Consider the following 243,793-nt stretch of genomic DNA (forward strand, 5'->3'; position numbering starts at 1 on the left):
TCAGTATGTCCCGACACCACTTCAGACTCCGGTCCTAGAGCTGGCTTGCGTTCCAGTGTGGCTATATTTGCTGCTAGGGGAAGACACAGACTGTCATATGTACTTAATCTGCATTCTAACAGAGTCCAGCTTTATTCCACCTATACTGAATAGCTGTTTTAAGGATACATCTCATCCATACACCCGTTGTCCACTGAGGGTTGCCAGCGAATAAGGACTGACGATATGCCCAGTTAATCTCATCCTTGTGAGTGTATCTTAACCCTTCCCTTTACTTGTTTTAATTAAATTGATACACATAGATGGCAGAGCCTTCTGTTTGTTTATTATTATCCTATTCTGACTAAAGCCTTTTAACCAGTCTAGGCCTAGCATTGTCACCTTCTGGACATGTAGGCAATACAGACCATTTTTTTCTCCCCTTCTTTCTTTGGTTACTAAACCCTCGTCATCCTTTTGCCTGCTGGGAACTCAGGGTGGTATTGCTACTGTTTATGCTGATCTGGGCTACTACATTAGTTATCTACATGTAGGACAGGCAGGGTGACACTCTCTCCATTCTCCCCTCCACCTTGAACACCAATCAAGGGTCACACGAGAGGCCGACCCCGGAGTGGGTTCTTCCTGACTACACTAGGCACCTAGTACAGGGTCTCTCTCTGTCTACTTCACAAACATAAGCTACTGTTGCTTTAGTGCAATTTTCACCAATGTCCCGGGACAAGGCTGAGGTTGCTGTCAGGGAATACTTGAATTTTAGGCGAGCCTCTACTTTCAGAGAATAACTTACACCATGTACACTTGCACAACTGTTCTCCAGTTAACTCTCAGTTCCCCATGTAAATGTACATCTTCCCACTGTAGCTTGCCATTAGGTGGGCCGTGCCAAGCACTGATCACAGCCACCCATGCAGCGTTTTCCTCTACCAGTCCCATTAGTAGTATGAAATCCTGCTGTGCACATAGCACAGGCTCCAATGTGCCCTTGACTTTAACTCTTGAACTTCCGTACCTCTGTACAAATTGGAGACCTCTGCAGTGCAGTTCTGTTTCAATGTGGCATTGGGAGTGCTGACAACATCTCCCTTGCAGCTAGAGGCAATTCCACCTATAACATGTGCACTCTTTGGACAGGCTACATGCTGGCTTTACCTTTGTTGTTGTGACAACCACATGTATAACTTGCATTAAGGTGACTCTTTAGCATCTTAACTCTTCATACCCCATGTGCTAATGACCCAAGCTGTAGACTAAGTGTAGAATTGTGCAGGTTACTTGCATTACACCACTTCAGACCAAAGTTTCAAAACCTTTACTTAAGTTAAAGTGCAACATTAGAAAAGAGTCCAAGCAAACAAGACAGTAAAGCAGAACTTCAATAAAACAGTCAATACTCCTATGTCCCTAGCCCTACTCCTAACCAGGCTATGTGCTGTCCCGGCATACCTGCAGAGGTGAGTCCATGTAGTTACAGCATCTAACAGAGGCATGTTCCAGTATTCTTTTAACGGCTTTATGACTTGAAGGCTTGCTGTGTCACTCTTACTCCTTCCCCAGGTGTAGTCTTTTTCGGGGTTTCAGGGAGACAGTTGAGACCTAGGATATGGACCACACTAGGCAATATGCAACCCCAGCGCCAGACCTATGACCACAGACAGACCTCTCGACCCGCCCCGCTGTCCCATTGTATATGCACAGGTGCAGTGCGTCAGACCAAACGCTCCCTCCAAAATCAAAGAACTGTGAGCAACATTAACTCCTATTCTCTTGTCCAGGACAGCCTCCAACTAACTAGCTGCAACCTGCCTACATACATACTGTATATTGTGTGTTTCACTGTTTCTGTCATGACTATTGCTTACCCTGGTAATTGACTTTGATTGCATTTGTCTGACAACCACTTTCTCAACTAATAATTAATAAATTCACTTCTTCTATGCCTCTTGTGCCCCATTTTGTGTGTGTTTAAACTCCTATTCAGAGAATAAAAAAGGAAACAAAACCTGGTGTGTCAGTAGGGTAGTGGCCTGTGGAGTGGGTGGCAAGGAACAAAAAACGCATCTTTACTGATGACTCCTTCAAAGGTAGCACTACACACCTCAATCCACATTAATACAAAAAATCTGCAGCCGTGCTGAAAACTCAATAATCCTTCCTGTGTTCTAGCGTTTTTCTGTAATTCCTCATTGAAACTATAGTATTGCCTTTGCCGTTGTCTTCACAGCTCCTTGAGCAGTTGTCCTTTTCAGCCCTTCCCTAGTTGTGCCCTGGAACTAAATGATGCAAAGGTACACCCTTTTCTGAAATGTACAAACCAAAAGGTACATTCTTGACGCTGTGACGACAAAACATGTCAATTATCTTCTTCTTATTGACTTAATTTAGCTCAATGCAGTCACTGTCACACTGAAACAATGTGAACAGAGAACAGTGGAAGACGCTAAACAAGTGAGTACTATATTATATTAGTAGATGAAAACATAAGCAATAGGAAAAAAGTAAGCAGCCTGTGAAGTCCAAACTATCTGTAACTATCTGTCATCATACTCCTTTTTCATTGGCTATCTTATTTCTTTATGCATGTACAGAATATTAATCTACTTAATGGAGGGGAACTTAATTAATATTGACTGTCGCCATGTAGACTCAATGTAAATGTAGAAGGTTTTGCCTGCAAAGGACATTCTGTAGCCAACTGTAGATAAATGTAGTTGCTGATGTAATGTAGTTAAAGAAAATGTAAATCCAATGCTTCATATCCCTGATTTGTGCCTGCTGTTCCATGTACTTGTTTAAAAAAGTATCCTGTTCTCTTTGTGTTGCTTCCTTTTGTGATATCCCTGGTGTTTCTGCCAGTCTCTCTGCTGTCCTATTAAAAACTAACCACACTAGGCGAGAGAGCACAGCATGGTCAGTTATCTTGATGTGCTGAGAACTCAGCCTGCTCTCTTCCAATGATAAGACGTGCCCTGACACACCCATCCCCTGCACAGCCATTCACTGGGAAAACCAGCGGGCTCCTTCACCAGGCAAATGTTTTGACTTTAATTTCTATTTTAAATGGAATGTTTGATTTTAAAAGGTGAGGGTTTACATATACTTTAATTGTCAATTATCACTTATATCAATTATTGGGTGGCACAGTGGCTTAGTGGTTAGCACTTCCACCTGGCAGTACTAGAGTTGTTGGTTCAAGAAAATTTATCATTTTAAGAAAAAATAAGGTAATTTTTTTTTTACATGTCTTAAAAAAGTTGGGACAGGGCAGCAAAAAGCTGGCAAAGTACGCGGTACTAACAAGAAAGAACATTTTGCAGCTAATAGGTTAATTGGCTACAGGTCAGTAACATGATTGGGTATAAAAAGAGCATCTTAGAGAGTCAGAGTGTCTCCCAAGTAAAGATGGGCAGAGGTTCACCAATCTGTGAAAAGTTGTGTCTACAAATTGTCAAACAATTTCAGAATAGCATCATTACGATATACTAGAATTGTTTTTCTGTGTTTCAGCAATCCTAAGAGTAATGACTGTACTATCATCAATTTTGTACATTATTATATGCCTCCCTTTATGGCAAACATCCAGTAGTTTATCGGAAGAAGATTTTGAAGACAATTTAACTCCATCTGTAAGTTAACAAATCCATTAAAGTATTGTATGCTAGCAGACCTAACTCTTCATCCAAGAATGACGTTTATAGGAGGTGCTGGACAAAGATCCAGGAAGGTGGATGAAAATTGATGACTGAACCTAGGCAGCTCTATTACAAAGTAGGTTTCACCTAAATAAAGGGAAAGGGCCTCCACTAGGAGATCCAAATGAGATAAACAAAAAGAATGCTGATCGATCACCATACACATTTTATTGATGTTGCAAATCAAACCACTAGAAAAAAAGTATCAAACAGGTTTTAAGAGTCAAAGCATCCCCCCTTCATCAGGGCTTTAAAATGCCTGTAATTTGGTACACATCCACTGAAATGCATTGGCAATTTCTTTCTTGTCATATGAATTGTAAGAAAAATAAGTAATTTCAAGTTGCCTAAGAATCTTTGACCAGAGAACAGGAACTCTGACTATATTGCTGCATGGGTGTTACAGTCAGAGACATTTAAGAGGTCATGAACACGTAGGGGACTGAGCATCACAGAATTGATTAAAAAAGTAACTCCTTCAAGTACAATTGCACCTTCACTTAAAACGTGTACGTGTTCCTGTCACCTGCAACAGATTGTGAATATGATGGGTTTCCTTTACTGAAGATAAACCATCTTTTTAGTAGCACAGCATAGCCCTGTGTTTGATTCCATTCGTGCATAAGCTGTTCCCAGCCACAACCAGAAGGCAGTGAGCTGAGGACCTCTCCCAGGAGTAGAGTTTACACAGTATGGCGGGATATAATCCGTGTCAAAAGGCAGCAGCTCAATACTGTTGGAAAGAGGACTTCTTTTTAGGAAAGCTAAAGTACAGTATAACTAAAGGCAAAACTCTTTTTTTAGTTTTGGCTAGAGTAGAGTAGGATTAGAACACCTGTTTTTATTGCTGTTTGTGCCCCCCATTAGGGAAATTTACCCTCTCTGTTTGTCCCGTTTACCATTATCATTGAAAGTAAAAGAAACCCCATATGTTGGACCGCCCCAGCAAAGTAATAGAGGGGGAAATCTTTTAATGGGGGCATCAGTTCTGGTGACCTGGGGGTCCCCAAGGAATTCCCTTTTGTTTTTTCAGAGGTGGTTGGGACAAATTCAAATGTATAACTGTGCCCTTATTTATAGCCCAAACCCATTTCCATCTGGGATGTGTGACGCGAACGGCAGGAGGCTGCAAGATTTAGTTGGGAGGGATATGGGAGTAAGTTTCATTATTAGGCTATGGACTACCTCAAGCAATTTTTTTGTGAATCTACATTCCAATGAGCAGCAGTGTTGTCAGCCTGTCATCTGCACTCCTTTAGTTGGCTGTTGGTGTTGGCTGATGACCTATAGTGGTAAACCAGAGAGTCAAAGCACAAATGTTCAACCAGAAGGGGTCACTACTCACTGTTGCTGATAACCACTATGAGGAGTGAAGTATGTTATCCCAAAAAACAGCGCTGAGAGAGTATGGGAACACAAAGTTCACCTCCCAGTGAGGTATACCTTTATTGGTGCAGAATAAGCCATAAGGGGGGTGACAATAAATTGTAGCCACCAGGATAGTGCAGTGGACCATCTGGTCCTCACTAAACCCAAGCAGGGAAAGAAGCTCAGTTGCGGTATGAGACTGAGCCAGCCAGGGATCGCGGCGCTCCTGATGTGACGTCACCGTGACCTAGGTGAGGGCGGAATCTGGATCCTGGCCTGATGACCTATAGTGAGTTTTTGAACTGTCACCTATAGATAATATGGGGTACTTAAGTTTGTCACCATTTCACAGGCACACACAAATTTAAGGTTTGACATGTTGGTTAACTATTTACTCGGTGCAACCTCGTCTTTTATATTTTACCAAAAGTTGGGTACTTAATTGCGTTTGTTTTCCCAAACATTCACTTTAATGTGTTTTTTACTGAAAGTTTGCATTTCCTAGACCTTTGCAGTAATATCATGTGGCATACAAAATTGAAACTACCACTATTTTAATCTCTAGAGTGTCTGCTTTCAGAAAATATATACTGTTTTGGGGTTTTCTAATCTTCAGGCCTAAAATGATTTTTTAAACCTGTGTGCAAAAATACGCAAAACAGCTCTGGCAGCAAAAGGGTTAAACCTGACTAGGTTTTAGTAAAAACTGAATTCTAATACTTCCCCAGTCTGTCCAAAAATAAATAAAATAGGGAGAGGACTTGAATCTGATGGTAGATGTCATCCTGTAGGAGCAATAAAGCTTTTTCAGGTTGATGCTAGGAAACAAGGACACAGCAGTGTGCATCTGTTTTGTGTTACTAATCAGTTTTGGGAAGTGGTCGAGTTTTCCTTGACCTGAGTACCCGCAAAAAGAATCAGTAGGCACTACTAATGCCACTTTGGAACAAATTTCACTTTTGCTCCAGTAGTTTGATGTTGTTTGGCCACAATCATTAATGTTCAACAATCCCTGTAGATCAGGTTTGGTTTTGGTCACTATTGTTCTTCAATGAATGAAGTCTTGCTTTGTGTATGCAATAATAACCACAGAGACTCTTTCTCTTAAAACCTCAAATAATTTCCCTTTATGGTTAAAGTTGCTCCAGCTACCCAGGAACCAATAGTTAGTGCTTGTGAATTCTGACAAGTCTCTCATTTTACTCCTCATTCGTACTAACCATTGCTAAACACAATATTGTGTAATACACTGGCATACAATCTAGTGAGCATAAAAAAGAAACGATAAACAAAACATATTGCAACAGCTTACCTACACAAATAATATAAAGCTCTAGTCAGTGTGACCAGATTCATGTGACTTAATACATTTTACATTCATTGGCTCTTAGACCCCTAAATATTTTTTCTTCTATTAAAGCTGAGCTCTACCCTAAAAGGGAAAGTTCCGCTTTAGGGCCTCATCCCTCACTCCCCGTTAAGGATTGGCACCTTTGGGTAGCGGGGGGGGGGGGGGAGAAAGTGGGTTCCCGAGACTGGAGCTCCGTTTTAATGTTAAAATACTTATGAGCAAAAAACTTACAATTATCAAATGTTGTTTCAGGTTTCTCAGTTGGATAACCATGTTTACTTACACCGGGAGGTACGTTCAGGTAAAGAAATTAATTGGTCTTTTTATGTGGGTCATTTCTGTCTATATTGGACTTAGGTTAGACACTCACCTACAATCATATCTGTGATGAACAGAGGTCTCACAGGACACACCATGTCAGTGAAAGCTCACAGATTAGAGGACCAGGAATACACAAGGATTTCTTTCTGATTAGCTGATCTGCCTTGACTTGTGATTATCCCTCCAGTACCTTCCATTTATCATGAAGATGAAAGTTTCCCCCCTGCAGATAAAAAACTGCAGGTTAATAGGCTGAATAATGGCGTGGTAGTCTATAATGTCCTCATGTAGTAGACCAGTGTCTGAACTGGAAATTATTTTAATGTCAGTAGTATTTGGTATCATTGTTAGTGATTTCATCACCCTAGAGCAGTACTTGGATATAACCAAAGTGAGTGGATTAGGGCTCTAAATAAGTAATGGACCAGCACATATAGGATGTTGGCCAACACTTTGAGAATTAATTCTTAATTTGGAGGTATCTAAGTAGTTCTTTATGAGGAGAACTGTGATTTTCTCAGAAATATTGGAATGGTCTTATACTTAAGGTGAATTGGAAATTGAATAATCATGTGATCTTGTAAAGGGATCAATGAATGAAAGGGATAGGAAAGTCTTCTGCAGAAGTGAAGGAGGGATTATATAAAAAAAGGTATGTAGAAGTCAATGAAATGAGTGAGAGGAGTCGACAAAAGCATTTGATAGAGTCCCATAATTTTTAGGTGTGTGAAATGATTGGTCCTTTTAACTGAGATCTATCCCTGCGCAGAAGCCAGAGTAAACTGTCAATTCCTATGGGCTTGATATCAGGGGCAAATAAACACACCCACAGGGGAATGACATGTATTTTTAGATAGTTAGTGAGTTCACTGATTTGTGCTACCAAGGAATACTGGAGAGACGGGGAACCACCAACCCGCCACTCAACCTAAGGATTTTTGATAGTTCCAAATCAAACATCCAATCTGGTTTTGTAGAAGTCAGAGAATGTAGCATGTGTCACTAATAGGAAGTACACTAAAGAGAGAATATATTTCCTTTAGGTCATAAAGAGCTATTAAAGAGTTTGTCAGGTATGCACCCAAATAGGAAGAATTAAGATCAGCCCATTTGAACTCAAAATCATGTTTAGGTAAGAGGTAGTATTTAAGGTGGGACAGAAAGGTTTATTCCTTTAGACTTGGCATTGTTTAGAGACAGACCAGAAGATCTAAGAGATAAGCAAGATAGGTGGAAGGATTTGTGACAAACAGTAGAGCATCACTTGCAAATAAGCATATTTTGTGTGCTGTTCCAGCCCATTTCAAATCAGTAATCTTTTGATTGTCTCCTATCATTTGGGCTAAGGCCTCTGTGGCACCTTGTGTTGTATCATCTCATTATGTCAAAGGAAATGAATTTAAAACCTAAAAGTATCACACAAAAACTTTCAGGGAGGTGATCCAGTTGAGAACATATGGACCATAACACTACCATCCTAGGGCACAAAATGAATAGGGTCATGAGATAGAATGGAAGGCTTTGTAACTATCCAAGGAAAGCAACATGGCAGGTATATTTCTATGTTTAGCCAAATTTGTCAGTAGAGTAACTCTGTGAATGTTGTAGCCTGATGCTATGGAATAAAAAAACAATTTTGGTAGTTTTTCCAGTAAGCTTCCAATCGACAAATTAAGGGGTAGTGTACATGTTGGGCTTCTGTATTACACAAATACTGTATATGCCATTTCTTGCAAAAAATGTTACCCTTTGTCTAATGTAATTAAAGGCATTTAACAGAAAGAGTCCAAATATCATATATTTTTCCTGGTCCTGTTTTTTTGTTTGGCTTAAACTACTTAACAGACATTTATATTTGAAAAGCAGTAACTGGTTATTCAGAGATTTCTTTGTGTGAATTGGAGAAGGTGAGGAAGTCTAAGTTAGTGAATAGCTGATCCACTTGTGAGACAGAAAATTGTTTAGTTCTAGCAATAAAACCTAGATAGATGATGCTTGAAGATATTGAGGGTGTTTATGGAATTGCTAGTGTAGATATCTTTACCCATTTTAAGCCTGACAGGTTTGTAAAAGGGGTCAATATTTTTAGGTCTAGTTGCAAGAAATTTGTTACCTTTAAGGTAATATCTATGGACCATTCTTCTAAGTTGTTGTTCCACCTGCTCTTGTTAGTAATAGGTTAAACATTTTGCCTTGTTAGAAGAGGTTGGATACATTTTAAAGGAATTAGCACAAGTCTGAAATTCTTGTTCGAGTTTATCCAAATGTGACTGCCTTTCCTTTTTAAGAGGAAAGGCTATTTGGATAAGAATAAGGGCTCTTTCGCACTGGCGTTCTGTATGTCCATTTTTCATCTGTCCGTTTACGGATGAAAAAAGGACACAAAACGGATGTAAACCAATGTAAACGGATGAAAAACGGTTGTAAACGGATGATAAAAGGATGAAAAAACGAATGAAAAAACAGATGTAAACTCATCCGTGTTGACTGAACTGAAGAAATAAAATGGAACGCCCACGTGAAAGAACCCCAACTCTACTGTCTGTTTTGTGGGCCTCCCAAAGACTGAAAGAAGACAAGTCAGAACCACGATTTTCAGTTACATATAGTTACATACATAGTTAGTCTGGCTGAAAAAAGACAAAAGTCCATCCAGTTCAACCATAGAAAAAAAAAAGTTAGAATCCTATACCCACAGTTGATCCAGAGGAAGGAAAAAAAAAAACAGTTATTCAGTATAGTCTTGTAAGGATTGTTGTATATTGAAACAAGTTGTGGCATTTGTCAATAATGAGTTGTTCAGGGTCCAGTAAATTTCCTAGTGCTTAGTAGTCAGGGAAGAGATAGAGATAAAGACCAGAGCATGATCAGACTGGGTAAATGAAAGTATATGAAAGCTAACAAATAAAGGCAGGAAGGAGGTCTTAAGTAAGATATGTTAGATTCTCAAAAATAAATCATTGGGGTGTAAGGAATAAGTATGATCAGTTTTATTAGAATTAACCTTCCTCAAGCAGTTCATCAAAGAGTATTGGGAAAGTAAGTTGCGGAAAGATCTAGATGCTTGAGAAGGGGTCAGAGAGTCTTTTGATTTATCAATGTGTGGGTAAGGGGTTAAGTTAGACTCCCCCAAATTATAGCAATACCTTTAAGATGTTTAACAATAGTTAATAATAGTGCAAAACAGAATTTGAGCAGAGATAGGGTCATTATGGGAAACAATAGCGACCTCTGTTCAGTAAGAAGCAAATAGTGCCCAGTAGGATCTTTCACTTTCCTGTGGCAAAAAACTGAAGTGACTCTAAAGCAGGGGTAGGCAACCTTTGAGAGGCGGAGATCTACCTTAACAACATGAAAGAGATCAAAGATCACCAGGGTTCAGCACCATTTAAAAAAAATAATTAACTAGCAAGGCTTAACTAAATAGCAAGGAAAATGTAGAAACATATAAAAAGCAAATGCACTGTAAAATTACAAATTTAGCCTACATTGGACAGTGTCAGTCAATAGGGTAGTGGACAGTGTCAGCAGGGCAATGGACGGTGTCAGTAGGGCAGAGGTTGGTGTCAGCAGTTTTTATTTTTACATTTTTATTTTTTAATATTTTTCACAATTTTTTTAGAAGCCCTGTTGAAAGGGGAGCACTTGGGGGAAGGACCAGGCAGCAGAAAAAAGGAGAAACAAGAATGAGAGGGGCAGCGAGGGAGGTGTTTACTAGAACCAATCCCCTGGATTTTCCTCCTGCAGCAGCTGTACGCTGGGGGGAGGGCGAGGAGGAGATGCTAGCTTTCAGCCCCTCCAGGAGGACAATAAAGGGAATCATCGGAAGGCAGGTATTTTAAAAATCTGAACTCCCAGCAAGTGACTGGGAATTGGGATTTTTCTGCCCTCCAGCTACCCTGGTGTCCTAAGCCACTTGCTGGGAATTCAGATTTTTAAAATACCTGTCCATGGGAGGGAAGGGGGGGAGGACACTGATGGTGGGGGGCTAGAGGCCACTTCTATGGTGGAAAGGAGGGCAGAGGACATTGGTGGGGGGCAGAGATCACTGTTATGGGGGGAAAGGGGGGCAGAGGACACTACTGTGGGGGGGTGATATGAAGGGCGGTAGATAACACTGCTATGGGGGTGGCCCTGCCCACAGCAGTGTCCCCTGCACATCACCTCCCTTCCAGTAGTGTCCTCTGCCCTTCCTTTCCCCCAAAGCAGTGACCTCTGGGCCCCCCAGCAATGCCTTCTGCCCCTCTTTCCCCCAGCCTCCCCTGTGGCTGCTAACATGCTCAGTGCACAGCAGCAGAGAGCAGAAGACAGAAGGGCTCAAGATGGAGAGCGGGAGGAGGAGCTGGCTAAGCGATGACCGCAGTCGACAGGTAGACCACAATCAACAGCTTGCCAAACCCCACTCTAAAGGCATAATTAAAAAAAAACAAAAACAAATCTATGCTTCCCTGCTGTGTGTAGTGGTTTTGCACCGAGCAGCCTGGATCCTCCTCTTCTATGGCCCCCTGCCAGCTCTCCTCCTGTCAGGTGCTCCCACAGCAAGCAGCTTGCTACGGGTGCACGTGCTGCTCCATGTGCCCATTCACACACAGAGCTGTGGCTTGGCCCCACCCTCTCTCTCTTCTCATTGGCTCACTAGCTGTGATTGACAGCAGGGAGAGCCAATGAGATGAGTGAGTACCTGGGTAACCAAGAATCCAGTGCACATCGCTGGATCGAGAGGGGGCTTAGGTGAGTATTAGGGGGGCTGGGGGAGATACTGTACACAGAAGGTTTTTTACCTACATGCATAGAATGCATGAAGGTAAAAACCTTCAGCGCTTACAACCACTTTAACTCACCTACTAAAGCCCACTAAGGTAATCCTACATTTATGATGGCCATTCGCTATATGGATGTTGGGCTGAAGTGAACCAAAATATTTAAGGATGATTTAAAAAAGTGGGTCTCTTGGAGGCACAGTATATCAGCATGTATCAACCTAGAATATCTGAATGCTTGAGTTGTTATTTTTTTTGGTGCATTGAGGCCTTGTATATTTAAAGATACCAATCTAAGAACTATACCTTATAAAAATGTGTAAGCTGCTGACGGTTATAATGGAAGATATGTGGAAAGGTAGCCTCTTAGGCTTGTGTTCCCTTGCTGTGGCCAGAGAGGAAGACAGAAACTTACAAAAGGGAATGAGAGAAGGTGTAGGAAAAGAAAACTGTAGAAACAAAAAACGATCAGCAGGAAGTGTGGCAAAAAGGACAAAATAACATCCCATTAGGATAGTAGAGGGGCTGCAGTGACTTGCTTGCCCAAGCAACCAGGAATAGAATGTATAAAGGGAGTCTATCCATACTAGACCATAGTGTCAGTAAATAAAGAACAGTTAGATTTGGGTGACAGGATGTATAGGCATCTATAGATAGTCTTGTTGTATATACTGTAGAAAGTGAAGGTGTTTAGGTACAAATGGGAAAACCTTTCCCATTGTACCTTTTACAATGGGAAAGGTTTTCAGTGATCAGGGTTCAGCTAGGCAAGGGAGGCTTTTTGGCAAAATGGGGTTAACTATAAAAGTCATTGATTTGAAGCTTTACCCAACAAGGTTTATACTATCATAGAAGAACAAAATTAGTAAACAAGATCTCATAAAAAACACTGAATACATTGCCACACAGGCACATCAAACAGCTTTTGGGCAATCAGAAAGCAGGTAAAATAACTAATTCAGTTAGGCAGAACTCCCCCCTCACTGATGGCAGGGGCAAGGATGGGAAATGTCAAAACTGATGTGTGTTCAGGGTGAGATCAGGAAACAGAATATAGTGCTCTAATTATGTTTATCTAAATTCATGCCCTTAAGAAATAGCAGGACTTCCACTAATAAATACATATCAAGGTAAGAAGTAGATTAATAAACAACCAAAAGAGTCAAAATAGTACAGCATCTTAAAGCAGAACTTCACCCACAAGGGGCATTTCCACTTGTCTGCCTCCTTTCCCCCTCCTCTTTAACATTTGACACCTAATTTTTTTAGTGGGTAGCGGATACCTGGGTTTTGACAGGTAAGATGTCACCTGGGTCATATAAAGTGTAAGCAGAAATATGTCTCCATATATCGCATAGTGCAGTACACTACAGTATGAACATTGGAGACATACACTATGGCAAAGAAGAAAGGGGAAGCCTTTGTAAATTGCAGACAATGAAAAGAAGATCGCCAACCTTCTAGAGCAGGGACATCATAGACTGTATTTCTTAATGGGTACCAGTGAGTTATCAAGTTTAAAAAAAACAACCAATGTTTATATAGATAGGAAATCATGTGGAATTTTAAAAAAAACAATGGGTGTCGGAGGCTGACAATAGGTTTTAAACACAATATTAAACCATATATGGGGCATAACATGAGTAATTAATTGGAAAAAAATGACGTAATGTCAAAGTGTAAAAGAACGATAAACCTACCCGAACCAGAATGTTTCATTGAGAATGTGGAGTGGAAAAGCAATTGATGAGCATTGGCTCTCTACTTGACTTGGATGACGGGACTCTCACAGGGGCAGGAGAATTGTCATGAGAAGGCTGGGAGAAAAGTAGGTCTAAGGTCTTCCTAATCATGTAATTCACATAGATTACTTACCATCAGTACAAATCTGATTTGCCTGATGAGTGAAGTAGTTCTACCAATTGAACGTTAGCTCTATTAAAAAGCCAGGTGCTTGTTTTGCTATCTGTTTCAAAAAGTTTTGGCTTTAAATACAATTTATTTAAATTAATTTTATAAAAGTTACATTTAAAAAAAGTTTGTGAAGTTTGAAACAAAAAATTATTGAAACCTGCATACCTATTCAATGATAGTTGCCCTTTAGGCACCAGATACTATTTATGTTATTATGTTATCTTTGCAGCTAGTGATGACCTATCTTACTATGAAAGCAACATTGAGATAAGTTTCTCTGATCCTAGTCTGGAAGCAGAAATCAGACGTTCTTTGGAGAATCTAAATATATATACCCCACTCCCAGCTACAATTACAGTAATACATGAAGACCTTGCTCCAGGTAAGTATACTGCCATACTATCAATTGTCATTTGGCCACATGAGGAAGAAACCATTAATTTCTTTGTGTCAACTTTTTTTTTTTAAAGCTGAACTCCCAGGTATGATCTTGTTATATTCCAGGAATGATTTTCAGCTTCCATAGCAGTCCCTTAGGTATGAGAAGTGCATACTAGCATTGGTCCAAACTGGATCAATTTAAGTATGCAGTTAAGATCATACCTGGCGTTCAGCTTTAAATTATTGTTTATGTTGTTGTTTTTGTTAAATCCTGACTGCTCCCCATATCCCAATTGGCTTTTATGTTTCCTGAACTTTAAAGAGCTTTCCTACTCAATCAAATCAAAGTGCTCTTATTGGCCACTGAAGTGACCTCCTTGGTCAGGACAATGGAAGATGGCAAGGTTTAGCTACAGTCAGGGAAAGTCAGGAACCAGTAACAAACTGAAACTAAATCAGGGGGTACAGGGAAGGACTTTTTGGGCTAAGGACCTGTTTGGACTTATATCGACAGGTTAATACAGTATGCTCTCAGATGCATGATGCTTAGGCTTGAGATAAGTGTATTTCAACTGTAGCTGACTTCCCTCTAAGCTGCATCTACCTGCTCCAAGCTGCATTTGCATGTTTATTAACTTCTATAGGAAGAGAAGCAGGTCTGACTTGAATAAAAACCCAAACACACAAGCGCTAATAAAGGTAATAGTGGTGACTGATCTTAGAAACGACCTTTGTCCGTTGGCCTTGTAAAACATGGGTTTGTACTTTAAAATGTCAACTCTCAACCTAATTTTTTTTTTCTTACAAAGGTCCCTGTAACACAAGTAAAAAGCAGCCCAGGCTACAAAGCTTATTTGTTTAGTCTGAAGATGTTCATCTTCTTTACAACAAGATGAGTAACATTGAGGACATACTGTGAGTACAAGGCATCTTGGGCCCACCTCCTGAGGGGATGTCACCACATTGTCCATTCACAGTGTACTACTGCAGGAAGTGGCACTCTTTACAACAGTGAGGACTGCTCAGCCCTCAGAAGATGTGAAGGGGAACAGACCCTGTGGTGTCACCAGGGCCTATGCTTCCACTAGACAAACTAGGCAGCCACCTAGGGTGCACTGCCACCTAGGGAAACCACAGGCTGGCACCCCCTCTTTGTGGGACTCCTCCACATAATGAATGATCCTACAGCAGAGGCGAGGGAGAAAGGACAGAGGTAGATGCTGGGTGTCTGGGGCCAGTGTAGCAGCTGAGCTACCGCTCCTTTCAGTGTTCCTCTCAGACTCAGTCTCTTGCTGCATGCTGGCTGACAGCTGCTGATCACTGTGACATTCCAGCCTTTCTCTTCCAATTCATCAGCAAAGGTGGAGCTACACCTGCAGAGAAAGGTACTGTCTAACTTGGATATCTTGTGTGTGTGTGTGACCCAGCCAGCCATCCATCACACATGCAATGAATCAGTGAGTGATGACATCATCACAATCCCAAAGCCTGCTCTTCTAGTGTCTGCTGAGCCTGCTGATCTGTGTCAATGTTGGTGGTGGTGTGTTGTGTCAGATTTGTCACTATGTGGGATGGGACAGTTCAACTGCCTGCTATCACAGCATTTTATCTCCCTCCACTGCCTGGGAAGTGTGGATCCATTCTTCTCCACTCACTGTAATTGTCACCCTGCCACTGCCAGCCACAGATACAGTCCGTCCGTGACACTGATTTTGTCTTAAAGATTGAAGATATTTATCAGTTTTATGTTTTGTGGACTTAATATTTTCTACTGTTATTAAAAATACATTTTTCTTTTAATTTTTGTTTTTGGGGGGGAGGGATGGGCACAAGTAGCTGGTCTTGCCTAGGGCGCAAAATAGTCTAGCACTGGCCCTGGGTGTTACATAACCCACTTGAAGACATCTGGAAATGGAAAGTATTAAAAAGGAAATCAAACAGGGACCACAAAGGGGAGTGGGGTCTTTTGTGGGAAAGGGGGAGCAAGGAGTCTGGTGTTGAGCCCTATGATCTTGCTTTCTTTAGAATTTAGGCAAATGGCAACATCCTTCCTACACCCCTATCACAAAGACCATACTGTGCACAAAATGATCATTTAAACCCTTTAAACTCACAGCTGATTCTTAATCACTGCTTTTCTTTTAAACTAACATTTGAATATAGCAAACAGAATAATCTGAAGATTAGACGGAGGTTTGAGCAATATGACACTTGTGGCAGGTAAATAGCACATCAGACCTAAAAAAAGATACAAGATAAGAAGACAGAGGGATTTGGTTCTAGCAGAGGGAAAATCCCCAAATAGGGGATATTTGGGAGCTATGTTTTGATTATAGTAGAAGAGAATTGCGTAGGTTATTGCAAAAGCAGGCAGAATTATAGGCCCAATGCAGAACATAGGGTGGATGACCAAATGGCAGGTAGGTGAAATAAAATTCCATGATCCAAAAAATAAAAAATATTAAATGAGATGTATACTAGATATTACAATATCTTGCTGTCACTTTTTCCATTTTTAGTATGTCAACTAACTGAATCACAAGCAAACTGTTCCTGTTATAAGGATTACGACTGTCTAGGAACCCTTGGACAATGTACAGATACAGGCTGCAAATGTATCACCAACCTTCCACTGCAAAAATACTGCAATGGTAAGTTAACCCCTTCCCAGATTCACCTACATTTGGTTGCTGTGTCTTCTTGTCTATTTACTCTTCTGAGGCTAGTTAGCCACAGTCATACAAGAGATGATGGCCACCTTATCTAGGTGAATAAAAATACATTTCAATGGTTTTGGGTTAACTATATTATAGTTACTATTTTTAAAAGTGTATTCCTTGTAGATTGCTGTTTTGTATGTGTTTTTTATTATATATTCTATAATTGATTTGAAAATAAGCATTTAATACTTGACAAAATATGCAAAGAATTATGGGTTAGCCAAGTACTGCTTGCTTTGAAGTTCTCTTTGTCTAATTTAAACAACAAATGAGCTACCAGCAGGCTCCAGGCTATTTTTTTAACAGTCCCTCTGAATACGTGAAAAAAATTGGAATTCAATGTCCTCAGTGTTCTAGGTTTAATGACTCCCAAGCATCATTCAACCCAGAAGGCTGGGGCATTTTGGACCTTTTGAACCTGCCCTCTGAGGGCGCATCACCAAGGTGCCCTACCTTCACATACAGTGTTGCAAACTGTGACTGTTTCCATTAAAGCTCTCAAGTGGAAGAAGACCCTGCATGCCAACAAAAATGGACCAGTTTTTTTTTTTAGAAAAAAATAAGCAATAAATACATAAAAACTAAACACTGATTTTTTATTTTAAATGTATTTTTTAAATTGAGTTTTTCTGTCCTGACCAAAATAATAAAAAAATTGAATTTACACAAAACTACTGTATATATATATATATATATATATATATATATTGTATGTATATATACACAAAGTATATATATATATAGAGAGAGAGCATTAATATGCTCTTTTAATCTGTATCCAATCAGGCTGACCTTGCTCTAAAAAGTTGCAGATGGATTAAAAGGGGATGGTACACTCGAATTGCTATGGCCAGCTGTGTATGGTCAGCTTGACATGCCTCAGCAAACTCAATCCTCTCCCCAGCAGATCCTCCCATGCTGCCTCCTGCTACCAACCAAGCTGGAACAAATTACCAGGATATAGTTAGCCCTCCTAGATCCAACCTCCTTGTCAACTGTAAATAATAATAATAATAATTTTCAGCCACCTCTATGACTAACGTAGGACACACTGCAGCTGTTAATATTTCAGTCTAATTTTCTACATAGTTTTTTTGACTTCAAAGGTAAGTAATATGCCTCTTGCTGTAATCCGCCCATCAGAAAAATGATGTGTGACCGCATGCTCAAGAAGCTAAGTAATGATTATTGATGCACGTGATGTGAAAAGCCCCAGGGTATTTTTACCCAATTCACAACAATAAATAAATAAATGAAAGTACATTGCCCAATTGTAATTCTACAACTTTGGGATAATGTCTACATGCAAAAGGGAAATTCTGGTATCATAAAAAATGTAGAATACTCCCAACAAAAAGGTATCCCTTCATTCTAAAACTGGAATTTTAGGCAAAACTACATCTCCTTCAGGGAGATTCCTGCACTTCCTGTTATGTCCACCAGTAGGACTTCCATAAGCTGAACTTCATTTTTTTCTTCTATAGCCGAGATCTGTGTTTTTGAATGCTTTTGAGTTTATAAAAATGGCGCCATTGACATTCAGGCAAACCGAAAGTGATGACAGGTCGCTTCCGGGTTACCATAGCAGAGAGCTGATCAAAGCCGATCCCGGCTTTGTTCGGCCAGCCGGAAGAGGCAAAAGCTGGTTGCTCAGGTCTCCAAGTGGGATGGGAGAGCCCGAGCAATCAGCGAAAGGCAACAGGAGGTGGGAAATGTCCCCTCCTGCTGTTGTAATAGCAATCGAGCGGCTAGTTAGCCACTCCGAACTCTATTACAAGAGAAACCAGCCACCGGCTCTAAAAAATGGTACCAGGGTACAACCACTTGATGACTTGTGACGTACCAGGTACATGACTGGTCGACAAGTGGTTTTAATTGCATTCATCATATGTTCCTTTGGAGAACCCACTGGGAGCCAGGGACTTAGAAATTTGACACATAATCCAGTCCTTCCCTGCTTTATTAAAAAAACTAAAAACATTTCACATTTAAGATATTTTTTAAATATTTTTAATATGGACACATGCGCTGAGATAAATATTATGTATTTATTTATATGACGGAGTTTTGCACTACTACTTTTGCATTACTGTGCAAACATGCCAATTAGCAACCCATTGGAATTGAAAGAGTTGGCTGTATATTTTAAAGGCTCAGTTCAACCAAAAATAATGCTCAATTATAGATGGACTTTGGGGGGGAGGGGAGTCAATTGCATGTTTCTGCCAAAATTCGTTTTCTGTAACATGATATAAATTCAATAGATCAGGGATCAGCATGACCAAAATTGGGAGTTTTGTACTGGGCAGGAATCAGAATATTTTTCCAAGATGTGCTATTTTGATGAAATGCATTGAAGCCAATGGTGAAGGTTAAATTATGATTGTTCTTGCTGCCCAGTGTATGCATATAAATGTCCTGGGCAGAAAGTGGTTATACCTAGAGGATTCCCACAGCTGGTACCATTTTATTTAAGGCAGCAATTAACTTTCCAGTAAAAATTATCCAAGAGGCCTTACAGACCCCCTCCCGTGACAGCCTTTCTTGGGCTCTCCAGGAGCTCAGCCCCACTGAAAGCAGACAGGCTGGCTACCTACAAAGGAGAAGGAGGAATATCCATTTGTGATGAATGAAGCCAAAAGTGATGAGGATTTTGTCCCTTCCATCTTCAACGCTGTCATTCCCTGCATGTTACAGCCAGGAAATAATCTAATAAAACTTGATCTATTTTTGAACAGATGCTTTGAAAGGCAGAGGAGACATCAGGGGTCTAATAGTCCCCTTATTTCCCAATAAAGAGTACCTGTCACTGTCCAAAGCTATCACAATGGGTTCACCTATTGTGATAGAAATAAAATTAAATTTAAAAAAATTAAAAAGTGTAAAAAAATTTAATTAATGAATAATTAAAAAAATAAAATAAAGTAAAAAAATATATATATAAACACGTAGGTCTGGTACACATATGTAAAAGGTGGTTGCACTACACCTGAGGTATTGCAGCAAAAGTTAGAGTGAGAGCTATAATTCTAGTGCCATAGCTCATGTTTAACTCAACCAATCTGTAAAGGCTTGTAAAGTTTCTCCTATGAACAATTTTAGGTACTGTACCTTGACACCATTTCACAGGTGTGAAATCTTGATATGTTTGATATCTATTTACTCGACACAACATCATCTTTTATATTTTACCAAAAAAGTAGGCATTATATTCTGGTTTTGTGCGCTAAAATTAATCTCAGTGTATTTTTTCCTGAAAATTTGCATTTGATAAATGGCTGAGCAAATGTCATATTGACCCACTGCAACAGCCACTATTTTATTCTCCAGGGCCTCTGCTTTCAGAAAATATATCATATTTGCAAGTTCTAAGTAATTTTCTAGCAAACAAAAATTGTGATTTTAAATGTATGGGAAAAATATCAAAACTGCCTTGGTAGGCAAGAGGTTAAAGGGGCCGTCAAATTCTGAGTGCACATTTTATCCTTTTAGGATAAAGAGCTTGTTTAGCCTGTATTTTTGGGCTAAAAATGGAGGTGAGCGCATAATTGAGCTTCATATATACCGCAATCATCTATATCTTGGAGTGAATTCACCTATTTGAACCCATCTCTCAGAAAAGGAGGATTTTACTTTATTGGACACATAATAATGTTATTACACTAATATTTCTCTATATCCTAAAGGGATAATTTAAGTAATTTTGTGTACTGTTTGGATTATATATGGTAAGGACTTACACTATTTTTATAGTTTATTTACATCAATATAGGAGCGCAGCACAGTTATTTGTTTTTACTGAGGCTACAGAAACTTCTTTGTACTATCCTGGACCTGTTCTTGGACAGGTAAAGTGTTACTGAACCCAGGACCCTGCATTCACTATATCTGGTTTCCCACAGTAGGAATCATTTTAGTACATATAAACTGCTAAATAAAATAAAATCTAATTCTTGTTCTCATTCAGTCTTGTGACTTCTATCATTGTCCAGCTGAGCACTGGTTAATCTTGTAGGAGGAGTGTTCATTCTGCTCTGACTATCCTATGAGGTTGCATGACCCCTAACCCTCTGTCCAGACAGTGCTGATTGGCCCTGTACTGATTACATACACCCGCCCAAAGAAAAAAACGTTCTAGCCATTCACAGTAAACTGGACATGTGCAGAGTGACTCCTAGAACTCTGTACTATCAGCAGATGGATTGGGGACAGTAAAAGGAGGGAAGGATAAGAGAAGACAGGATCAAACAGTCTTTTTACACAATGCAGAAGATTAACCCCTTAGGTACAACAGTGAGTATAACAAGCATTCTTTACTGCATATACAGACTAATTTTACTGTTTAGTAACACTTTAGGGTTTAGTAACACTTTAATGGCTTCTCATTATCTGGAAGCAGGATGTTCGATACTGAGGAACAGAGAAACACTAGTTCTATCCCTAACCTTAGCCTTTTATTTTTTATGTTTTGCTTGAGAATTTTCTTCATTAATCACATTTTTGTTTTTTGGGTTTTTTTTGTTTGTTTTACACACAGCACAGGCAAGGATGACATTTTCTCCAAGCACCCTTTTCCAGGGAGACATGGTAACAATTGATTGTCTGTTTAATGAACTCGGCGACATTTCCTGGTTTTACAACTATGAAAATATTTCAGACGTTCAAAAATATAACACCTCTTCCAAATGGCAAGGCACAATGATGCTATATACACTGACAATAAATAATTTAACTGACTCTGATCAAGGTAAGTGAACCATTAAATCAAACCTGGTTCAGAGACGTTTCTTCATTGTAATTACATGTATGATAAGCAATGTGTGAGTTTAAAGCCTTAACTCCAGTCTTACCTTCAGTCTTGCACAGTTGTACAGCTTGCTCTCTTGCTTACTCTGCATTTCACTGCACACTGTGAGCTTTTCATGTTATAATGGACAAAATAACAGGTTCGCATTATAGATGATGTACTTACTTTCCCCGCTCTCTTACATTGTTCTGTTCCACTCCCTAAACATCCTGAAATCCAACTATAAACGTTCACATTCTAAGACCTCATGCGCACAGGATGTTTTTCCAACTTTCCTAGAATCATCTCCTCCTGGTAGAAGCATTTTGACAGAAAAAACACTAGATATTTAGGCACATTAAGAACTGTTAATTCATTTCATTGGTCAGAATAATAATTTATTCTAGCCATTGAAATGAATTACTGCTCAAGTGCAAAACGTGCCTAACATTAATGTGCATTTATACATGATTACACTCGTTTAGACGCGTTTACAGCATTTTTTTGGAGCCATAGATGACATATGGGCATGTTAGCCCACATTGGCGCTGCTTCCCATCCACCATCTATAGACAATGGGTGGACGGGAAGCAGTTAAAATGCTAACATGCAGATGCCCTTAGGAGAAGCTGAAAAACATCCAGTGTTCATGAAGCCTACAGCCTGCAGAAGACTCAGTAAGCGCCTTCCCACCCTTATGTGACATCACTCAGGCCTGTGATTGTCCATTAAAACACCCAGTACTGCCTAGAGATTTGGATGTGATAAGGTGTCAGGTATTACCCCTAGTTGTTAAATTACCAAATTTGCTTGGAGTTTAGGTATAGTGGATCAAGAAGAAGGTCCAGCCTGCCGATGTTGCCTTCTGGAAAGCAAACCTAACATGTAGTATTGGAAGACGCAGCTGTATTATAAAGCAGGGTGCTGAACCTGTGGACCTTGACCTCAAATCAGGGAAGCACACTTCTATTATATTCTTCAGGTTTGGTGCGCTTTCTGAAAGTCTATGGCAAAACACAGCTAACCTGCAGGAAAGTCACAAGTGCACTGCGTTGCACCTGCATTGCGTATTGTGTGAAAGCAGCTTTATAGGGGGCTGAGGCCAGTAAGGGCTCATTTACATTTGCAGTTTATGGGGTTCTAAAACCCCATAATTGAGACGTGTCTTTACCACATTCCCCCAACCACTGGTGCAGTGTCAGAGATCGCAATGGTGACCCCGTCTCATGTTCCAGGGGGCCCTGTGCAGCCTCCCTGTCACACTTTGTTTTACATTTGGACAGGAAGGGTGGCGGGGGCGGTATATACAGGAACCAATCCTCTCCATTTTCCTCCTGAAACTGCTGAAAGCCAGCTTCTCCTCCTCTCCCTCCCACCGGCATTCAGTGGCTACAGGAGGAAAATGTTCATTATGCTATTCAAAATAAAAAAATTCTAAATTCAGAACCATTTAATTCAATTGTGGCCCACAACTGTTTACCAAATCACTTAAGTGGCCCTCGCTCTTTACAAGGTTGAACACCCCTGTTTTAAAGAGACCATTTTGCCAAACTGAAACTCCCAGTAAATGGTCTCCTTGTAAAAAAAATTAATTGCTTATCTCACCTGCCACCTGTGTCCTGTAGCAATGTGGATTTCAGAAGGAGGAACCAATGAGCATAGCACGGGACCATGAGATGGACACTCCCAGGAGTGTCAGCATTTGAAGAAACTTCAGCTGGCAAATTTCTGTCATTGTCAGTGATGTGGACAGCAGGAAAGGTTAAAACTGACTCTCTGTCTGTACTGCCCTGTATTTGGTATTCACATGGTAGTTCATTAATACCCTGTGTCATTCTTTAAATAAAGAATTAAAAAAAAGTTAAACTGACTCTCTTCTTCACAGAGAAACCTTTTATTGGGAATTTCACCTTTTCAACAGGGTCACTTTAAAGCAGAACTTCACCTGCAAGGGGAAATTCCGCTTTTCCGCTTCCTTTCCCCTCCTCTCCCACTTTTGGACACATTTTTGTTTTGGGGGGGGATTTGGTACATAGTTTTGATAGGTGCCCATGTCCACTTTGCCTAGGCAATCTGAGCAGAAGTTCAGACCTCCTCTTTTTGCCCACAACCTTCTGGGACACATCACAAGTCCCAGGGGGCAGCAAGACCATTCACATAGAGCAGAGCGGCTTGCACATGTGCAGTAGGAAGCCAGCTTGCCAAAGTAAATACAGTGTATCAGCTCTGGGGGAACTAAAGACTGGCAAAGAAATGGCCCCTGTGAGGACGGTGCTGGATCTCTGGACATGTAAGGCAGGCCATAGACTGTGCAAATTTCTTTCTTCCAACCACAGTGTTGAGAGGGGAATCCCTCCTGCCAAGCCCTTGTGTTCTCCTGGCAGGGGGATGGGGGAGCCGTCCCCGCCAGAAGAAAATGGTGATTATTGCTAGCAGCTATAGCAGCCGCTAGCGATAAACACATGTAAAATCGAGCAGGCTGGTTCTTCCCAAGTTGATCGATCGGTCAATTTGGGTACATTCAGCCTGCCCATACATGATGGTTCGAATCTCGACCAGCTCCTGCTAAACCAGATGAGATTCAAACCATCTTTGGCCGGCTTGTAGCTGCTAACTTTAATTTTATTTGTGGGTGGACCAAAGATCCTCTTTAAGCTATCTGCCTCCCTACATGCAGAAAGAATGTAAGCACTGGATAAAGGCTTGGATAGAGTGAATAAAATCTGCATCATGTACAATTCATTAACAAGAACATTTACAGTTGCAAGAAAAAGTATGTGAACCCCTTGGGATTACGTGGAGTTTTGCATGAATTGGGCATAAAATGTGCTCTGAACGTCATCTAAGTCACAACAATAGAAGAACACAGTCTGCTGAACTTAATACTACACAAACATTAGATGTTGCCATGGTTTAATTGCACATAACATGTAAACATTCACAGTGCAGGGAGGAAAAAGTATGTGAGGCCCTAGCTTAATGACTTCTCCCAGAGCTAATTGGAGCCAGGAGTGAGCCAACCTTGACTCCAATCAGTGTGATGATATTGGATGTGTTGCTGACAGCTGTCCTGCCCTTAAAAAACACACACCTGTTTTGGGTTTACTGGTTTCAAGAAGCACTGTCTGATGTGAACCATGCCTCGCAGAAAAGAGCTCTCAGAAGACCTACGATCGAGAATTGTTGACTTGCATGAAGCTGGAAAGGGTTACAAAAGTATCTCCAAAAGCCTTGATGTTCATGTGTCCATGGTAAGACAGACTGTCTACAAATGGAGAAAGTTTAGCACTGTTGCTACTCTCCCTAGGCGTGGTCATCCTGTAAAAATGACTGCAAGAGCACAGCGCAGAATGCTGCATGAGGTAAAGAAGAATCCCAGAGTGTCAGCTAAAGACCTACAGAAATCTCTGGCACATGCTAACATTTTTATTGACACATCTACAATAAGGAAAACATTAAACAAGAATGGAGTATATGGGAGGACGCCACGGAGGAAGCCATTGCTGTCCAAAGAGAATATCGCAGCACGTTTGAAGTTTGCAAAAGAGCACCTGGATGTTCCACAGCACTACTGGAAAAATATACTGTGGACAGATGAAACCAAGATTGAGTTGTTTGGGAAGAACACACAACACTATGTGTGGAGAAAAAAAGGCACAGCACACCAACATCAAAACCTCATCCCCACTGTAAAACATGGCGGAGGGAGCATCATGGTTTGGGGCTGCTTTGCTGCCTCGGGGCCTGGACGGATTGTTATCATTGATGGGAAAATGAATTCCAGAGTTTATCAAGACATTTTGCAGGAAAACGTACGACCATCTGTCCGCCAACTGAAGCTCCGCAGAGGATGGGTGATGCAACAGGACAATGACCCAAAGCATACAAGTAATTCAACAAAACAATGGCTGCAACAGCACAGAATACGCCTTCTGGAGTGGCCCAGTCAGAGTCCTGACCTCAACCCAATTGAAATGCTGTGGCATGACCTTAAGAGAGCGATTCACACCAGACATCCCAAGAATATTGCTACACTGAAACAGTTTTGTGAAGTGAGTGGTCCAAAATTACTCCAGATCGTTGTGCAGGTCTGATCTGCAACTACAGGAAATGTTTGGTTGAGGTTATTGCTGCCAAAGGAGGGTCAACCAGTTATTAAGTCCAAAGGTTCACATACGTTTTCCTCCCTGCGCTGTGATTGTTTACATGTTATGTGCAATTAAACCATGGCAACATCTAATGTTTGTGTAGTATTATGTTCAGCAGACTGTGTTCTTCTATTGTTGTGACTTAGATGACGTTCAGAGCACATTTTATGCCCAATTCATGCAAAACTCCACGTAATCCCAAGGGGATCACATACTTTTTCTTGCAGCTGTATTTAACCAGAAAGATTACATAGAATGTACATTTCCTTTAGTACTATTGATTGGGCAATCCCAAACCATGGGGCACTGATCTGGAATTCTCCTTCCTTGCCCATGATACACCTTAACCTCTGGGCACATTCTTTTTTTTTTATAGGGAATTACACCTGCTCTCTGAACAGTAATGGAACACTGAAAGCTAACAGCACAATCCTTGATAATATTAATACACTACAGATCAGTTCATCAGATGATGTGGACTCGTTCAATGATGGTGCTACATTTAATCTTACGTGCTGTAGTCCTGATATTGGGGAATTTAATGTAACATGGACTATAAGTGGACCGGCAGGTGAGCTCCTTACTTTGTTTTTATTTCAATGGGTCGGTAAAAACGCAGATGAATACCAGGCAGACTTAAAAAGACCACTTGAGGCATTACAGTGCAATAATGGTCTATGCACATGGGCATATGAGGCCGTATAATGTAAATTGCGAGTATATTTCCACACTTGGAATACACAGCTGCAACATACAGACCACCAGAGCAATGAATTGCTGTATGCAGCAGTACACAGGTTTAGGCCACTAATACAGACATAAATGCGGGACTACAGAATACCTCTCCCTCTCCCCTTCCCCATAACACATGAAAAGGTGTTCTTTAGTCCACAAATAGGAACTAATAACAATGTAGCCGAGTGCGGCACAGTTCCCGAAGAAGTATTTTACTGTACTATTGATGAGGTCAGCTCCTTCTCTCTCCTGAGAAGACTCCGCCAGAGGCCATCCAATAGGAAGTGTCCTTGTATCAAACAGGCAGTGAAGCTGGCACCGAAAAAAGGACCTCAAGTAAAAAGTTAAAAGAAAAGAGAAAACATGGGACTGCGGAGTATGGGGGTTACAGTATAACTAAAGACAAAACTTTTTTTTTTTACTTTTGGATAGAGTGAAGGGGGTTTAGATCCCCTCTCAGGTTTTTATTGGTGTATGTGTCCTCATTAGGGAGATTCACCCCATTTCTGCTGTTTACCATTATCATTGAAAGTGAAAGGAAAATAAAATAAAAAATGTTGTGTTGTCTGCAAAACAGTGTTAGAGGAGAAATCTTTTGGCAGTCGGCATTCAAATAAAAGCAATCCTAGAATCTGATTAGCCACTGGATCACTTTTACAAGCAGCAGGAAGGGACATCCTAACACCCCCCCCCCCCCCCACTGCTTTCTCTGGCTTTCCCGTTCCTTCGGGGACTCTGAGAATGCAGGCTGGCTAACCATATTGCATACCATCCTCTTTTATATTTTAGCAAACAAGTGGGAAATATATTGTGCTTGTGTGTAATAAAATTCAAAAAAGTATTTGTTTTATTTTAATTTGCATTGGAAAAATCGCTGTGCAAATACTAAGTGACATAAAAAAATTGGAACATCCACCATTTTATTCTCTAGGGCCTCCGCTTGTATATTTTCTTTTTCAAAACCCTGTGACAAAAAAATATATCTGCAAAATACTCATCATGCTTCTTTTCAAATTCCTTGGGGTGTCTACTTTTCAAAAAGGCGTAATTTGGGAGTTTTTTGTACTATCCTGGTATTTCAGGGCATCCGACACTGTGATAGGTAGTGAGGAAGTGACATGAAGAAATATGCCCTTTGAAAGCCTGAAGATGGTCATGGAATTTTGGGGTCCTGTATGTGGCTAGGCTGCCAAAAAGTCTCTCACCTGCAATATCCCTATATATATATATATATATATATATATATATATATATACATACATATATATATATATATATATATATATATATATATATATATATACAGTATATTATAAGTTTAAGAATAAATAGAAGAATGTGTTTCGGGGTGTTATTCCACATATATCCATGGCATGTGTGAGCAATATATCATTTAAGTGACAACTTTGTGTAAAAAAAAAAATGTTTTGTCATATTCCAAAAATTTTTGGCAAAAAAATAAAATCTTCTATGGCCTCAACATGCCTCTCAGCAAATTCCTTGGGGTGTCTACTTTCTAAAAAGGGGTCCTGTGTGTGTGTATGTGGGAGGGGTGTTGTACTGCCCTGGCATTTTAGCAGCTCAAGAAATGTGTTAGGCAGTCAGAAAGTAAAAGCTGAGTAAATTCCAATATACAGTACACATCATAGTTTGTAGATGCTATAACTTTCACATAAGCCAATTAACCCCTTTAAATCTAAGGGTGAAACAAATCTTAAAGACAAAGTAAAATTTTGCGACTTTGACATGTGTTAATAAAACATATAATCAAAACTACTTTGTACATCCAGGTGAATTTTACCTTGTATTTTTCAGGACAAATTAGGCTTTCATTTGGTGGTCAATGGTAATGGATATCTCCTGATTTTTTTTTTATTATCAAAGAAAAACTGGTCCAAAATAGTAAACAAAAAATAATTTTTTAGCTGTGTCTGTGCTGTTTCTTGTTACTACCATAACCTACCACTAAAAAAACAACACAAAGTAAATTCTCCAAAAGTATTGGGACACCTGCCTTTAAACGTATATGAACTTTAATGGCATCCCAGTCTTAGTCCGTAGGGTTCAATATTGAGTTGGCCCACCTTTTAATAAGTTTAGGCTTAAAGATGAGTTAAAACTCCCACAACTTAATATATTTCTGAAGGCAAACATCCTAGTGGTAGTTAGTGGTAGATCCAATTTTTTATGTCAAACAATACTAGCACAACGAGAAATGCAAAATTTCAGTAAAAAATACACTAAAGTTAATTTTAGAGCAGACAAATGCAATATATTACTCAATTCATTTTTGGTAAAATATAAAAAATGAGGTTCTGTTGAGTAAATAGATAAGGCTTAAAATTGCATGCACCTGTGCAATGGCAATAAACTTCAGTACCCTATATTTTCCATTGGTGACACTTTAAACGCCCCTACAGGTCATTAGTTCATAGATAACAATGAATAATGGGAGGGATCAAAACTTTTTTGGGGGGTTCAAATGCTTGAGTGTAAGTTTAAATTTTTAACCTTTTTTTTAAAAAAAAAAAATGTTTTTCACTAAACTTTATTTTTTATCACATAGGGGACAAAAAGTCTAAAAGACCCACAGTGCCTTTTTTAACTCTATTTTTCTCTTATATTGGCTTTTTAAATAACAAGTGCAGTAATATAGAGGTTGGATATGAACTTTAGTGCAGCATAACGCTTTTGGTAGCAAAATAGTATATTTTGTATAGGGATGACTGAGGCTGCACCAGGGACAAAAGAGGGACAGTCCCTCAAAATGACAGTTGGGAGCTATGACTTTGCTATACCAAATTTTTTCTGTTTTGTAATGAAAATGTAATTCAACTAATTTCTATGTAAATTATCTCAATCTGTTCTCAATAGGAGGTACAGGGAACTCAACAAGCAACACAACGTGCAGCATATACATTGTGACCCCCAATGTTATAGAATTCAGCCCATCAGTCACCATCTATACATGTAGCTTTCAGCGAAATAAAGGGACAACAATCGTGAAGACGATAAAAGTTACCTACTATAAAAAAGGTATGTTTTCTTTGTACATTTATCCAGAGAGATTGCTGCTCTCCTTAGTACCTTCTACACTCAGGTCTATCACTACGAATCTCCCAACCCTTCCAAATCATAATTCATTCAACCAGGTCTACAGCTCCATGACTTCCAGTCTCCTTCCTCCACATTTTACAGACTTGGACCCTGATCTTGGAAGCAGCCATATCACATACTGCATGCTAAAATGCAATTCAAACCAATCACCTGTGATAATAACCACTTGACACCCAAACGTTTTTAACATTTTAAACCACTAGACACCCAAATATTTATATATATATATATATATATATATATATATATATATACTGTATATCAGAAACCCTGTTGCTAGACCATTCATTTCAACAACAATCTTTCCATCTTTCCATAAAGTTTTATGTGCATTCAATCCATTTTAAAAACATTATGTACCTATAAAAACCTGCCTTGTGCAGAAATCCAAAAGCCAAGCCTGCTGCTGGGTGCCACCATTTTGGACATGATATTAGCATTTCTAGCAGACTCACAACTGTCACTCAATGATACTTTATAGCATGCCAATTCGCTCTTCCCCCACTGTAAAATATTAAGCCTTGCCCAATTATTAGCAGAAGTTAACCCCAGTTTAAGGACCTATTCACACCAGTGGTTGCACAAGAACAGAGCAGCTGGTGTGCTGTAGGATAGGAGCAAAGAATCTGGGGCAGAGCCTGGGGAAAATGGTGATGGGAAAAGCTACCCCTAGTATACTAATATGTAAACTTGTAGCCTTAGAAAGTGAACCCTTTGGAGTAGGCCCATAACAGGCTTGGGTGGACAACCCACTTACAAAGGACCTAAGATGAGGACCATAGAGGAGTTGAGTGGCTATCCTTTGTTGTTGTGGACTTGTCTTGTGTAGAATGATGATGTTAGGATTGACAGAGAAGAGGTGGAGGTTTTGTATTGCTCATTGTTCTTCTGCCATAATAAAATGTTAAAAAGCTGAATGTGTGGGTGTGACGGAAGCGTAGGCAGGACAGAACAAACAAAGAAGATAGTAAACACACAAAGCTTTATTGAACTATGGAAGGCACTCAATCGGGGCAGCTCTTGGCACTCCTCAACATGCAGCTTGTAGGGACACTCATGGTAAGCCGGCTCATGAGGATTCAACGGGACCTTAGCTATGGGGTCTGACCTCAGCACAACCCCCACACAGCTTTCTAGGGACAACATCAGGCTCACGGGGACTCAGCAGGACCTTGACTAGGGGGTCTGACCTCAGCACAGCTCCCACCCAGCTTTCTAGGGACATCAGGCTCACGGGGACTCAGCAGGGCCTTGAATAGGGGGTCTGACCTCAGCACAGCTCCCACCCAGCTTTCTAGGGACATCAGGCTCACGGGGACTCAGCAGGACCTTGACTAGGGGGTCTGACCTCAGCACAGCTCCCACCCAGCTTTCCAGGGACAACAGCAGCCTCACAGGGACTCAACGGGACTCTGGCTGTGGGGCCTGGCCTCAGCACAGTTCCCACACAGCTTTCCAGGGACAACAGCAGCCTCACGGGGACTCAACGGGACTTTGGCTGTGGGGCCTGGCCTCAGCACAGCTCCCACACAGCTTTCTAGGGACATCAGACTCATGGGGACTCAGCGGGACCTCGACTGTGGGGCCTGACCTCACGGGGACTCAACAGGTAGCGATGGCCCAAGCACTCAGGGGGACAGTCCAGGTAGCTATACTCCGGGCACGCCATGGGGCGGTTCAAACAAGGGTAGTCAGAGCGCGCAATAGGGGCATCTCATTACAAGGGTGGTCTGAGCGCACAATAGGGACAGTTCATGACAAGGGTGGTCTGAGCGCACAATAGGGGTAGTTCAGGACAAGGGTGGTCTGAGCACAAAATAGGGACAGTTCATGACCGCCCCTTCCTGACCAATGACACCACAAAACAACTTATCCACGCCTTGGTTATATCCCGCCTCGATTACTGCAACTCCCTCCTCACTGGTCTACCGTTACACAGGCTATCCCACCTTCAGTCTATTATGAATGCTGCTGCTAGACTCCTACACCTTACCAACCGATCAGCGACTGCGGCCCCTCTCTGCCAATCCCTCCTCTGGCTTCCACTAACCCAACGTATAAAATTCAGAATACTAACCACAGCTTACAAAGCCATCCACAACACTGCCCCTAGCTACATCACCAACCTCATCCACAGATACCGCCCAAATCGCCCACTCCGCTCCTCCCACGATATCCTCCTCTCTAGCTCCCTCATCACCTCCTCCCACGCTCGCCTCCAGGACTTCTCCAGAGCCTCTCCCATCCTCTGGAACTCCCTACCACAGCATGTCCGGTCAGCCCCCACCCTGTCTGCCTTTAGGCAATCTTTGAAAACTCACTTCTTCAGGTAAGCCTACCCCACCTCCACCTAAGAGCTGTACTTTAATCACCTCCGCCAGATCATCCCCCGCAGCTATCACCTTTTGTATCACCTCCCCCTTCCTTTAGATTGTAAGCTCCATGAGCAGGGCCCTCCTATTCCTTCTGTACTGAAATGTATTGTAATTGTACTGTCTCCCTTATATTGTAAAGCGCTGCGCAAACTTGGCGCTATATAAATCCTGTATTAAAATAATAATAATAATGACAAGGGTGGTCTGAGCGCACAATAGGGACAGTTCATGACAAGGGTGGTCTGAGCGCACAATAGGGACAGTTCATGACAAGGGTGGTCTGAGTGCACAATAGGGACAGTTCATGACAAGGGTGGTCTGAGCACACAATAGGGACAGTTCATGGCAAGGGTAGTCTGAGCACACAATAGGGGCAGTTCATGGCTTCTAGGGACACTCATGATAGGCGTCTTGCAGATGCTCAGCAGCAGGTGGCTTCCAGGGAGGAATAGGTGACTTGCGGAAGCTCAGCAGCAGGCGGCTTCCAGGGAGGTAGGCGACTTGCGGACGCTCAGCAGCAGGCGGCTTCCAGGGAGGTAGGTGGCTTGTGGACGCTCGGCAGCAGGCGGCTTCCAGGGGCAGCGGGTACTCCCACCCTGGGGTATTTAGCAGAGGACAGCAGGTACTCCCAAGCCTGGGGTATTGCAGAGTGGCAGCGGATAATAGTCCTCACCTTTGGGGGGTCTCCTGCAGAGTGCTCAGCGGGGATGGCTGTGGATACTTCCACCCTGGGGTATTTAGCAGAGGGCAGCGGGTACTCCCAACCCTGGGGTATTGCAGAGTGGCAGCGAATAATAGTCCTGACCTTTGGGGGGTCTCCTGCAGAGTGCTCAGCGGGGATGGTTGCGGAGGCCCGGTCCCCCCACCCGGACCTCCCAGCGGCTTGTGGCTCCAGCAGCGGCACAGGAGGAAGAGAGAATGGCCTGGTCCCGTGCCAGCCTTTTAAAGCCGCACAGGACACTTCCGGGTGGCAACGGCCGGCCCAGCACCGCCGGGGCAATGAGGCACATCCCCTTGACTCGGGCCGTGCTCTCGTGAGCGCAGGCTTTGTCACTGGTGGGCACACAGCGCGGGAAGCCGTGCCCGCGCTGCGCCCACTGGGGGCGCGCAGAGACCTCCCGGCGGCTCCTCCCCTAATCCTGCACAGCCTGCTTCAAGGCTGTGTAAGCCGTGTACCGGGGTGGGCTCCCCAGGATACAGTGAAGTCACGAACGAGGAAAGCAATCCCAACACCAGCTTTTGTCACAACAGAATTTTACTTAGATGTGGCAAATAAACACAACCACAAATGCTGAGAACATACAATAAATTTACATACACCCAGCCCAAAGGCTGAAACCCTTGTGCTGCACAGCACAGCACCTTCTGATGGATGAAGGTAGAAAGTTTAGTTATTTACCTACTGGCGGACACTAATAAGCTGCCACACCTTACCCGTTATTACCCTAAAAGAGCAGGAATCAGTGTATGGGTGTATGGTATGGGCTAGCCTGCGGTGCAGCACAACAGCTTACAATCTTACACAAATCTACAGTATTCCCTCTCCCATAACTGATCCTGTAGCACGTGCCTGAGCATTCCTTCTGAGCAAAACGCCAGTCTGGCTTGAGTTTGTAGGATTTTATCAGTTCTCCAATGTGAAATGTCACTTTAAGTTGTGGAGTCCTTCCAATGATCAGCAATAACACTTGTGGCCTGACACAAACAGAGACCCTAACTAACTAACTATAGGCCTGTCTCAGTCTTATAGGCGCCAACACTGAAAGGAGGTGCGTGCACAATTCTTACCGACCCGGGTCTGCTTTGTATCCGCTGGTGACGCTGAACAGAACAAATGTCTCTCCAAAAAGCAGCAATTTCATCAGCATTCCTGGCAGCAATCTCCCTTTCTCTGAACAGGATCAGCGTCTTGAACACCATCAGCTTCACTTAGCCACATTTCTGATTACGGAGGGATGTTCTCACACCTGGATGGCATCAGATTCTCATCTCACACAGTCCCATTCTCCAAAGCATGGCTGCTGTCTCCTCTTCCTGTTCACTCAACTTCCCTGTGTAAAACCCCACCCCTTCATGAATATAAAAGTATCTATGCAGTCTGAGGCTGTGTTAGGAAAAACAGTGACATCTTGTGGCTAAATCCAAAAATGTCAGTCAAACATTTCAAAACATTTAATTCACAATGAGTGCTGTTTCCCCATCTCACAGCTGTGTGCAGAATGAGAGGATGCGGCGAGGGGGAAGGGAGGGGGGAGCGAGCAGGGACAGCGGGGCACACGTGACAGTGGGCATTCATTATTTCAAGAGGTGGGCCTCAGGCCTGGAGAATGACAGTGACCAAAGATGGCAGAGTTTCTCCAGGTGTGTGTGTACCCTGTCTTGTTCCTGCACAGGATGATGGTGGGATGGACCCTTGTCCAGCATGGTCATTGCTAATGGTGAACTGGTGCCCTGCTCACAGACACCCATCTGTACACATTGCTCTACTACTTCCGAGGACTAGACCCTGAAGTGAAATGTCTTTGAGGTTCCTCACATGCTGTGGGAATCAGGAGTGTTCTGCATCTATATCAGACCTCAGCATGAGTTTTTACTAATTTCAGTTTGCTTTATATGGGTATTTTCTAGATCTCTATTTCTGTTTCCTGCAGCTAATATCACAATACCGTCATCCTTGAAAGTTTCAACAAGCAAAAATCTTAAAGTGAATTGCCAGACGAATATGAATGTTGATAAAATCGTATGGGCGAGAGGCACCATCAGCAACATTGTGACTAACAGTAGCATATTACAGAAGGATAGGGTAACCCCCTCTTGGGCTGGTAAGTAAACAATCATATGTGACTTACAAAATAAAGTATTTTATAATATCACCAGATCACATAGATGTAATATTGTCAAATTTGGTTTTAGTTAGTTCACCAAAAAAAACTGCATAGGAGACACCTGCAGATAAAAACAAACTATGCAGTTCTGACTAAAGTTAAATAATGCCTTTGCTATAGGTGTAGGCCATCTACATACTTCTCAAAGCCTGGCCTAAAAACTCCCAGAAATGGCATCATCCCATCCTGCCTTGTTGCTAGGCTATTGCTAAGACACTCCCAGCTGTAATTGTTCACACCCACCATCAGAGAAATTAACTCTCAAACCACTCTGCAGCATTATAGGGTTTCGAACTAGCTGAGAGCGTCTTAGCAACATCTTAGTAACTAGGCAGGATAGGCAGATGCCATCTCTGGTTCAGGCCAGAGTTCAGGAAGTACATACAGGACCTAAACCTATATCAAGGGCATTATTCAGCATTATTTAACTATAGTAAGTACTTTTGTTTAAAAGTTAATTTCTATCTTTTGGGTTGTCCATGATGTGATCTCCAGCAGAATTCCCAGTTCCTCTATACTACTCTGGTCATCAGTAAGTAATGGTACAACCCACACTTTGGTTGATTTCAGTAATGGAGACTCTTATTTTCCAAAAATAATCCATACACATCTTCTACTTAATGGCCCAGTCATCTATTTTTTTTAATGCAATTGTCTCTTACTGTGTCTTTCTGCCTCACTGTAATATTCTCTGTGAGCTCCCAAATGTATGTTGGTGGGATAGAGCCCAGAAGTCAGACTTCAGTAACAGAGCTGGTTTGAGGGAGGCACACAGAAGAGGGTTTTCTGCAGCAGATTGATTAGATCTTCTCTCTGTCACTCTGCTCTCCCCTCCTGTCCTGTATTGTGCTATGGCCCCAGTGGGAGTAGGAATGGAAGTGGGTTGGGGGATATGCAAAAGTTTGATGCAGTCTGACCCTGCATGTACTGATGGGTCAAGCTAATTATATCCTAATTTTGGGATTTCATGTGTCAGGTGCTATGGTCCCAGTGGGGAGAAGATATGGCCTTTGCATAAGTGTGATGCAGTATGACTGTACATGTTCTGACTGACCATAGAGATATTTCTATCTTAATTTTGGATTTTCATGTGTTGGGTACTGACTTGTGAAAATGTCATTTATATTATAGTTACATAGTTAGTCTGGCTGAAAAAAGACAAAAGGCCATCCAGTTCAACCATTAACCTCCTTGGCGGTATTCCCGAGTGTAGCTCGGGGTAACGTTTCAGTACCACAAACAGTAACCCCGAGCTACACTCGGGAATACCATGCGGCACTGCTCCGGCATTTGTTCTTCACTTACCTTACCCTGCGCTCCCGCGATGTGTCCCCTGCAGCGTCCCCGGCCATCTCCTCTGGCCGATGCCGGCATCCGGCTTCTGTGTCCTGTCCCTGTGACGTCGGGACGTACAGGCGCCGCTGGCGGCGGGAAATGTAAAAATTTTAAAAAATGTCTTTTTTTTTTTTTACATTTTACATAGTAAAACATTGCTGTCTCAACCAATTTCACATACATCTTGTCCCTAATGCTTTGTCCGGCGCCCTGCCTGCATTTTGTCTGTTCTTTCTGCCTGGAAACTGAGAAATGTCCATGGCATCCAAAAAGTGTCCCTTTAGGTCAAAAGCAGTTTAGACCGGCTAGAGAACAGCGATAGTAAATCAGAACCACTTGCAGAATTGAGTGATAATGATTAGTGGGGGAAATTCATCATCAGACACTGAAAACGATTTTGCGACTTTGCTCAGCGATGTGCGAACTTGGCGCTATATTTCACATTTCAGTGTTTTTGGTTTGATTATATTATTGAATTAAATGTATTATTATTATATTATTATTTTTTATGATTATTTATTAAATTATAATTTATGATTACATGTTTCGAATTTTATCATACCCGGGATGTTTACTAGACTCTTGTTCGGACAGATTTCAGTGAGTTATTCCTAAGAATTACAGGCCTACAATAAAAAAACTACATATTTCCATGCAAAAAAATGGTACCGCTTTCAGCACCAAAAATCGGAAAGAATCATACCGCCGAGGAGGTTAAAAAAAAAGTTATAATCCTATACCCACAGTTGATCCAGTGGAAGGCAAAAGGACCCAGCAAAGCATGATCCAATTTGCTCCTGCAGGGACAAAAAATCCTTCCTGATCCCCCGAGAGGCAATCGGATATTCCCTGGATCAACTTTACCTATAAATGTTAGTAACCAGTTATTATAATTGAGGATTTTCGTGTGTCAGGTTTTATGGCCACAGTGGGGGGACTTTGCATAGAGGGGGGCACTGTATCAGCATGTTCTGATTGGTTGAGAAGCAATTTATTCCTTAATTTTGGATTGTGTTGGTTGCTATGGATCCAGTTTGGGAGGACTTTGGTTAGGTGTGGTGCAGGCTGACCCTGTATGTTCTGGTCTAGGAGCTATTTAGACCGATCAGCCATGACAATATGACCACTCACCATAACCAATCAAGGTATGGACGCCACTAGATTTCTGAGATTTTGTTGTGATATTTGGCACTAAGCTGTCAGTTGCAGATTCTTTAGGTCCTGTAAGTTGTGAGGTCGGGACTGCATGCTTTGGACTTGTTTTTCCAGCGCATTCCAGTTGAATTAGGATGTGGAAAATTTCGAGGCAACTCAAAATCATTGTTGTGTTCCTCAAACCAATCTTGAATTTATCAGACCAGGCCACCTTCTTCCATTGCTTTGTGGTCCAGTTTTGATGCTCACTTGCCCATTTTAGGTACTTTTGGTGGTGAGCATGGGCCAACAGGGGCACCCTTACTGGCTCCATACTCAACCAACTGTGATGCACTGTGTGTTCTGATACCTTTCTGACTGAACAAGCAATTGGAGCTACTTTAGCTCTTCTATTGGATTGGTCTACATTGACCAGCTTTCGCTCCCCATGTGATTCAATGAGCCGTGGCCACCCATGACCCTGTCACCTATAGACCACTTTTGGCAGTTCCTGACCACTGCAGACTGGGAACATCCTGCGAGAGCTGCAGTTTTAGAGATGCTCTGACCTAGTGATCTAGTGATTACAATTTGGCCCGTCACAGTCACACAAATCCTTATGCTTTCCCATTTTCTCTGCTTTCAGCAAAACAACTTCAGGGATGACATGTTCACTTGCTCCCTAACGCATCCCACCCATTTTCAGATGCCATTGTAATGAGATAATCAGTATTATTCACTTTACCTGTCAGTGGTTATAATGTTATGACTGATGGGTGTATATTGTATATCTTAGTTTTGGATTTTCATGTGTTGGGTGCTATGGCCTCAGAGTTGGGGGGATTATGGGCAGGCAGATTGCAGTCTAACCCTACATGTTTTCATTGGTTCACAGGCACCTACTTTTGTGTTGTCTACCAGGGCAGCCTAAGTTCATACGCCAATCTCACTGTGTTTATTGTACCTTTGCCTTTCACGGAAGAAATAACAGTTTACCCTCTGCAAACATATCTGACAGCTTGTGAAGGTACAAAACTGGTAACATTATCATGCTGTGTAAATGGATCTGGCTACACTCGAAATTTTACAAATGGCTCTCCATCTATACCTGGTAAGTGTGACCTTCATAATGATGTAGAGGATCTGTCCTGTAAATCAGTTAATCGATATGCCAAATACCTTTAGAGATGGTTGAGTCAGGCAGTGCACATAATTTTAAAGAAAAAAATAACCTCTTTATCCTTTGCTTCCACCAGTATATGCATCCAGTGTTGAGTGTTTTAAAATAAGTGTTATGGTAAAGCGCAATGAAGCCCTGGTATAGCTGTAATCCAGTTGCATATGTCCTGCTACCCTCATAGGAGCCACTGGGTAGGATTGGTCCTCTGTTTCTTTTCCTAGACCTTTTCAAGAACCTCAGCATTCTAACACAGGTTTATTGCTGAAAGTAATACTTAGTTCCCAATCGTAGTGCTAGATCAAAGAAAACAGGCACCAAGCCAGGTAATAATATATTGTAACTGTGAAGGAAGCGTAGACAGGACAGAACGCACACGAAGGATGATAAACACACAAAGCTTTATTGAAATATGGAAGGCACTGAATCAGGGTAGGAAGGTAGTGTCCGGGTACCCAAAAAGGGGGGAAGAGGGGGGAGGTGTCCAAACAGTTATAATCCGGCCCACGGTAGGGCAATTCGGGTAGCGATGGCCCAAGCACTCGGGGGGGGGGGGGGGGGGCAGTCCAGGTAGGGAAAGTATGGGTGCATTCAGTGGGGCAGTCCAGACAGGGCAATATGTGGATTCAAGGGGGGCAGTTCAGGCAGGAGAATATGAGCACTCAGGGTTTAGGCAGGGGTAACTTCCCAGCGGCACACAGCAGTCAGGAGACAGGGGCCCATGCAGCACTCAGATTTCCAGGGACAGCGGTCAGCAGGCAGGAACAGATTTCCAGGGACAAAGCAGTAAGCAGACAGGGACCCTCACGGTGCTCAGCTTTCCAGGGACAACCAACGGTCAGCAGACAGGAACAGCTTTCCTGGGACAAAGCGTCAGCAGACAGGGATAGCTTTCCAGGGACGAACAGCGATCAGCGGACACTCAGCGGGGTCTGGGCTGTAGGGTCTGGACTCAGCTCAGACCTCCAAACAGCGGCCAGTGGCCAGGAACAGCTTTCCACGGACAAAGTGGTCAGCAGGCAGGGACAGCTTTCCAGGGACAAACAGCAGCCAGCGGACAGGAACAGCTTTCCAGGGACAAAGCAGTCAGCAGACAGGGACCCTTACGGTGCTCAGCTTTCCAGGGACATCCAGCGGTCAGCAGACAGGAACAACTTTCCAGGGACAAAGCGGTAAGCAGACAGGGACCCTCACGGTGCTCAGCTTTCCAGGGACAACCAACGGTCAGCAGACAGGAACAGCTTTCCTGGGACAAAGCGTCAGCAGACAGGGATAGCTTTCCAGGGACGAACAGCGATCAGCGGACACTCAGCGGGGTCTGGGCTGTAGGGTCTGGACTCAGCTCAGACCTCCAAACAGCGGCCAGTGGCCAGGAACAGCTTTCCACGGACAAAGTGGTCAGCAGGCAGGGACAGCTTTCCAGGGACAAACAGCAGCCAGCGGACAGGAACAGCTTTCCAGGGACAAAGCAGTCAGCAGACAGGGACCCTTACGGTGCTCAGCTTTCCAGGGACATCCAGCGGTCAGCAGACAGGAACAACTTTCCTGGGACAAAGCGGTCAGCAGACAGGGATCGCTTTCCAGGGACGAACAGCGATCAGCGGACACTTAGCGGGGTCTGGGCTTTGGGGTCTGGCCTCGGCTCAGACCTCCAAACAGCGGCCAGCGGACAGGAACAGCTTTCCAGGGACAAAGCGGTCAGCAGACAGGGACATCTTTCCAGGGACAAAGTGGTCAGCAGACAGGAACAGCTTTCTAGGGACAAAGCGGTCAGCGGACAGGGATCCTCACGGGGCTCAGCTTTCCAGGGACAAAGCAGTCAGCAGACAGGGATCACTTTCCAGGGATGAACAGCGATCAGCAGACAGGGACCCTCACGGTACTCAGCTTTCCAGGGACAACAGCAGGCTCACAGGGACTCAGCGGTGGTCTTGGCTGTGGGGTCTGACGTCAGCTCAGACCTCACACAGCGCTTCTCTACAGAGCAGGGGACCAACAGGCTTGCAGGGACTCGGCAGGATCTTGGCTGTGGAGTCTGGCCTCAGCTCAGACCTCACAGAGCACCCTGTCCCGAGTGGGGGACGAAGTGCCTACCCGGGTCCTGCTCCGGTCTTTTATCACTGGAGCAGGATGCTTCCGGGTTGCCCCGGCAACGGCCAGCCCGGCGTCGGGTTTCCAGGGCAACAAGCCCTGCCCTCTCACTCCAGCCACACACAGGGAGCGTGGCCTTTGTCTCCGGAGGGCGCAGGCACAGCGGGGTGTCAGACTCCTCAACATCCGGCCTAGGAGAGGTGCGAACCGCACCGCAGGGGGCAGATCTCTGATGTCCGGCACAGCCTTTAATGTAGGCTTATGCCGGAAGTAGGGACCTGTAAGGGGAAGGGAGGGGGGAGGATGAAGAAGAGCGTGGGGGAGACCGTGACAGCCACCCAATATGGTTGGTAAGTAGGCAAGTGTAAAATGGACTAACAATGGTAATAGCACAATTTAGCATACAAAGTGATTAACAGAAAGGACTAGGGATAGGATGACATTTGGCATTCAGATCAGCATAAACAGTAGCAAGGCCACCTCAAGTGTAGCAGTGGGCAGTAGGAAAGTTTAATCTACCGAGTGCTGGAACTATACTGCCAGAGTGCATTTATGGCGGCTATGCTAGTCCTAGATCGACTGGGTCTCAGTCTCAGGCCCGTATCTTCACTGGTATGGTATCCAGCTAGCAGGCAAATATTCAGATAGAGGTACTCTCTCTATAACTCTCTCAGTGCCAAAAGGAAGAACTTTCCCGGGTAGTTTAATAAACATCATCTCTCCACTCCTCTTACTGCGCAGTGCATATTGGCATCTGTAGTGAAGCCACTGTATGGCTGTTGTCTCAAACTACAGCTCCCAGGATTCTCAGAGCTCTGCATAGATGTCTATGGGCGTGTGTGGCTTTAGCTCTCCTCCTGTTGGCCAGTAGAATATGGTGCAGCATAACATCAGTATCTCAGTAGAGGGAAAGAAAAATAGAGGGCAATGTCATCATCTCCATATTGCTGTAGCTCAGCACCTGGCTACATATACATGAAACAGTCAAGGAGTTTTTAGGGAAGAATATATTTTCATTGATGTGTAGCGCTACCCTCGTGTGGGCTGCGGTGTTGTAGGTATCCCTAAGCTTTCTCCGCACAGCCAAACAACAGGTATTTCTCACACAGACTTGCATCCAAGAGACAGTGACCAGTCTGTGGGCTTGGTTTTTTTTAAATGTTATTAGGGGAAGTAACTTGGATAGGGAAATAGGGATTATGGGATACCCAGTCGCCTTGATTCAATGATGGGGAGACAACTTCCTACCTATGTAGAAAGACAGATCCTGGACTGTTTTTTTCTTGAAAGCCGTCAATCTTTGCGGATCAGTAGCAACAGCCCTTTATGAACAAGGAACTAGCAGCCCCTTAAAAATCAGCTTAACGTTTGTAACTACATGCAGGGATATCTTCTCTCCTCCCGGTAGAGCTGCTCCCAGCTCCACAGCCTGCAGACACTACAGTCCTCCTGGCTGCTTGGAAGATCTCCCAGGACAAGGGTAAAAGACTGAGCCCAGCGTTGTCCTTAGAAAGCTTGCTACGTGTGTCAGTCTTCCCCCTTGTAGATCCCAAAGAGTGCTGCTGTACTCACTGTGTCCTCTCTGCTCCAGGTCTCGATCCCATTCACACCTCACTGCTGAATGTATCATTCTGAGCCAGCCTGAGACCTAGAGGACCCCTCCCAGGCTCCGATAGTCTCCTTAGCACTCCATCTTTCACTCGACTCCTCTGTCAGCCTGACTCTCCCATATTTATGGTCAAGTCCACCATTCCATCAAAGCCTCCAGAACTGGGATTGGCCAGACCCCCATGAACATGCAGATCAGGTCTCCATCCCTTCCTGCTTACCGACTTCTGGAAGGTTCTATGGTCCTACAGGGTCAGGAGGAGGCGATAGAGCCACAACCTGTTGAGTCATCCAGCTAACCTGTAATAACACAACCTCAATCACATGTCTCACACAACTACCATGAGTCATATACAAAGATTTTGCCTATAATACACTACACTATTCTAGTAGCATACTAGAGGGTGCTACAGATGTATGTATAGTAGTTATGATATAGAAATGTTCTTCAGCCTATTGTCACTTAATTCTCATCCAGACTACTATGGTAGCTAATACAGAACATCAGAACATCCAGACAAATATTAAAAAATGTTCATCAGTTCATTTATATACTGTACACATTTAAAATATTGCTGGTGTAAATGCCATAAAATTCAATGATAAAATTTTGCCACAATCCTTTGCACAACAGAAATCAGCACAAATTGTAGTGTACTGGGCAGCACATTGGTGTAGTGGTTAGCACGTCTGCCTATGGTCATTGTTTCAGACCACATCACTGCCTGGAGTTTGCATGTTCTCTCTGTGCTCATTGGTTTCTTCCCTTATTCCAAAGACATGCTGGTTGGTTAACTGGCTTCTTTGTATGAATGTGAATTAAGGAGCTTACAATGTAAGTTCCTTGAGGGCAGGGAGTGATGTGAATGTACAATATAAAGTATGTGTAAGGTGCTGCGTAAATAGTTGGTGCTTTCTAAATATTACTGTGAAGACATATTCACATTTTCATATTTTCTTCACAATTTTCATATTGCATTGTGTAGTGCTTTCAGTCTGATGTGTTTCAGGCCCCGGAGGCAAAAAATGAGCTGTTTAACCAGTTCCAGTCCTGGCCAATTCTCACATTTCTCTCATACATGTACAAATCTGCATTTCTCATAATTACTTAAGATTCCCAAACATTATATACATTTTGTAAGCCGAGACTCTGAAGAATAAAATGGTTTGTTGTTGCAATTTTTTTTTGTGGCACAATACAGTGGCGTAATAGAACTGTCACGTACCTTGCTTGTGAACCTGACGGCAGAGGAAGGCCTCTCATACATCTCTGGCTCGAGGGCCACTGAAGGTGGAACAGCAACCACAAGAGCACGGCGGGGCATGAGTGTCTGGTCAGTCCTGTAGTCTGATTGATGGCACTTCACTGGCAGATGGGACAACTGGACCGGCTGGCAGCAGAGCAGGCTGGTAGCAGGCAGACTTCATGGCTGGACAGGCTGGTGGCAGACCAGGCAGGCAGCGGGCAGACGTCACAGTGGGGCAGACACAGCAGAGCAGGCTGGCAGCAGTCAGACGTCACAGCGGGGCAGACAGACAGCAGAGCAGGCTGGCAGGAGGCAGATGTCACAAAGTGGCAGGCTGACAGCAGAGCAGGCTGGCAGCAGGCAGACGTCATGGCTGGACAGGCTGGTGGCAGACCAGGCAGGCAGCGAGCAGACGTCACAGCGGGGCAGACACAGCAAAGCAGGCTGGCAGCGGGCAGACATCACGGCTGGACAGGCTGGTGGCAGAGCAGTCTGGCAGTGGGGAGACATCATAAAGGGGCAGGCTGATAGCAGAGCAGGCTGGCAGCAGGCTGGCAGCAGGCAGACGTCACGGCTGGACAGGCTGGTGGCAGAGCAGTCTGGCAGCGGGTAGACATCACAGCGGAGCAGACACAGCAAAGCAGGCTGGCAGCGGGCAGACGTCACAGTGGGGCAGACACAGCAAAGCAGGCTGGCAGCGGGCAGACGTCATGGCTGGACAGGCTGGTGGCAGAGCAGTCTGTCAGGGGACAGACGTCACAGCGGGGCAGGCTGATAGCAGAGCAGGCTGGCAGCAGGCAGACGTCACGGCTGGACAGGCTGGTGGCAGACCAGGCAGGCAGCGAGCAGACGTCACAGCAACCTTTGTGACCCTGGTAGTTCTGCCACTGGAGTCAATAGTTTTTTTTTATTTAATTTCGTTTTTTTTCAAGCTTTTAAAAATTTGCATATTTTTTTAGGGGCCTCGTTGTCGGGGGACTCATACTCAAATGCATGCTCAAAGAAATGCACATGCGCACAATAGAACTGTGCATCAAATTAGGACCCTGCGTGCATCTACACGAGCATGTGCGCATACACATGCACAAGCACGTGCACATACACATGTGCATTAGCATGAGAGTGCTTGTTCTGGTGCTCAGTGGCCTATTTAAAGCTCTACTGGACTGGATAATTGCTGAGTGGCTGACGGCTCTCTTTGCTTGTGACCTGATCCTGTGTACTCCTGTATTCTGACCCGACATGATGAATGCTGCTTGTTTCTGAACTTCTGGTGCTAACTTTGGTTTATAATCCGACCTTGCTTCATTCCTACTGTTCTGGTACCCTCTCTGCTCTTCTGATCTTGGCATGGCACTGACTCTGCTCCTGGTTTCTGTTTTGGCAATCCTGTCCGGTTGTTGCTGACCTCTGCCTATCTGACCAAGCATCTGAGATCCCGTACTTGCCTGCCGCCAGCTGATCTTCCTCAGCTCCGCATCTGCTACCAAGACATCCTAAACTAGATCCCCTGCAGACACCCATGTCACTCTGAGCCCTGTTATACCCTGTTACCATTCCCAGGGGAGACAGGACAAGAGATGTAGGGGCAGCCCTTACGTCAGCTCGGCCTTGACCAGGTACGTGGCACATGTTGGTGGGCTTAGGTGAGGTTTCAGGGGTCTAAACAACCCTCAATCTCCTCTGCAGCTTCAGATGCACTGAATGAATGGACAGGAATAGCTCTGAACAGCTGCAGCATAGAGTCAGCACTGAACTCTCCATCCTGACAGATCACTTTCCTGGTATTATCACTTTCGAGGCCGTTTATAAATGGCCTAAGGATGGGTAGTGGTTAAAGGCAGGGCTGGAACAAGGGGTTGGTGGGAGGGGTGGCTGCCTTGAGTATCATGTGAGGTGAGGGGACCACATGAAGAAGTCCTAGCTACAAGCTGACAGGAGTAGTGATGGCAGCTTCACTACTCCTGTCAGCTTAGTGCTGAAAGATACAAGCCAGATCAAAATTGGAGGAGAAAACCGGGAAGACGGGTGGGTTGCTCTTTCTCTCCCCTCCAGTTCCTCCTTCTACCACTGTAGCGTTCCTGGATTGGGACTGCCGGATAACCACTGTGCATTGTTAATCTACCCCATCTCTTTCCAGCAAGAAACACGGGTAGGACCGGATAGGCAAACACTGCACAGTCGCAATCTGACAGCCATTGGCATCTCTAGTGAAGGACCCCGACACTGCAATACTATAGCCCTCTATAGCCCCCCTATATTGCTTGACTTTTTTTGGGCAGGAGGTGATTTTTGCTGACACATAATGCTCATACATTTTGGGGAGGGGGCTGTTTGGCATCTTCGCCCTGGGCACTAGATGATATTGTCTTGGTACTGGTTAACGGTGTACCTGTAAGGATAGTGTTATTTGACTTTTTGCCTATTTATTTATAATGGTACAAATGATTTAGGACTTATTGAGATTTATCCATGTGTGTAGGTGCATTGGGCAAATACACTGTCATGTTCCAACGGGTGTTTCCTTTGTATACTGGTGCTTTTTTGAATTTAGGATTTGACGTGAACAGAAAAGCAGTCATTGACTGAAGCTTGTTAATACCAGTTGGCAATGTATAAAAACTCACATTGCCATTGACTTTTATGGGCCTTCCAAAGAACTAAAATGCTGAGAAACTGTACATGCTGTACATGCTGTATTTTTCAAAGCCCACTGCAGCATGGAGATGGGCACAGGTACTATTATTATAATGCACATGGACACTTGCTTTAGCATGTTGTAACCTCTGAACAATGGAAATGGGCTCTCAGTGCTTTTCTTAATGGTTTATTTATTTGCAGATGCAAAGCTGAATTGTTCTTCCAGCAACATAAGCTTTGATTGTAATACTAAAACACCGGGCAGTGTCTCTTGTGAGATTTTCAACAGTCTGAATGATAGCGTCCCTAGCCATGAAATGACCATCAGCTATATTCAAGGTAAGGCAAAGTAGGCTTATGTCTTGGCAACACAACCCTATGGAGGGTATAATGCTATCTGTTTTTCTGTGTTCTTGTTCTCATTACCCAATGGTTTTAATTAAAGGGTCATTCCTGCACAAAAGATATATTTCATAACTATGTTAGCCTGTGTTTACCGATTTCACCAACAGGGCACATTTTACAGGTAACCTTACATTATGGGTGGAGTAACCATTGTGTCAGCAATGTACCTGTCCGGTTATACTGAACAGAATTACCCTAGGGCAGGGATTGGCAATCCCTTGGCACCTGATGACTTTTCTGTGGGGGCGCGCACCCACATCCCTGTTGAAATCATGCCAGAGGCTGAGGACGTTTGAGGCTGTGTATGTAGAAACTTGCTTGCTGGCCAGAGCTGAGTGTGAAGCTGGTTCCCCCTTCCATAGACTTAGAGGTATATCATCTGTATCTTTTTCTGTATCCGTGGCACACACAAATCCTTTCCCGCCCCACGACTGCACATTGCTGCCAGCTCTGCATCCCCCTATAAAAACTAGCACTGCCTCCTTATATATAAGGACATTGATACTGTGCAATTTTTTTTTATTTTTTTTTACCCCTGTATTTTGCTGTCAATGTACTGTCCAATGCCTACTGTTAATATCCCCCTCCCCTTGTTATAATACCAATAAAAAGTTTGAACAAGAAAAACTAGCACTGCAGCCAGGGAATGTTACCCGCTTCGCCCCCAGAGCTCTGCTCCCTCCAATTAGTAGGTGTACTATATTTTCTGTGTGTGCAAAAATCATTTCTGCTAGTACTCAGGGTACCAAGGCCATCCAAGGGGCCCCTAGGGGGAAGGAATTAAAGATTTTGAAAAATGATCCTTTGTGATAATATGTATGCGTCTGTAAGACTCTAATTTGTTCTACAGTAATTAAGGACTATTTTGTGAGTAGAAGGACTGCGGAATACATGTGTGGTGTACATGTGCAGAGGATCACACTCTATGAGGCCATGTAAAATGTTCAGCATAATTTAACCATGCATATTCTACGCTGAGACACACCGATTCTCATCTCCATATGGCGTCCCTCTGTTGTTTTAATGTTGGGAGGTTTGATGGATGTCTAGTAAGCTGTGGGGGAAATAATGATTTTTAATGACAACCCTGTCTGACACTTCTAATTTTTTACAAACATTTTTTGGTACACTAGGCTCAAAAGGTTGCCTACCCCTGCCCTAGGGCTACACTGGTGAAGTGATAGATCTCCCACAATTGCACAGTGCCACAATGTAAAAGAATAGCAGAAGCTATTTGTGAATATTCCCCTCTCCACGCCCCTTACAGCTGACCTCACACTGTCAATGTCTCCTTAAAATGGAGCTCTCTACCCATAGCAACTTTATAAAAAATATGTTCTTTAGCAAGGAACATACATTCCACATTAATAATTATTCTACCAAAATGAGTGTGTGCTGTAAATTGCCTCCAGCAATTTCTCGCTGGAGGCTGCCATTTTGCTGAAGCCCAGAGCCCCTGAGCAGCAGTAAATCTTTAAGCTGTCAGCAGATCAGCCTCTACATTTTTGACAAAAAATAGAGAGCAACTGAGCATGTGCAGATAGGGTGTGACAGTAAATTACTGGATTTAAAATAGTATAGGCACTTATTTTTAATTATTTACATAGCTTTACCTGCAAAAAGGGGCCAGCTTGAAGTGATCTAGCAGGAGTTAGTAAAGTTCCACTTTAAGTTCTAACAGCAACTGTAATGTACAAGAAATATGCCTCAGACCAGGTCTAAAGCCCTGTACACAGGGGCAGAATATCAGCTAAAATCAGCCGGTACAGTAGATACCAGCTGACATTTGGCCGGTGTGTACAGGTCCTTGTTTGACAGAAGCCGATCTCATGACTGGCTTTTGTCGAAAGAGCATGCTGGAAAGCCAGCAGCCGATCGACATCCGATCAGTGCTCTTAGCCAATGGCTGTGAGTGCTGACCAGTGTGCTCTGGTGGGGTAGTCCCCCTGTTCAGGACACCATAGCACAGCAGGGGGATCGCTGTACTATTATCAAATAGTTAGTTCAGAGACCTCCTCACGAAGCTGCTCATTTTTTTTCCAGCGGGCTGAACAAAAAAGAACTTACTCTGTGTACTAGGCTTAAAATCCCTGCTGAACCAGACGAGATTTGATCCATCTATGGGCTGGCTGATTTTTCTGAAGTCAATCCATCAATCGAATTCAGTAAAACCAGCCTGTCGGATTTTTTGCATGCGATCACTACCGGCGACTATAGCAGCCGGCAGTGATTATTGTGTTCTGCCGCCAAGGAAGGCTCCCCACCTGCAGAACACAATAACGCTGTGGGAGGGATTCCTGTGGTGGAAGGAAATAAAAGTGCACTCCATGGCTTGCTTAAGTGAGAGCAACAAAGGAAGAATCAGGGATCCTTCTAGATGTGCATTTTGCTATCCAATACTGATCCATCAAATAAGACAGGTAGCTGCTGTCCACACCATTCTCCTTACCAGTGCAGACTGAAGAAATTCTGAATATAAGCAGTGCAATATTTGTACTGACCTAGGTCATCATCTCTCAAAGCACAGAAAGAAAAGTCAGAGGTTATATTCTGGTACTTGTCACTAGATGTTTTTAATGAAAAATAACATTGCAATCCTTTAAGATGGCTCAAAGAAATACCTGATCCACAAGGAAAATATTTCTAGGGTCGTTGGTTCAAATCCCAACCACGGCAACACCTGCCTGGAGTTTGCATGTTCTCCCTGTGCCTGCATGAGTTTCCTCTGGGTACTCCGGTTTCCTTCCACACTCCAAAGACATGCTGGTAGGTTAATTGGATCCTGTCTAAATTGGCCCTAGTATGTGTATGTACGAATATAAGTTAGGGACCTTAGATTGTACGCCCCTTGAGGGTTAGGGACTGATGTGAATGTGCGTAAATTGACGGTACTATATAAGCATTTAAAAAAAAAAAATATTTCTATTTTAGTGACTGCAGAACAACAAAACTGCAAGGCGCAAGACGAATGTCCTGAAACTCCCGATGGTAAAACATATGCTATTCCTTGTCAGATGTTCGATTCAACAATGCTGGGCTACAAAATCTGCTTCTGCAATAATGGGAGCTGGTCAGTGGAAGATGACTGCTTTTCCGCAAGGATTTTCCAGGAACTGCAGAATGTTAAGGTAACAACTGCCCATTGGATGGGGATGATAGTGTAGCAAAGACCCCCGAAGGAACTGCTGATTTTTAGGGTTCATTCAGAAGGACTCTGTCACCCATGCTACTTATCAGATTTTGACATGCAGTTGTGTCCATGCAGCTACTGCATCTGCATCCAATTCTGCAGCTCAAGGTGGATTCAGATGCAGAAGACAGTGGCTCACCATGCAAGGTGGGTGTCAGCACCCATCTGAATGAGCCCTAAACAGGCAGTAATAGCCTCCTACTAATGAGTTACCTTTTGGCTGCACCCGGGCACTTACTGACCCACGTACAGTGAAAGATAAACTACAGACTCCCACGCCAACAATCTTTTTCTGTTTATTTATTGGCTGAGTTGTCCAGGGATGAAAGGGTTTGGGTGCATGATGCCCAAAAACAGCTTTCCCTCTGCTTGGTATTATATTGTAGTATTTTTAACCACTGCCAGGGTAAAGGCAGATTCAGTAGACCAGACAGCCATCTATCTTTAGGTTTTTTCAGCCCATCTCACAGGCTAGTTGTGGATCCTTGAGTCCAGATGGGCAATTTTTTTGATGTTCCCTATGGGCCATTTGTTGGTCTGAACCTTTAAATTGGAAAAAAAAGTCTAGAATTAAAAACTTCAGCAGGCAGGCTATTTATTTCAGAAGAGACATGCAATGTCTCTTCTGCAGTAAAATAAACATACCCGCTTGCTCGCAGTCAACTTAAAGGAATTTCTTTGTGAGCAAACCCCTAGGAGTGAAACATGTTAAGGTAGTGTTGTTACCTTGGGTGGAGACAATATGTTTGTAGCACTACCTCCTTAGGAGTCGCTAAAGATTTGGGTCCTCCTATAGTCCTGAACAGCCAGGCAGCACGCATTCCTCACAGACTTACATCCAGGAGACAGTAAACAGCCCTTGAGCTTGGTTTTGTTGTTGTGATTTTATTAAGGGGTTTAGAACAGGGATGGGGTAAGGGGTGTATGGGATGCCCAAGGGAACTGCAACTGAGGACAGCTTCCTGAAACTATATACTGTACAAGTCTTTACACATCAAAATTCTCTTCTTTGAGAGTTCCCCAGCATCTCCTGGTGTACCATCCCTGACCCCAGATAATCCTTTCTATCCAGCTGTCTGAAGGAATCCCTGGGCAAGGGATCCAGTGCCTGCCACTTTAAGGTGAACAGTCCCAGACAAGGAGCTAATCCATTTTCCCACCAGAGTGATTATTTCTGCTTAACTAGCCCAGGTGGCGTATGATTACTCACTCAGTCCTGTTCCTATAAGCTGATGAGTTCGTAGCTTCTTTCAGATCCTCTTGTGGGCTGGCTCCTTCCCTGCTGCACAAGTAGAGCTCGCTCTGGGGTCCGATGAGGTCTAAGCTTTCCTCTTCTCCAGCACCACTGCCTGAAGGTGAGCCCCCTCCCAGGCTCCTGCACCTTAGCCTTCTCACTACATCTTCCACCTGAACTCTCCTGCTGCTGAGCAGGCTCTGTCACATTTAAAGGCTGCCCTGGCCCCATGCCAAGTCTCCTGCTTGGGAATTGTCCAGGGTCCCCTAAGTGTGCAGGCCAGCCCCTCCTCACCCCCTCCCACTGCTTCTTGCATCTTCTCCAAGATTCTAGAGCAGGGGAAGGTATCAGGGAAATGAACTGCAGAGCCTTTCTGCTAACTATTATACCCAGGCTGCTTCTCAGCCCTCCTAACAATGTAACACTAGCTCCCCCTGGCTATCTAGTGGGGCGCTACATGTATACAGCTGCTCTATTGATAATGGAATAAACAATCAAGACTAACCTGCACAGCCAATTTTGACAGATACATAGGGACAGGTGCGCAGTCCCCAATGCAGAGCCTGTGTATTCAAGCCAGTGCACCCATTTCTGCCAAAATTGGCCCAGCTGATGCATGTCCATTCACTAATATGGGCTGCCTGCATGCAGCTCAGCATAAGGACAAAATATTAAGCAAAGGGCTCTTCATGTTGTATGGGACTGAGCTCCCATGTTAATGAGACACTCCACAACCAGCTGTTTGTTTACTTTGTACATCTCATCATTATAGGACGTGGTCAATGGCTTTCAGGTACTGCAGTCCTTGCCAGGATTACTTGAAAATATCACCGTTATTGCAAACAGTGAGAAGGAAACTATTCTGAACTCTTCAAAAACATTAGAGATGATGGTCCAGATCATATTTACATTGGCAAACACAAATGTTCCAGTTGACCAGCCGATGATGAAGGTATGTCTGTATGTATGAGCCAGACAAGTGAAATTTATTTACATTTTATTATTAGAGTTTAACCCCTCCTGCTGCCCCTGCCAGCCCTTTAGGAGGTTTTAAATGCCAGGAAGCGGAGACAGGCATTCTGACCATGTGACCACTGTGATTGGCAGTCACAGTAGTCACATGATTGAAAAGCTTCCAATCGCAAGTAGGTATTTTGAGCTTTCCAGTTCCCGCCAGTAACTTTGCTAGGAGCAGGGTGGTGCTCTCAGCACAGAAATGTTAACATTTGGGACGCATATATCTGGCCTTTCAGTGTTAAAGCCTACCCACCAAGGGGCAACGTATTTGCGTTCCAAAGACGGGAACATATTAAAGTGATTTCTAAAATATGTTATAAAAGACAATGAAGTAAAAGCGAAAGTATAGCTGTCCTTTAATGACTCCCCCAATCCCAAGGGGTGCAACTTGCCTGGTAAAACACTTACCTTCCTTCCCACTCTAGTGGTGAGGCCCTGCATGGCATAGCACAGTCTTTACTGCCTGGCTCAACGGTGTGTTTTTACTGTCCCCCAACCACAAGTTCAAACAAGGCCATAGACAGTTCTCACTGGAATAATCGAATAAATAGATTGGGGAGATGGGTAGTTGCCGATACAGAGGACCTTGTCCTGGAATAGTATATAAACAATGGGATGGGCAAATGGACTATATGTAGTGCTCAAGGATCTACAACACAACTTTTTATTAAAAATAATTTTCCTATAGGACATCATAAAAAATAGACAATATAAAAGAGTTTTCCTGTCTGGCTTTACATAATTGTCTACTTCCCTTAATAGCTTACTCTCCTTGGAGCCCAAAATATAAAGTGAAGAACATGGAGATAAATACTTAAACAATTTACACACCGAAGAATAGAGTATTCAAGGGGAGACTTTCTATTTTTCCATATGTTTTGCAGATAATTAACTGCTTCATCGGGATTCATGAAACGCATTGAGAAACAGAGGTTCTCCCCTTGGATAGCTCTGTTAAGTCACCAATATTTTATGATGTTCTAGAAATAAATAAAATTGTATGTTTGTAATATAAAGTTGTATAGTAGATCCTTGAGCACCACATAAACTCCATTTGTCCGTCTTATTGTTTATAATTCTCACTGGAATAAGTGTTCCCTCTATTACGCTCATTCACACCACTGAATACAGGGCTGTTGATGTGCTTTGGGATGAACAGAGCCGATGCAATGATCCATGCAGCATATCAAAACATTCTATTGGACACAGTGAGCAGCGATGCTGTGGATTGCATTGCACTATGCTGCAGTAAAAAAACGACTGCGTTCAATACTTTTTTTCAGCACTGTGGTTTGAACTGGTATGATAGGGAGCAAGCTTTTTGCTTTGTCTTGTGTTGGGCAAGGTTACCTAGCTCAGTCCCAACACACATTGAGACCAGACTTTTATGGCTTTGGTGAAAGCTCAAAATGTTGGATTTTCCCTCCCCTTCATTCCTGGTGACTTCATCGATTATTGATCAATTTATTTTCCAATCCATCTTCCCTAATAGAAAAAATCAATCTATAGTTGACAATCCAATCAATTGATATGCTGCATATGGGGAAGTGGGTTTCTACCGATGGCTGGAAGATATAATCGCATGTTATTGACTGTATCTCTGTTTCCACTACGTATTATCGTACTCTGATTAAAATACGATAAAATTCATGACCAAAGCATCTCAGTGCTGCCAATACATTCAAAACTATCAATAATTTTCTGCCCTGGTCAACCAACTCAATTTGATAGAATCCAATCTAAACTAAATCTAAGTTGATTGGAAAGGAAGTTATGAATATTTGATTGTTTTCAGATTCAATTGTTTTGTTTGAATCACACATTGATTGGGTAATAACATTAAAGCACGTGTGGCCACCATAACAGGAACAGAACTGAAAACCTGACACAGGATCTATGCTTTATCACTTTAAAAGTGTTGGCTTTAGATACAGATTAGTGTTACTAAACTCACAACAGTAAAATCAGTCTGTATATGCAGTAAGGCATATTAAGCTCACCGTGGAATTTAAGGGGTTAATCTTCTGCATTAAAGTGGTTGTTAAGGCTTAAGACTTTTTGCCTTCATGCATTCTATGCATGAAGGTAAAAAACCTTCTGTGTGCAGCAGAGCCCCCAACCCCCTCACTATTTACCTGAGCCCCATCGCGATCCTGCGATGTGAATGACAGCCTCCGCTGTCCCGGGTCTCTGCCTCCCCAATGGCTGAGATAGCAAGCGGAAGCTATTTGCTGCTGTCAATCACAACCAGTCAGCCAATGAGAAGAGAGGGGGGTGGGGCCAAGCCACAGCTCCATGTGTGAATAGACACACGGAGCAGTGGGTGCCCCCATAGCAAGCTGCTTGCTGTGGGGGCACCCAACAGGAGGGAGGGGCCAGGAGAGCCTGTGGGGGACTCAAGAAGAGGAGGATCCAGGCTACTCTGTGCAAAGCCACAGCACACAGCAGGTAAGTATAAACATGTTTGTCCCCCCCCCCAAAAATGAACCTTTAGAATTGCTATAAAGTGTTACTAAACCCATGACCCTGCATTCACTCTATCTGGTCTCCCACAATACACAGAACATTGAAGTGCAATTATTTTAGTAAATATAAACTGCTAAATACCTTTTTTCATCAGCATTTAGAACAGTCTTGTGGCTTCTATCAGTGTCCAGTCCAGCACTAGCTAAAGATTGTAGAAGGAGTTTTCTTTCTGCTCTAGGAGGATGCAAAACCCCTGACCTCTGCCTGACCAGTGCTGATTGGCCCTGTGCTGATCACATGCACTCTCCCAAGAAAAAATAAAACCTCTCTAACAATACACACCAAACTGAGCATGTGCAAAATGCCTACTCTTCTGTTTGTCTTATCAGGAGATAAGAGGTGATCACTTTAACAAGGGGAGGAACAGAGCAATCAGGAACAAACAGCCTTTTTACATATTGCAGAGGATTACCTCTTAGGTTCCACAGTGGTGTAACAAGTATGATTTACTGCATATACAGCTGATTTTACTGTTGAGGGTTTAGTAACACTTTAAGTAAAAAGGATGTTTCATCTTGTCTTCTGTGATCCTTCCCTTCTTCCACAGTCCCCAATTCATCTGCTAATAGAACAGAGTCTTGGGGGCAAGCTGCACATGCTCAGTTTGGTGTGAATTGGTAGAGTTTTTTTTTTCTTGGGAGAGTGCATGTGATCAGCACAGAGCCAATCAATGCTGTCTAGACAGAGAGTCAGGGGTCCTGCAGCCTCATAGGACAATCAACGGAGAATGGAAACTCATCCTACAGCTTTAAACAGTGCGCTGCTGGACATTGATAGAAGTCACAAGACTGCTGTAACTGCTGATGAGGAAAGGTATTTAGCAGTTTATATTTACTAAAATAATTGCATTTCCATGTTGTGTGTACTGTGGGAGACCAGATATAGTGAATGCAGGGTCCGGGGTTTAGTAACACTTTAAAGGTGAACTACAGGAAGATGTTAAAGTACCATTTCATCCAGGTGTGTACTCAGTTCAAAAGAGAAAGTATTAGATACACAGAACTGGCATGTAAAGCTGGCCATAGATGGATCGAAATTCAGCCAGATCAGCAGGGACTGGGCACATTTCTATCCATGTGTGGACATCCTTTTTCAACAGAAGTCACTTGTTAGATACACTTTTGTTGAATGGGAATGTTGGAAAGCCATTAATCTGTGTATTCTGCCAGCAGACAGCCCTATTGTCAGAATTCAATGTCCCAAAGGGGAGGGGTGGGGTTCTCCATCCACCTCATTTGTATGGATGGGAGAATCCATTCCTTTTAATATTTTCATTTATTTACTTTTGCAAAGAGTGGGGAAAGATCAGAACTCTTGCCTGGCGTTACTGCTACAGATTGTAGCGTTGTTGGAGAGATTCCTGTCTGCTAAAAAAGGTTGTCCCCAGAACAGTAAGGCTTAGTCATTTGTGTTCAGGAGGGGTAATAAAATAGGCAGTTGAGTTACAGTTGTATCCACCATGATGCCTGCACCCACCTTCCACCTTTGCCCAATCTTCAAAGGTAGTCAGACCAGGTTGTACACATACCGCTGGCTGCAATGCTTTGTGGCACACCTAAAAATATCTCCCCTGTTGCTTTTGGCAGGACATTCAAGTGAATGGAACCATGCTATGCTCCTGGTTGCAGCACAGTATTCTCATACAAAAAAACTATTTTGCTATTATAGAGGATTTGAATAGTGCCAACAGTTTGCATAGCATTTTACAATATAAGAGAATCAGTGCAGTTACAATACAATTCAGTACAAGAGGCTAAGAATGGCCCTGCTCATGTAACTGGACAGAATTAAAAAGCCTTGGGCAGGTAAAATAGTGGCTGTATATGTATTTTAATTGCATGTTTAGGTGTATACCTGGAGTTTTGCTATAATAGTATTAATACCAGACTTTTTTTCTAGAGCTTTATCACAACAGTTGATATTATGGTGGACAAGCCCAGCGCTTGGGACAAGGTGACGAATCAAAGTGCGGTCGTTCTAAATGCTGTAGAGACTTTTGCAAAGAATCTTAACTTTAATGGTACAATCAGCTTTCAAAATAAATCCATATCCAATAACATTCATTTTTTTGGGCAAACTGTGAACAAAACCACTGACTATAATGGGAGTTTTTCCTTGCAAAATTTAAATGGTGATGTGTTTATCGATAAGAGCATATGGCCAGAAAACTCTAGTACGGTGATCACCATCGCTTACGCTACGATGAAGGACATTTTGCCATTGCCAGTGAGCGCAGAAAAGGTTGTCAACGGGCTCATTATGTCAACAGTCATTGGTAAGACTTCCATTTCAAACATCAATAGCAGCACATTTAAAATAGGTATGTCCTTTTCTAAGAGCAATATGTCACTAGTGAACCCTGAATGTGTTTGGTATGACTTGGTGTGGAATGTTTGGAATAGCAGCGGCTGTAGCAGCACAGATGAAAATGGTCTCATAGTATGCTCATGTAACCACTTGACGTCCTTCTCAAGTCTTATGATACCCATGAAAAGTATATTGTTGGAAATAATTACTTACATCGGAGTCGGAATATCTCTTGCCTGCTTGGTGATCACTCTGCTTATCGAGGCCTTAGTGTGGACCTCAGTTATAAAAAACAAGACCTCCTACATACGCCATGTCTGCCTAGTAAATATTGCTGTTACTCTTCTGGTAGCCGATATCTGGTTTATCATTGGTGCGGCAATAAAGGATACAGAATCAGACGCCTGCAAAGCAGCTGCCTTTTTTAGCTTCTTCTTCTACTTGTCTTTGTTTTTCTGGATGCTGACCACAGGACTTATTCTCTTTTATCGTATGATCTTCATCTTTCACGACATAAGTAGGAAGACCATGATATTCATAGCTTTTCTGTTGGGTTATGGATGCCCTCTTCTGATAACCATTATCACCGTGGCTTCAACTGAACCTAGAAAAATATTTACAAGCAAAGAACTTTGCTGGCTTGACTATATATCCGGATCGTTCCTTGCTTTTGTGGTGCCAGCTTTATCTATTGTGTTTATCAATATTTTGATCCTGATAGTGGTCATCTTCAAGTTGATGAGACCTACTGTTGGAGAAAAACCTGGGAGAGAGGACAGAAAAACAGTGATTGTAATTGCTAAAACTATGGCAGTCCTCACTCCTCTTCTAGGAACCACATGGGGATTGGGACTTGGAATTATATTTAATCCTAAAAGTGAAGTGATCCATGGATTATTTGCAGCACTCAACTCTTCTCAGGTAAGCATAGTATACACTTCCAATATGTTTATTCAAAATTATGTGCAGGGTTATTTATAAACCAGAGAACATGCAGCTTTACAGCACAATAAAAAGCTTGTAAATTTATATCAATCATTGGCTGAAATAAAAGAGCTTTTAAGACATTCACAGATAGTTATGCAAAATCTTCAGGAACTTGGCAAAAGAGAAGATATTTCACCCCAGACACCACCAAACAACTTGTACACTCCCTCATCATCTCACGCCTGGACTATTGCAATTCCCTTCTCACTGGCCTACCCAAACAAACGCTATCCCCACTCCAGTCGATCCTAAACTCAGCGGCCAGACTCATCCACCTCACCAAGCGCTTCACATCTGCCTCCCCCCTCTGCCAATCCCTTCATTGGCTCCCAATTGCCCAACGCATCAAGTTCAAGCTGCTAACCCTGACCTACAAGGCCATTCACAATGCCACCCCGAACTACATAACTGACCTGATACCCAGATACTACCCTACCCGTGCCCTCCGCTCCTCACAGGACCTCCTGCTCTCTAGCTCCCTGGTCTCCTCCTCCCACGCCCGATTGCAGGACTTCTCCAGGACTTCCCCCATCCTCTGGAACTCCCTACCCCAATCCATCAGACTGTCACCTACCCTCCTCACCTTCAAGCGCACCCTGAAAACCCTCCTCTTCAGGGAAGCCTACCCCAACCTCACCTAACACCCGACCTCACCTAACAACTAACCTCCTCCACTCCACCCACCACTCCATCCCCCACAGCCATCTCCTCCTGTGCCACCTTCCCCTCCCTCCTAGATTGTAAGCTCGAAAGAGCAGGGCCCTCGAACCCCTTGTGTAGTGTATTGTTACTGTCTTGTCTCATGTTATGTCCTCCTGCTACTGTACAGCGTTGAGCATACCCTTTGGCGCTATATAAATACTGTATAATAATAATATTTGTACTGAAGAGTCAGTAATGTAACAAACAGGGGTGTTGCTAGACCTAAGCATGAGCCCTAGGAACTCTGCTTAATGCTCCAGGTTGTCAGGGCTCCAGGGTGTGACCAGAGGTGTGTGACTGACGCAGGGAAACGCAGACTTCAGATATGTTATAAACAATATAATTTATTAACACTAACAATACAAACATAAACGCAGTGCAATACTAAAACATAACACAGTGCAAACAAACCAAACCAACCACCCACAGGTGACAGTACATACAATGCAAGCGTCGTCAGGCAGGCTGGGTCAATATCAATCGGGCAGGTAGGTACAGGGGGAGCAAGCGGAGAATGGTCGGGGTCACAAGCCAGGTTCAGCAGGTAGCGGGCAGCATGGTACAGAGGGTCAGGCAGAGGAGAATGGTCAGACAAGCCAGGGATCAGGAGCAGGAGAATGGTCAGACAAAGCCAGGGATCAGAGCAGGGTCAGCAACGAATCAGACAGGAACAGGAACGGGGAGCAGGAACAGGATACAGGGCCCAGGAGAAACACACACCAAGGCAGAGTCTGCAGGTCTGGCCATCCCTTAAATACACCAGTATAATCATTTCCAGGTGTTTGACTGGCTGCAAGGTTGAGTCTCTGATTGCTGGGAGCACCCGCTGGCCAGCCCTGGTACTGCAGCTCATAAGGCAGGTGAGTCCCACCATTGCTGGCCAGTCCATTCCTGACACAGGTCTTCAATGCAGTAATTGTTGCTGTTAAGGAGAAAATTGTGCAACTTGCATATTAAAGATTTATTTTCACCCCTTATTTAGTTTTTACGTAATCACTCTGGAGCCCTTGTGGCTTGACAATCACTGGCATGTGAACTGCCTGACATATAACAATTGTGTATAGCAATATCAACTAAAAGAACCATAGAGATAAGTGAACTATAAACTGTTCTAGTGCTATGTTATTTCATACTGTTATGTATACTTAGTAGCTGAAAGACAGTATGGTGTGTTTATGAAAAAAAAAAATGTTGGATGAATGGGACAAGCATTCGCTCATCAGTGGTTAATTCTAGTTTGCTTAATATAGTGATTTCAGATGTTTGCTTTCTCCTCCTAGTGACCATATTTTTCCTAAAATACTTCAATCAGGAAAAATACAGCATTATGCCAAAAGCTCTGTGAGAAGACACTGGACAGCCATGTTGTCCAGAATACATAGACATTTTTTAAATAGACGACAGAGCTGCTGTGAGCCCCCCTCTCAGAACACAGCTATAATTCCAGGAGTGCATCTCCATAGCCTTTTAACGCGAGTGAACATTTCTATAAAACCGAAAAAAGAACTGCCATCTCATTCAGGAATGGCTACTAACTCTGCTATACTATTACTTAGCAAACAACTAATAAACAGGGATTTGCTAAGGCTCCATGCACACTGACTCAAAAACGCCAGTGCTCATAGCAGAAAAAATTATTTTGAGGTTTTTTTTGTACTAGCGTTTAGGAGTGTTTAACAGCAATAGGTGTTTTTTATCTGCCAGAAAAACACTCTCAAAATGCAGAACAGAAGTCTTTTCTTTTCTGCCTCTTAATGCTGAGCTTAATAAACCCCTCTAGACTACCTAATGCAATTAGATACATAGGATAACATTAGTTGCTTCTACAGGCAATTCGCTAAACTCCTCTAGGAGCAGGGTTTTTTTAAGCCAGTGTACATGGAGCTTAAAGCTGTAAATAATTAATTGAATGCTTTAGCAAGGGATCAGAAGCAGAAAACTGCAGTATGTCAGAAGCAGGGGCGGACTGACAACTCATGGGGCCCCCGGGCAATAGGGGATCATGGGGCCCCTGTGTCCTTGCCCAAACTCAAAAAAGCCTATGAAAAAGGTACCAGGGGCATCTCATGGGGCCTGTATAAAAGATAGTTATTAGGAGGTTGTAAAATGATTTATCATGTCACCCAATATTTGGTCTCCATTCAGTAGCCAAAAGAGGCATTCAAAAAAAGGGGGATTTGTGAAAAGAAATTCACAGAGAAAGCGGCTACATTATGAACAGAACGTGACACTCAGAAAAAATTTCCAAAAATTATGCTTTATTACACATATATAAATATGACATATGGGCGTTCGCCCTGGTTTACCATCACCTCAGTATGAGACAATACACACAGACCTAAAACCATATAAAATGACATCAAGACCGGTCTAAATGCATGTGCAACAGAAAAAATGACTGCAAGAGTCTAATGTCCCTGTAGCACAAACACATAGGTGAACACTTCCCAAAAGAGGTGTATCCAAAAATTATACCATAGGCATACCATAATGTTAATTATTATATGTAGAACAATACCATTATGGTGAATCCCAATCAGGGAATCCAAAAATTGTACTATGGAAAAATATCACATATATACAATGCAGCAAGCACAATAGGCGTCAAGAAGAGAACAACAAGCCTCAGGCCTGTATGGAGGGAGACATAAATGTCAAATATATGATGCAATTCATTCCTGTGCCGGCACAAGTGGTTGGGGCCCATTCATCTGTAATATAAACAGCTGTATCCTAGAGCTCTTGAATGAAATAATGCCCCATTTATTCCCAGGGTGGAAGAAAAGATGCAAAAAGCAGCACTCTGCTAGAAATGGTATCTTCACCACTATATGTGGACTACATACCACCTTTCGTAGGGAAAACAGGACATATCCCAAAAGATCTTCTGCCCGTTGAGATATATATGGTATATCCTGTATCCTATACAAAGCACCATGATGTCCCCATCCTGTAGTGAGATAAATGATATGTGGGAAGTCACTGACAGAGTATACACTCAATAAGATATATAGGTCATATAGATCACAGAGGACCATATATCTAATGTCCTGTAACAGTCCACTCACCACCTGTGCTGTGGGTATTAGGAATGAAAAAGATGTCCTTCATGGGTACTGCCATACACGGCCACAGAGGCCTAGGAACCACCGCTGACATCCGCCGATATACCGCGGGTTCCAGCCCCTTCTTGGCGCTTGTGCTGCTCACACTTGCCTCATGGCATATGAAGATGGCTTCCTCCTTATGGGTCAGCGTGCGTTCCACCTAATGCGCATGACCGGAAGTGACGTATCTGACGTATGACGTCAACGCGTTTCGCCGATGGGCGTATCTCACTCAGCTTCGTCAGGACCAATGAAACAACTGCATTTCAATTTCCTATTTATAGTGGGTAAAGACCCACCCATTTATGCAAAAAAGCTAACCTGCAATTGTTCCATATGGAAGAAAAGAAGGGGGCTAAATACTTAGCATAACTGCTGGTCTTTGTTGAATATAATTAAAAAGACAAACGGCTGGAGACAACAGAGAGGAGAGAGGCTTAGCAATTTTACCAATGCATATATTGATCAAAAGATCATGAATTAAATATACCAGTCAATTAACGCTTTTATCACATTTTAACCAGTAGATGGCGATATAAATCAGAGAATCACCAATTCTATTCATTGAGACAGGTTTTTTAGGAGACAATGTAAATTACCAAAGGACACCACAAGATGGCAATATAACCTGGGAGTTTTCATAAGGGTCATTACAGCAAAAATACCCCAATTCTCAGGCAACCATCCTATGGTGTGGTTATTATTCAAAAAGAGGAGGTACTAAGGGACAATTAACCAGACAATCAATCCTTTTACATTTTTTAGAGCTATATTGAAGCTCATACCATAAGATCATCCATACTTTTATTAATATTCCCACTATATATAGGTTTATTTTGGGGTTATTTAATCTGAAGTCCAACCCTTTATAAAGACAAAAAAATGCCGTAAATTGCCCACCGCATGGCAGTAAACAGGTACATAGTCCTATAAACCTATTTTTCCAAAAACACTTGGAGGTCACATTCCACATTTAACCCCTTAGGGTACAGTGTATCAAGTTTATATATCCAATGTTTCTCCTTTTTAAGCAGTTCTCTATCAAAATCACCTCTTCTTTGTGGGAAGTGCAGTGCATAGAAACCTTTTACTTTTGTACCGTCCAGTTTACCTCCATGATATTTAGCGTAATGTTGGGCAAGATTACTGTCAGGGTCATTTGACCTAATGTCTCTAAGATGTTCACCTATTCGTACTTTAAGTTGTCTTTTAGTCTTACCAACATACATCTTTTTACAGGGACAGGTTAGGATATATAATACTCTCACTGTGGAGCAGTTTATGAGACTCTGAATTCTATAATGAGTATTATTTCCTGAGTCATAAAAGGAATCCGTACGATCCACATATTTGCAGATTTGACATTTTCCACATTTAAACATCCCCTTGGTACGTGATTTTAACCATGTTGTTGGATATATAAACTTGATACACTGTACCCTAAGGGGTTAAATGTGGAATGTGGAGGGGCGTGGTCTGCCGCGGCTGGGAGATGGCCGCATAGAGAGAGAGCTCCCGCCGGCCGGATCCCTCTGTGTTGCTACACTACGGAACGGGGTGAGAGGGAGCTGTCACATCATGGGGAAGACTGACCGGACTTCATCCGGTACCCGATCGCGCTCCCCACGGGGCCAGGGTGTGCAGGGGAGACACATAACGGAGCTCTTCCGCTCCCAACAGCAAAGGGAGGGGCCGCAGCCATCTTCATCTCCTTCTCCTGCTGCGTCCCCCTCCGCCCCCCTCCTCCTCTCCACGGCTGCTAATGTGGTTAACCCTTCCTGCTCTGAAATGCAGGCAGCTACAGACACAGTACCTCAACATGATGTCCCCTCTGCCTCACAATCTCTGTCCCTGAGGGATCTTCAGGCTGTGGCTGCTGACATTAAGGCCACCCTGACAGCCACACTCACTGCAGCATTAGGGGACCTGCATAATGATCTCAGGGCCATGGGTTCACGTTTGGATCACGTGGAATCCGCGTCCAGGCAAAATGGTTCCGCAATTCTTGATTTACATCATCGGTCATCGATACACGCGTCAACTATCAGAGAACTCCACAGGCATATTGAGGATTTAGATAACCGTGGCCGCAGGCGTAACATCAGGATCCGCGGTCTCCCAGAATCAGTAGAAAATACCGATATTCCCAAGGCAGCAATAGCCATATTTAATAACCTCCTTGGTCGCCCGCAAGCTACCCCAATTGACATCGAACGTGTGCACAGAGCGATCCGCCCCAGGAGGGGAGATGCAGACCCACCCAGGGATGTCGTTTGCTGCCTAGTCAGCTACCCGCTCAAAGAAGATATCCTCCGCTGTGCTAGAGACAGAGGGCGCCTTTTGTATGAGGGTACAGAAATACAATTGTTTCAGGATGTATCCAGCACCACCCTACGCCAGCGGCGCGCTTTACGCCCTCTTCTGGATACGCTCCGATCACGTAACATCCCGTACAGATGGAGGTTCCCCTTCTGTCTCTCTGTACAAGTTAGTGGTCGTTCCTACAACTTGCGCACCCCTGAAGAACTGCCCTCTTTTTGTGCCTCCATAGACATCCCGCTGATTGACCTGCCTGATTGGTTTAGCTCCATGAGATTGCCGCTATCCCAGGATTTGGCGGCCGAGGATAATGCTATGGATTGGCGCGGTCAGTCCTCTCGTAGAGGGCGGATGGCCCCATCGACCCCTCCGAGACCCCTAATGGGGGACGCCACGACTACCTTTAGTCCTACGGCCTCGCCAGCACACAGGAGGCCAAGACGCGAAACCTAATGGTCCCTGTTCTTCCCTTAACATTGCTACTTTGATGCATACCCTGCTGAGTACGTTCTACTGTTACTGCACACCTTTTTTCGTCCACCCGCCTCATATGTTCTAATTGCGCACTTGCGCTCTCTGATCAATGCTCGTCGGACTCCTACTTTACCACCTTTGCCACCTTTACTGTTTATCCGTCAAGCTTGCGGCCTGTGTTTCACGGAACTCCGTCTCTGCCCTATGCGCAAATAGTGGGCCTCCACAGCTCCTTCATGCCCTACAGGGGGTTGGGAGTCGGCACCGTTCTAGCTGTCTCGTCCTCATACATGGGGGAACAGTTTCTGGGATCTGCCTTACTAATTGTCACCTAGTCCTCCGCACTCCACAGCGAGTCCTCCGCCTCCAGCTGGTTATCGATTGGTGCCTTCTCCTAGCCTTTTATTTCCTATTACCATCTGGAGGCATCCTGGGCGATGAACATCCTCCGACATCGTCTTGCTGGTATGCTCTGAACTTCGCCCTCACATCCTTGCGGACGTCCTGCTGCTCGCCTGGGGCTGTTCGGTGATGGATTGTTCGCCCCCCTCATCCTCTCCGTGGACATTGGAACGTTTGGCCTTCCCGATCCTATGGCAATGCTCCCTGCTCAATTTGTAATGTATAATTTCTGCGTACCTATGTTAGTGTCTCTAAATTTTGACCGGGAGGTGGTTTTGGGGGAGATGGTTATTGTTTGCGGGGATGGATCACTGTTTTTTTTTTTTTTTTTTTTTTTTATCTCTCGGGGAGTGTACATGTTCTTTTAGTCAGTGAATTTGACTGTGTGGACAAGCATCACCTCTTCCCGCTACTGGCTAGATATTTCAGAATGGTACCATGTCATTCTCTTCCACCCGGCTTTTACTTGGCCGAAATGGCATACCTGTGAGCCTGCGTGCCTTTGATCACTCCCATGCTCACTTCCCTCCTCCTCCTCCTCCCCACTCTTACGCCATTCCGAGAGCGGTGATGCTCGTACCCTTTGTTTCCCTGGGGACGCTAGCTACTATCTTGGTGTGGGGGGGGTAGGGGGAGGAAGGGTTTTCTATGTCTTATCTAGTCCCCTTGATACTCATATATTTGTGGGATGATGACGGGCCTTGGTCTTAGGGGGCTTCATTAGTAACAGCTGAACAGGGGCTTATTGATGTTTTATCTGATTTTGTCATGCTCATTCATGTTTTGATATTGTTGACTTGTTATGTTTGTGCCTTGTGCTGTGGTTTGCCTGTAATATATGCAGGGGTCTTCCAATATTCTCCGTTCAGTGAGGTGCCCCTTTACTATCTCACGCCCACCTTGGAGTGGGCTGCTCTTCCCAATGCGGTCACTCTGTACGTGCCTTACGCTTCTTTCCTACTAAGCGTAGCTAGACCCCTCGCTCGGCGACATTCCACGTGTGATACATCTACTAAAGTTGCCCAGGTCTTCTTCCTTTGCATGTCACATGTCACTTCATCTCCCATGGAAGACCGGTACCCAAACCTTTATGTGCTCCACCCCTGCGGACTTCTGACATCACTTGCATCTCTCGAACCCCGCTCCCTTGTTCTTGCCTTTTGTTTTATGATTTCTCATAGGGGGCTACCGGCCGGCGGATGCGCACTTCCTGGTTTCACGCCGACCTCGTTCCCCACACAGTGAGCTCAGCGAGCTTCCACTGATACTTTTTCATTCGGCTTCTATCCGTATCTTTTTTCTGAGCTTCTTTTCTTTTTTCTGCTCCTCTTCCCTTTCCCCGACCCTTTCCCCTTTTCCTGTTTTCTTTCTCTCACGTGGAACAGCGGGACTGTTCCTCTAGCCGTATACTTTCTATACCCCCCCCTTTTTTATTTTTTTATTTTTTTTATTTATTTATTTTTTTTTTTTCTCTCTCCTTCCCCCCTCCTTTTTCCCATCCCCGGATCCTCGGCATACCGAAGCCCCGGACTCAGGCTCCACCTTCCTACAGCCATGCTTTCTTCCGCTTCCCAGACGGGACAACTGTCTCTGAAACTTCTTTCACTTAATGTCAAAGGTTTGAACGTACCCGAAAAGCGTTCCATGCTCCTCTCTTACTTACACAAACAGAAAGCGGATGTGGTCTTTTTACAAGAAACGCATTTTCGCCAAGACTCCATTCCAAAGCTTTACAATTTCTACTTCCCCACGGTCCTCCACGCCGCCAACCCCCTGGCTAAGTCTAAGGGGGTTGCAATATTGTTCGACAGACACCTCCAGTTTAATATAAAGGATTCTATGGTGGACCCTGAGGGTAGATACCTGTTTATAAAGGGAGTATTCGCTAACAGACCTATCACATTCGCCAATGTCTATGCCCCCAATGTTCAACAGGTCTCCTTCATGCGCTCAATTGTCTCTGCCCTAGCTGCTTTCCAGGAAGGGTTACTGATACTTGGAGGCGATCTGAATGTCCCCTTAAGCCCTCTGCTAGACTCCTCCTCGGGTAGTTCTTTTCTGCCCTACAAGGCTCTCAGGCAAATACATATACAATTACAGCTTCTACAATTACATGACACCTGGCGTACACTTTATCCCACTGTTAAAGATTATACTTTTTTTTCCCCACCTCACAATAAGTATTCTAGGATAGATTACTTTTTTTTGTCGCAACCAGATCTCCCTCTCCTATATGCGGCTACTGTTGAACCGATGGTCCTTTCCGATCATCATCCTATCACCATGACGCTTCGGTTTCCCATCTCGCACCCGCGCTCCAAATACTGGCGTTTGGATGCTTCCCTTCTTACGGATGCCGCTATTGTTCAGGAGCTCCGCTCTAATATGGCTGAATATTTTTCCTTGAACAGCTCGTCAGACACCTCACCCATCACACAATGGGAGGCCCACAAGTGTGTCATACGGGGTAGCCTCATAGCCCTTGCGACAAGACGTAAGAAAGCCAAGCAGGAGCGTCTGAAGCTCCTCTCAGATAGGATCCGCTCTTTGGAGAGAGTACATAAACGGACGCTGGCTGCGTCGACCCTTTCGGAACTCACGCATGCACGCACACAGCTTCTCACGGAACTGGGTAAAGCGGTTAGAAAAAGATACATTCTTACACATAAGCTCTATTATGAGTTCGCAAATAAGAGCGGGAAATTTCTAGCTAGAGCTCTTCGGGAGAAACGGGCTAGTATGACGGTTCATAAAATCAGAGGCTCTGATGGCATTGAGGCTACATCTAACCCCGATATTGCCGCCCATTTTGAACGCTACTATAAATCCTTGTACAACCTCCCTACGGAACGCCCCCCCATACATTCGGACAAATCTAGAACTACCTTGATCTCTGAATTTCTCCATCTCTACGGTTCACCCGCCCTCTCCGAGGATCTGGTGCACGCTATGGAAAATGATCTCACCCTACTTGAACTGCAATCTGCAGTAAAACAGATGAAACCGGGGAAGAGCCCGGGCCCTGATGGTTTTTCAGTAGCCTATTATAAATCCTTTTTAGATATACTGGGTACTCCATTTCTTGCTGCTTTTAACACTCTCGCTCAACCTTCAGGGCCGCCTAACCACCTGTTGGAGGCTCACATTACAGTTATCCCCAAAGACGGGAAGGATAACACCCAGGTTTCCAATTATAGACCCATTTCCTTGCTGAACGTGGACGTCAAACTATTCGCGAAGATCATTGCTAATCGTCTTCTTCCCTCGCTTCCCTCCCTGGTCAATTTGGACCAAGCAGGATTTATCCCTGGTAGAGAAGCAAGGGACAACACTATCAAGGCCCTTAATCTCCATCACTGGCTTCGCAGGTCTAACACGCCGGGTTTTTTCCTCTCCTTGGATGCAGAAAAGGCCTTTGACAGGATTGCCTGGGATTACTTGAACGCGTCTTTGGTGGCACTGGGTTTGGGTGAGAAGATGCTCAACTTTATCATGGCCCTCTATTCTGCCCCTACTGCCCGGGTCCGGGTGAACGGCCATCTGTCCAACTCCTTTCATTTACGGAACGGTACACGTCAGGGATGCCCCCTCTCCCCGCTTTTGTTTGTCCTATCCCTTGAGCCCCTGTTGCGGAAAATTCGTTTAAACCCTGATGTTAAAGGAATCACGGTGACAGATAAGGAATATAAACTTGCAGCTTATGCGGATGATATTCTTTTGTTCTTGGCGGACCCTCACATCACTCTTCCAAACCTACTGAAAGACTTTGCCCTTTTCAGATATTTGTCGAATTTTAAAATCAATTTTTCCAAATCTGCCGCCCTTAACATTACTTTGTCTGCGGAGCTAGTCTCTGCTTGTGAGGCCCAATTCCCATTTCACTGGGAAAGGGATTCCCTAACTTATCTTGGTATCCAGCTCACCAGCAACCTTGATGACCTTTACATGAAAAACTTTCTTCCCGCTCTTCGCTCTATGCAAGATGACCTCAATAAATGGCACCGTCCTTGTTTCTCGTGGTTTGGAAGGGCAGCGATCATTAAAATGAATGTACTTCCCCGTCTCCTGTATCTCTTCCAAACATTACCAATTCACTTACCTCCTGCTTTCTTTGCTTCTTGCAAAAGACTGTGTTCACTGTTCCTTTGGAGCCACAAACGTCCGCGTATTGCCTACTCCCAATTAACCCTTTCTAAACTTAAAGGGGGTATAGGATTCCCTGATCTTTACCGCTACTATTGGGCGTGTCATCTTTCCCGGATAGTTGATTGGCACGTTCACACTGCCTCTAAAGACTGGATATCTATCGAGAATGCTTGCTCGCCCTTCCCCCTGGCATAGATTCCTTGGCTTTTGCCGAAACACACGCCACAAGTTCTTCTCACCCATCCTTTGGTGGGACCTACGTTAAAAATTTTCCGTTCGGCTTGTAGATCTGCAGCCATTTCTGACACACCCAACCCCCTGACCCCCATACGCCTCAACCCTGACTTCCCCCCTGGCATGCATAAAGACTTTTTATTGAAACATTGGCCACACAAACAGCTCTTAGTGAAACATTTTCTCCGCAAGGGCAAGGTGAAAACACTCCGAGAATTGCAAGAAAGTCTGGGTATTCGCGAATTCCCTTTCTGGGTATATTTCCAGATCAGACATTATCTGCTCTCTCATAAACCCCCTCATAACTGGCATCGCTCTCTTACCCCATTTGAATCTGCATGCGCGAAGGCTGAACCGCGGAAACATCTGATCTCGGAGATCTACCCACTTCTAGTGGAGAGCCGGTCTTATGACTCCCTCCCCGCATGTCGGGCTTGGAGGAGAGATCTTAATGCTGAGCTGTCGGACTCAGACTGGGACCTGGTCTTCCAATACTCTCATAAATGTTCCCTCAATGTCTCGACACAAGAAAACGGCTACAAAATAGCCTCTAGATGGTACCGAACTCCTTCAAGAATTCATCATTTTAACCCCGCCTTCCCCAACAGCTGCTGGAGATGCGGGACCCCGGATGGGTCCTTTCTTCACATTTGGTGGTCTTGCCCGATTCTTCAACCATTTTGGCTGGAGGTCCATAGGTTAGTAGTTTCTATAAGTTCCTTGCCCTTAGCTCTCTCTCCTGCTCAATTCCTCCTCCATCATTCTTCCCTTCCCAGGGCTCAGTACTTTAAATCATTAGCCATGCACATGATCAACGCAGCCAGACTCTGTATTCCGGTTCTGTGGGGCTCCACTCGCTCTCCCTCTATACGTGAATGGCTCACCCGAGTGGGTAAAACGGCGGACATGGAAGAACTGGTTGCGACTGCTCTCGACACTCCTACGAAATTCTCTCACGTATGGGCCTGTTGGACCCATTTTCTGACTACCCCGGAGTATCCATCCCTCATGGACCAGCCTGTCTGCACCTGATATGGACTTCCCGATAGTGTCATTTAGTAGTATTTGACCTGAGGGTGCTATCATACTCCCCCCTGTGTCACATGCGCATTCTTTCGACGCCGATGACAGCGTATGTTCCACCCACTCCCGTTCCTGTTTGTATTGAGGATAAGATATTTTTGACAGTTGTCCCCTCTCTTATTTTACCCTCCATATTTGCTTCCCTTCCTCCCTCCCCCCCTCCCCTCCTTCCCCTTTTTTTTTTTTTTCTTTTTCTCTCTTTCTTTCTTTCCCTTTTTTCTCGCCTTCTCCTTTCTTTTCTTTTCATATGCTTACACACGTCTCGGACAATTTTTCCAATAGCACATTGAGTAGGTGGTCAGCATCACCTCTCGCAATTATTCAGCGGTTCCCACGACAATTACTCCTACATTCGCACAATTCCACCATCATATTCTGTAGTATTGACTTCTACTTAGGTATTGTATTTGCTCGTCTCCCCCCCACAGATTTTTACCGCAAGACAATATGGTAGGAGGCCAAACGTCTCTTTCTTTTTAGCACTTGACAAGCATACCTAAATATTACAGGCACAACCCTGTCGTGGCCTAGTTCATCCACACTGTTTGGTTTTGCGTTGGACCTCATTTGCCTTTGTATGATACATGCTTTGCTGTATGTCCTATGTACACTTCATCTGTACATTTTCGTGTGATCACTTGTATCTTGTTTCAATAAACTTTGTTTTTTTTTGGAAAAAAATGTGGAATGTGACCTCCAAGTGTTTTTGGAAAAATAGGTTTATAGGACTATGTACCTGTTTACTGCCATGCGGTGGGCAATTTACGGCATTTTTTTGTCTTTATAAAGGGTTGGACTTCAGATTAAATAACCCCAAAATAAACCTATATATAGTGGGAATATTAATAAAAGTATGGATGATCTTATGGTATGAGCTTCAATATAGCTCTAAAAAATGTAAAAGGATTGATTGTCTGGTTAATTGTCCCTTAGTACCTCCTCTTTTTGAATAATAACCACACCATAGGATGGTTGCCTGAGAATTGGGGTATTTTTGCTGTAATGACCCTTATGAAAACTCCCAGGTTATATTGCCATCTTGTGGTGTCCTTTGGTAATTTACATTGTCTCCTAAAAAACCTGTCTCAATGAATAGAATTGGTGATTCTCTGATTTATATCGCCATCTACTGGTTAAAATGTGATAAAAGCGTTAATTGACTGGTATATTTAATTCATGATCTTTTGATCAATATATGCATTGGTAAAATTGCTAAGCCTCTCTCCTCTCTGTTGTCTCCAGCCGTTTGTCTTTTTAATTATATTCAACAAAGACCAGCAGTTATGCTAAGTATTTAGCCCCCTTCTTTTCTTCCATATGGAACAATTGCAGGTTAGCTTTTTTGCATAAATGGGTGGGTCTTTACCCACTATAAATAGGAAATTGAAATGCAGTTGTTTCATTGGTCCTGACGAAGCTGAGTGAGATACGCCCATCGGCGAAACGCGTTGACGTCATACGTCAGATACGTCACTTCCGGTCATGCGCATTAGGTGGAACGCACGCTGACCCATAAGGAGGAAGCCATCTTCATATGCCATGAGGCAAGTGTGAGCAGCACAAGCGCCAAGAAGGGGCTGGAACCCGCGGTATATCGGCGGATGTCAGCGGTGGTTCCTAGGCCTCTGTGGCCGTGTATGGCAGTACCCATGAAGGACATCTTTTTCATTCCTAATACCCACAGCACAGGTGGTGAGTGGACTGTTACAGGACATTAGATATATGGTCCTCTGTGATCTATATGACCTATATATCTTATTGAGTGTATACTCTGTCAGTGACTTCCCACATATCATTTATCTCACTACAGGATGGGGACATCATGGTGCTTTGTATAGGATACAGGATATACCATATATATCTCAACGGGCAGAAGATCTTTTGGGATATGTCCTGTTTTCCCTACGAAAGGTGGTATGTAGTCCACATATAGTGGTGAAGATACCATTTCTAGCAGAGTGCTGCTTTTTGCATCTTTTCTTCCACCCTGGGAATAAATGGGGCATTATTTCATTCAAGAGCTCTAGGATACAGCTGTTTATATTACAGATGAATGGGCCCCAACCACTTGTGCCGGCACAGGAATGAATTGCATCATATATTTGACATTTATGTCTCCCTCCATACAGGCCTGAGGCTTGTTGTTCTCTTCTTGACGCCTATTGTGCTTGCTGCATTGTATATATGTGATATTTTTCCATAGTACAATTTTTGGATTCCCTGATTGGGATTCACCATAATGGTATTGTTCTACATATAATAATTAACATTATGGTATGCCTATGGTATAATTTTTGGATACACCTCTTTTGGGAAGTGTTCACCTATGTGTTTGTGCTACAGGGACATTAGACTCTTGCAGTCATTTTTTCTGTTGCACATGCATTTAGACCGGTCTTGATGTCATTTTATATGGTTTTAGGTCTGTGTGTATTGTCTCATACTGAGGTGATGGTAAACCAGGGCGAACGCCCATATGTCATATTTATATATGTGTAATAAAGCATAATTTTTGGAAATTTTTTCTGAGTGTCACGTTCTGTTCATAATGTAACCGCTTTCTCTGTGAATTTCTTTTCACAAATCCCCCTTTTTTTGAATGCCTCTTTTGGCTACTGAATGGAGACCAAATATTGGGTGACATGATAAATCATTTTACAACCTCTTAATAACTATCTTTTATACATGCGTCTTTTGGGTTCTTATGGACCTGTTCCTATAGAGGTTATTTGACTTTGGTAATTTGGTTTGCCATCACCCCAGTTTATGAGTGTTTTATTTTATTAGACGGTTGGAGCACATTGAGTTGAGAGGCTTATATTCATGGCATTTATACCGGGAGAGGAGGTAGAGTTGGAAATGTATCGAGCCTTTGTAGCAGAAGGCCCAAATCTATCCACTGAAGATGAGGATATTAAGATTAAGTTCAGGGAACATAAAAAGCTTGTTATTAAACGTCTTAATCGGAAATGGGATGTATGCTTCTTGGAAGCTTATATTAGACAAAGTATTATCCCACGTGGTTTGAGAAGTAAGGTAGTTCCAGCTGAACATTTACATAATGAAAGGTTTTTGGAGAAATGGAAAGTGCTGTGTATAGAACATGGGATTAATGGTATGAAACTCATTGTCGAGGAGGAAAAATTACAACTTGAAGAATTGGACCAGGCTATTAGTAAAAGTGCATTAGATTTAGATCCCTTCAAAAATCAGGAGAACTTTGAAAAATATAATGAACAACTGAAAAAGGAAGTTGAGAAAGTACAAAAAAATCTTAGAACTACTAAACAAACTAAATTTAGACGTGATCTAAAAGACTGGGAAACAGGTGAGATATTTGATCTCACTACAAAAAGAAGTAGAAGTCGATCTAAACGAAGAGTATTTCGTTCACATTCTAGATCAATGGGAGAAACCATGTCTAGTGAAAGTGATTCTGAAAATCTTGGAAAATCTGTCTCTTTTTTAGACCAACAAAATGGAGAACCTCCTCATATCCATCAATCACAGATGGGAAGAGGATCCAAAAAGAAAGTAGAGGAATCCTTAAAAAACAAACATCAGGAGGACAAGGGCAGAACAAGAAGTCAAAGGAGGTAGTAGAAGAGAATATCCATGACAATAAGGTAATCAATTTGGCTAATTTTCCACTCAGAAGGGAACATATTTCTTTATTGAACAAAGGTATGTCCTTTTCACCAGTGACCCCCATGGACGAGTTCGAGGTATTTAAAGATGTTAACTTATTTCTAAGAAAAGTTTTCTTGAGAATGATACATGGTAATCCCACTATTTTGGAGGATATGGCCTCTGACTCGTCCATTGAGGACCGCAAGATGCTAGATATGTTGATATCTCTCATAGAGGAAAATGAGGATGGTGATGAGAGTGCAATAGACCTGGACAATTCCAATAACATAATTAGGAAGGTTGATCTAAATATTAGATCGACAAAAATGCCGAAAATTCGCTCCAATATGAGGATCTCGACATTTCTAGATTTTGTTGCTGATGATCTTAAAAATCTTGAGTGGAAAATGCCAATTGGTGATAATCTTACCAAAAAAGAAAGAAAAGCTCTTAAAGAACTAAAAGAGACCAAAGATATTGTTATTAAGAGAAGTGATAAAGGGGGTAATGTAGTGATTTTGAATGAACAAAACTATGTCAGGGAGGTGAAGCGCTTATTGAGTGATTCATCCACATATAGGAAAGTGACTGCGAATCCTTTCCATATGGTGGTAAAAAAACTAAATTCCATCTTAATACTAGGAAAAGAAGTGGGTTTGTTAACTAAAAAAGAATATGACTATCTGAGAACTGAAGAATTTAATCACCCTACTTTTTACATTATCCCTAAAATACATAAAAATCAAGAAAACCCTCCAGGTAGACCTATTGTTTCAGCCATTAATGGTCCCCTAGATAAAACAGGGAAATATATAGATTTGTTCCTTAAAGATATGGTCCCTAATCTCCCCTCCTATGTAAGGGACACTAAAGATGTGTTGGCTAAGATTGAAAACATGATTATCAATGATAACTCCATTCTAGTGGGAATAGATGTGGAATCACTTTACACCTCTATCCCACATGAATGTGGTGTAAAATCAGTTTCCTATTTTCTTGATAAAACATATCCTACTTTGGGAGGACAGAACGAATTTATTAGTGAGTTATTGGAGTTTGCATTAAAACATAATTTTTTTCAATTTAACAATACCTTTTATCAACAAACTAGAGGTACCAGTATAGGAGCACCGTGGGCTCCAGCCTATGCATGTCTCCATTTGGGGTTTTGGGAGGAGCAGGTTGTCTTCAGATCATCAAGATTTCTAGCTAATGTCCAGATCTGGTTAAGATATATAGATGATGTGTTCCTTGTATGGCGAGGAACATCTGAGGAATTAAAATTATTTTTGGGAGAGTTAAATCAGAACTCCTTCAACATTGGACTCACGTATATATTTGATGAAAGATGTATTTCTTTTCTGGATCTGGAGATTAGACTTGAGAATGGAAGACTCCTTACAAAGACATATAGAAAACCTACTGCTGCCAACACCCTACTAGAGGCAAGAAGCTATCATCCACGTTCACTGATTTCGGGGATTCCAGTGGGACAGTTTTTGAGATGTCGGAGAAATTGCTCAAACATCAATGACTTTAGAATGGAGGCTCAGGACCTCTATAGAAGATTTAGAGAGAGGGGATATTCCCACTCCCAAATTAGAAATGCTCGAAGACGGGCATATCAGACTGACCGCGAGGACTTATTATCTCCTAAAAAGGATGTAAAGGCTAAACCGAGTGATCAACCTCTTAGAATGATAACCCAATTTGGAGCCCAATGGCAAGATGTAAAATTGATATTAGAAAAACACTGGAAGATTCTAACCCAATGCCCTAGGCTGAGTAAGATTGTAGGTGAGCGCCCCCAGATGGTAGCAAGAAGAGCACCAAATCTTGGTGACCTCCTTATTCATTCAGACTATCAACCATTAAAACAAACAACATGGTTAAAATCACGTACCAAGGGGATGTTTAAATGTGGAAAATGTCAAATCTGCAAATATGTGGATCGTACGGATTCCTTTTATGACTCAGGAAATAATACTCATTATAGAATTCAGAGTCTCATAAACTGCTCCACAGTGAGAGTATTATATATCCTAACCTGTCCCTGTAAAAAGATGTATGTTGGTAAGACTAAAAGACAACTTAAAGTACGAATAGGTGAACATCTTAGAGACATTAGGTCAAATGACCCTGACAGTAATCTTGCCCAACATTACGCTAAATATCATGGAGGTAAACTGGACGGTACAAAAGTAAAAGGTTTCTATGCACTGCACTTCCCACAAAGAAGAGGTGATTTTGATAGAGAACTGCTTAAAAAGGAGAAACATTGGATATATAAACTTGATACACTGTACCCTAAGGGGTTAAATGTGGAATGTGACCTCCAAGTGTTTTTGGAAAAATAGGTTTATAGGACTATGTACCTGTTTACTGCCATGCGGTGGGCAATTTACGGCATTTTTTTGTCTTTATAAAGGGTTGGACTTCAGATTAAATAACCCCAAAATAAACCTATATATAGTGGGAATATTAATAAAAGTATGGATGATCTTATGGTATGAGCTTCAATATAGCTCTAAAAAATGTAAAAGGATTGATTGTCTGGTTAATTGTCCCTTAGTACCTCCTCTTTTTGAATAATAACCACACCATAGGATGGTTGCCTGAGAATTGGGGTATTTTTGCTGTAATGACCCTTATGAAAACTCCCAGGTTATATTGCCATCTTGTGGTGTCCTTTGGTAATTTACATTGTCTCCTAAAAAACCTGTCTCAATGAATAGAATTGGTGATTCTCTGATTTATATCGCCATCTACTGGTTAAAATGTGATAAAAGCGTTAATTGACTGGTATATTTAATTCATGATCTTTTGATCAATATATGCATTGGTAAAATTGCTAAGCCTCTCTCCTCTCTGTTGTCTCCAGCCGTTTGTCTTTTTAATTATATTCAACAAAGACCAGCAGTTATGCTAAGTATTTAGCCCCCTTCTTTTCTTCCATATGGAACAATTGCAGGTTAGCTTTTTTGCATAAATGGGTGGGTCTTTACCCACTATAAATAGGAAATTGAAATGCAGTTGTTTCATTGGTCCTGACGAAGCTGAGTGAGATACGCCCATCGGCGAAACGCGTTGACGTCATACGTCAGATACGTCACTTCCGGTCATGCGCATTAGGTGGAACGCACGCTGACCCATAAGGAGGAAGCCATCTTCATATGCCATGAGGCAAGTGTGAGCAGCACAAGCGCCAAGAAGGGGCTGGAACCCGCGGTATATCGGCGGATGTCAGCGGTGGTTCCTAGGCCTCTGTGGCCGTGTATGGCAGTACCCATGAAGGACATCTTTTTCATTCCTAATACCCACAGCACAGGTGGTGAGTGGACTGTTACAGGACATTAGATATATGGTCCTCTGTGATCTATATGACCTATATATCTTATTGAGTGTATACTCTGTCAGTGACTTCCCACATATCATTTATCTCACTACAGGATGGGGACATCATGGTGCTTTGTATAGGATACAGGATATACCATATATATCTCAACGGGCAGAAGATCTTTTGGGATATGTCCTGTTTTCCCTACGAAAGGTGGTATGTAGTCCACATATAGTGGTGAAGATACCATTTCTAGCAGAGTGCTGCTTTTTGCATCTTTTCTTCCACCCTGGGAATAAATGGGGCATTATTTCATTCAAGAGCTCTAGGATACAGCTGTTTATATTACAGATGAATGGGCCCCAACCACTTGTGCCGGCACAGGAATGAATTGCATCATATATTTGACATTTATGTCTCCCTCCATACAGGCCTGAGGCTTGTTGTTCTCTTCTTGACGCCTATTGTGCTTGCTGCATTGTATATATGTGATATTTTTCCATAGTACAATTTTTGGATTCCCTGATTGGGATTCACCATAATGGTATTGTTCTACATATAATAATTAACATTATGGTATGCCTATGGTATAATTTTTGGATACACCTCTTTTGGGAAGTGTTCACCTATGTGTTTGTGCTACAGGGACATTAGACTCTTGCAGTCATTTTTTCTGTTGCACATGCATTTAGACCGGTCTTGATGTCATTTTATATGGTTTTAGGTCTGTGTGTATTGTCTCATACTGAGGTGATGGTAAACCAGGGCGAACGCCCATATGTCATATTTATATATGTGTAATAAAGCATAATTTTTGGAAATTTTTTCTGAGTGTCACGTTCTGTTCATAATGTAGCCGCTTTCTCTGTGAATTTCTTTTCACAAATCCCCCTTTTTTTGAATGCATCTCATGGGGCCCCCTACTGACCCCGGGCCCTCGGGCAGTGGCCGAGTTTCCAAATGGTCAGTCCGCCCCTGGTCAGGAGTTATCTTAATGTCTGTTAAGTCTAGTACACACTGCAGCAGGCTAAACGAAAAAAAAAGAAAAAAACGGACACCTCAGAAGGAGCCACTGTATTAACTATGCGGTGTTAGTACAGCGATCTCCCCTGCTGTGCTATTGGGGGGGGGGATGTCAGAACACAATAGCACAGCAGGTCAGAGCTGAGATCTTTGAGTCCAGCATCCTGTTCACCACCATACCCCACCCCACCGACCTTAGTGCCACCAAATGTCATACCAGCACCCTGATCGCCACCATAGCCCATACCAGTATCCTGATCACCTTCATACCCCATACCAGCACCGTGATCACTGCCATACACCATACCAGTGTCCTGATCACAGCCATACCCCATACCAGCATACTGATCACAGCCATACCCTATACCAGCATCCTGATCACAGCCATACCCCATACAAGCATCCTGATCACCCCATACACCATACCAGCACACTGACTACTTCCACGCGCCATATCAGCACCCTGATCACTGTCATACACCATACCAGTGTCCTGATCACAGCCATACCCCATACCAGTATTTTGATCACAGCCATGCCCCATATCAGAATCCTGATCACCCCATACCAACATCCTGATAACCGCCATACCCCATACCAGCATCCTGACCACTGCCATACCCCATACCAGCATCCTGATCACCGTCACACCCTATACCAGCATCCTGACCACCGTCATACCCCATACCAGCATTCTGATCACCGCCATACCCCTTCTCTTCTCCATCTATACCTCCTCCCTTGGCCAACTCATACACTCTCACGGCTTCAACTACCACCTCTATGCCGATGACACACAAATCTATCTCTCAACCCCCCACCTCACCCCCTGGGTCTCAGCCCGAATCACACACCTACTGAGCGACATATCAGACTGGATGTCGCTCCACTTCCTTAAATTGAACCTCTCCAAAACCGAGTTTCTTGTCTTCCCCCCAGCCCGGACACCACCCCCCATTGATTTCTCCGTCACGTCCAACAACGCTACCATCAAACCCGTCCTGCAGGCCAGAGTACTGGGTGTCATTCTGGACTCCAACCTATCCTTCCAGCCCCAAGTCCAATCTTTAACAAACTCGTGCAGACTCCACCTCCGCAACATCGCCAAAATCCGCACGTTCTTAACCCCAGAAACCACTAAACAGCTCATCCACTCCCTCATCATATCACGACTCGACTACTGCAACTCCCTCCTCACTGGCCTGCCTCGCCGCTGGCTATCCCCGCTTCAGTCGATCCTGAATACGGCTGCCAGACTTATTCACCTTTCCAACCGCTCTGTCTCCGCCACCCCCCTCTGCCAATCCCTCCACTGGCTTCCGATTGCGCAACGGATCAAATTCAAAATCCTAACGCTGACGTACAAAGCTGTCCACCATACTGCCCCGAACTACATCACTGACCTAATATCCAAGTACCGCCCAGCACGCACACTCCGCTCCTCACAAGACCTCCTTCTCTCTAGTTCCCTGGTCTCCTCCTCCCATGCCCGCCTCCAGGACTTCTCCAGGGTGCCACCCATCCTCTGGAACTCCCTGCCCCAACCCATCAGATTATCACCTACTCTCCTCTCCTTTAGGCGCACCCTGAAAACCCATCTCTTCAGGGAAGCCTACCCCACCCCCTGCTAACTTGCCGACCTCCTCCACTCTTCCTACCACTCCATCCCCCACAGCTATCTCCTCACGTGCCACCACCCCCTCCCTCCTAGATTGTAAGCTCGAAAGAGCAGGGTCCTCGATCCCCTCATGTGTTGCATTGTATTGGTATTGTTCTGTCACATGTTCTGTCCCCCTTTGTAATGTAGAGCGCTGAGCGAACTATTGGCGCTTTATAAATACTGTACAATAATAATAATAATAATACCAGCATCCTGATCACCGTCATACCCTATACCAGCATCCTGATCGCCGCCATACCCCATACCAGCATCCTGACCACCGCCATACACCATACCAACGTCCAGCATTTTAGGGTCTCAACTGATCAATTTTCAGATATATATCCCATAGTTTGTAGACTCTATAGCTTTCACACAGACTTAAAAATATACACTGTTTTGGGTTAGTTTAAGTAGAAGAATACATTTTGGCTTAAATTTATGAAGAAAAATTATTTATTTGCCAAATTTTATAAGAGGTGTAACGTGTAGAATGCTTCAAAGGTGAATTTTGCCTTTAAAGCAGTATTAAATCCAAAAGCAAGCAATTCTTATATTGCAGCTTACCAAGTTTTAGATGTGATGGCTGCATTAGTTTTCTTTTTTAGTCTTTCTTCTGGTAATCTGGCCAATGTGTTGTTTTTCAAAATAACAAGCTCTCCTGCAGATGTAGCAGTTACAGGGTTGAGATAAACCACTTACCACTGTCAGTGGTGCTTGCAATGATTAGCTTTTATTTATTTTTGCAAACAAATTATCAGAAAAGGAAAAAAATGTTTGCTCTAACTGCTTATAAAGTGTTAGCTAGAGTTTGGCTTAAATTTGGTAGTGTATCTAAATCTGCTAGTATTTCTAACACTCCCCTCCCCCCAAAATTAACAATTATGCTTTCCAGAGGTGCCCCCTGTGCTCCTTCATCCAGAGTGAAGGCACTCTATAATACGAGAAGTATGTTACTGGCCAGATCACCAGGGGAAAAACGGAAGGAAAAAAAACAAAAAAAAACTGAATGCAGCCATTACATCTAATGATTGTAAGCTGCAATATATTACATTTTTGTTTTTGAGTTTAATACCGCTGTAAGATTAGACTTGTGAATTTGTGAAAAGGAGCCAAGAGCTTCACCTGCTGACTGGAATAGCCAAATTTTCTGTTGAAGCATTATACTGTACAGTATATTTAGCAGACTAAAATAAAAAAACATCTCAAAACCTGAACATAATAAATGCAATATATACAAACTGGCTATATGCTTCCATGAATGAATATTCAAATTTTTGCAAGCCGTCCTGTGTGACCTTTGTTTTTTACTAAAACACTCAATACGGAAAGCTGACTTGTAATGTTTTTGATCTAGGGTTTATTTATTTTGATATCGACGGTGCTGCTGGATCAAAAGGTAAGTGATATCCTATTATAAGTAAAAATATATATAAGATCTCAGCATTACCAGCATTTTACAGCAAACCTGCAGGGAAGGATTATATACTATATCAGCCTTTCTCAACTAGGGTGCCCAGGCACCCTGGGGTGCCTTGAGGTTTCTTCAGGGGTGCCTTGGCAAAATGTCTAAAAATTGCCCAAAACTTGTATACAGGTCAGCGGGTGGAACAAGCCTGCCTTTTAGTTACACAAAGCCACAGGTTTTCATTGTGCACCATTATGACCTTCTAGCTGCTGGCATCCTGACAACCAATGACATCATCAGTTGATAAGGAAGATGTCAGCTGCCTGCACGGCATCCTAGTTTGACCCTCTCATACCCCTCTCCATCAGTGCTAGGGTCACAATAGCTCAGTGATGGAGAAAAACTGAGGGAGAAGAGAAACACTGGAATACTAGTCAGTGCCAGTGTATTTGCTTTGGAAGAATAAATCACTTCTAATGTTGGGTATCCTATATGTGTGGATGTTGCTGTGTTATATAAAGCTTTTATAATAGTTTCACATTTTAGAATGGGGTGCCCTTTTAAAATTATGGACAGTCTTGAGCACCCCATTTTAGAATGGGGTTCTTGAAGACTGTCCATAATTTTAAAGGGTGCCTCGGGACTGTCCTTAATTTTAAAGGGTGCCTTGACTGCAAAAAGGTTGAGAAACACTGTACTATATGACCAAAATTATGTGGAAACCCCTCTAAATTATAGAGTTCAGGTGTTTCCAGTGAAGGGTACTGTTCATGATACAGCATACAAAGATACTTTAGGCAGTTTTGAGCTTTAAACCTTCAAAATACGGGGAAGGCTCTTTTTTTCAGCATGACTGAGACCCTGTGTACTAAGCCAGTTGCTTAAAGATATGGTTTGACTAGTGTGTAGGCAGGTTGCCTACTGTAGGTTACTGAGTTATGGCTCCAGCCAGGGGGAAGGGGTTAACATTTTTGCCACCTTCCCGGGGCTACATTTGCGGGCTTTTGTGGGTCCGGCCCACTGACCCTGTGTTATTATAACAGGGACAGGGGTACGGATCACAAGAAAAAGGGAGAAGGGCCCGCCTTGTCTTGGGGAATTGATGAGCGTGACACAGCATAGATGTGCAGGGCAAGTGATCTTGTCCACAGTGCCTATTGTAGCCCAGAAGAACCCAATAAGACCCCCCCCCCTTGCTACCCCTACAAGTCTAGTGTGGAGAAGGTTGAGTCAACTGCATGGAGCCCTGACCTCAACCTACCAGAATTTAAGATGAATTGGAAAGCTAATTGTGAGCCAGTCTTCTAATCCAAAATCAATACCTGACCTTACATATGCTCTTTTAGCTAAATGGGCCCAAATTCCCACAGACACATTTAAAAATCTTATGGAAGTCTTCACAGTAGAGTGGAGGGTGTTATAGCCACAAAGGGAGAGCAACTCTATATTAATGCCCATGAGTTTGGTATGAGATGACCAACACGTTTATCTAAGTTTGATGGTCAGGTGTCTACAAACTTGTGGCTATATAGTGTGTATGATCTTGTTGGACATTGCCAAAATTATGGGCATTAATATTCAGACTAAAGAGCATTTGTGATGGTCAGGAATCTACAGACTTGTGGGTGTGATGGTCAGGTGTCTACAAACTTGTGACTGTTTAGTTTATATGTGTTTGTGAATGACATGCAAACTGTCTGATATCATGAGTCAATAATGATATCATGAGTCAAAAATGATAATTGACTTCAAAGCAAAATCACGTCCCATTGACTTCAAAGCAAAAACGCTTCCCGTTGACTTCAATGCATAAATGTGTCCTATTGACTTTGATGCAAAAACTCCCCATATTGACGTCGATGCAAAAACACCCCCTAATGACTTCAATGTAAAATCGTGTTCCATTGATCTCAAAGCAAAAACTCCTATTGACTTCAATGCAAAAATGCCTCTATTTAATTTTTTTACATTTTATATATATTTCATTTTATTTTCTGTCCAAGTTTTATGTATTACTTTACATAAAAGTTATTTTACGTTACTGGTTTGTATTTTTTACATTCATATCCATTTAAAGTTGAATATAATACAATTATATATAAAAAATATATTTAAAAAAAAAACTGCGTTTTGGTTTTCGGCCAAGTGCATTCTGAATTTTCAGTCCAGAATTTTCATTTCACCAGTAATATATACATTTTATACATATTATATATAATGTATGTATTAAACTGAGCATGTTACAAATGGGCATATATATATAATATTGCACGCATACCATTACTGAAATATGTTTAAGCCGACAATTAAAAAGATAATTTGGATAATGTTCTGATATTTTTATAAGGGCCCATCCAGACATTTGCAATAACACGCCCATTTTACTGTGTGTTATTGCATGGGTATAGGTGCATTAAGGATAAATGGCACTCCAACGCATTAACACTCTAACTTCTATTAGTTCAGCTAGGCTGTTTCCACATTGTTTAAGACATCCTGTGGCTTAACGGATGTATCTTGCAGATTTCTGCATTTCACCAGTGCTTTATTTCACATAGACATCTTGCATCGTAACACATTCTCTTTAGCCTCCAGCCATTACCAGCTGAGCCAAGTCCATCAGCAGTAAAAACCAACAATACGTATAGCATTATTGATGGTTTTTGGTGCATTCTCAGCTTTGCCTACTTTAGTTGATAAAATAATGCAAAAATGTTAAAACATTATTGCTCTGATGTAAAATAATGTTCAACTCTACTTAGGTACGGAAGGCAGTACGTAGCAGCATATCTTCTTCCTACTGGAGAACACTCAGGTCCAGGGTGCAGGTAAGTGAACCCCTTAATACGTTAGGAGTGAACATAAACAGGGTTGAAACCTACGTTGTGGCCTTACAGTACATTTAAAACAATACTTTAAAACAATTATCTACATTCTTAGTTCTTTAGCGCAATGTGTCAAAATATTACCAAGCTTATGTTCTGGGATCAGGACTTTGGTGCCTCTCTTTGCTGTTGGCAACAGTTCATCATGGGATGCCTTGACAAAATCTCTGAAAATTGCCCAAAACGTGTATACAAGTCAGTGGGTGGACAAGTCTGCCTTTTAGTTACACAAAGCCACAGGTTTCCATTGTGCACCATTACTACCATTACTACCTTCATCAGTTGATAAGGAGGATGTCAGCTGCCTGTACAGCATCCTAGGTTGACCCTCCCCTGCCCCTCTCCATCAGTGCTGAGGTCACATTAGCTCAGTGATGGAGAAAAACTGAAGAAGAGAAATACTGGGATACTAGTCAGTATTAGTGTGCAAAAGTGTATTTACTTTGGAAGAATAAATCACCTCTAATGTTGGGTGTTCTTACATGTGTGGATGTTGCTGCATTCTATAAAACTATTAGAATAGTTTTTGACATTTAAGAATGGGGTGCCCTTTTAAAATTATGTACAGTCTTGAGGCACCCTACTTTAGAATGGGGTGCCTCAAGATTGTCCATAATTTTAAAGGGTGCCTCGGGACTGTCCATAATTTTAAAGGGTGCCTTTACTGCAAAAAGGTTGAGAAACACTGATTTAAACAGTCAGCCTGTGCATTCCACATGGGTGAACACGGCCTCTTTGCACAAGCATACAGAGCGGTACAGCTGTGTGAATGAGGCCTTAAGCGGTAAATTTGACAATCGACAAACATTCACTGCAGCTACTGTAAATCTTCCTGGTGTATGTGTTTTAAATGATGATGATTGATTCACTGCCAGAGAATGTTTGTGAGGTGTGGAAGGTATGGATGGTATAATGGTAGGCAGTATATGCAGGAACCTGTCCAGGAACATTGCAGGTGGACTGGGGTCAGGCTGGTCAAACCCTTGGTATCAAGTGTGAAGCCAGGATTATAGGGGTGCACAGAAGAGGCTAACAAAGGCAACAGCAGGTTCTTGCTCCTAAGCACCAAATGGTTAACCAATTCACTTTAGATAACAAACAGTATTTGTTGTACTATAATTATCAGCAGTATATTGGAGAGTTTTAAAGAACTCTATGAAGCCATGCTAATGGCCACATTCTACTTTTATTTAGTTTCAAAAATCAATTCCTTGTTTAAAATTGGTTAGTATGTCTTAATGCCTCTCACTAGCAATCACATTTGTATATTTTGCCACAACTAGAGCTAGCAGCACCTAGTACTCTATAACGGTTTAGATTGTTCAAAATTATGAGCAAATCATTTTCTATTCACAGACGTCTACGGATTCTTCAGAACCATCAAGGTCAAGGTCAAGGCCAAAGCCAAGGAAAAGCCACTTCCTGAAAAAGCGTTATGGCAACAATGGTGTGTATGGTGTAATGTACAGTATTACTGCATTCATGTTCTTTCAGTAGGGTTTGGAAGTCAGTAGCATGGGTGAAACCAAGGCTCCTGTAGCTTTTAGTACTTTTATCCTCTTCTCCCCCTGTCATCTCACTAGAACTTTGAAGATGAACTTTCTGCTGAAAAGTTGCTGCAAATTTGACTCTTGTCAATGTGTTGCTGGACACATGGCCGAGCCCTTCTTTATTTATTGGAAAACAACAGAAACAAAAAGACAGGAAATGACTTCATAACCACATAGTTCCACCTCCTAGTAGTACCTAATATATGAGAATGGCAGTTGCACCTATGTCTGTATAAACAGCATGCTAACACTTTACTATAACCTCACTGTCTGAAGAGCCTCTCTGTGCAGCCTGCCCAGTGGAGCACAGCCTCTGGCTGAAATCTTCAGCAATCTTCCAAGCTACACTGGGGCATACAGCCTATACGACATGCCTTCATCCACTTAAATGAGAAACCAGCCTGCCAACTGGGACAGAATGGAAAGCCAGACAATCACTTCCAGTATTACATTAACCAGTTGGTGACTACCTACCACAGATATACTGCGGCAGAGCGGCCCCCTTGCACCAGGTCACATACATGTACGTGATCTGACTCTTCTGGGTAGGGGGCACACACAGGCCCACCACCCCAGCTGTGCTACCATTCTCTCCAGCACATGCTGATCAGCAGGTCAAAGCCAGTGATTTATGGCCTGGACCCCCTGATGGCTGAGCAAATGACAGAAGAGAGCCCTGTGTTGGTATACAATACAGGGCTCTCTACAGACAGCAGTGATGTGCACAGCAGGGAGAAAAAAACAACACATTCCTAAGGCTACGTTCACACTAGCCTTGTGTGCAGGCGGCAGAGAGGCGTTTGGTAAGCGTTTTTACCGCTTCCCAAACACCTCTGCCAATTCTGCACATTACAGCGCGTGGTGCTGTTCTAACGGGAGCGTTTGCGTCGCGTCGCGGCAAAACGGACGCCTCTGGACGAGTCAGGAGGCTTTGAAGCCTCCTATTCTCGTCTATGGTGCCGCTCCGCAAACGCCCGGCCGGCGTTTGCGGTGCGGTTGCGATGCGGTTGCGGAGCGTTTGCGGAGCGGTAACACCACTCAAACTGCATTATAGGCGTTTGTGGGGCGTTATTAACGCTCGGCAAACGCCTAGCAACCGCCGCTAAACCGCGCATGCGGCGTTTGCGGAGCGTTTGCCGAGCGTTAATAACGCTCCGCAAACGCCGGACCAACGCTTGCCAAAAGCTATAGGGGCGTTTGGCAAGCGTTGGCAAAACAGCCTAGTGTGAACGAGCCCTTAGTGATAACACCACATTGTTAGGCACACAATTAACCCTTCGAATTGCTTGTACATGTTAACCCCTTCCCAGCCAGTGACATTATATTATTAGCACTGATCACTGTATTAATGTCACTGGAGATGTCAGTGTCCTCAATCAGTTCCCAACAAGTTTCAGTGCCATATTGTCTGCCGCACTATCACAGTACCGCTATAATTCACTGATCGCCGCCAATACTAGTATAAAAAAAATTCTAGTATATATACCATCATTGGAGGTGCTATAACTATCACACAAACCAATTAATATACACTTACTGCGATTTTTTTTTTTACCAAAGACATGTAGCAGAAAACAATTTGGCCTAAATTTATGAAGAAATTAAATTTTTTTATTGGGTATTTTTTTTAGAAAATAAACTTAAAAATATTGTTTTTTTTCAAAATGTTAATCTTTTTTCATTTATATAGTAACAAATAAAAAACCTAGCGGTGATCAAATACCTACAAAAGAAAGCTCTATTTGTGTGGAACAAAATAATATAAACTTCATTTGGGTACAGCATGTCCGTGCAAGCTCCAGTTATAGTAATGCAGTGCTGATAAAGCACAAAATGGCCTAGTCATGAAGGGGGTAAAATCTTCCAGAGCTTTAGTGCTTAACTGCTTGGTAATCGCGCTATAACCGAATGAAAGCTACAGCGCGGTCACCCAGTTCTGGGAGGGCGTCATATAACGCCCTCCCAGAACGCACCCTCCCTCGCTCCCCCAGTGGTGCGCACCCGTCGATCACCGTGATCGATGTCCTACTGACACAGCTGATCGCGTTATGAGGTAAAAAGCCAATCACAGCAGCCTTTTACCACGTAGTCTGCTGTGTCCATTGACACAGCAGATCAGGGAGCAAATACAGTTGCTGGTTATCGTCACAGCATGAGGAAAGTACTGCTGATAACTGGCAGCTGTCACACAGCAGATCAGCACTGATCATCAGTGCCCTGATGATCAGTGCCCTGCAGTGCGCCCAGCAGTCCCTCCCACCAGTGCCCAGCAGTGCCACCCCCCAGTGCCACCCATCAGTTCCCAGCAGTAGTTGCGCCCATTGGTGGACAGCAGTGCTGCCCATCAGTGCCCACCAGTGCCGTCAGTCAGTGCCACCAGTCAGTGCTGCCAGTCAGGGCTGTCAGTCAGTGCCGTCAGTCAGCGCTGCCCATCAGTGTCGCCCATCAGTGCCCATCATTGCTGCATATCAGTGCAGCATCATCAGTGTCTCCACATCAATGCCCAGCAGTGCCGCCTCATCAGTGCCACCTCCTCAGTGCAGCCTATCAGTGCCTATCAGCGCCCATAAGTGCTGCCTATCAGTGCAGCCTCATCAACGCACGTCAGTGAAGGAGAAAAACTACCTGTTTGCAAATTTTTTTAATAGAAACAAAGAAAAACTTTGTTTTTCAAATTTTTTTTTGTTTATAGTGCAAAAAAATAAAACACCCAGTGGTGATGAAATACCACCAACAGAAAGCTCTATTTGTGTGAATAAAATGATACAAATTTCATATGGGTACAATGTTGCATGACCGTGCAATTGTCATTCAAAGTGCGACAGGGGTTATAAGTGCCCAGTAGGCAAGTGGTTAATCAGGGTTCTTTCAGCAACTCATTTTCCCCTGAGTCCCCCTTCCAGCAGTATCTTAGCTGCTTAGCTCCCTCAACACTCCCACCCCAACAGTAAATCAGCAGCTCAGCTCAGCCATCACTGGGTCTCCGTGTATCTCTATGCAATGCATGCATGGATGTGGGAGGGGCTTTACGTAGCTTCCTGACAACAGCAGATTGCCCTGGGTAATGATGCTGAGCCTCCATAAATAAAAGAACTGAAATCCAATGAACGAAAGGGGTGGGCCGGGGACAATTAAGTTGAGAAGGAAGTTGCTAGATGACGTTGGATGTGCTTCTGCCTGGAATTGAGGTTGGCTCGGTCTGACTTGCTGCACTTAGTAATACACAGTGTCAGAAACTCACAGTGTGCATCAAATTCAAATGGGCCGGTTCACACCATAGAAATGCAGTTTGGATTTGTTCCAGGTGTGTTTCTGTACGTGTGTTTTTAACGTGATCCAGTGCGTTTTTCCCTTTCATTTTTCCCTTGACTTTTTCTTCAACTTAAATAAGAACATGTGTGTTCTGGTGCGTTTTTGGTGCATTTAAGTCCGTTTTGGTGCATTTTACTGCTTTCCAGTCAGGGGAGGACTGACTATTTGGAAACTCGGGCACTGCTCGAGGGCCCGGGGTCAGTAGGGGGCCCCATGAGATGTTCCTGGTACCTTTTTCATAGGTTTTTTTGAGTTTTGGCAAGGACAAAGGGGCCCCATTATCCCTTATTGCCCAGGAGCCCCATGAGTTGTCAGTCTGCCCCTGTTTCCAGTACAGTTCAGTGCAGAAAAAAATGCAGCATGTTCTACTTTTTTTTTCTGGAACTGTCCGCACTGGTGTGAACGATGCCATTAGAAATCACGTAACCTACTATCAATGATGTAGAAAAAATGCCCTGGACTGCATGTGGTGTGAACTGGCCCTAAATGTTTTCAGTGACAGGAGAGGAGCAGTGCAGTCCAGCTTTAACTAAGTTCCTTTTGAGAGAATTCGAGTTTGGAATGAGTCCACCCCCCAATTTATTTTTCTTTGTGACAGATTCTTTTTGATGATATATTTCATGCTTCAACATTCTCATTTTTGTTTTGTTTTAGCTGCCTACAATTTCTCCACAGCTCCAGAATCAAGTGAGACTACGGGAAGTTCATACGCAGTGCTCACATAAAAAGTGTCTGTATAGTGTGACATTGACATTATGGAGACCGGACATGGAAACGTTCTGCACCCATGAGTGAAGAGAGGCAACCAACAGTTTTTCAACCTTTCATTATGTGGAAGTCATGTGCTCTGATATACTTTGTGATTCAATTGTGGAAATAGGTGCATTTAAGCTATTTTGGGTAAAGGGCTGTTATTACGCCAGTATGTAAAAAAAACAACATATTCATTGTCTCAGTATTTTCCCAGGAGCTCTGCATAGGACTTGAAGCCAAAATCAGTTATCTCCCGCAACATGTGGAGATGTCTAATTGACTCAAGAAAAGAATCATAGATAAAAAGGATAGTGAGGATGTTTCTGGACTGAACATGACACTCAGGATCCTCTTCTTTTATATATCCTCTCCTGGAACTGTGCGGTCCTCGATGATGTAGAGATCGGGATGCCACTCTGTGAGTGTAGGATGTCATAGTGACACCCCCGAGGGGCATTGGTCCTCTGCCTTCCCAGTTGAATTATGCTGGGCATTGATGAACCTGGAAGACTGAAGACATCCAGCAATGGAATGGGAGACAGCATTTGAGAGGAAGTTTTTATTGCAAGCAGAGCTGCTCTAGTATTTTAAACACTGGTTGGGGCATATTGTAATTGAATGGTATTAAAAACTACCTTTCCTTTTCAGTCTGCAGTACTGTAATGTGCTGTGAAATTCAATGCAATATGGTAACCTGGAGGCGTTCTGTACAGAGGTGGTGTACAGAACACCCCCCAGAAATATCATTTCCTGCTAGTGTGATTGGTTCACTGATTTTCCCAGGAGACTGCAATAAGATACAAGTCAGATTTTGGACATCATCTGCAATAGGAATTTCATTTTTAATTTCTGTCTATTACCTCCCCATTGCACCTCTCTCCCACTTCCTCTCTACTTGATATCCTCCAACCCCCCCCCCTTTTTTTTTTAAATTTCCCTCTATTACTTCCCCATTGTACCTCTTTCCCAATTACTCTCTACTAAATATCCTCCAACCCCCCCCCCCCTTTTTTTTCATTTCTCTCTATTACCTCCCCGTTGTACCTCTCTCCCACTTTCTCTCTACCAAATATCATCCAACCTCCCTCACCATTTTTTTCCCATTTCTCTCTATTACCTCCCTGTTGTACCTTTTTTCCCCACTTCCTCTCTGCTTGATATCCTCCAAACCCCCCCCCCCCCTTTTTTTTAATTTTTCTCTATTACCTCCTCATTGCACCTCTCTCTCACTTCTTCTCTACTTGATATCATCCACCCCTCCCCCCTTTTTTCATTTCTCTCTATTTCCTCCTAATTTTACCTCTCTCACTTCCTCTCTGCTTGATATCCTCCAACTCCCCTGCCTTTTTTTTTCATTTCTCTCTATTACCTCCCCATTGTACCTCTCTCCCACTTCCTCTCTACCGAATATCCTCCAACCTCCCTCACCCTTTTTTTTCCATTTCTCCCTATTACCTCCCCATTGCACCTCTCTCTCACTTCTTCTCTACATGATATCATCCACCCCTCCCCCCTTTTTTCATTTCTCTCTATTTCCTCCTAATTTTACCTCTCTCACTTCCTCTCTGCTTGATATCCTCCAACTCCCTCGCCTTTTTTTTTCTTTTTTCTCTATTACCTCCCCATTGTCCCTCTCTCCCACTTCCTCTCTACCGAATATCCTCCAACCTCCCTCACCCTTTTTTTTCCATTTCTCTCTATTACCTCCCTGTTGTACCTTTTTCCCACTTCCTCTCTGCTTGATATCCTCCAACTCCCCCCCCCCCTTTTTTCATTTCCCTCTATTACCTCCTCATTGCACCTCTCTCTCACTTCTTCTCTACTTGATATCATCCACCCCTCCCCCCTTTTTAAATTTCTCTCTATTTCCTCCTAATTTTCCTCTCTCACTTCCTCTCTGCTCAATATCCTCCAACCCCCCCCCCCCCCTTTTTGCATTTCTCTCTATTACCTCCTCATTGTACCTCTCTCCCACCGCCTCTCTACTTGATATCCTCCAACCCCACCTCCAATCACTAAATGTAAAAAACTGTATGCCATTACAGTCTTTCCCACCTCCGTCCCAAATGTGCTCTTACAGCATGTGCACTGGTTGAAATCTGCAAAATCATTTTAACATTGCTCAGAAGTCTAATGACATAGGAAAATCCTTATATATACATACAGTGGTTGTAGCATCCCAGAGGTCTGTTTAATTGTTTATTCTGTTCCAATCACCTGCCAGATAATTTGCATGCACATTACCTACTTTGTTGGAAATAACATTTAAAGTACTGTATATCTAAAGCCCATTACGGAGATTTCCCTTAACTTCCTGACTTGTAGGTTCCTCAATAGGAAGTAAGAAAATGTATTTCCAATGTGAAGGAAATCCACTCTTAGACAGTTATCATGGGAACAAGTGTCCCCATTGGAATATTTATCCTCTACTCCTGTTCCAGGGACAACAGCATATTGGATTCACCCTCACTTTTAATTCCTGATGACATTGGTGATCAGCTTGGTTAGATTGAGTGTCCCTAAAGGGGATGCAGACAGTAATAAAAACCTGACAGTGGTTCTGACCCCTCACCACTCTATCTAAAATGAAAAAAACAAAAAACAAATATTGTTCCAATAAACATTTATCAAATAAGAAAAAAATCCTGCCTCTGTATTTTTAATGGTTCTTCTTTAAGAGAAGGAATATTATTTTGTATATAGTATTTTATTATGCAAATGGAGGAGTAATGATAACACTGTTCTCCTAGAGGATACATATTGTGGCTAGAAGCAATAGAATGTATGTGACATGTACCATTTTTATTGTTTATCTGTATACAACTAATGGTTGTCATACACGCACTGAAAAATGATCGGTTTCTTTTTTGATTGATCTCTACCAACAGGGATAATCAATCCATAGTCAACAATTCATTTGATCCATATGCCACACATGGGGGAAGTATTCAATCAATAGTTAAGGATGGCCACACACTCCTCAATTTTATTACCCTATCGATTTGAAATTCAATCAAAGCAAATAAATTCACAAAGTATTGAATTGCCATAACTTCCCTTGTGATCAATTTAGACTCTGTTTCTATCACATTTAATAATATTAAGTTGATTGGCCAGAGCAGAAGATTATTGATCATTTTGCATCAAATCGGTAGCACTGAGATATATTGTTCATGAATATGATTGTATTTTGAGAGATCAGATTATGAGATTGCATGATGAAATAGAGATTCGTTGTAGGTTACGAATGTATCTTAACTATTATTATTATTATTCAGGATATATATAGCGCCAACAGTTTGCTCAGTGCTTTACAATATAACGGGAGACAATATAGCAACAATACAGTTCAATACAAGAGGGTTAGGAGGGCCCTGCTCCTTACAGCTTACAATCTAAGAGGGAGGGGCTAGTGGTACAAAACGTAAGAACTGTGGGAGATGGACTGGTAGGAGGAGTAGAAGATTCCATTATTAGCTGAGGGCAGTATAGGCTTCCCTGAAGAGATAGGTTTTCAGAGATCACCTAAAAGTGAGCAGATTAGGCAATAGTCTGATGAATTGGAGTAGAGGATTCCAGAGGATGGGGCAAGCTCTGGATAAGTCCTGGAGACGAGCATGGGAGAAGGAGACAAGGGAGCTAGAAAGCAGGAGGTCGTGTGAGGAGCGGAGAGGATGGTTTTTGTGATATTTGGAGACAAGATTGGTGATGTAATTTGGGGCAGAGTTATAAATGGCTTTATATGTTATTGTTAATGTTTTGAATTTTATCCGTTGGGCAATGGGAAGCCAGTGGAAGGATTGGCAGAGAGGGTTGGCAGATACAGAACGGTTAGTAAGGTGGATGAGTCTGGCAGCAGCATTCATGATAGACTGAAGAGGGGATAGCCTGCGATGAGGTAGGCCAATGAGGAGGGAGTTACAATAGTCAAGGCGTGAGATAACAATGGAGTGAATAAGTTGCTTAGTGGTTTCCGAGGTTAGGAACGGGCGTATCTTGGAGATGTTGCAGAGGTGAAGTCTACAAGATTTGGACAGCGATTGGATTTGTGACTGGAAGGACAGATGGGAGTCTAGGATTACACCTAGTACCCTGGCATGAGGGGAGGGACTGATGGTTGTATTATTGGTCTTGATGGAGAAGTCAGGGGAGGGGGCACGGGCTGGAGGGAATACTAAGAGCTCCGTTTTGGAAAGATTGAGTTTGAGGAAGTGGAGTGACATCCATGCCGATATGTCACTTAGTAGGTTAGTAATGTGGGAGGAGACTGAAGGGGTGAGGTGAGGAGTAGAAAGATAGATTTGTGTGTCATCAGCATAGAGATGGTACTTAAAACCATGGGAGTTTATCAAGTGACCAAGGGAGGAGGTGTATATTGATTGAAATCCACTTTCCCCATATGTGGCACATTGATCGAATGAGTTGTTGATTACAGATCAATTATTCCTTTCGGAAGATAACAATTGGAAAATAAATTGATCATTTATCTCCATATGTGTGGTCACCATGAGATATGATAATATTATTGATTCCATCTGTGCTTCCACCATGTAATGTCTTAATCTTATCAAAATTCAATTGTATTTGGCCATTTGAATCAATTTGATTGAATTTGATCTAATTCAAGTCTAAATCGATTGGAAGGGAAGCTATGGCTATTCTATTGTTTGCAGATTCGATCATTTTGATCATATTTTACATTGACTAGATAATAAAATTGAAGCATGTATGGTTACCATAAAAACAATCAAAATTTTATTTTGCTATACATATAAAACATACTGGCTGTATGCTATACCTCTTCTCTTCTCCAATGTAATTTACTCAAGGTATAATAGTGTAGTCAATCAAATCCAGTGAGGATTGACCATAGTGGCTCTAGAATATTGAGGTCTGCTGACTGTGGCACCCAGGGAAGGTACGAGAATTCATCTGCATGCTTGTCAAACCATGATGTGACAACACCAGCTGTGTGAATCGGAGCATTATCATCCTGGTAAATGTCCCTGTCTTTGGGAATCAATGTCTACACCATGGGGTACACATGGTTGTCCAAAATTATTACATATTCGCTGGCACTGACTCTACTTTCAAGGTGATGGTAGGCCCTGCAGAATACCAAGATATGGCTGCCAAAACCATAATTGCGCCGCCACCATGCTTTACCATTGGCACAAGACAGTTCTTGGGATGGTAAACACGTCCGGTGGTTGTGAACAGTGTGAAGCTCGATTCACTGGACCATATAACAGTCTTCTATTGATCGATAGTCCACAATTTATGGGTGTTGAGCCACTGTCTCCTCTTCTGAGCATTAAAATCGATTACTAGTGGTTTGGCAATTGAAGCTCACCTGTGAATGTTTTGCTTATGGAGCTCCCTCCGCACTGTTTTTGAGGACATGGGCTTTGGAAGACTGAGATTGAGCTCTGCGGTCACTTTTGCAGCAGTTGTTTTCTTATTCCAGGTCACAGTCCTGCGCAATGTCCTTTTGTGTTTTTCGGTCAGTTGACCGTGTCGACCGCACTTATGCTTATCAGGCAATGTTTTCCCAGGAACTGTATGTGCCGTCATAACCTTTGATACTGTACCTAGTGAATAAACTGGCAATTTCAGTCACAGAGGCACCAGCTAAGAGGCACCAACAATTTGTCCTCTTTAGAACTCTGACATGACTCTGTATTTCTAGCAGCACATGCAGTGAATGATGAAAGTGAGGTTTCTCACCTGTTTGCTAGGTGTTTCATCACACAGCGGAAGCAAAAGAATCACTTCCACTTTCAACGTGAAACATGTCGTCACTTTCAAACCTGCAAATCATGTAGTGTTTCCGTATTTTTGTCCAACCCCTGTTTTTTATTCATTTTATTTACATGTAAAATCTTCCCTTATGTAGAAATCCAAAATCCCTGAGACTGCTGCTGGGTGCCATCATCTTGGATGGATGTCAGCAGCCCCAGCAGAACTGTTACTCAACTAACACTTTATACATAGTATACCCCATTGCTTCTCCTCCTCTTGCTACATAAAAGTTGATGTAGAGAGCTAAGGAAAGGAATGAAGGAGCTGGTCCAGCACAGATGGTAATTTAGACACTTCCAGGAGAGGAGAAGCTATAATTGCAGGGAGGGAGTATTAGGGTGTTGACCAAGGGCGGACTGACAACTCATGGGGCCCCCGGGCAATAGGGGTTCATGGGGCCCCTGTGTCCTTGCCTAAACTCAAAAAAGCCTATGAAAAAGGTACCAGGGGCATCTCATGGGGCCCCCTACTGACCCCGGGCCCTCGGGCAGTGCCCGAGTTTCCAAATGGTCAGTCCGCCCCTGGTGTTGACACTTTCTGTTTTTTGCTTGCCAAGTCGAAGGCACATTGCAAGTCAATATAAAAATCATTAATAGAAAACAAAAATTCTGCAAGCAAGCATTTAAAATACATGATTTTTTTCCCTTTAAAGGGACCCTGTTACTAAAAATAAATCATGGGTATACTACTGATAAAAAAAAAAAAGGGAAAGCATTTCTTTGGAAAGAAGAATGAAAAAAAAAAGGACCAAAATACTTATTTTCACTGCTGCTTAAATCACCGAACACCACTCTGAATCTTTCCCCGAGGGCTCTACAGAATCCAACACTCCTGGGAGTGTCGATCTCCTGTGTTTAATGCTGAGCACTGTGGTTTCTACTGCTGACACCTACTGTATGTCACTACTGTGCCCTGTAGTCTTCTTGGTCTTCTCTGGATTTATTATTCTGGGACAGAGTCTCCAAAGATGGAAAGGTTTCTTCACAGTGAGAGCTGTGAAAATGTGGAATAGACTCCCTCAAGAGTTGGTTCTGGCCAGCTCAGTAGATTGCTTCAAAAAGGTCTGGATTCTTTCTTGGATACACAGAATATAACTGGATACTAACATTTATAGGTAAAGTTGATCCAGGGAATATCCGATTGCCTCTTGGGGGATCAGGAAGGATTTTTTTTCCCTGCAGGAGCACATTGGATCATGCTTTGCTGGGTTTTTTTTACCTTCCTCTGGATCAACTGTGGGTATAGGATTATAACTTTTTATTTTTTCTGTGGTTGAACTGGATGGACTTTTGTCTTTTTTCAGCCAGACTAACTATGTAACTATGTAACTTTATTCATTGGGAACCATTATTGGAAAAAAATGTACAAATGTTGGTCAGTAATCATGCTGCAAAGTGGACCACAGGAGGGTCAGACCAGTGAGAACTCTGTTCACTCTCCAGCTGAAATCTACACCACATAGTTTTTCCAGAACTGAGACTGTCTTCCAGTGGAGATGTTTTTTGACATTCAAATCCACATGTAAATGTTTGTATACAGTTGTATTTAAGCCTAAAAGTAAAGAAAGCAGCACGATACAGCCCATCGCAGGCAAACTAAGAGAGCCTTATGAAGTTTGACATATAATTAGCACTGATTTGCATCCAATAAATATTAAAATAAGTGTGGTGTCACTGTGATGTCTTCTGTACTGTCCGCTCTGTAGAGACATATTGAGATAATCCTGTCAATCCATACTAAGACATCCAAATCCTCATATATGGAACACGGTCCTTAATAGAAGGTAAGAGCTTGGAGGGGGCCCATTCTGGACTATATCCTGATGATGCAGATGCTTAGAAGACATATACATATTTAAAAGAAAACCTGTACTGAGAAAATAAGCAATCGTTGCTGAATTTTTCTTTAGAAAATGCTAGATGCATGGGTGATATTGGAATCTAAAGGGTTTGAGTTGATCTAAACCCACAAACAAAAAAGTAATAAAATGCGTCATAGATGTGATGGGGCAGTATTGTGGTTTAGGGATTAGCACTTACTCTTTGGTTTGAATCTCAGCTAAGGTACTTTCCAAGTGGCGTTTGCATTTTCTCCCTGTGATTGCGTTGCTTTCCTCCTACACTCCAAAGACATGCTGAGAAGTAAATTGGACCTAACATATGTGTACAAATTTGCTATACACATGTGTTTTAATGTTTTGCACCAGTCCCAAGTAGAAATGTAAATTTTGAAACCATGGGAAAAAACTTTTTTCCGTTTTTTTTTTCAGGAAAAAAAAATGGAAATTATCAGTAAAACCCAAAAAAAATTCAGTGTGGAGTAGCTTTACAAATTGAAAGGCATTTCTTTAATCACTTCCATACCGGGCACTTTTACCCCTTTCCTGCCCAGGCTAATTTTCTGGTTTCAGACTTTGAATGACAATTGCGCGGTCATACAACATTGTACAGAAACTAAAATTTTATAATTTTCTTCACACAACTAGAGCTTTCTTTTGGTGGTATTTAATCACCACTGGGGTTTTTATTTTTTGCTAAATTAACAAAAAAAGACCAAAAATTTTGAAAAAAAACCCATGGTTTTCTTTGTTGCTGTTATAAAAGTTTACAAATAAATAATTGTTCTTCATAAATTTAGGCCAAAATGTATTCTACTACATGTCTTTGGTGAAAATAACCCAAATTAGGATGTATTATTTAGTCTGTAGGAAAGTTATAGAGTTCACAAACTATGGTATAGATCTGAATATTGATCAATCCTGAAGTACTGACGGTCAATCTAATTTCTTGAGGTCCAAGAATGTCAGAACAGTACAGATATCCTCCAAATGAGCACTTTTTGCAAAGCAGACAGTCCGACGTATTTCATAACAGGCATGGCAAGTTTTTTGAAGTTGTCATTTTTTTGTCATAATTTTTCGGAAATTAAGAAATAAAAAAAATGATTTTCACTATTTTTTTTTTTTGCATACTGTCACCAGTGCAGTACAGCGCCATCATATAACTGGCATGGTGGTGATCAGGGACACTGACTGGTAACAGTACGAAAAAAAAATTGATAATTTTTTTAATTTTATTATTTTTAATTAAATTTTTTTTCTCTTTTTTTAAGTTTTGTTTTCATATTTCACTATGACCAAAGTAGTATAATGTTACCATAGTAACATTGTACTACTTTGGGGAAGTGATTAGTATTTTTTTTTTTACACAATTTGCTTATAGCAAAGAATTACTTTGCTATAAGCAAGCATTTACCTGAATGACATCAATTTATAAAGGGTTTGTTTTGTGCTTAGCTGTGATTTGGCCACAGCTAATCACATGACACAGCTGGGCTGTGATTGGCCCAGCTTGTGCATGTGATCGCTGTGACCATTCACAGCTAGCAACACTTGTATACAATGGATGACATGAAAGGAAGCCATCCATTGTATACAACTGTCATGTGACCTGCTGTGATTGGTCACAGCAGGTCACATGGTACTGGCAACGGGGCTGGTACACAGATCTGTCATCGGCCATGTCCGAGGTACAAAGCCGATGACAGATCGCGCCGCTGCGGGGCTCTGCTTGCAGGCAAACTGCGCATGCCTGAAAGGACTCCATATGGCGTCCACCCGGATGGACGAGGTGCTCGCCCGGCCGCCATCTGACCATAGGCCGGGTGGGAACCAGTTAAACTGAGAATGTGAAATGTAATTTATATAAAAGTATTATGCTTGGAATAAAACTACACCTTATTTAATAATTAAACTAAACTTGCTCTTTAAAATTTATGATGATCCAGATGCAACAGAAAGAGTGTTTCTGGAATGAGAGCTCTGGAGGGAAAAGCTACTTGCACTTTCATTATGGTCCTCATCATTTCATTATACAAAGTATTTATGATGTCTTTAGGGCACCTCTGGTATACAAGGATGTGTATTGTCATCCTTATAGCATTTGGAAAAGAATACCCACATGGAAGAAAATTATATTTGAAATATATTTTAAAAATATTCTTTCCATATATATACTGCATATTGAAATGCATTTTTTATTACAAAATATATGAAAAATATTTTTAAAAATACATTTCAAATATACTATATATCTTTAAAAATACAAATCTACATTTTTGGAATGCATTTACAAATATATGTAAAAATATATGTTAAAATGACTTTTTTATATGTTAAACAAAAACTGAAGAATATATTTTAAAAAAATATTTTTTAAAATATATATTTTTTAAATATATTCTTCAGCTTTTTTTAACATATAAAAAAGTCATTTTAACATATATTTTTACATATATTTGTAAATGCATTCCAAAAACATAGATTTGTATCTTTAAAGACATACAGTACATTTGAAATGTATTTTGAAAAATATTTTTCATATATTTTGTAATAAAAACGCATTTCAACATGCAGTATATATTATATATATATATATATATATATATATATATATATATATACTTTTTTTAATTATTTATTTATTTATTGAAATATATTTTGAAATATATTGAATATGCCCAAAATTTTAGCATTTCAAATATATGTCAATATATTTTGGAAGAATATTTATAAAATATATTTCAAATATATTTTTCTTCCATATGGGTAGTCACATTGCAGCTTTACTCTCGGCAGAAATCACACTGTGAAAATGTTTCTAAACTCTAGACATTGGTCTCACCATTTTACTGATAGGAGAAGAAGAAAAAACAATTTACTGACCAGACTATAAGGAAACATTATGCTGTGGTGGTGGAGAATTTATAAAGATAAACTAATTTGTCAGGAAAATGTAACCTCTTACCTATCAATTTAGACCTGAGAGGAGGACAGAAACTGTCATCTACTGTATCCGAACAATCACCCAACTATAGGAAGTACAAGATGGAACCCGCAAACAAACTAAACTGAAGCCTTTCCCCTGCAATTCCCCCTAGTGGCAGAAATGCATATTTTTTCTTGTATGAGAACTGCATTGAGAAGTACAGTGTTACTTGAATTGTATTCCAGGATTTGTTTGTCTATAACTGAGAGAACTTGCAATAAGCTTGCAATAAAAAGACTTTACATAAAGTCTCAGAAATCTTTAATTAAGGCCTTCACGTTATATAGTTTTAATACTATGTCACAGATATATTATGTATCTTCTATCATCGTAAAAGAACATATTTCCCATTTCTTTTTTTTCCAATTTTTATGGAAAAAAAACAAAAAACGGCTTTGGAAAAAAAAAACCTTTTTTTCCCAATTTTTCCAGTTTTTTTTTTCAAGGCCTTTCCATCTCTGTTCCCAAACCTGTGCAAATGGAAAAGATTTAGGAAAGACCTGGTAATTACTTAACTAGCAACTTAGTTGTTTTTTCTATCATATTGCACTCTTTAGCTGGCCTGATTTGGAACAACTGACCACACAAGGGACAACAAGTCAGTCCATTACTACTCTGGTTCTCCAGCTATCCTTGCCCTGGGGAGAAGAATCCTGGCCTTCCCTGAAGAGGAAGAAACATGGCATTTCCTTCTTATCTAGCCAGCAGGGGCCTTCCTTTCCCACTAGTGCAATAAAACTTCCCAGTCTTGGAGTGCACCATAGTAAACAACAAACAATCTAATGTGGTTTAAACATGTATCCTACTCTTCATCTCCATTACATGGAGGGTATTACTGGTTTACATAAAGAAGGAAATATTGCTTGTGCTTTAAGTTTGGCTCACTTGCAGCAACAAGGACATAGCATTTTGGCAAGATCAACAGGTATCTTCTGTACTTGCTAAAAAATGTTCTTAGACTGAAAAAAAATAAACTAATGCAGCAACCACATCTAAGGAATGCAAAAAAGCAATATGCACTATTAAATTTTTGCTCTTGAGTACTTTAATATGTGTAATATGAAGCTCATTGTTTTCAGGGTTTTACAAAGCTCTTATATGTGTGTCTAGATGGTACTGCAGCACCTTTTTACATGATTGTTTGCTGGAAACCTGCTTTTTCTACCTTTGAAAGACCAGTAAGAGCCTATAGAGGGTGCAGTCAGAAGTATACATTCTAAACAGCGGCATGGCTCCAGTAGTTACTATTCCCAAAACACTGCAAATAAGATGACCTGTCAGCTGTTGTTCTTCTTGTGTGTCTGGTTTCAAACTGTAAGATCACATCATAGACTCTCAAGTCTTATTGTGCTCTCATGTATCATCATGGATCATAGGTTTTGTAAGGGGGTTTGAGATTACCTGGTTGTTGGCACCAGATTGCACAAGTCCCCATTCTGCTTCTTCTTGGATAGGACAACTCACCTGCTGGTAGAAATCCTTCAGCATATTGTGTCCAATACCTGGCCATAGTCCTGCTTGTGACATCCCTGACCTTAGACCTTAATATTAAAGGATAAAGGAATGTCCACACAAGTGATGAATTTTCCACACTTTACTGGAATGTTTCAAAGATGGCCGTGACATCTAACATCACATTAACATACTGACATGTAAGCAAGTAAAAAGTAGTTAGATAGATGCTGCCCCAGGTAGAGGTTGCCTTTCCCAGTTGTTTAGCTTTTTGGTGGGATCCTTGGGTTCAACCCACTGCGCCTGTGATATAAAATGGGACAGTAGACCGAGTCAAGAGGGGTTTCTCGTCAATGTGAATGCTGGGCTCTGTTTCTTCTTGTGTTCTGCGGTCTGTGATATAAAAAGGGACAGCGGACCGAGTCAAGGGGGGTTCTCATCAGTGTGATTGCCTGGCTCTGTTTCTTCTTTTGTTCTGTGGTCTTGCCTGTTCCTGATTCCCAGAGGAGAGCTATAACCGAGAGGAGCAGATAGATGCCACAGTCACCAAGATGTAAAGTCTTTAGAGCTTAGGGTTCACCCCGAAGACACCAGCTGCTGGAGAATGCCTCTGATGGACTGATTAAATGGACTCGACCTGTGCAGGTACACTGGGGCAGCACATAGCCCAGTTAGAAGTAGGGACTAAGGACTTAGGGATGTTGACTATTTAATTGAAGTTCTACTGGACTGTTTTGTCTGCTTTGGACTTTCTGTCTACTTTTTAATGTTGCACTTTAACTCAAGTGTAGCATTAAACTGAACCTTCTGCTTGGTCTGAAGTCCTTGAAAGGGGTGCAATGCAAGTAACCATCACTGTCACACACTTAGTCTACAGCTTGGGTCACTAGCACATGGGGAATGAAGAGACAGCATATTAAGAATCACCTTAATGCAAGTTACACGTGTGGTTGCCATAAGCAATGAAGGTACAGTTAGCAAGCAGCCTGTAGAAACGTGTGCCTGTTATAGATGAAATTTCCTCTAGTCACAATTGAGATGTTGTTGGCACTCCTTTCTCTCACAGCAACCATAATGGAACTGCACTGCAGAGGTCCCCATCCTGTACAGAGGTACGGATGTTCAAGAGTTAGTCATGCTGGAGCCTGTGCTATGTTCATGCTGGGGTTCCAGGCTGCTACAGGGACCAGTAGTGGGAAAACGCTGAACAGGTGGCTGTGGTCAGTGTTTGGCATGGCCTTCCTAACTGCAAGCTTCAGTGGGAAGATGTACATGTACATGGGGACCCGAGAGTAACTGGATTATAGTGGTTGTACAAGTGTACATGGTGTACTTTCATCTCTAAGAGTAGAGACCCGCCCTAAAGTTGAGTATTCCCTGACAGCAACCTCTGCCTTTTCCCAGGGTATTGATGAAAATGACACTGAGTAAAGGTACCCCATATGTATGAAGTAGAGAGAGAGACCTTGTACAATGTGCCTAGCATAGCACAGAAGAACCCATCTTTGGGGTAGGGCTTTGTTGGCTTGACACCCAACAAGGAGAGAAACATGGACAACGTGACAAACAACCACCACCCTTCCCTTACATAAAAGACTCTACGGTGCAGAACGCCATAAACAGGAGCAGTCATTTGGCCGCAGAATGCCAACACATACTGTAACTTAAAAGTCTGTTGAGTCTTCTTACCTCCTTGGAAACACCACAGTGTTGGGACCAGTCTCCCTTTATACTAAGTCTACAGCTTATGTCACCGAGGTTAACAAGGTGCTTTTCTTTAGTATACCAGTCTCTGTCTGTGTCCTATTCTATAGCTCTACCCTGTTGGGCACACTCCCAGATGTTGCACTTGTTCCCAGGTGTACTAATACTCATGTCAAGAGTCCAGAAATATTTAGACAGAATAAAGGTGAATAAAGCACCTGGACTGGATAGCATACACCCACAGGTCCTAAAATAATTGAGCTCTGTCATTTCAAAACCATTGGTTCTAATGTTTAGGGACTCGTTAATGACTGGCATAGTACTACTGGATTGGCGTAAGGCCAATGTGGTGCCTATATTTAAAAAGGGGTCAAAGTCTTTACCGAAGTAAATAAAGAACTGTTAGTTTAACTTCTATAGTTGGGAAGATACTGAAGAGTTTAATAAAAGACCACATAGATGAGTTCTTGCTGGAAAAAAATATTTTAAGCAACAGACAGCATGGATTCATGAAATATAGACATTGTCAAACAACTCAGATTTTTTTTTATGAGAAGGTAAGCAAAACCTTAGATAAGGGAGTGGCTATGTGTGGCATACTTGGATTTTGCTAAAGCGTTTTACACAGTTCCCCACACACGGCTAATGTGTAAGGTAAAGTCTACAGGCTTGGAAAAATCCGTATGTAAATGGTTAGAAAACTGGCTAAAAGATCGTATTCAGCGAGTAATGGTTGATGATTCATACTCTGAATGGTCTAGGGTTGTCAGTGGTGTACCCCAAGGTTCAGTGTTGGGACCCTTACTCTTTAATATATTTATAAACAATATAGGGTCTCTGATTAAAAATCCCATTTCAGTCTTTGCAGATGACACCAAGCTGTGCAGTGGAATAACATCCTTACAGGATGTCTCCAATATATAAGCCGACCTCAATGCACTGTTTAATTGGGCAACTATGTGGCAAATGAGGTTTAATGTTGATAAATGTAAGGTGATGCACTTGGTGGCTAAGAATATGCATGCATCATACATACTAGGGGGGGTACAACTGGGGGAATCAATGGTAGAGAAGGATCTGGGAGTTGTGGTAGATCACAAGCTAAATAATGGCATGCATTGCCAAGCTGTGGTTTCCAAAGTGAACAAAATCCTCTCTCAAATTAAAAAAGGTAGAGACTGCGGAGAGAGAAAGAGAGAAATATGATTCTACCCCGCTACAAATCATTAGTAACACCTCATCTGGAATATACAGTTCAGTTTTGGGCACCAATTCACAAAAAGAACATTGGGGAACTGGAGAAAGTACAGACAAGGGCAACCAAACTGATAAGAGGCATGGAGGAGCTCAGCTATGAGGAAAGATTAGAGGAACTGAATTTATTCTCTCTTGAGAAGAGGCGATTAAGGGGGGACATGGTCAACATGAATGTATACATAGGTGGTCCATATAGTGAACTCGGTGTAGAGTTATTCACCGTGAGGTCATCACAGACGATGAGGGAGCACTCTTTATGTCTGGAGGAAAGAGATTTAATCTCTAAATACGAAAAGCCTTTTTCACAGTAAGAGCTGTGGAGTAGACTCCCTCTAGAGCTGGTTCTGGACAGCTCACTAGATTACTTTTAAAAAGGCCTGGATTCTTTCCTAAATGTGCACAATATAACTGGATACTAATATTTATAGGTAACGTTGATCCAGGGAATATCAGATTGTCTCTTAGAGGATCAGGAAGGATTTTTTTGTCCCTGCTAGAGTAAATTGGATAATGCTTTGCTGGGGGGGGGGGGGGCTTCATCTGGATCTACTGTGGGTATAGGATGGTGTGTATAGGATTATACAATTAGTTTTTTTTTTCTTTTTTATTTGTTGAACTAGATGGATTTGTGTCTTTTTTCAACCAGACTAACTATGTAACTATGTCAAAGGTCTTTTGTATCCCACACACAGTGCTCTTCAGATCATAAAGGAGTAAGGGTGATTACAGCTGGTCCTTCTGGGTGTTGAACTACCTCATCTGGTACTTCAGCTCTGTTAAGGGCCCTTGGCAGTAGCTGACTACATCCCAATGGCTCTGGGGTGCTTGGTTCCCATGCCCCAACTCTCTAGGCCCCTCCCTGCATTTATATGGGCACTAACTCCACCCACCACATCGCTGCAGGAAGGATTCCTCTTAAGGGGCCTAAAACCCAATTACATATTTCCCTCTACCACACTATATTGGGAACAGAGCCACCTAGTGGCAAACCAGCTAACCGCACCTGCTAATGTGTTTGGTGAAGCCTTGTTAGAAGAAAGATCTAAAATGACTAAAATAGTTGGACTTACAGTATATGGAGCTTCTGGACGTTCACTTTAAACGTCAGCCTCTATTGTTGCACAATCAGCCTCATTGTCGGAAACATGTGAGTGTGTTTGGTTAATTTGAGGTTTTACAATGATAACTTTTACCTATACTTTAGGATGGGAGCCACCGTTGTGATAGTCCTGTGTCTGGTGATGTCTTTATCCTGCTATCTGAATTCTTCTGTAAGCAATGACCAGGTAAGGGAGACATAGTAGATATGACAATAGACATATTAAAAATATGCCAGGATTAGGTCAGGTGCTGTGGTCAGGTAGCTGAGGGTTAAGTGTTGGAGACAGCTTTAGTATAGGGCAGTGGTTCTCAACCACCAGGCCCTAGGCCAATGACGGCCACAGCCACCCTTCTACTGGACCTCCAGCTAGCTGCAGTTCCTGTAACCTTCCACAGTGCCGCCCATCTCCCATAGTACCCCCAAGCTCCCACAGTGTGCTCCAACCTCCCACATTGCCTCCCACCCACCTGCAGTTTTCCACAAACCTAATGTAAAATGTCCAGCCCCCCCCCCACAGTGATCTCAACCTCCAACAGTGTTTGACTCCGGCCCCTAACTCTCACAGTCCCCTCAGCCCCTGCAGCATCTTCCAGTCTCCCACAGTGCCACAGCAAAGTCCCCAACCACCTCCAGGGACTCCATCCCCCACTCTGCAGAGTCCCCCAACCCTCTAAATAATCCCCATACATTTTTTGCATTCCCATACTTTTTATTGTGTGACTTCATACTTTTTTTTCCACTGTCGAGGTATTGAAGGTTTTGTAAGAACTTACTGGGCCCTGGTCTCAAAAAGGTTGAGAACCACTAGTATAGGTAATACCTTGTTGTTATTGTTGCAGGAGCTGCAGATTTTGACTTGTTCTCTGTGCTGGAAGCCCTGCAATAAAAACAATGTTCTATATGTACTATGCACTATGTTTCACAAAGGTGTCACTATCAGATCCATTCACAGATGAATTTTCTGATTATAATTTTAAAGGACATAAAATATTATGAACATTAAATTTATGGTAATTTCAATATCCTATAATATTATCATTAAAAAGTGTTTGCATACTTACCAACATTATGGTCCCACATTGTTAATCTTGCCCATGGTCCTCATTTCATCAGTCCACTTTTGAGGTTTGCGTGACCAAATCATGCCACTTTACAGGTGAGTTCCACCTGACCATGCCTCTGAATTTTTGGGGACCTCTCATCGCACCCACTGTGCAGTTGGTCCTGTCCAGACCCTGTCTCAAAAATGCAGAGACTGTCCACTCACAGCCCTGAAGCCCACAATTCATGTATTTTTGAGTTATGTGCGGCAGTGCTTGAAGTCCTCTGAAAATCAATCCTCAGTAAATCAGCTGCCAGAAGCATCTGACAGGTGGTGAGGAAGTGATATGTTCCCCCCTCAACTTCTGCTTAATGTAGAAGTCTGGTCTAGAACTGCTTGAAACGACTCCCACCCACCTTCTTACTCCTATACTAACTACCAGGGGCGGACTGACCATTTGGAAACTCGGGCACTGCCCGAGGGCCCGGGGTCAGTAGGGGGCCCCATGAGATGCCCCTGGTACCTTTTTCATAGGCTTTTTTGAGTTTGGGCAAGGACACAGGGGCCCCATGATCCCCTATTGCCCGGGGGCCCCATGAGTTGTCAGTCCGCCCCTGCTAACTACCCTGTAGAAGGAAGATACATATACTTACCTATTCTCAGAGTGCTCTGGTCCAGTCAAGTGATCTCTCCAGCAGCCGGCTTCAGGGGAGTGGAAAGAGTGCTGACAATAGATGCCATAGGCTTAGTATGGACCATCCATTGTTGGCTGTCCCTCCTTTCCCTGCTGCTGGGGGCCGATCATGTGACCAGACCTCTCTGAGAATGGGTAAGTCTAAGCATCTTCCTTCTACAGGGTAGCTAGTATAGGTGATAGAAGGTGGGTGGGAGCGGTTTCAAGCTTAGTTAATTCTAGCCCAGATTTCTACTTTAAACCCTCAAAATGCTGACTCAACGCATACCAGGCAGTTGCAATGCAGTCCAATTCCCTAGAATAGGTTTTGTGCAGTGGCAGTACCACCTGCCAAATGCATCATGCTGTTTAATTTTTGGATTTCTTAATGCTTTGCTTTGAGTCTCAGTTACAACCCTGAGCGCTTCTATTGCTGTGTTCAGGTGAGTATTCCCCACATGGAAGAAAAATATATTTGAAATATATTTCAAAAATATTATTTCCAAATGTATTGACATATATTTGAAAATTACAATCCTGGCCATACTCTATATATATATACAGTCAGGTCCATAAATACGGTGTAAGAATTACAACAGCTTCTCAGCTGTTCCAAGGCCAGGTGTGTGTTATTCCCTCATTATCCCAATTACAATGAGCAGATAAAAGGTCCAGAGTTCATTTCAAGTGTGCTATTTGCACTTGGAATCTGTTGCTGTCAACTCTCAAGATGAGATCCAAAGAGCTGTCACTATCAGTGAAGCAAGCCATCATTAGGCTGAAAAAACAAAACAAACCCATCAGAGAGATAGGAAAAACATTAGGCGTGGCCAAAACAACTGTTTGGAACATTCTTAAAAAGAAGGAACGCATCGGTGAGCTCAATAACACCAAAAGACCCGGAAGACCACGGAAAACAACTGTGGTGGATGACCGAAGATTTCTTTCCCTGGTGAAGAAAACACCCTTCACAACAGTTAGCCAGATCAAGAACACTCTCCAGGAGGTAGGTGTATGTGTGTCAAAGTCAACAATCAAGAGAAGACTTCACCAGAGTGAATACAGAGGGTTCACCACAAGATGTAAACCATTGGTGAGCCTCAAAAACAGGAAGGCCAGATTAGAGTTTGCAAACAACATCTAAAAAAGCCTTCACAGTTCTGGAACAACATCCTATGGACAGATGAGACCAAGATCAACTTGTACCAGAGTGATGGGAAGAGAAGAGTATGGAGAAGGAAAGGAACTGCTCATGATCCTAAGCATACCACCTCATCAGTGAAGCATGGTGGTGGTAGTGTCATGGCGTGGGCACGTATGGCTGCCAATGGAACTGGTTCTCTTGTATTTATTGATGATGTGACTGCTGACAAAAGCAGCAGGATGAATTCTGAAATGTTTCGGGCAATATTATCTGCTCATATTCAGCCAAATGCTTCAGAACTCATTGGACGCGCTTCACAGTGCAGATGGACAATGACCCAAAGCATACTGCAAAAGCAACCAAAGAGTTTTTTAAGGGAAAGAAGTGGAATGTTATGCAATGGCCAAGTTAATCACCTGACCTGAATCCGATTGAGCATGCATTTCACTTGCTGAAGACAAAACTGAAGGGAAAATGCCCCAAGAACAAGCAGGAACTGAAGACAGTTGCAGTAGAGGCCTGGCAGAGCATCACCAGGGATGAAACCCAGCGTCTGGTGATGTCTATGCGTTCCAGACTTCAGGCTGTAATTGACTGCAAAGGATTTGCAACCAAGTATTAAAAAGTGAAAGTTTGATTTATGATTATTATTCTGTCCCATTACTTTTGGTCTCTTAACAAGTGGGAGGCACATATGCAAACTGTTGTAATTCCTACACCGTTCACCTAATTTGGATGTAAATACCCTCAAATTAAAGCTGACAGTCTGCAGTTAAAGCAAATCTTGTTCGTTTCATTTCAAATCCATTGTGGTGGTATATAGAGCCAAAAATGTTAGAATTGTGTCGATGTCCCAATATTTATGGACCTGACTGTATATATATATATATAGAGTACGGCCAGGATTGTAGTATTTCAAATATATGTCAATACATTTGGAAATAATATTTTTGAAATATATTTCAAATATATTTTTCTTCCATGTGGGGAATACTCACCTGAACACAGCAATATAAGCGCTCAGGGTTGTAACTGAGACCCAATATTTATGGACCTGACTGTATATATATATATATATATATATATATATACATACATACACACTGCATGTTGAGATGCATTTTTTATATATTACAGAATAAATGAAAACAAATTTTAAAAATAGATTTTTTTTTTAAATATACTCTTCAGATTTTTTTTAACATATAAAAAAATAATTTTAACATATCATTTTACATATATTTGGAAATGCATTCCAAAAATGTAGACTAAATGTATATTTAAAGACATACAGTATATTTGAAAATGTATTTTTAAAAATATTTTTCTTATATTTTGTAACAAAAACGCATTTCAACATACACTGTATGTATGTATATATATATATATATATATATGCGGCCAAAATTGGAGTATTTCCAATATATGTCAATATATTTGGGAAGAACATTTTTAAAATATATTTAAAATATGTGGTTCAGGGGGGGCAACAAAACCGTGGCTCAACCACCTGTGTTTACAATCTTGGCCACCCATGTGAACGAGCTCTTATTACACATGTTGGCATGTGTATCCTGCTATCTAAGCACTGCAGCTTGGATCCCAGGCCATTTCCCAGGCCAGGTCGCATTTTTGTTATAAGAAGAGCACCCATATCCTCATATTAGGCACTTGCCATGGAGGAAACAGAAAAACCTAGCCTCTTCCTGCCTCCTGAGTATTATGACATACCCTATGACCACAAGTCCATAACAAGTGGCCAGAGGAGAGTTTTTCTGTCTGCGGTGCTTAGATAGCAAGCTTCAACTGGAGGATGTTCTGGTGGGCCACTGAACTGGTGGACACAAGAAAGCTGTCCCCTTTGCCTTGATTGCTAATGAGGCCTTTGGGCCCCAGAGAGAGGCAAGTCCTTAATGGCAGCCATCATGATTATTTATAACACATTTCATGTAAACCACAAAAAAAGAAAACAAAAAAAATCATCTCCCTGTGAGTTAAGAGCATAATGTGCTAGTATGCATCATATACAGTACTGGCACATTATGAAAGACTTACCTGAAAACAAAGTCCTCCAGTGGTGCGCTGTCACTGCTGACAGGGCTTCCATCTCCACCTGGTTTTCCTTTCGGGTTCACAGGCTGTGGCCCTTTAAATGGCCGAGCCACGATGATGTCATTCCCGTGGGCTTCGCACATCTCTCTCAATGGACGGCGCACCGTCCATTGAGAGCACAGCGTGCCTGCACCAGTGGCAACACCGTTTTTACTGCACAGCACAGTGTACAAGTATGTTTTAAGCCCATGTGAGTACTTTATTGTATTCACAACACTTTTTTTACCTGTGGAATTAATGGTCACTCATCAGGTACATCAAGGTGATGGTATATAATATAATTTAATATATTTATGTGAGAAACACACAATGATAGTTGTACAAACATATAGAATACGTACTATCCTTATGAATGAATATACATTTTTTAGTACATCTGGGACTCATGTAGTGAGTTTTAAATCTGTATTTGTTTGCATCTTTTTTTTATACCAGGAAAAGGAACACAATAATCATAGAGTCAGAAGGCAACTAGCAAGTAAGTATTTATGAGCTCAGTTTTAACCACTTGCCCTCCGGAGGGTTTTTACCCCCTTCCTGACCAGAGCATGCACACTGGACATGTTTAACGTGACTGTTTTTGGCTTTTGACGTTTTTTTTCTACAGCCAATAAACCCCCCAGCATGTTATCCTATGTGTACATGCACACAGACTGTAAACAATGTTTTTTGGCAGGGATGTTTTTTGGCTGGAAAAAAACCCAGGACTAGTGGGTTTCTAGAAGAGTTTTTTAGCTGGAAAAACACTCTAACGGTGCAAAATGTGCAATCCAGCATTTTTGGACTTTTTTTGACCAAAAAGAAAATTGTGGCAAAACTCCGCTAAACCTTAATGCAAAAACGCTAAAAAAAGCTGAAAACTCACATTTTTAACTTGACTTTACACAGCTAACGTTACCAGCGTTATCAAAATGCCCCGTGTGCATGGAGCCTAACTGTCAATTGCACTATCATCCAGTCACTACCCAAATAAAATGTATATAATTTTTTTTCACACAAATAGAGCTTTCTTTTGGTGATATTTGACCACCACTTGGTTTTTTTATTTTTTACTATATAAACATTAAAAGACCAGCAATTTTGAAAAAATACTTTTTTTTTTCATTTCTGCGATAAAACGTATCATAGTTACATAGTTAATTTGGCTGAAAAAAGACTAAAGCCCATCCAGTTCAACTATAAAAAAAATATCCAATGATAGAATTACAGAAAACACGTTTCTTCAAAAATTTAGACCAAAATGTATTCTACATATTTTTGGTAAACAAAAATCCAAATAAGTGTATATTAATTGGTTTGCATAACCGTTATAGCATCTACAAACTATGGTATATACTAAAATTATTATTTATTTAATACTATTAATGGCGGTGAGCAGTGACTTAAAGCGGGACTGTGATAGGACGTCGGCCAATATGACACTGACTGACACTTTGTGGAAACTGACTAACTGCCACTTACATATCAAGTGACACTAATACAGTGGTCAAAACTATAAAGCTAATATACACTGACACTGTACTAATGACATTGGCTAGAAAGTTGTTAACATCTAGGGGCAATCAAAAAGTTAACTGCATGCCTAACAATGCTTGGTGTATTTACTGTGTGCTGATTTTACTAAGGGATGTGTCGTTTTTTATTCCCTGTTTTGCAGGGAAAAGAAAACCGGCACATCCCCGTTGTCAGGGCAGAGCTCTGTGTTATTTACAATCACAGAGTTCTATCCTGTCATCGGCTTTGCTGGGACCCGCTGATCGGATTGTGCTGTAGCTAATCACAGCACAGCCGGGACGGCGGGCTCGTGCACATGCCCCCTACCTAAAGAGCTAACTCAAATATCAGATACGTGATCTGCCATTTTGCCTCCATACTCCTAAGTGAGGCAGTTAGCAAGCGAGTAATTAGTATAGGGTTGCAAATTTGAAAGTATTTTCACTGAGCACAAGCTCTTATCAAATTTAGCTTTGTAGATCTAAACCCAACCACTTAATTGTTATATGAGCTTCAACACAGAAATATCATTTCAATCATTTCAAGAGCTGTTTTCAACCTTTTTAAATCTGCAAGGTCCATATTGAGACAATTCCAGTAATGGGATGTCTCATAATCATGTTTCTGTGTTTTTCCTTTTGTTACATGTACCCCTACATGCGACCATGCCAACAGACATTGCATAGACATGGTCCACCACAAATCCTGGCAATGAATGGAGCCCATTGTGAGGTGTCAGATATTTATTCATTCAAACATGCAAAGTTACCACTGTTTGTTTGATTTTGAAGATATTTTTTTTTTGCAAGGATCACTTTATCTTAAAGCAGAGTTCCACACAAAAGGGGAAGTTCCGCTTTAATGCATTGTCCCCCGCTCCCCATTAAGGATTGGCACCTTTGGGGAGCGGGTACCCAAATTTGACAGGTACCCGTCCCACTTTGCCTAGGCGATCGCGATCGGAAGCGGAAGTTGTCCTCCTCCCCTCCCTTCCCGTAGTCTTCTGGGACACTTGACAGGTCCCAGAAGACTACGGGGTCATTCACAAAGTGCAGCACTTCTCACAAATGTGCAGTGGGTTCCCGGCTATGAAGCCACAAGCTGTCACAGCCGGGTGCCCACACTAAAGATGGCGGCGCCCGGGAGAGAAGACGGCCGGTGAAACCAGCGGTGATGAGGACACTGCTGGACCGAGGGACAGGTAATTGGCTGTATTTTAAAAGTCAGCAGCTACAGTTTTTGTAGCTGCTGACTTTTTTTTTTTTCAGCTGGAACTCCGCTTTAAAGGAAATCAGTCACAGCAAAATACCTGTGCAGGAATGCAATTACTGAGTAATAATAAAATAATAATAAATATTTGTGTTTTCACAGCTAACTGGAGTGCATTTGAGTACACGTACTACACGGACGTCCTTGTGGAAGGGTATGGAAGCAGTCTTGTGGAGATGTACTTAACAAACACATCAATATTACCATACACACTGTTCTTGAATTCCTCGGTCTATATCAGCGTGGTGCAGATAGAAATAACTACAGGTAAGACCCATGTGCAAGAGCTGGGAAAAGGATAGTGGATAGTTCATACCCGTCCACATGTCCCTAACCTTCCGAATGCTTTCTTCTGACTGGTGGGGTCATACAAAGCCCAGTGTGGGAAAACTTTTCCTTTCCAGTGGTTTTATGAAACGGGTTGTGCTCCATGCATGCCTTGGACAACTGAAAAACCACAATTACAAGCAAACTTAATGCAAATGCAATAGAAACATGTCAACATGCACCTATGCAAAGACAATACTTTGTGTATTTAAAGTGTATGTCTGGGAAAAAAAATATTTCGTACCTTTATGCATCGTGGGTGCATTTCCCATGTTTTAGCCTTTTAAATACACTGCAAGTAAAGAAAAAAATGGGGATCCTGTAGGTCCAGAACAAAGGGTGGGCAGGAGGGGCAGCTGCCCTGAATGCAGTGGTAAGGAAGGCACCATCTCTTATAGCACAATAGCACACCATCACTCCAGACCAGTTGCTGGCAACCAGTGGGCCATGGCTTCATGTTTGCTCTGACAGCTATTGCTCTCACACTGTGCTCCAACATGCTCACTCTCTACCCCATCCTCCCAAAAACACACGTTCATGCACAACTACCTTCTAGCTGCTAGAAAGCAATTGACCATGAATGTGCAGCGCAAACTCCATTTCAACCAAGGGCAACTGGAGCACAGGGACAGAGAATGGATGCAGAGTGGTACACTCATTCTAGTTCTGCATCCTTGCCCTGGGCACTGGATGAACCTGTCCCAACACTGTGTGAGACCCTAAAATATTTCCCATTGGCTGACAATGCTGAACCTTATTCATTGTAATACCAAGCAGTAATACCAACTGCTCATCTCTATCCCTCTTTGCCCCTCTTTACATGCATACAATGAGTTCTTTTACAGCTATACAATACTGTTGCCTCAAATTGATATTAAAGACAGAAGATAAAGATAAAAAAAATAACAGACATATTATACTTACCTGCTCTGTGCAATGGTTTTACACAGAGCAGCCCTGATCCTCCTCTTCTCTTCTCCCCACTTGTGCTCTTGGCCCCTCCCTCCTGCTGAGTGCCCCCAGAGCAAGCAGCATGCTCTGGGAGCACCCAAGCAGGCTCACTGCCGAGCCACTGCTCTGCACGTCCATTCACACACAGAGCCACGGCTCACCCCCTCTCCTTTTCTCTTTTCATTGGCTCACTGGCATTGATTGACAGCAGCGGGAGCCAATGGTGTTTCAGCCAATGAAGAGGGAGAGTCCTCAGAGAGCTGAAGCTCTTCTGCTCATCGCTGAATTGTGATGGGCCTCAGGTAAGTATTATGGGGGGCTGGGGGGGGAGGCTGCTGCTCACAAAAGATTTTTTTAACTTCATCCATAGAATGCATGGATTAAAAAGCCTTTAAGCTCACCACACGTTACGATCTGATAGCATAATCACCTACAGATTGAACAACAAGTATGTAGTGCCTGCTTTATTGGTTATAAATTGATTGTATAGTTTAGGTAAGTCTTTGTATGACTTAGTTTTGGTAAATCTCAAGTAGATTGTGTAGAGATTGTATGCTCAGAATGTAGCATATATGGTGAGCCTAAGAAACACAGACGACTAAAAGAGTGATGACATAAAAAGACTAAATGCTTCTCTGAGTGGAGGAGTTTGGCTTCATACCCAAGCCAAAGGCTCTTGGGAGATGTAGATCTGGGCGGGGACCTATATGGATAGGAAATTAGCTCACAGCATCTTCCCCTGCAAAGTTTTTTACAAAATTAGTGCTAAAGTCACAGAAAGCAATAAAAGCTTTTCTTTCACTACATGCACCTAGTAAAAGAAAACATATATACTGGGACACAATTTAAAGGGGAATCAAAGGTTTGGGAGCAAATTGGGTCTATGTCTATCCAAAACTTTAAATTTAGGGGCTTGTGTAGATGGAAAATGCAGCATCCTTAAAGTGTAACTCCACTTTCATGTAGAAAAAAATAGCAAATAAGAAAAAGTAATATAGCCTATACAATTGTTACACAAACCATTAAAATGGTCTTTCCTCTTCAATATGCAGTGCTGTAATTCTCTGTAAAATGTATTGCAATGTGGCAACCTGGAGGTGTTCTGTACACAAATGGTGTAAGGAACGCCCCCAGAAATGTAATTTCTTGTGTTTGACTTACGCATTTTCCCAGAAGTTTCCATTAAGGTACAAGTCGGATTTTAGGCTTCCCCTGTAACAAAAACATCATTTTTGGTGAGATATTCCCAATGGGGAAATTACATCTAAGGGCTGGTTCACACATCACAAGGATGATGCACAGTGATTGTGCATTGAGCTTGGCAAATCGCAAAGTGGCCTTTGTTTTTCTTTTAAACAAACTTTATTCAGATGTCACAAAGACATAAAGACATCTCATAAAGTTCAATTGCCAGACCAAGTACTTTTTATCAGCGCACTGTGCCTGCACACCACCGCAACACAGGTGCAGACAAGGCTTTTTGCCTTGTCCATATAGTGGGACTGTGCTAAAATAGCCGTCCAAAGCTGCTCTGCTGCATCTGGTGTGAATATACCCTTGAGGGATTCAGGCCCTTCTACTTTCCTCATTAGAACACTGCAAGTGCAGCAGCTGATTGATAATTATAAAATCACTCCTATTCAGATTTACTTTGCATATGGACCCAGGCAAACAAACAGCTGTTTTCTCAGAATAATAAAAGGTAGGAATCTAATACGAAGTTTGTGAAAATCCTTGGCAATGTACATAGATCCCCCAAAGAAGATTTTTTTTTTCTCAACAAAAGTGGAATTACTCTTTAAAGTAAATTCAGCTTACATTTGACACCAATTTGACATACGTCTGATTTTACAGGTAAGTTATCCTTTGACCAAAAAATATATTTTTGGAAAGCATAGTGAAAGTGTATGCTTGATATAGACCACATTCAAAGCCAGTATTTATATTTTGTCTTGTAGAATGTAACGTTACTTGGAATATTACTGGGAATGTCATAGGGAAGATGTGTACCTGCAACGCCGGATACAGTTGGAACCTCACTATGTGTTACACCTATCCTCCTTGTAGTAACTCCTCCAACTTCTGCTCCTGCCTGTTCATTCAAGATGACAATATTCCAGTTTGTGAGGCCCCAAAAAATATCTCAGACCAGAAGGGTAAGATTAAAAGCTTCCATTATGAAAACTGCTTTATAGAGATGCTGTATATATTAAAAAACTAGAAGGCTTTGCACCTCCCTTGGAACCTTTGCAATCCTTCTTCCATTGTACGGATCTTCCAGTTAGCCAATACAAGCAGTCTTTAAACCTGCACTTGCTCAATGCAGTAAAATCACTTATCCCTATCTATTAGATACTATAGACCAGTAGTCTCCAAAATGCGGCCCGGGGGCTGGATGCGGCCCTTTGCTTGCCTTTATCGGGCCCTTGAGGGACTTTTCCACCCACTGATACAAGACACTATTCCTCCCACTGGCACCAACAATGGGGCATACTTGCAACTGCTGACATCAATGGCGCCCATTGACACAAACCAAGGGGCCCTATTTCTCCCACTGACACCAACAACAGGACATTACTCCTTCCACTGACACCAATGATGAGGCACTCGAACTGACACCAACGGTAGGGCACTATTCCTCCCACTGACACCAGCACTATTCATCCCCCTAATACCAAAGTTGCATTTTTACTCCAACTGACACCAGGACAGTTTCAACACCCAATGGCCACAGACCAGCTCCCCTGAAGTCTGAAGGACAGTAAAGTGGCACTTTGTTCAGAAAGTTCAGACCCCTGCTATAGACCATAGCATCTATTAAAGTGGTTTTAAAAAATCGATTATATCAGACTAGAAAAGAAGATGTGGGCCAACCAGGTACCACATCCATATAAAACACCACACAAAATACTTTGGCAGACTCTACTAGTACCAAATACAAACACAACTTTAAAATATTAACATTTTTATAGGTCAATTTTTAAGTTTTTAATACAGTGGACCCGTGGCCCTAAAAAGCACACGTTAGTGCATGTCATGGAAAGCCATCCCACAGTTTACTACATTATTAATGAATTCCACATTGGAGTATTGTATTACATTTGTGATTGTAACATTTAATGGATTGATAATTTGTGAACTATATTAAAGTGGTTGTAAACCCTTACATATACCTAGTGAAGTGACTGGCCTCAGGTAATACACAGAGATGAAACAAATCCTACATAAGTTGTACCTGCCTGTCTGCAGTCTTCTCTTCTCTACATCTGTTCAATGTCCTGATGCAAAAGTGAGCCTGATTTTGCACTCTCCAGCTTTAGTAAATAAACCCCTTAGTGTCCCTAACTGAGACAGGTACACACAATAGAAGGGATATGCCTTGTTCATATGTAGCACTACCCCCTTAGGGACTGCTGATGGATTTGGGTCCCCCTATAGTTCTGCACAGCCAGTCCTTCTCACACAGACTTTTATCCTGAGACACAAACCAGGCCTTGAGCTTTGGTTTTGGTATTTATTGAGGGGATTGGTACTAGGATAGCGTAAGGGGGTATAGGATGCCCAAAGGAACCAATATCTGAGGACAACTTCCCAAACTATTCACAAGCTTCTCTTCTTCAGCAACACAGTCTCTAGTGGAGTGCTAGCCAGCAGCTCCTAGTTGTACCACCCCAGACCCTAGATGAACTCCTCTTCACCCAGCAATCTAGAGACTTCCTTCCTGAGCAGGAGATCTGACTCCTGCTCTTTTAAATAAAGTGTACATTTACTAGCAGGGGGCTAATCTGGTTTCCCACCAGTGTGCTCCTTCCCCTATCTGCCCAGGGGGTACAGGTGTACTCACTCAGATCCTCTCTTGTACCGCTTGCGGGGTGGCTGCTGCTACCAGTCCTATCAGCTGGGCAGTTCCTTCCCTGCCATACAGGTTGTCCTCTCTCAGGGGGGCAGTCAGTCCCACATTTTCCTCCTTTCCAGCTCCGGGTTCGCAAGCAGGCCCCATCCCACTAGGCCTCCTGGCAGCCTTCTACCTCCTACTGAGCAGGCCCTTTCAGTTTTAAGGGAGCCCCAGCCCCTTGCAAAGCCTTCTGTTGGGGATTGGCTGAGGCTCCTCAAGAGTGCAGCCAGCCACTCCTCAGATCCACCCTCCTCCAAAAACCTCAGAGCAGAGGGAAATTCCAGTGGGGCCTGCAGAGTCTCTCAGCCCTGACCAGAATTTGACCCCTCTGGTTGTCTCACCTGAACTGCTAACAAGCTCCTTACTAACTTTTAGGGTCTAGCTGCCTCTAGCTAAACTAGGAGGGCGCTACACTTATGTCATGTCTGAGGTTTACAACCACTTTAAGGTTTGCCACGTGGAATGGAACATTTTGAAAAGTTGCGTCTCCATTTGGTACCGGTAAAGTCCACTCAAGTAGTTTTCTGTGATGATATCAGATTAACACTTTCACTGCCAGGTCCTTACGCCATACGGACCTGACAGCGGTGGGTTTTATACACAATCCAGTGGCTGCAGTCACCGGGATTGTGTATGAGAGTGACAGGCAGACTCCTGCCTGTCAGGTGGAAGCAGTCAGGCAGCTCCACTGCCACAGATCGCTTCCACAGCCCCCAGTTCCGGTGCTCCCCCACAAGTCAGCTCCCACCATGGTGGATGCCGGTGGGTGGAGGGGAGAGAGGAGAGCAGATGAGCATCTTCTCCCCTCCCCTTGTTTGTGTGACCTGGAAGGTGACGTCTGCGTTGTCACTTCCGGGTCACGGCTGTCACTTTCTTGGCTAGAATAGCTGGGGGAAAGATGGATTGCAATGCGGTTTGCAGTTCATCTAATGAAGCTCAGAGGACACAGGCAGGGTCTTTTAGACTCTGCATGTCTCAAAAAAGAGAACCTGTCACCAAAACAAATCATCACATACAGGACTCTGTGTGCTCTATGTGATGAAAAAAAAGTAAAAAAAAAGTAAAAATTATTTTTTTTGGTATAAAAAATAAAGTTACACACAAGCACATAACATCCCCCCCAAAAAAAAAATTTGAGGCTCCCCCACTCCCACATATACACAGGCATGAACGTAAACGCATACATCAGGGAACCTACGTGTGAAAATATTGATTACGATATGCGTTACATATCGCTGTGCATGCCGGAATGAGAGCAATAATTTTAATGCCAGACCTCCTATGTAACACTAAACTGATGACCTGTAGGGGCTTTTGAAGTGTCGCCTATAGAAAATATAGGGTACTGAAGTTTGATACAATTTCATAGGCGCACACAAATTTAAGGTTTCACATACTAGGTTTCTATTTACTCGGCACAACCTCGTCTTTTATATTTTACCAAAATTGTGGGTAATTTATTGTGTCTTTTTGCCCTAAAATTCACTTTTGTGTGATTTTCACTGAAATTTTAGGTTTCTGAAACCTTATGATTTCATGTAACATAACAATACAATACAACATAACATACAATAACAGATCAGCACTGCTCCAATCCTGCAGTATCAGTCTCCCAGGTTTACACTCTGTATTCAGGTGCTGGCAGAGGCAGAACACATCTCGTTCCAAAATATATGTCAAGCAGCACATTGCAGTCAACTCCAGTGTAAGGTAAATGAAAAACTCAACTTCAACTCAGATCAACTCAGATCCCAGCCCATTGGTCATGCCCCTCTGACATGTTTCACCCACATTGGGCTTAGTCATAGAGGACCTCTACGATTAAGCCAAATGGGGTGTTTTTCATTTACCTGGCATCAGAGTTGAATACAGTGTGCAGTGGCACCTGCATTCCATATTGGATTTGGTACTTGATCAGATTATCATACAGGAACCTTTAGTTGTACTTTAATGACTGAATGAAATCAGCAAAATACTTGAATGACACGCAAAATGGGCATGAGTTGGTTAAAATAAAAATGGTTGTTACAAATAAATGTACAACACCAAGGCATCTATAGAACTGCTCACAGCAAACATGTTCAAACCAGCCAGAGGACATACTACTACCATCTCACCCCCCTTGACCACTGTGTATAGGCAAACAGAGTGTAAACCCCCAAAGAACTGGGAGCTGTTAAATATTGGAAAAAAAAAACCTAGACAAGGAAAGATGGTGGACATAAGGGGTGCATTGGGGGGCGTTCCAGAGCAATGTCTTTATATTATTGCCATACTTACAAGAATGTTCTCTCTCTCTAGGGGTGCCAGTTGGGTGAATGTTGATATAAAGTGTTTTTGATGCTTTCTGATTCATTTCCCCCCCTCTTTTTTTCAATTAAAATAGGGACATGTGCTTTCTGGTGCATTTTTGATGCATTTTACCGTGTTCCAGTACAGTTCTGTGCAGGAAAAACGCAGCCTGCTCTACTTTTTTTGTTTTTCAGCTAAAAGCACTGATGTGAACTATGACATTGGCAACCATATAACCTACTTTTTGTGCATTTTGGATTCAGAAAAAAGCACACTGAAACACATGTAGTGTGAACTGGCCCTAAAAGATTATCCAGTGTACCCGTACCTTGTACGATTTTTTATGGGTTAGTTCTTCCATTAAGCCTTTCGCTGCCAGAGCATTCTTTTGCACACATGCTTCAAAAATCATTTTAGGCCTGAAAATTACACAAAACTTCCAAAACAGTATATATATTTTCTGAAAGCAGAGGACTTCACTGGCAGGCTCAATAGATATTTGTGGAATTTTGCAGTGGGGCTAAGAAAACTATAAGTGTAGACAGACTTAGAATTAGGTTCCGTGACAAATATATTTTTTATTCGGAGGCCATAGTTCTAATTTAAACAGTTTCCTTGCTGTATCTGGAGGTCCATGACAAACCTGACTGTTATTAAGAATCAGTACATCACTACAAGTTACACAAATTCTAATACAACATACTACAAAAGGGAAATTACAAAGAAGTGAGGGGTCAACAATAAGATGCAGGGTTCAAGGAGGGCTTAGAAGATATGGGAAATGATGTGTAAGGTTTCCACACTCAAATATGTTAAAAAAAGTGTGCTTCCCTCTCTTTCCAGTTGACATTAATGGATTACTTACCATGAATGAAACATTTACAACAGATCTACTAGATTCAAGCTCTCCAAAGTACCAAGCCATGGAGTCCAATATAACACTGGCTGTAAGTATTAAATTCTGAGAAGTTAAATAAAGCAAACATTTAACAAACCTCTCCCCAACCCCCTTCCCTAGGCCAATTCTGACATTTCTCTCCTACATGTAAAAATCATACTTTTTTTGCTAGAAAGTTACTCAGAACCCCTAAACATTATATATGAGGGACGTTCAAGTCAAACTAGGATTTTTAATTTTACAGGTATAAAAAAGATGCTGGTGTGGCAGTATTACACGCAGTAGTAAATGGCAAGTGTGTCTTATTACTGATAGGCGGCGCACATGTTGCAGGCCAGTCCAGGGACCATTAATCAAGATGGCAGACAACAGTGTTAGTGCGTGCATGGAACAGCATGTGGTGATGAAGTTTCTTGTAAACGAAGGTGTAAAACCCGCGGATGTCTACAGAAAACTTCAAGCACAGTGATGAGACGCTCAGCTGCAGTAAGACATTTGAATGATGTAAACTTTTCAAATATGGCCCTACAGCTGTCAATGAAAATCTCAGCCGTGCTGGTTCCCAGCCCACAGCAGTCATTCCTGTGAACATTCAGATGTGAAATTGCACAAGAGATGAATCTTTCTGTGGGACTGATGAACACAATGATGATGAAGTAAAGCAGGCTGTCCTAGGATGGTTCAGGCGTACTGACAAATCTTCTTATGCCGAACCTTTCCAGGCATTAGTTAAACACTGGGATAAGTGTATACATGTTACAAGGGAGTATGTTGAAAAATAAACGCAGTTTCCACTCCTTGAAATTTGTTCCTTTATTATATAAACTGAAAAGTCCTGGTTTGACTTGAACACCCCTGGTATATTTTAAGCAGAGGCCCTAGAGTATAAAATGGTGGGTGCTGCAATTTTTCTTGTCACACTGTATTTACACAGCAATTTTTCAAACACAATTTTTTGAAAAAAATACACTTTATTGAATTTTAATGAAAAAAACACAATATATAACCCAATTTTGGTCAAATATAAGAGATTATGTTATGCTGAGTAAATAGGTACCTAACATGCTATGCTTTCAAATTGCACACACTAGTGGAACCACAGTACTTCTCAGTAGGTGATGCTTTAAAAATTTCAACAGGTTACCAGTTTAGAGTTAAAGAGGAGGTCAAGCGCTAGAAATATTGTTCTTGCTATAACGTTCGTGGTGATACCTCACATGTGTGGTGTGAACACCTTTTACATATGTGGGTGCATATGATCACTTTTATTCCTATCACAAGAAATGTAAACATCCCTTGTGATAGAAATAAGGCATGGCAGATCCTCTAGGGTCAATAAGGCCTCAGATATCTCCTCTACCTTTGAAAGCATGAAATTAAAAAAACTACATTGATCTCTGCTTTCCAGGGAAAAAAATGGCAGTGTTTACATCTGCCAGAACAGGAAGTGACATCATGCCTTTGCTTCCGGCTTCCCAGGACCATAGAGATTGCTGGGGACCATCCGGTCCATGGCCAGCTCTATGATGACCCAATGGCACCTCAGGGCTGGATACCGGGCTTCCCGATCACATGGAAGAGCCTAAGGAGGAGCCAGTGGGCTCCAGGAGGAGGGTATAAAAGAAGCTCAGTACATGTCTGGCACATGCTCATACTTTTGGGCATGGGAATAATTCTGAGCAAAAGCTCAATGCAAAACAGGCATTTTCACACCCACGCAAATGTATTAGCATTTGCAGAACTCATATGCACATGTGCATGTACACGCACACACGTAAGGGCACTGGTGCCAAATGCCCTATTTAAGCTGGACGCTGACATGGATGGATTGCTGAGTGGTCTTCAGATAGTTCCTGCTTTATCTGAGCCTTGACCTGCCATACCTGCTTACCTACAGTTGCAAGAAAAAGTATGTGAACCTCTTGGGATTATGTGGAGTTTTGCATGAATTGGGCATAAAATGTTCTCTGAATGTCATCTAAGTCACAACAATAGAAGAACACAGTCTGCTGAACATAATACTACACAAACATTAGATGTTGCCATGGTTTAATTGCACATAACATGTAAACATTCACAGTGCAGGGAGGAAAAAGTATGTGAGGCCCTAGCTTAATGACTTCTCCCAGAGCTAATTGGAGCCAGGAGTGAGCCAACCTTGACTCCAATCAGTGTGATGATATTGGATGTGTTGCTGACAGCTGTCCTGCCTTTAAAAAACACACACCTGTTTTGGGTTTACTGGTTTCAAGAAGCACTGTCTGATGTGAACCATGCCTCGCAGAAAAGAGCTCTCAGAAGATTTACGATCAAGAATTGTTGACTTGCATGAAGCTGGAAAGGGTTACAAAAGTATCTCCAAAAGCCTTGATGTTCAGGTGTCCACGGTAAGACAGACTGTCTACAAATGGAGAAAGTTTAGCACTGTTGCTACTCTCCCTAGGCATGGTCGTCCTGTAAAAATGACTGCAAGAGCACAGCGCAGAATGCTGCATGAGGTAAAGAAGAATCCCAGAGTGTCAGCTAAAGACCTACAGAAATCTCTGGCACATGCTAACATTTTTGTTGACACATCTACAATAAGGAAAACATTAAACAAGAATGGAGTACATGGGAGGACACCACGGAGGAAGCCATTGCTGTCCAAAAAGAATATTGCAGCATGTTTGAAGTTTGCAAAAGAGCACCTGGATGTTCCACAGCACTACTGGCAAAATATACTGTGGACAGATGAAACCAAGATTGAGTTGTTTGGGAAGAACACACAACACTATGTGTGGAGAAAAAAAGGCACAGCACACCAACATCAAAACCTCATCCCCACTGTAAAACATGGCGGAGGGAGCATCATGGTTTGGGGCTGCTTTGCTGCCTCAGGGCCTGGACGGATTGTTGTCATTGATGGGAAAATGAATTCCAGAGTTTATCAAGACATTTTGCAGGAAAACGTATGACCATCTGTCCGCCAACTGAAGCTCCGCAGAGGATGGGTGATGCAGCAGGACAATGACCCAAAGCATACAAGTAATTCAACAAAACAATGGCTGCAACAGCACAGAATACACCTTCTGGAGTGGCCCAGTCAGAGTCCTGACCTCAACCCGATTGAAATGCTGTGGCATGACCTTAAGAGAGCGATTCACACCAGACATCCCAAGAATATTGCTACACTGAAACAGTTTTGTGAAGAGGAGTGATCCAAAATTACTCCAGATCGTTGTGCAGGTCTGATCTGCAACTACAGGAAACGTTTGGTTGAGGTTATTGCTGCCAAAGGACGGTCAACCAGTTATTAAGTCCAAAGGTTCACATACTTTTTCCTCCCTGCACTGTGAATGTTTACATGTTATGTGCAATTAAACCATGGCAACATCTAATGTTTGTGTAGTATTATGTTCAGCAGACTGTGTTCTTCTATTGTTGTGACTTAGATGACATTCAGAGCACATTTTATGCCCAATTCATGCAAAACTCCATGTAATCCCAAGAGGTTCACATACTTTTTCTTGCAACTGTATGTAAGACTCGACTTTCCCCTGACCTGTCCTTGGATTTCTGCCTGCCTATTTTGACCTCGGCTCCTGTACTGTGTTCCTGTGCCTAACTGCCCAGCTGTGTACTGATCCTGGCTTGTGTCCTGCCTGATGTTCCTGTGCCTCGCTTCCCACCTGTTGATGACCTTTTGGCTTGTGTCCTGGCTATACACCTGTCTGCCAAGCCAGTGTCACCGTTTTCCAATTTCTGGTCCTGCCTGGTGATATACAGTCATCTGCTTCCTGCAAACCCCAGCTGGCGCTGCCTGCTACACCGGCCCTCGTGCCACTCTGAGTCTCTACACTCTCTGTCATCACTGTTGGACAAGAGGTGCAAGAGAAGCCCCCTCTCCAGTCTGATCTTTACCAGGTACATGACAGGGGGACATCCCCTCCTGCTTCCTGTAAAAACAATCCAGTGGCTAATCAGCTGCTAGAACAGCTTTTACATTTAAGGGAATCACTGGCTGAAAAAAAAAGATACCGTGATGATGCCTATAGCTGCAGGCATCATCCCAATATCTCCACTTCAAGTCCAGGACGTCATGTGACGTTCTACAGGTGGGAAGTAGTTAAATATGTCAAAAGAAGGCTGAACTGTGGGCAAACGGCTAAATGAACATTTGAAATACACATATAGGATATATATCTGATGCCAGAATTGTGTGGATAGGCACCAACATCCCTTGGATCAATAGATACAAACACAGTTTCTTCTAGTTATGTGACTTTAAAGGTGCCAAGAATTGTACCAAAGTTTACTCTATTAGTAAAGTTCAACTTTAATTATAAATCAGTTAAAACAAATGTGGTTTGAACTTGGTACGATACATTTTACAAGTATATTACATAGTATGGATACATGAAACTTATTTCCATGTGTTTCACAGCTAAAGTAGAAGGTAAATCCCAGACTGGAATTTGATGTGGATGGTGGTCCCCAGGCCCATGATGCCAGTCCGGGATTAATCCTCTATATTAAATTAAGGTATTTAAAGATATATGTGTTAAAAGCATGTGTATATAGTTAGAAATTGTTCAAACAGAATTCTGACTGTATCTTATAGTTTCACAAAACCTGAGCAAGTGGGAGTGTATACCAATGACAGATAAATGCAGTTCTCTGCTATAGTGCGAACCCGCCCTGCATGTCCCTGCCTTTCTATTTATGGCAGCTGAGCTCCTGTACATAGAAATTAATGGAATGTAACTTTCTGGCATTCCATTAATGTTTAGAAAAAAAGAGAGACTGAGCCTTGCATTATAAAACACAAGGCACCGCTCCTCAGCTTCGAACACGTAAGGTTGCGTGAACCTGCCCTAATGAAAACAAAATGTTTAAATGGCCATTATTGCCTAGAGGTGGAGGGGCAGTTGAACCAGAAAATTGATCAAACATTATCTTCTTATTCATTAAACTAACATAAAGTTAAAGGGCATTTTAACCAAAATTCTGGGCATGCTAGCAAAAGTTCCACTTTAAATTCTTTTCCCTGACAAATGAACTTTACATACTTGCTAATTAAACTTCAAATTTTTTTTGTAATAATCCATAGCTAGTACAACACTCAATATAATCAATAGCAGTAAGGACTTTAAGAGAAAGAAGGTAAAATCCAATTAGGATACCCCAAAATTACAGTAGCATTTTAGCATCAGTTTCATGTTTTCCCAAATAAAACTCCTAGTCAAGGTCTTAGCTCTAGGTATTGGCCTCAGAAGGGGCATGGATCCCAAGAACACTGCCAGAATCCTTTGCTGCAACATTCCTGCTCCTTACAAACCTGAGCCAACCATTAACCCCCTTCTTACTGCCCAATCAAATCACTTTCTCTTGAGCACATTCTAAAATCATCCTTTTTCAAGATAGTGGTTCTTTATTAAAGAAAATGCAACAAACAACAAAGGACAAACAATTGTACTAAAAGTACTGCTTGGACCTTGAAGAAGGGGACATACCCCGAAAGCTTGTCCTCAAAATTGTATGTTAGTGCAAATAAAAAAAGTATCACGTCAGTGCTCAATTGTTTCTACTAAATGGATAAAAACTGGTTTTGAACAAGAGAGTTGCTTTTATAATCATTACGTGTTCTTTTTATCAGCTTCTACATGCTTACACGAAGAATTGCAATCCATTGTCTGTGGCGATGCTTGGCTTCAGGTAACAAACCATGTATTGAAAAGCTTTTCCTATGCAAAAATTGAGTAACAAATAACCTGCATGCTAAAGACATCTGTGCTTATATCAAGTCCAGGAAGTGTGATAGCCAGTTACAGGATGTTGGTGTCGAGTCCAGTTTCCTCAACGCAACTTGCGTCCAGCAATGCTTTGGTATCTCAGTCTCTCTCCAGTGTCATATCATTACAGATATCAACAGCAGGTAATAATTTTTTTTCATGGAATGCTTCGCTTTTGCTCCTAACTTTCCTATTTGCACACTTTACAAAGTAAATTTTATTTTATTGTATTTCAGCTTCTGAATGAAAATATTGTTGGTTAGTGTGTTCAAACTGCTTTTGGTTATTGAATTATGTTTTTACTGTATTCTTCAGATGTTTAAAGCAAATATTAACAAGACCAAATTAGGGTTTTTGAGGTGACGTAGCACTACTCCCTGAAGATCCGCTTAGTTTGATGGCTCTACCACGACTTCTTACCCTGCTCAGTCCCCACCAACACACCCGGTTGTAGGTTACTCACACCTGCGTAACTTAAGTGTTAATATTCTACGCTTGTATGATAGCACACAGTAAATAGACCACAAGCAACTTAAGAATTAATAAGATGAATATTTTATTGAGGGGTAAGCAAATGCAATGCATAGATCAAATCAACAGGTCAACAGAATACGTTAGAGTAAATGATGGGCAGTTCAGCCTCACCTATGGCCATTAACTTATGCCGCAATAAGGCTATGTCTCATTACACTAATTCACACAATATCAGTAAGAATAGCATCAACCGTGAAATCATGAATGGCATAAAAGAAAGCTCACTGTAATTCTTAGCAATAGTTTCTCAAACAGCGTTCCTGTATGCATACAGCCAAAATAGAAGGTGTTTGTATGTGTACTGACATAGATGTACCCCTGGTGTTGTCTAAAGTATCTGGCGCCTAATTGTGGAAGTTAGCTGGCTTTCACTGGGGCCCTTCTGTAAGGTGGTGCACATGTAGCTGTTCTCAAAAGATAACTAATGGGCTGTTAAGTAAGGATCTGTCTCTATTGCATTAGCTGAAGGTGGTAAGGGATTAAACTCTGTAGTTCCGCACATCAATTCTGGCATGTAACAAGTCTGAAACCATACGCTTGGTGGTCATTTGACCCAGCAGTCTCAGCCCTCATGATTGGCTCCTCACGATGAGATCCTAGAGATCAGTTCTCTTTGAGGCGGGCACATCATATCAGAGAGTTAAGGGAGATTTTGGTGCTCTCAAAAAGAGCTGAGAAGAAAAAAGAAAGGCAAAGAGAGAAAACATTAAAATAAACCTAACATATTGGATTGCTCTTACATTTTGCAGGAATGGTGACTATTGAGCCCATGCAATTGGAAGTGAAATTTGGTGACCACATCCAGCTGGTCTGCCAGATAAATGAAACCATGACATCCGTGAACTGGACACTCGTTGCCAATAATGTCACCAATCCTTTGTTTGCTGGCGGAGATAATGTGGATGTGTCAACTCAGCAACTGTCCAGCTCAACTGTCTCTGTCCTTACAATCGGTCATGCCGATCAGTGGTGGAAAGGTCAGTGTTGTTGATGTCTAAAGTTCAAGCACACAAAGGATCTAAGGAAGGTTATGGGACAAGAGGCTGTGCAGTTTACAGCTACATGTAATTAATGTGTATATTACCGAAAAAACAAAAATGTTAATATATTCTTACCAATCCTTAGATGTAATGGCTGCCTTAGTTTCTTTTCCTTTATTTTCACTTGGCTAACCTGCAAATTACACATATCCTGTTCCATCATGTCTACATTTTTTTCCATTAAATCTATGGAGAGCCATAGTTGTCAAAAGAGTTGCACTTCAAACATGTCTGCCTTTGTTTATCTTCTGGTCATGGTGGATTAATGGGACCAGGACTGCTATTAGAATTCACAGGGCCCTGCACAGCCTATCGGACAATATATGGCAATAGATAATATTCTTGCTAAAAATACAGTAAAATTATTATTAGCAGACACAAACACAATATAACTTCCAAACACCTGCAATATCTGAAGGGTTAAACTGTATTGCGTTAATAAATAAAGCACTGTGCGTGAATGAGGCTTGATGGCCTTTACAGTGTGAATCAGCCTTTTCTTTTTATGTGGCTAGAGCTGTGTGTTGACAACCTGTGTTACTCTGTGGGGACTAAGGTGGTTATACGAACACAGCTAAAAATTTTAATTTCACAGACACGTGGGTGCTGGTATACAGCCCCGAACACAGACAGTGTGCATTCGGGGCTATTCACCTCTACACTTGTCCAATTAGGACCTGTGGCTGCGTTCATGCAGCCACTGCATCCCTATAGAGCAGGGGTAGGCAACTCCCAGCATTAGTGCCAGAGGTGGCACGCGCCAGCATCAAGGACGGCATCCAAAGGAGTCCTGGGAGATCCACCTGATCTGGCATGTAAAAATACAAACATTGGGGTGATCTGAAGGGTGAAGGTGCAGGCATTGGTGTGAGCTGAGATGTGAAGGTGCAGGAATTTGGGTGATCTGAGGTGTGAAGGTACAGGAATTTGGGTGATCTGAGATGTGAAGGTGCAGGAATGTGGGTGATCTGAGGTCTGAAGGTACAGGAATTTGGGTGATCTGAGGTGTGAAGGTGCAGGAATTTGGGTGATCTGAGGTCTGGAGATGCAGGAATTGGAGCTGATCTGAAGTGTGAAGATGCAGGAATTGGAGCTGATCTGAGGTCTGGAGGTGCAGGAATTTTGGCTGTCTGGGGTGTGAAAGTGCAAGAATTGGGGTGATCTGAGGTGTAAAGGTGCACGAATTGGGGCTGAGCTGGGGCTTGAAAGTGCAGAAGCTGGAGCTGATCTGAGGCCTGAGAAAACATGAATTGGGCCTGATCTGGGGTGCAAAAGTGCAGGCTTTTGAGTGGTCGGAGGTGTGAAGCTGCAAGAATTGGCATGATCTGAGGTGTGAAGGTACAGGAATGAGGGCTGATTTAGGGTCCGAAGGCTCAGCGATTGGTTTGATCTGAGAGAACTTTATCACTATCACCTCACTTCACTTCATCTCCAACTGTATATTTTGCAGAAGTCCTCAGTTAACAAATTAAAGTGTCACTTAACCCACAACAGTAAAATCAGTCTGTATATGCAGTAAAGCATGCTTGTTATACTCACTGTGGAACCTAAGGGGTTAAGCCTCTGCATTGTATTTCATCCTGTCTTCTCTGATCCTCCCCTTCTTCCAGTGTCCCCCTCTTATCTCCTGTGGAGTCACTCTGCACATGCTCAGTTTGGTGTGTATTGCTAGAGAGGTTTTTTTTCTTGGGGAAGTGCATGGGATCAGCACAGGGCCAATTAGCACTGTTCAGACAGAGGTCAGGGGTTCTTCATCTTCCTACAGCAGAATGAAAACTCCTACAAGCTTTAACCAGTGCTCTGCTGGACACTGATAGAAGTCACAAGACTGCTCTAACTGATGATAAGAAAAGGTATTTTTTTTTATATTATAAATATTTATTAATTAATAAAAATGAATAAGAAAAGGTATTTAGTAGTTTATATTTACTAAAATAATTGCATTTCCATGTTCACAAACACAGGACATTTCAGCTCTAGTACATGCTACCAGAATTACTGAGGAGGAAAGTGGAGTAGACGTCCAACCACATTGTGGCAGTACGATGTACAATTCCTCAGTTTGTCACCCTTCATACTGAATTGTGTAGTAGCACTCACTAGGAGTAATGCCTGTCTTGTTAGATACAGTATGTTTCTGTAATCAGGAGACTGATTTGCCACCAGCAATAGTCATGCTGGCCAAGGGCCCCTCCCACCATTGTACTGCAACATGATCAAGATTGGATGCACAAAAACAACGTGGAGGAACGCCGCAGTCGTGGTTACTCATATTCTTCTGGCCCAAGGCGCAACTCTGGTAATAAAGAAATGTCACACGTTCAGCCTTTTTAAACTTTTTACTGTAGCAGGAACAGAATGTACAATTCTTTGCCAAAATACAACTTCGCCTCTGCCTTTTACTCCTAACATCAGTAGAATTGTATAGTTCAAGCTTAATTTAAACATAGGGTTGCTGACCAGTTTCTCACTGTAGTCCTCTTTAGGTTGAGTACTCCAACAGAGCCTACCTCGAAGGGTTTGCTTTCTGAGACTACAAGCTTACATAGTAGCATACCAGGGTTAGCCTCTTCCCATCATCCTCTGCCCCAAGCTCTTCAGTACTAGAATATAAGGGATTCATTTAGCCCCACTCGCAGTTTCCACCCAAGGGAGGGGTCTCCCTAAATGGGGTACTAACCCCTACCTATATGCCATTTAGGTGAAATATTTGATAAGCTTGTACCTGCAGTCTGAACTGGCAGCAAAAAAAAATAGCAGTCAGTTTGTATACATGCTGAACTTGGTATGGATCAATAACCTTGAATCATTTGATATTTTAAATCTTACTAACTCCTGCAGGTCATCTCAGTTAAAAGCTGTTTTTCTGCTGCTGCTTGGCTTGATTGCACAAAACACGTTATGGGTTCACTGTCAAAATTCAGAAACTTAACAAACAGTATTTACTGTAATTTTAATCTGATACCGCACAAAGCTATATTCACCGTTCTTGCAAAGACTTACAAGTAATGCTCACTTCACCAGAATATCTCTAGGTACCAGCATAAGGAAGTTCATGGTTTCAGCATATACTTGACATGTATTTAAATCTAATCTTATATAGTATACACACCTCATTTATTAAAGCTAGGTTTTTGCTCACCTTCTCTTCATAATATATTCACCAATGATTGAATATCATGGTAATTGTAGTTCTGTATATGTGGTGCATGCATGCTTCAACTTGCACATAGTAAACATTGGAAAAGTGGCACATTGGGTCTGCACCAGTTGTATGTGTTGCACAGGAACAGTTAGATGGGAATGCATGCTCAGTTAGACAACCAATCGTGTGGAAAATCCAGCTTTTATACTGGGCTACCAAAAGTAATCCTTAAAAAGGAAGCCTGTTTCTCATGATAGTTTAATATTAATCCCAAGGTATGGATTAGATGCTTCAAAACCTTTATTTGTTATATAAACGCAAAGGTGTCAACTTAATGCTCCCTTTCAGATAATGAATGATAAGTCATTAGCAGAAGCTTATGGTTTGGTTTGTTCCAGGGAAATATTACTGCCAATTCTCCAATGATAGCCTGGTACATATAGCAACGGCAGAAGTCAACATCACCCTCCTTCCATTGGCGATCTCCATCAACCCATTACAGAAGAGTCTAACCTCTCAGGACACATCCAAGCTACAATTAGAATGCTGTGTGCCCTATGACGGAGAGAACTATAATGTCACCTGGACGTATGACAAGTTAACATTGGCAGCAACATCTGGTTAGTGATATGTCTATTGTGTGGTTTTATTCAAAAATTCACCCCACAAAAGAATGTGTGTGAAGACTCCTAATTCATAACATCATGGGTGGAGAATGACAACATCATCACTCTTCATCCATGATTAATTAGCTCTGCATACATTTATAGAAAGTACACTCTAGTTTGAAGCCTAGAGGAAGGGAAATTCCTGATTAAAATAGCCTACATGACTTAAGAGAAGCCTACATGAGAGGAGGAGATCAGCCACAATTAACCAAAGGAGAAATATCAAATAGAGCCAGCAGGTATCCAGTTTAAATTCATCTTTAATGAACAACATCATGACAAGATGTCCTGGCCAACTTATTTTATTGGTTGAGTAGTTCTTTACTTGAAGAGGCTCAACTATTTCCTTTGTGAAAGAATTGTATCCCCATCATTGCTATATTGATCCTTGGGCTGAGCTATTGATTCATCCATGAGTAAATTTAGAAAAAAAGCCTTTCTATACATTCTGTACTTTTATTTTAATTATAATTTCTTTTTCTCAGTTTTTGAAGCTCATAAGCAGGTTTTTCGGTAACCAGCCAACTTTAGGATCTTGGCTAAAGTATAACTAAAGGTAAAACTTTTTTTAGTTTTGGACAGAGTGGAGAGGGATTAGAACATATGTCAGGTTTTTATTGCCTTATGTGCCCCCATTAGGAAGATTTGCCCTCTCTATTCGTTCTGGATTTTCCACAGAAAAGTAGTAGATGGGGAATCTTCCAATAGGGATATTAGTTCTGGTAACCAGGGGGCCCCAAGGCAATCCCTTAATTTCCAGGGAATTCCTCCCACTTCCTGCTTTTGATATGGAATGGGAAATTAAGATAAATCTACCCAATGGGACACAGATGTTAAAAAAAAAATCTGACAGGGGTTGTAACCCTCCATTACTCTATCCAAAATAAAAAATAAATATTTGCCTATAGTTTTGCTTTATGTATCCGTGCCTGTGCTAAGGAGGAGGGTGGGCACATAAGGATCCTCATTTAATTTATAACTTTGCCATGTAAGGAAGTATTCCTCAAATAGGAGGCATCGCGGGATGTGATTGTTTGGAATTTAATTTGCTTCATGTGATTGAGTCATTTTAGGTGTAAGTGGTGTTACTCTTTTTGTGCCTCTGAAGTCTTATGATGCAGGTTGGTGTGAAGTTTTTCTAGTTCATGTGCTCATATTCCATTCCAATCATATCCCTAGGGTTAATTCACAATTACAGATGTTATAGCTGGGAATTTTTTTTTAGTTCAGAAAAATATATTTGTTGAATAATACAGCAAAGTGCATGCTATGTAGTTTGTTTCCAGTGTTGCTGAGATTTGGGGCAATTTTGGAGTACACAGAAGCTTGATAAATTGCCTATATGCAACTTTTAAAAACATTGCTCATTGCTTGATAATTGATTGGTTGAACATACTGGTTTCAAATGTTCCAACTACGAACTGACCTATTAATATGAATTTTCTGAGGTTAAAAACTTCTTTTTTTTTGACAGCTAGAAGGACAGACTTGAACTGTTACACATTGTCTCCTCCACGCCCTACTAATGACACTAACTACACCTGTACATTTATGAACAAGGCTGGCCAGCAAAAATCAAATGTGATTCCTGTAACTGTAATACAAGGTATGCACACTAAATGTACACGGAGCAACATAAAGTACCATATTGATGGATCAGTAAAAAACAAAAAAGATAGACTGAACTACCCCAAAATTACCAAGACAGGCCAAGGAGATCAAATAAATTCTGTACTGACAAGCAAATATACAAAAGACAAAATCATTTTTCAGTTTTTTTTTTTTAGTCAAATAGTTGTCTGTTCAAATGGTTTTAAAGGGTTTCACAGATGCACAATATACAATGCCAAAATACATCACAAAAATATGTAAGTAAAAAAGAATAATGCACACTTATGGATTAACAAGAGAGAGTTAGAGGCCATACACAAATACTATCTGTACATCTGAACAGGCAAATGCTGGGACTCAGGAACAGTTGGGGAGGCCTTGAAAAGAAAAATATGTAACAAAGTTACATAGTTAGTCTGGCTGAAAAAAGACAACAGTCCATCCAGTTCAACCATAAAAAAAAAAAAAAAGTTATAATCCTATACCCACAGTTGATCCAGAGAAAGGCAAAAAAACCCCAGCAAAGCATGATTCAATTTCCTCCTGCTGGGAAATAAATTCCTTCCTGATCCCCCAAGAAGCAATTGGATATTCCCTGGATCAACGTTACCTATAAATGTTAGTATCCAGTTATATTCTGTGTATCCAAGAAAGAATCCAGGCCTTTTTTAAAGCAATGCACTGAGCTGGCCAGAACCAACTCTTGAGGGAATCTATTCCACATTTTCACAGCTCTAACTGTGAAGAAACCTTTTTGTGTTTGGAGATTAAATTTCTTTTCCTCAAGACGTAAAGAGTGCCCCCTTGTCCTCTGTGATGACCTCAGGGTGAATAGCTCTACACCGAGTTCAATGTACAAATCATTAGTAATACCTCATCTGGAATATGCAGTTTAGTTTGGGGCACCAATTCACAAAAAGAACATTGGGGAACTGGAGAAAGTACAGAGAAAGCCAACTAAACTGATACGAGGCATGGAGGAGATCAGCTATGAGGAAAGATGAATTTATTCTCACTGATGAATTTATACATGTTGATCATATCCTCCCTTAATCTCCTCTTCTTAAGAGAGAATAAATTCAGTTCCTCTAATCTTTCCTCATAGCTGAGCTCCTCCATGCCTCTTATCAGTTTGGTTGCCCTTCTCTGTACTTTCTCTAGTTCCCCAATGTTCTTTTTGTGAATTTGTGCACAACACTGAACTGCATATTCCAGGTGAGGTGTTACTAATGATTTGTACAGGGGTAATATGATATTTCTCTTTCTGGAGTCTATACCTCTTTTAATACAAGAGAGGATTTTGTTCGCTTTAGAAACCGTAACAAAGCACAAAATCTGAAGATAGCTCTACCTTAAACATTTAGAGAAGTGCCCAATGACATGCCTATAGCTTAAAGCAGGAGGAGGCATTAAACAAGGAGGTCCCAAAATTTTGTAGTATCACTATACGCCCGCCAACAAGTCCAGGTCATGTGAATTTTTCGGGGTCCACCCTATCTTCTGCCACCAAAATTTCCATCGCCAACATGTCAGTGAAAACCTGGGCCAACTCCAGGAGCGAGGAAGGAGAGGTAATCATACATTGATGAGTGGTGGCAACTCTGGCTATATAATTTTTTTTGTTTTAATGTTTTATTGGACTTTTCAAAGTAAGTATAAAGCAGGTTATCTGTAATAACAAAACAAGAAATCCAGATGCTGCATATATGTCTAAGAAAGCCTTGGTTTTCAGGTTATTATTGGGCTTCAGTTTGAGATGTTTATAAGTCATTAAGCTGTTGATAGCTATAGTTGGGTGAATACTGTATATTTTACCAAGGGTTTCCAAATATGGAAGTATTTAGAATAGCCATCTTACCCAACATTTGTCAGTTTTTCATAAATTATGTGTCTGCAAAGAGCAAATTTATGTTCTCTTTCTGTTCTCCAATCCCGTCACCCTTACAGAAATTGAGAGGAATAGTATTACACAAACTATAGGACCATTAAGTGCTAATGTGCCAACATTCCATACTGAATACTACAAAGACAAAAACGAATCATTAGCAACTTTAAATGCACTTACTGTATATATCTATAAAATATATCTTTATTACTAAACATGAAAAAATTTTAAAAACAACAATCATGGCTTCTTATACTTTAGAACATATTGTTCTTGTTATGTATAATACACAGTTTTATCAGTGCTCAATTCAGCATACAAATGCATTTCATAGATGTCTTGCAGTCACTATTATATGTTTCATTTATCAGTGAACCAACGCGTTTTAACGCGTATCCTCTTAAGCGGTGTTTGTAATAATTCATATAGTCAAAGGACAAAAACCCATGACAGCCACGTACACTAAAAACTGCAGACAGATTCATCCATTGGGTACACATGGAACACCAATAGATCCATCGGCTAAGAAAAGGTCACAAGAGTTGCAGACGGCATTAACTGAAGGACACTTCCATGGCTTTCCTTCAGTGTGCCAACAGCATTCTCATTTCCTGCAACATGCGCAGCATTCATTGTACAAGTACGCACATTCACTTTTCATTTAGTGATAAAGCAACAAATATTATTTGGGTTTTGGAAGGAAACCCACTCAAAATATGGGGAGAATAAGCTAACTGCATGCAACTACTTTACGTAGAAATGAAGCCACTTAGCCAACATGCAGGTATGTGATAGTACAGTATAGCAATACAGCAGTGATGGATATGTTTTTTTTTCTACCCTAGCAAAAGATATATATTGCAGCATCAGTTTGATAGATGGTGTTACTTGGAACGTGACAAGAGGAGGAATGTCTGCTTCTGCTACCTGTCCTCTGGGAAAATCAGGATTTAAAACCCGAGATTGCTCGGCAGATGGAGTGTGGCTCGCTGTGAAGGATAACTGTATTAGCCAGCAACTACAGACTGCGCTAAGCAGTGTTCAGGTAACACGTCCTAGTGGCTGACCTACAGCTCTTACATGAAATGGGATTATCCACTTCAAGTCCGAACACTTAACCCCTACCAGTCCAGGCCAATTTTCAGCTTTCAGTGCTATCACACTTTGAATGACAATTGCGCGGTCATGCAACACTGTACCCATATGAATTTTTAGCATTTTTTTGAGACAGATAAAACTTTATTTTGGTGGTATTTATTCACCACTGGGATTTTTATTTTTTGCTATATAAATTAAAAAGTCCAAACATTTTGAAAAATAGTGCTTTTCTTATAAAAATTTGCAAATAAATATTCTTTCTTCATAAATCTTGGCCAAAATGTATTCAGTTATCTTTTTAGTAAAAAAAATATAACCCAAGTTAGTTTATAACCAAAAATTATAATTTTTCAAATTTGTTTTTTACATTTTTATTAAATTTTTTTCTATTATTATTTATGGGTTTTATTTTTTTATACATACTGTCACCCTAGCAGTACAGTGTCACTATAGTGACACTGTACTACTTGTGGGGGGTGATGAAGATTTTTTTTTTTCTTTTTTACACTGATTGCTTTTACACCCATAAAGGCTGTAAAAACAATAATTTATCCTTCTCTCTGGCAGCATTCTTGCAGCCATTGAGAAATACTGTGAGAGCTTGTCACATGGTACAAGGCTGCTGTGAATAGCCTTGTACCATGTGACCTCTGTGTTCATTCACAGATTTCACAAGTAGTAAGCAATGATGTCAGAAGTGACATCTTGTTTACTACTATTCATGTGATCACGGATTGTCCAATCAGTGATCACATGATCAGGACCTCACACAAAGGTCCCGCACAGAGAGGAAGCAAGCACAGGCTGTAAATGCGGGCGCCGTTTATGAACGGCAACCTGCTCCTGCACTGTTCCCGTCCGGCTCATGTACATAAATGGTGTTACGTGGTTAAGAAACATATGACACACCCTGTAGGAATAAGCTGAAATATTTTGTCAAATTTGATTTGTCCGTGGAAGAAAAAACTCTCAGTTTTGCTCATTGAGCACTTGGCAAAATTTGCTAAAAAAGGAAAAAAAAATCTACTTTTTTTATTTAAAGGGTGTGTCTGTAGGGTGGTTTATTTTAAATATATATATATATATATATATATATATATATATATATATATATATTGCATTATGAGGACTTTATTTGTGCGCTCTCACTTTAAAGGTTTTAGTTAACATTTTTTTCAATTGTCTTTTGTTTTTTTTGTTAAGAATAATGTAAAATAATGAAGATAACAAGGGAAAATTTTTGGCACAAGAACAAGTCCAGGATATTTGAAAGGAGCTCCTGTAACTATCAAGAGCTGTTTAAAGCCAACTGAACATGTAAAGGATACGTTCTCCTTTGGGAACATGTTTCATGGGGGAAGAGCACTCATAAAGTCTAGGTAACATTAAAAGGAAAAAATAATAAAAAACAGAAAAAGAATAAAATGAAAAAAAAAGGGGGGAACAGAAAAGATGACACGGTCATTGCCAATAGGAGGGGGGGTCCCCTGTAAAAAAAAAAAAAAAGAAAAGAGAAAAGTGTTAGAAGGGCAAATGTGATGAAGAGAGGAAAGGTAGGGAATATCTGCCACAGGGATTAGGTGACTACGGTTCTGCCCTCTCAAACTCAGGGGGAGTAGTAACGAACTACCAGATTAGAGTTGGAGCAGCCTTGTGGTGAAATGGGAGACTGGTCGATAGCTGAGCCAGGGCTGCCAATTTGAGAGAAATTTATCATGTTTGTCCTCAAGCACCACTGTTAATTTTTTGTTAATGAAGAATCCCTGAATTCTGAACTTAACTTCCTCGAAATTTAGAGATGGTAATGTCCATGCTTTGTTGCAATAAAATAGAACTAAGTGAGAATGTGGGACAGTTGCGCAACATTCTTGAGTGATCTATGGAGGAGGGCTTCAATTGGATTTTTGCGGATATTAAATTGTGTGACTGAATGGATCATATTGTACACTCTGGACCATAAGCAGTGAGCTACCAGGCAGGACCACCAAACATGGAACATAGCCCCTTCGGCCTTGAAGCTTCGGAAGCATAACAAGCTATAGCTAGGGACGTATTTTGCTATGCGCACTGGAGTAAAATACCATCTGGTGAGTACTTTGGATGAATTTTCTAAAGTTTGTATATCCCCCGGAGCATTTAAAAATTTCCTGCCAGATCAGCGCCTAATCAGCTATAGTCAAGGACTCTCGCAAGTCCCAAGCCCAATCAGTGCAATATGAATGCAAGGGTTCAGAAGAGTGGCCTTGAATGGAGGCATAGATCAAGGACAGTGTACCCTTCATTGGAGCCGTCAACTTACAGATGGATTCAAAACCCATAAGAGACTTCGACGAAGCAAGGTTTCAGACTAGGGGTGCAAGGAAATTAAGCAGTTGTAAGTAGCAGAAGATTTAATTGGGAGGAATATAGTGATTTTCTCCAAACTGTCAAAGTGTGGAGGCCCTTCACAGTCAGCATAGAGTGTACTATCACAAAAACATGAGAAATCCAAAATGAGAAAGCAGGTATATTCGTTACCCCCGGAGGGAGCAAAGTGCATTCAAACGGTTTTAATAACGGCAAATGAGGGGACAGCAAGCCCACTGAGTATTTACAGGTGTCCAAAATTCCCAGGGTGTGGGCTAAAGCTGGATTAAGAGGTTTTGGTTGTGAAGCTGGCAGGAGCCAGGAGAACAGGATACTTTTTCATACAAGTACATGGCACCGCAGGCACATATCAGGAATTTGAAATGTTGAGTTTACGTATGCTTTAACCCTATTTCTGCCATCCCAAAACTACTATGGTGGCTTTACTGGCATGTAAACAAACTCATGGCCACAACAGCATCTGAGGGTTTGTTTACATTTCTTCAGCCGACCTTGGCCTTTCACGCAGAAGTGATTTGGGTGGATTTAAATCACTGGTAACAGATAAACATGTTTGTAATGTGCAACTACTAACAATAAAATTTGCAACTGCCATAATTTTATTCTACAGGGCTTCTGCTTTCAGACAATATGCAGTGTTTTGGGGGTTTAGATATGTTTAATGTGAAACAAATGCATATTTCAGTAAGTAAGCTGAATAAATAATGATCTGAATGAATAATTATTTATTTTTTTTTTTTTTTGCACTTTACAGACCCTGGAACAAGGTCTAGGAAGTGCTCAGGTTAAAGTTCCTGATATTATCCAACAGATGTCCAATAGCAGTGGGACTTTTGTTAACAATACAGCAGAGGTGTCAGCAGTAGTGAACATCTTGGGATCCATGTCTAATATAGCAGCCGCCCAGAACAGCACATTTGACGCAAGTGTTGTCACGGTAATTGGTCAATTTTACTATGAAATGTGTCATATTAGCAGACATGACTGTTCAGTAGGAGGAATCAGTACATTTTGTCTTGATGGTCCTAAAGGATAAGTTCAGCTTTACAAAAAAATTAATAAATGCACATTTTTTTGCAGGTAAGAAAATATGCATTTTTTTTTGTTAGGAGACTGTAAAGCATTGTGCCCACAATCCGCAGATCGTGGGTGTAATGACATGGTCCTGCAGACTGTCTGTGATGTTCTCACAGATACAGGCAGGAAGCTACAATCTGATAGGAAGGTCAATTAACTACCTAGAGTGCCCAACAGCACACTCTCAACTTGTTCATTGAGAACTACAAATTGACAGCTGCAAAGGCAATCGGTACTTGTCTCTTTCACATTCACAGAACAATGATGCGAGAAGATATCCCACTCGCTGTCAAAACAGGGGATCGGGAAGGGGGGGGGTGCGGAGGCTGGTGCATCTGTAACATGTTACAGCCTGAATATGGGTGTAACATGTAACATGCTACAAAAAGTGAACTTATCGTTTAAAGTGATTGTAAACCCTTGCCTTGTAAAAAAAACTCATTCAGGCTAAAATAGTAATGAAAGGCAACACATTTTTGTATAGATATAAAAAGCATTAAAAATACCTTTTTTTCCCCCATTTTTATTATAAGTGATAACATATCCTTTGTTCTCATACATAAGGGCTAGGGGAGGAGAAACAAAAGAACACTGATCTTCAAAGTGAAAGGCTGTGCAGGGGAAGGGGATGTCAGGATAAATCTGATCATTGGAGGAGAGCACAGTAAGTTCCCTGCACAGCTAGAAAACTGACCACTCTCATATCAGGAATATGAAATGTTGGGTTTACATATTCTTTAATGCATTCTTAATGTATTTTGGAGGGATTGGGGAGGACATAATAAAGTATGCACAGCATATTTGTACATTATGACACATTTACCTCTGGGTGTGCTCTCCTGCAGTGCTCTGGGGCCCAAGTTATCTGAAGCCACTTTCTCCCCACTGGTGCCATGTCCCTGTCTTCTTTCAGGTCTGCCATCTCCTTGCTCAGTCCATTGAGCAGTCAATGATGGTACAACTGCCATGCATGTGTACTAGAGTTACACTATTTTAACACTTGGCTCCATTCCTGGTGTCAGGTAGATGCCTTGACAGTACACTTATATTCATAAGTGACATATTCAATGCCTTGTTTGCCTCAGCGAGGCAAACAAGGCATTTGCCTAGGGTGGCCGCCCCCTGGAAGAAATGGCACAAGCTGCAGGGATGGGGACCTAGTGAAGTACTGCCAGTGATCCTCCAAGCTGCTCACTGCTGGAGCGTGGCCAACTGCTTCTTTTAAGGTTAGTAGTTTAATCAGGCAGTTTGGGGGTTGCTGGTTTGGGGGAGAGCGGTGTTTCCGCCAAGGGGGTGGGGTGGGTTGGGGTTTGAGGTGGGGGCGGTTGTTGGATTGAGGACTGAAAACCAAGGCTATGGTTGGCTGAATGCTCATTGGGCAGAGTTTGACTTAGGCGGGTCCAGTTGGATGCCTGCTTGGCTCTCTCTCTCTCTCACCTCTTGAATCTGCTAGCTCAGTGCTCCTTTGCCTCTCCTGTCTCCTGAGTTCCATCCAGCCATCACATGAACACCACATGCCTCTAACAGCTGATCACTCTGCCCCCTGACAACTGGAGATGTGACTAATGAGGTGAGGTAAGGGTGGGGGGTTCTCTGCCCTGCACTAGGAGCCAGGGATCTGTCGGTGTAAAACAGCAGTAAGTAAATTTGGTGTGTGGGGACACTGAGAGTTCCTGTTATGGTGATCAGGAATAACCATTATGTGTGCAGTGTTTAGCAGGCAATATACAGGGATAGGAGAACAGACATAGGGTGATGTACCCTCTGACATCTTCATTCTCCTTTACTATGTTCGCAGTCTCTGACCGTCTCCTGTAGTATGTCCATCATCTCTGCCCCTCTCCTGTAGTATGTCTGCAGTCTCTGACCACCTCCTGTAGTATGTCCGCTGTCCCTGACCACCTCCTGTAGTATGTCCGCTGTCCCTGACCATCTCCTGTAGTATGTCCATCATCTCTGACCATCTCCTGTAGTATGTCCTCAGTCTCTGACCGTCTCCTGTAGTATGTCCGCAGTCTCTGACCACCTCCTGTAGTATGTCCGCTGTCTCTGACCATCTCCTGTAGTATGTCTGTAGTCTCTGACCATCTCCTGTATTATGTCGGCCGTCTCTGACCGTCTCCTGTAGTATGTCTGGAGTAATGATGTGCTGTAACCTCTAGCAACCAATCATTGAGCGGTAATAAGCAGTAACCTATAGCAACCTATCAGTGAACAGTAAGGATGTGTAGTAACCTCTAGCAACCAGTGAGTTTATGTTTATGTTTATATTACTAAATTTTTTTTCAGATAAGTCTATGTGTGTGTGTGTTTGTTTTTGCTGATGTTGGGGTGGGGAACAATATTTCATGGGGGGGGCAAGAAAATGGTTGCCCAGGGTCTAATCAATATTAAAGAAGGCCCTGTCTGAAAGTTGTGCTGCCACCCGTGGATGGGGGGTTGGGGGGGGGAATGGTGCCCTATTTCATTGTTGCCTAGGGCAGCACAATGAGTTAATACACCACTGGGTACACTGTACTGCGTGTATGTTCAATCAGTGTACATATTTGAAAAATGTGCTCTCTAGTGAGTAAACTAATTTTTGCAGAAGAGACTATACATTTCCTTCCACCAAAAGACCCTACCTGCCAGCAAAATGTAGTTTTTTAGGCTTACAACCACTTTTTTTTAATTAGATCATTTTATTGTAAAACATATTTTCCACCCAAATAAACATCACAGGTTGTTCCTTCCATAGTAAACAAGTATGAAAAGACAGAAAAATGTACGGTGTGTAGCCAGGTACATGGCTAAGAATGGAGAGTGAGAGAAACACTGGCTGCAGCTGCTCTCTGTAGATATTGCTTTGAGGTGCTGAGCAGGAAGACTTCAATAGACTGAGTCAGTCAGCACTGCAGGGACTCTGCCTTGGTGCTCAAAAGCTTTTGAACTACATACCCCAAAGAGGAGATTGCCAGGTGGAGGGGCAAGAGCTGTAATTTTCCGGACTGTACTGGGATTAACCTCCTTTTGCCATGAGGGAGACCAGAGAGTGCACATCACTGTCCAATGTGCACCATCACTGCTGCATATCAGAGGCCTGGCCGGGATCTGCAGTGCTGAGTTGGGAGATACCGATAGCCAAAGTCACCTGGGCAGTACAGAAAGTGGACTAATCACTGTGTATGACTAGATGGTTAGCTGTGATATCACTGGGTGCGCTGCTGCTGTGAGGATTTACTATCTGCTACTAGAGAGACTGAGTCCTTTAGGAACTGACCATACAGTCATCTAGTAGCTTTATTGCTCCCTGCTGGTTTGACTGGGACTGTTCTCATGTGCATCAATGATACAACTGGGCCCAAATGCTAGCCAACTGAAGGGTTATGACTAAAGACTGCCTCTTTACAGCTGCTTCACAGGGACCTTTACTTAATGCTCATGCTCAGAGGTGCCTCTCAGGGAACAATGTGCCATACCCTAGCCATTCTCCTGGAGCGTAATCTATACTAGTTATAGAATTATTATTCACACTGTAGTTAATGCTTATATACATTTTCTATTGCTGACTTTGCTGATGTATGCATTGATTCCAGTCTATTGTTACAGAACTTATTTCTAGTTATTTTGGCATAGTGATTATACTGTCTAGCAGACTGTTTCTGAACCTATCATCTGTATGCTCATTTATGTTCAAACCACCATTTAGTCTAACCCTTACCAATACATTGAGTTAATTTACCACTACATGGTCTTGTGTCAATTTCCTGGTACTAACTCACAGTCAAGGTTAAGGTATCCATACTGGTGTTCTTATAAGTGCTTTCAGTACTTTCTTTTAACCAGGTGTGCAAAAGGGACTGAGGTTTTTCAACGAGTTGAGGCAAAGAAACTGAAGACAAAATGTACATTTTTAGGTCGCTGCTTATGCAAATTTAACATTTCCAAGGTTCCTTATAACATAGTAAAACTTTACTGTTTGACTTTGTAACTTTATTCAGACTTCAGGTTCACTTTAAAGCTTAACTATGGGCAGATATGAAAATACACAGATTACTACAACTATGTAACCATTAATACATCGTTAATGTATTTTTCTAAGAAGTTTAAGGGCCTGTATCTGACTTGGTACCAGCCTCTTGCAGCCCCTGTATAGCAGAGCTCAAAGGAAAGGAGCCAATCAGTTGTGCTGTAGTGCTCAGGTGCTAACAAGAAACCTGCCGATAGTAGGGAAGAGCAAACTGAAAGAGAAATTAGTTTATCATTGTTTGTCTAGTCACAGGCTGGGAGAGGGGCAAGATTTCTAAGTGTTACTGAAAGCGGAGTTTCACCCAAAAGGGGAAGTTCCACTTTAACGATTGGTCCCCCGCTCCCCATTAAGGATTGGCACCTTTGGGGAGCGGGGGGGACCAGGTACCCGAATCTGACAGGTACCTGCTCCCACTTCTGCTGCGATCACCTAGGCGATTGGAAGTGGAAGTTGTCCTCCTACCCTCCCTCCCCAAAGTCTTGTGGGACACGTGAAAGGTCCCAGAAGACGATGGGGCCATTCAGGAAGCGAAGTGCTACTCGCGCATGCGCAGTGGGCACCCAGCTGTGAAGCCATAAGCTGTCATAGCCGGGTGCCCACACTGAAGATGCCGGCACCTGGAATACAGGGCGGCCGGTGAAACGGGCTGCGGCGGGGGCAACGCGGGATCGTGGGACAGGTGAGTGGCTAAAGTTTTTGTAGCTGCTGACTTTTATTTTTTTACAGAGTGAGTGGAACTCTGCTTTAACTGTAGCTAAAAAAAAATCAGTTCTTCTGCCCTGCAAGACAGGGCTGTGCTGTGTGGCAGAGTTGTAAAAACCTCTAGATGGACAGAAATATGGACCCTTAAACAGTGTGTTTTATCTGCATATTTATGTTTGCCTGGAGCGCAGCTTTAAAATATGGCTTTTTGTGTTTCATTTCAGAAGTTTCTCACACTTGCCAGCAACCTCATAGATCCTGACTTTTCCCCATTGTGGAGAAGCTCCACAAGTCCACCAGCTTCCAAAGTACTACAGTCTGTAGAATGCTTCAGCCAGCTCCTGCAGGCAGGAAATAAAAGCTTTGAGATTGACCTTGATAATATCCAAATAAAGGGCAACTCTTATGGGCAAGGAAGTAAGAAAGAAGATTATCAAAAGACATTTGCCACAGTGAGTGTATCAATAGATAAGCAGACAATATCATCACTCCTTCAACAAAACAACCTCAAGATCACTAGTGTGGTGTTCAGCACCATCGGAAACCTCTTACCAAGTATATTTGAGAACAGTAATGATTCACAGCTAAACAGCATTGTGCAGTCTACTTCTATAAAGATGTCAGATTCAAGCTATGCTTCATCCAATATCCAGATGTCATTCGTGGTAAATACATCGGATGAAATGTATTCCCAGCACTGTGTGTTCTGGGACTTCTCTCTGCCAGGCTTCGGTGGGTCTTGGTCAGATGTTGGATGTACATCAATGTTGGGGACTAATACGACATTCTGCAGTTGTAGCCACTTAACCTCATTTGCCGTACTCATGTCAATCAATGTAGATTCTTTGGTGCTAATTGATGAAATTACTTATGCTGGTCTTGGGATTTCCATATGCTCCCTTTGCATCTGTGTCTTGATAGAAGGCTTTGTGTGGAAGACAGTCACAAGGACCAACATCTCATATTTCCGACACATCTCTTTGGTCAACATTACAGTGTCCTTGCTATGTGCAGACGTGTTCTTCTTGTCATCTGCCTTTCCTTCAATAATAGCAAAGCAATTGATCTGCTTGTCAATAACCTTCCTAAACCATTTTTTCTACCTGGCCCTTTTCTTCTGGACCTTTGCTCAAAGTGTAATGCTCCTCCACCAGCTCCTTTTTGTGTTCCACCATCTACGTAAAAAAATATTTGTCTCTCTTTCATTTACCGCTGGATATTTTTTCCCAGCCATTATTGCTGCTGGCACATTCTTGTATTATTACCCAAAAGGCAAATACCGCCATGAAAAAATCTGTTGGTTGAACCCAGAAAGCGGAGCTATCTATGCGTTTGCAGTCCCAGCTGGTTCCATTATTGTGTTTAACTTCTTTGCACTGTTGGTAGTCATAGCCAAGTTAGCCCGGCCATCAGTTTCTGATGCCAATCAACCAGATGACAAGGAGACTGCTAAGAGCATCTTAAAGGCTATTGTGGTATTAACGCCTGTGTTTGGATTGACTTGGTCTTTTGGCTTTGCTTTGTTAACAAATCTTGATGATCTAACAAGACAAGTTTTTACCTATGGATTTGCTGGGATGAATGCTTTTCAGGTAACACACTACCCAGGAAAAATAGCTATTGTAATTATTGGTTATTGGATGACATTAGATCTTAAAGCTGATGTAAACCCTATCTGAAAAACATTTGCTAAAGCACTGTTTAATTTTAATAGTTTCCATGACAAATTACTGTTTTACCGTATTGTGTTATCCATTTTTGTATATCAGTGCTGCTGATCGCCTTCATCCAAACTTAGATACTTCCTGTCTGTATGTACTTGCTTGAGCATTGGCTCTCTATCATTGCTTTGGACAGGCTCCCTCATAGTGACAATATGGGTTCAGGCCTGCACAATTCATTGGCACAGCAACTTGTAGTTAGTACCAGGCTTGCATGTAGAAAAATGTGAACTTCACACACAGGGCACAGTTGTGAAATGGTTGTCATTTATTATGTAAAATGCCCAAACAAGGACCAGCAGGGTAACCATGTACTATTTTAATGAAGACTGCAGATTTAAAAAACTTGAGAGCAACTTTTACAATTACATTAATATATTAAACCTTATTAAACCTTATTTGATGTTTTAGTGATTGGGTTTAGACCCAAAATCCTAAAACAAAATGTTATGTTGTGTAAAAGAGATATGACAAGCATTTCAGTCTATGAATGTAAAGGTTATCATACCTGAAGATGGCATAGGTCAATAAGTCATCAGTAGAGAATATAACGTAGAGAAGTACAAAAGTAGAGAATATAACGTACAAAACAACCACCTCCTTCTAGTCTGTTAATGGTTCTTCATAAGTATCTGCTTCACAACACAGGACAACTACTTCCAGCCTAACTGCCCTCTGAGGACTGCAGAAGTCCCAAAACCAAATATAAAACACAAGCAACAGAGGGTGCACCAGCCTAGTGCATTATCCCATGTGACGTTTATTACTAATCCACGTTAAAATATACACACACGCTATGTGAATGAAACAGCTTATCACGCTACAAATCTATAGCACAGTTGTACATAAGACTCAGTGTACTCGAAAGCTCTGGAGAACATCACCGGGATCCTAGCTGGCTTATACATTTTGAGAGCTATATCCTCTTCATAAGAGCCAAACCTGTGCTGAGAAGGTGTTGAGAGGGTCCTGAAGGTTTGGCTTTGATAAAGAGGGTATAACCCTTGAATTGTGTAGGCCAGCTAGGATCCCAGTGAAGTTCTCCCGAGCTTTGGAGTACGCCAAGTCTTATGTAAAACTGTGCTACAGATGTGTAGCTTCATTCACATGGTTTGTGAGCAGAGTCTTTACCCTGAGAGAATAGTTGCAGGAGTTCTCCCTTTCCAAGTCCCCTTGTCTTCACCTCTACCCACCTCCAAGAACTGTTCCTTGGTTCTACCCCCTACCCACCTCCCAGTACTGGCATTTTAGAGAATACAGAACCAAGTGTTATTTTGTGGTGCTAAGCACTTTGTATAGAATGCGTTAATGATAGCAAGAAAAGCAGTAAGATAGATCCCCTGCAGCCAGCCACAATAGACCCTCCAGCAACGATGGACCACCTGCAACAAAATACCCCCCCAACAACAACAGACCACCGGCTGGTGTTTTAGTATAAGCCAATAAATTAACTTGAACTCTTTTATCCTTTGGTTTGGCATTTCTTTCGTTGGTGCACTTTTTATTTTTTGTCTGGTAACCTGCTGGGTACCCACTGGAGGGGTGTCCTGTCTGTTGTGAGCAGCCTAACTTGAGCCAGTGAGCTCTCCAAATATTTTTCCCTACATAGTCCTGAAAAGTGGGAATATTTTTTTTTTTTATACAAAACTACAAGTGAACATTTCCGGGGCTAAACTTATGCTTCCTTTCCCTCCTAGGCCAAGTGTCATTTCTTAAACTCCTCCTACCCCAGTGAAGTGACTGGCCTCAAGTGATACACAGAGACTAAACAAATTCCCCTACATAAGTTGTACTTGTTTATTTACAGCTATCTGTCCCCTACATCCATTCCAAGTGCAGAATTTACACAGGATTTCTTAGCTCTGAAAATCTATTCTTACATCATAGCATGCTACTTATAAACTATAATTTATAGAAAGTGATAGAGACACTTCATATGGGTCAATTATCTGTATATTATGGAGAGGAGATAATATGTTGTTTCAGACCATACTAAGTGCATTTGCGTAACAAGGCGACTGAAATAAAAGATTTGCAGACTCCCCCTCACTTCCTGCCTTTGTGTCAAGTGGTCACCAGCACAGGAAGTAAGGGTAATGACCCATACACATAATAAGAAAATCATACGAAAATGTTCATATTAGGAATGATCAGACGATTATATGATCATTAGTATAGTGCTTTCAACGAAAACCTAGGATGCAAGCTAGAACATTTGTATCGTATGTCAACACAAGTCCAATTTTCTGTTAATTTGTGCAATAATCGTACAGAAATAATCGAATAGAAAAATATGCTCATGATCAGTAGCAAAGAATGACCCTACACTTCCTCTTCTGCTACGTTAGTATGTAGCTACGTTTGCTTACATTTGCCTTTGTTGGCCAAAATTTCCTTACAAGTCAATACCACTTCAACTACATCATGATATGCATTTTCATGGAAAATCAGATGATCGTTTGTCCGATTTTCTCATAGTGTGTACTATAGCTTTTGACTCTGCAATGTGGAGAGCAGGGAAGAGTTAACATTTTGTTAGGTTTAAGTAGCCTTTCTGTTTCCAAAAATTTCCTTCCATTTCTGCCTTGATGACAAGTGGTCCAGAAGTAAGATGAAATCTTACTTATATGTTCAGATGGGTCAGTATGTACAGACAAGGAAATATGTAGAAAATACAATTTCTACCCAAATTAGTTTTATTAAAATTTACTTATCTTTTAAAGGGTCAGCCCACCTAAAGATGATATTTAATAATAGGAGTATGGTGTGATGAGTTACACTGGCTTCATATCTACGATTATATGCCAACACCGCAATCTCCTTGCCATAATTCCTGACTCTGTTCCAGTTCTGTGGAGGTATTGGGCATTCCCATCTATCTTGATGAGTCCAAAGCTCCTCCTGTTACATCCTTCATAATATAAAATAGATTTGACATTCCAGCAGGAAGAGTGGAAGCCCCTCATAATAATCACAATCTCTTTTATTTTCTGTCATCTACCATAAACTGAACTTTCTGTTTTGGGTGCACTAACTTTTTAATGTACCGAAATTTTATTGATGTATTTTAATTTTAACCTTTTCACAGGGCTTCTTCATTTTGCTGACTTGTATCACAGAAAAAAAGGTATGTTTAACCTGTAGACTTATTACAAAAAATGAAGTTGCAGATTTTTGGAAATGCTATTTTTCAATTTTAATACAGACCCATTATAACTTTTTCCATGAATCAGGTGACTTTTGTATATACAATTGAATGATAGGTCCCTTTTATATTAGTAAAGTAGAACTATGTTTAGAGAAAAAATCATTTCACTTACAAAATGGGAGTAATAAAAATATAGGTTTGGGACAGGATTGTTTGTACACAATTTGCAGGTTGGGTTGCATATACATACAGGTTGAAAAACAGTTTGTGTATAGGAATAACCAGATGCCCTACTGATAAAAAAAAATCCTCAATAATTTATAATATGTTGTGAATAAAGGTGAATATGTTTTATTTAAAACTGAACGTGTCATATAATGTTAATTTTACTTGGGGGTTGGTAGTCAAAGTCTGGTTGTTGTTATTTTGTGGTTTAGGATTGCAGATGGGGTTGTGAGAAACAGACCAGTTCAGGTAACTAATGTTGGGAGTATTTAAATGAATACCGAAGATTAGTGGAGGACTAGTAGGTACTTTTGTATTTTTTGTTTTAAGACTATGTATACCTGACTATAGAGACTAGAATTAAAAGGTTTCCAAGGTATGAAGTGCACCTAGGGTCTCATCTAACATCCAATCAGGCTATTTTTTTGTGATTCACTTTTTTATTGATTTTCAAACATTTACAACAAGCAGAGTTGCATAGAAACACGGTATGACAAAAACAATGCAACAAAAGGACAGAGAAATAGGCTCATAGATGAGAGGTACATAAATACACATAATGTCAATACAGAACAGTGAATTAACAATCATTTACAGACAATTGAGTAGACAAATTGGAATTGGAAGTATCCCATGGTTCCCAAACTGCTTCAAAAGTGGGTACAAAGTTAGCGTGCAAAGCAGTGAGGTACTCCATTTGTCTAATTTCCGCTATAACGTTCAACAATTCTGATAGCGTAGGAGGCGTAGTAGAAAGCCAATGCATGGGAAATGTAATCCTGGCCGCTGATAAAATGTGAGTGGAAAGTTTCCTTGCAAATTTGGAGAGGCATGAAAAAGGTAGGCTCAACAAAAAGTGGATGGGATCAAATGAAATAGGAGCCCGCAAAAGTAGCCGTAGCAGGTTAAGGACCTCTCTCCAAAAGGGTGCAATGTACTGGCAAGCCCAAAAAGTGTGGAAAAGAGCGCCAGTTTCCTTGCCACAATGCCAGCAGACAGAAGAAACATTTGGATTATGAGCATGGAGAACCTCAGGAGTCCTATACTAAAACATCAGAATTTTGTAAGTTTTTTCTTTATATACAACACATACAGAAGATCTGGAGGCAACCTCCCAAATCCTGCTCCATTGATCCAAGGCAATGTCACATTGGAGGATTTGGGGCCATTTATGCATATAAAGATCAATAGAAAGGGGGCAGGCATCTAACAGCAGCTTATACGTAGAGGAAATTATGCCTGGTTGGTACGGGCCTTGAATGCAGATACGCTGAAAGGGGGTAGGTTTCTCAAGAGTCAAAGAAGAGGCCTTGGAGGAAAAGAAATGATGTATCTGTAGATACACATAATATTGGTGGGGTGGCATACAAGTGGATTTTTGAATCTCAGAGAAGGGTTTAAGCTTAGTCGCTGGGTGGACCAAATGTCGCAACTGAAATAGATTGGCCTTGGCCCAGGGACACACATGAGTCAAGGCCAGGCTATTTGGGAGACAGGGATTAAATATGACATTGGTCAAGGGGGAACACAGGGAAGACAGGACAAATTTAACCCTACACTCCCTCCATATAGATAAAGTGAACTGCATGGGTCCAAGCAAAAGATGTCTATGAGAGGAGGTTTCAGTGTTGGTCGTAGACCAGAGGAGAGAACAAGGGTGCCCAATCAACCTATTTACCTTTGGTTGTCGTCTCTGAAAACACCTCTGAAATTACTAACAGGCTCAAGGGACTCAACCTTATAGCAAAGTATAAACTCTGTACATCTCTTGAGGTTAATCTTAAAACAATCCCCTAACAATCTCCTGCAATGCTCTCTGTGCCTATATCTTGTTTTCAAGATATGTTGCTTTGGCATAGTGGTTGTCTTCTTGTCATTAAACATCAGTGACTCACAGTTAGTATTAATACTAAAACATAACTGTTGTTTTATCTACATTTAGGTTCGGGAAGTGCTCTTCAACAAGGGATCCTCAGCTGTAAGTTTCTGGTCTTTCATTTGTGAAGCTCAATATGAGAAGATTGGATTTATGATGATTCAAATTATTGGCTAACTAAATAGATTGTACTACAAGCTTTCAAGACAAGCTGGCCTCTTCTTCAGGCCTGAAGAAGCCTAAAGAAGAGGCCATTGTGCCATGAAAGCTTGCACTGCTATCTATTTTGTTAGCCAATAAATGTTCACTATAAATATCTCATTTTGTCAATGGCTAACATGGTACCAAACACTCTGCTGCTGAGATTCAATATGGAGTAGTTCAATGTCAGTGCTATAAGTCTTGCGGCATAGATGCCATTGTTCCATATTTTGCACTAATGAAGGCTAATAAGTTGAATGTTCAAAGGCTGCACTGTGGTGCTCAGAATGCAAGTGCACTCTTATGCCCCGTACACATGGAAAGAATAACGTACAAAAAATTGCTTTTGAAGGGATTGTACAATAATCTGATCATTAGTACACAGCTTTATTTTCAACATTAGACTAGCAGGGGAAAAAAAAGAAATGGGACGACCATTCGTCAGATATTCTCATCGTGTGTATGGGGTTTCTTCATCCTGTGGCCAGCATATTCTGGTATTTCCAGGAAAAAAAAACTCACTGGGAATGAATATATACCTATTTTTTTAGTGTTCCTCTGATAGCCATTGCAGAGCTGCACTGCAGAACATTACAGAACAAGAGCCACCTCTTAGTTCCATACAGTTTTTGCAGTGCGGTCACTGTTCATGCTTGGGAGATATGAAAAACAAACATGGCACACTCAGGCATCGACTGGTCAATATAGTAGTGTATGCATCGATATCAGGAACAAGTAACTTTTTTTTGTTTCAACACATCAAAAGTATAACATAATAGGAACAGTGTCAGAAAAAAAGCTCCATATTCACCCTAATTAGGCTCTCATGTTGCCCTTCCTCAAGCAAGAACTAAATCGGATGTCACCAACCTGTGGCCCACGGAGCCCTCTGATGTGTCCATCAGAGCCCTCTGATGTGTCCCTCGACCTCATACGGAATGCAGGAGTTTTGCTCTTACAAAAAGTGCACCACACCTGCAGGATAAATTAGAAGTCTATGGCATAGCTCAGCTAACCTGCATGAAAGCTGCAGGTACACTAAGCTGCACCTGTGCTGCAGGTAAACTGTAGTGCATCAGTGTGAACACAGCCTTATAGGGGCTCAGAACAGTACGGGCTTGTTTACATTTTTTGTTTTGGGGGTGGTAAGACCCCATAGTTGAGATGTGTTTTTACCATTCCCCCCCCCCCCCAACCACTGGTGTAGACTCAGGAGTGGCAATGGTGACCCCGCCCCCATGCTCCAGGGGGCCTGTGCGGCCTTCCTGTCACATTTCTGTTTTACACTGGGAAAGGAGGGGCTGCAAATACAGGAACCTATCCTTTTCATTTTCCGCCTGCAGCTGCTGTAGACCAGCTTCTCCTCCTCTCCCTCCCGCTGGCATTCAGCGGCTGCAGGAGGAAAATGTTCATTATGCTATTCAAAATAAAAAATATGTTATTTTGAACCATTTCATTTTATCGTGGCCCGCAACTGGTTACCAAATCACTTAAGCGGCCCTTGCTCTTCAAAAGGTTGAGCACCTCTGAGCTAACGCATCACTTTAACTTCTGCTTGAGAAAGGGTAATGAGACCTTGGAGTCAGAGAGTCTAGAGATGGGGTTTTGTTTTTTGACACTGTTCTAAACCTGCTACACACTTAATATAAAAAGAAGAGTAATGTATGAAGTTCCTGATCCTTTTTTATATAAGTCAAAGTGATGTACCCCAAAGATGCCTAGTGGGGTGGACCACTGCACACGGCTATTTGTACATAGTTACATATATAGTTACATAGTTAGTCTGGCTGGAGTTTGGCTTTAAGCTAGACTGGCCCTACACTGCTCAAATTTTGTGCAGAATAGGACAAAATTCGAACCCTGTTGGCTTCACCCAGCTTGACAAACTTTAATTAAAAAATTGAAGGAGGAAAGTGGAAATTTTTTGACTGAATAGTGATTGTATTTTCTCAGACACAGACACTGTTTAGGTATTCAGACAGCCACGGTAGTTGCAGCAGCTGAATACAACAGCTGATAGGGGAGATTCTTCTATCCATGCTGTATGAGGAGTCAGTTATGAGTTTCTTCATCCTGTGGCCAGCATAATACTTACCACTTCTTCCAGATTCAGCATATATGAGAGAGAACCAAATACATACGATAAAAAACAATGATCCATAAAAATTAATACCTAGTTGGTATTTTTATCGCACTAATAGAAAGCTATTTTTTTTATTCCATAGAAAACTTCAACAGCAACAACAATGTCCACCTCTGATGCTTCCAGTGACCACATGAAAAAGAAATGAGGGCCCACAGTACTGTAATCTCATTTTTTTCTACATTCATCAAGACTAAAAGGAAGTTTCTGTGTTGCCTATACAAGCCAATCAGGATAAAGTTACCTTTCCTCCAATGTTTGTTAAAAAACTTAAATATTATCTGGTGTATATATGTTTGTGTGATTATACAGGTACCTGTAAACCTAAATAGAATTTAAAGTCTTTTCAGTGAGTAATGATATACATGAAAAAGAGATCATCTTGATGTAAATAATTTTATGCATATGTGCTAATGTCCTAAAATCCCAAATTCCTTTGTAGAACTTGTAAATCTGTATGTACATGTTGGCAGCCATATCTGATACCTTATAAGGTGGAATCAAAAGGTTTCGAGACTAGTTTTGTAACACACCAACAGATGGCAGCACACACAGCCACAGGGAGCACAGACCTTCATAAGTCAGTGTGCCAAAAGACATTATTATACAGGATTTATGTAGCAGCAACAGTTTGCTCAGCGCTTTACAATATAACGGGAGATAATACAGTTCAATACAAGAGGGATAGGAGGGCCCTGCTCATGGGAGCTTACAATCTAGTCCTGTGTATATCGGGAACTGGTGCTGGTTTTGACCATTTGCGTTACCGTGTCTGCTATTTCATCATGGATAGCAAGTTAGAACAAAGAGCAAACGTGAAATTCTGCTTGAAATGGGGCAAATCTGCCACAGAGATGTTTGACATGATTCGGCAAGTCGTTCGAGATGTTTTGAGTGGCATGCATGCTTCAAGAGCAGAATAACATCACTGGAAGATGCCCAGAGATCAGGAAGACCATCAACGAGCTCAACCCCTAAAAATATCAAATACATTTGGTAACTTCCGCAAAGGTTTTGCACAGAGCAGCACCAATCCTCTTCTTCGATCGCCCGCCGCAGCTGTATGCTTCTCCCGTCCCGCTAAGTGACCCCATTGTAAGCCGCTTGTTCTGGTGGCACTCGTGCATGCTCACTCCCAGGCCGCCCCTGTGTTTCTATGAGAATCACAGAACGTGGCTCAGCACTGCCCCCCGCTCCCTCATCACTGGCAACATCTACATTTAGTGTTTGCAGCTAGGCTATAGCAAGCTTGAGCTTTGTTTATGTTATCTGTGTTTGTTGGGTTTCCCATAAGCCAGGGGTGTCAAAATAATGGCCCTCCAGCTGTTACGAAACTACAAGTCCCATCATGCCTCTGCCTTTGGGAGTCATGCTTGTAACTGTCAATCCTGCAATGCGTCATGGGTAGTTTGGCAACAGCTGGAGAGCTGCCAGTTTGACACCCGTGCCCTAAGCCACAGGACATTGCTTCTGCCTGCTAATAATAAGTGGTAAATTAAAATGTATTAGGTTATGAAAATGTATTTAGCCCTGGACAATCACTGAGGGGTTTATGCCAGTTGGCTTCAGCAGTTACAGTATATGAGCAATGCAATTACATCTATGTTTATTTCCTTTGCCGTTTCACTAATTAAATTGTTTATGATTATGCTGCTACCATGTCATCATTGTTTTAATTCCCTTCAAATTTCTGTGTATCCTCCCTCTTACTGTATGATGTCATTTCCTTTTTTCCTCATTGTGAGTTTCTGTATTGTTCCTGCAAGACACACTTTAAAGCTCTGAAAGAAATATTCCTTTTTACCTTCAAATGCTGCAAATGCCAACATCCACTGCATCATATTGCTTTGCCTTGCCTCAACCCTTCTGCATGCAATAAAAATATTGTTGTTGATCCCTTACAATAGTGTTGATCCCTTATAATAGTGTTGATCCCTTACAATACATCTCCTTCTCAAGTGTTAGTGTCCCTAGTTGTTAGGGACCGATATGACTATGACTGATCTAGAGTCATAACAAGAGCTAACATACCTCATACCACTTGATCCCTGCGCATTCTCCAAAATACCCCATCTATCTATGAATATCCCCCCCGGTTCACTACATATAAATGTATGACCTTGGCGATACTTTTCCGTATCCCCATTCATATGGGCCCTTTCCTCTTCGTTTCCCTTCTAAGCTCACTTCTTCCTCTTATTGTTCCCAGTTTTTTTATGGGGTCCGCCCCACCAGTTTGCATGTGTTTGTGCTAAATGTTGTGATTTACTTTTGATACAATCTCACTGTATATGCTAGATGTTTCTAGCAATATATTGATCAGATGGAACCCATGCTTATGTTCATGACCCTACTTTTTTCTATTCAATAAATCTTTTGTGGAAAAAATATTCCAAGTGTACAGTGAGCTCAGCTACTAATGAAGATTTCCTGCAGTGATTGTCTCAGCTACATTTAGGACAGGCATGGAGGTCTCATGAAGAGATAAATCATTACTGGGTCTGGGAAGATAATAAATATTTGAGGAGACCTTCTAGAGGAGCTCTTGCCTCCTAAGATTTCCTGGTCAGGATGTCTGTGCAGAAGGAGTTCTTTTGCTCTTCAAGACTCACTGCCTGAGAAGAACAATGCCATGAGAGGTCCAGTCTTTGCCTCCCAGGCCCTGTGCCTAGAGGAGGAAGCCAGAAGACGAATGTTTTTATTCTCTTATCTTACCATCTGGGCTTAGTGTGTCCTAAACTGGAACGTGGCACAGGCCAAAGAAACAAAGGTAGCCACTCATAAGTACCTACAGAGTTTACACTGACCTGTGGCAGAGGCCCAAAGAGTCTATAGCTAACTTGTAGATGAGGTCAAGAGATACCCTGTACCCCTAACCGTCTCTCCCCAAGACAGTCGAGGACCCATTGAAATCCAGCAACTCTTTTGGGGTCATTGCTACACATAATCAGTAGTGGGAAAAGGCACATTAAGGCCAGGGCTACACAGGTAATTAAAATTCCTTTGCTTCTGAGAGATTTACCTTTTTGTTGGCTATAATTTCATTGGCGGAGGTCAGATGCTAATTTTGGTATCAATTGGCTGGCACCACCAAGCAGGAAGGAGATATTGGTTCATAATGAGGAATAATCCAGTATGGTGCCATCCAGTTTGAAGATATTGTTTTGATGATTGCTTTCTTTTCATTATAGTAGTGAGATTAGCACATGATGTTAACCTAATATTTTGGCATAATATATTATAAATTGATTTATTTAGGAAGAGGCTAGGTAAGATCACTTTTGAGAGAGCTGCATCAAGTGGAGAAGCTGGAATCTTGGAGCTGTATTAGTTAAGCAATATATGCTACTTCTCCCTCTGATAAAAACCTGGGTATTTCACATCTTATTTTAGTGCAGGATAAATACTGTTTGCCTTCAGCTTGTGCAAATACACCTGGCTGTCATTCTGTCTAATGTTAGCCTATGTAAAATGGCATTCCATTCCAGGCATCCCTGCAAATATTTGTTGTTTTTATTCACTTTAAATATTTTCCATACTGATAGGTTCCTGTCACGTAGTACTTTGCCTTGTGCTGGTTTTCATTAGTAATGGTGTTCTAGTAACGCAAAACAATGATATCTAAAGTATATAGTCCTTTAAACATGGAGGATGACTGGCACTGGACCACAAAGCAGATTGTCTGTGGGGGACAGCAATAAAGAGAAAGTGAGTAATGCAGCAAAAGTTCTTTTGTTGTTGTTGTTTTAGTTAGTACTGTTTTTTTTTTTTTTTTAATCTTAGTTGAGGCCTTGGTATTTATTACTGCATTGCCTATACAATAATAAATACACTTCTTTCTGTGTTATCTAACATATTAAGTGCTGCGGCAAGGGTTACATTTTCTTGTGGTAACAGCATACTGGAGAGCCAGACCTCTGCTTTCACACACAACACAGTGCTCTCCAGTGCTATAACACTTCTCCTGCACAGTGCTCTAATCAATAATGCTCTCATTTACAGAGCAATGGAACACTGTGCAGAGGAAGAGTGGGATTGTTGGAGACCAAGGGCAGCAGAGTAATATTTATGTAGCTCTAGCCAATAGGCCTGGCCCAGAGGATTCTTGGAGAATGCATAAATACCTTGGAACCTAGAGGAGCTGGGTCTTCTTCCAGAGGGAAAGATCACAGCCTAGGGGCCTTCCCTGGACACTTCTGTCATATACGTTTCTAAGTGGAGGCCCCATCTGGGTGGCTGGAGGGCCTGGAGCTACTAAGGGTTACTGAAGCTGACTGAGGGGCTGTCATCTAAGGATCAATTCTGGTACTTCTGGGAGCAAATGTCTGCAGAATGCTGGTAGGGAGCAACCAGGTTTATCCAGAGGCATCAGTGAGTACAGACAAGGGTGAGCAATCCTGGAGAGTGCTTCTGCCACCCCTCCTGTGTGTTATAAAGTCAACTAAGTGAACATTGTAACTGTTGCCCTGAAGAGCATAGTCTGTCTAGTTCTTTGTGAAGGGACTTTGCTTGCACAGTCCACAGAGGAAGATTTAACCTTCTCAGTACTGCTACTACAGAGCCTCTCTATTATCTGCTCATACAGGGACTGGGCTTAGTGTTCTAGTGTTCTCAAGTTTGTTACTAGGAGTTACTTGAGCATCCCACCACTTCCCACCCCTACCCAACTTCAACCTCTTCTTAAAGCATCAGAAAAATCCCCTAAACGTTTTCTTGAGCCAATCGAGTGACTGTGCATGTGTGCCTGGCTGCGGGCAATTACGGGAAAAGACCTAGGAACCCAACAAATTGCTGGCTCCTACGGGGGTACTGCTACATGTATATGCAGTTTGACTGCATTACAGTAATAAGTACAGAGTTTTCAATTCAGTGCGAATTGAGCTTTAGGCTGACCATGTTAGACCCTATGAATACAGACCCCCTCAGTGCTGTTGTGCACCCAGTGGCCAGTCATTGCTATACAAAGAGATATCCATAATGCCATTGTAAAATAGCAGTGTCTCATTACTGGAACACCTAACAGTTTATCCCTAGAACACCTACATTGCTCTACTGGCCGTGCTGAGCTAATGTTTAGGTTTAGCACATATCTGTTTTCTTTTAAACACCAGTTAAACACCAGACAACCATTTGTACCATTTATATAATTTTAATAATATGAGTGATGTTTCTGTAGGCAGATTGTACAGATTTCCATTTGATTTTATACAGTGAATTTATCTTCTGCCCATCACAGACAGTATTGCAATAGTCATAGCAATGAGTCCAGCCACTCCTCCAATCATCATGCCGAGGACATTCCCATGAAGCTGTGCCGTCTCACAGAATTGACCCGTGTACATAAATGCTTGGCTTGATGCACATCTACAAAGATAGGTCAAAAAAGATATACTTGAATGTCATGAAAGGGTTTCACAAATGTCATGACTGTTTCTGATAGAGGCCTACATGGGTTTCATTAATCTAATGATATCCAAACCCTAAACTCAACTGGATAACCATAGTTCTGCTAACAAATACCTTCAGTCTGCGCAAATACAGGTTGATAAACAAAAATGTCAATGTGCCACTCCACTAACAGGTGATATATTAGATATATATAAAGCATGGTAAACTGGTATCTTCTGACTTTCTACATCTCCTGGGGATTCCTGTGGAAACAGCTCATCATAGTTGTCTTGGTTCCTAGACACATTGCCAGCAGCAAAATCACCCAGGAGAGACATTCACTTACCTCTTTGGAATTGCTGCTTCGCTAGCCTGAAATGTTGCCAAAAAACCCTTGCTAGAGAGGGAAAGGCTCCTTTTAGAACAGGAAAATGGTCTCTTTGCAATCCTGCTGCTGGCAAGTTGTCACCAGAATCAGGTCCCCCACGTGACATGGCTCATTATTACTTCCCAACAAAAATCCAAAAAGAAGAGTAGGACTCTTCTTAAAGACAGTGGCATATATACAGACCTGGGAACTCAAGCAAAGAGATCTCTACTGAAAAACTGATGTATTTGTTTCAGCACCAAAGATTTTAGCCTACTGTTACAGCAAGAACAGCTTTGTTGCATGAATTATTATACACTGATTATGCCTCGGTGCTTCATTTGTTAAACCTAAAAATAAGGTCTTACCTGACATTAGGTTAGAATGTTTAGACAGTAAACATCACCAAACCATGAACCTCACCCCTCAGCCTGGGTTTTAATCTAACCATACAAGTTACAATCTGACTGAACAATCTCCTTAAAGCGGTACTTAACCCTCCTATCCTTTTCAGCCAAGGAAGCTGCCATCTTAGCCTCTGTTTAATTTGCAACTGCCATGGCACTGCACATGTGACCAGTTATGAGCCATTTGATGTTCTGACAGTTTGGTTAAGAGCACAAGCAAATCTGACAGGTAACATTTCCGGCATGCCAGGAATATAACAGTTTTTTAAACTTCTAAATAGATGGTTTTAGTTCCGCTTTAGGTTCTACCAACAACTGTAGAGTAGTTCCTGCCTGATTTCATATAAACTGAATGAATTGCTTGGGCAATCATATTACATAGTTTTGGTAAATCTAATTGATTGTAAAATTATATTGCAAAGTAATTGCAATATAATTTTACAATCAATTAGATTACTTTGCAGAGTACATGACCAGCTTGCTCACACCATGGTACAGAGACGTCGTTTTTTCTACACGCATTCTGCAAGGGCACAAAAAACCACAATTGTTCTCTATGAGCCCTGTTCACACCACAACGCTGGTATCATGTGTAGATTTTTTCTGCACAGGAATCTGCAACTTGTATGCAGTTCTCTGCATGGGAAAAAACTGACATGACATCAACACTGTGGTGTGAACGGGGCACATAACTGATGCACATGAAAACTGATATCAATGTGCATAAAAACTCACTGAAACATGCATGAAAACTGATGTGAAACTGATGTCTCTGCAAGTAAAATCTGCAGTTTTCCCATCAGTTTTCATGCATGTATGATGTGAACAAGGCTTTAACCTGAGCATAGCCTCTAAAAACACAATCTCTAAAAGCCATCTCCTCTTTTACCCTTTATATTCCTATATATTCAAATTCACCATGTGAGATAAAAAGGTTTAGAAAGTGTGCTAGATAGATTTGATAATGATCTTAAAAAGTACTTACATCCCAATATTTGTACAAAAAGAGATTTTTTTTTCTTTGTCTTTTGTGAAATCTTTGTAATAATGTTTTTAGTTATTTTAATGTATTCTGTAATTAAAAATATTAATTCTTAACTTGATAAATGTAATATTTATGTCGGTACTAGGAAAGTCCATTTGCCTCAAAAAATTCTCTTTATGCGAGATAAAAAGTTAGCCATACACTCTAGAGTTCTAGCATTTCTATCAATAGAGTCCCCTATAAATTAAACAGGTGTGAATATTATCAAGGTTAGCACAGGTTGAGCCCAAACATAACATGACAAAATTTTCTTGGCTAACAGTAAGATAGGCATGTACTGTACCTGCAGCTTGCTTTTCCATTCTCAATCACGCATGCTCCACCGTTCAGGCAAGGGTTTTCACCACACATTTCAATTGGTTGGGCACCATAATCTATGGATTCTGCTTGGCTCTCCAGAGATCGCTTCTTCCTATAATACACTTCCTCTTCTTCATATTTCTGGACAGCCTGCCGAATGGGAACTTCAGTCTTTATTAGATGCGTCAAATCTAAAAAGCAGGAAGAATACCATTCTACTTTACAAGACTGGCTTCATTATTAACGTTTACTGCAACTCCCTCCTCACTGGTCTACTGTTACACAGGTTATCCCCCCTTCAGTCTATTATGAATGCTGCTGCTAGACTCATACACCTTACCAACCAATCAGCAACTGATGCCCCTCTCTGCCAATCCCTCCACTGGCTTCCACTAACCCAACATATAAAATTCAAAATACTAACCACAACATACAAAGCCATCCACAGCACTGCCCCTAGCTACATCGCCAACCTCATCTGCAGATATCGCCCAAATTGCCCACTCTGCTCCTCCCAAGACATTTTCCTCTCTAGCTCCCTCATCACCTCCTCCCACTCACCTCCAGGACTTCTCCAGAGCCTCTCCCATCCTCTGGAACTCCCTACCACAGCATGTCTGGTCAGCCCCCACACTGTCTGCCTTTAGGTGATCTTTGAAAACTCATTTATTTAGGGAAGCCTACCCCACCTCCACCTAAGAACTGTACTTCAGCCACCTTTATCAGATCATCGCCTACAGCTATTACCTTTTGTACCACCTCCCCCTTCCTTTAGATAGATAGGTATAGTTTTATATGCATCTTTATGCAGCAGTATAAAAGACTGTAGGCCCATTCACATACTGTCATCAGAAGAAAGCTCTGTTCAGGGTCAGATTTTGTTTTATATACTATGTTGTTTGCATGTAAATATTTGTGCTAACATTTACATGTGGACACCCTACAACATACAGTATGTGGACCCTTTAGGCTACTGCCGCTGCTTCAATAATGTGTAAGCAGTGGTGCCGCTGCCGCTGATTGCACATTGATATTTACATGGCGGTACTGAATTCATGGGGCAGCGACACATGCACTGAATGACCTCGGCTTTCAATAATGCAGATACGGTTGGTCATTCTGTGAATGCACCGCAGCTACATGAATGATTCAGTCAGTTCTGACATGTAAACTTCAATGGTGGGTATTCCGCTGTGGTGGTATTGATATTTACATGTGGGCCCTGAACAGTAACAATGGCCAGTATGGGTAATTTATGCTGTATACCGTATGTACGTAAATGTAGCACAAACATTACATGCATACAGTGTATTTATTTATTTCAGGCACTTATATAGCGCTGTCAATTTACGCAGCGCTTTACATATATATTATACATTCACATCAGTCCCTAACCCTGATGGGGCCTATAAGCTAAGGTCCCTAATTTACATTCATACATACACATACTAGGGACAATTTAGACAGGCTCTAATTCACCTTCCAGCATGTCTTTGAAGTGTGGGAGGAAACCTGAGTACCCGGAGGAAACCCACGCAGGCACAGGGAGAACATGCAAACTCCAGGCAGGAGGTGCCATGGCTGGGATTCAAACCAACGACCCTAGTACTGCCAGGCAGAAATGCTATTTAGCCATTATGCTGCCCTGGCAGCCTCTGTACAGGCAACGCTTTACAAAGAATCTTTCTGCCAGTAGTATCCTGTGCAAATAATTTTGCAGTAATTGCAGACTTAACCCATTAAATATACAGTATAGATACAAACATATCCAATATTTTCAGTATTTTCCTGTGTCACCCGAATTTTATTTGGACACACACTGTATTGCTTATTCACTGTTAAATGAGTAGACTGGGGATGCAGGAAGTTGTGAAGCTTAAAGACCAATTGAAGTCTCAGAAAGAGATATGCAGTCGGAAACATCTTATACTTACAACCTCTATTTTAATGTGCTTACCTCCACTTTCCTGTTACAGCAGGACGTCAAAATATAACTGCAGTGCAAAATGCACTAGAGATGGACCCAGTGCCCTCAGTAATCAGTACTCAGTAACAGACTTGGTCAGACACACCCCCTCTCTTCCTGTACAATACAAGTTTATGTGAGGACACATGTGATGAGGAGTGTGGCTGTTACTCAGTGCTGCCAGTGCAATGTGTGAGTGCAAGAAAATGATGAGAAAAAGATGTATTACAGTATTTCCAAGATTAGTCACAGGCAATAATATGCAATCAGCCATAACTTTATGACCACAGATAGCTTAAGGGAATAACATCAGTTATTTTGTTACAATGGCATCTGAGAGTCTGAAAGTGGGTGGGATATACAGTGAAGGGAATAAGTATTTGATCCCCTGCTGATTTTGAATGTTTGCCCACTCACAAAGAAATGATCAGTCTAAAAATCGAATGGTAGGTGTATTGTAACACTGAGAGACAGAACAGCAACAAAAAATCCAAAAGAAATACATATCTAACAAATTATGCTCTGATTTGCATGTTCATGAGGGAAATAAGTATTTGATCCCCTATCATTCAGCAGGATTTCTGGCTACCAGGTGTCTTTCATACAGGTAACAAGCTGAGATTAGAAGCAGTCTCTTAAAGGGAGTGCTGCTAATCTAATTTTGTTACCTGTATAAAAGACACCTGTCCACAGGAGCAATCAAACAATCAAAATCAGCAGGGGATCAAATACTTATTTCCTTCACTCTGTTAGACACCAAGTAAACATGTTGTCCCTGAAGTTGTGTTGAAAGCAGAAAAATTGGGCATTGCAGTTTGTTGTGTATGGGGCTGTGAGGCTGCAGACCAGTCAGGGTGCCCATGCATACCCGTGTCTACAGCCAAAAGTGCTTACAATGGCCGCAAGAGCATCAGACCTGAATCACAGAGAAATAGAAGATGGTGGCCTGGTCTGATGAATCACATTTTCTTTTATATCATGTGGATGGCCAGGTGTGTGTGTGTTGCTTACCTGGGGAAGAGATGATACCAGAATACAGTATGAGAAGAAGTCAAGCCGACAGAGACAGTGTGATGCTTTGATCAATGTTCTTCTGGGAGACTGTGGGTCCTGCCATTCATCTGGCTGTTATTTGACATGTACCATCTACCTAAACATTGTTGCTGACAAAGTACACCACTTAATAGAAATGGTATTCCCTGATGGCAGTGGCCTCTTTCAGCAGACTAATGCACCCTGCCACACTGCAAAAATGATTCAAGAATGGTTTGAGGAACATAATAATGAGTTTGAGGTGTTGACTCAAACTCCAAATTCTCCAGATCTCAATCCAATTGAGCATCTGTGGGATGTGCTGAAAAAATAAGTCCAATCCAAGGAGACTCCACCTCACAATTTACAGGACTTAAATTATCCGCTACTGATGGCTTCGTGTCAGATACCACAGTATACCTTCAGAGGTCTTGTGGAGTTCATGCCTCAAGGAGCCAGGGCAGTTCTGGCAGAAAAAGAGGGACCTACTCAATATTAGGTGGGTTGTCATAAAGTTATGGCTGATTGGTGCATATCTTAAAGCCATTAAACTATGGCCATAACTTACCAACGAATTCCACAAACAGGATAAGATCATCATTTTTCAGGAAGCTCCTGCGCTGTAGACTGGAGTGGGTTATGAAGGTGTACCACCCAAAATCCGTAGTCCGATAGCAGTTACAATTGGGATCCCAGGTGCCAGTTTTAGAGGGTCTTTCCCAGCGAGATATATTCTGAGCTGTTAAAATATAACACAAGTTATGTGAATGTAGATAGCACTGTTGCATTCTTGCAATGGGATCCTGGGTTCAGCTTTCAATAGGGCACGATCTGTACTCGATTTGTGTGTTCTCTGATGTGGTGCTCATGTTCTCCACTGCCCACAATACAAACATCTTGCTTCAAATTCTAGGAATGTTTTATTCAGGACCAAATTAAAAAGTAAATGACTGCTCCAGACAGTAGAAAAAAAAGGTTTCTTTAAAGTGTATGTTCCTCTATGAACACTCTAAACCAGCCTGTCTCAACGTTTTTACCCCAAAGGAACACCTTAAAATAATTTTCACATCTTTTCCCTTTCTAAGATTAGTCAATTGAGGATATATAGGAAAATGCCTCTTACATTGGTGACCAGTGGGAAGAATTTGCCCACACAGTGGCGATTATGATTTCACCATTACAGACAGCTTTAAAGATCACTGATGTCATGCTACTGGCTCTGCCAAGTGGTGATGGACCTGGATCTATGAATGCATCATCAGATTGGAGGTCAAATTAGCCATAGCTCAAGAAACCCCTTAGCAACCTTTGGAGGAACCTGAGGGTTTCATAGAACCCTGGTTGTTCTAAACTCTAGGCATTCTGAAGTTTGCTTCATACAGCTACTGTGTTAAAAGAAGGCCTTAATGATTCAGGGTTTCTTAACAGCAGATGTCCAGTAGACCATTTTGCTGCGTATTCCACTTAAAAGTAAAAAGCATAGATATGAGACCACCCATTGTTTTCAATAGAGTGGATTATTTCCAATATGTTGCGTAGAAGTGCTTTGGAAAATGGTTCAGCATGCTGCATTTTGGGTGTCTTGACACCAATTCAAACTGAGTCTTTAAAGAACATCATGTCTAAAATGCATGCCATCAATGCCACATGGATGCATTCTGGTTCAAACAACCACTCATAGGAGTGACACCTCTCCTCCTTTCCTAGCAGAGAAGGTCATATCTTAACTAAGGACTTAGCACAGTGTTTCAAAAAGTCTGCAGGCAGTGCTGGGCTTTCTTAGTAAATCTTAGTTGAGTGCCATCATGCCACCCTACAATAAATAGTTTATATACCTAAATGTGATTTAAAAAGTATTGTATTTTCTGAAAAGTTGGTCTAGCTATGCCTAATTATGTTGATAGTGTGGTTATCCTTTACAGAGGAAGCAACCACCTTTGTAGACTGTGTTTCTTGGGGGGGAATTCAGGAAATGCGTACCTACAGAGAAAGACTATGGGGTTCATTTACTAAGGGTAAACAGACTGCACTGCAAGTGCACCTGCTTTATATCTGAGGGGAAGCTCTGGAATGAGGCGAAGCTCTGCTGATTTCTTTCATCTAATCGTGTGCAAGCAAAAATGCTGTTTTTTTAATTTCCTTGCATGTTCTTCTCACATCTTGCAGTGCACAGCCTATTTGCCTTTAGTAAATCAACCACTATGTGATGGCAGCCCTGAAAGAGCACAGCTTTGTGAAGCTAGACACAAGGTTTCCCAGTAAGAGAGGGACTTAAACTGTATAGTAAGTGCCAGAGTAGGTAGGATTTTTCTTTGTGTGTTTTTGGTTTTATGCTGAAAATGCAAAAAAACTGGTTGTGGACAACTTAAAAACCTAAAGCAGAACTAAATGCACCTAGTGCAAACACTTTGATGTAGCAAGTAGCAAAATAATGCATGTGAGGCATATTTAAAGCAGTGAAAGTGACTTTTACCAATTGTTTACTGGTGGTGAATCAATTACTACCATTTAAAACAGATCCACCAGAAAGAGTCACCTGCAGTGAATGTTTAGTGAATGTCAGATGAATTGCTTTATAATTAGGCCCTTAAGTGTTTTGAGGCTTATCCAGAAGCCTGCCAGCTGCTGTGCAGGTTAAGTGCAGAAGCCATACTCTCTATCAGCCTTTGTCAACTTTTTCAATACAGAGGAACCCTTGAAATAACTTTACAGTCTCAGGGAACCCCTGCTAAAAATGGCTATATCTACAACTCATGATACATTAGTGTGATGGCCAGCTGAAAGAATGCTCCTTACACTTGTGGTCATTGAGAAGAAGTACCCCTTTACAGAAAACAAATAAAATCAATGGTGTCATTGGGAACTTACCTGAGAGGGAGAAATTGCTCCTTGCTCAAGGAATCCGTAGCAACCTCTGGAGGAACCCTAGTTGAGAAATCCTGTTCTATATTGTCTCTCTCTCTCTCTCCTTGGTTTCAGCTCTGCTGGCTGAACATCTCAAAGGTCATAGGCTTTCCACACCTCCCTCTTAATATGTCATCTTTCTCCTATATTTCCATAGGGACATATACCATCATTGCACAGAACAGTGTGGCTTCTCTCAGTCCTGTCTTGTGTTCTCCCTTCTTATTTGACCGACAATATTTAAACTTGAGAAGAGGACTCTCACTTTAAATACAGATAGCTGGAAAATACCATATTTTACATGTGTTTATGCCAGTTACGATACTTACGTGCAATGACCTGATCAGTGGATGTGGTATAGCTTCTGCTAGAAGACATCCTTAGACGAGCGTCTGGATCCTGGTCAAACACTGTTATAATAATCTGGTGGTTCAATACAGGCCATTCCAATGCAGCATCATCCTCCCCACTGCACAGGTGGAAAGATATACCAGTGTAACCAGTGTAAGTGGATGCACTTTGTCCATGAGGATATAAACCCACACCATAACCATAGCCTTCAGGGGAATAGAAACAACGGCTGACAACACGCTCTCCTTTAACAGTACTAGCAAGGATCTGGCTGAAGTTGCGGATGGTCCAGACACCATTGGGGCAGGGCAGTTCGGACAAAGTGATGTCATCAAGGACAATGCCACCTCTGGTTGTTGTGGAATCTCCCTGAATACCTTGGAAAACGTAACGGAACTTTTTATCGGCGTTTAGTGTCACATGGGCGAGTTTCCAGTCATGGTCATTGTCGGCTGTACAAAATAATACAAAGAAGGTTTGGATCAGGTTAAAGAAAAGTATAGTGTCTTTGTATACATGATTTTTATTTTGTTCAAGGATCATTTATTTTTAGTCAGGCAAATATAACATATTGCTTATGAATATACTATATAACAGAATCCAGCTAGCAGATGGAGCAGAAAACTCTGCTAACTGCAAGTCTTCTGCAGTTCTTTATGTCTTTGCTGTAAAGAGGGTATAATATGATCTCCTGCTGATCAGGAGGACAACAGTACACTACATGTCTATATTTTATATGGCTATATGCGAATACTCAGAGAAAAAAAAGCCATACGTGGTGACTATACTGTATGTGAAGTCTCATAGAGAGACAGACTGCGAGAGATTTAAAGTGATATTAAAGGCAGATTTTTTTTTTTATAACAAACATGTCCTACTGACCTGCTCTGTGCAGTGGTTTTGCACAGAGCAGCTTCGATCCTATTCTCCGTTCTCCTATTCTCCGGCCCCCTGCTGGAGCTCCTGTTCTCTCCCTCCTGCTGAGTGACCTCATAGCAAGCAGCTTGCTATGGGGACACCTGAGCAGGCTCACTCCTGAGCCACTGCTCTATGCGTCCATTTAGACACTAGCGTAGCTCGGTCCCACCCCCGTTCTCTCCTCATTGGCTCACTAGCTGTGATTGATAGTAGCAGGAGCCAATGGCTCCTGCTGCTATCTCAGCCAATGAGGAAGAAGAGTCCCTTTAGAGCTGCTGCTCTCATGCACAATCGCTCGATCAAGAGTGGGCTCAAGAAAGTATTATGAGGGACATGAATGCATGAAGGTAAAAAACCTTGAACTTTGACAACCACCTTAATTTCCCCAAAATGTCAGCGAATATAGGGATATTATGGTGAAATTCATTATTTTCATAAGGGCTGTGAAAAGCATCTGTGCATTACATAAAGTCCTTCCAACTAAGCTGGACCTGCACCAAAAATGGCCCCTAATTAGCATTATTACTTTTCTTTTTTTTTTTCTGGAGAAAGAAAAAAAACATTCAGTGAAAAAAAAAAGTTCAAAGGTTCATCTTTTGTAACATTTTCAGGGTGTAACATGTAATATGTTACTGTAGCACCGGCCCCCACACCCCCCTGATCCCTCATTGTGACAGCGAGTGAGGAATTTTCTCCCTCAGCTCGCTGTCACAATTTAAAAAAGATGCAGAGTTCTGTGAATGTGAAAACTACAAGTTCCAACAGCCTTTGTAGCTAGTGTCGGCATGTAGTTCTCAATGAACTACCAAGACACTGTTGAACACTCTGGTAGTTCATTGATTCTTCCTGCCCCAGACAGCTTACACTGACGGTCTGTAGGAGACCTATGCATGGCACCCTCAATTTGCTGATCGCGGGTGCACTGCTTTCCGGGCTCCTATCAAAAAAAAAGTAAATGTACATTTATTTATTTATTTTGACGTGAACTTTCCTTTAAAATGACAGTGCACAATTTTAAATTAGACAGAGATCCCACAAAAAAAGACAAAGAAAACTGGATGAAATAAAGTGAACTACTCTAAATACGTTCAAAAAGCCCACCCTCTAAATATGTTTTCAGATCTTCAACGGCAGGAGGGGAGGTGGGGCAAGTCGGACTTCACTACGGTTAGAAAGCACTTAACAACATGGGACAAAGTATTACATGTAATTTGTAACAGGGGACATACCTAACCAAAAAATATAATATTAGATCTACTTAAATAAAAAGACCCAACTTTATAGTCCTCTCTAACACAACTATTTATGGTGCTAACCTTGGGGGGAGGGGTTTAAAGGCAAAGAACAAGGCCTGTTAACTTGGAGCAAGTGGACAAAAACGTTTTACTGTTCTCTACTGAAATCTTAATATGAAAACTGAAATGCACTTGCACAGCATTATTGTGTTTGGCTAAACCGAACAAGCCTGCTTGCAATGCCAACTTGAAAGTTAATATATTATTACCATTATTTTTTAATACTGTAAATATTTCATCTTCCCATTGACTAAAAATGTGTATGCATCTGATCTACCTTGGCTTCCTAGGCCAGCTTTACATGGGAACTGGCTACCAGAAACTTTGTGAGTATTTCACATCAAGACTGTGGAACCTAAGAGTGGTTCTATTCTGTCCTCACTCTTTTTAAAATATTTTTTACAGCTGTCTGTGTTCCAGTTAGGGATATTTCTGATTTTTAGCTGCTTAGACATCAGTTGTGTATGAAGAAATTATGTTTTTTTTCCATCAGAATATGGAAGGATTATTTATACTGAGAACTCTGGAATGTCCTAATGCATGAGGTAGCAATGACCAAACCAATAACACCTCACCCTACAATTGGCTTCCTATACCCTTCCTAGATCCCACTTTGCTCCTCTTGGCTGAAAATAATGCTTGTTAAAATACATACCATAAATTGTGTTAATTTTCCTCATCCTTCTCACAGTCCCAGTGCCATCATCAAGGCGAAGCCAGATGGTGAGTTTGTCCTTCAGGCTGCCATCCATCTTATAGAAGAACTGCAGACACTGCTCTGTCCTCTTGGGGTAAAGGATCCTGGACTCCAGCACAGCAGTTTTTCCAACACTTCCTCCATGGGTGTTAAAGGACATGAAATAACCAGCCTCTGCAGGAAGAAGATTGTATGAAAAACCCATCATAGAGTACTACAGTATAGCAACAGAAAAACAGCTAATAGAAATTATAATGAAAAAAGTATTTTGGCATTCCTAAACAATATTCTAAGTGTTTGATTGTCATTCTTAACCTCCCTAGCGGTCTGATTATGTCCATATTTCTGTGCTCAAAGCGGTACATTTTTTTGCATGGAAATGTGTATTTTTTTTTATTGTAGGCCTGTAATTTTTAGGAATAACTCACTGAAATCTGTCGGAAAAAGAGTCTAGTCATCCTGGGTAGGATAAAATTTGAAACACAAAATCATAAATTATAATTTAGTAAATAATCATAAAAAATAATAATATAATAATAATAAATTTAATTCAATATTATAATCAAACCAAAAACACTGAAATTTGAAATATAGCGCCAAGTTCGCACATCACTGAGCAAAGTCGCAAAATCATTTTCAGTGTCTGATGACGAATTTCCCCACGAATCATTATCACTCAATTCTGCAAGTGGTTCTAATTTACTATCGCTGTTCTCTAACTGGTCTAAAACCGCTTTTGACCTAAAGTGACGCTTTTTGGACGCCATGGATGTTTCTCAGTTTCCAGGCAATAAGAACAGTAAAAATGCAGGCAGGGCACAGGACAAAGCACTCGGGACATAATATATGTGAAATGGCTTGATACAGTAATGTTTTACTATGTGATTTTAGTGAATGTCACTTGTTGTCATTTTCAAATTTCCCGCCGGTTACGTCCCCGTACGTCCCGACGCTCGCAGAGGATGGAACCCAGATGACAGATGCCGGCATCCGCCGGATTACATTACAGGGGACACTGCAGGAGGGACATCACGGGAGCACAGGACAAGGTAAGTGATCGAGGGATCGTGGAGCAGCGCCGCATGGTAAGCCCGAGTGTAGCTCGGGGTTACCGCTTGTGGTACTGAAACTTTACCCCGAGCTACACTCAGGAATACCGCCAGGGAGGTTAAACAGTCTTATCAGACTATTTCAATTAGGTGTTCAATAAATATCTGTCAAGGAACTCGTCTTCTATATGGGAGATTTTCCTTGTCTTCCATCCCTAGTAATTCCTTAATGCCCTTTGCTTGCCTAAATCTGTTGTTGCATCACCCTCTGCAGGGCATCTTCTACTGGTGAAAACCAGTCACCCAGTGCTACAGTCCATTTCAATTCAAATGCGCAACAAGTATATTCCTTACTTGGCCATTTAGCATACACCTTTCCTACAAGTATTATTCACCAAAAACTATCCCCCTCAAATCGATTTCAGAGGATTTATACGAGGAGTGTTCAAGTCAAACTGGGACTTTTAATTTTACAGGTATAAGAAGAGATGCTAGCGTGATGGTACTACACACAGTAGTGAGTAGCAAGTGTGTCCTATCACTGATAGGCAGTGCACATGTTGTGCACCAGTCCAGAGACCATTAATCAAGATGGCAGACAACAGTGTTAGTGTGTACATGGGACAGCATGTGATGATGAGGCTTCTTGTGAACAAAGGCATAAAACCCGTGAATATCTACAGAAGACAGTACGGTAATGAGACGCTCAGCCGCAGTAAGACATTTGAATGGTGGAAACATTTCAAAGATGGCCGTACGTCTGTCAGTGATGATCCCGGCCGTGGTGGTTCCCAGCCCACAGCAGTCATTCCTATGAACATTCAGTGCATGGAATGCCTGATCCTGGATAATCACTGCATAATCTGTCGTGAAATTGCACAAGAGACGACTTTCTGTAGGAACGATGAACACAATGATGACGAAGTGAAGCAGATTGTCCTAGGATGGTTCACGTATACTGACAAATCTTTCTATGCCGAAGCTTTCCAGGCATGGGTTAAACGCTGGGATAAGTGTATGAATGTAACAGGGGAGTATGTTGAAAAATAAATGCAGTTTCCACTCCTTGAATTTGTTCTTTTATTATATAAACTCAAAAGTCCCGATTTGACTTGAACGCCCCCTGTACACTAAACTACATATCTAAAGACAAAACCTTTATCCTTTCTTTGTTTTGTTTTGTATAGAGTAGGTAATGGATAATAATCCTTTCAGGTTTATATTTGGTGCCTGTGTCCTACTAGGGAATATTGTCTTTCATCCCACAACAGGAAGTGAGTAGAATCTCTTCAAAGTAAGGGTAAATCTACAATTGAGATATTTACATGACCACATGGGATTTCCCCTATTCCTGGACCCTAAATAGTGCCTGTTGGGCTTATTTCTCTACCCTGATGCTGATAAATATCTGCTTCTATTTCTTCATGAGACTCTATTTAGTGCTAGAAAATTATTGGCATGCCAATGGATCCAGGCTCTCCCTACCACACCTGCAACAATAGTTCTTTACATCTTGAGAAATTTATATATGCTAGTCAGGGGTGTCCTAATAAATACAATAAGATATACGATCATTGGTTACAGTTTGCTGATACCTGTTCCTAATTATTGTTTTATATCTACAGTGTTGGCCTACTTGAGTTTTCTCATATTATGCACAAATACAATTGCTTTTTCAAGACTCTGGTGTGATGGCAGCCCCAATAATGTTTAGTGTCATAGCTTCTACATTGTGCACCCAGCTACATAAGTGTTTTTTAAATGCTTATGTATCCTTTGCTTTGACTCCTACGGATTTGTAAGTGGACAGAATTAGTCACTTGCTCTCTAGTATGCAACAACCGGTGACACTTTAGTAAGTGTCATCCGTTTGCTTTCTTTTTTTCTGTGTTTGTATTCTGTTTTTGCCTTCCTCTGGATCAACTGTGGGTATAGGATTATAACTTTTTTTTTTTTTTTTAATGGTGGAACTGGATGGACTTTTGTCTTTTTTCAGCCAGACTAACGATGTAACTATGTATAATGTATGGTATGGACCACTGCATATTTGTGGCCTGTGTAAAGTTCAGGGGTATAGTGACAGTGATAGTGTTTCGGGATCACACACAAAGCCTGTTCTCATAAACATAAAGAGGTTGATTTACTAAAGAAAAATAGGCTGTGCCCTCTGCAAGTGCAGTTGCTCCAAAGCTTAGTAAATGAGCAGAAACTCTGCTGACTTTCATCATCCAATCATTCAAGAATAAATGCTGTTTTTTGTTTTCATTTTTCTTACACATGCAGGGGCGGACTGACCATTTGGAAATTCAGGCACTGCCCGAGGGCCCGGGGTCAGTAGGGGGCCCCATGAGATGCCCCTGGTACCTTTTTCATAGGCTTTTTTGAGTTTGGGCAAGGACACAGGGGCCCCATGATCCCCTATTGCCCGGGGGCCCCATGAGTTGTCAGTCCACCCCTGTGCACGTGATTGGGTATTCTTTGCAAAGTAAAGCTTTACCTCATTCACTAAGCTCTGGAGAAACTGCTCTTGCAGAGTGCAACTGAACTTTGCCAAGTGCACAGTCTATTTGCCTTTAGTAAATCAACCCCTAAGTCTTTATTAAGGCAAACGAAAAACAGAGCATCCAGCAGCAAACATAAATCGCCTAGCTTCAGCAACAATAAGCAAAAGTCCACTTATCTTCAGCACAGATGAAGCATAAGGCGCATTACACTCGAGCGGACCGATAGGGTTTGCCTGGTCCATCCATAGACTTCAATGGATCGGTTGCTGCTTCCAATCCAATCCTGTACGCCAAAATCAGGCGGATTGCGATCTGTTCCCCATCTGTCTAGCGGATCATATTAGATGACAATCAGGTGGAAACGGACAGGTGGTCTGCTTCCATCCAACTGTCCCATTGAAATCTGTGCACAGGGTCTGCGTCCACCTGCTCAGTGGAGATCAGTGGAGAGATTCCCCGCTGAGCAAAGGCGGATCACGCTGACCCATCTAAAAGGGGCCTAACACATGCAAATTTCACATAATGGATTTACCAAAAGTTGGGAAAGTCTAGATTCTGTTGATTTAGCAGCTTGTAGCATTCAGCACACAGAGAGATGTCTCCTCTCCCAAACTCCCACTACTCCACACCCTGCACTAGGAGCAACCTGTCTTAAAGTGGAGTTCCACCTGAAAAAAAAAAAAAAAAGTCAGCAGCTACAAAAACTGTAGCTGCTGACTTTTAAAATACAGCCATTTACCTGTCCCTCGGTCCAGTGGTGTCCTCACCACTGCTGGTTTCACCGGCCGTCTTTTCTCCCTGGCACTGGCATCTTCATTGTGGGTACCCGACTGTGACAGCTTGCGGCTTCACAGCCAGGTGCCCACTGTGCATGAGCAAGAAGCGCTTCTGGGACTTGTCACGTGTCCCAGAAGACTACAGGGAGGGAGGACAACTTACGCTTCCGATCGCCTAGGCGATCACAGAGGAAGTGGGAGCAGTTACCATTCAAATTCCGGTACCCGCTCCCCCCCCCCACTCCTCAAAGGTGCCAATCCTAATGGGGAGTGGGGGACAAAGACTTAAAGCGGAACTTTCCTTTTTGGGTCAAACTCCGCTTTAAGTGCTGCTTCCTGGAGGTAATCTTAATCCATTCGGGTCCAGAGCCCATGTATTCAGGGGTGTAGTTTCGTTCTCACCCGAATAAGAACCTCCAAAATTCTGAATCCCAAATAGACAATTATTAACACAAATAGACTTTAAGTCTATGATCAAACTCTTCTGGAATCTCTCACCCTACACGGGTGAGAACCCTGAGTACACCAGTCCCCCTTAAAGGGACCACAACCCAAATATATATTTTTTTTTTATAATTTAAATATTTATTAATTTTCCATTTTAATTACATTTCATCATCACAATATAAATATATATATATAAAAATATATTCTATAGTATTATATTAACCAACATTTCTACTTTATATACTCTATGCTACCTTTCCCCCCCACCTCCACCCCCCACCCCGTATCCCCTCTACCTATTCTACCTTTTCTCTGCGTCTTCTTATATCAGCAAGTGGAATTTTTCTGTTGTTATCTTTATTCTTTCCTATACCTCATATATAATCTAGCTTTTTCCCAGTTCTCCCATTTCCCATAGTAAGCCTCCATCTTATCTTCTTGGGTATGGCACAACCTTTCCATCTTTTTAATCTGCTCGACTCTTTCAATCCAGTCCTCTTCCTTTGGTGCCTCTATTCGCCGCCAGAACTTGGGTATCAGGGCTTTTGCAGCATTTATATAGTACCATATCCCTGATTTTTTATATTTATTTACCGTTATATCCGTGATGTGCAAGATGCATACTTCTGGATCTAGATTTATGTCTATTTCTGTCAATTTTCTTATTAAGTGTATTATTGTTTTCCAGAATATCTGGATTTTTGGGCATCCCCACCATATATGGTATATTGTGCCTATTTCTCCACATCCCCTCCACATCCCCTCCAACACAACGGTGTACTCTCTCCACACATCTTATTTTCTACTGTTGGTGAAATGTGTCATCTTGTCAAACACTTATAGTTCATCTCTACTTCTCTCATAGAGACATTTTCGTGAGTTAATCTATACATTCTCCTCTGCTTTTCCTCATCTATCACCACTCCCATATCCATTTCCCATTTTGTTATATATGTTGGCTTCGTGTTTGTGTCTAGTTCAGTGAGTATTTTATAAATTCTAGCAATCCCGTGTTTCCCATCACCTTGTGTTCCCAATATCTTTTCGAACAAGTTCCAATTGTCTCTTGTCCTTAAAGGTCTTGGCAGACTTCTAACAAAACACCTCAATTGGAAATACCGCCATTCGTCTAATTTAGTGAAAATCTCTCCCTCTTTTTTTTTCAATTCACCAAATGCTCCTATTTCATCTCCCACCAAGATATCTGCCAATTGCACCTTATCTTTTTTAAACCACTTCCCTCCTATTTCTTCTCTGCCTGGGGGGAAAAACTCTGTATTTTTTAGTGGAATCAGTGTGGAATTAAAAGTCCATTTCATACTTCTGTGTAAGTTATCCCAAATCTTTAAAACATTCAAAGTGTATGTATTTGTCATTTAAACCCCTATATTGTGTTGGCACCCATATCATTCTTCCCAAATCTATTCCGTTAAGTTCATTCTCTATTCTCACCGAGCTTTTTTTATTATTAAATATCCAATCTATGGTTCTTGACAATATTACCGCTTTGTAATATCTTTTAAAGTCTGGGAGCCCTAAACCCCCTCTTTCTTTCCTCCTACTTAGCAGTTCGTATGACAGTCTTGGTTTTTTATTCCTCCATATGTATCTTGTTATCAGTTTCTTAATTATTTTAAAGAAAATCTCTGGGAGTTTAATTGGGATCATTTGATATCTATATATGATTTTTGGTACTATTACCATTTTTACCACATTAATACGGCCCATCCCTGTCGGGGTTCCTCCCTCCAATCTTTTTAATTCGTCTCTAATCTCATTAATCAATGAAATATAGTTTAGTTTATATAGATGTTTATGTGAGGCTGTAAGTTTTACTCCTAGATATTTTATATCCCTGTCTTTCCATTTAAAGGGAAATTCTTTTTGTATCCTTTCTTTTTCGTTTTTTAAGATGTTTATATTTAGAATCTCCGTTTTTGTTGGATTTATCTTTAAATTTGATAGTTCTCCGTACTCCTTTAGTGACTTCATTAAGTTTGGAAGTGTTATCCTGGGGTTTCCTACATAGAACAACAAGTCGTCTGCGAAAGCAGCAACTTTATGTTCTGTATCTCCTATCAGGATTCCCTTTACGTCTCTATTCAGCCTTATTGTTGACAATAGTGGTTCTAGTGATATAACATACAGCAATGGGGACAATGGGCATCCCTGTCTATATACAACCCAAATATATTGAGAAACATAACACCCATCCATCCTCAGCGTCCTATACACCTGATAACAGTAAGCGATATGACTGTTTGGAGCAGCGATTGGGCCACTTTAGTAACAAATGCTTCAGATACACAATCATTTCCCATGGTGCTGTTACATTTCTTTGCAGCTGTCTGCAAATTTACCTTAAGAATATGTAAAGTGCAAATACCCCTCCAACCCAATTGCCATTAGTAAATCATACCCATTGAGATGGATTTCCTAAAGGCAAATAGTCTGTACACTTTGCACGAGCAATTGCACTGATTTTCCCCAGAGCTTAGTAAATGTGGTAAAATTCACTTTGCAAATAATACCCAATAAGGAAGGAAAATTTAAAAAAAACTAAATTTTTGCTTGCATATGATTGAATGATGGAAGTCCAGAGAGCTTTAACACATTTACTAAGCTCTGGGGAAAATCAGTGCAACTGCACTTGCAAAGTGTACAGACTATTTGCCTTTAGGAAATCCACCCCATTGTGTTTACTTTTAAATCTATTAAAGGTCCCTTTGTAAGCTCAGGGCTGATTGGAGTCACGCTGGCTATGGCTGAATTAAAGAAGGAATGCTAGTCCTGAACAAGTTAATTTTGTATTGTTTGTGATCCACCTGGACCTTCCTAGACAATGCAATGATTTTTGACTTTTAAAGCTGAACTCCAGGTAAACAGCTTAATAGACTGGTAACCTGCATATATAAAGGATCTTTTTTACCTGGCAAGAGATTCAAATTTCTGTCCATCCAATTGTGAGATTTACACATCACAGCCCTGACTGTCATAGTGGGAGGCCTGATTTGTCTCTTCTGCAGTCAAGCAACACCTCCAGGTATTGTCCCTACCCCAGCATGTAGACAGTGAAAGTAGAAGCAGCACAGTGGTGAATTCATGTCACTGTCACTCTGCTCTTTGCTCCTATCAACATGCCCCTTGCTATCACAAGCATTTCAGCACAACTCACTGGCTCCTTCTGCCTGTCCTGATATAAGCTCCACTGTGCAAAGACTGCAAGAGCCTGACACCAGTTCAAATTTAACTACTTGCACTGCTTGTATTCAAAATGAACACATGATGTGTTAGTGAACAGAGCTGCAATAATATGTCTTTTCCATATCTTGCTTGAGTTCAGCTTTAACCATGATACACTTAAACTCTTATCTCCTTCTAGGAATTTCTCTGGTCTTCAGTATAACAGGCAAGTTCATAGTCCACTTTCAAGTGCCAGCAATGTAAACAAGTTTAGATCAAGTTTGGGAGCAAATCATAGTACATTCTTTCCCCGAAAATCTAACTGGAACAAACAAGGCAAATGACCCTTGCCAAGAGCAATCAATGTAGAATATGTGTTTATGCCCGTTGTTAAATGATAACACGTGGCCTTTGCACAAGAACCATGCTCTTATGGGTCACACATAGTAGTGTCAGCAGTTTCCTATTGGAATTTATTACCTCTGCAGCGTCCTGCCAAGGTATGATCCCCAGAAACCCCGGGAACGCTGAGTTCATGGATCCAATCTGCATCGTCCGTGGTACCCTGGACCATTCCACAGATGTTGATGAATTCAAAGGAACACTGATCCAGGAGAATGAGTGGAGCAGCTGCAAATAAACGATACACATTAACGGGAATTGATTCTGTGTTCATTATACATTTCTGCAACAATATCGTTATCAATATCATTATGCATTCACTAAGAATTATTAAATTATTTAACTTTTTAATTATTACTTATTGAATTATTTAACCTTTGTTGCTATTTTATCACATTATTATTTTCTGCTGAATATGGTCAGTTCAGGAAGATGAATATCACAAATGTAGACAATCAATTTTCCCAATAAATGGCTTTATAACCCCTAAAAGCTATTGTGTAAGGGAATTCCTGTGAGACGGCTGGCTAATAGAAATCCGCATGCGCACAGCAATCTCCGCAGAATAGTGACCAGATGTTCGCATGCGCACAGAAATGTGCGACAGGAACACGCACAGTGAATATTGGCGCCAGACGGACTATTTAAAGGATGCTTCTGCCTGTGCTTAGTGTTGACTGGTCTTCAGCTATTTCCCTGTGTCCTGCTGTATTCTTGTATGATCCCCTTGTTGCTGACCCGGCTTGTTCCTGACCTGACTTCTGATTCCAATCCTGCCTTGTTGCTAGTTCCTGTTCCTGACTTCCTGTTCCTCTGTTTCTGACTTCGGCTTGCTCATGATTTGGTACCTCACTGTCCGCCTGTTGATGACCTTGGCTATTCCTATGACCTTGATCCTGTCTCTGATCCCAGCTTCCTGTCCTGCTCGAGTGCCCACCTGGCAATCTACCATACCAGCTCTGCACACCATAAACTGTTCTTGCTTCAAGTCAGCTGGGAGATCTGTCACGTCACTTATCCTGAACCTGTTGTGTAAGTGAAATGCCCTTTTAACTCAGGTGGGATTCCAAAACATCACTACTGTTCCTGAACCGGTGGTTCGCCAGTCTCTTCAGGACTCCAACTGCAAGCTCTTCAGGCAACACCTGCTGGCACTCTTGTTCCCCTGGTCCCTCGGCACCCTCTGTTCCACTTCCAGCGGGGTCAGGGCTAGTGACACAAGTGAGGCCAACTGCGTCATTTCATTATCCTATCAAGTATGTGACATATTGTCTCTAGTACATTTAGGCTTAGCCTTGCTATTTAAGATTGTCTTGCTGCAGGCCAATTTTACACTGCTGGACCATCTGCTGTCTCTTAATTTATGAAGTAAAGAATCTGACTGTAGCCTTCTCTTATACATTGTAAATTTTGGCCAAGCCTTCTTCATTATAAAGATCTTGCTGTTGGCTAATTTTACGTTGCTGGATGAAAGAGCATGTGTCACTGCTAAAGCTACCTGAAGAAAGCTTTTTCTTATAAAACTGAAATAAAGCAGATTGAGGTGCTGATTGTTCTATGTAAACCAAGCTAATTGTAAAAGGAAAAATAAAATTCCACAGCCAAATATGTGCTTCCAGCGTATGATGTTGGTGAGACTGTCCATGAAAAACAAACTGTTCTGTAATACCACGTACAGCTTTAAGGTATCCCCCAGGTTTGTTATTTAAAGTGAAAGTTCAGGCAAAATCTAAGGCTAAACCTCTTTCCATCCCCAGTCTAAGCCTATTCTATCTAACCCTGTAAATAAAAGATTTGTGTACTTACCTATTGTGAAGCTCCTACAGTCCGGTCTCCAGCAGCGGCTTCTGTGTAGAGGAGAGATTGCAGACAATGGATGGGAATGCCTAGGAGGAGATGTCACTTATAGACTTCCTCTATATAGAAGCCACCACTGACAGCTGATCCTGGAACTGGACAGGAGTGGTTTCAGAATAGGTAAGTATACAGATCTTTTCTTTACAGGGTTAGATAGAAAAGCCTTAGAATGGGGGTGGGAGTAGGTTTAGCCTTAGTTAGGTTTTGCCTTAACGTCCACTTTAAAGGAATTGTGTATTTTCTATGTTGCCCTTAAAGGCATATGAAAAGACCCTATTCCCGCTGTTAGTATGTTCCCTTATAGCAGTGCCCAGCTTCCCATGTCTTATTTGACAGCTGTTTTTCTATTAGCCCTAAAAAGGGCCGGAATGCCAGATTGTAAAAAGAAGATCCACCAACCTCCGTCCCACATAGACCTTAATGGGATTTGCCTCTAAGTTCAGGTTTACTGAATTTTGACTGAAATTTGCCAAACCCTTAGTGAATTAAAACCGGGCAGACCTGCCCTTAATAACCTTGATAAATTAACTTTTACACTTGAAAAAAAGTAAAATTTTACACTTGAAATATACAGTTAACCCTGTATTTAGACATCTGGATTCTCAAGGAACACCTGTATAATGTACATGGCTATTTTTGAAAAAGCTAAAGTGTGAAGGCACTACTACATATTTGCTGTCATATGTGATCATCTATCACTTATCCTCATGGCCCAGAAAAAGAAAAAGGGGAGAAAGAAAAGAGAATCTTTTACTCCAATTAGTAGACACTGACCACCTTCACTGACAGTTTAATTTTTAATGAATTTACTCACAAATGTCCAAATAGGAAATAAATAAGAAAAGGTAACTGGCATGTAGTAATTTAGCTGGACCTTCCAACCCCTAGTCAAAAGCCAACAAGGTCTTCATATTAACATATCCCAGAACACAATCTGAAATTATATAGTATATATTATATATCTCTTTTATATTATTGCTACGTACTACAGCTGTACATCCGGTTGAGGCGCTCCAGGTCTATCTGTGAGAAGTCCAGGCGTTGTCCAATGATGTCATTGAAGGCTGGGATTTTGGCAGTAATGGTTGGGACACTGGAGTTTTTGTTGAAAGAGAAGGGACCGTAATGCATAACGGACTCATAGTCATATGGAGTGTTCAGATCAGTGATGTAATTGTCATCGTATGTGTTGAAGTTGTGTGCCATTCCTGTAAAAGTCAACATCAAAATTAACAGATACATTCTGAATGAAAGAGAAAACCAAGTATTTCAAATGTTTATTGGCAAATTTGTTGGTATGGGCAAATTAAACTGCACAAAGGGGTTGAGCCGGAATCACAGGTGGTGATATCAATCCACCCTCCTTATCTTGTCCAGCCTTTTCCATGTGGTACTGCCCATGAGGATCCCTAAAATTGTAAGCAAACTATTGGGTGATCAGATTGGCAACACACATCTACTAAATAATCAGGAAAGCGATTTAACCTGCCACCCAAATATTTCAAATGAACCTCTCTTCATTGGGAGCAATATTTTTTTTTTCAACATACAGCTTCCTTCCTCATTAATAACAATAAAAGGATGCAAAAACCATAATTTTTGATCATTTTTTCCCTGTTGTCTTCAATTCTACATGGAACAATATGCTGAGGAGCAAATTTACTGAATTGGCAAATATTTTTCACATGTACATTATTTAAAAATTAAAAGTATAGTGAATCTTCAATGCAGACATACTATGTTTTTAACCCCTTTACGCCGTCCGCACACAAATGTGCGGCCTCCCGGCGTCTGGGCCTAGACACCGAGCGGCCGCACATTTGCGTTCATGTAACAAAAAACATATGTGTCGAGAGCGTGCCCTGCGCACTCCCAGCACACATGTCCGGTACTCACGGAAAGGTCCCGGTCTGCTCTTTCGATCGGGACCTTTCCCGATCATGTGACCGCCATGACAACGCATCACGGCGGTCACATGATCCCTAAACCATGCCCCACCCTCCCCGCCTCCCGGCGTCTGAAACTCTTACAGGGGAGGCGCCGGCGGGAAGGGGTTAAGTAATATTGCATTCTGTGTGCTTTTTTTGTTTGTTCTTCCATATTTTTGCTATTGTACCAACATTTTTTAATTGCCAGTTATCCACTAGAGGGTGTTCTGTATTCTACTGGCTTTACTAAAGTCAACTGCTTAACAATTTAAAGTATTACTAAACGCAGGGCTCTTTATTCACTATATCTGGTTTCCCACAGTATGCAGAACATGGAAGTGCAATTATTTATTAAATATAAACTGCTAAATACCTTTTCTCATCAGCAGTTATAGCAGTCTTGTGACTTCTATCAGTGTCCAGCAGAGCATATGTTAAAGATTGTAGGAGGAGTCTTCATTGTGCTCTAGGAGGATAAAGAACCCCTATCCTCTGTCTGGACAGTGCTAATTGGCCCTGTGCTGATCACTTGCACTCTCCCCAGAAAAAAAAACCTCTCTAGCAATGCACACCAAACTGAGCATGTGCAGAGTGTCTCCATATGATATGGCTTATCAGGAGATAAGAGGAGGACACTGGAAAAGGGGGAGGATCAGAGAAGACAGCATCAAACAGCCTTTTTACACAATGCAGAGGATTAACCCCTTAGGTTCCACAGTGAGAATAACAAGCATGCTTTACTGCATATACAGACTGATTTTACTGTTGTGGGTTTAGAAACACTTTAGTTTAATCAGTCACACTTTAAATCACTTTAATCAGCCACACAGGAAGAGCATTGTTTTTAAGTCACCAATTGTGAGAAGGAACAAACATCATGCAGCACTGCAAAATAGAAAGCCAGTATCCTTGTTCAGGAAATTTAACTTGCTCTGCTGGTATCAAGCAAGAGAAAATCTTTCAAATGGGGACACAGACAGCATCAAAAATCTAACAAAAGTTCTAACATTTTCCTACCCTACAAATAAAAAAGGGGTCTATGTATATTAAAAAAATGCTATCGGAATGCCTCAGCATTCATACACCCATCGCAAATAATCCCTGTATTGTGTCTGACATGTATTTCCTATGATCTATACAAAGCAATTAGAACTGCGCCACAGTGGGTCTAATCTAAGGTGCAGCTGTTATCCTATTTGATTTCAACACCACCAAAATAAATATATTTATATAAAGTGAACAGCGCTACTACCTCCTTTTTACCACTAAATATATCTATGGTGTAAACATTATTCTAAAGCGCAATTGTGCATTATATCTATCCATTCAGTTGTATCCGACCCTTGATGATTGCATGGACCGTCACTCGCAAGCGACTTCTTCCATGAATTCTCTTAGCAATTATTTTTACAGGGTAGGTTGTCAGGTCTTTCCCCAACCCCTACCATGCAGAAGATCCCACATGGCCAGGGATGAAACTAGGACAATTTAGACAGGAGCCAATTAACCTACCAGCATGTCTTTGGAATGTGGGAGGAAACTGGAGTACCTGGAGGAAACCCATGCGAACACAGGGAGAACATGGAAACTCCATGCAGGAGGCACCATGGTTGGGAATTGAACCCATGACCCAATTACTGCAAGGCAGAATGGCTAACCACTAAGCCACTGTGCCACCCCGTGCATTATATAACCAATCATAAATACAAACAAATCATATAAATACAGAAAAATATGTGAATTGTAAAAAAAAAAAAAAATCAATGCAATAAATACTGATAAATATGAATAAAGTCCCATATATGGGACACTTTATTAATAATTATCAGTATTGCATATTTTTTCTGTATTTATATAATTTATATGTATTTATTATTGGTTATATGATGCACAATTGCACTTTAGAATAATTTTTACACCATAGATTTATTTAGTGGTAAAGAGGAGGTAGTAGAACTGTTCACTTTATTTTAAATATTTCCTATGAACGTCACTTCCATCTGGTGGCCATGATGAGGTATTTTCCTGAAATACCTCAATCATAAAAATCCTGCATTGTGGCCACTAGATGGAGTGGAAAGTCATAGTATTAGACACATTATGGGAATTATTTGAAATGGCTCTGTAAATTCTGAGGCATTAGCACAGCATTTTTTTTTAAAATGGACCCCAAAGTGCTTTACCATTGTTATGCTGTTGTTGGGAGATTTGCCCCACATTTCCTGTCCTGTCTGACTGAAACAAAAGACAGCAAAAAAACATACAAAAAAAAAAAAACTAGCAAGGGTTCTAGCTGTTCCCTAACCTAGAACAAAAGGTTTAGGAGATGAACTTGTGAAGTAGAGATGTAGTCATGAGTATTGTAAGTATTTACATATTCTACTCTTGCAGAGAGAGGACATAGATATCCTTTAATGTTTTTGTTAATATCATAGGTATTATATAAACTGACCATCAGTGATTTCATCCCACCAGATCTCTACGTAATCATCGCGATCAGTTCTGGACTGCTCATGGTAGAATCCCAGCGCATGTAGGAGCTCATGTTCTATAACGGCCTTATGGTCACATCCACTTCCAATAGAAAGGTTCTGACCAACTCCAAAGTCACCGACGTAGGACCAGCATCTAGGGAAAACAAATATCTTTCATGTACACATGATTGCACTAGGGCAGGGGTAGGCAACCTGTGGCTCTCTAGCTGTTGTGGAACTACATTTCCCATGAGGCATTGCAAAGATTACAATACTGTCAGTTACAGCTATGACTTGCAGAGGCATGATGGAGCTTGTAGTCCTGCGGCTCTCAGGTTGCCTACCCCTGCACTAGGGGAACACAAGTGACATATCTAGTGACTACCTATACAGACATGCTATAGAACAGACCTGGACTGACAATAGAAGTACCTAGGAGTAGCAATATTGACATTTTGCACAACTGATTTGTCTGATATCTGTCTCTCTGGGACTCAGGTGAAGAGATATTGCCACCAGAAATCTTAACAGTGATCAAAGTTGAAGAGAATGGCAAAAGTGGGCACAAACCTTTGGGATCACTTTCGTGGGATTGCGGCCGCCCCCTGCCCCTCCCCTCTCAAACGGGCTTGTTTGTAGTTGTAAATGGTGGGTTTGTCACGTGTGGGGAAATTTGGTGTTGGCCCCTTTAAATTTTGTTAAGCAGAATTCCTGGGATCCAATTGGGAGTCACAGAAGTTTCTGGAGCAATGGCGGACGGGATATAAGGGGCACCTGGATCATTTGGATCAGTGGCCAGCCTGCAAGCAGAAGAGCTCCCCTCCCCCCCTTTTTTGTCGTGCGCACGGGGGGCGTTTTCAGAAGTGCAGATGTTTTATGTGATGGCTCGAGTTCCAATAGCTGAGCCAGAAGAAGGTGTTTTATTATATTTTACATGTTGAATCTCTTGATTGGTTATTGTAGTATGTACATGATTTATTTTGTGTAACACCAATAAAGTGCCGCAGCCATTAGTCGCCATAATCTTCCTAATGGTTTCTTTCTTAATGGTCTTATTTGGGGAATGTTCTGGTCATGAGGGGTGGGGATGTGGTCTGCAATCCCATGTTCCTGTTGATCTTTGATCTTTGATTGGCACAGTTACCTTGGGGCAGACAAACAGAGAAGCAGAGAAGCCAGGAAAGCACGAGCTTGCTTTTGTGGCATAACCCCATAAACTGGTAAACCCCCAATAACTGGTTTAAAGCTGAACTTCTAAATACACAGATGAAATGCATATGACAATGATGTTTTGGTCATAAAAAGGATTTGCATTTTCTGTCCATTCAGTTTAGTAATATACACCGCCATGACGATGACATTACTTTCACTGTTACAGTTAGGAAAAGAGACATATAATAGTGTCATCATTTCACCCACTGCCTGTTGATTTTTACATAGTAAAACAATACCAGCAGGCTGTTACCCATATGCTCACTTTGCTCTCTCCTCCTATCGGCTTGTTCCTTGTCAGCACATATGCATGAAGCACACCTGATTGGCTCCCAATGCTTCACTCTTGCACTCACAATACTTGAGTTCTGCTGTAAAGGGGATTGTAAAGCTGGGTATACACTAGTAGTATTTAGTTCAACAATTTCCATTGTAAGGATGTTGTAAAAATGTCCTTTGTTTTTTCTATCCATTAACCACTTGAGCTCCTGAGGATTTACCCCCCTTCCTGACCAGGCCTCTTTTTGCTACTTGGCGCTGCACTAATTCAACTGATAATTGCGCGGTCATGCAATGCTGCACCCAAAGGAAATTTACGTCCTTTTTTCACACAAATAGAGCTTTCTTTCGGTGTAATTTGATCACCTGTGCGCTTTTTATTTTTCACACTATAAACAAAAAAAGGCCAAAAATTTTGAAGAAAAACAATATTTTTTACTTTCAGCTATAAAAAATATATAGTAAACTCAAAGTTGGTTATAAATTTAGGCCAAAATGTATTCTGCTCCATGTTTTTGGTAAAAAAATCCCAATAAGTGTATATTGATTGCTTTGTGTGGAAGTTATAGCGTCTACAAACTATGGTATAAATACTGCAATTTACGCCATTTTTCTGCTATACAGCGCTGCGCTAGTTTAATGGACAATTGCGCGGTCATGCAATATGGTACATAAATGAAATTTACATCCTTTTTTCCCCACAAATTGAGCTTTCTTTCGGTGGTATTTGATCGCCTGTGCACTTTTTATTTTTTGCGCTATAAAAAAAAAAATGCTGACAATTTTGAGAAAAAAAAACAATATTTTGGACTTTTTGCTATAAAACATGTCCAGTAAAAAAAAATGCAAAAATCAAATTTAGTCATAAATTTCTGCCAAAATGCATTCTGCGACATGTCTTTGCTAAAAAAAATCCCAATACGTGTAAATTAATTGGTTTACGTGAAAGTTATAGCGTTTACAAATGGCGGGAAAGATACTGGGATTTTTAATTTTTATTTATACTAATAATGGCGCCGATCAGCGACTTTTGGCGGCAATCAGCGACATATGACGGCGACCAGCGACTTATTGCAGGACTGCGGGACTGCGGTGGACATTTTGACACTGGGGGGGGGAACTGACTTGGGGTCACTGACATCCCCAGTGACACCAATACAGTGATCAGTGAAAAAAAAACACTGAAACTGTACTAATGTCACTGGGGAGTAAGGGGTTAACATTTTTAGAATTTGCAGTGTAAGGGGAGTGTTTTACTAGGGGGCGGGGGTGTGTACTGGACGGGGGAGGGAGGGGGGAGCTGATCAAGGGAGATAAACTCTGCAGCTTCTCACAAGCTGTCAGAGAACTGACACAGAACAGGGCTGTGTGTAAACAATGCAGCCCTGCTCTGTGTCAGCAATCACCGTCAATCGCGGGAAAACGGCCGGTAAAAACCGGCCATGACCCGTCGGCTGACACCCGCTGTTGACACCCGCGGGACAGGGAGGGCGGGCGCGCGCCTCGTGCGCGCCCCCTACCTGTTTTGAAGACAGCCGTTTTAAAACGTGCTTTTGCCGCCCAGCCACCGTTTATATGCGGTGGCTGGGCGGCAAGTGGTTAATGGCATCAGTTCGATGTTCCTTTTCAACTGCAGTGATAAATAAATTTGAAGGAGCAAGATGGAATTTTTTTTAAAATGTATGAATTTCTAACAGTGAATCTTAAACTACTCTCAAATGACATTCAAATGTTCTGAAATGTTCATACAAACTTTCCTAAGAATTTTCTTATGAATGTTTGTGTGCTTTCCCGCAGCACATGCCATGCACAAACTGCCATGCAGGTTAATGGCTGAGCTCTGCCATACCCTTGTAAACTTGCACATGACTGTTCCATGTATTTCCTGAAGGTCAAGATAGGCTGCCTCAGAGTATAAATGAGAAAAAGGGCAATAGATTGTTAGGTTCAGCATTACTTAGGAATCTGTACAGTGAAAGAGGAAATACATATAAAAGAAAGTGGATTACAAATGTATAATATCAGCACTCTTTCTGGTTTGGTGACTTACCCTCCAAATTTCTGGAAATGAATAAATGTTTGTTCTCCTGTATAGGGTTTAAAATCTACACAAGACTTCAGACGAAACATCTCAAAAACCTTCAGAATAGCTCCCTTAGCATTTAGGTCTGAAATGAAAAATAAAATATTAATGAGACTCAGTTCATTAAAGAGGGACTGAACTGTGGAAACTGTGTCCAAAAAAAGGCAGCCAGAGAGTGATGTGCTAAAGGGGCATGCTGAGGGGTATTCACGTATTATTTTACAAAAGGAGCAGTTGATGCTTGGAATAGACTTACAGCAGAGGAAGGTAATCAGTTAATTCAGACATGCTTGAGACAAAGATTTATACTCAGACAAAAAAAAAGTTACAAAAACAAAACAAAAAAAAAAAAAATATATATATATATATATGTATATATATATATATATATATATATATATATATATAAATTTAAAAAATGGGACACACTTAATGGACCACTTGGTCTTTTTTGTGCTATAATGTGTTGGCATATAGTTAGAAAATTGGCATTGAGGGTGGTTTACAGTCTGACAACCAACATGTTATTGCATAGAATAAAATCACGATTTGATAGACATTAAACATAATGTGGATATCAAGGGAGAAGATGGTCTATCAACTCAGAGCCAGTCCTGGTAAATTTCTGAAATTTTGGGAGACCTGGTTGGGTACCCTTGGCCTGGCTCCCTTCCACTTGGTTAAAGATAGATTACTGAGCAGAGATGTGCCTTCTAGTATTGTATGATCTTATATATCATGCTAGCTTGACATGAGACCCTAACTACTGCTTCTGACTGCAAGATACTTCTTAGGTGCTAGTTCAAATATATGATAATTTTAGGAAATGTCAATGGTTATTGCATGCAGTGACAACACCATCACAGTTTGGTTTACCTTTTTATTCGTTATGTGTTTTTCATGTTTATTCTTAGTTTTTGGCTACTTTTTCTTGGGTATCCACCATTTCATTCTACTTTGTTTATTGTACAAATGCCTGAGGTACGTGTCTTATTGGCTGTATTTACATACAATGCTCCTGTCCTGTGAGACAGTCATTGATGAGACCTTCCGATGCCAGATTATGGATACACTTAGAGTTTGTGTTGGTAGCTCTGGTTTTTTTCGACCAGTTTATTTCTTTTTGTCCTTTCGTGGATCACCAGATGTTGTTTAATAGTTTATGAAAATGCCCGGTTTTCGAATAAAAAATTATTGGATTTAAAAAAAAAACATACTCTGGATCTTATACATATTTTCCTTATGAGGGGGTAATTTACCACATCCACCTTATACACATATAATCACTTTATATTAATGTTATTTTATTACAGCAGGTTTTATGGGTTTTGGTAAAACATACCTTTGTGTAGTTCAAAAAAATAGACTGGATGTGGCTCTAGATTAAGAGACATCCTGCTAATGGGGTTTACAACTTTCTACTAATTAAGTTTAATGGCATTTATGATGGACTGTTTTCTGTTGTTGCAATTTGCTTTTAAACTGACCTGTGTTCTGGTATAGGTTATAGGAGATGTGTGTTGAAACTTTGTCTTTTCCCACACACAAGATCTAAATCTGATTGTTTGAACAAATTTTAGAAAAATGAGGGAGGCGCTGTATTCTGTACGAATCCACATTCTCCCCATTCAATTTGGGGTTCGTCAGGCCTCATTTTTCTCACAACCAGTATTGCATGTGGTGCAACTACATCAGATCTTTCCACATTACTGCTGTACTATACCTTGTTCTGCACTGCATCTCTGTGTGAGGAGGGTCATCTTGCTAGAGGCAAGGCTTGTTTTCTCATAACAGAGCCACCAGCAAGAAGAACAATTCTCACTCTAATCCCTGACAGGCAGCAGAACCTTAGATCTCACTACAGATATACAGTTATGAGCAGGGGCGGACTGACAACTCATGGGGCCCCCGGGAAATAGTGGATCATGGGGCCCCTGTGCCTTGCCCAAACTCAAAAAAGCCTATGAAAAAGGTACCAGGGGCATCTCATGGGGCCCCCTACTGACCCCGGACCCTCGGGCAGTGCCCAAGTTTCCAAATGGTCTGTCCGCCCTGGGTATGAGGCTGTAAGAAGCTTGGATTCACTGCTATTATGAGTTTGAGATGAATCCTGCAGATTTGAGATTTATGGTCCCAGTAAATTTACTGAATTCATTTTAATTTTAATTCTGAATAAGGCAATCTCCTTACTATAATAGGTGGGTGTGTGTGTGTGGGGGGGGGGGACAGAGTAGCCAAACTATCAGTGTACTGGAAGCTGTTGTAGGGAAAGGATAGGGAAAAGTGACAAACTGTATAGTGAGAACTTCTGGCAAATAAGCCCCCTTTGGAGAAACCCTCTTTGTTGGCCTTTTTTGTTCTTATTGATGTTTTTGTTTTGTCTATTTATGGTTGATTTGAGGTCAGCGGTAATTTTTAGCTGCCATTCCATCCATAGCAAATTGCAGCGGTGGAAAGAAAAAAAATTAGGTATCTTAATTCTGATAGTAAAGTCCCAATTCGTGCTCTTTTTCTCTAATAAATTTGGGCCTAGCCTTGCTATTTACAATTGTCCCGCTGCTGACTATTTTTACACTGCTGTGTCATTTGCTTCACTCAATTTTTGCAGCAAAACCCCTATCTGTATCCGTTTAGGCTGTTTGCTATGGGGGCACACAGTACCTGCTCGTTCCCGAGCTGTGTCTATGGAGCCACACACCATAGACACACACATCAGGGCTTAGCCCCCCCCCCCCCACTTCCTCTTCATTGCATTTAATTGACAGCAGCAGGAGCCAACGGCTCGAGTCCCATGTGAAAAGGAAGAGAGGGGGAAGAGTTGCAGCCTTGCACCGCACTGGATCTATTCTCCCCTCTCTTCCCCAAAAAGTATTTTTTACCTTATTGCAAGGAATGAATTAAGGTAAAACATGTTTTTAGGTTTAGTGTCACTTTAATGATAGTTTGATACAAACCAGCAGGAACATGGACAGTCTCAGCAAACTCCTGTCCAGAGTTCTGTCAATGAATGAACTACAAGTACCAACATCCTCTGCGGATATCAGCTTGTAATTTTCAATGAATTACCATGTCGCTGTTGAGCGCTGTGGGAGTTCATTCAGTCTTCCTGTCAGTGTACTGTCTGCTCATACAGACAGATTAAAGTGACAATCTGCTGGAGACCTGCATGAAACCAGCAATCTGCTAATCACTGGTGCAATGCTTTACAGGCTCCAAAATGAAAAATAATAAATGCACATTTTGTTACCTGCAAAACTTATCCTTTCAGCATTACAAATTGCCAGAATTAAATAAGAGGATATGCCCCCCCCTAGATATTGATGGGATTTGGGTTTGCCCTTGGTGAATCAAACCCTAGCAGATTTGCTCAACCCATGCGAGGGCCTTGTTTTCCTAAATTGGATGCAAAGGTATTCCGTGCATCTGTGCGCAGGCAGTCCCATTCATGTCTGTTGGGTCACAGAGGCTCCACAGACACGCATTGGTGTGGGTGCCTGACCTCAAACCCACACTGTTTGCATTCGGGAAAACCCACACAAATGTGAAATTAGGATCAGCAGCTGTGTCTGTGCAACCTACATGGAAGTAAATATATTTGAAATATATTTTAAAAATATTCTAACCAAATATTTTTCCCAAATATTTAGCCATATATTTTGGCCATATTCAATATATTTAAAAAAAAAAATCTGAAGAATATATTTAAAAAAAATATATTTACATTTTTTTTCTAATATATTCTTCAGATTTTTTTTAAAATATAAAAAAGTCATTTACATATATTCGTAAATGTATTAAAAAAATGTGGATTTGTATTTTTAAAGACATACCGTATATTTTAAATGTATTTTTAAAAATATTTTTCATATATTTTGTAATAAATACGCATTTCAACATGCAGTATATATATATATATATATATATATATATATATATATATATATATATATATAAATTTTATTTTTTTTTATTATTATTATTTATTTATTGAAATATATTTTGTAATATATTGAACATGGCTGAAACTGTAGCATTTCAAATATATGTCAATATATTTGGGAAGAAAATTTTTAAAATATATTTCAAATATATTTTCTTCATTGTGGGTTGGGACACAACGGCTGCACGAACACAGCTGCTGATCCTAGTCTGACATCCGTGTGGGTTTTTCATGAATATGGGTTTGAGGTCATGCACCAACACCAATGCATGTCTGTGGAGCCTCTGTCACCCAACAGACATGAATGGGACTACCTGCATAGGTATGCACAGAACACATCTGCATCCAGTGAGGGCAAACATGGTCTTTGCATGGGTGTACAATTTAGTACACCTGGTTGAAGAAATATGCGGTATAGATTTAAAAAAAGATAGATATAAAAAAAAGATAAATTAAGAGATTACCCAGATTGTCGGCCAATATGTATGGAATGGGGAACTTCCACCGATAGGAATCATTCCTCAGAGCATTCCTCTCACGCTGGAAGGAAAAAAAACATATTTTAATATGATTCATGCACCGTTGTCTAGGCCAAATAAAATTGATTCCAGAGCCATTAAGTCCACACAGCAAACCACATGACACCTCTGCCCAACAAGTGCTTCTAATGACAACAAAAAAGGTCCATGTGTTTGCATTTTGTTTTTTTACGCTTGGCCCTTGGTATTAGCCTAGCTTGGTTTTAAACTAGAGTATTCTATTGTTAATTCTGGAAATGAATCCACTGCACCACATCAGTTACTATCTGATATTTCCTCATCTCTTCATTTTCATTTCTTTGCATATATTCATAACAAACGTATATGTATGTTATTCATGATATTTTATGATTACTAGACACACAATTTTATCAGTCACAATTATATTGACATGATATTATTGTTTGTTGTAGCCCTGACGAAGGGGGAGTTCCTTTGACAGTCTTTTAACACAATATCAATAAATAAATTTAGACTCGTGTCTTTTGGCCTGGTGCTCCTTCCATATATGCAGGTTTTTTTCTGGTGACCTGCTGGGGTACCCACTGGAGGGTAGCCTTGTTGGTTGTGAGCAGCCTAACCTGAGCCAGTGGGCTCTTCAAATGTTTTTGCCCTCTCACTACTTTGTTTAAACTCACAGGAAAGTCCCAGTGCCTCTTGGATGCCCTTTTTTCATTGGAGTCTACATCCAACATGGTGGCACCCAGTAGCATTCTCAGATCTGTTTAATAGCGTAATGTCATTAATAGGTAGAGGGAGATTAACTGCATGAATCAAGGTCACTTGTCATGTAATCCTATGTGGAGATTTCATGTTAATAGTATTGATACAAGGTATCAATAAAGTGTATGCATTTTTTATCATTTGTGGATAGAGGGTATGGTTCAAAATCCCTGTTGGATTTTACTCCTAAAGAAAATCTGATTGCTTTCTTTCATATTGCTTACCGGGCTTCCTGTTTATGATCAATTTTTATTTGATCCTAATTTTTTTCCAGCCTATTTATTCAATTTTTTAAATCAAAATGGATCAAGGTTTGCCGATCGATCAAACAATCAACAAGGGGTGCTCCCTTCAATTCCCACAGTCACATGACAACACAGCTAGCAAGGAGACAGCTGCTTTGACAGCCTGCACATTACTCCATCTCCAAGCACTTTGCCCAAGCCAATCATCTTACGAGGAGTGCAGGGAGAGAAGAGTTTGTTAGTTAAATGTTTCAGGCAAGTGGGCAAGTGCTTGCAGATGGAGAAAAAGTGCCATCTGTTAAAGCAACCATCTCCTTGCTACCTTCATTGTCGGTCAGCCATGGAGGTAGGTGTGCCCTGTTTGACCTCGCAGCTAGCCATAGACATAACATTAGCAGATGGGACAAAGTACTACGTGTATTATGTTTCCTGGGTAAGAGAACACATTAATAAAACTGGAAGTGAGGCTTCTTCTGTAACACATTGCACCTTAATGCATGAAAACCCATTGCAGTATTACGATGCAGAGTATAATTCTGCCCAATATCTTGCGGTAATTCTCAGTAAAACACTTTTTACTACACGGTACTGCAATGTGCAGCACGTTGTGTGTTGTGGTAACATTAATTTAGAATGCAGAATAGATTACAATGCTTGTTGTTTGGGCTACATTAACACAATGCAAGGTAAACCATGCTATACTCCACATTAACACGGGAACAACAGACCACAATGGTCTGAAGCACGGGCGGGCTGACAACTCATGGGGCAATAGGGGATCATGGGGTCCCTGTGTCCTTGCCCAGACTCAAAAAAGCCTATGAAAAAGGTACCAGGGGCATCTCATGGGGCTCCCTACTGACCCCGGGCACTCGGGCAGTGCCCTAGTTTCCAAATGGTCAGTCCGCCCCTAGTCTGAAGGTGCCCTTAAACGTACTGCTCTCTTTTTTTTTGCAGATGACTACAATTTTTATCAAGGTATTATGTGGATGGAGAATTTTTTACTGCTGGATTAACACAGTGCAGGTCCTAACATTCCCAAGATGTAATTTCCTCTTTCTGGAGGGAGTTCTTTGCATCTGAATTTAAATCTAAATTCTTAAAGTGAACCCATACAGGGCAGCACAGTGGCTAAGTGGTTAACACTTCCTCCTGGCAGTACTAGGGTCGTTGGTTCGAATCCCAACCATGGCACCACCTGCCTGGAGTTTGCATGTTCTCCCTGTGCCTGCGTGGGTTTCCTCCGGGTACTCTGGTTTCCTTCCACCCTCCAAAGACATGCTGGTAGGTTAAGTGGCTCCTGTCTAAATTGGCCCTAGCATGTGCATGTATGAATGGGAATTGGGGACCTTAGATTGTACACCCCTTGAGGGTTAGGGACTGATGTGAATGTACAATATATATGTAAAGCGCTGTGTAAATTGACGGTGCTATATAAGTACCTGAAATAAATAAATGCATTCATCATGCAGTGCAAAGCAACAGAATCAGTTTAAGGCCCCATACTCCAGCATTACGTTTGCTCCCCTCCTTCTTTGTTCAGCCACCTGGAGTGAAGAAGTTTGCACAGGGCTGAGGACTGTTTTCTGCCTCCATGTGCCAGCACTGGGCCATTTACCAAACACCGATGCTGGCAATGGAAATGAGACATATGCTTCTCCATACTCCAAAGTACTGGGTATTTTCTTTACTCTTCTCAATGGAACTGCTGCTATACACCACTGCGGAGGGAAACATCAAACCAAATTTGTTCCTTTGCCCTGAATAGGCAAATACAGGTTTGTAAGCATAAATCACCAGCGCCAAAATTAAAACGGAATAAAACAAATAAATGCTGCAGTTCATCAGTGCAAACCTACACCAAAAAATATCTAAACAACACAGAGGACTTTCTGAGTTTTTTAAGGATTTTTTCACATGTTTTTTTGCTTATTTTGGAGTGGGACTTTTTGTTCTATTAATATTAATTTTATTAATATCATTTATATTTTATTCATATATGTCGTGATCTAAACCTATATATCTTTTTGCGCTGTTTGTGTTGTTTAAATACAGGTTTGCACTAAAGTCTTCCTACTGGCACAGCAAAGTGATATTTCAATATTTTGAAGGCTTTCCTTGTGTAATCATTTCCTTTTAGCAGTCTAGCCTGGTAACAACCATTTACAACCATTAACAATGACTCCAGGTTCTACCATCCATAATACTCAATAGCCAATACTCACCGGAAGCATGATATCACCTTGGAAAAGTCTCTGACCTGGAAATAAAAAGGGAATACAAAGGACTGTCACTAGGACTGAAATAGGCTTCATAATGTATCATAATAGTACTGTGTTATAAATGTGTGTTGTCATAAGAACATTCGATTATTGTAGTTTTTTACTCCTTTTGTAGTTGAGGGAGCAGTGATTGTTTATTCTGGTCTGTTCAGAGTTTCACAGGCTGGGAGTTTGACTGATTCCCTCTGCTCCTGGAAGAAGTTTCCAGAATATAGGGCTGGGGACCAGTATGAATATTTTTCAAGCTCTAGCCAATCTCTGTAGGGGAGTGTCCAGAAGGTGGCTGTGAGGATGATAAATAGTTTGAGGACCTGCATAGGGAGTTCTTTCTTCTTCAGGGAGGGTTCCAAAGCCTATGCTGCTGCTGCCCCTTAAAGCAGAGTTCTACTTGAAAAAAAATAAATAAATAAAAGTCAGCAGCTACAAAAACTGTAGCTGTTGACTTTTAAAATACAGACACTTACCTGTCCCTGGTTTCACAAGCCATCTTCTCTCCCTGGCACCGGCATCTTCAGTGTGGGCACCCGGCTGTGACAGCTTGTGGCTTCACAGCCGGGTGCCCACTACGCATGTGCAAGAAGCGCTTCGCTTTGTGAATGGCCCCGTAGTCTTCTAGGACATGTCATGTGTCCCAGAAGACTACGGGGAGCGTGGGGGGGGACAACTTCCTCTTTCAATCGACTACGTGATCACAGCGGAAGTGGGAGCGGGTACCTGTTAAATTTGGGTACCCACTCCCCAAAGGTGCCAATCCTTAATGGAGAGCGGGGGACAAAAGCTTAAAGCGGAACTTCCCCTTTTGGGTGGAGCTCCACTTTAAGGCAGCCTGTGGACTATGTAGCTGTAGCAGATTGACCACAATTAGCTGTGGAAGTCGGAAGTCTCCCATTGCTTTCAGTAGGGCTGTTTATTGCTGGGGTTCTTACATCTAATTGCACTGCAAGTGCATTTGCAGATGTGAATTCACCCCTAGGAGCATTGGTCAATGACAGAGAGATAAGTTCATTAGATTGCTGTTCCTCCTTTTACGGCCAGTCACAGGGTGAGGTTGGGGAGAAGATCTGAACATAAAAGTAAACCTGCAGCAGAGAAATTTTAGGTCCCCTTCCTTGCCAGACAGGGTTGTGCTGTGTGGCAGAGCTATGTAGATATTAGGACTGGATGGACAGAAATACACATCCTTTGACAGATTAACAACTCTGTATGTATTCCATCTGTGTATCTAGCTTTCTTTTTCCTAGAGTTCAGCTTTATCCTTATTTTTACAAGATCAGAATGATTACTTACCCGCATTTAATTCAGGGATATCTTTGAATTCTTCAACTTCATCATTTTCTGTAAGAAAGGTAGGTAAATTAGGACAATTGTAACTTTAAAGGGCAACTACACTGAAAAAAATATGAAACATGCTAAATATAACACATGCTATTCAACTTGTAGTTTTTTTTTTGTATAATCTTTATAAACAAGATATAAAGACACATTTAAGTAGATTTGTGTATTGCTTCACAATTAGTGAGTCAATGAAAACTTACAGATCTTAGAATAGTTATAATGTATATACATTTATATATGTCCTGTAGCTGAGATCGACAAAGTGAGAATCCAGTCATGGCCAAAAATATTGGCACCCCTGCATTTCTGTCACATAATGCACAACTTCACCCAGATAATTGTTGCAATTACAAATGTTTCGACATTCTCATGTTTATTTCTTTTGTTTATATTGGTATGACATAAAAAGTGGAGAAACAAAAGGCCAAATATGAAATATTCCATGCAAAACCCCCAAAATGGACTGGACAAAATTATTGGCACCCTCAATTTAAAATTTGGTAGCACACAACTTGTAAAAAATAACTGAAATCACTTCCTGTGACCATCAACGAGTTTCTTACACCTCTCTACTGGAATTTTGGACCACTCTTCTTTCCTCAACTGCTCCCGTTCTCTCAGATTGGAAGTTTCCTTTTCCCAACTGCTGTTTTGAGATCTCTGCACAGGTGCTCTATGGGATTGAGATCTGAACTCATTGCTAGCCAGTTCAGTACTCTCCAGTGCTTTGTCTGAAACCATTTCTGGGAGCTATTTGATGTGAGTCTTGGGTCATTGTCCTGCTGTAAGACCCATGATCTCTGATGGAGACCCAACTTTCTAACACTGAACCCTAACCCCCCCCCCCTCCACACACGCACACACAGAATTCTTTGGTAGTCTTCAGATTTCATAATGCCATGCACAAAGTCAAGACATCCAGTTCCTGAAGCAGCAAAGCCACCCCAAAACATCAGTGACCTCCACCATGTTTGACTGTAGGGACTGTATTCTCTTCTTTAAAGGCCTCATTTCTTTTTATGAAAACTGTAGAATGATGGTCTTTACCAAAAAGCTGTCATTTTGCTTTATCCACAACACATTCTCCCAAAAGCATTTTGGCTTTCTGAGGTAAGTTTTGGCAAACTCCATCCTGGCTTTTTTATGTTTCTGTGTCAGCAGTGGGGTCCTCCTGGGTCTCCTACCATAGCATCCATTTTCATTTAGATGGTGACGTATAGTGTGAGCTGACACAGTTGTACCCTGTGCCTGAAGGTCAGCTTGAATTTGTCTGGAAGTTGATTGAGGTTCTTTATCCACTATTCGAACAATCCTTTGTTGCAATCTTTGTTCAATATTTCTCTTTCGTCTACATCCAGAAAGATTAGCTACAGTGCCATGGGCTGTAAACTTCTTGACAATGTTGCGCACAATGGACACAAGAACATTAAGAACTCTAGAGATGGACTTTTAACCTTAAGATTGTCCATGCTTTTCCACAATTTTTGTTCTCAAATCCTCAGACAATTCTTTACTGCTCTTTCTCTTCTCCATGCTCCATGTGGCACACAGAGACACACAATAGACAGGCTGAGTCAATTTTTCACCATTTTACCTGGTTGCCGGTATGATTTCTATATTGTCAGCACCAGTTAATTGATACAGGTGAGTTTAATTACAAATTACAGGAGCATCACAAACTTGGAATGCAATTATTTCTTACAATTATTTCTTACAAATTTGAGAAAGTGCTAATAATTTTGTCCATTCCATTTTTGGGGTTTTGCGTGGAATGTACAGTGGGATAAAAAAGTATTTAGTCAGCCACCAATTGTGCAAGTTCTCCCACTTAAAAAGATGAGAGAGGCCTGTAATTGGCATCATAGGCAGACCTCAACTATGAGAGACAAAATGAGAAAAAAAATCCAGACAATCACATTGGCTGATTTGGAAAGAATTTATTTGCAAATTATGGTGGAAAATAAGTATTTGGTCACCTACAAACAAGCAATATTTCTGGCTCTCATAGACCTGTACCTTCTTCTTTAAGAGGCTCCTCTGTCCTGCACTCATTACCTGTATCAATGGCACCTGTTTGAACTTGTTATCAGTATAAAAGACACCTGTCCACAACCTCAAACAGTCACACTCCAAACTCCACTATGGTGAAGACCAAAGAGCTGTCGAAGGACACCAGAAACAAATCGTAGACCTGCACCAGGCTGGGAAGACTGAATCTGCAGTAGGCAAGCAGCTTGCTGTGAACAAATCAACTGTGGGAGCAATAATTAGAAAATGGAAGACATACAAGACCACTGATAATCTCCCTCGATCTGGGGCTCCACGCAAGATCTCACCCCGTGGAGTCAAAATGATCACAAGAACGGTGAGCAAAAATCCCAGGACCACACGGGGGGACCTAGTGAATGACCTGCAGAGAGCTGGGACCAACGTAACAAAGGCTACCATCAGTAACACACTACGCCGCCAGGGACTCAGATCCTGCAGTGCCAGACGTGTCCCCCTGCTTAAGCCAGTACATGTCCGGGCCCGTCTGAAGTTTGCTAGAGAGCATTTGGATGATCCAGAAGAGGATTGGGAGAATGTCATATGGTCAGATGACACCAAAATAGAACTGTTTGGTAGAAACACAACTCGTCATGTTTGGAGGAGAGAGAATGCTGAGTTGCATCCAAAGAACACCATACCTACTGTGAAGCATGGGGGTGGAAACATCATGCTTTGGGGCTATTTCTCCACAAAGGGACCAGGACAACTGATCCATGTACAGGACAGAATGAATGGGGCCATGTATCGTGAGATTTTCAGTGCAAACCTCCTTCCATCACCAAGGGCATTGAAGATGAAACGTGGCTGGGTCTTCCAACATGACAATGATCCCAAACATACCGCCCGGGCAACGAAGGAGTGGCTTCGTAAGAAGCATTTCAAGGTCCTGGAGGGGCCTAGCCAGTCTCCAGATCTCAACCCCATAGAAAACCTTTGGAGGGAGTTGAAAGTCCGTGTTGCCCAGCGACAGCCCCAAAACATCACTGCTCTAGAGGAGAAATGCATGGAGGAATGGGCCAACATACCAGCAACAGTGTGTGCCAACCTTGTGAAGACTTACAGGAAACGTTTGACCTCTGTCATTGCCAACAAAGGATATATAACAAAGTATTGAGATGAACTTTTGATATTGACCAAATACTTATTTTCCACCATAATTTGCAAATAAATTCTTTCCAAATCAGCCAATGTGATTGTCTGGATTTTTTTTCTCATTTTGTCTCTCATAGTTGAGGTCTACCTATGATGCCAATTACAGGCCTCTCTCATCTTTTTAAGTGGGAGAACTTGCACAGTTGGTGGCTGACTAAATACTTTTTTGCCCCATTGTATCTGATTTGGTTTTTTGTTTCTCCACTTTTTTGTGTCAATACAAACAAAAGAAATAAACATGAGAATGCTTACACATTTGTAATTGTAATTTGTAACATTTGTGGTGCATTATCTGACAGAAATGCAGGGGTGCCAATATTTTTGGCCATGATTGTAAGCATAGTCATATTCAATGTATCAGTGCCTATCCAATACAAAGCTCCAAGTAAGAATTGGGGTTGTTAGTCCCACATGCATGGGGAAAGCCAGAAAAAGGGGCTATCTATTATAGTTGGACAAGCAGTTTGCAACTAGAATCTGGGTATTTAGGCGTTTGGCTGTGTTCAATAAATGTGGAGCAACACAATTTTTATAATATTTGATGGCAGAGGGTATATCATGAAACAGAAATTGAAGAGTACATCTTACCAGCTTAAAGGGATTGTAAACCATAATTTTATTTTTAAATAACAAACTTCTTATACTTACCTGTTCTGTGCAATGGTTTTACATAGAGCAGCCCTGATCCTCCTCCTCCTCTTGGGTCACTTGATGGGTTTCCTGGCTCCTTCACTCTGCCGAGTGCCCCCATAGCAAGCATATTGCTATGTGGCATTTGTACAGGCTTGCTCCTGACAGCTCTCTGTGTCCATTCACACACAGAGCGTGGCTAGGCCCAAACCCCCCTTTACTTCTTCACTGAATCTGATTGACAGCAGCAGGAGTCAATGGCTCCTGCTGCTGCCTCTGAGCCAATGAGTAGGGAGAGAGCCAAGAGAGCCGCTGCTCTCGTGCACAGAGCTGGAATGAGATCAGGCTAAAGTAAGTATAATGTGGGGATAGGTGGAGTTGCATTGAAGGTTTTTTGCCTTAATGCAGAGAATGCATTAAGGTAAAAAAACCTATGGCCTTTACAACCACTTTAGGGGACGTTTTTGTCCCCATAGGGTTATTGAGTCTCAGACCTGAATAATCTTGGGAGACATCCATCAAATATAAAGAAACTTCCCCTCCTGCCCAGAACCACTTTAACCCCTAATATTCCCTTCTGGAAAAAAACTAGTCAACTTTTAGTTTAATGAGTAAAAATTTCCTTTTCCTTTTCAATTTAGCAGCCACTATTATATCCTAAAACTTTCAAAAATGCTTGTTTTGCAGCACCAGTGGGGTTCGCTGTACCCTGCATGAACAGGATGTTCCTAGAGTTTGAAATTCTTATGTTTGATTTGCTCAGTGCTTTTTGCCCATCAATTGACAGATACTTTTGATAGGAATTCCCATTTTAGTGAAATGCTTTCAAAAAGTGCCGGATATAGCACACCTATCGTAACCCAAGCACCAACCATCACCTGAAGGACTAACCACAGAATGACCATGACAAAAAAAGTCCGCCCTAAGAAACAAGGACATATAGATGGAAAACGAATCAAAATGTGTCACATAGTATCACTTTGGGTCCATGCTTGCAATCGATTTTCACATGAAAATGTACGTAGACTCGAACAATACATTTCTCTTATTTAATTTCTTTTGGTCTGTTAAATATACCATTAAAATCATTTTATTATATCAGTTCAAAAAGAGCAAAAAATAGCTGTTTATCCAGCCAGAAATATTGTGAACTGATAACTTCCGGTACTCTCTTCGTTTGAACCATTATCAGTTAGCATTGTTCCCTGTTATCTCCACAGACTACAAAATGCTTCCCCCTGTTATGAAGAAGAGAATGAGGTGTTATGTAGTCTTAACATAGTGTTGTGTAGTTGTAACACACTCCCTTTTCTAGTGTGACAAAACTGCTCAGTATCCTTGTCACCATAGGACAGAAAATGTGTTAAAGGGTCACCAGGGTAACATAAAGGATTAAAAAGTGTGAGAAATAAAAATAATGCAGCCACCATATCTAAGGACTGGTAAATTGTAATATTATACATTTCTATTCTTTTTTTACTTTTTATACTCATGTAAAGTAACAAACAGACATGAGGGCACAAATATCAAGAATAGTCAACCAAGGGCATATCTACAGATTATATCACCCCCATAGCAAAATTGTGGTGATGCCTCCCAGCGACCTCCCTAAAGTTGTTGACCTTAACATAAACTATGTCTAAATCAAGGACTATGCTGTCATCATAGTACATAACTAGGACCAGTGCTGTGGACAGAAGTTGTCAGGGAATAGGTGGGCATCAGTGCAGGGAATTTTACTTTTAATATTAATTTTTCTGCACACCGCCAGTCTTTTTAATTATCTCAAAGCATCAATGCAAATTCTTAGCCCTCGCACTTCCTCCGCCACTACAGCAAGCAAGTGCTGAAAGAGGTGGTATAGTAGTCAGTAAAAAGAAAATAAAGAGCTGCAGTAGCAATACTAAAGCAACTTCTCTAAACTTTTTTTTTTTTTTGCATAACTACAAACAGCTGTCTATTTTGAGGAAGGATTCTGGGATTATGACAGCCTGAAGAAGACTGTGTTAGGCACGCAGAATTAAAGTGTTACTAAACCCACAACAGTAAAATCAGTCTGTATATGCAATAAATCATGCTTGTTATACACACTGTGGAAAAAAAGGGGTTAATCCTCCACATTGTGTAAAAAGGCTGTTTGATACTTTCTTCTCTGATCCTCCCCTTCTTCTACTGTCCCCTATTCATCTGCTGATTGTATAGATCAGGGGTGGGCAAACTTTTTGACTTGAGGGCCGCAATGGGTTCATATATTGGACCCGGGGGCCGGACCAAGAGTAGATGAATGATGTGTATGTGTCATCTATAGTAAGTATAGTAATATTCCCCCATAGTAAGCATAGTAATTAATCCCCCATATAGTAATTCATCCCCCATAGTAATTCATCCCCCATAGTATTTAATCCCCCATATAGTAATTCATCCCCCATAGTAATTCATCCCCCATAGTAATTCATCCCCCATAGTAATTCATCCCCCATAAAGTAATTCATCCCCCATAGTAATTCATCCCCCATAGTAATTCATCCCCCATAGTAATTCATCCCCCATATAGTAATTCATCCCCCATAGTAATTAATCCCCCATATAGTAATTCATCCCCCATAGTAATTCATCCCCCATAGTAATTCATCCCCCATAGTAATTCATTCACTTACCTTTGCTCCGCGCGTTCCTCTCACCGTGTTCCCGCGCCGTTCCGGTCTTCAGGGCGGACTGTGAGAGGAGCCTAGCTCCCCTCACGTTCGTCACGCTGCCCCACCTACACACATCCTGACAGCCATCCTGACAGTATCACGCTCCACGGGCCGGATTAAAAGGTCCGCCGGGCCGTAGTTTGCCCATTGCTGGTATAGAGCTATGAGAGTCACTCAGTGCACATGCTCAGTTCAGTGTGTATGTTTTTTTTTTATTGTGGGAGAGTGCATGTGATCAGCACAGGGACAATCAGCACTGTCCAGACAGAGGGTAAGGGGTTATGCAGCCTCATAGGTCAATCAGGGGAGAATGAAAAATCCTTCTAAAAGCTTTAACTAGTGCTCAGCTGGACACTGATAGAAGTCACAAGACTACTATATAATGCTGGCAAGGAAAAGTATTTAGCACTTTATATTTACTAAAATAATTGCATTTCCTGCTCTGTGTACTGTGGGAGACCAGATATAGTGAATGCAGGGTCATGGGTTTAGTAACACCTTAATTTCAGTGCTTGCTGGGATGACCAGAAGCTCTAACTGCAACACATCTACACTAACAGGACAGCTAAACAAATCTTCATACTGCACAACCTACAAAAGGTATCTGTGACTAGTAACAGCGATTCTGAAGTCTCCTTCTGTATGTCTGACATTAGCGCTTCTTGATTGGAAATTTCACAAGGGGTACCAGTTTAGTGTCAATAGAAACGTCCTTAAAAATTTGGTGATAGGAATGTGTTATCTTCATATGGACACCAGTGTTCTATGTTTAAATTGCCTCAACAGCCCCTCTATCGGGGCCAACTTCCACCACAGGCCCCATAGCAGCCACATGGACTGCTATGGCTATTTTTATGCCACTGCTTCAAGCATCCGTCATGGCTTTTGTATCAAATATAAGTCCTTCCAAGTATTTCCACATAGTAAACATAGGTGAAGTTATACATTCATTCTAGATAGAGTATATATACATAGAAGCTTAGAAATAAGTGGTTGAGTGTTTTATTAAATGTATGTTTGACAAAGTCTTTGTCTTTGTTCCACATATATTTTCTTTTGACTTGCTAAATGGTGGTTCTGGTGTTTGGATTTCCGGTGCTGTGTTTTTCCACGGGACTCCCGTGACATTTTAGACTTCATTGATACTTAATTTTTACAGTTTATTTCATGGTACCCTAATTTTTTATTTCAGTAATGGTTATAACAAAGACAGCCTCTCCAACTTAGAAGATGATTGTGGATGGATTTGGTAAGATCTACATCGATTTCTTCGAAAAGCAGTAGGAAAGAATGAGCAATAGTTTCATAAAACATAAACGTAAGATCATTGCACAGCAATAAAGTTTAATAAACCATACCATATGTACAGACAAAACATTTTCTCTTAGTTTTGGAAGGGTTATACCCTTTTTTTTAAGTGTTTATTTCTGTCTTGTCCTGGCTGGGGAGATTCACAGCTCTATTTGTCCTGGTGACAGAAAATGACTGCAAATCTAACATTTTAGAGTAGTCCTGAGTGTAGGCAGGTAAAGTCTCTTTTCTGCACTTAGGTGGTGCTCAATTGCAGTGACATTGCAGAGGGAGAGGAAGTCAGGAGGAACATACTTCTCTCTGGTTTCCTGGGTCACTGGGGAACCAATCCAGTTGGATGCTGCCACTGCATGTGACTCTGGAGGCCATCTTAGGTCAGGCAGAGTCTATTTAAGAGTACTAAAACCAAGGAGACCAGAGGGATCCAGCGGTATAACCAAGGTATTGAATATAATTTATTGAGAAAATATCAAAAGTACAATCTCGCCATCCTACAGTTTCTATACATTATGCTGCAGATGACCTGATTGTACTTTTGATATTTTCTCAATAACGTTTATTCAATACCTTGACTACACTGCTTTTGGTGCCCAAGTTAAGCTCCAGTTTTATGGGTGGACCCCCCTGGTCTCCTTGGTTTTAGTACTACTGTGTGATTTAGATTTAAAGGACCCCACCAAGAGGTGAGACGGTGACTTGTTTTTGCAATTGGTTAAAACTTAGTCCCTCTATTATTTTCTGAATTTAGTTTTTAGAGTCTATTTAAGACCCTGGCTCCTGGGCTTGGTGTGCATTTTATGAGTGAACAGTGTAAGGATAGGTCACCAATCTGTCAGGGAAAGTGAAAAGCGGTATGGACAGGTTCCAGTCAAGTAGGGACAGGATGCAGACACACTATCCTTCCAGGAATCCTCCCATTTGGGCACAGACTGGCCAGACCATATTCTACCCTCATGGACAGATGTTTTTGGCACATCTGAGACCTTCTCCGCTCCACATTCCTGTTAAAAACTGTGAGTGTTCCCAGTCAGGCACCTACCTACCTACCTACTGGGCTGTTTGTATGGTTGGGCCTTGCCTTTAATACAAATTCTGTTTATTGGAGATGGACTCTGTTTAATGACTGCCTCCGCACCATGCTGCACCCACCCACATGAAAACAAGAGATGAGGGGAAATCTTCCAATCTTCCTTTGGATAGATTTCCTCTCATTTCCTGCTGCATCTGTAAGACATGGGTTGATGGGAAATTTGCCCCAGCAGTAGACAGGCATCAAAAAAGTAACCTGATGTTTCAACTTTTTACTACTTTTCCAAAACATAAAAAGTTTTGACTTTATATATACTTTACCAGAACTTACAGTTTCCATTTTAAGGTCCCCTGAAGACCTTTGCTGTCTGTTGTGGTTCAACATAACTCAATGGCAAAGAAAAGTACCAGACTCTTTTTTGTACCACAGTGCACCAACACACGCAGCATGTGTTTTCTATTGAGCTGCATTGCTTGATACTATACTTGTGTGTCGTGGCGCCATTCTTAAACAATGCTTTACTACAACACAAAGATGTGCAGCAATGCACTTTACCACACAATCCACAATGTGTTGCCATTTGTTTCGACACCTCAACAAACATGTATTTCAACCAACTACAAGGCAACAATGAGAACATTTGTACATTGTGATGTGTTCCACTGGAAAACAAGGATCCCATTTTTGGTGCATTGTAGTATGTTGGCAGCCCTTTCAAAAGTAATGGACTACCTTACCGTAATGCACATTAACATGCTTACAGTACTTCAACAAAACATACCAGATAGGCGTGAAAGGGATCTGAAAGTCCCTAATCTTCGATGATTCCAAGAAACCTACATGAATACCAATAAATCTATAGGGGCAACAGACAATCCATCCTTTTCTGTAATCATCATGAATATCCATGTATATGTGGAACAGAAATAAAGCAATTCTCACAATTCCAGATTTTTGCTCTTACCTGGGTTTGATTGGTGATTTATCTGAAAAACAAAATGCCATTAAAATGAATTATTAAAGGCAATGGAAACCATATGTGGAACAATGTTTTTCTAACTGCTATTCTGCTGAAGGGATCTGAGGTCACCCGTGTTGTACAGTCCAATGTCCACAAGCAATGTAACAATCATGCACTGCTTGCAATAATCATGCAGTACAAGGGTTAACAACTGATAGATAGCGAGCATCAGATGTGATCATTAATGCTCATCGGGACTGTACATAAATGAGAAAAACTGTTCATTTCCGTTTTCAGTAGGCTTAATTAATGAGCAGTGCAAGGTGATTTACAAAGAGCACTAAACAGTGATCAGTCAGAGTACAGTAAACTGCGATCTGATGCTGGTTGTTAAAGGATACTGCAGTCTGACATTCACCACTACTGGACACTTATTCAATTGAGGATCATTTTTATTGAATTATTGAAGTGCATCCCGCATGTGAGCCAGAGCATAACATTATCTGAATTTGGTGAACAAGTTCACCCCCTAACTATGTTTTTCACAGGGAAATCCATGCCATGAATTATGTCAAATTGTTTGCACCTTCGTGTGGCTCAGAGTGACCAAGTTCTAATAGAAAAGGTATAGAAGATAGAACAGTCTTGATAATGCCTCAAAGTTTCCCTACAATTCTTAATGTGGAATTTGCCTGCCTATGGAAAGCCTTGGCTAAGTACACACAAGGGCATTTTTAAAACTTGGCGTGCAAAAACAGTAGTTCAAGGTCTCTTTAAGAGAAGTGGCAGGCAGGGGGTTGAGGCAAAAACAGTTTTACCACCCTCTGGCTGACCAGCCAAATTATAACAATACAGCTGGACAGGGCTGTACACATGCCGCGGCTGCAATGCTTTTCTTTGCAGCTGTGGTATTTTAAACTTTGACAGATGGCATGATTCCCCCACTGAGTTCACTGCAAAGCTTGTCTAGTAGTTGTGGTGCAGTCCCTGGATGTAGGCAAATTAAAAATAAGAAAACAAAAAACAGGCGTTTAAGAGACAGCAGTCAGCTGCCCTCTGAAAAGGAATCCACCATGAATCACTTTTCAAAGGGTGGTAATCACTATCGCAAGTCTAAAAGATTTCAGATTTAGGAAGCATCAGCAGGCATTCATATGGGCATGTTATAATCTTAGTTTGTAAACCTCAGTCTAAGGACTTTCCAATTTATTTTGAATAGCAATCCAATGCACCTTCTCAATGCTTCAACATGCACTATGCGCACTGCAGATAATGCTGCATAGAAGATTTTTTGTTCATCGTGGTGCATTGGGCAGCCTATTTAAATTAATGGCTAAATAGACAGCCAGGGCATCACAGTGGCTAAATGGTTAGCACTTCCATCCGGCAGTACTAGGGTTGCTGATTCAAATCCCAACCCCAGCACCACCTGCCTGGAGCTTGCATGTTCTCCCTGTGACTGCATAGGTGTCCTCCAGTTTCCTCCCACACTCCAAAAACACACTGGTAGGTTAATTGGCTCCTGTCTAAATTGGCCCTAGTATGTATAAATGTGAGTTAGGGACTTTAGATTGTATGCCCCTTGAGGGTTAGGGACTGCTGTGAATGTATAATATATGTTTGTAAAACGCTGCATAAATTGACAGCGCTATATAGGTATCTGAAATAAATAAATAAAAATGAACCGACAGGCTGATGTGAATGGGCCCTTAAAGCTAGCTAGACCAGTCCCAGCAGTCTCTTCTTCTTCACTCTAGCAGTCTAGCGTCTTGATGTCATCAAGACCAAAGCAGGGTCCATAGTAGGGTTGCCACCTCATCCCTTTAAAACCGAACACATATTATTTACACAGGTTCTGTGGCTGTGTAAGGTGGTAACTACACTCACTTGGTGCTTTATCTGCATTAAATTAGCATCAGAACCTGTGTAATTAACATGGTTTTGGTTTTAAAGGGATGAGGTGGTAACCCTAGTCCATAGCCCTGTCCTGGATGTAATGATGCTGAGGGAGAGTCCACCGTGGAACCATAGGGTAGTGGAGGATCAGATCAGTAAAACTGTATCTCCTATTCCATATACCAAACAAGCTATTAACCCCTGCAGTGTGGGTGCAGCCCCACTTCAATGGATCATTTTTTTAAGGAGTTGTGCTTTAAGATCTGTGCTCACCATTCCCAACTTGGAGCCAAAGGATGCTTTAAACTAAGGCTCAAAGACTCCAATGAAGCCCAAATGCTTTGTGAAAGCTGTCAGTATGCTGTGCTGTCATACAAGCTGAAGCCCATATGAACAAGGTCTCCTGGCTAAGCACAAAGCTATACAGTTGAACTTGTAGTATCCCAAGAAATGCCCGTTTAAGTATTTTTAGTCAAAAACCGCTATGATTTCTGCTGATTTATCACAAATGATCTTTTGCTATAAACTTTACTCCATGGAATTATTTATGGCTGGAGAAAATTGTTTCACATATGAAAAACAAGGTATGATATTAAATCTCTTTCTTTAAAATAGAATTCTTAAAAAATAAAGAGTTCTGATTTGAACTGATTAAACAAAACTCTTTCCTGAAATTGACAATTTGGAGTTATTTTTGGCTAGAGAAAATTGTTTCACATATGAAAAACAAGGTATGATATTAAATCTCTTTCATTAAAATAGAGTTCCTAAAAAAAAATAGTTCTGATTTGAACTGATTAAACAAAACTCTTTCCTGAAATTGACAATTTTTTTAAATAGCTGTGATTTGAACTGATTATGCCAAACTCTTGCATTAAATTAATTAATTAATATTGCATGATCAACTGTTGCAGCCTTACTTACCGCAAAAGGTGCCACATTCACAAAGAAAAGTGTGACGCAGCAGAGTACGAGCAGTGCCCGGCCCACCATGTTGGCTCAGTGGTGGAAACTCACTGACAGTGCCCTTCTGGTCTCCCAAAACCTATATTGGTACTATGGACTTTGCACGACTTATCAAGTTCATGTCAACTAGTCTTTGCTGTTATCTGAGGAATTATAATAGCCGCTAAGAGCTCGGGATGATACCTTTATCTTAAACCAGTTAATTAGTCATAAACTGATCACTGACACTTCTTTACTTGCTGGGGAATTAACTTTTATTTGTGTCATGGCTGACCATATAACACATATCTCTACATATTAACTTGGAATTATGTAACAGAATTACAGTCAAACATGAACATTTTTCATAAAAGAAAAAAACAAAAAACGTATTCTTTGTCCATGCAAGGCAAACTAACAGGTAGACTTAACGACCACCTTTCCCAGGTGCACATTCTCACTTTCTCTCAAATCCCTTTCTATTCTGTTCGGAGAAACACATAGCACTCTATCAGCAGAGCACAGTTTCACTTTAAAGCAGAACTCTGCTTTGGCTTTAAAAATTAAAAATCCTTTGTCCAGTAAAGTTTTTTCTCTGATGTCCCCAGCCTTCCAGGTTGAATGACTGCCAGTGCCATTTGACTCTCTTCCTCTGAGTTGAGGTTGTCATCACTCTGGCCTAGACTCAGGATAGTATATGTATTTGCCATACACAGGAGCATGGGAGAGAGGAGAAACAGAACATAATTGTGTGGCAAGAGGCCACAGTCCTATCCAGAGTCTAAGAGTCAGATTAAAACAAACTGAAATTTCTGAGGTTGTTTTATGTTCATTTTGGTTCACATGGCACTGGGATTACACAATGCTCACAGAGTTCACAGAGCCAGGAGTCCATGTGCCCATAGGAACTCACACACAAATATCCCTACCACACTCATACACATTAGGGCCAGTATGAGAAAAGCCAATTAACCTTTCACCTGACTATTCATGACCAATGCAGGGGAAATGCAAAATGTTGAACGGCACTCAGGTTGGAGCAGAACGGGGCCAGCCCCGAGAATGAACTCGGAAGTGCTTAGCTCTTAGCACTTCCAGATTCAGAGATGTCAGATCTCATCTGGTACTAGCTGGTAAGCTGCAGATCAGTGATTTGGGTAAGCAGTGGATCAGGGATGCAAAGATTTATTTGAGTTTGGAAGATATTGTTTTCCAGATGAATGTAATTGCCTGTATGTAAATAATCTCTTAGATGTACTGTATATTAATCTCCTAATCACCTGGTAATCCTGTGAATAACCCACTTCCTCTATTAGGGTGGCTACACTCAGTCCTACACAGTATCTATAGAGAGCCAAGATTGCCACCCAGGTCGCACTTCTGTAGCAGAGACCTATAGACAGCACTTCTAAAAACAAGTCTACAATGGTATGGTAATTAAAATGTTTCTACCCTGACGGGGTGAATTCAGTGCAAGCCCAGGGCTGTTGGGGTCTATTAGTATCCAAGGCACACAATTCTGTCTCTAGATGATAGATTAAATGTGGTCATGAAAGCACAGCATTGCAGTCAAAATGTAAAAATACAACTAAAACTAAAAGCAATGAAGCCAATATTCCTATTATTTAAAGTTGTAGAATGCAGCTATGAAACTTCTTCGATATTAAGGTGCAATGTATAATGAATGCCCCATTTAATGGCTGCCAATGACTGGTCAGAATGCTTCTGCTGCTTTACTGTGTAATTGGTAAATCGGGGACAGTTGGGAGCTGTGGGTTGGGGAGTGTTCTTGAAGCTGTTCTGCTTCAAAGATGTTTAGTACTTGGCTATGTTGTCTGGTGAAGGTGACAGAATAACAAACCCTTTGGCAAAACAATCCCTATACATTTATTTCTACTATGCATTTTATTACTTACCCAGAGTTTACTTTTAAATTGAAGTTGCTGTAATGAGAAAGCTGTGCATGTTTATTTGGAAATGACATGAGTGCTTTATTGTAACTGTTTGTACTATGATCTGTATGCATGAGTTCACAGAGTTGTAAAACTAATATATCACAGGATTTCAGGAAAGGAATGCAGAGAAGGGGAGGGAAAATAGGTATAACTAAACTATAGGAACACATTTACTTTATAGCTGGTCCTATAGTTGAAACACAGCAGGAATGTGGTAATAACTTGAACTAAAGAAACAAATAATTGCCGATAAACTGCAGGCAGGTCATATATATGTCATAAAAAACTTGTGTAAATGTGCCTCATAACTGGATTGCTTGCTAGAAGGAGGATATTTTTTAAAAGCATCATTCACCTTTACCAAACAACTGCCTATGCAGGTATGGGAACAAGTTCTGCAGTTTTGCTCAAAGTTGAAAAATGCCCTTGATATAGATGTAGGTCATTTATGTACCTCTTGAAGCATAACTGAAAAACTCCCAGAGGTCACCCTATCCTGCTTTGTTGCTAGGGCATTGCTAAGAGACTCCTAGCTATTACTGTTCACCTCCACCATCACAGAAGCAAGCTCTTTCTCTGGTTCATATCCTCTCACAAGTGCTTTCTCTTCTCTGATGCAGTAGTTCTGGGCTCAACGTTTGTGAACTTGCTTGTAAAATCTCCTACCGAAGAAACAGTGAGTCCTTAAAACAGTACTATATGCTCAGGTTTACTCCAGAACTTTGCAGCTGAACATTCTGGTTGCATCAGAGATTGTTTGTGTTAGAATTGTCTTGAAAGATGCTTACACTGAAAACACCAACCTGTCAGGTTGGGGTGGAGTCCTGGGTGCCCTCTCAGTTCATGAGGCTTAATCACTGGCAGAAGTCCAACTCCTGATCAACATTCTGGAGCTCAGGGTAATTCAGTTGTTCCTGCAGCTCTGAATATCTTGCCCATGAGGCAAACATTTAAAGATTCCATTGGATGTAGGCCATGGCTGTAGCTTACATTAGCCATCATGGAGGCACAAAATGTCACACAGCTCAAAGAGAACAAACCTCATTCTAGCTTGGGCAGGACTTCATGTTCCAGCAACATCCGCAAACACATTTCAGGAAATTTGGCAGGTGGATTTTCTCAGTAATCAGTGTCTGGTTCCAGGGGAATAGTTGCTTCACCCAGAGGTGTCTCAAGGGTATTTTCACAGGTGGGGGACACCAGATGTCCAAGTACCAAGCTGCAACAAGCTGAGCCAATTTGTCATCAGGACCAGGGAATCTTGGCCCTTTTACCCCGCTAAAGCTTCTTCCTCATCTGCTTAGCAGGATCAAAAAGTAAAGTGGTCTGATGATCCTCATTGTACCAAACTGGCCCAGGAGATTTGTTGCTTGTATCTAATCAAACTACTGGCGGATATAACATGGACCTTACCAAATCAGTCAAATCAACTGTCCCAGAGGCAGGTCAGTCTTCCTGCTTCTTGGTTGCTGGTTTAATGGCATGACTATTAAAGCCCGGGTCTTGAGGGACAGGGGCCTGTCTGACTCAGTCTTCCCATGGCTCCTGAAAGCTAGGAAATCAACTTCATGCAAAGTATATAATCACACATGGAAGGCCTACTTTGCATGGTGTAAGACTAGGAAATGTTATCCCAAAACGTACTCTATGTGAGGTGTCCTATCCTTCTTACAGTCTCATCTGAATCAGCATTTGGGATTAAATACCATTTTGGGTAAATTTTCAGTACTTGCTATTCTTTTCCAGAGACCACTTGCCTCTCACTCTTTAATGAAGGCTATAGTGTATGGTGTTGGTCACACTGTTTTCCCTGTACATTCCCTCAGTGACTTTGTTGGGACCCCCCCTTAGTATCGTCAGTTCTTCAGCAAACTTCCTTCGAGGCTATCAGGGACATCTCCATCTTCCTTCACTCATGAGGTTACCTTCCTTATCTGCGGGGCGTATCTCTGAGTTAGTGACTTATCATGTAGGGAACCCTTCCTAGTGTAACACCAGAATAAGCTTGTCTTACAACCTAGGGCCTCTTTCCTTCACAAAGGTGTTTCTGCTTTCTGTCTTAACGAGGACATTGTGCTTTTTTCCTTATTACCTACTCTGAAGCATTACAAAGAGATTTCTCTCCACTGTTTGGATGTGGCTCATGCTGAGTGAGTCTATGGCCTTTTCAAGACAATCCTATTCTCTCTTTGTCATACCTGGGAGTTTCTATAGGGACATCTTGCCTCTTGATCCAATATTTCCAGGTGGATTAGACAAGTCCTCACCTGAGCTTACATTCTGAAAGATGAGTTTCCTCCCTTTCCTGTTATGGAACACTCTACCAAATCTTTCTGTGCTGCATAGAATGTTCAGCATCAGGCTACCATTTCTCAAATTTACAAACTGAAATAGTATTGCTGTGTCCTTGCATTGAGCCTGCATTGAGCAACCCAGATCAACACAGCTCAAAAGCGCTAGATGTGAACAAGCACTAAATTGATAGGGATGATCTAGAATCTACACCTCTAAAAATATGTTGGCTTGTATGTTTTCATCAGGACCAATTTTCTTTAAAAGAGAAGTGCAGGAATGTAAAAAAAAAATCATACTCAATTAGATGGCTGCAGCATTGATTCGATGAGTTGAAGGTGGACAGACTGTGGAGAGGGCTTCTCCTGTGACCCATAGGAGAAGTATGGCCAAAAAAAGCTTTGGCCGTACAACTCCTTTAAATCTAAACCTTAAAGCTGAAGTTTAGCTAAAAACATTTTTTTCTCTACAGCTTTAGTTACATTATTCACCTATAATGAGGGATGTCCTGGTTGCTGGATCCTTTCGAAATCTTTACTGCAGGGTTTCATGTACAGTGCCTTGAAAAAGTATTCATACCCCTTGAAATTTTCCACATTTTGTCATGTTACAATCAAAAACGTAAATGTATTTTATTGGGATTTTATGTGATAGCCCAACACAAAGTGCTACATAATTGTGAAGTGGAAGGAAAATGATAAATAGTTTTCAAATTTTGTTTACAAATAAATATGTGAAAAGTGTGGCATGCTTTGTAGAACCACCTTTAGCTGCAATTACAGCTGCAAGTCTTTTTGGGGATGTCTCTACCAGCTTTGCACATCTAGAGAGACATTTTTGCCCATTATTCTTTGCAAAATAGCTCAAGCTCTGTCAGATTGGATGGAAAGTGTCTGTGAATAGCAATTTTCAAGTCTTGCCACAGATTCTTCATTGGATTTAGGTCTGGACTTTGACTGGCCCATTCTAATACATGAATATGCTTTGATCTAAACCATTCCATTGTAACTCTGGCTGGATGTTTAGTCTTATTGTCCTGCTGGAAGGTGAACCTCCACCCCAGTCTCAAGTCTTTTGAAGACTCTAACAGGTTTTCTTTTAAGATTGCCCTGTATTTGGCTCCATCCATCTTCCCATCAACTCTGGCCAGCTTCCCTGTCCTTGCTGAAGAAAAGCATCCCCACAAAATGATGCTGCCACCACCATGTTTCACAGTGGGGATGGTGTGTTCAGGGTGATGTGCAGTGTCAGTTTTCCGCCACACATTGCGTTTTTCTTGTAGGCCAAACATTTCAATTTTGGTCTCATCTGACCAGAGCACCTTCTTCCACATTTGCTGTGTCCTCCACATGGCTTCTTGCAAACTGAAAATGGGACTTCTTATGGGTTTCTTTCAACAATGGTTTTCTTCTTGTCACTCTTCCATGAAGGCCAGATTTGTGGAGTGCACGACTAATAGTTGTCCTGTGAATAGAGTCTCCCACCTAAGTTGTGTATCTCTGCAGCTCCTCCAGAGTTATCGAGGGCCTCTTGGCTACTTCTCTGATTAATGCTCTCCTTGGCTGTCCTGTCAGTTTAGGTGGACGGCCATGTCTTGGTAGGTTTGCAGTTGTGCCATACTCTTTCCATTTTTGGCTGATGGATTAAACAGTTCTTCGTGAGTGTCACAGATTCCCCACACGCCACGCCCACAGCGACTAGCTAACCGAGGCACGCACGTGCAGCCGTGACTTGGGGTAAGAGGGAATAAAGGGGACTGAATATATAAAACCATATATAAGACCAGCCGTGATGTACTTCCACAGCCCGCACTACCTTTTGGCCACCACCAGAGGGAGACTCCACTCCAATCCAGCTGGCTGACCACACACTGGCAGATACAAACCTTATATACAATCTGGTGCACTGATTAGAGTTGAGGAGCAGCTTAGCAATCACACACCCTTCTAGGGTCCCTTCAGCTATCCTACAGATAGAACCCCGGTGTTAATCACTCTTCCACTGTCCACACCCCCCCACACCAGACACACCACAAAAGGTAGCCTGCCTCCACCCAACAGTTTATTCGCAGAACAGTCTGTTGAGACACCCCACACACACAGATCTCCGTCTGGCAGATCTGTTACCTTTTACAATCTGCACTCAATCTGCCCACACACAGTGCAATTACATACAGATTGGCAATGAGCTTCACCGAGCGTTTAAAGGCACTAAAATACAATACAATCTAATCTCTCCAATCTAATGTCTCCGAAAATATGAGCCCGTGCTTAAATACACAGAAGTCACTAATTAATTTTAAGATTTAATATCCCAAAAGTGGGCAGTGCATAAAATATGTACAAAGTATGAAAAGTTACAAAAAATACAAGAAGACAAAAAAATGACTATTCACTGTAAAATAAAAGGGAATAAAACAGAATAAAAATTTTACCAAGATCTATCCTGCGACTGGAGCAAGTCAGAAAAAGTCCATAATCCGTTAGTCGATCGAACCAGCTCCATACGAATTACCATGCCCCAATGTCCAGGTACTCAATTTATGGGGATATGGATGTAGGCGGGACATTAGTCATCGGCCATTTGACCCTGGGCGTGTTCCTGTACCCGCCCACAGGATGTTCTGGGTGCTGACCTGCCCAAGGTCAATCAGACCAAGACCTGCTTGGATCACCAAGTTGGGGATTGGATTTCCAACACCAGCGCATCAGCACGATCGCGACAGTACCAATCACTGTTCGACTGTCGTGATCCAGAGCCACATAACCATTTTCTGCATTTTCCTGGCCTTCTACTTAAGCCACAAATATGGTTTTTATATGTTGGTGTGACCCACAGAGTGCCCCATCAGAGGGAAGCATTTTCATCTCTCTGCAACTAATATTTTAGCTTTTATCAGAGATGAAACATTTCCTTTGATGTATGTATTTCTTTTAGAGCTCCCCAGACAGATTGGAGACCTCCTACTGTCATGAAGCCGAAATGTCTGCGTTTCTCTTTTCAGCTTCAGAAAGGTGGCCAAGTCTGATTAAGTATAGGTGACAAAATCTTATTAGCACCCAGGCATCACTTCCAGCCTGAGGAAGCTGCTCTGTCTCTTTTCAGGTGTTAATTGATGACCATCTGTCTGAGTACCTATGACTGAATATTTCTTTAATAACAAGGAATGAACTAGATTTACATTGTCATATTCTCTACAGGTCACATCTTATCTACTCAAATCTGTACATTCATGTCACATGTATGTCACAGTGAGATATTCAAAGCTTTGGATTTTTTTTATAACCTAACCCTGCTTTAAACTTCTCTACGTTATCCCTCACCTGTCTGGTGTGTTCCTTGGACTTCATGATGCTGTCTGTTCAATAATGTTCTCACAAACCTCTGAGGGCTTCACAGAACAGCTCTATTTATACTGAGATTAAATTACACACAGGTGGACTCTATTTACTAATTAGGTGACTTCTGAAGGCAATTGGTTTCACTGGATTTTAGTTAGGGGTATCAGAGTAAAGAGGGCTGAATACAAATGCAAGCCACGCTTTTCAGATATTTATTTGCAGAAAGTTTTGAAAACCATTTATCATTTTCCTTCCACTTCACAATTATGTGCCACTTTGTGTTGGTCTGTCACATAAAATCCCAATAAAATACATTTACATTTTTGGTTGTAACATGCCAAAATTTGGAAACTTTCAGGGGGTATGAATACTTTTTCAAGACACTGTATATATACTCACTAAATCTGTATGTAAACATTACATATATCACTGTCACATTCATCTTCATTTAGTGAATGGGTCTCACAGGGTAAAACTAATACTATACCAAGCAGAGCATCAGAAAGCATCACAACTCCACCTAGTGGAGAAGAGCGGAGTGACAAGTCTTTATCACATGGATACATTCTGTGTAATGGCAATGTCATGTTACTTAGTATTTATATGATCACGTATGTGTGCATAAGTTAATGGTTTTCTAGAATGTGTTTGGCAGGACTTTTGACCAAAGAGAGGCCGGTTAGAATATTTTTTTGGCTTGGTTGTGCGATTCTTCATCTTTTTGCTAAGTGAAGTGAAAAGTTCATGTTTCTTCGCCTCCCAGTCCTCATCCACTTCATCCAAGGGGCTTCCTTCCAGCTCTGCAGCCAAGCGATAATCTCTGCATTCCACCTCTGCTCTGAAAGTAAAATTATGACATATAAGTATTATTAAAGTGATATTGAATCTAACATTTTTGTTTGCCTATTATATAAGAATTTATATAAGAATTTAAAGAATATGTAAACCCAACATTTCATATTCTTGATATGTGCCTACTGTACCAAGTACTTGTATGAAAAAGTATCCTGTTCTCTTTGTATTGATTCCTTTGTGTGAAATCCCTGGTGTTCCTGCCAGTCCTTCTGATTTCCTACTAAAAACCTCCAATGATCAGACTTCTGCTAACAACCCCCACCCCTGCATAGCCATTTACTGGGAAGATCAGTGTATGCTGTTTCTCCTGTCTCCCCTCTCTATGCTGTTGAGAACAGAGGCTATATGATCAGTTATATAAAAATAAAAAAATATATATTTAATATTTTTTTTATATCTATACACAAATGTTTTGCCTTTCATTTCTATTTTAAACTGAAGGGGTTATTTTACAAGGTGAGTGTTTGCATACACTTTAATTGATTAAGCACTGATTCATACCAGTTCCGAAACTGCACCCTTAAAAAGATATTCCTGCCAGCCCAGGCCAATGATGTCACTCGCGCATGTGCATTTAACTCTGCATTCATGACACACTGCCGGTGCCGTGATTGCACAAAGTGCCGTGCTATGATGGTGACTCTCATGCACATGCACGGAGGGGATGCTGTCACAGCCCAGCTATTAAAGTGACAAGAGAGTGCAAACCTGGAAGGAAGACCAATCATCTGTTGAATTGATGTAATGTTATGATCTTTGCAACTGTGACACTGTAAGGATAGGATGGCGCGTTAAGTCGAGGAGGTTCTATGATCACTGCTTGCTGTTATAGCCGCCAGCAGTGATTGAACATACAAAAACAACAGGCTGGTAGTACTAAAGTCAATCAACAGATCAACTTCAGTACAAAATGCCTGCCCGTACATGGTGGGCAGGCTATTTAGGTGGGTTGCCCTCTCATCCCTTTAAACCCGAACGCATATTAATTCCACAGGTTCTGTGGCTCATTAACGTGGTAATTAAACTCACTTAGTGCCTTATCTGCATTCAACTAGCCTCAGAACCCATGTAAATAGTATGAGTTTGGGTTTAACCTCCTCGGCGGTATGATTCTTTCCGATTTTTTGTGCTGAAAGCGGTACCATTTTTTTGCATGGAAATATGTAGTTTTTTATTGTAGGCTGTAATTTTTAGGAATAACTCACTGAAATCTGTACGAACAAGAGACTAGTAAACATTCCGGATATGATAAAACTTGAAACACAAAATCATAAATTATAATTTATTAAATAATCATAAAGAATAATAATATAAAAATTTAATTCAATAATATAATCAAACCAAAAACACTGAAATTTGAAATACAGAGGCAAATTCGCACATCGCTGAGCAAAGTCGCAAAATCGTTTTCAGTGTCTGATGACGAATTTCCCACGAATCATTATCACTCAATTCTGCAAGTGGTTCTGATTTACTATCGCTGTTCTAAAACCGCTTTTGATGTAAAGGGACGCTTTTTGGACACCATGGACTTTTCTAAGTTTCCAGGCAGAAAGAACATTCAAAATGCAGGCAGGGCACAGGACAAAGCAGTAGGGACAAAAATATGTGAAATGCATTGAAACAGCAATGACAGCAAAAATGACATTTTTTAAAAATTTCAAATTTCCCGCAAGGACCGGAACACGGAAGCTGGATGCTGGCATCGGCCGGAGGAGATGGCCGGGGACGCTGCAGGGGACACATCGCGGGAGCGAAGGACAAGGTAAGTGCTGCAGGGATCCCCTGAGCAACGCCGCATGGTAAGCCCGAGTGTAGCTCGGGGTTACCGCTCTTGGTACTCAAATTTTACCCCGAGCTACACTCGGGAATACCGCTAAGGAGGTTAAAGGGACGAGTTCACAAACCTAACATGGATCAAAACTTGGCCAGTTCCTGCTGGATGGGATGAATTTCAATCGGCTTACGGCAGGTTTAAATACCCTCTTCAATTCTCACAAATTGCAATTCGTAACAGCATTCAGTATGTTAGTATGACCTCCACCATATCCCAGACTCTCACTTTAATACACAGAGATCTATATACAAAGGTCAAAAGTGAGTTTCCTTTAATGCTGGAATGAGGCAATCTCCAAGGATGGAAAACTGTGGCTCACATCAGCTGCAAGGATCATCGCCCAGATGGAAGACTCAGAGAAAACAAACACAGACCATAGTGCTCTCCATAAAATCAAATATGTGTTACTATAAATCAGCCAATTTTTTGTAGCACAGGCTGCTACAGTGAATTTATGCATCCCCAGCCCACATCCCAATAGAAGATATGAAAGATTAGATGTAACCAAGCTGGACCAATGTAAGTGTAATCAAGCTCAATCCTAGGTGTCAGTCTTAAGGTTTTAAAAAATGCCTCCACTTCACCAGATATGAGACCAGTGGGATGTATGGTCCAAGTCTAGCTTAGTTGTATAATAACATTTCTCTTTCTGATCAAAGTGTAACTTTAGGCAGTTTTCAATTTAGATAGAGTAAGGGAGGGTTATAATCTCTGCCAGTTTTTTTGTTTTTTGCCATCTGTATCCCGTTGGGGAGATTTCCCTTCCCTTCTTGTCCCATAGCCACGTGACAGGAAATCCCCCCAAAGTGGGGGAATCCTGGCATGACACCAGAACCACCAAAATTTCCATTCTCATTAGAAGATCTCTCTTCTATTACTATTCTGATGTCAACCAAAAATTTGGGATTTTCTTTTAAGTTCACTTTTGATGATAATGGTAAACAGGACAAATAGAGAGGATTACCCTTCCTAATGGGGGCACAGACAGCAATAAAAACCTGACTGATAGTCTAATCCATCTCCAATCTATGCAAAACTAAAAGAAACTATTTAAATACTTTAAGGATCCAATGTTATTTTATTATCCATGACATAGTTACATAGTTAGTCTGTCTGAAAAAAGACAAAAGTCCATCCAGTTCAACCATAGAAAAAAAAAAGTTATAATCCTATACCCACAGTTGATCCAGAGGAAGGCAAAAAAAACCCCGCAAAGCATGATCCAATTTCCTCCTGCTGGGAAAAAATTCCTTCCTGATCCCCCGAGAGGCAATCGGATATTCCCTGGATCAACTTTACCTATAAATGTTAGTATCCAGTTATATTCTGTGTATCGAAGAAACAATCCAGGCCTTTTTTGAAGGTCCTATGACAGTCCTATAATTCACATAGACATAGATATAATGAACATATATACAGCACATAAAACTTACATCTCCAGGAACTTCATACAGTCTCTATGACCGTATATCTCTGCAATTCTGCGAGGGGTGTCGCCATGTATGTCTGTAGCATCAATGGGAGCATGCAGTGAATGGAGAGTACGGAGAACGCTCAGCTTTCCCGATTCTGCTGCAAAGTGTGCTGGAGTCCAACCAATGTCTGTCCTGAGACAAGGCCGAGCACCATAATCTATCAATAGCTTCACTGTATCAGACTGGCCTGGTGGATTCAAAAATAAAGTTTTCTGAAATAAGCAAACAGTAATAATAGGTCTCCTGTCTAACCTGAGACACAGAATATTGCTTAGAAAGTATTGAAAACTAATAGCAATTAATAGACAGCCCAGGACCTGAGAACCAATTACCTACAATTCATGCCCAGTTTTCCCTATACTGTACTAGCAATTCTCAACCTTATTGTGACCAGGCCCGGTAAATTCTTCCAAAACCTTCTATGGTCCCACAATACAAAAAAAAAAAGTTTATACTTGTACAATAAAAGTATGGGAATACAAAATATGTATTTAAATTCTGGAAGGGGCCAAGGGTGGGTAATGGATGAAGAAAGCACTGTCAAGAATAATGTCCAGTACCTTTGGCTGCAGCCCAGTGCAAAGCAGTCCGGTCATTCCAGTCAATGTCCTTATAATTTGGATCATACAACTCCTTCTTCAGGATCTCAGACACCAAGTCATAATCCCCAAGCGCAGCTGCTTGATGGAGTTCAGTCACATCAGCCATCTCAAAGTTTTCTGCCAAAACAGAGTTTTTGAAAAGAAAGTTACTATTTTTGGTTTTGATAACTGATTATTTCTATATATTGCCATTTTCCACTACAGTTGTGTCTTCTTTTACAGATAGTTCCTTTATTCAAATAGAACCCTCCTTGCCCATTAAATGCATACTGCAAGGTAGGACTGTGAGATTAACAGTTTCATAATATGCCCATTTAGCCTCAAAATCTCTCTAGGCCATACATGGATTGAAATTCGGCCAGTTCAGCAGGGACCAGACAAATTTTGACCAATGTATGGCCAAGATCGTTGTAAGGTAGTTGATCTACCGATTGACTTCTGTACAACCACCCTGTTGGATTTTTTCTGCTCAATCACCGCTGCAGGCTATAGTCTGCAATGCTGATCAGTATGTTCTGACATACAAAAGAACAGTAGAGGGATTACCCCATCCACCTTGAATTTTTTTCTTTCAACCTACTAGGCTGAATTAGCACACATGGCTCGTTCTCAGTTCAAAACCATGCTGGTGTGTTTTTTTTATCACAAGGGGATACTTCACTATGAGTTCATAAAACATGGTACAATGTTCAAGCAACATTGTTACCTGGAAATTCTGAAAAGGTTATAGGAATCTGTTTGGAAGAAAAGACTGGAACTTTGGTCTTACAAGTGGATTCTTCACCACTACAATGCTCCTCCTCATGATGCGTTAAGTGTTTGACCAACCACTTTATCCCCCCTGTCTTAGCACCCTGCGACCTTTGGCTTTTTCCAAAATTAAATAATGCCTTAGGGCTCATGTACACTGCAGCTAATAAACTGACGTTCAGGAGCTTTTCTGCATTTTTTTATAAGCAGCCCCTGAACTCTCCCTAATGTTTTCCTATGTGTCCATGTACACATCGTCATTTACAGGCAGTTGAGTTTGCAGTCATTTTTTTGAACGCACCAAACTTGCATTCAGGAGTAGATTTTATCAGCGTTTCAACGCCAAATGCTTGTAAATGCGGCTAACCGCTTTTATAAGCATTTGCGTTTAGAAGTGTTTTTTAACTGTTCCATATCCAGCTGCTGTCCAGAGCCTTTTTTCATCATCATAAATGCAAGCAAAGTGTTTCCCATGTATTCTAATGGACCCGGTACACCAGCTCAGTCAGTTCCAGGTTTTGTGTGAAGGAAAAAAATGGTAGAACGTGCCGCATTATGCTCATGATGGGATCCATAGTGAATACAACCAGAAAAGACAGGTCATCTCAACACATACTGCTCTCTCTGCTTCTGCTCTCTCTATTTCTCTCAAAATGTCTGAAATAGTTAATTTTTTACTGTTTTTCAGTGCATTCTGGGCATTAGGGAAGGTCTCCTGAGGTTATCTTAAAAACGCTTCTAAACTGCAAATGCGCATAAATGCGGTATGCAAACGTGGCTAAACAAACGTTTTTTAACCTACGTTTTCCAGAGGTCAGTTTCCATCATTCAGAAGAGTTTTCCAAACGTCCCGTGTACATGAGCCCTTAAAAAGACAAAGATTTGATGACATTCCTGACATTCACCGCACTGCGACAAAGATACTGTGCAGCATTCCGGGAGACGAACTCCAGGAATGTTTCCCACAGTAGCACAGTCATCTAGAAAAGTGGACTATTTTGAAGATCACAACAGCCGCTAGTCTACAAGTAAGCAGACATTTTTTACAGATCATTCCAGGAATTCAATTGTCACACCTTGTATATATCTGCAGCTGCAACCCAGGATCGCTCTGTGAATCCATTGGATCAAATGCTTTAAACAAATGAGGTTTAATGTTGATAAATGTAAGGTTCTGCACTTGGGGGCTAAGAATATGCATGCATCATACATACTAGGGGGGTACAACTGGGGGAATCAATGGTGGAGAAGGATCTGGGAGTTCTGGTAGATGACAAGATTAATAATGGCATGCAATGCCAAGCTGCAGTTTCTAAAGCGAGCAAAATCCTCTCTTGTATTAAAAGAGGTATAGACTCCAGAGAGAGAGATATCATATTACCCCGGTACAAATCATTAGTAATACCTCATCTGGAATATGCAGTTCAGTTTTGGGCACCAATTCACAAAAAAGAACATTGGGGAACTGGAGAAAGTACAGAGAAGGGCAACCAAACTGATAAGAGGCATGAAGGAACTCAGCTATGAGGAAAGATGAGAGGAACTGAATGTATTCTCTCTTGAAAAGAGGAGATTAAGGGGAGGATATGATCAACATGTATAAATACATCAGGGGTTCATATAGTGAACTCGGTGTAGAACTATTCACCCTGAGGTCATCACAGAGGACAAGGGGGCACTCTTTACATCTGGAGGAAAAGAAATTTAATCTCCAAACACGGAAAGGTTTCTTCACAGTGAGAGCTGTGAAAATGTGGAAAAGACTCCCTCAAGAATTGGTTCTGCCCAGCTCAGTGGATTGCTTTAAAAAAGTCCTGGATTCTTTCCTAGATACACAGAATATAACTGGATACTAACATTTATAGGTAAAGTTCATCCAGGGAATATCCGATTGCCTCTCGGGGGATCAGGAAGGAATTTTTTTCCCAGCAGGAGCAAATTGAATCGTGCTTTGCTGGGTTTTTTTTGCGTGCACTTTCAGAAAGTGCACCACACCCACAAGATTTAATAGAAGTCTATGGCAAAGTGCAGTTAACCCACAGGAAAGCCGCAGGTGGACTGCGCTGCACCTGCGGTGCGAGTAACCTGCAGCGCATCACATTGAAAGCAGCCTTATAGGGGGCCCAGTACAATAAGGGCTCATTTACATTTGCCATTTGGAGGAAGTATAACTCCACAGTTGAGATGTGTTATTACCATTTACCCCCAATCATTGGTGTTGCGTCAGGGGTGGCAAGGGCAACCCCATCTCATGTTTCAGAGGGCCTGTTTGGCCTCTCTGTCATCTTATCTTTTACATTTGGACGGGAGGGGTGATGGAGGATGCATATACAAGAACAGATCCTCTCCATTTTCCTCCTGCAACTTCATAAAGCCCGCTTCTCCTCCTCTCCCTGCTGCCAGCTGCAGGAGTATAATGTTCATTAAAGCGGAGTTCCAGTCACTCTGTAAAAAAATAAAAATCAGCAGCTACAAAAACTGTAGCTGCTGACTTTTAAAAAACAGCCACTTACCTGTCCCACGATCCCGCGGTGTCCCCGCTGCAGCCCTTTCACCGGTTTCACCAGGCGCCGGCATTTTCAGTGTCCGGCTGTGACAGCTTGCGGCTTCACAGCCAGGTGCCTACTGCGCATGTGCGAGTAGCGCTGCAGTTCCTGATTGGCCCTGTCGGGGAGGGAGAGTAGGAGGACAACTTCTGCTTCCGATTGTCTAGCTGATCGCAACAGACGTGGGAGCGGGTAACTGTCAATTTTGGGTACCCGCTCCCCCCCCCCACTCCCCAAAGGTGCGAGTCCTTAATGGGGAGCGTGGGACCAATCATTAAAGCAGAACTTCCCCTTTTGGGTGGAACTCCGCTTTAAAGTTGAACTATAGGCAAAACTTTTTATTTTCATTTAGGATAGAGCAAGGGAGGGTTATAACCCCTGTCAGTTTTTATTTCATCATCTGTGTCCAGTTGCAGAGATTTCCCGTCACTTTGCGTCCCATAGCCAAACAGAAAGTGAGAGAAAATCCCTGCAAATTAATGGAATTCCTTGGGGACCCCCAAGTCACCAGAACTAGTGTCCCCATTGGAATATTTCCCTTCTATTACTTTTCTGGGGACAACTCAAAATTTGGGATTTTCTTTTACTGTCACTTTCAATGATAATGGTAAACAGGATAAATAGAGAGGGTAAATCTCCTTAATGGGGGTACAGACAGCAATAACACCTGAGAAGTGTTCTAATTTCTCTGCACACTGTCCAAATTAAAAAGTTTTGCCTTTAGTTTTACTTTAAGCGATCCAAAATATAACATTTTAAATTCTGAACTATTTATTTTAAGTGTGACCCAGGACTGGTTACCAAATCACTTAAGTGGCCCTCGCTCTTCAAAAGGTTGAGTACCCCTGGGTTAAGCTCTCAAGCTTGTGATCCTTTAATCCATTGCCACCTTCTTAAGCTCTGTATAGATGGGTTGTTTTACAACTAGTAGGCTGATAAACAAAACACTCAGATTCTCCCATCCACACAAGCTGTTGTCTGCAATCAGCCATTTACTATCCACTTAAGACATATTCATCACTCAGACTAGAATTTCTACAGATCTTCACCACTTTACATATAAAGGACTCAGGTTGCCCATAAATTATCTGATATTTACTTAAAATGAAGTTATGTCATATAATATTGGGTTAGGCAGGGTTACTCAACTCATGTGGGCTCCTCTTTGGGTGACGATGGGCTTGAAGCCAAGGAGCAAAGGACCCACCAACCAACCACACCAATCTCACCACCACCCTAAAATTACGGAGTGGAGGTGTGTTCAATATAATTAATGATCTGTGACCTTGTTTGATTTCATTATTGTGGCTGAGGGTAATACTCTGCTCAGGGCAACAGCGGATGCAGAGGAGCCATTCTACTCCACATTCCACACTTTGGTGCTTAAAGCAGGCCATACATTATGCAATTTTCTTACCTTCAAAGAAATAAAGAAAACTGTTTGATTCCCCCATCGACACAGTCAGTGTTGATGGGGGAATTCCTTCTGCAGTGCTATTGTGTTCTGCTGGAGGGGAGCACCAGGAAGCTTTTGCACCGGCAGAATACAATGATCACTACCAGTCAAAAAAACCTGACAGGCTGGTTATACTAAAGTGTCGACTTCACCATAATCAGCCTGCCCATAGATTGACACAAAATTTGGGCAGCACAGTGGCTAAATGGTTACCACTTCTGCCTGACAGTACTAGTGTTGTTGGTTCAAATCCCAGCCACGGCACCACCTGCCTGGAGTTTGCATGTTCTCCCTGTGCCTGCGTGGGTTTCCTCTGGGTACTCCAGTTTCCTCCCACACTCCAAAGACATGCTGGTAGGTTAATTGGAACCTGTCTAAATTGGCCTTAGTATATGAATGCAAGTTAGAGACTTTAGATTGCATGCCCCTTGAGGGTTAGGAGCTGATGTAAATGTACACTATATATCTAAAGCGCTGAGTAAATTGACAGTGCTATATAAGTACCTGAAATAAATAAATAATAAAATTTGGCTAGTTCCTGCCAAACCGACCAAATTTCAGTCTTTCAATGGCTGCCTTAACTGGGTAATGAAATTAAAAAGTTATACAGAATGGAAGTGAGGCTGACCACTACTAAGCTTCCAATATGGAGAACATTACTGGAAGTGGTTGGGCTGCAGAGCTTCTGGCTCCCCTGGTTCTAAATCCACCACTGGCCCACTGCAGAGGCAGAAATATGTAAGGAACCCCACAGGGGGCATACTAGTGTATTTTTTTTTTAGTTTTGAAACACAGACCCCTTAGACTACCCCCTCCATGAATTTGCACAGATGTCAGGAATAATCGTGCAGCTACAGATTCCAGGGTAAGAATATTGCTCATGTCAAGATATAATCTTGTAGCAGGTGTTATGTACCCACAAGCATTCTTTACGACATAAAATCCATCCGGGAACAGACCTGGTCCACCCACAGAACACAGAAGAACTCCCCATTACTGACCCTGCCAGACAACATCCCAGTGCTGTCTCCAGCTTGCATCTCAGCTGATGCATTTTAAGTGCAAACCTTCTTCATCAGAGGTCTGTTTTAGCTGCATAAGTATTCCCAGTCTGGAGAAAACAGCAGAACAGTAGATACTGTCCACAATAACAACGAGAACATTTATTTCAATGGATGGAATTTCAAGTTTCCCTGCAGGTGGATTTTCTCCTTTAGCGCAAACAGTTTTTATTCATTATGTTAATGAATGCTGCAGCTTTAAAAAGACTGAAAACGCATTTTGAAATTACTTTGACAAGTTAAAGCTTATAAGAGATTGCAATGATTGAGTTTACTTTACTTTAACCACTTGACCTCCAGAGGATTTACCCCCCTTAATGACCAGGCCTCTTTTTGCTACTCGGCGCTTCACTAATTCAACTGATAATTGCGCGGTCATGCAATGCTGCACCTAAACAAAATTTACGTCCTTTTTTTCACACAAATAGAGCTTTCTTTTGGTGGTATTTGATTACCTGTGCGCTTTTTATTTTTTACGCTATAAACAAAAAAAGGCAAAAATTTTGAAGAAAAACAATATTTTTTACTTTCAGCTATAAAAAATATATAGTAAACTCAAAGTTGGTTATAAATTTAGGCCAAAATGTATTCTGCTGCATGTTTTTGGTAAAAAAAATCCCAATAAGTGTATATTGATTACTTTGTGTGAAAGTTATAGCGTCTACAAACTATGGTATAGATACTGCAATTTACGCCATTTTTTTGCTATACAGTGCTGCGCTAGTTTAATGGACAATTGCGCGGTCATGCAATATGGTACATAAATGAAATTTACATCCTTTTTTTCCCCACAAATTGAGCTTTCTATCGGTGGTATTTGATCTCCTGTGCGGTTTTTATTTTTTGCGCTATAAAAAAAAAGGCTGACAATTTTGAGGAAAAAAAACAATATTTTGGACTTTTTGCTATAATATATGTCCAGTAAAAAAAAATTTAAAAATCAAATTTAGTCATAAATTTCTGCCAAAATGCATTCTGCGACATGTCTTTGCTAAAAAAAAAACCTAATACGTGTAAATTAATTGGTTTACGTGAAAGTTAGAGCATTTACAAATGGCAGGAAAAATACTGGGATTTTTAGTTTTTTTTTATACTAATAATGGCGGCGATCAGCGACTTATGGCGGCGATCAGTGACTTATGGCGGCGATCAGCGACTTATGGCGGGACTGTGGTGGACATTCTGACATTGGGGGGTACTGACTTGGGGTCACTCACATCCCCAGTGACACCAATACAGTGATCAGTGCAAAAAAAAAAAACACTGATACTGTACTAATGGCACTGGGGAGGAAGGGGTTAAGTTTATTATTCAGGGAAAGGGTTAACTGTGTGAGGGGGAGTGTTTTACTAGGGGGCGGGGGTGTGTACTGTAGGAAACACCGCTGATCGGGAGAGAGAAACTCTTCTGTCCCGATCAGCGTGTCCTGGAGCTGTCAGGGAACTGACAGAAAGCACAGCTACTGCAGCTGTGCTCTCTGTCAGTGATTGCCGCCGATCACCAGGACATAGCCGGTAACGACCGGCTGTGACCCGGCGACTGACATCCGTGGCTGTGATCGGCGGGACAGGTAGGGCGGCGGCGCACCTCGCGCACCCCCTACCTGTTTTAAAAACACACGTTTTAAAACGTGCTTTTGCCCAGCCGTGCCGCCCTGCCGCCGTATTTCTACAGTGGCTGGGCGGCATGTGGTTAACCACTTGCCCTCCAGAGGATCTACCCCCCTTCCTGACCAGGCCATTTTTTGTGATTCAGCACTGCGTTACTTTAACTGACAATTGCGCGGTCATGCCATGCTGAACCCAAATTAAATTTATGTCCTTTTTTTCCCCCCAATAGAGCTTACTTTCTGTGGTATTTGATTACCTGTGCGGTTTTTATTTTTTGCACTATAAACAAAAAAAGACCAACACTTTTGAAAAAATATATTTTTGACTTTTTGCTATAAAACATATCCAGTAAAAAAATTAGAAACATCTAATTTCATCATTTATGTAGGCCAACATGTATTCTGCTACATGCCTTGTATTCTGCTGCATGCTAGAAAAAATCCCAAAACATGTAAATTAATTAGTTTACATGAAAGTGGCTGTATATATACTGGAATTTTTATTTGTTTTTTTTATATACTAGTAATGGCGGCGATCAGTGACTTACAGCGGGACTGACACTGGGGGGAACTGACTTGGAGTCACTGAAAATCCCAATGACACTCTATGCACACTGGGAGTTTTAATAACACTGGTAATGTTAGCTGTGTAAAGTCACATTAAAAACATGAATTTTTCAGCATTTTTTAGCGTTTTTGTATTAGCGTTTAGCGACGTTTTACCGAGTTTTTTTCACATTCGCGTTTTTTACAATTTTTTTGGGGTCAAAAATGTCCAGAAACACTGGTTTGCCGCGATTTACTGTGTTTTACAGCATTAGAGCATTTTTACAGCTAAAAAAAACTCCTCTAGAAATCCACTAGTTCTGGGCTTTTTTTCCAGCCAAAAAAACATTGATTACAGCCTATGTGTGCATGGACACATAGGATAACATGCTGGGGAGTTTACTAGCTGTAGAAAAAAATGTCAAAAGCCAAAAACAGCTGCTGTAAAAATGTGCAGTGTGTATGAGTACTAATACAGTGATCAGTGCTAATAAAAAGCACTGACACAGTACTAATAGCACTGGGCAAGAAGGGTTTAACATGAGGGGCGATCAAAGGGTTAACTGTGTGCTGTGTGTGTTTTACTGATAACTGATTTGTTATTGTTATCTGGCACACTCATAGCAAGAATATCTTTGGCTGGATATTTGTGGCCTGTGTAAAGTTCAGGGGTATAATCACAGTAATAGCGCTTCGGGATCACACGCAAAGCCTGTTCTCATAAACATAAAGAGGTTGACTTACAAAAGGCAAATAGGCTGTGCACTCTGGAAGTGCAGTTGCTCCAGAGCTTAGCAGATGAGCAGAAACTCTGCTGAATTTCATCATCCAATCATTCAAGCAAAAATGCTATTTTTTCTTATTTTTCTTGTATATGATTGGGTATTCTTTGCAAAGTGAAGCTTTACCTCATTTACTAAGTTCTGAAGCAACTGCTCTTGCCGAGTGCAACTGCACCTTGCAAAGTGCACAGTCTATTTGCCTTTAGTAAATCAACACCTAAGTGTTTATTAACCACTTGCCCTCCAGAGGATTTAACCCCATTCCTGACCGGGCCATTTTTTGCGATACGGTGCTGCGCTACTTTAACTGACATGCAACGCTGCACCCAAATGAAATTTATGTAATAGATTGTAAGCTCCAAGGAGCAGGGCCTCTCTCTTGTATTGAACTGTATTGTTGCTGTTTTGTCTCCCGTTATATTGTAAAGCGCTGAGCAAACTGTTGGCGCTATATAAATCCTGTATAATAATAATAATAATGTCCTTTTTTTCCTCACAAATAGAGCTTTCTTTCGGTGGTATTTGATCACCTCTGCAGTTTTTATTTTTTGCTCTATAAACCAAAAAAAAAACAATTTTGAAAAAAAACCAATATTTTTTATTTTATTTTGTTATAAAACATATCCAATAAAAAAAAATCATATTTCTTCATAAATTTAGGCCAAATTGTATTCTTCTACATGTCTTTGCTAAAAAAAAATCCTAATACGTGTAAATTAATTGGTTTACATGAAAGTTATAGCGTCTACAAGTGGCGGTATATACTGGAATTTTTTTTTTATACTAGCAATGGTGGCAATCAGCAACTTATAGCGGGACTGCGGCGGGCATTCAGACGCTGGGTGGGAACTGATTAGCTGCCACTGACATCCCCAGTGACACTAATACCTTGATCAGTGCTAATAAAATGCATTGACACTGTACTAATAGCACTGTGCAGTAAGGGGTTAACTTTTGGGCGATCAAAGGGTTAACTGTGCTGTGTGTGTTTTACTAGGGAGACATGCTGTTTTGTATCTCTCTACCATGCAGAGCAATACAAAGCAGCCTCACAGGGTTTACACATAGAACTCTCCCCTGTCACTGTTCCTTGGCGATTGCTGGGTGCCGGCAGGCAATCTCTGGCCAGGACACGGTTATCGACAGCTGTAGCCGCCAATGGCAGCACGGGTAGGGCGGACCGCTCGTGCACTCCCTACCCGGACATGTAAAATCACATATATATATATATATGTGTGTGTGTGTGATTTTGCGCAGCCCTGCTGCCCTGTAGCAGTAGTTGTGCTATAGGGCAGCAGAGAAGCAGTTAAAGATGACCTCCAGGAAACCAAAAAATCCTACCTTGCAGTGGGGCTGCTCCTGCTCTGCAAGGGTTAACCGCAGTCATATCTACTGTATGTCTAGGGGACATAGTAAAGCACTTTTACTTACCTGGTCCTCAGCTCCTGCAGGTTCCTTTGCTCTGCTAGACTGGTTCCTGCAGCTTCCTTTAACCCAGTGTTTCTCAACTCCAGTCCTCATGGACCCCCAACAGGTCATGTTTTCAGGATTTCCCTCAGATGAAACAGCTGTGGTAATTACTAAGGCAGTGAAACTGATCAAATCACCTGTGCAAAATAATGGAAATCCTGAAAACATGACCTGTTGGGGGTCCATGAGGACTGGAGTTGAGAAACACTGCTTTAACCTATGTTACAGCGGCCCAGGGTCCTTTGATGTCATGAAAAACAATGCAGGACCCAATTCCTTGCATTGCATGTAAGGATGCTGAGGAACACTACACTGCAGGAGCATCATCTGCCAGGGGTGAAGGATCAGGTAGGTAAATCTGCTGTTCCATCTGTGCAATATTATATAGCGCTACCCTCACAGGGGCTGCTGATTTTAGGTGGTTCTTGTGCTGACAGCAGAGGCTGCCAACCACCCAAGCAACAGTCCATTCACTCTGGCTCTAATAAGCAGTCTAGGGATTGTCTTTTTAAGATGTACTGCTGAAGAAACTTGTAACAGGGGAGGGGTTGGGGGTATAGGATACTCCAAAACGTTCAGCATTAGATAGTGAACAGAATGAAATCTTTCTAGTAGTAGCAGTAGTGCCTAACAGTGAACAGTCCAAGACCCTGCAGCTGAAGACCATGGGGCACGTCCTTGGGCATCTGGTTACCCTGCGCCAGTGCACAGCTATTGGTACCCAGTGTAGTGTCCAGTACACAGTATCGGGGATCTACTTAAGGTCACTGCTCACACATCCCCAGGGCAGCTGCCTACACCCAGCTTCCTCCGGACATAGCACAGTGAGTGAGATGTGTCTCTCAGGACCGGATACCTTGCGGCGCGATTCTGCAGTCAGCTCTGAGCAATGTCCATTTGAACCTTTGATCCTGACACCTCTGAGGCCTCCTAGAGTAGCTGTTCAGTGCCCGAGCTGCCTAGCAGCAGCAGCCCTTGCACCTCTGTAACCCTCCTGGGGAGAAGGAACCCTGTTCTCCAATGTCTCAGTCTATTTATCTGCACTCCAGCCCCCTTCTGGACACTTCCTCTCCTGGGACTGGCCAGACCCTTATAAATATTCAGGATGGTCAATTTGAATCTCCTGCCCTAAGCTCTGGAAGCTTCTTACAGAGGCAGAGGTGAACTCCCAGTCTGTGAGACCCTGAACGGGCAACACAAAACAAGTACTGCTCGCTTAATTACAGAGGGAGCCAAAGCAAAATTTGCCTAGCCGACAACTCTAGGAAGGCGCTAGAATTTTGAAAAAATTTTGAGCAGACAAAAAAGTTTAAAGTAGGATAGAAATCATCACTACTATTTAATTGTTTTATTAGTCACAGATGAGCCTTTTCCCTCACAGTTACAGGAGTATCATTCACACTAAAGAAACATTTTTATTATATAGCGCCATCAATTTACACAGCACTTTACATATATATTGTACATTCACATCACTCCCTAACCCTGATGTGGCATAAATCTAAAGTCTCTAACTTACATTCATACACATATTGGATAGGTTAATTGAATCATGTCTAAAGAAAATGAAAAATAATTCAACGTTTTCAGACTAGTGTTGGCCATAGACTGTTAGACTTGTGTTTGGAAACACTCTAGCACTCTAGTGGTTCCCCTGTAGTCAGTGGGGTAGTGGTTGATTATTCAGGCCTGCTTAGTGTCTCACAGGCTGCTGCTCTGGTTACTTCCCCTGTGTTCAATAGGATTCTAGAATTATAGTAGGAGGAAGCACAGAGGAAGCATGCTGAATATTTATGAAACTCCAGTCAATCCCTGTGGAGGTGTACCCAGTATGTGGTGGAAGAGCCAATAAATAGTCTGGGGACTGAGACAGGTGCAGCAGAGTTCCTTGGTCCAGTCGTGCTGGAGGAGACCCCTTTGCAGGGATTCTACCTCTGGAGCAGGAGTACTGGAGGTGCCATGTGGAAGACATTGAGGTCCCAGCTGAAACATCAGCTGGGGGGTTCTATTTGGAAAGCCTATTCCTGGAGTTGATTTGGGTGTGGAGAAGCTCACTGGAAAGTACCAGCAGGAGGTTAGGGGAGTGAGTCTACAACTCCCTTACTGGAGAGTGCCCAGTGGATATCAGAAGAAGGCAACCTAAGATCCTGTGTGAGTAAATGACACTGGTGCTGGAAGTTAGTGACTGTATACAGCTTTTAGACTTTTGAGTTCTAGTCACCTGTCAGATTTAGAGTTTCTGTGGGACATATTGCAACTGAAGTGGAGTTCCACCCAGAAGTGGAAGCTCCACTTGTTTGCCTCCTCCCCCCCCTCCACTGCCATATTTGGCACCTTTTGAGGGGGGACTAGTTCTAGTCACCTGTCAGATTTAGAGTTTCTGTGGGACATATTGCAACTGAAGTGGAGTTCCACCCAGAAGTGGAAGCTCCACTTGTTTGCCTCCTCCACCCCCCCCCCCTCCACTGCCATATTTGGCACCTTGTGAGGGGGCACGGATACCTGTTTTTGACAGGTACCTGCTCCCACTTCCGGCTTAGCCGCGGCGAACTGAGCCAGAAGTTCGGCCCCCTCCTTCCTCCTGCAGTCTCCTGGGAACATTCACAGGTCCCAGAAGACTTCCGGACCAATCAGAATGTGCAGCGCGACTTGCGCATGCGCAGTGCGCACCCAGCTCTGAAGCCGCAAGCGGTCACAGCCTGGTGCCCGCAGTTGTGATGCTGGGGAGAGAAGAGGCAGAGAAGGGACGGCACAGGTGAGCACATCGCTGGATGCCATAAAGGGCTGGAACTTTACTTTAAGCAAGATAGAGAATAGTTTTCAAAGTATTAATTTCTTCAGATTTTGTATCCCATGTTCCCTTCACCTCATCCTTCAGTTCATTGTTCAAAAAAAAAAAAAAAAAACTAGGGGTAAAGGAAACAAGTTCAGCAGCAGCAGCTCCTTTGAGGGTGCGCTACACATCCATTCGATTTTCTATTGGTAAGTGTAGTCAAGTCTACAACTGTGATGAGGAAAATCGAAGGAAAAGAAAAATGGAAAACTGTTCTTGTTTCTTAACTGCCAGAATGCAGTTCTAATTGTGAATATAATCCTCATTCCAAATCACATTTACTTCCATCCATCCTGACATTGAATGTTAAAATTCATAACATTGTCCTGACAATCAAATGACATTTTTCAGGACCCTCATACATTTGCACAAAAATATAAACGTGTATGACCAGCCTAAAACATCACAGCAGTCTTGGGTTAAAAACATGAAATTTCCTGCAGAGATAGATGGAATGTCATACCTTTGTCATTGTCTGGGAGGTGTAGAAAGCCTGAGGGGCTTCCAGCCTTCACAAGAGGAAGAGAACCAAGAGAAAAGACGTTAGCAGGAATGGAGGTGTTCTGTTGTCACAGGCTGCTGTGGAAACCAGTCCCTCCCATCTATTTGTATGGTGTCACTGTGCACGTCAGCCTTTTGTCCAGCATGTGTGGAAATCTCGAAACATTCAAGACAACACATGTAGACCGCCTACTCCCTCTCTAAGGACCTGTACATGATACTGGCTAGAAAAACTCTTTCAGTGGTAAAGAAAACTAAATGGAATGAGCAATGGTGTTCCTTAAGGGTTTACATAGATGTGTGTTGCTGATGATTTGCATGCATGCATGCTATGGAAAAACAGAATGGTTGGCCGCACAAACAGCAATGCGGTGGACAGGGGCGGACTGGCCATTCGGGCGCTCAGGCACTAACCGAGGGCCCAGGGTCAGTAGGGGGCTCCGTGAGATGCCCCTGGTACAGGGGCGGACTGACAACTCATGGGGCCCCCGGGCAATAGGGGATCATGGTGCCCCTGTGTCCTTGCCCAAACTCAAAAAAGCCTATAAAAAAGGTACTAGGGGCATCTCATGTGGCCCCCTACTGACCCCAGGCCCTCGGGTAGTACCCGAGTTTCCATATGGTCAGTCTGCCCCTGCCCTGGTACCTTTCATAGGCTTTTTAGGGTGTGGTTTGAGTGTGGTTGAGGACACAGGGGCCCCATGATCCCCTATTGCCCAGGGGCCCCATGAGTTGTCAGTCCACCACTGGTTGTGGATGAAATCCTTTATTGGAATCCTTTACATGCAATATGATAAGAACATGACAGCTCCAAGACAGGGCAGGGGAACAGTAGGTCTACTGCTCCTCTGTCCTGTCTTGGAGCTGTCATGTTCTTATATTGCATGTAAAGGAGTCCAATAAAGGATTTCATCCACTACATTGCTGTTTGTGCGGCCAACCATTCTGTATTTCCACTGCATCTGTGATCACGGATTAGGCCAGCACCTACATGTCTGTGGAGGGGTTATGCAGATTCGGCACTCACCTGGAGCAGATCTTCTGCTCTTTCAGTTATGCATGCATGCTTTCAGGGAATTTGAACATGGTTTCAGTCAGGTTATAGGCTGGCAGTGGTTCTGATCCTAGATCAATGGTCTACAAACTGTGGGGACTGGGTGAGACCCTTTGCTTGCCTTTATCTGGACCTCGGGGCACTTTTCCTCACATTAATACAAGACACGACTCCTTTCCTCCCACTCACTTTTTGGTTGGACCCACTGTGTATCTTGTCACCAACAACCATTCACATGTACCAGGATGCTCTTCCTTCCAATGCAATACACTGCCACTCAAAAAAAAGTATCAGGGAAAAGGTTCATTGCGCAAAGCAACCAACTTTATTTAACTATATAAAACCATACAATTACACCACACTTATGTGTATATGTGCCTAGGGCACCAGGTACATACCGAGCTTATGGTTCAGATGGCTGCTGCCACCCCAAGACCAGAAGCTGGCTTGTGCTCTAGGGCAGGGGCCGACTGACCATTTGAGCACTCGGGCACTGCCCGAGGGCCTGGGATCAGTAGGGGGCCCCATGAGATGCCCCTGGTACCTTTCATTCGCTTTTTCATAGGCTTTTTTGGGTGTGGGCAAGGACACAGGGGCCCCATGATCCCCTATTGCCCGGGGGCCCCATGAGTTGTTAGTCCGCCCCTGCTCTAGGGATGGGATGGAACATATTAGCTGAGGAACACTGCCTCACCTGTTTCATCTGTTATTAAGCATCTTTAGGGCTTCCTGAAGCATATGCGCTATATGTACCTGGTGCAGGTCCTAAGGCACATATACATGTGAGTGCGGTGTAATTATAAGGTTGTGGCATGCAGCGGGAGGGAAGGGAAGGCAAGTCTGCAGCCAGCAGCCTTTCTCAGCAAGAAAATGAAAGGAGAGAGCCAAGGCCCATGAGTGACTGCCTATAGTCGGGGAGGGGGGTCAAATGAGCTGCACCCAGCTGAGCATGCACAGGGCATGCACCTGAATGTAAACAGCAATTGCACCACACATGTTATATATTGCCACGAACGCCAGGGTGGGAGCAATAATTCTAGGCCTGTCCTATCTTACACTAAACTGATGAGCAACGGGTCCCAGTTTGGCAGCCATGCAGGTGTGGGTGTCCCTAAATGCACACTGTGTGCGTTTGGGGACGTGTACCCAATAGACTGTCAAATTGGGACCAAGCAACTCTATCTGTGGAGCCGCAGCATCCAAATAGACATGATAGAGATTGTCTGCACATGGATGCATGGAACATCTGTGCATCCTGTGCAGGAAAAGATGGCCCTGCACAGGGGTGTATGGATGCAAATGTGTGCTAACTAAACCCCTGTTTTTAAACGCATGTTTCTAGATAGGTTCATTTGGTTTTTGATAGTTGGCTAACTGGCTGGCAGATTGAACTGGCTTTTCTTATCCCCTCTGTTGATAAGTTATACATATCCATGTTCCTTGCCGACAATAGCCGTGATTAGACTGGGGTAGGCTGGCAAGTTGAACTGGATAGTTCTATTTTTTGAATTTTTCACACAGTGACACCCTCCATGTTCACTGCTTAACCACTTGCCGTCCGCCTACTGTTTATAAAATGGCAGGGCGGCGGCACTCCAGGGGCACGTTGCCATTCATAAACGGCACCCGCCTTTTCTAGCTGTGTGCGCTCCTTGGGAGCGCGCAGCAACGCGATCCGGTGCCCACTGTGTCCTCCGGACACAGTGAAACACTGATCGTTGGACGGGACCTCTGTACGAGGTCCCGATCATGTGATAACTGATAGGCCAATCAGTGATCACATGCAAAGTAGTAAGCAAGATGTCACTTGTGACATCATTGCTTACTATGTGCGAAATCTGTGAATGATCACAGAGGTCACATGGTACAAGGCTATTCACAACAGCCTTGTACCATGTGACAAGCTGTGACCAATCACAGCTCACTCAGTATTTCTCAATGGCTGCAAGAATGCAGACAGAGAGAAAGAGAAATGATTGCTTTTACATCCTTTATGGGTGTAAAAGCAATCACTGTAAAAAAAAAAAAATCTTCATCACCCCCCACAAGTAGTACAGTGTCACCATGCTGACACTGTACTGCTAGGGTGACAGTATGTAAAAAAAAAAAAAAACATAAATAATAATATAAAAAAATAAAATAAAAATGTAAAAAAAAGTTTAAAAATTATAATTTTTTGTTATAAACTAATTTGGCTTATTTTGTTTTTACTAAAAATATAACAGAATAAATTTTGGTCAAGATTTATGATGAAAGATTATTTATTTGCAAAATTTTATAAGAAAAACGCTTTTTAAAAAAAGTTTTGGAATTTTTCATTTACATAGCAAAAAAAATAAAAATCCCAGCGGTGAATAAATACCACCAAAATAAAGCTTTATCTGTCTCAAAAAATGGTAAAAAATTCATATGGGTACATTATTTCATGACCGCGCAATTGTCATTCAAAGTGTGATAGCGCTGAAAGCTGAAAATTGCCCTGGACAGGAAGGAGGTAAAAATGTCCGGACTGGAAGTGGTTAAAAAGCCAGTTATAGACCTGGGCGGGTGATCAGTTTTTTCTTTGTATGCTTTGTAGGTTCAGTGGGTGCATTGGACTCCCTAGCTGCCGTTGTGCTATATGCTGGGTGTCAGGTGCGCTCCCATAACCTTTATGAGGGGTGGGGCCCCCTCACGTTTATCTGCCCTTGTTTCAATCTATTTAAATGCATGTGCCTCCACTATGAGGATTCTCTAGATTTATGGAGTTAGGACCACAGATACTCAGGGTGCCGTAACGTGGCTCTGTGGCTTACGTATGTATTTGCAAATGTGTGCTAACTAAACCCCTGTTTTTAAACGCATGTTCTTAGACAGGTTAACTTGGTTTTTGATAGTTGGCTAACTGGCTGGCAGACTGAACTGGCTTTCTTATCCCCCTCTTTTGATAGGTTATACATATCCATGTTCCTTGCTGACAATAGCCATTATTAGACTGGGGTAGGCTGGCAAGTTGAACTGGATAGTTCTATTTTTTGCATTTTTCACACAGTGACACCCTCCATGTTCACTGCTTAAAAAGCCATTTATAGACCTGGGCAGGTGATCAGTTTTTCCTTTTTCTGTGTATGGATGTAAGGCCTGTTTTGAATGAGGTCTATATGAAGGAATGTTCAACCTCATGTCAGTTGGGTGCACATGGACTACAATGTGACACGGAGATGATGAGCAGTGGGTATGATCAATACTTTGTCTCCACTACTGTACAAGTGGGTGGCCAAGGGGGAGGTAAAAACAGGGAGTTGAGTGACCATATAGATGGAGTGGAGTGTTCACATGCCAAGGCCATAATGCTTTGCGCTGCACAAAACCGAATGCAAAAAATTGAATCAAACTGAAGGGCGTCAGTGCCTCAAACTTGCCCATTCAAGTCAATGGGGCTCTGCTGCAACCGCAAGCCATTAACCACTTTGCAACTGCGCTATAGCCCAATGACAGCTACAGCGCGGTTGTCCAGTTCTGGGAGGACGTCATATGACATCCTCCCGGAACGCACCCTCCCGCACGCCCCCAGTGGTGCGCACCTGTCGCTGTCCGTGATCGCTGTGTCCTATGGACACTGCTGATCACATGTTGAGGTAAAAGGCCAATCACAGTTGCCTTTCACCACGTGATCAGCTGTGTCCAATGACACAGTAGATGTCCTCTGCGACATTTGCCGGTTATCAGCTGCACTTTCCTCACGCTGCCACAGCATGAGGAAAGTACTACCGATAACCAGTAAATGTCACAGAGGACATCTGCACTGATCTTTGGGGCACTGATGATCCGTGCCCTGATGATCAGTGCCCAGCAGTGCCTCCCCGCAGTGCCCCCCACCAGTGCCCATCAGTGCCATCAGACTGTGCTGTCAATCAGTCCTGTCCATCAGTGTCGCCCATCACTGCTGCCTATCAGTGCCCATCATTGCTGCATAACAGTGCAGCATTATCAGTGCCTCCTCATCAATGCCCACCAGTGTTGCCTCATCAGTGCCACATCATCAGTGCAGCCCATCAGTGCCGCCTATCCGTGCCACCTCATCAGTGCTGCCTATCAGTGCAGCCTCATCAACGCACATCAGTAAAGGAGAAAAATTATCTGTTTGCAAAATTTTATAATAGAAACAAAGAAAAACTTTGTTTTTCAAATTTTTTTGCTCTTTTTTTGTTTATAGTGCAAAAAATAAAACACCCAACAGTGATTAAATACCACCAAAAGAAAGCTCTATTTGTGTGAAAGAAATTATAAAAATTTCATATGGGCACAATGTTGCGTGACCGCGCAATTTTCATTCAAATTGTGAGAGCACTGAAAATTGGCCTGGGCCTGAAGGGGGTAAAGGTACCCAGTAGGCAAGTGGTTAAACCCCATTAAAAATTGCTGAAATTAAACAGTTTCTGCAATTTTCAGCTGCTTAGCCTCACTCTGAAAAGCAATCCACTGCAGATTGTTTTTCAGAGAATTATCACATGTAAACTTAGCCTAACCTAAAAAGCCTAATATTTTTATTGCTGTCTGTGTCCCTAATAAATATTTCTATGCAAAGTTGTCACCAGGACAGGAAGTGAAGGGAGATCCCTCAACAGGACACTGAAAAAAAGAAAAGGTCCTCAGCTTAGCCCTTAGCTGTTCCCTAGTATTTCCCAAAAAATGGCTGGACATAAACTTTTAACTTCTTCTATAGAAATCATCTGCTGAACATTGTGTAATATAACCCTCAATACCTTTTTATGATTGTGACATTGTAGCAGCTGGTATCTGTTCTCTGAATAACAAACGGCAGATCTGGGCGAGACAGGCATAGAAACTATGACAAGGTCTATGGTCATATGACGAAAATAAAAGTATGCAAACATTTCCTTGTAACTCAGAAGTTCTGAACTGCATTACTTGGCATTTTTCTTCTGTACTGTATATCATTCTTGCCTCCAGTAAATAAATATTTGGCAGGATAAATACTGTATCCAATCCAGCTGGAAGCACAAGGTACTGGAAGTCTTTCGCAACTGTTGCCTGGGGCCACTATAGCTCCAGTTCCTCTTTCCCTATGTTATTTCAATTACAAAATCCTCATAGGATGAAAAAAAAAAAACCTTGGAACATGCTCCACCGATACATGGGATCAATGTTTTCTGTATTGTGCAATGTATATTCTCAATTTAGGAGTACAAGTCAAAGGAATCCAAATTAAAGTGAACCTGTCACCAAAATAAAAATGTCAAAGTTGTGTGTCCAACCAAAACCTTTTTAATTTTAGATATTGTACATTAGG

General features: G+C 41.7%; 5 protein-coding genes across 6 annotated transcripts; 3 read left to right on the top strand and 2 right to left on the bottom strand.

Moving 5' to 3' along the window:
* Nucleotides 1-3,510: 3,510 nt before the first annotated feature.
* Nucleotides 3,511-20,004, top strand: LOC149455746 (uncharacterized). The gene is made up of 5 exons (XM_089685850.1): nt 3,511-3,626; nt 6,664-6,712; nt 13,636-13,788; nt 16,307-16,438; nt 20,000-20,004. The coding sequence occupies exons 1-5, from the start codon at nt 3,522-3,524 to the stop codon at nt 20,002-20,004; spliced, it is 444 nt and encodes a 147-aa protein (XP_089541976.1). The 5' UTR covers nt 3,511-3,521.
* Nucleotides 20,005-21,064: 1,060 nt separating this feature from the next.
* Nucleotides 21,065-92,119, top strand: LOC149455747 (adhesion G protein-coupled receptor F5-like). Its single transcript, XM_089685893.1, has 13 exons — nt 21,065-21,254; nt 25,818-26,012; nt 29,051-29,212; nt 34,320-34,490; nt 37,918-38,133; nt 45,987-46,124; nt 49,122-49,318; nt 51,387-51,566; nt 56,057-57,385; nt 80,926-80,967; nt 83,739-83,804; nt 85,218-85,308; nt 89,378-92,119. The coding sequence occupies exons 1-13, from the start codon at nt 21,092-21,094 to the stop codon at nt 89,446-89,448; spliced, it is 3,021 nt and encodes a 1,006-aa protein (XP_089542019.1). The 5' UTR covers nt 21,065-21,091; the 3' UTR covers nt 89,449-92,119.
* A 13,603-nt stretch (nt 92,120-105,722) lies between these two features.
* LOC149455748 (adhesion G protein-coupled receptor F3-like) lies at nt 105,723-156,841 on the top strand. Its single transcript, XM_089685874.1, has 16 exons — nt 105,723-105,803; nt 111,026-111,068; nt 113,456-113,620; nt 116,590-116,787; nt 121,662-121,765; nt 127,352-127,410; nt 127,500-127,630; nt 128,771-128,998; nt 132,605-132,826; nt 134,349-134,480; nt 137,216-137,415; nt 140,590-140,772; nt 145,848-147,215; nt 150,433-150,471; nt 152,660-152,695; nt 155,020-156,841. The coding sequence occupies exons 1-16, from the start codon at nt 105,723-105,725 to the stop codon at nt 155,083-155,085; spliced, it is 3,255 nt and encodes a 1,084-aa protein (XP_089542000.1). The 3' UTR covers nt 155,086-156,841.
* A 3,225-nt stretch (nt 156,842-160,066) lies between these two features.
* Nucleotides 160,067-211,635, bottom strand: LOC149455749 (meprin A subunit alpha-like). The gene is made up of 14 exons (XM_089685894.1): nt 211,515-211,635; nt 208,698-208,719; nt 198,818-198,865; nt 197,474-197,508; nt 194,206-194,281; nt 189,769-189,886; nt 186,206-186,381; nt 182,812-183,033; nt 180,047-180,196; nt 171,566-171,781; nt 168,676-169,149; nt 166,011-166,181; nt 162,428-162,635; nt 160,067-160,301 (listed from the first exon to the last, which is right to left on the bottom strand). Exons 1-14 carry the CDS (start codon nt 211,581-211,583, stop codon nt 160,154-160,156), a joined length of 2,133 nt encoding a protein of 710 aa, XP_089542020.1. The 5' UTR covers nt 211,584-211,635; the 3' UTR covers nt 160,067-160,153.
* A 7,684-nt stretch (nt 211,636-219,319) lies between these two features.
* Nucleotides 219,320-237,597, bottom strand: LOC149455750 (ankyrin repeat domain-containing protein 66-like). 2 transcript variants are annotated; one of them, XM_089685876.1, is made up of 5 exons: nt 237,409-237,597; nt 225,445-225,507; nt 223,851-224,009; nt 223,249-223,477; nt 219,320-219,961 (listed from the first exon to the last, which is right to left on the bottom strand). In XM_089685876.1, the coding sequence occupies exons 3-5, from the start codon at nt 223,996-223,998 to the stop codon at nt 219,712-219,714; spliced, it is 627 nt and encodes a 208-aa protein (XP_089542002.1). In that variant the 5' UTR covers nt 223,999-224,009; nt 225,445-225,507; nt 237,409-237,597; the 3' UTR covers nt 219,320-219,711. The 2 variants fall into 2 exon arrangements, with proteins under 2 accessions (XP_089542002.1, XP_089542001.1); XM_089685875.1 differs by lacking the exon at nt 225,445-225,507 and having other exon boundaries at nt 237,409-237,596.
* Nucleotides 237,598-243,793: the final 6,196 nt, after the last annotated feature.

The sequence above is a fragment of the Staurois parvus genome, unplaced genomic scaffold, assembly GCF_062004578.1.
Source record: "Staurois parvus isolate SC_StPar_1 unplaced genomic scaffold, SC_StPar_1.0 ptg000388l, whole genome shotgun sequence".
NCBI lineage: Eukaryota > Metazoa > Chordata > Amphibia > Anura > Ranidae > Staurois > Staurois parvus.

Coding starts and splice junctions, on each gene's coding strand:
- LOC149455746 (XM_089685850.1), top strand. CDS start 3,522: ATGACTGTACTATCATCAATTTTGTACATTATTATATGCCTCCCTTTA. Junction 3,627..6,663: donor AAGACAATTTAACTCCATCT/GTAAGTTAACAA, acceptor ATGTTGTTTCAG/GTTTCTCAGTTGGATAACCA. Junction 13,789..16,306: donor ACATGAAGACCTTGCTCCAG/GTAAGTATACTG, acceptor TTCCATTTTTAG/TATGTCAACTAACTGAATCA.
- LOC149455747 (XM_089685893.1), top strand. CDS start 21,092: ATGGTAACAATTGATTGTCTGTTTAATGAACTCGGCGACATTTCCTGG. Junction 38,134..45,986: donor TGGCTCTCCATCTATACCTG/GTAAGTGTGACC, acceptor ATTTATTTGCAG/ATGCAAAGCTGAATTGTTCT. Junction 80,968..83,738: donor CGGTGCTGCTGGATCAAAAG/GTAAGTGATATC, acceptor AACTCTACTTAG/GTACGGAAGGCAGTACGTAG.
- LOC149455748 (XM_089685874.1), top strand. CDS start 105,723: ATGGGAGCCACCGTTGTGATAGTCCTGTGTCTGGTGATGTCTTTATCC. Junction 111,069..113,455: donor AGTCAGAAGGCAACTAGCAA/GTAAGTATTTAT, acceptor GTGTTTTCACAG/CTAACTGGAGTGCATTTGAG. Junction 134,481..137,215: donor TCCTGTAACTGTAATACAAG/GTATGCACACTA, acceptor TTTCTACCCTAG/CAAAAGATATATATTGCAGC.
- LOC149455749 (XM_089685894.1), bottom strand. CDS start 211,583: ATGGTGGGCCGGGCACTGCTCGTACTCTGCTGCGTCACACTTTTCTTT. Junction 208,720..211,514: donor TGAATGTGGCACCTTTTGCG/GTAAGTAAGGCT, acceptor TTTGTTTTTCAG/ATAAATCACCAATCAAACCC. Junction 189,887..194,205: donor CATATTGGCCGACAATCTGG/GTAATCTCTTAA, acceptor TTTTCATTTCAG/ACCTAAATGCTAAGGGAGCT.
- LOC149455750 (XM_089685876.1), bottom strand. CDS start 223,998: ATGGCTGATGTGACTGAACTCCATCAAGCAGCTGCGCTTGGGGATTAT. Junction 223,478..223,850: donor GCACTGGGCTGCAGCCAAAG/GTACTGGACATT, acceptor TGAATCCACCAG/GCCAGTCTGATACAGTGAAG. Junction 219,962..223,248: donor TGTATGAAGTTCCTGGAGAT/GTAAGTTTTATG, acceptor TTTTACTTTCAG/AGCAGAGGTGGAATGCAGAG.